Source organism: Xiphophorus maculatus, chromosome 7, assembly GCF_002775205.1.
Source record: "Xiphophorus maculatus strain JP 163 A chromosome 7, X_maculatus-5.0-male, whole genome shotgun sequence".
Taxonomy (NCBI): domain Eukaryota; kingdom Metazoa; phylum Chordata; class Actinopteri; order Cyprinodontiformes; family Poeciliidae; genus Xiphophorus; species Xiphophorus maculatus.
The window spans coordinates 13,682,412-13,932,644 of record NC_036449.1 but is presented as its reverse complement, the minus strand read 5'-3'; the positions used below and the strand labels follow the sequence as shown (position 1 = coordinate 13,932,644).

The following is a 250,233-nucleotide window of genomic DNA, read 5'->3' as shown; positions in this document are numbered from 1 at the left end:
ATGTTAGTACATTTATTAACGTCTGATCATATTTCACATGTTTTATGCAAGTTTTTTTAATATATATTTTTACATTTATGTCTTTGTGAGATGTGGGGATATTCAAGAACATCTCGGGCAAGCGCTGAGAGTTTCCAGGTCTTCCAGGATTAGGCAGAAGGAGCTAAATTCAGGAAAATACAGAAAGAAAATTGCCACTCATCAACACGTTCATCTATCTTTAAGATATGCTGAAGTTGTTTTTCATTTGGAATCGAGTATGCAGGATTTTCTTTTTTATTAATTTTTGGCACTTTAACAGTAGCGTACCAACCAGGAACTGTCATACTTTTAAGTCTTCCACAACTGCTTTTTTTTTTCCTGTTTTCGTTACTAACATTGCCAGAGACTCTGAAATGACTGTTACCTCTGACAACCTAAAAATTAATGTTCCTTCCCAGGCATATATCAGTTGTTCTGTTGCATTTGGTTCTACCAAAAACTAGATTAAAGCTCAGAGGAGAGCAGATTTTTTCAAAAGTAGCTGCCAAACTTTGGAACAAGTTGCCTTTAAAATACCACAGGTGTATCTCCATGTCCTGTTTTTTAAACTCCATTAAATTTGAGAGGCCTCTGGCACAGTGGAGTTGATACATTGATTTAAATGTTTCTGTTTTTAACATTGTATGTCTTGGTTCAATGTGTTTTACACAAACCCAAAGCTACAATGCAGTGGTTTTATTAGAAGCACATACAGTACAAACCAAAAGTTTGGACACACCTTTCTAATTCAATGGGTTTTCTTTATTTTCATGACTATTTATAAGGCAAGAAATCCCACTTATTAACCTGACAGGGCACAACTATGAAGTGAAAACCATTTCAGGTGACTACCTCTTGAAGCTCATCAAGAAAATGCAGTGTGTGCAAAGCAGTAATCACAGCAAAAGGTTGCTACTTTGAAGAAACTAGAATATAAGGGCTATTTTCAGTTGTTTTACACTTTTTTGTTTAGTGCATATTTCCACATGTGTTATTCATAGTGTTGATGCCTTCAGTGTGAATCTACAATGTCAATAGTGAAAATAAAGGAAACTCGTTGAATTAAAAGGTGTGTCCAAACCTTTGGTCTGTACTGTACATTCATATGTTATGATGGCCCAGTCAAAGTCTAGATCTACAGTTGAAACAAGACATTACAGCAAATAAGAAGACACATACCATGGACAGAAAAAAGTAAGGAGACCCAAAATGTTTGACCCAAGTCATAAAGTTCAAAGGCAGTGCTACCAAATACTAAACTTAACTTCTGAATTTTGAAAACACTAATAAATAAATCTCTGATAACTCCTTCCGTTATTGTGGAATTTAGCAAATAGAAAAAAAAATTGTGTTAATTGTAACTGACATAAAATAAGAGAAGTTTGGTTTTTTAACTAGAGACTGAGTAAAAAATAACAATGTGTCAATGGTTTCATCTGTAAATCCAATTAAGAAACAGTAGCAAGACTTGAAATCTGTTCAGATACCTTTTACATTAAATCTGAGTAATTGTGAGTTTTTGAAAACTCAGAATCAGCAGATAGAGACGTATTCTAAAAATGCTTGCTGTTGTAACTGCACCAAAATGAAATTCTTGTTGATTAACTGCAGCTGAGATAAATGGGCATCATACAGTATGTCTGAATTTTGTGTTAGTAAAAAATAAATAAAAGTAAAGAAAAATGGCTCTGTATTTTTTTTTTCCCTCTTCAAAAGTTTGGACAAAATTTTATTGGTCTATTCCAAAGAATACTAAAATTAAAGGAATTTTGTTATTGGAAATATTTTATCTATGATTATCAATTTCTCATTTTACGCATTCTTCTTTTGACGGGACAATAAAATTGGAGATTCTTGGTTGTAGAATATTAAGAGACAATGCCTTTAAATGAACATCCAATTATATTTTAGACTTACATAACATTTTTATGTTAATTCAGCAGTGTGCGTCTTAGTAAAAGAACTTGGCGTTTAATTAAAAATAAATAAATAAACACTCGATATGTTGTATGACTTCATATGTTCAATATTTTTTATTCAAAAATAATGTTTTACACGACTTAACAGCAAGTGAAACAAGCGCTTGGAAATTGGCATCGTGACTGAACAACCTACCTTGCTGGCTACAAACAGAGAGCTGAGATGATTGGCAGCTCTCTCAGCCAATCAGAATTCGCGTGGTGGAGTCTCTTTAAAGCTTCTACTAATGGTCTTTGTGTGAAGGCGGGGAGCAGTTGGCTTGGATAGTCTGCTGATTAGCAACAAACAGAAGGTTACGAGTTAGAAAAATTGGATTATTTGCCCACCAGAGCGCCTCCGTGGCTACAGAAGCGGGGTTAACTATGTCGGGGGCCTAACCGGAGCTTGTTAGTTGGCTTTTGAGGGCGAAAGGCGGATATTTGTGAAATTTCGGAGCCTTTCGCGGCGAGAGGGAGAGAGAGAGAGGGTCCACCTCGCTTTTAGGTCGTTTCAAGTGGCGATGCTTTAGCTGATAGCTGCGTCATCATGTTGCTTCCGAGTCGAGTTGGCGAGAAGAAATCACAAGTTATCGCCGGGAGGTGAGGCTGCCCGCCGTCATCCAGCCCCGGAGGCCACTCCCGACCCTTGAAGTACGTGGAAGACGGGCTGTCGGTGGGAGACTGGCGGCGAAGCCTGCTTAGTTTACGTCGTTGTGGGGACTTTGCATCGCTTGCCTCGGTGTAGTTGGCGCGATTCCCCAACTTAACTGTATTTATTTAACCCACTGTTAGGATATGAATTCGCACGTTTTAAATTAATGTTATTTACAGGAAAAGAGCCTAGAAAGAAAGAAAGTGGAAGTGTAACTACTGATGGGAAGGTATGCTGGCCACAACTGTTTGGATAGTGGGAAGTGATGCTCTCATTGACAGCTTGAACGCAAGCAGGACCATCCAGAGAGAAGTCCTCATTATCTGAGCTTAAACAGGCGTTTCTAAGAGACGATGGGAGACGGGTCTGTTGACTCCCACTGATTGAGTCTCGTTTTTATTAGATCAAGACTGATTGATCGGTTTGCTGTGTCAGGGGGTCTCTATCATCACACCCACGTGGACTTTGTCTCAGGTCATTTGGGAAAGTTTTGACCCCCTGTCCTCAGCCGTCCTCAATCTGGGTGGGATAACCACACTTTATATAGAGTTGTTTATTTAAAACTGAAGAAAACTTATTTGAAAAAAAAAAAAAAAAAAAATGGACGGCGATTGCACTGTTTATGCGTCCAAGCACGGGATCGAGTCTGCGGGGCGCGGATCCTCTAACTTTGAGGTGATGGACGGGCTGCTGTACCGCAGGAAGTTTGAAAGGGGCTTCATCAACTACCGGGAGGTTCTGGGTGAGGACCGGAGGCAAGAGGCCATCTCCACCTTCCACAGGCGGCGACCCGGCCAGCGCCACCTCTCCCTGGAGGAGACCTACAAATGCGTGGCTGAGAACTACTGGTGGGAGGGTATGTTAATAACACCTGAGCAGCATTACAGGAATGTCTCTGCTTCTCTGATGTCATTCTTTTACTCGCCATCGAGTCGGTTTCTTTGCAAAACCAACACATTTTATTAATTTGCTCTTAATGTTGCTAACTTTGGTCGCGTTTTATGCAAAAGATAAAAGCCTAGATCAGGTTTCTTACCCTTTTGTTGCAAGCTGAAACTTTGTATTTTATTATGATTTTTACTGACACAAAGTAGTGTGTCATGGAAGGAAAGGGATACATTGTTTTTTTTGAATTTTCAACTTTTTATTTATTCAGTGTTCATAAGTCCACACTAAAACTAGGGGGGGGGGCGGATTTACAAGGATGTGGGCGCCTGAGCTAGAGCCAGTTTGGTGTCCAAACATTCCCCTACTAATGGAAATTACAATATATTCATAGCTAGACCAATCAATAAATGAATATGAATTGATGTATGATAGATTTAACACATCCCCTGAGCAGCAGTTCAATGTTGTTCCCCCCAAAAATGTACTGTAAATTCATAAATTTCAAAATACTTGAGTATTTTTTTATGTTTATAGAAATCCCAAATTATGAATGCAATCCACTTGATATGGGCCTATGAGTTTCATATGAAGAACAACGAAAAATCTGCATTCATAAGTAAAATAATAATAATGAAAAAAGTATTTGGTCCCCTGGGCTGCTGGACCCCAAACACAGCCGCTCTTGTTTTAGTCCCATAACATGATGCTGCCATCACCATGTTTCAGTTCCAGGATCATGGCTGTTGTATTGTGATATTTTGGAGGGACTTCTGAAATCAGTAGGTTGAATTTGATTGTATTTGTTATCAAAGTAAAATGTACTGAATGTAATAGATAATGTTCTTATCATTTGCATAAGACCTGACAAATGATTGATTTTGCTTTCCACTGTATTAATGAACTATTCCATGTGTCTGTCATGTAAAATCTTTAGAAAACACAATCGAGTTTGCACTTGTGAGAAATTGTGAAAACACTTGCGGGTTGTAATTATTTTAATGAGGCACTGTGTTTCATTTAGATGGAAACTGCGCTTTATTGTTTTGAGTAAACGACATAATTTTCTTTTCCCTTTTTGGACTCAGACAGCCTCATCCTGAAAAAAAATGTTTTCCCCCCCCTTTGGTAGATGTAGCTTTTTTTAAAAATCTGAAAAAAGCAACAAAAAATGTTTTGACCAAGTGTCCTTGTACTTTGGAGACCTTTTTACAAACTTCCCTCTGTAACCTGGTTCAAAACATAGTCTCTTTAAGTATGTCACATTTTATTTTATAGAATGTAAAAAGTCAACTTTACATTCCTTTCTGGACTTTAGACACTTTATTAAACATTTTGAACTATTTTCTGTCCCTCTGTAACTCCCCTGCTTTGTCTGTTTTTCTTTATTCTAAGGTATTTCAATGTCTGCTCTTTTTTTCCCCCCCACAGGAATGTACTTCCAGATCAGAGACTTTGTCCTGCACTGTCCACAATGTAAGAATCTGCACAGTAAAACATCAGCGGTAAGTACAGGACATTTTAATATTTATCTACTTCACATGTACAGGTGTCTAATTTTCTGCATGTTAGATTTCATGACTTTCTTGTCAGTTTCTCTGGTGGTTTTTCTCTCACCCTTCTCTTTCTGCAGTGAAGCCGTTTTTGTCTCATCCTCTGTCTCTCGCTGTTTTTGCCTCTCAGGGGTTCGATGGTAGGAGGTGTGTATCTAAGACGGTACCGTCACACGGCGCCGACTTGCTGAGCAAGCTGAGGAGTCAGAGGGAGGCGGGGCAGTTCTGTGACATCACCCTTCGAACCAACGGGGGGTCCTTCTCAGCTCACCGAGCCGTCCTGGCTGCCGTCAGCGATCACTTTCATGAAGTTTTGGCTGAAATGGACTCGAGCAAGAAAGCAGACATAGATCTCTCTGGTAGGAATTTAAAATGTCGACATTCATGAGTTGGGGCATTGTGATGTTATGATTTTCTTTGGTAATGGTTAAGAAGCCCTCTATTTTAATTTAGAAGATTAGAAATATAAAATATCAATCAGTGTAGATGTTTCTTTTAATTACTGGAAAAGGTTATATGTAAACAGAGATGGGTTACATTTTATTAAAAAGTCCTGCTCCACCAGTTCTTTTTCACATTTAATATATTTATTAATAAAGTGGCCCAGATCAGATATGCTGCAAACAATTCTTGTTCTTTTTGTCAGAGACACAATGTTTTGAAGTATTTATATTTTAGGCAAGAACAGCCTTCAGGCTATTTATGGAAATTTTATTTGCTGGAAGACATATTAATTTTAATGTGAATTTCAACATTGTTGCAAATACAAACTTTTAAGTGATTTGCATTTGTTTTTGGTCCCATTCACTCTCATACAAAATAAAGCCAAGTGAAAACAACTTCTTAAAGAAGGTGTGTAAATAAATCTCAATATAAATCCAGCTGCTCTGTGACTAGACGAGGAAAGAAGTAAAACACATGGTACTTCTTTCTGATTATTAGCAAAAAAATGAAAATTCTAAATATATTTCCAGAATTATAACATCTTGAGTTGGTGTTTTAAAAAATAGTGAAGTTTGTTGTTGCATCAAGGTGATTTTAAAGAAACTCAAGCCAATTATGAGTATCTTTGGAAGGTACTGTGTGTCTTGAGTTGACACTTTGATGTTCTGGGATGTAATTTGGTAACATTTTTACTTTGAAGCAAATGTAAGCGCTACTTTTAGCTACTCTTCTTTGAAATATTTTCACCCTTAAATAGAATCAAAGGCAAGAAAACTAACTTCAATTTATCAGTGAATAATAAATGCTTAAATACATAAAAGCACAGTGTTAGTTTTGACTTGCTTTCATATAATCTGTCTTAGGCAGAGATGAGGTGTTTCTCAGTGTGTTGATGAGTCGGGCTGGTCAGTTTGAGATCTAATCAACAAACAGGCTTGGAGAATCCTTATCTTGGAGTGCAGCCATAGTTTCTAAACAGACGTTTGTTTAGCATCTGCAAGCTTATCTGGTGTTTCCATATCAAATAGACTAAGCTATTGTACTTTACTAATACAACGTCGTCTTATTTCAGGTTTCAGTGAAGACAGTCTCTTGTCTCTGCTGGACTTCTCCTATTCGTCCACCCTGTGTGTTCGTCAGGAGGATCTCCCAGAAGTCTGTGCGATGGCGCGTCACCTGGGCATGTGGCCGGCCGTGGAAGCCTGCTCTGCCCTCCTCAAAGAGCAGGAACATCACCTCCGTGCTCCCAGCAAGGCCTTCAGCTCAGCTCATGCCTGTCCGTTCAGCCAGCACCGTCACCACCAAAGGGAAGGACTCTTGAAACTAGAGAACATGAATGAAAGCTTTAGTCTAACACTAGAGACGTCCGATGAGTCTTTGCAAGAAAGTCCTAAGCGTAACTTGCGCCGAATGCCAAAATCCCAAGTTCAGAACGGCCTCCCTCTGAGTCCCTCCCACAGGATGAAGCTCATGGACTTCAAGTCTCCCTCTTCCAAAAAAGCCTGCACACCTCGCCACGTCATCGTCGCCAGTCGGTCACAGAACTACTCGCCCCTTTCAACGTCAAGCACCCGTCTTCTCCGTTCCTCTCCCGGAGCCGCCAAAGAGGTTCAGAGGTTCCTACCTAAGCCAGAGACGCCTAAGAAGAACAGAAAGTCCCACTCTGTCGCCCAACTGTCATGCACGTCCAGGTCGCGGCCGGGAGCGTCCTGCAGCCCGGTGAGGGTGAAGCAGGAAGTGGAGGAGGTCGGGGAGGACGAGGAGGATTACGCAAGAGCGCAGGAGAAGTACAAGCTCATGAATGTCCTGGGACTCCAGAGGACAGCTCTCCTTCCCAGACCAGAAGACCTAATTGGCTGGAAACAAAAGAAACGGCTTCGGAAGTTAAAAGCCAACAACTACTCTCTGACCAAACGACGGAAACCACGTTCTTTATCCCCCGGAACCTCATACGAAGATATGAAGCTGACACTTCCTCTCTGCGACCCCGTCAACACTCGAATCCTCAAAAAGTCGGTCAAGTCCAAGGGTTTGGGATCCGTCAGAGCCGATAAGATCCCAACGAAGAGGCAGAAGAGCATCAAGCAGCGCATTCCTCCCTCTGACAGGTGCATGAGAAGTAAAGTGGTTTTACCGGACCTGTTTCCATGTTCCTCCAGGCCGATGTTTGGTGGTAGGGAACTCAGGCGGTCTGTGAGGAATCGCGACAGTACCCAGCAGCCTCTGCGGTACAACAGCAAGAAAACCTTTGTAAGAAACGTGGTTAAAATCAAAGCAGAAACGACTGAATACTCCATTTCAAGTCTGAGGCTGTCCACACATGGACAGAGTGAACACGCATCTCCAAACTCCCTGCCTTCACAGAGAACACAGAGCAGAAAAAAGGTCGCCGGAGATGCGGTGAAAACTCTCCGGTACAACAGCAGCCGACCGGGAGCGAAAGCCAAGCTGAGACGGGCGTCCACAAAGGAGGAGGACAAGATGAGGGGCAAGTCCAGAGAGGCAGGAAGACCAGTGGTAAAGGATCCTGAACCCAATGGTCTTTCAGAGTATACGCCTCCACCCTCGATTTATGGTCACCCTCTTTACAAAACAATCAAAGAAGAACCAGCCGATCCAGTGCCAGTCGGACCTTTCCCTGATCCCCCCTCACCAGACCTGGGCAAACGTCAGAGCAAGCCACCCATCAAACTGCTGGACTCTGGCTTCCTGTTCAGCTTCTGTCGGCCGGCGGGGGGTTCCATGACCGGCCTGAAGAAGGAGGAGGAGAGCGTGGCCATCTGTCTGACGCGCTCCGTGTCTCAGGTTCCAGAAAAATTCGACACAGACGGGTCTCCCCAGCGGACGCTGAGAGCCAGGGGCCCGCCGGGCCTGAGCGTGGTGAAAAGGGAGGAGAGAAGAGTCACACAAAGACGGAGTCAGAGACATGGACGGAAGTCCAGAGAACCTCGAACGCATCTGGACAAATGTACTGGGTCCAGAGCTACAAGGACGATGCCAAAGGTAACCAATAAGTCAGTTTGAACGATGCTACACGGTTCTGGTCAGATGGTTACCTGCGCTCATTGCAAGCCTTAGAGTAATTTATTTCAGCCTGACTTTGAATTAGAATTAGAAGAACAATTTAAAATGTGTGTTATAATCAATCAACAATTGTACCCACTGTGCAGTAAAACAGACCCTCATCATAATGTTTACACCACCCTGCTTTACAGTTGACATAATCATCTTAAGACTTGCATTTTATTTTATTTTTTCATCTTTGCAGGGGATTTTGGATCAGAGGCTTGAAATCTGAACAGAATTGTGTGTGTTGGAATGAATTAACCAGACAAATTAGCTTCTCAACAAGCCCTGACCTGAAACCTATTAGAAATTTTAAAAGCTGGGTCTGTGACGAGAAGCCAACCACTTTAGAACCAACCACATCACTTCTTCCTGGAAGAATTTTGCTGAATGCTTCCTGCTTCAAAAAAGTGTTGTTAATGTGCGCTTGGCTAAGAAACATTTTGACAAAGTCTGGTTTTATGTTTTGTGGTCAAGTCTGCATAGTTTTGACCTCAGGCATCAGAAAATTCACATAAACTTAAAATGTGTGCAACCAAGTCTCGTGTTTGAAGGCCTCCAAGTTCTATGAAACTTGGAGGCCTTTAGATGCACAATTAACAGCAGAATCAGTTACATTCATGAGGAGGACAGCATCTATACAAAGTTTTAGTTACTATTCTCTAGGACCAGTCGACATTTGGATTGGAAATAAAGTAAATATTTTTGGAAATGTGATCTGGAAATCCTTAATACATTAAAAAGTACTGACCTGATTTCAAATAACCAATACACCGACTCTATAAATGGAAACAGGTTTTCTTTCTTTCTTTATTCTTTAATTTTTTCCGTATGTAGAGACAAAATAAGGTTCATACCCTGAGCAGCAGCCGGAGCTGCGCCATGCTGGACGCCGTACATCGAGCCCGCCTAAAGCAGCTCCGAGGGCCTCGGAGCCAAGCACCCAAAGTCCCAAAGGCGTCCCACGCCTGTCTGCAATGTCCAGCTGCCTACAATGACTGCGACGCCCTAATTATGCATCAGCTGAGGCACATTGATGGAAAGCACTGGCCTTGTCCGGTAAGAACCAGCCTCCTAGATGTTACCTAGAATCACTTGTATGTGGAAACCGCGGACCCTCTTTCAGCATCGGGGATAAAGTTTCAGGGACGATGCTGATCCCGGTGCCCAGTTACACACCTGCTCATGCTGGGAAAAAGAATGGCCACCTCAATATAAAAGAAAACTTTTACTTAGTTTCCTGGTGTACAAGTTGTTGAGGCAAAACGGCTTCTGAAAAAAATTATCTCTGCGAAAGTAGAAAGTTTTTATTTTTTAGATTTAGCACCATCATTTTAAAATAAAAAGGTGCAACACAACAAAGTGCAGCTGAAAACTGTTGGATCTTTTGCTTCCCAAAAAATATGGTTTTTATCAGGCGATGTTTTACAAATAAAGAGATGGAAATATGTTTAACTCACTCTAATTAGAAAAATGTTCCAGCCTGAAAAATTGTAGGTTTTAATTAATTCATTAATTAATTAATTAATTAATTAATTTTTTTGATTATATTTCACTCATTATGAGTTGGTTAGGGCTCAATTGAGCATTAAGTGCAACTACAAAAGAAGAGTAATCTGTTTCTCTTTGTTTATATTGCATTATTGGTTTGTTTAAATGGGGGCGCCTGCAGTACCCACTGTGCGTACCTTGCAATTTTTCTATAAGTAAAAAAAAAAGAAAAAATAGTTTTTGGATTTTTTTATTATCTAACCCTCTTTAGTAGTAACAAAATTGTTCAGGAAAAAACATATTTTGTGTCAAAATATCTTGTACACAAGTCTGTGGGGGTGGGAACATGCATGTCCTAAGCCTAAATGTTATTGGTCATTTTACTTTTATTTGGTGGCTTGGCGCTTTTTCTGTAAGCTAAAAATGAATGGGTGGAGTTTGATCCATCCCGTAGTCCTAAGAGCGGTCATTTGGATCCTGCCTGAGCTTTTTACTGGGTGCGCGGTTCGCAGATCGCTGGTTTATGAGCTTTTTTGTGTGTGTGTGGTTCGCGAATTGAGCGACCATGGTCGACAGTTGGACGACCATGACATCTGCCGCTCTCTTCCGGAGCGTCGCGCTAAGACTGATGGAGAGTTAAACAGTTTCATCTAGTCAAAATGTTTCCCAAAAAAGTAGAAATTAAGCAAACATTGTTGCTTCAATTTCTCCTCCTCTGGAAGTCTCTGACACACCACTTGAACCTGGGAATCTCCATCCTCCTCCTCCTCCCATGGACCACAGGCTTTGCTTTCATTTGTTTATTTATTATAATTTGTAAAAAAAACAAAAAAACAAGGACAGCAGTTTTTGTGGGCTATGCGCATTACTCACATGTGGTTTAGGTTTGTGCTGGTTTTGTATGACGCGTACATGATGCACGTTGGAGATGTGGTTGTGCTCTTGCGGGTCAGGTGAAGTGATAGTTTTGTGCGTACTCTCCCATCTTATCCTGCAGGTGGCCCTGCGTTTAGATGTTGACATTATCTACACAATTAAGCCTTTTCTGTGAAGCTCAGAACTGAACCGTTTCCACTGATCGTCCTTGACATCCTTGTTTCTATAGTTTAAAGTTTATCTGTGGTAAATTCAATTGATGATGGACTTGATTTGGAAAGACACACAGCTGCCAGTATAAGGTTACACAGTTGACGGTGCAGGTCAGAGGTCAAACACCAAACATGAATTCAAAGGAATTGTCTGTAGATCTCAGAGACAGGATTGTCTTGATGTATAAATCTGCAGAAGGATCCAGAAACATTTCTGCTGCTTTGAACAGCCCATTGAGCTCAGTGGGTTGAAACTTCTTCAATATCTAACCTCTGCGTTTGGGGGAGAAGATTGAATCCCCTTCCCTCTCGCCCTCCTCCTCTGCCCTTTCCCTTGTATGCACGGGCACGTCCTGCCAGGAGTACCCACGCCACACCTACCTCTCATTTAGACCCTTGGGGATCCGTAAGAGTCTTAGTCAAGGAGGTGACCAAGAACCCAATGGTCACTCTGTTAGAGCTCATTTGTTTTCCAAAGTCTTATGAATACAATTATTAATGAACAGTTTGATGTAGCATGACATTTAAAATTAAAAATCAGTATCCCTTTGTCGCAAAATGGGCAATGAATCGTCTCTGTTTTGAATTTCCAACCTGCTTAAAGATGCAAATCTCCAAATCATCACAAGGGACAAAATCAACCTCTTACATGACTCTTCTAGTCGGTTCCTGGATCTACAGCAGACTTAAACAGAACTAATTCAGTCAAATGTTGCAGCGTTGTCATATTGGCAAAAAGGGGTTACATAAATTATATTAACAATAAAAGGAACACAATACAATTCTAAATTAAGAATTAGAAAAATATTATGAGATTTTTTTCCCACTTGTAAAGAATTCTATGTTGCACCACAGCTATAAAACAACTTGCATCACTTGAAGCCTCTGTCTGTTTACTCATTTTCTTCCATCTTCTCTCTGCTCTGCAGCTCTGCAGCAAGACCTTCTTCAGACTGAGGAATGTTCGGAATCACATCCGCACCCACGACCCAAAGTTGTACAAATGCCGGAGCTGCATTGCAGCCGGTTTGTGAGGCAGCTGGAGACGCCCGCTTCTAGCACAGGCACATGGAGGTCGGTGAAACGAATGCTCTCAAAGACCGAGCTGCACGTCAGCTGTCCTGACCGGGGCTATTGTTGAGTGAAAAAGCGGATTTGTTTGACTTTTGTTTTGATTGTAGTGCAGCACAACTGCCTGCGCTCATTGATTTCCTTTACATCCTCCTCTCTGCTTCGTTAACACAGGTTGCTTGTCGTTTCAGGATGAAAGCCATCAGTGTCTCACCAGTAGCCATAGGCCTGAAGCCAGAGGCACATGATGGATCCCAAGCTTGTACATACTGAATCCAGTCACACTTGAGCACAACGGTCTGCAGAAAGGCGTCACTGCTGTTATCAACGATTACTAACATTATTTAAATAATCAAACCAAGGTTGCCGTTCCTGTTTGCTTCTTTACAGAAACTTGAACATTTACTCTCAGGGGGGTGGGGAATGTGATGCCACGTTGTACAGCGATTTCACGTCACAGTTGTATAAAAGGAAAAAAAAAAAGAAATGTAAAGTGATTGATATAACTATTACTGCTACTTATTGTTACCTTTATTTTTCTATGTATAGATGAATGTTGAGTGCACTTATGTCATAGCTTATGTTGTAAACCTAAGAAATGGTAATGAAACTGAAGGTTTGGAGTCTGAGGTGGGAATACTTGAAGTTGTGAAAGTGCTGGGGGGGGGGGGGGGGCATACTTGAAGTCGGAAAGGTGGGGGTCCAGTTGATCTTTTTCTTGCGGTGTGCTAATGTTTCAATGACTTGATGTCTTTTGGCATTGATCTGGTGGGGAGTGCAGGGAGGGGTACGAAGACACCACTGCATGTGTATCTTCAGGCCATTTGTAGTCCTCTGCCTTTTCTAAGGCTGCAGAGTTTAAAAAGGGAAAAGTGTCGGCTTTTATAAATGTGAATTTCTTAACTTTATTCAAGATGGCCACATCACGACAGATGTTTTATTAATCTCTTCTTTAATGCAAGACCAGATCATCTTGCTCTACTTAAGTTTCCCCCTCTACTGAGTAAATGCAATGTGCACATACAGAGATGTTTATGTATCACAAAATGATTTTAGAAATAAATGCGCTGTCTCCTGCTATCTGTTTAAAGATTAAATAAAGTTTTGCCTTTAATATATTGTTTTTGTTTTCTTGCATCTTTGTTGTACATTTCAAGATGAGGGTTTCCATGATGAAGTAAATGTTCTTGCACTCTCTTGTGTAAGACGGTAACACCACCTGGTCACAGTCACAGCTTCTCAAATACACACACACATATATATATATATATATATATATATATATATATATATATATACTGGTCTGTCATAGAAAATCTGGAATTAAAGATAACGAGTAAATGTAAAATGCAGTTTTTAAATTGGTGTCAGAGCAGGAGTTAAAGAGACAGATGCCCAATTTCAAGGCATTAAGTCAAATCTCTTTCCAGTCCCCCCCCGCCCCCTTCCCTCCATTCAGGACATTTCATCCCAGCGCTGCGTGTCCCGAGGCCGAAACATCGTCAGTGACCCCTCAGACCCCCACCATGGACTGTTCTCCCTGCTGCCCTCTGAAAAGAGGTTCCGCAGCATCCGGTGCAGGTCCACCAGGTTCCGAAACAGCTTTTTCCCACTTGCCATCAGACTGCTGAACTCTTAACTGGACTGCACTCAAAAACTGGTCTCCACTTCATACCTTGCACATATACATAGCTAAGTAACTTCCATTTTACTGTCAGTCCTGCACTTTATATTTTATATTCATATTTATATTCATATTTTATACTGTATTTTATTTTATTCTGGAGTAACCTCACAACATTGGAACCTCAAAACACTGTCCTGAGCCGTATGCAACGAAATTTCGTTCTGTATACACCCTGTGCATGCAAAATGACAATAAAGTCAGTCTAAGTCTAAGTCATATTTGATATATACAGCATTTTCATGATTTACTTGAATGTGCTATAAAATGGCTCTACATGCCTTAAAAATACTCTATGCTGCCCCTTTAAACCACTAGTTTTTGGATGTGTCTGTGTGCTTTGGATCATTCTGCTGCATAACCCAAATGCACTTGAGTTTACATGGAACCTCAAGACGTGCATAAGAAGCTAAACCATGAGGATGATCACTAAACAACAAAGGAAATACCTACAGCTGTGGTCAGGAGTTTCCCTTCATTGTTCTTAAGCACAAATGTCAATAAATTTGGGCTTTAATGATTAATTAGTTTTTATCCTTGCTGCCTACAACATTAAAAATATTTTTCCATCAGATTTTTTATTTATTGCTTTTTTCAACTTGAACAATCCACATTTTAATGTAACTAAAAAGATTTACTTTTGTATGTACATGAATGCATTTATCTGATACATCTTAAATCTACACAGTTCTACATTACATTTTTTATTTAAAAATGAAAACATTTTGGAAGAACGTGGAAAAAAAGCATTGGATTTTGCCTTCAGTAACACAGGTTTGTCCGTTTTTAATGATTTGTAACACTTAGATCAGTAAATTCTTGAAAACTTTAAAAAATAAATAAATGAACAGATACCAAAGTTAACCCCACACCATTTTCTGACCAATGCAAAACTGATGGTCTGCGCAATGTATACAGAGCAAACTCAACCTACTCAGCAGCTGAGTGCAGCTCTAACTAAAGCACACAGCACTCCAGCAAAACAAGGAAACTTTCTGCAGGGAAATCCTTCTGTAATGAATACATTCATTAAAGCAGGCAGGAAGTGAGGACGGCTTTAAATATTCTGTGCTATGATCAGCAACGAGAACCACGATTTAAATTCACAACTCTCTCTCTCAGCTGAGTGCTACTCTCTAAACTTAAAATATGAACAAAGCAAATAAGCCAGGCCTTTCTAAGAAGATGCAGACCAATTTAAATATTCCTAAAACTGAATATTTACCATTAATATCTTACTAACCATATTTATTTTGCCTAGAATTTAATTTTATAGTAAAAAAAAGAAAAGGCAACTTTCTTCATAGATAGAAGTCTGGTGTCATACTTATTGGTACTCTTAACAGCCTTTTTCAAATGTAACCAAATCAGTTGTCTTAACTCATATTTAGGTTTTGAAATGTCAACTGAGAAAGATGAATTTATGTTTGTCCTGCGTATCTCTATGTTGTCGTATGATGGAGTGGTGGCCTGTCCAGCCCGCCGCTTTCCCACTGACCTCTGGGGAGAGGCACCAGCTCCCCTGTGGCCCTACAAGGACAAGCAGGTAAATACAATGGACACATCTTTACCAGTTAGCTGAAAAGTAATGGATAAAAAAAAGATTCTTGATTGAACCGGCAGTACCCAAAGCTGACTCTAGATGACAGCCTCTCCCTTTCAGAGCACCACAGCTGCTCAATAACAATGCAAAATGGTTCCAGTGTCATTACCGCTCACATCTGGAAACCTCAAGACACCCTAAACAAGGAGGAGAACCGGAGAGTTCATTCTGATTTGATTATTTTGAAGACCACACTTTGTACTAAACCCAAAACGACTGTTCATAATTCACAAGACATTAGAGCGATTATTGTGAAATCAGATTGGGTGATCATGAATAAACTGTACCTGATTGCAGAACCCAGATTGTGGTTTTTAAATGTATAACTCAGCTTGAGCATAGCAGCTAATCAGACTCTTTTCTTGCATAATTTACCAAAAAGTAAGTTGATGTTGACCTCTTTGACTCCCTGGGACTGTGTAGCTTATTATAGAGCCAAATCTCTCTGTGCCTCTTGACTGCAGCATTATTCGGGGGCCTGGGTGTACTTTTTCACGCTCATAACCAGCGGGGCTTTACTTGGGTTACCCTTGCCCCACCAGCGGCTGCGTGTGCAAGCTTATGTGAGTTTAGGGAGCCATGGAGAGTACGCCCAGGAACAGCTGACAATTTATGCTAGTGGGGCCCCCACATTCTCAGAGAGAGAGGAGAGAGGGGGGCAGGGAGGAATGAGGGCCGAAGACAGGAGGGCGAAGAAGGGGAGACTGGGTGGGAGCAAACCAGAGTGGGGGCGAAGAAGGAAAAGACAAGGAAGAAGAAGAGGGGTGGGGGGGGGGGGAGGAGTAAAAGAGAAAGAGAGAGAGGGAGGGAGAGATGGAGAGAGGGAGAGAGAGGGGAAAGGAGGCAGTCTTGTTTGTAGCTTGTCAGCAATTGCTTGAGACAAGCTTCCCCTCCATGTGTGAAAGCTACTTGGCAGGAATGCTCGGGCTGTACCAAGTGGAGCTGGGCGAGAGGGGGGAGGTGGGATCCGCGCAAGAGGAACAGACCCGGATTGAGGAGCCAGTGTGTGGCTGAAGTAATCCTTCAGCAGCGTCGGCTCTTTGATGTTGTATCTTTGTGTTTGTGGAGGGAGGAGGGGGAGAGCGGTGTGTGGGTGTGAATGGGGCTGCAGAGAGGTTTCTGTATGAATATGTGCTCTCTGTCTCTCTCTCCCCAGCAGCAACAAAAGAGAGGCAATGAGCCCCCCCCCCCCACACACACACACATCCCCTCTGCCTCTCTGCCTGTGCCTGCCCCCCCACCCAGCCTTCACTGGCTCTCAAGAGAAAGAAAGCACCAAAAAAAAAAAAGAGGGAGAGAAGAAGATGATGAAACCTGAAGTGGTCTGCAGTGTGAAGTGTGCATCCACACAGATGTTTGTGAGTGCATCTGAAGGGGTGTGTGTGCAATGTGTGTGTGTGCAATGTATGCTCGGCAAACATTCATTGATCCTCAAATTTAATCTGTTTACCAACAATCTGTGAAAATCTCATTTGTGCTGTTCATGAATGTGTCTGCGGCTGCATTTCTGCACGCCAGTGAGTTTTCTACCCAGTAGAGGCTTTTATTGTCTTAAGATGTGTGTGAGCATGTGGGCGTGTGTGCGTGCGTGCATTGGGTCATTTTCTTCCTTAGCCTGTTGCTTTCTGCCGCTGTCTGCTCTCTCAGCTCCACATCATGAGGAATGCACACTGAGATGGATTCCTGCAGGATTTCTTCCTCTTCTCCGGCTTCATTATTCCTGCTTCTGCAACGCCTGCTGGATAAACACAGACATGCTTTTCTCGTACTTCCTAAACCCTTAACCAGCTCCCACATTTGGTGTTAAATAAGATCACTTGTACAGAACTGTGCAGAAGTCCTGATTTTGATTTACTTTGCTTCCAAGTGGCCAGATTGTCATGTAATTCTGTCAAACTCTTCATGCTTAAAAGATTAAAATAAAAAAAATCAGTGTCAGATGTAAAAAAAAAATATACATGTCTATCATCACATCTAAGATATCCAGCGCAGACAGAACCTGTTCAGGTCATCTACTGTAGTCCCAGTTTTCGAATAGTCAATGTTTGGCTGCTAGCAGGCCAGTACATTTGTCAAGTTTGATACTCTTGGTATTTTTTGTCTTAATTCAACCAAAGTAATTGCAGCAGTTGGGGAAAATCTGAAGAAAAACGATGCAAGAACTATCAAGATCACAAGACTGCAAAAACGTCTTGGTTTGTGGGAGAAAAGTGCTAATAAAAACTTAATTACAAGGAGGTACCTGAACCTCCAGCCTGGCTGGTTCCACCGGACTGAGGGACAGCTTCATAAACGAGACTGCTGGAAAGCTGAAGTATCCTGGTCTCCATATCCCTCAGCAATGCTTCAGCCTGAACAATATACGACACCTCTGGAACTCTGCTACCTGAAATGACTTTCCTGGCAAGAAAAGCAAGAGTCGGAAATAGCAACTGACCCATGGGAGCTGGAGGAGCTGCAGAGATCCACAGCTCAGGTAAGATAAACCTGTCGACTGGACAAAGTTGTCTTCTATGCCAATCTGGTCTTTATGAAAGAGTGTGAGGAAGAAAACCGCAACAGCTCGTGCTTGCAGTTTGGAACAAGATGAAACCAAGGCAACATTTTAACCTACATGCATTCTATGTGGGGAACTTCCACAGCACATGGTGGTGATGGCAGCATTATGCAGTGGAATATTTTTCTTTAGTAGGAACAAGGGAGTTTGTCAGAGTTAATCAGAAGATGGAGGCAACTCTCGCAGAAAACCTGTTAGAGGCTTAAACGACTTGAGATGGGAACAGATGTTCATCTTCCAGTAGGACAATATCCTAAAGATACAAGTAGAGCTTAATAAAAATCAAAGCAATTTTTATGGTGCTAGAATGGCCTAGTCAAAGTAAGGACCTAAATTCATATGAGATTTTCTAGCAGGAAACAAAAAAACGGGAAAAAGTTTCTATATTGGGGTCTGGTAGCACAAAGCTGGTTGGGACAAACCACTAGGAACTGGAGTAACAATATGGGGCTAAATACAAAATCACGCTACACTTTTCAGATTTTTATTTATATAAAGTGGTCAAAATCTTGTTTAGCTTTTTTTGTCTCAGCAAAATAAATTGCTACTTTGCATTTGTCTTCACATACTAAAACAATAAAATACATTAAAGCTTAAAGTTGTAGCAAGACAAAATGTCAAAAAGTTGAGAGTCTTACCAATTTTACAAACTGGCATGCAGCTGGTTCTTTTTCAGCTGTACCTTTTGAGTATGATAACCATAACATACTCAAAAGGTACAGCTTTTGAGTACCTTTTGTTACATTTTCAAATGCAACATTTGAAAATGTTACATTGTCTTAAAACCCAGATGAAGTTCTTTAGAAAAGATAGATAAATAGACGATTAAAAGAAGATCTGACATATTCCTTTTTTTTTTACTGCAACTTTCCTTCCTTCTAATTCTTCCCCATTTTGCTTCTTTGTGGCTCTTACTGTGACTTCTCAAAAATGCACACACTGCTGTTTGCACTAGGACGATTTCCTTTGCTTTAACATCCGCACCAACAGTCTGCTTATGGAAACAACAGTAAAAGTTCGAGATCGTCCAGTCAGCAGCAGCAGTAGCAGCAGGAGCAGGCGACTGTGAAGAGTTGCATCTTCTGTGCAACAACAGAAAGCTCCCTCTCTCTCCCATCCCATCACCCCTCTGCTTCCCACGGCCCCCGTGGTTGAGCAGGAAAATGGGAGAAGGAGAAGAAACGGGATGCAAGTTTAGGCGAATTAGGCCGTGAATAATTTTCAGGATGTCACAATGTGTTGGGGGTGAAAGCTTATAGCAAACAGTAATTGGAGCACCAGGTTCACTGTTCTGCAAGCTTAAGACAAGGAATTTCTTGATTAGGACCTGAACTGCGCCCTACACTGTCAACATGTAGTGAATTTAGATGATTTATTTAGGATACTGCTTTTATTTGAGCTCACAAAACAGACTGAAGGTGTAACAGACCCTTTTCTACAGAAGCAGAATAAAGATAATTTATGGTTTTCAATTATTTTTCCTGTTGGAATAAAAAAAGCTTCTCCACAGCATGATGCTGCCACCAGCATGCTTCACTTTGGGTATGGTGACATGTTAGGTTAGTTTTCCATCACACATCATATTTTGCACATAGCCCAGACATTCCAGCTCTGACTTCATCTGAGCACAGCACACCTTCTCCACAAACTGAATTCAAATGCATGCCTCAATTTTTACTTGCAGAAACCAAACGACGCGCCATTTCTCTTCCACTTTACAGCGATGCACTGCTTTGTGTTGGTCTATCTCAATACTCTCTCAAGGCATTCTTGAAGAAGTAAACAACTTCTAGGTGACAATTATTGGGAGGTGGAGGGGAGGGGGTGAGAAGAACAAAAAGTAGAGGAGAAAATTAGGCAAATGATGTGAAGTTAAACAAATGACGCCGTGGAAAAGGCCAAAAGGAGAGAGAAGGGGGGGGGTTAGGATGAGGAAATAAGGCACGGAAAGAGGAAGCAGAGGGGAGGAGAAAAAGATTGGGGAGTGAAAGGGTAGATGAAAGCGAGGGAAAGTTGAAAAGTAAAAAGGGGGCGGAGAAATAAATGAAGACTGTGGCTGAGGAAGGCAGGGAGGGAGGCCGGTGGAGGAGGAGGAGGAGAAGGAAGGAGGGAGTGAGGGGAAAGGGAGGAGGGTTGATCTCTGGGGTTTGAAGCACATTAGTATTCATGGGGAAGAGGAGGCCACAGACAGCAGAGAAACAGAGAGGGACCAGACTGAGAGCGCCACACAAACATAAATACACTCACACAAGCTTCAGCATACGTGCCCACACACACATCCATAGTGTTGGATGGGGTCTCAGATGCTATATGTGTGTGTGAGGGGGTCCCAACCACTCCTTGTTCTGACACACACGCAAACTGTTTATGCTAAAAGGCAGAGGAGACAATTGCACTCCATCTTGACTTGCACACACATTAATGTTGAGGTAAAAAAAAAAAAAAAAAAAAAAAAAAGAAATCCTCCCAGGAGATGATTTAGCGGTTGAAGCCTTTGGAAACCCACCCCTGCTGGTCTTGGATCGAATCCCGCCTCAGAAGTGTCTCTCCTGTGTTTTTCACCGCCTCTCATCCCTTTTCCTCCCTCCTTCTCTGTCAATAAAAACAGAAGACACCGGAGGGCTCGAGGATGATGTTCTCTGAACGCTTTCTTTTTTTTTCTTTTTACTTTTCAGAAACAGAGGAGGGGGGGAAAGAAAAAAAGAAACAAACGAAGGAGACCATGACAAGCCCACAAAATTCCTTATCGCGTTGGAGGCCACTTGCGAAACACCTCTGATGGTGGCAGGCGGAGAGCGAAGGAGAAGTGGCAATGCTCTCTGGGTGTTCTATTCTTAGTCTCTTCTCTCCTCAGACTTTGGATGAATCCGTGTGCGTGCGTGTGCATTTGTGTGTGTGTGTGTGTGAGAGAGTGCAGAAGCATGCGTGGGTGGGCAGGTGGTGTACAGCTGACAGTTGATTTGCTGTGACACCAGACACACTGGCTGCTTTGGACTCCCATGGCCTAGATATCACAGACTCCTGCAAGCCCAAATACCTAATCTGTGTCACCCCCTTTTTTATTTTCTCCTTCTCCCTTTCTCCTTTTGCCCCCTGCTCTCTATGTTAGACCTACATATGATGTTCTGGTTCTCGAGCAGGCAGGTGGTGGTCCCCACCGGCACGCAGATAAACCAGAGACAGAAAGAAAAAAAGAGTGAAATGAGAGGAGTGATTAAGTGTAAGAAGCCGATCGAAAGGAGGGAGCAAATGGGGGGTGTGGGGTTCGGGGAGTGAAAAAAAGGAGCGAGATCACATCATGTAAACAGAGTGAAGCGCTGCACGGAGATGGAGGAGGCTGTTGCCATGGCAGAGGCTGCATCCTTTTGTTAAAGATGTCACTCAGGGGGAATCAGGGCTAATGAGTAAGGACTTTGCGCTTGCGTGCGAGTAAATGTGAATCTGAGCTGCTGGTATTCTCCAGCGCTGGTGCTTTTAATGGTTTCGCTTCGTAAAGTGAAGGAGGAAGTAAGCTGGGAAAAACTGATCTTTATAGGGCGGAAGTGGAAGGAGATCCACGACGGAAGATTGTGACTGTGTTTGACTGATCTCCATTGAGAATTATCAAGAGGATGTCCGTGTGTGTGCCGGTGTTGGCGTGTGTGTGTGTGTGTGTGTGTGTGTGTGTGTGTGTGTGTGTGTGTGTGTGTGTGCGTGTGTGCGTGTGGTTTAGTGTGGCGCTGCGTAGGTGGTTTGTTCTCCATGCTCCTCATCTTGCTGCAAATTAGCAAAAATCAAAGAGAAACAGGTTTCATTTAATCCCACCCTCTCCGTCTCCCTCTCTCTTTCCCATCTTTTATATCCTCCCTGCTCAGCAAACAGCCTTGAGCCTCCCACAAAGTGAATGCAGACATCTGCCCGCACTTTTTCTTTCTCCACTCTCTCCCTCTTTTCTGTCACACAAACACACACACACACCCACGTGCGCACACACACAGGCGTTTGTTTCGCTGTCAGCGGCGTCATCAGAGAGACTGAGATGTTTTTACTCCATTTCGTTCCCTCCAAAAACAAAATCTCCCTTCTTCTTCTTTTTCCTCTTTTTCTTCTGCATTTATAGGCGAGGATAAATAATTTGATCAGTAGGGGGGGTTGAAATTCCACCACTCTGAGAGGCGTGACGTTAATCTTTTATTATCTGCTCTCTCATTCTTCCTCTCCCTTTCTTTCCCATTCCTTTTCCTCCTTATCGCCTCTCCAGACCCTCCCATCATCCCCCCCCCCAACAATCCCTCCAAGCCTGTCCTTGCAGTATTCTAATGATTCATATTTCACATCCACTGCCTTTTCATTTAGCCTGTCTACACCGCTTCAGGGACAGCTACTCACGATCTTAATTGACTGAGGAGGTGGAGGTGGCAGAGGAGGTAGAGCCGCCATACAGCCAACCCCCTCTATGCACAAACAAATGCATAGATACTGCTAAATAATAATAAGCGCTGATCCGGTCAAGGTTTATCTAATTAAATATTCACTCACTGGCCACTTTATGCACCAGCTCAGCTGCTTGTTAACAGAATTTGTGAATCAGCCAGATGGGAGCAACTCAATGGGTTTTAGTGTGAGATGCTTAAACTGAGCTGGAGAATCAATCAGAAAGAACGAGCATTTGAGTAACTTCGTACATGGACATGGTGGCACACTGGCTCTGGTCTGATCTACTGAGGCTTTCACACACACAGCTTTTCTGTGAATGGGTGGAAATAGCTTGTGGAAGACAGGGAAAAAAAATTGGTAGGGCTTTAAAAAAAACATAGAGAGAACAGATACTCAAATAGTCATACCAAATCTGGACATGCGGCATGTTGAACCTTAAAGCAGGTTGGCTACAAGAGCAGAACAACCACACCAGGTGCCATCCCTGTAAGCTAAGAATGGGAAACCAAAATTACATGATTACAGATTGGAAAAATGTTGCCTGGTCCGATGGGTCTCGATTACAGCTGCAACATTCAGATGTAGGACCAGAATTTGGTATGAACAAGAAAGCGGTGATTCCTCTGGCCAAGCTGCAGATTACTTGTTGACCATGTTCTTCCCTTTATGACCAAAGTGTATCTTCAAGCAGGATTAGAGTGTCATGTCATGAAGCTCAGATTATCTCCAACTGGTTTCTTTGACGTGACAGTCAGTTTACTGTACTCCAATTGTCTCCTCATTCCCATACTTTGGGATCTGGTGTAATGTAATATTCACACTGATGAACGTGCAGCCAGCAAATCAGCAGCAGCTATTTGAACAATACCAAAATCTCTGAGGAATGTTTCTAACATCTTGCTGAAATTATGCCATTAAGCCATCTCTGGGGGGACAAAATGATTCAGTCCAGGGGTGGAATCATGCTCCAGTAAGTGTATTTGTGATCATGTGAAATTAACACCAGATGATGATAGGATGATGATAGTAGCAAAGTCAAAACAAATGAGTTCATGTTTTGAGACAGGGAAAAAGATTTAAGCACACGAAGAAAAGATGCATGTGTGAAAAGAAAAGAAAATAGATTCAATCTTTCAGTATTTAGGAATAAATCCTCCCCTTTTTTCAGTGTCAGCTGGTAATTAATGGCCTATAAGAAGGTTTCTTATTACAAAGGAATTGCACTTGAAGCAAGTAAATCAATCCATCACTCTTCATTTGTAGAGTAGGTCATACACAATGAGGCCAACACAAACTACTTTATGTCACGATGGGTAAAAGTAAAGACCTATCTGAAGGTCTCTATGCTGCAAATCATACTGATGTCATTGGTTACAGATGGATTTATAAACCTCTGAATGTTGCTGTTTATCACATGTGAGAAGGAGATAATTTATCCATAAATCAGCCACTACCAGGTACATGTCGCATGATTTCAGTGAGAAAAGTCATAAGAATAATAATGGATAAAAAAAAAGTCCAAAAGCCACTTACAGTGAAACCTGGAATTAGCAAAAATAGTTGATAAGCACTGAATCGCAATATCCTCTATGCACACTCACTGCGCAAGACTCCACTTCAGAAGAAGAAGCATGTTTATGGTACTTTAAAGTTTGTGTACAACACTTTAAAGTTTGACAAGCAAATACTGTAAGAAAATCATTGCGTCAGATGGGAACAGCTTGGTTCATGGGATGTCATCATACACCATATTGGGGAAAGAATTGGCACTACTAGTCACCTCAAAGGAACCATAGCAAAAGTAAAATTTGGAGAGGCAAGAAACTCAGTGTAAGCGTTGTCTTTAAAATATGTTTGTGTTAGACTTCATCAAGGATTGGCATATATAAGGAAGAATTGGAATCTGAAGATGCAATGAAGATCATTTTTTAAACAAGACAATGATCTCAAACACTGTGAAAGAAACTCCATTGGTTCCAGAGAAGACCATAAAGCTGGGCTGCCCAGTAGAGTGAGTTTTACCTCAGTAGAACTATTAGACGTGTAGAGATCTGGTTACTGAAGAGGCCACTGGAGTACAGAGAAGTCATTGTCATATGCTAAACACCACTTTGAGAAGATTTTGTGTCATTGTGCAATACTCTGCAAGAGGTAGCTATCAGAAGATGAGTATACCAGGATCATAAAGAGATGGACGTGGTCTGCACTTCTGCTTCCGGGTCCTCTCTGCTTTAAGGTCTAAGGTGTTGCACTTCCAGAGATGTTATTTCAAAACCTTAGTTGTAATTAGTGGGCATTTAAAATACAGTTGATGTTCTATTATTTTGAACACTTTTGTCGATTCTCCTTTAATGTCTGACTTCAGTGAGGTATTTGGATCCTCACAACTCAAAGACTATTTCCTCTTTTTCCGAAATGTTCTCTGCAACCCGAGAGATGACTCTGTGTGTGTGTGTGTGTGTGAAACCCCCCAGTAGCTCAGCAGTTTCTCAAATATTTAGACTGGCCTGTCAGGAACCAACAACCATACCAAGTTCAAAGTCACTCCAATCCCTTTTGTTCCCCTTTCTGATGCTCGGTTTGAACTTCATCAAGTTGTCTTCACTACATCCAGCTGCATAAAGGAACTGAGTTGAAGACATGAGATTGGCCGAGAAAGAGTGCAATTACTGATATATTTCAATGCGTTCAACCATTACATATATTCGAAGAGGAGATAAACACAGAGACTGTTCAAAATGCACACATTTGAGGAGGGAAAAACCCACCCAGCGCACCGGCTGGGGGGACGGTTGCAAGCTCTGGTAATTAAGCTGTCGATTTTTTTTGCTTCCAAGGGTCAAGGGAGTGACGCAGGAAAGCAGAGCAGAAACGATGATGCAGCGGGGGAGAAAGGATGCAAAAAAGATGAGGAGAAATGAGAGGACCTGCTCTTGCTCCCTCCCCACCCTCCACCGCCACCACCACCATCACCCCAACCCATCTCTCTGTCTGTCTGCCTCTCTCTTTGATCTCCGCCTCTGTCCCACACTGCATATTAAGATGCCCAGGCCCCCCTGTTTGGTATTCTGAGGCGGGCATCGAGATGCCAGTCTCCATATCCTCTCCTTGCCTCTCTGTGAAAGAGAGCAAAAAAAATCCCTCTGTCTGTCTCAAGATGCTTATCCCGCTAAATGGGTCTGAAATAGCTGGAGAACAGGGGGGCGTAGAGGGTGGTGGTAGGAAGAGATGCATGGAGAAAGGGGTGGTGGGGGCAGTATTAGACACACCACAGACGGGTGGGTGGCGGTGGTGGAGAAGCAGAGTGATGGGGCTGATTTTAGCTGAGAGGATAATTAAACACTATTATCACAATGGGCCAGTAATACAGCCTTGCCTGTACACGGAGAGGAAGTCAGCCCTCCCATGTTTGCTTCGCTAAAAGGAGGGAGAAAGGAATGAGGGAGGAGAGGGGAGCACAGATTAATAGGCTGAGGAGGAGCAGGAGAAACAGAGAGAGGCAGCGAGGGGGTGAGCGGGGAGACAGACGGTGAAAACAGGCAAACAGAATTAGAAGGAGAGAAAGAGTGGGAGAGCGATCGCTCAGTGTTTGGGATTAGCATGACTCTCCCTCCCTCTTTTTTCTTTTTCCTCCTTCCTTCTATACATATCTCCCTCCTTTTTTATTTTTCTTTCTCTCCCTCTGCTTCCATAAGCCCTGGGGATGGCACAGCTTTAGTTAAACTGCTCTATTAAACGGCGCCTGCTGAGAAAATCAAATTATAACTTCCTTTAATCAGCGAGTATCAGTGGCCCACACAGGAGCAGTCGACTCTGACAGCCACCACACACTCACACATGTACACTCTCTCACTCACACACGCACCCACACACACACACACACAGCACACATAGTGAAGGAGGCAGCGACTGGAGACCTGAGGGAGGCCGATATGAACCTGTCTCCCGTCTCTTTCGGTTCCCATGGCAACAAGATGGAGTGAGCGGGAATATGGGATGGAGAATGTCTGCATCTATCGTTTCCTCTTGGTGAGCATTCACACAAGATAGCAGAGCTTTGGAGAGAATAAGTAGACACTCGGTGAGTCGGGTGTTTTTTCTCTTTGGGTTGTTTTTTTTAATAGTGTCACCTGATCAGGAGTAAATAATGACTTATTGGACCACTTTCCTTTTTATAGGACCGTCAGTGAAACAATCTCCTGCTAATCTGAGAATGTCATTAGCATTTAAGACCAAATCATCAGTGCCATTATTATCAGTATCCCTGACGATTTCTGCAAAATGAATGAAACTCACTAATCTAAATCTTACATTTGGAGTGTCAAGGAATTTCAAATACGCCATCAAACAGAGGAACATGTCTCTTAGCCACAACTCAAAATGGGAAAGACAATTTAGGCAATTATTTGACCATTGAGGGTTTTTTTTTTGTTTTGTTTTTTCTAAAAAAAAAAAAAAAAAAGGACTTGCCTTACTTTGCTTTTATCATTTCATTGAAAAATATAGAATATCTCCACATTTTGTGACATTACAACATCAAACCTGGAGTGTAGTTTGCTGGGATTTTATATGATAGAACAAAAGAAAGAAGGGATCAAATAGGAGAATGTAAGGAAATCCAGGGCTCAGGTGAGAACAATCTGTTCACAGATCTGCTATCAGTCGAACACTCCCTCATCTGGCCTTGAAGGCCATTGCTGAAAGATTGTCCAACATTAATAAAAGATATTTAAAAAGTCAATGGAAACTTTTAATTGCCATGGAAAAAAGTTTATTTTATTATTAATCAAACTAAAAACGTGGCTTGACTGATTTAATTAGGCAAAAAATAAAAACAAACACTCAAAGATAACATCACTGTTCTACCCTGAAAACCAAAAGGGCAAATACTTCATGAAAAGGAGATATCAAAGAAATTATTAAAATGATTTGAAATGTAACATTTATGAAGAGGTTATAGTTTTCTAAGAAGTCTGAAATGTTGGCTTTGTGGCCTAATCCAATGAATCTAATCTATACCTCAATATAAGAGGGAAAAAGTGAAGAAGGAGGCATCAAAAGTCTTAAAAACTACCTGGAACTGTCAGCTTCGAGCACCAGATTCAATATTTTGGATCTAAAAGAAAAACCTTATGTTCTGAACCTGAGCTGTAGTTTCAATGAAGGAATCAATCTGGATCACATCAGGTCTGATTCCTGCACTTCCGTCTCGGCTTGGGTAATGGGCACAGACAGCTGTTGTTTCTGCTGAAGGTTACCACAGCACTGGAAGGCCTAGCAGATATTTTGGAGGCGTTTGTTAGTTTCCCACCATGGATATGGAACAGGGTTGGAAACACAGAATAATGTTCTTAAAGAAGCACATCCGAAATGTTCTGAGAAAAAAAATAGGTCGGACATTATCTTAATGACTTTCCATGTGCATGTGGAGGCCATATTGTTTGTCCATTCAAAGTTACCAAACATGGTAACCCAATAAAATGCTCTGTATTCTCTCCTGACTTAAACTGTACTTTACCCTTTGAAAACATAACGCTCTTTAGAGATCTGCATTAAACAGCCACCTTCAACTAATTACCCCTAAAAATTTGGATTTTGCTTTTGAAAAAGGATTATGAACGTATTACAAAGCATTTTAGTGAGTGTTTTATGTCCTATTTGGATTGCAACCGCTTATGAAAAAAAGCTATGGTGTCCCCCCCCTGTCTCAATTCCAAACCATTAGGTTTATATTGCTAAATTGTCTCTCTAATTACATAATTACATTTGTGCTGACAAACCTAATTGCTGCCTGGATTACACTCACAGGCAACATTCTTTGGGTGAGTGAAGCACTTCATTTATTTTTCTGCTGTTACGTATGTGGCTAAGGTAGAACATCCAGTTTGGAGAAACAACATTTTTATAACAACCGCACTCTGGAGTCTCATGACTTCAATCAGGCCAGGAGATCTGTACCTAACCCAAAGACCAGGACAAACTCATTTAACCAGCTTCTGTGAGGACTCAACCAGTTTATTTTGCTCAGCTGACAAAAAAGTAGCCTTTTGGGTTGTGCTGCTGATTATTAATAAAGGAATATCCACACGTGTCTCTTGTGCCTTTCTCAACAAATATTCAAGCAGACAAGCTAAAATTTGGTGGACATATTGATGAGAACCATAATATGTCAGGGGCAAATTTGAAAACTTTCCGATGACTCGGGCCATTAACGGAATGTCAGCAAATGCTATTTTCCTTACCAGGGGGAAACAGTTGAGGAATGAGAGCACAGTTATAAAAAAATACATTAAATAAAAAGTCAGACTCCTTTTACTTCCCACTGCATTTCTTAGCATCAAGACAAGAACCTAATATAAGGTGAGTTTCAGTTTAATTATTTAGCTGCTGCTTCATTTAGCATGAGTGCAGGAGCTTCTTTGGGTCCAATTATGCATTTTGAGTATATCAGCAGCGACAAGTCAGGAATGTTCAGTGCATACCTGTAGCTTTACTTTTTACTTTAAAGCTGTCATATTTTTTTATGTGTTTCTATATGTGTTGTGCTATAATTTGAAACAGGCCATGGAAACATACTCTGTAGATCAAAGTCTGGGTTGTTTTTTTTTTGTTGTTGGTTAAAACTCTGGGAATGATTTGATTTCAGACCTAAGTTTAAAAACTTAGAAGCTACTTTTCAATTTGTGTTCTTTTTTAAGTTCATTAGCTATTTTGTTAACTTTAGGCACAGAATTGAGAAAGATTCAATGCAAAAAAAAAATGAATTAAGAGATATTAATATGATTTCTTGCGATGTATGATAATATAATAAGAAAGTTAAAATTGATGTACTTTATCCCTGTGATAGAAGACGACCTGAAGGGAATGACCTCACCTCTCGCCCAATGGCTGCTGGAAATAAGCTTGCGAGGATATGTGGGTATGGATAATAGACGGATGGCTAAATAAGGAGGAACTTTTCCATATATTGAGCTGTGTTTTACATCCTACCCACCTGGAGTTTTCGTTCCCCTAAGTGATTGTCTTTGATTCTTCTGAACAAAACACATGGATCTATACAGTTCAGGTCGAGTTTGACCAAATCCACTCATTTATGTTTTCGATGTTTTGATATAAAAGTAATTTTTCCTAGCATGAATCCCAGGTTCCCAGTTGATTGAGAAGCATTTTTGCATAAACACGGAACACCTTGTCTATTTTAAGCAGGTATTTTACTCTGATGTACCTTTCTTCCTCTGGCGGACCAGAGCCCAGACTCTGTTGTCACCGTAAAGGCCTCAGCGATATAAACACACTAACGTGCAATCATAAATCCTTCTCGTTAGGAGGCGATGTAATCACTCTCGCCTCTGATTAGTCATTAACAGTCCAGTTAGTGAAATAGCGAGACGCAGGTGGGTGGGCAACTGCTCGCATCTCCAGGGTCTGCCTCGACTCGTTAATGATCAGTTAATTAACATTGTTTCAGTCCTCCCTGTTTGTTTACTCTCACCTGCCATCGGGGGGAGAGTCGGAAAACACTGCTGCAGGGGACAGTAAACACAGCCAGGAGGGAACCAGAAAAAGCCTGGCAAGAGGAAGCAAAACGGAAAAGGAGTGATACTGAAACCTGTAAATCCAGACAGTGAAATGAAATCGTCAAGAAACCTCACCTTCAAGCAAACAATTAGAGAGGAAAAGGGACTGAGTGAACCCTGTTGATGCATCTTATTCCTCATTAAGGGTCGGTGTGGTAGTGCTCGTCTCTGTTACTCATAGCAACACTGCATACCATGATAATAGGCCGACTGATGATTGGCCAGGCTGCAGCTCTCCGGTAAGTGACCTCACTGCTGTGTGAGTGAGCTCACTGTCTCAGTATTTTGATAACCCAGCCAGTGGTTCGTTCTTCTCGGCATCGCCACCAAACCTGTTGATGAATGGGCCCTCTAACCCCAATCAGCTCCTCCAGCTGCAGCCCAACACAGAAACTCAGTTCTCCCACATCTTAGACTCCTTTTTTTTAAATTTATTTTAACTTTCTGTTTTTATATATCACATTACTATTTTACCCATAAAACGTTATGAGCATTCTTAATCATTTCTCTCTACGTCTTCAGCGGTTCTCTCCGGCATAAGATTGTTTATCAAAGCCTTAAATAATGCAGATGGTAATATGATAGGTGAATAGTAAATGGTGTCCTGCTTAAACACACACGCTCGGATAATAAACCATCCGCTTTTGGTCCTGTTGATTTAAAGTAGCACAGGGCAGAATCTGGATTTTGTTCTCCTGCCTCCAAAAGTATCCCCAGTCACGCCAGAGAGTTGCAGCGTTGGAGAGGGAGAACATCGACCTGAAGAGCTCTGCTAGTGTGCATGCCTAATGCAACCCAGTCTGGGAATACTGCCAGTCTACTGTTACTCCACCAGTGGGGTTTATCATGCACACATGCACACACCCACATGCCTATTCACACACACGCAGACACAAGAGAGAGAGAAAGGGAGAGAGAGGAAAAGAGAGGGCGTGTTTCTGTGTGCAGTGTATATGAGACAGAACCAGAGTGAGAGGCAGAGCTTTATGGTGTGTCACTGATCTCTACAAGCATGTGCAAACATGTACGACGTAGCCGTGGCCTGCTTGTCAAAAGTCACAAATATGCAGCTCTCATCCTGAGATTTTTAAACCGTACATGTACCGTACAGAGATCTGTTATGAAAGGCTCCAGTATGATTGCTTCACAGTCATACAATCAAGGAAGAACAAACAGAAAATTTTGAAAATAAGCTTTGACAAGTTGCAATGGAAACATTTAGACTGAGCACATTTTCTCAGCTGAGGAAAGAAATCCATCCATCCATCCATCCATCCATCCATTATCCAACACACCAGAGGTGCTGGTGCCTATCTCCAGGGGTCAATGGATGAGAGGTCAACAGGAAACCATGTCCCACATTAAGAAATAATTATTTTTCCACAAAGTCTGGTAATGAATTAACTGTCTCAAGTAGCAATTCCTATAAAACAAATACTTCTGAACCTTTTCTAAAATGTATGCTTTAAGTTGATCAGAATATCTGGGAAAATGTAAATGGTATATGACTTTCTATTTTCTTATGTACAAATTGTTTAGACACTCGTCAAAATGGCAAAACCAAGAAAACATGCCCTTCAGATATGGCAAACTTGTACTATAATTTTTTACAAGTTTTAACTTGCTCAAACCTATAGTTACAGCAATAAATCAAAAAGGAATCAGAACTGTAACCAACAAAGAAATGGAACTAAAGATGGTAAAGGACCAAAAAAATTCTAAATCTTTCTGCAGGAGAAGCACAAGAAATAGTGGCACCTTGGGGCCACGAAGCCTTAACCATAACACTTTACTTTAAAGATAATGATTAATAGAGACTGCTAGATTGGGGGAAATTGTTCAAATAATAGATATAATTTAAAATAATAGCTTAAAATTGCTAAACAATCATTCTGTGGAGGGTACAATCAGCAGTTATTTATCATGGTACAAAGCTGTCTGAACAACCTGTTTGAGAAACTTCTAACTGAAGAGTCGAGCTGAGCGCTAGTATGGGATCAGTTCACAATACTTTGAAAACATCTTAAAAGAACTCTACAAACACAGCTGCTGTGTTCAATAGACCTCTGGTTTTTGTCCTGCTCAAAATGTTTTCATTAGGAGCAGTTTGCTCAAATGGTAGGCTAATGTTAGCAGATTTCACTCTCTGTTTTGATATGACTCTTTGATCATTTGGCTTCTAAAATATTTCAGTGTGAAAACTAAGTTGTCCTCCTGTTAGCACTTTGCTCTGAATGTCAGTGACTTTTGCATTTTCTGTCTGTGGATTTCTGGGCACAGTGTAAAAATCTGGTCACAGAAAACAAACAGACGCGGCCTAAACAGTCTGTCAAGTCAAGTGTGGAAAACGCGAGGTAAGGACCAGATTTGTTAGATCATGAGAACAGTATTTACAGTATGTAATGCGGTTTTCAAGTTGTTCGTGGTTGAATAGATCGTGAGTTTTAAATATTTCACTGGCAGAAGTAGAGACGTCAGTAGTGCGCCAGAACCTTCTGTCTATTAAATTTGTTCAAATTCAAACTCATGTTGCTCAAGAGTTTGAAAGTCAGTCAAGTAAATTATTTTTTTTTTGTAACTGAGTGTTTAATAATTTTACACTGTTTTCCTTCTCCATCTAGTTTCTCTGGATGAGCACACCTGACAGGTTTCATTCAGCAACACGTTTTTCAGATGGAACATTATAGGTAGCAGACTGTGGTCCAAAGTTCATTTTTAAAGCACATAGTCACTCTAACCTGGATATTCTTGACATATTCTGTTTTTCACAGAGCATTCACATTAGCAGATTATTTTTATGAATCCTAAAACACCATGATCTATTAAAGCCTCAGAGGTTTGTTAGAGAACCTTAGAGAACAAACTGCATAATAAAGACCAGAGAACACAGCAGGCAGGTCAGGGATGAAGTTAGTGGAACATGTTTAGGCAATAACACAATACTCCAAGCTTTGATCATGTCATACAACATTGTTTAATCTAAAATCTAAAAATAATAGGAGTATGGCACATCTGAAAATCTACCAAGACATGATCATTAAACTAAACTGACAAGCGGAATAAGGTAAGAAGAGCTTTAATCAGAAAAGCAGAGAAGAGGCCAATAGTAACTCTGGAGGAGCTATAGAGGTCCACGACTCAGGATGGAGAATCTGTGGACATCTGCAACATAAATAAAAAAGAAAGCCATTACGGACAGAAAACTAAAAGTCAATTTCAACCACAGGTGACGACATACAACAGGTCTAAAAAAATTCTACTACATTGAACTGGTTTAGAATAGTCCATGTGTATGTGGCCCAGTCAAAGCCTCCAAACTCCAAATGAGATTATATAACATGGAAAACTGATGTATAAAGATTTTCATCACCTCTGAGTTTGAGACATTTTGCAGGTAGAGACACTTCCGCTATACCTCTCCAGTCAGAATTAGCTCCTCTTTTCACCAAACTAAGATGACTGCAAGCGAAATCTACTGCTCTTAACTACTGCAATCTACTGCTCTTCATAACTCACTCAGAATTGAACTAAACATCCTCCATATTTGCATCTCAGGAGCAACAACAAGCTAGGGCTTTCGTAGACAGAGAGAGAGAGAGAGAGAGAGAGAGAGAGAGAGAGAGAACACATTTTAAACTGTGTTCTTGAATTGTATTAACCAAGTAACTGAGAGAACATAACCTAATTACTGAAAATTAAACAAGAATAAAGCTAAATTACCTCCTAATTGTATCCTAACATTTATGCAGTGCATTTAAGCCTCCATGCACAGAACAGAGCCTTCTAAAAGGCCTCTTGAAGAAGAAAGCTTTCACTTTCACTACAAAAACATGTCTGGTTTGAGAGTCTTAATCAGTTCTCATAAGGAGAAAAGAGGCAGGGCGCACACACACGCCCACCCCCACACACGCACACACACATGCCCGCACGCACGCCGACACACAATCAGGCCAGTTAATAGTGTGCACACTTAAACACCAATTTATCCAATCCCCGGTTGTCTTGATTATACATTTGGGTTAGATTTGAAATGTATCTTGATTAAATATTGAGAAGGACCACTCTCGCATCGCATGTCCTCAATGTTTCACTCTTCCTCCGAGGCCTCTGAATGTCACTCTGTGAGGAGTATATGTGTGTGTGTTTGCCCTGTAGCTAAACATGATTTTATTTATCAAGTGTCATGTCATTAGCTACTTGGCTCATCATGAGCACTAATAAAACTCCAGTGCACTAAATAACCCCAGGTTATGGCAACGGATTAAGAGCAACACAGTCACACACAGTCTAATTTTAGCCTTTTTAAGCTTTCACTAAATTAGAGATGTCCTATTTTGTACACTTAATTTCACATTACAATATTAATTGGTGAATAAGACTTTGTGTTCTTCTTTTAATATGTTTTCACACTTTATGGTTGACACGAGATTTAGCAATCACTCATGACAAACGTTTTAAATTAACGCTGAAAGTAAAATTCAGTTAAAGTTTCTTTCTTCGAGAACTGTGACGGACATTTGTCCCATGTGAGAACAGGTATGGATGTCTTTTCCTCTAAAACATTTGCAACAGAGGTGAGAAATGCACATTTAATATCCTGAACCTTTCCTTTAAATCCAAATTAAATTAAAAGACATCATATCGCCCTCTTTGGTACAGCATTGCCCAGGAGCCTTCGGAAGCTCTGCTGATAGCGAATAGCTTCGTTAATGAAAGACTATCTGGATTTGAAGAAGAAGAAAAAAAGAAATATAGAAAGGCTTTGTATGCCACAAACTCAAATTTGTAAATCTTTGTGAATTTTGTTCATATAGGGTAAACATTAGTAAAAATTATTCTGAAAACATTCTAAAACCTGCCTTATTTTTATGGACTGCTTCCAAAGATAGCATTTTCCGTTGCAGTAATTGTTCTTCATATTTTAAAGGTATTTCTTTGGACTCTGTCTTCACTTTCTCCTTTTGTGCAGACATTTACCTGAGTATCACCTGGACATTGTAGAGTGGGTGATTAAAAGATGACGAAGGAAAATAACTGGAACAGTCAGGCCTAGAACAATCTAAAGCCCATAATGAGCATCTCATAGTGATCTGTTCATGAAATAGAATAAAAACGTTAGAAATTTCACACAGCACCTGGGAGACGCATCATCCTTCAATTGTTTTTCAAATCTTCAAACTAATGAATCTGAAAAATCACTTTATTTGTGTTAAAATTTGACAGTGTCTATGACAAACTGCTTTATTAATTTAAAGGAACAACAAGTTTGTCAGAAAATTCAGACTTTTCTACTTGAAGTTCAAACTTCAGACTTAACGTCTGTGTAAAAGTGAAATGCTTGCTCTGCATCTTTCATACAGGGTCAGTGAGCAAGGATGTTGTTTTATTTGTTTAAAATTGTTTTCATGACACAATATTGGAATATTTGTTATAAAAGAATTTCAGATCCATATGCATAAATTTCTGCATCAATACAGAATGGCACGGATGTGATAATTTTGTGATTCTGCTGATGTTGAAGAAGCCCAGTTGTTTTAACAGCGACCTCCAGTTTGCCCGTAATGTTGGGTCTAGTGTCTCTCATCTTCCTCTTGACAATAGTACATCATTTGTCTGAGAGGTCTAAGTGCTGACCAATCAAGTAGTGATACCATGACCTTTACAACAGGTATTGGTGCTTCTGGCAGTATGAGCAAGAGCAAAGTCCAGCTGAAGAAAAAGCAGTCTTTCCATGATCAGTATCTGATAGGTAATAGCCCACCAGAACTACAGGTTAAACATTGTATCTGATTACTGATACAGTAATCAGATACCAGCCATTGTCTGTTAAACCAAACAATGGCTGGACGTACTGATATGTCCAGCCATTGTATGGTCTATAAATCATCTGTGTGATTTCCTGTTGAGTATTTCATGTGCTTTCCTGTATAATTGTTATGCATTGAGCAAGTAATTGAGTAGAAGTGCTAATTATTGCACGTTTACATTAATTATTATGCTCAAATATTCATAAAATAAAGTAAAGAAATGTCCTGCAACGTCTCTATATGGTGGCTTTTAAAAATATGACTAGCTGTGTATATCTCCTCAGTTCTTGAAAAGGCTTTACTTCAAGACCAAATTATAATCAACCTTTTATATATAGAGAAATTTAAATAAACAAGAGCAACACAATGTGTTGTACAGAAGAAAAAAATTTGGCGGCATTAAAACGGCAGCAATGATAAAAATAAAACACTTAATGAGCTAAACAATGATTTTTTTTCCCCTCTCAAGACTAAATGTTTTCCTGTTTCTTGTGCACCTGTTTCAACACAGGTTTTCCTTCCACACAACGTTCTATTAATGTGCGCGCAAACAACAGCGTGGGAGGAGCCAGGTCTTTATTTGAAGGTTGAAGCTTCTTATTGCCCTTTTAGTAATATTCTTATTTTTTTGTTCAAATTAATTTTTTTAATTTTCACTATCTGTTTGCCACAATCATAATTCCCAAAATAAAAGTCTGAAATATATCACTCTATAATGTAATGAATGCGAGCTCCACTTTTTGGATTGAATCCCCGCAATGTATTATAGATACATTTTAAATTATATTACAATTTATTAAGACACACCTGTAAATATCGCTACAAAATATTCCACAGACTAGTACGACAAGACAGTTTGAAAACTTCCACAACAAGTTACATCCCTAACTTTCTCTACATTCCTTCATATGGACAGGTTTGAGGTAACTTATTGTAAATATGACACCAGATAAAAACACACGCATGTTGTAAGCGACTGTACGTATTTACAGTGTTGACTGTGTCACATGGAAGTGGACATTTGCTGCTGTCCGACAGTAACATTCTCACTGGCACACAGACCTGACCTAGAATTGCTACTTAGAATTTGGACTGAACCATCTCGCAGGAACGGAGGGGGAGGCGAGAGGAAATCTTGACTGGGATGTAATGGAGTAGGACCACTGGAAAGCGAAAAAGGGGGGGAAGACATATTTCTATTTTATAATGTTGCCGTGATAATGTTGTGATTTGATAATGTTTGCGGTGTAAAGTGGAGGAAAGCGGAGCCTGAGCTAACATCCCAGGTGAGTGCTTCCCTTGTTTTGTTCTCCGTGCAGCTGGAGAGTGTCGCCGCCGCGGCTCGCCTCCTGGCAACGGGCACACGCGGGTCCTCCTCCCGGGGACATCACACTCCGGTATCCGTTCTTCTCTGCCTCTGTCCCCGAAGGCTGGCTGGCTGGCTGGGGCTGCTGACTGGCTGGCTAGCTAAACCCACACGTCGCGTCTTGGCCTCGCTCACACGGCGAGCTAACCCGTCCCCCTCCTCCCTCCTTTACTCTTTCTCTTTTTTTTTCGGCTCGCAAATGACGGTTTTTGCGGCGCAACAGAAGCGGATTATTCACGATGTTTTCGGCGTGGTGTGAAACGCGCGGAGAAATATTGGTTTTTACCCCCATTATCACACCGGAGGACCGCCCGTGCTTCGCGAAAATGGAAAAAGGAACACAATGCAGCATGCATGTTCTGCATTCTTCAGGAGCTCCACGCCGTCGGTATTGTATTTCATGTGTCTGAAATGTGTTTCATATGATTTATAAACGCGTAACCAGATTACAGGCCTCGGCTTGTGATTGTGTCGGCCAGCCCCTATCATCTGCCGAGCGATTTAATTGTTACATTGTTAGCGGAGCTGAACACAACTTGGGGGGAGAAAAAAAAAATGAAGGTTTACCCAAGGCGGGCTTTGAGTTGTCCTTTTATTATCCGACAAAAAAGCCCCCCAGGATGAGTCTCATTTAGGACGTGTTTTTTTTTTTGGCGTGCTTGTTGTCGTTTGTTCTCGCTCTCATCAGCCGTCCACTGCCTCCCTCTTCGGGGGAAGACTTTGTTTGCGCTGGCCGAGGCTCCATGAATGTGAGCGCTGAAGTCCTCCCTTCCCCCCCCCACCACCACCGCCGCACCACCACCGCCACCTCCACCAGTTCTCTGGCGAAACAGGAACAACTTCTTTTAGGAAAAAGGAAAAAAAAAAAAAAGTTCCTGGAGTTTCAAGCGCCATGGAATTACTTTGTCCGCCAAGAGTTGTCCAGTGAGGCGCTGAGATTTCAGGAGAGGGGGGAAGAAGCCCGAGTCCCTGCAGTTGTTGCGTGAGGAGGAGGAGGTTTAGTTGCAGAGTTTGGGAGATGCATATTTTTTTTAAGGACTTCCTCGAGTAGGACCCGTTTGTGAGCAACTTGTGGCATTGTCCTGTGTTATCTTGACTGGCTTTGACAAAGAATGTCTTATTTAACTTGATCCATGAGTGGGAGGAGAATCTACAGGTCCTTTGTTGGTTTGTTAGTTCACTTTACTTGCTTTCCTTGATTTGCTCCCAAAATGGCTTTGATGAGATTTACTTAGTAGCTTCATAAAGCTATGAACCGATCAGAGGTTGGCATCGACCAATTTTTCTTAGATTTGTAGGCTAATTACTGATCCCACTCCTTACCCCAACTTATTAAATCCATCAAAACTAGCAACTCCCATTATTTCTGTTCCATAAATGCACAAACCAACATTTACTTTACCCACTTTCTCGAGCTAAATAAGAAAAAAAAAAACGGATAGAAGTTAGAGACAGATGCTATCATTTGCTGTTAAATCAAAAAATACTGTTACAAGCTGTCTTTTCCAGATTTATAGGTCTAAGCAATCAATTTTGTCAGAAAGAGCAGAAGGATAACTTTCACATCAGACCATAAACTTAAGGGGGGGGTAAAAGTGCTTTAAAAACTGACATTTTGGGGTGATTTATGCCCCTCCGTTTACAAAAACTTCCTGATACCACAAACGAGTGCTTAATTTCAAAAATATTTCAGATATTTCTACAAAACACCCAGCAGTCTTTGATTAATGTTCTGCCTTTTTATTTTTAGGACACATTTTATCTAAGTGATAGTGATAATTAATAGTCCTTTAATACAGCCAAATTCACATTTATTGTCCTTGATTATGATGAAGAAAGTATTCATATGTTGCAAACCCAGTTAGAATCTACAAGTTCACAAACTGGGTTTAGAAGGTCTAGATTCCCTCATCTATATATTGAGACAATTTTCTGCAAACAGGATTGAAAAGATGAGAAAATTTGTCTCTAGCACCATGAAACTTGAGATGCAATTGAGCAGGTAAAACTGTTTTTTTTTTTTTTTTTTTAACCATTCGTTAAATAAAGCTTAGTTCTCCCACTATTTTCAGTACTTTTAACCCACTGGCCAACATCAAGTATTTTCATTCCCTTTTGAATTTAAGAAAAAAAGAAAAGCATTGGTGACAAATAATTTAGCAGTTCCCATATTTATCTAATACTACCTTTACATATGAAAAAGTATGTGATCTGTCATTACATTGTTTATTTGACCCATGAATGAGAGAAGAACTTACAAGATCCTCCAGTGGTTTCAGTTCACTTACTTAGTCTCAAGCCCAGAGGACTCCAAAGCACCTTACATTACTTTCAGGCATTTACGCACTGACGGTCGTAAGCTACATTGTAGCCACAGCTGCCCTTGGGGAGCCTGTCATATAGTGCCACTCTGACCATCACTAGCAGGCAAGGCGGGTAGAATGTCTTGCCCAAGGACACAACGGCTGAGGCATTTTTGTTGTCTGAATAAATAATAGTTAAAGGTTTGTTTGGGATGAACTTGTAGTTAAAAGCATCATATTTTTACTCTGTTATGGGACGAAAAAATGGTCAAAATGTGAATTGGCTCCACAGATCTAAAAGAAAACGGGAAATCGGTGTCAACTCTAAAAAGCCTTGTTGGTGCATCTGTACATAAAACCATTTCTGAGAGTGGGCTTTTGACTTGCTGACCTGTTGCTCTCATTCAGAACCCAGAGTGTGAAGGGTTCAGAGTCTAGTCCAAAGCCAGTTTTGAAGCAGGTTCCGTGTTTGCTAAGTCTGAACTGCAACGCTTCCTGTTATAGGATCCTGCTCTCTTCAATTGCTGGGCAACGGTGCTGTCTGATGGCATTGGGTCAGTTTTTAAAGTCTTTTTATCTGATAAGGTCACAAAATGCTCAAATTTCACATAATGTAATTTGATTGTATAATATTTTTTTTAAAACACTTTGCCACATTTCATTAATTTTGATTCTGATCTCCATTTAAACAAGTTAACTTACAAATAATGACAAATTAGATCAATGCAAAACAACTCTGAGCAACCTCCTGCTGGTTAATATTATTAATTTAAGTCACATGCGTGCCCTTTGTTAAGCTATGAGTAGTGGGTTATGATAAATTTCTTTAAATCCTTAGTTGCGAAAGCAGGTAAAGAATTAGGTTTAGAGATGCACCATTCAGAGATTTGTTTGATTTCCAGTCTTTTGTCACTGTAAAGCGTTTGGCGTGCTTATTTTGAAGCAGAGACAATGTGACATCTAGTAGTTTCACTTTAATACCATGTTTTGCTAATTCAAAACAAAAGCAAAAATGATTTACAGTTGACATTTAAAACTATCTTGCCAACGTTTCTAAATCCAGCATCTTCAGTAACTGCGTCTGAAAGCTCACGAGGATAACACAACAATGTCTCTGTACTCCATTGAGTCTTCTCGAGATCTACTGAAATCAGCTTTGAGCTAATTCGCCCCCTCACCAATCTGACAAAACGTCCCTAAGGAAGGTGCGATGTGATGTCCTGTAGCAGATGGTTACTTTTGCAGTTTTTGTCTTCCCTTACCTCTTTTTTTCGGGTAAGAGAAGACAAAAACCACAAATATCTACAATGGTGACGGAGCTAAATGACCAACACCTACCAAAGCCAGCGGTCTCTTGTAGCAGCCTGAAGAAATGGACATGCTTTTGAAGAAGATGATATCGTTTTCCTCCAACTTTATGTTTAACACCTTTACTCATTAAAAACATTATGATTAAGGTACAAGTTACCATTAGTCCATCATAATAATGCTCCCCCTACTCTCCTTGAGTCTTACCTTCTTTTACTCCAAAATCTGTCTGAACATACAAGATGGTAAACGTCCACCCAACTGGTATTAATAATATTAGCATACAGAGTTTCAATCTAGCACTGAAAATATTATAAACTACCAAATATTGCATCCAAGCAGTTATTTGTTATATCAGTATTGCAAATATTGAAGCTGCAATTTTCTATATTCGGTTCTGGTGTCCAGCAGGTCACTGGTCATGGTCGATTAAGCTGAAATTCATCCAGTCCTGGTCACCAGCTAATTTGTGGAATATGGGTGTGTGTGATCTTTATATTACTTTCAAGAAAACTTAAAAATATCTAATTTATACTGCAAAAATGCCTATTGTGTATTTTTAGTGATTTTTGCCACAAACTCAACAAACTGATACTGATTTCTGTCTTTTCCGGGTTACTTTATATCTCTTCAAGCCTTATAGCAGTGCTTCAACAGTGCATGGTCTGCAGTACAACATTTCCAATTTCCCAGTTGCTAATGGTAGCACGCACGATGATTGTAATATAGATCAACGTACCTCGAGACACCTACCCATTGGTTGTTATAGCGATGCTTTCTGCCTCATTCAGCGTCTGAACAACTTGCAGTGCATACATATTGATTGTGTTTTGTCTGCCTCTTTGTCGCCATTAATAGTTCCAACTGGAAACTCAAAATACTGCCAAATGACTTAAGAGCAGTTGAAGCATCTTCTGCCACAACTTCATCAGACAAAGCCATGCTACACACATCTGACTAGCGCCATACACCTCAACGAAAAATGTTGCGATGTTTTAATATCACGACATCTTGTCACAACTTCAGTGTGCTGTATTTCCTTTTACAATGCATTCCTCGATGTCTTAGAAATCACAATTTATCTTTCCTCTTGGAGTAACACCAGCGTTTCTGCGATTTCTAATGTACACACTGGTCGATAAGTGAAGTATAAATGAGTGCCTGGGTTACTGTAGTCCCCAAAGAACCCAGCTGTGCTCTGGTTATGTGTTTACTACTAGCTGGTCTTGTCAACTTGAGCGACGGAGTGCTTTTCCTTGCCGTTTCCTTGTTTGCACTTCACCCAATGAGCAAAGTTCTCTCCTTTCTGTTCCAGGTGTGAATGACTTGTGGCTGTAGGTTATCCTGAGCGGGCCAGGTTCCTGCGCGACAGCCTCCGCGGCTGACTGGGAGGAGTCGAGTGGAGAGCAGACATCAGTGCCCAGGGGACCTGAAACCTGGTTCTCCATATGAGGCCCTGCTGAAAGGGCAGGGGGGCTTCTGAGGTAACCCAGCTTGACTTTGGGATTTTTTTTTTCCCCCCTCTCTTTTGTTTTCCACTTTATCATGCAGGTTTTTTTGTTTGCACATCTTCCTCATGTTCTCAGGAATGTGTGCATTCGAGGCAAAGCGTAAATGTTATCCTCATTGCTTTTGTTGCTACGCAGCAAGCACAAGATGAGACACAACCATGTTGTAGAGGAATAAAAGCTTAAGTGTCAAACAGCTGAGTTTGAAGGCAGTCAAGAGATTTGTTGGGTGTGTTTTTTTTTTATGAATATCAAAAAAGCTAAATAATCAAGAATAAAAGACATGATTTTCTATTTTAATGCGTTCACCACAACTGCCATGGAAACAAACCTTGCTTTCAAAGTCCAACTGGTGCCATAAACTGACAGCTTACGGCTGCTGTGCTGCAGCAGGAACAAGCCAGACACGCGCTCTTCCTAACGCTGGTCATTATCTCTTTGACATTTATCTAAGAAGGTGCCTGCATTCTGATTAGAAGATCTTTGAGCTGTGGAGTGGGTTTTGAAGGTGAATTTCCTCTGCGTTTTGGGCTGTCCGGGTCCGTCTTTGGTCTCTGTGTGTTATCGGAGCGTGTTGCTGGTGGACAAAACACGGTCAAGATGCTGTCCCTGAGAACGCCTCGCTCACTGTTTATTTATCTACTATCTAATCCAGAAGAGTGTTAACCAAAAACCACAGCGGGGTGAAGGACTCTGGGAAATGGATATCGATGTATGGCAGCAAAGATTTATTTTTGCCTTTGTGTATTGGCTTCTCAAGTTTCCATGCATTTGTTTGCTTCATGGGTTTTCTAATTAAAACTCGGCTGGTTTGTTTTGCATCTGACGTGGAGGGCCGTGTCAGGGAGTCAGTCCTCCTCTATTTTTGCTTGTGTAGTCAGTAGCGGGGGGGTTGTCGGTCCCCTCCCGAGCCGCACAGCAGATTAGACCCCATTGCGACTGGTTGTCTATTGCTTCAAATGTTTATTTCCACTCCGCTGCATTATTATTGTTTTGCTGTGGTAGTCTCTGAAACTTTAAAGTGTTTCCATTAAGAGAACATATCAGTTCTCCATGTACCTGAGTCTTTGACTAAGAGGTTCATTCACAATTCATTAGCGATTTTAATTCATCCACATTAGCCGTTATACTGGAGTAATTATGAAGGATTCCCCCAGGACAAATAAAAATACAGCTTGGCGTTAAAATGATGCTGAACAATAGCCAGATCTCATACTTGTGTTTCCCAGATAGATTTAATTAACAAATTGTTCTTCTTGTAATAAAATTGTCATATTGCAAAACTATAATCTCTTATGGAGTTTCAAAGCGCTGCTGGTTGGCACTGTAATTGTTTTAGCTGTAACATAAAGTGTAGACTTCTTACAAATATGTTCTCAGGTATCAGATTTTCATGACTTACTTTCATTTGGTTGACTTAGATTCTCCCTGATGACAAGTAAAAATATCCAATTATTGTTGGTTTTACATAAAAACTTAAAACATAAAACTTAAAACAAAAACAATGTAACATGATTTTGCTGCTTACAGAAAAACTATTGTTCCTGATACTGCTAAATAATAAGACAATACAATTTATAAATGCACAACATTATCATACTTATATTAAAGGTTGTGAAGACAATTGCAACCAACCCACATTTTCTCTGAGTTTGTATTACATGGTAAGTAAAAGTTCATCTTAGTGGCCAGATATCTTATCTGAAGGCAGAAATTCAATGCATAGGATCTTCAAAATATTGTATCCAAGCAGTCGTTTGCAATTCGACATTGTACACGTTGATGTAGTGATGAATTGTTCAGCTAAAACTGTATTCCTTATTCTAGTTACCATAGTTATTACTAATGTGCATGTATTTTCACTGTCAGAAATGTATAAATTAAAGTCTCCTCAGTTTCTTGGTAGATTTTAAGTGCTCATGCTTATTGTGTGAAATATTATATGTTTTTTGTAATAAAGTAACACAAGCCGGCTAATTAGTGAGACTGTCTGCTTGGGCAGAGCCTGCAGTAAGCTGCAGAACATGCACGCCTCTCGTAGCTTGCCAACTTTTAAAGCAGCATTTCATGAATGTGAGTCATAGATGCAGCCATGAGTTTTGTGACCGGTCATATTTCTAAATGTTCAACTCCGTCTTTGCTGTATGTTCCAGCCGTAGTTCTGTGGCTTTGTTTTATCCAGCTGACTGGCAGTGCACAGCAAGAGGTGAAAGAGGGGCTGCTCTGTAGTACTTTACTTAGCTTTCTTCTGTATTTGACTTGAATTAAAAATTTTGGGGATTTTAAAATTATGTGTAAACCACGTGAAACTTCATATTGTTAGAATGTTTGACACTCAGCATTTTACAGCACAGTCACTGTAATAAACTCCTTACAATGAGTGAAACAAACAAAAAAAGCCCTCTGGTAAACCACTGTTCATTTTATTATCCAGCGATTAGATTCCAAGGCGTACTAAATCCATCTCGAGCGTTTTTATGTCCGTATTTAGTGCTGCCCGCTTGTAATCAGATCACACCCTGAGACAAACGAGAGATGGGACACAAATACTGCCTATGTGAAGTTAAGTGGCATGAAGTTGAGCTGAAAGGGTTACAAAATAATGAACTTGTGTGTTATTTATCTTGTTTTCCAGCTCAAATTCACCATTTGTGTTCATTTATAGCACTGATTCTCACTTTATAAGATAAAGGGGTATTTTCATATCTAGAAATGTAAAATCAGATCAATGATAGCAACCCAATAATATATACACACTCAAATTAAATTGCATATATCCCAATTTAATCCTCGTTGTAATACACTGCAGTCAAATTCAGTATACAACGCCAGTTGGTAAAAGGTTTTCTATGTTTGACTGCCCAGCTGATTGCAACGAGTCATTGAGTTTGGAGGAGTCACTCCTCCTCAGCAAGCATGTGGCAACACTCTGGTTTGTTACAGGGGAGCAGTAGGAATTTCTCCCACCTATAGTTTTTGGCATTACCAGCTAACACTAGCACTGATATGTCTGGCTAAAAGACACACTATTTTGGGTGTGTATTTGCAATAATAAACCTAAAGCATTGCATATTTTCCTGATAACTATGCACTTAACATATGTACTGTAAACCTTAGGTAAGGTATTTAAAGATAAATCATAACTGTTTTGAAATTATAACATTTTAAATACCTTAGTATACCTTGATACCAATACTTTATCACTGATAAAATTGACTATTTTAAACGCGTTCAGTTGACAAGATACCTGAAATAACAAATTTATGAATTAAACGTGATAAACGTGTTCCTAAGTCAGCCTGTCACAATAAATTCTGATGGATGATAAATTGCAATAAATAATATTGTTGCTTTGAGACCATTTTCAAGTAATATAATGGTAATTATACCATTCTCAAAGATCAATATAACTTTAAATTCTATTGAACGTTTAACATTGGAACAGCAAGACATTTTAAATACCCAAAACAAATCAACAAAACAACAGAAACAACAAATAAAATGAATCATGAAGTCTCTGTAAACCAAACTGTCCCTCAAAGAAAGGACTGTTTGAGACCAGTGCACCAGAATGAAGACTTTTGTCATCCTGTTTTTGGTAGAAAGAGAGAAAAACGATAAATCATGCAAATGGAAATGATTGAGCTCATTTTAATTTATCATGCGATTAATTGATTTACTGCTCATTGCGACAGGCCTATCCCTAAGTGTGAGTTTCATTCATTTTTGATAAGTTTCAGCTTAAAGTCCTGGAGATTGACAACTTTTGAGTTTTGTAGTAATCGTAACAATAAAAACAAAGCAAGAATTGGTGACAAAAAAATCTTATAGGATGACATACGGCAGCTGCCGGTAAATAAAGTATAAATGTGTTTGTTTTCTTCTCTTACTGGCTGCATTTCATATCTTTTGGTGTACGAGGTCATGCTCTTATGTGTGGGTGTGTGTGTGTGTGTGTGTGTGGGGGGGGGGGGGGGGGGGGGGGGTAAAGGGGAGCAGACGGTGGGAGATGGTTGCCCATACACGATCCTCAGGGATGTGTCTGCTGAGTCAGAGTGAACCAGTCCATCCGTTTTCATGTTTCTCTGCTGTGATTGACATTCCTGACGCAGACAGAGAGCCCCCAGAGGATGGGTCTGTGGCTGTAGAGTTGCTGTCTGCTGGAGCTAACCGGCTGCTATGGCTGGGATTCTAATCAACTTTGAACGCATGATAGACAAAATAGGCAATTGGGTAAGCTTAGGCGCTGTTTAGCTAGCATTAAAATGTTGAAGATTTAATTGTCGTGGCTATAATAAAAGAAAAATAGGAATAACATTTTAGAAAAACATTTGTGAGGGATTTGTTCACTATGTGGTGCCAAATATATTTAAAATAAATTCTTTTTGAGAAAATCTCATCTTATTCCTGTTAAACCTCAGTTTCTGTTTTTATCATAAACTTTATATGCTTCACATCATTCAAAGGGCTTAGTATTGAGTTCTGTATTATTATTGTTAACAGTGTAAATTGAGGCCAGTCCACTGGAAATAAGTCCCTTTCGGTTCTTTGAGCTCCCGATGAGGGATTTGTTTGATTAAGTCAATGATTTGCTGAGAATTTTAAATTGATTGCTTGTTCCTCGTCGGTCATGTTTCCTCTGAACTCGCGTTTAATCTTGAGAGATTTTCTGGCAGGCATCTGAATGCTTGTGAGGGTGTAATATGTTTGTATATGGTGTGTGGTCTATGCTGTGTGGCTGTACACCACTCACCGAAGAACCAAACTTTTTATATTTATGGTTTTGTATTGCCATGTGGGAATCTTTCAGGTCTTGAAATTCAATCGACAATTGAAAAAATATCTTGCTCTCTTTTGTTGCATTTGACAAAATAGTTCAAAAATTTCTTTTTGCTATGCTGATTGACCTTTAAAAAGGTTATTTCTACATGTTTTGGTACTTCCTACAGAATAATTACTTCTGTTATTTTTAACTAAGTGGTAAATTAGGTAGATTTCGATTAAAAATATTCAAATTCTACCAAATAAATACTACTGGAAATGTGTTGGCTTTGTACTATTTTACTTTAGATTTATGTAGAGCTGCATAATACGTCAAATCTTAATTATGACAATCAATGGCATAATTAATTGTCATTGATTTTGTCATATGAACAACACATGAGACTGCTTGATTTCATTAAATATTACATATTCATTCTGTGCTTGCCAATATCTCATCAGTTTGACATACCTCATGTAAAATGGAAGAAAGATACTCGGATCTTAAAATTCAAAGATGGGATATAATGATGGAAAAGACGGAGGAGATCAGAGGGGGAATGTGGATTAAATCCAACCAACATTGTCCTTGTGATGTCAGAGTTATCCAACTCCAGTGCTTCATAGTCCCTGTCCTGCAACTTATTGCTACATCTCTGTTCCAACCCGCATTAAATGAATGACTCATAATCGTCTCTGCAGAACCTGATGACATGCTGAGCTCATTCATTCAAGGTTTGATGGAGCAGGGATGTTAGTAAATGTTTGCCGAACTGGATTGAAGAATTCTATTTTATATCATCCAGCCCTAGTTTTATGTTTATACCAAACGGTTACAATAGCAAATATTTTTCCTACGCTATTGTGAATGTGAATTTTGTTTCAGCACTTGACCTGCCGATAATGTGCCAGAGCCTATCTCTGGCCAATTTATTCTTTTCTTCTTCATTAGAAAGTTTGCGTATAGCTCTAGCGCTGCTTCTAATTCGGACAAGTTGGCATTTTTGCTTAGTTGCTGATTAATACGAACAAATTGAATGTGTTTGTCTTGTAGTGAACTAAAAATATGTACATTGTCATGGAAAAAATACTATTTTTAGTGTTTTAATATTTTAGAAAATATTAGCAGTTTTGCAGACTTTGTTCCTTTCAAATCATCATGAAAAGATTTAATGGAGAGACAGAATTAGTCAAACCGATGAGGAAGGGTGTAAAACGATGTTTGGATTCAGGGACATCAAAATAAATGAGCTGGTTGTTCCAGTGCCCATTCTACCTGGTACATTTAGCAGGTATCAGTGCATTTGCACCATATTAGCATTGTGGGCGAACAGGTTTTGTAGCTATGGAATCAAGTGGAGGAGCCTAAGAGAAGCTCGGACAGTAATGCAAATGAGCGAGCTGTGACTCATGGGAGTAGGACTTGCCATAAACCTCACTACATCTCGGACATTATTGGGACAGCGGAGTACTGCTGCGTGTGGGCATGCATGTGTGCGTCTAGCTGCATGTTGGTTCTATATTTAGTAGGACAGATCTTCAGTGTAAACTTAAGTTAGTCATGAAAACACTCTGACTTGGAGCTAATTTACTTCTAATTATGTGGTGTAATAATGGAATCTATTGTGTAATCGGCCAGGTTTGTTCAGTACTAGGGCTTTTACTTTATGTATTCATCTTCAGTCAGTTTAATAGATGAATTGTCACCTTGCCCCATACCTGTCAAGCTTTGGGTTTGAGAATACGGGAAATGTCGTCTGGAGTGGGGGGCTTTGGGTGGTGGGGGCGGGTGGCAGGCGAGCGAACGAACGTAAGATGGGGGTGGAGGGGAGGAAATAGGCCAGGGGACAGACGAACTTAAGTCTGGGGACCGGTAGACCAGGGGACGAAAGTAAGAAGGGGGGCGGGGAGCAATACAGGATATTTACGGCACCTTCGTTCGTCACACTCAGAAACTCATCTACCAGCAATGTACCGCCATGATGATTTCCGCCACCCGTTTGTTGAGACCGGGACGATATGAAATTTATTGTGCGGTTCGTCCGTAAAGCTACACTTGCACCATAAACATCAACTACTCAGCTGACTGCCGTGTTCAGACTATCTGCTCACCTGTATAAATACTCCTGCAGCACTCTTCCCGCCGTTTGCTCTGTACTATCAGATTCTGGAGGAGAAAGGCTGCCGTTTCCAGGCATCGTGCCATTCATTTTAAGCTGGTCCCCCAAAAACGATGAAAGCCCGGGCATTAATAATATCAATAAAATCCCCACAGGCCGAACTTGAAAATTGTATGTTATGCCGCTAACACTTCGCATTTGTCAACAACTCAGAGGCGGAAGTCAGAGCTCCGCACCATGCACATAATGTTCCGGCCGGAACACATTGCGCTAAATAATAAAACAAATTAACGAAGCTTCGAGGCAGGTAAATTTTCCTCGAGGAATTTTAATAATCGAGGTACTCGAATCATTCGAGGGATCGTTTCAGCCCTATTCACTACAATATATTTTGGTGATGGATGAACATGTTAGTGGAGAAACCTGAACTGTGAGACATGGTTTTACCAGTTGTGAAACCAGCTACTTCACCTTCCCTTTGGTTTTGATGCTCAAAAATATTTATTTTAGCTGTATGCTTCTCTATATGACCAGCAACCAACAGATGCCTTCTACATTCTACCTCAACAGTTCGCTTGGCCTCTGAAAGGCCTTGCCGTTGGGACTTCCCACAATGCTTGTAGTCAGAGGGAGACGTCCTCTCAGCATGAGCGGGGCAGGAATGTGGCCAGAGTGTGGGAGCGAATGTGCGGACAGAGGAGGGGAGGGGGTCACGAACCAGAGAGAACCATTAAGGGTAGGGAGGGTAGATGAGGGTCTCTACAGAGGGCAGCAGAGTTTCTCTTTAGGGGTCTACAGGTAGGGAAAGGTCTCTATAGGGAAAATTTGTGCATCAATCCGTTTTACATTGTACGTAGTATCTGCTGTTTGCAGGGAAAAATGTTCACTTTGCACAGCATGACATCCTGAATCAGCTTTTCAACAGGAGGTCTTATTGGTCCCAGCATTTCTAACTGTAGAAAACTTTTAATAATCATAGCAGACATTTAATTTTAAATTTTGAAAGATTTATCTGGTCTCAAATGGACCACTGGACCTTATTAGAGCCAAAAGAAAAGCAACCTAGAGCTAATTGGCAGCTGGACAGACTAGCAGATTCTAAACTCTTTGCATATTTTGTGCATTTACGGTTTCTTTAGCATGAGGAGCTCCCTAGACCAAATCATTATTAGCTGCCTGTGACGTGAGCTGATTACATCACAGGTTTTAAAAAGTCAGTTTCAAAACCACTAAAATCTTTCATCTTTCCTGCAGCTTAAAAGCTTTTTAATTAGATGGAATTTTCTCCATCTGGATGGATCATAAGTTGCTAAGCACTGCAGGTCAGCTCGCTGAAAAAAGAATAACCACGCTCTGTGATTAACATAGGTTTTGTCTGATTTTACTATTAACCACGTTATGGTATTATCTGTGTTTCCAGTGCAGTAGTACTCCTGCAGGAGGAGCACCTGTTCTGTGTCAGAGGACATAATCTATGTTAATGGCTCGTATTTCAGACACAAAATCACAAAAACAGCTTCAAGGATGAAAAAGTTCCGGGAAATAAAGCGAAGGAGAAAGCTTTCAGGAACCGTATTGTAGAAATGTACCATATGTTGCTGGTTGTTAAAATTCCTCAATAATTTGACCAGAAAATATGAACTTTCTGTAGGAACAAAACTGTAATGTTAAGCAGTAGAGTGCAGATTTGTTGTGCAATCATCAGAAGATATGTTGCTGCCTTAGCTGCACACACCTGTGGTTAGCTTCTAGAAGTTAGCATGAGCTCAGCTTTTGTTTTGTCATACAAACTTTCCTAGAAAGCCAACCTGTCCATCAGAGTTAGACTGAGGGACTATTTGGATTTCTTCACAGTATTGATGAAAAACAAAATTTGTTATATAGCCCCTCTAAAATGGCTTATAGCAAAATGTTTTAATTGGTCACACACCAAGTATTCCTGAATTTGCATTAATACACACACTGTAGAAGCTGTCTTAGCACATCTATGGTTTTCCTTATCTCTCCTCCTTGGGGTACAGTCAATCAGCACCAAGCAAATTAAATGGTTCTCCAGGATTGGTTGCTTTTCAGTTGGCAAACAATACTGTGTAAAGTTGCAGTGGTATTTTGGTATTGGTGTTTTAGCTCCACAGCTGCATTTTCTTTTGACCATTTTAGATATGCTCTATGTGAAAAAAATCTACAAATAGGTGGGTTTTCTGTCACTAACATGGAGTTGCATTTTACAGAAAAACCTGAAAGCAGAATCTGCAAATACTGAACCGCGATTGGGCTTGGGTCCACACTGCATAATGATTTATGCCTTCTAGCATTTTAATTTCAACCATGGGCTTGAGCAAAATTATAGAATAGACATCTGCTAAGCTTTGATGTAGTTTATTGATTTTGTAATATTATCCCTTTCAGCTGTGCTGTTTAGAGAGTATAGCAAACTAATATTAGCTGGATAGCTATTATATGCTTTGTCTGCTAACCTGCAGTCAGCTGCTAAGCAGATATGCATCTCATGCCTCACCAAATGAAGTTTTAAAAGTTACCTTGCATGACAGTAATGGTTCCCAGTTAGTCGTAGCCTCTGTTCAGCCAGATGACTGGCAACACATGGTAGCAGGCGGAAGAGATGCATTACTCTGTACTTTTCCTTGCCTTTGATTAAAAAAAACTTTACACCAGTGGTGCACCGATCAACCAGATATAAGAATTTTGCTGTTTTTTCTTTATTCTTCACATGATACTTTTACTTTTAAAGCTGCCAGTGAGTGCATTTAGCCTGCCTTTTATTTTAAGAGATCACAGTATGTAGTTTCAATACAGTCATAGTGCACAAAATGGTATGAAGATTTGCATGCAACACATTCGTTTTGTTTATGGCTGTAAGCAGCTCAACAAAAACAGTGTGAAATCAACTACAAAGAAAAATCACATCCAAAATTAGGTAGTCATATTTTATTCTGACATTTTAATAGAGATGCACCAATTGATTGGTTCTGGTCAATGATCAGCAGTTCAGTTACTGGAAACAAACAAGATTCCTTATTGCCTCAAAACTAAGAACTCCAACCATTTTCGGTCAGTAAATGCACCAACTAGCAGCATATTCCTTGCACTTTGTCATGTTAGATAAAAATCTTATAAAAATTAAGGACATAAGTTGTATTGCATGCAAAGGAATAATGTAACTAGAGAAATGTTTCTACCAAAAAAGTCAGATTGGTGCATCGCTACTTTAAATTGCAGGAGTTGTGTGATGGAAAGTGTCAACAGTTTTGAAACCATTGCAAATTAAACATCTGTATTTCCTGATGCCATTAACAAGCCCATCCTTGGTCCTAAAGCTAGTACATATTACATATTAATATAGGATAATAATATGTAATACAAGATAAAGGTATAAGCACCGTCATTGAAGCAGAAATTATGCAAGTTTCTTTGATTCATTTTCTTGTTTTTAATCAATATTGTTTAATAATGCTATTCAAATTATTGTAAAATGCTTATCCTTCATTCCAATTTGACATTTTTCTAGCGATTTTATGCCCCTTTTTGCAACCAGAGGTACACAGTTGCTGGTCTTTCAGTTTTATTGTTTCATTTCCTTTAGAAGATTGAGTAGTTGTGTGAGAAAGACCTCTTGTTGAGGAGACGGAGGGCAGATGGGCAGAGATGGAAGCGCGAGGTGAAGTGTGTGTGTGTGTTAGACGGAGCGAGCCAGGGAGCCGATTGCTAAGCCTGCTGCTCGAGCTGGCCGCCACACATGGCACCGTGCCCAGCTTACGCTAGCAGATGTGTCACTAGTGACTCAGCTGTGTGTGTGAGCGTCCACGTCTGGGACACAGACACCCACCCTCTCGCTCTGTCAAGAGAGGGAGTTGTTTAATGACCCCCCACCTCTTTCCCCTCACTTGGAGCAGTAGATCTGTGTGGCACCCCTCTACCGTCTTGTTTGCATTGCCACCTCCGTTCTTGTGACGGACACGGTGAGGCTTCTGTCAGCACGTTTGTATATGACAGAATCTGACAGTATACACATGTCGCCTCCCCGGGGATGGAGGGACATCGTCTGCTGACCAGAAGAGCAGAGGAGCCGAAAGTGGGGGTGATGAATGAGGAAACGCTGGGCAGATCAGCAGAAATAGCTGCGACTAGTCCTAACGATTCAATTCAGGGTCAAGGTAAAACCTGGGAGGAGAAGGAAGGAGCTGCATATTTATTGTTCTCAGGCTGAAGCTATTCAGCGTGGAGAATGCGGAAAAGTTTATGAGTTCAAGGTAAATATTTGAATGACCTGGTTTCGGTGGGGACAGGACACCGGTCGTAGATTCTGGAAGTTGAGTCTCTGTCGTCATTTCTGTCAGGGAAGATGCATCATATCAAATGCTGAAGCTCTGTCTTTAGCAACACACGGCATTCCTCGCATTCTGTGTGCACTGAGAGCTAATCATGAGTGCTAATGCAGGGTGTGGCGTGCTAAAATAGTGTTCTCAGGAAGTCACCTCAACAGGTGAGTGTTTCCTGAGTCAGAGGGGGAGGTATGTATGTCTAACCGATGTCATTGTTCTGAGCATTGAGCAAGTCCTTATTTGCATTTGTTGAATTGCCTCATGTTCTGCCTTTTGTTGCATCTCAAGCAGAGACATGAACAGCCAGTTGTACTGCAAGTTTTTTGTTTTGTTGTTATCAATAAAGACCCAAGTAAAACATGGATGTCCTCAATTTATTATTGACCCTAATAATTCAGTAAACACACTTCACTGCTAATGGTATTGCACTTGAAATGCAGTGTAATACAACATATAATATAATAATAATTAGATACTGGTTGGTAGTACTGTTGCCTTTCAGCTTGAAGGTTATTGGTTTAAATCCCACTCTGGGGTCTCTCCACATGGAGTTGCCCGGTTTTTCTATTCGAACATGTGGGTTCTTCCCTGGTATTCCAGCTTGATTGAAACACACGATTGAAAGGTTAGTTACTCAAAATCGCCCAATGAGTTTCTGTATCCCTTGTGTCTCTTTGTATCACTGTGGAGAACCTAACCAGATAGATCGCTGGAGAGGATTTGAGTATTTTAATGATTAAAGTCTCCAGGTGTGTGCTGCTTCAATAAAGTTTTTTTTGGCTCTGATCCCATCATCTGTACTTGAATATCTGTTGAAACAAGGCCTGCGTGACATCAGGAAAACATGTAATTGTGTTGTTATTTCTGAATATTGTGATGACAAGATTGAGTATAATTAACCTCTATTTTCCTAATTCTTTTCTTTTTTAATTATTACAATTGCATCACTATTTTTAGGCATCTTCAACATCCCATCCACTAAAAATTTACATTTGGCTTCCATCCAATGGCAGTTAGCGACAACCCAAGGGATTTTTTTCAAAAATAGTCCATATAAAGCTTATGGTTTCCCGTGTTTGAGGTTGTGGCTTAAATTTTGTCTAACTTGCTTAAATTTTCAAGTTACAGGTGTAAGTTGCAAATATAATATTTGAAGATGCAAGTTATTAGGTTAACTTACATAGTCCTAGACTTGTAGGGGTTCTGAGTAGAGAAAAAGTGAATGCCTGACACCTTAAACACATTCAACAATAAATATTGCATTGTTTGAAATATTAATATTACTGATCTCGGTAAAATATTGTAATATATTACAAATACAGTTCTGTTTCCTTGAAAGCCTCTGGATCCAGTGACATTACTTGGTAACAGTTCTCCTGCAGTGAAGTGTTAATTGTTAGCATGTGAATGTAAAAGACTGAAAACGTGGCACCAGAACCAGGCCAATAAAGAGGAGCTGTAAGATATTTGTGAAGCAAAGTCAGAAATGCGTAAAAGTGACGCTTTTAAGCAGTGTTAAAGACTTTTGTGGGCGATTAGCACAGTTAGCATTGCTAACTGTAAGCACAGCCGCTCTATGTACTTAACAGATGGAAAATATTTGACCCTGTTTCTTCCTACAAGCTCTTGACATTTCCAGTTCTTGCACATTTTATGACAGAGACTTATAATAATAAAGCAAATTTCTGAAAGCCACCTTGTTCATTAGCCAAAGCTAATTTCTTGTCTAATATAACTTTAAAAGGTCTTAATGTTTGCTCAAGACACACAGCAAAAAATAAATATAAAACTGTAAATCTATGAGATTACCATGTATAGTTTAATTTGATCTTTTTGGCTGCAAGCTTAACCCTATAGACTAAAATCGGCCAAAAGATGATCTGCAGCAACACAAAACCAGGGACTCTGGATCAGTGACTGTTACCGTGGCATCAGCACGATATCAGCTCTATGATTAACCATCTCTTTTGGATACAAATGTGATATCTGATTGGATCCATGCCATCTGGAGTGAATTGGATAAAATAGATGTCGCTAAAAAATAATAAAGTTGACTCTGATGGATTCATAGAAAAGTATAAATCACTAATAACTGCTTTGCCATCTGTAGCTTCTAATCAAAATTCGATTCAAGACGTCTAGATAGGTTCTTATTTCTTTAGTGTTCAGATGAATCATTCTGATAGAATTTTAGACATTAAAAACAAAAATTAAGTCAATGGAAAAATATTTTTCAACAGGTTGTGTTCCCAAGTTTTACATTGCTCTCCTGATTTAGCTTGTTCAATCACCAGGAGGGTGCAAATTGTGATGCTGTGTGAAGACACACGGTGGTTTTTCTACTATTGACAGTTAGCTGCTGCTTCTTCACAACGTCACTGATGGCCGCTCGTTTTGTGTATTCTTGCAGAAAACTGCGGGGAGAGGTGGAAATAATGTGTCTGATATCGCCCTAAACAAATAATGGGCTGAGGCGGCTCTTGAGATGGAGGCCGAGCAGACGGAGGGCGGGTAGGAGAGAAATAGAGCTAGAAAGAGAGACCAATACTCTATTTTGACTGAACCGCAAAATGGGATTTGCATAAATAAGGCTGAAACATCAGCAGGGCCCTTTTTGCAGCCAACAGCGAGGCTAAGATGAGGGAAAAGAGATGATTTGTGTGTTTGTACGTGTGGGAGAATTTTTTTTCCCCTCATTTTAAAATGAAAAACAAGCTGGCAGCAAGGTCAGAGTTTCCTTCTTCTTTTAATCCTTCACCTTACCTGTGGAGAAAACTGCCGGAAACGACGCTGATGAAAAGCTCTTATTTCCTCCCTCTTATAAGGAGATTTGCTGACGTAGCTGGGAGGGGTCTACCCTTAAACCAGAGTACGATGACTGTTACATAAGCATAAAATAAATAAACCCCAAATCCAATCAGACTATTTTCCGCCTTCCTTTTCATCTGGCGCTTCATATTTATAGGAAAAAAGCTCATATTTGGAGCCTCATTATCTCGTTTTCCCATTACCTATAATGAACTTGAGCACCGCGTCTTCCTCATGATAGACAGTTCAGTTTCTTTTACTGCAGAAAAAGTGAGATTGATCTCTCCGATTACTTGAATGAAGCTTTGTTGTCTTTGTGCTTGTAGAGTACACACCTGGTGCGTTTGTGGATCAGTGTATTCCTCGTGACAGTCATGTCAGCAAGCTCTCCAATTAGTGTCTCGTTAGTGGGGAATTAGAGGCAACAGATGATTGACACTTCATACTGTTTGTGTCTCTGTGCGGGCACATCCTCGCTTCAGACACATTTGTGTAAAATTCATGTTTAGGCTTTGATGGAACCGCTGGAGGGCATACATGCCAGTTAGGGCTGAATGAGCTGGAGGCTGGACCTTGATTTGCTATAAATTATGATTCAAAGAAACAAAATATGATTTTCTGTGGATTCGTTTTTGGAACCGGCACAACTGGCTTGAAGACCTTACTTGGATAACTTTACTGACTGGAGAAACAGAGCATGGATCTGAAAGTGGAAGAGGAAGTGGAAGGTTAAGGCAGGCATGAAGAGATTGCCTCTTTCCTCCGCAAAATTAGGTCTCAAAAAGATTGAGCTGATCCGTTTGGTTAGTTTTAAGAGGTAGCTTTTGCTGTTAGTGTTACCTAGATGGGTGAGTATTTTATAGTTTATTTAAAGCTGATGTAAAGAAACTACACGCCTCCAGTGGAAACCATTATAAATGTGAACGGGAATCTCAAAAATTAAGGGAACTTATCCTTTAATCTTCTTTGCAATTCACTGTTCATTACTATCTGGATTTTTGAAAAGCACTTTGCGTATGTAGTCAATATGCTTTATATATTTATATTTACCAAATGCAATAATTATTTCCGTCAGCTGTCTATGTCTGCTTTCTTTCAGTTTCTTGAAATCCTTCAGATTCCCATGTGTATCTTGGGAGATAATAGGGCTGCACTGTATTAGAAAAACATAAGGTTGCAATTTTATTATTGAATATTTCAGTGATAATTAACCAACATTTTCATCGCTTTTTTATTTTCCATCTTTTTTCAGCATTTTGATGAATATCTGTATCAGGTTTGGGCAGCAAGAGCCCATCCAGCTGTCTAAATGTCTAATCTGCATGCAGATTATAAAAACAGGGCAACTCCTACATCTCTGCATCATACGAGGACTGATGAATGCAATCTGGCATAGTGAAGCACTAAATGAAGCCCAGTTACACTGAAGATCAGTAATTTGGATTGTGGATTTTATTTGATGATCAAGTCTTTATGGTCTCTAAAATTTTACGTTTTCTGTTTTATTTTTGCTTTGGGCCGGCTTGTGTCTAATCACTTTTATCTCTGCCTTCTACCTTCATTAGCTTCGTCTGTTGAACTTCCATGATGCTGAGTTAGCTTTGGCTTGAAACGAAGCTAATCTTGCGCCATTTTGGTGACACATTTTTGTAACTAGCAAGGAATGAGTTCAACACCTGTCTGAAGAGGATCCTCTCTGGTGTCCCACAGTTTCATTTGGTTTCGGTGTAGCCGGCTTCTGTTTGTGTGTAGCAGCGATCTGTGGCGCTGACGGTTGTAAATCACTCCTCCTGTAGACCAGCTGAGAGGAGCGTGTTGCTGTCCAAGCAGGAGCCGCTGTGTTTGTCTGCCCCCCCCTCTCAAACACTCCACACAGTCTGCCTCTCTCCAGGGGAACTCTGGAGCCAGTTACAATGTTGAGTGTTTTTGGAAGAGCTCCTAAATATTTGCAGGATGACAATGTAATCCGACTGCCTGGGCTGCCTTCTTTTTTAGCAGGATTGTGCTCCTCATTGTTCAGACACTGGCTAGTTTGGAGTGGATTGCAAACCTGGGTATTTGATTCCTCGTGATACTTTAAATTCAATCTCTGTTGTCTCAAAGTGTACTACTATGATATCGTAATCATATTACAGATGGATCATCTTAGAGACGGTTCTGTTTTTCATGGGGAACAATGAATTTTCTTAAGTATTTAAACTTAAGTAGTTGTTCAGCAGCCAGAAAAAAAGACAATATTTAGTGTTTCTGTCCAACATAGTATATGCTGTATATAAAATGAAATGTAATGCCTGAAATAATAGCAAAAGATCCATCTTCACAAAGTAATGGTAAAAATATTGTGCATGGTGATTTCATCAATGAAAAAAATTCTTTGCTTACAGTTTTGAACTTGAATAAAAGAAAGATCTTTTTGGGATTAAGAGTTTATCACTTACCACTCAACACTTTTGACAATTCTGCAAAAGTTAAGCAATTACAAAATTGTGAATTTTGTTTGGAAAATTAAAGCTGCAATAAACCTCTATAATTTTCTTCACTCTACTCTGTCATCTGTCTTGAGCCCTTTGGAAACTGTCCTTTGTCTCAAATATGGGCATCTACGTCAGTGAGACTACATCCGTAGGGCTTAAAATGATTGACTTGGAAAATATGAGTTTATGAAGCTTAGAAGATAGTCATCTCTTCTTGCAAACATTCCAAATAGTCCTTTGCAATATCAACATTGTGCACACTGATATTGCAGTCATAATATACAGTCTTGTTCAATAAATAAGAATATGCGTTCCAATAAGGCTCGTATGTAAATAACCTTTAGGCTGGCATTAAACATGGTTTTCATTAAGCTAACATTTCCATGGCAATGTTTATTAATTGGTCTGATGTAATATTCTAATCTTAAATGTTATGTTTTCATTAACTGTAAGTGGAAAATCATCATAATTAATAGAAATGTATATTAAACATCAGTCTGTGTATAATTACACAATATAATATGTTTCACTTAGTGAATTGAATTACTGAAATAAATTAACATTTCAATAACATTCTACCATAATCCTGGCCACCCTCTTATTACAAAGAAATAATATTCATCCTTGTTTATACTACACTCACAATATACAGCTCGTACTATAAAAATCTGAACGCTTGTTTTTTTTTTTTTACTGTTCTGCCACAATTCTTTGTCTCAAACTTAGATCTTTTGTTGGGTTTATAACTTCAAAAAAACTCCACATTCAAAAGGGAAACGTCTTTCTTTCACAAGAACGTGCTGTTACGCACCAAAATTCTCTGGGGATAAAAACCTAATTTTTATTGAGCACTAGTGATTTCTCCATAGAGTGAATAAGAATTTAATTTGCTGAGCTGTTCTTCAGAGAGAAACCTTCCATACTCGTTTATGTAATGTGATAATGACCAGAGTTGAATTGGGGTTATCTTGCTTAAACAAAATATATACACCGAACCCTCTTAAGTTTGGCTGAGTCCAGTTTTCTCAGCTAGCCTCTTTTTTTTTTTTTTTTTTCACCAACAGGGACAGAAATGTTTTGCACTAGTCCATGACTTAAAGCCTTAGGCTCCATTCACACCAAGCCACTGTTTAGTCAAACCGTAACATTTTTGTGGATTCAAAGGACATTCTCCCAATCAGCCTCTGAAAATACTTTCAGTTTCCAGACAGCGGTCTCATGTAAACGTGGCGTTGGGGGCATTCAGACCAACAACTCCAGTGTTGCATTCTGGAATACAGTTCATCGGTATTGCACGTGCCATGCAACATGGCAGTTCATGCAGCTCGTACAAGCCTGTCTCCCGTTGTTGGAATTTTGTTGAACTACAACCACAGTTGAAGCATGGCATTTATCAAACTCCCAATGACAAACACATCCTCTCAGGGGGAGCTTTAAAAAAGGATCAAAGACATTTATCAGTAAACTAACATTCATTCAATTGTTAGTGGAATCAGTCAAATCGTGATTGTGTCACCGGTTTTGAACTTTGATCAACACTTTAGTTTAGTTGAGTTTCAGCAATTAGTTGTTTAAAATGCTCACATTGTAAAACAACATGGGTGGAAAATAAGGTTGACACTAAACTGATGTAGTCAATACCAGATCAAACCTAAGGAAATGACAACTAATTAACATATATATATATATATATATTTTTTTTCTTCCTGTTGATGACTGAATATGTTATTTTAAGGGGCCTCGTGAGTTTATTCTGGTATCCATGAACTTGAGTCGACTCAATTCATAAAATAAAACTTTTCCAAATTTCAATGTTGCAGTAATACTAAAGTGATTGTAAATGGAATACCTGTTTAGTTTTAAGACTGTAGCCCCTCATTAACTTGCTCTTTCTTTTCTACCCGCAGTGTGCCCAAGGGCCGTTGAAAGCCCCCTTGGGGGAGTTTCATAATACACAAAGAACAAGAAAAGCCTTCTCGACTATTGTTTTTGTTTTTACACACTTTCCATTTTACACACACACACACACCCCCACATACATCCACATACACACATCCACTCACAGACAAGGACGTAGGGAGAATGTTGGAGGTGCAGGAGGAAAGGCCAGCGGCGGCAGGTACAGCAGCGACACATTTCACCAAGAAGGAGCGAGCAAAGAAAGAAAGAGAGGAGGCCAAGGACGGCCGGGGGAACCTGTCCAACATCACCAATCCCGTCTCTGGCTCCAGGAACGTGCGTGCAAAAGCGGCACTCACACACACAGGCAGCCCTCACCAGCTCATCACTCCACCCTGTTCTGTAGTCCTGGGAGCCCCATCAATGCACTCCAATAGGCTGAAGAACTCCCCGTCCACCAACACGCAGAGGTAGGCGGACTTACACACCCGCCCACCCTGGCTTTTGCTTGCTTGCAAAAGTATTGACACCCATTGAAATATTTCACAAATTATGTTATTATAACACATTCAGTGTGTTTTATTGGGAATTTATGTGGTCAGAGAACATAAATCAGTAAAAAAAAAAATGAAGTGGAAAGAAAAATCTAAATACGCTCTTTAATGTTTTTCAGAATTAAAACTTTCATTTCTTTCATCAATATGGACACCTTCTCTTTTACTCTGCTCCACCTAAATAAAATTTAGATCAATTGTTTTTGGCTAGTAGATGGACTCCACCAATTTATTCTTGGTATAAACCCAGTTGCAAAGGCCTCACAGAACATTGTTTATCATGAAGACCAAGGAACACCACAGACAGGTCAGGGAGAAAGTTGAGGAGAGTTCTATTTTGTATAGGCCAGTGTTGTATAGTAACAAAGTACAAATACTTCACTACTTTACTTAAGTATAGTTTGGAGTACTTCATACTTTCCTCGAGTATGAAAATCTTTGATGACTTTCACTTTTACTTCACTACATTTCCGAACTTAATTGCGTACTTTTACTCCGATACATTTTCAATGTGTGGTTTAGTTACTCGTTACAAAAACGCGAGAGAGAGAAACAAAGTGTTTTGACCCCACCTACTGATTAGCAAGTAGCAAGCAGGCTACCGAACAAAGTCCGTAGCCTGCTTGCCTGGGCTTGTTCATCACCTCCAATAGGATACACCTGTTTCGCTTCTCCCATTGTTGGGGAAATCAGAAATCAGAACACCTTCCACCGGGTGGGAGGGAGGGACGAACAGAGAAGAGTGCTGCCCGCACTGACGCGGCTCAGGGATTACGTGACACGCAGCGCCGTGCCCTATAATGCACTGTAAGCTATGTAATGTGTTTTGAGGCAATTGACCAAAATCCCGGACAATTTTTAAATTCCCCCCGGACATCTTTTTAGGTCTGAAAAGTAGGACATGTCCGGGAAAAAGAGGACGTCTGGTCACCCTAGTTCAATGGGGGACAGAAGCCATAGCGATAGCAATTTAGACTAAATTCAACGAATATAGGAAAGGCATGCAAGTTCAAAACCACAAACCATTAACATGTGCTACTCTTTAAAACTGGAACAATTTATTAGCAGGTTTCATTTTGCCTGCACTTGGTTGGGTACATTATTTTAAGTTTATTTGACAAGTTTACCAAAATATAAGAAATGTCATTCAAACTTGCCTTGTTTTACTCTTTACTTGTACTTTTCATTACATTACTTGAGTACATCCATTTTTACAGTAATTTCCATACTTAAGTACAAGAAGTTTCAGATACTTTAAGACTTTTACTCAAGTAACATTTCAGTCAGTGACTTCGACTTTTACCAAAGTCGTATTTTGGAGAGGTACTTGTACTTTTACTTGACTCTGAGATTTCAGTACTTTATACAACACTGGTATAGGCTTCACCCTTTAAGGCTATCGCTTGTGGGTTTATCCCTCGTGTGCAGCGCAGCACTGAAAAAAGCTTAGTCCATGCCCACCTACTGGGTGGGCCCCTTCCTGGTCTGTATAAATAACAGTCAGACCGGACAAACGGCTCCCTCTTTTTCTTCAGCATAAGGTAGCACTGTCTTAAGATCGGAGATGTTTTCTAGTGGTACTGTCCGTTTGTGCCCGTCCGTCTTGTCAGACGGGGTACATCATGCCTTTTGACGGGCACCGGATCTGAGAGGGATGCCTGGGCTCCCAACACACCGACCTCGCCCTGACTCCTCAGCCCTCTTGCCGCTCCTGTGCTCTCCTCCCACTGGAGGAGAGGAGGCGGAGGCTAGACTTTTTCAAGGCTGGCGCTAGGTGGGGCGACAGGCCCACCGAGTCCGGTCGCTGCTCGTGGGGAGATGCTAGCTACGCTGAGCGGGATGCTGGCTAAGCTAAGCGGGAATCAGATGATTCCGCTGGCAAAGAGGACGACAGTGACAAGGATGACAGCAAGAGCAGCAGTGGTTTGGATGTTGCTTCCCAGATGGGAAGCGCCGCGGTGGAAGAGAGGCGACTAAGCGGATGCTCAGTCAACCCCGGGCTCCGTATGTCCGACTCAACCCCGCTCCCAGCTGTGGGTTCGCTCCTCCTCGAGCTACCTAGCTTGATCGAGGAGGCGGCTAGCGCTAAGGGGCTTCCTGTCCCCCAACCTCCCCTGCCACGTTCGAATGAACTGGCGGGACGGTTTTGGTTCCGCCCCAAGTCGTCGTCCGGACCCCATCTGACCTCAGTTTCCCGCTGTAATGGCTTACATAACTGAGGCAGCGAAGCTGAGGGCGCCTGTCTCCACTTGTGCGCCTTTCACCAGGGTGAAGGGGTTCACGGAGCGGAGTTTTCCCTCTGTTCCCCCTCTGGATCCGGGCCTCGCTGACGGGTTTGGGGCCAGGTTGTCAGCATTAGTCCAGTGGTCTGTGCCCCCTTCTAAGCACAATCAGCTGATTACCAGGGTCTCTGACCGGGCCCACCAGTGTTCCTATCAGATAACGGCTGCCACCAATAATGCCGCTTTGTTGTCATACAGCATCTCCAAGAGGGTGGATGAAGCTGCCTTACCAGAGGAACTGAAGGGCTCTCACAAAAATCTTTCTATTTTTCCCTCAAAGATCTGACTTTGTACTAGACTGGTTCAGAGAATCGGGTGTGAAATGGTGAACTCCATCAGTGGTGACTCTCAGCAGAAAATACAATAGTGCTGTCTTTGTGGAGCGCAGCAGATCTAGGAAATGATACTTGCACCACTCTGTGAAAAATTGCTGTTTTGTTTACAGCTTCTGGAGAAAAAGCTGATGTAACTTCCTGTTTTGTGTTGGCATCAGTGCCACTCATAATCAGGTAGATCTTCAGTATTGAGAAAGGGAGCAGCAAGGTAGAGGCGAGTGTACCGAATGTGTGCACTCGCTAGTAGTAAATGTTCCAGATGATAACCTGCTGTGTTGCACATGCTGCAACTTGTTCGTTTTTCCAGTCTTACTTCTTATTGCCACAGATTCAGTTTGTGTGGAAACACCTAAAACTTGACAATTTGTGGCTCAAATGTTCAGTTTTGTAGCTGTATAAAAAGTAGTTGTTCAGGCTGCGGTTTTGATGTTCCACATCCTGCATCCTGCTGATGCAAAATAGATATCTTTGCTTAACTTACCTCTTCATATGTGATGGCGAACTGTTCTGGGGTCAGGGAGTCTGCTGGGCTTGGAAGTTCTCCCCGCTGACTCATGGTTCTGGAGTCCCTGGAAACGGCTGTCTGGACTGCCAAGACTCTGGCTTTGCTTTTCTTTCTGCTAGTAGCGCGACCATGTGTACGTTCATACAGTCGCACCAGCCTGTGGCTTTAGTCTTTGGACTTGTTGGTTTCTGCTTCACACTGCCTGTACGGAGTCTACACTGTTTGTGTGGAAGAAGAGAAGAGACAGAAAGATTAGGGTGTGGTGGGGACGTTTTGTGCCAGTAGGATGTTACAACTCCACTGCTCTCCATAAGAGAAGCCATTGGTGGATGGTCTATGACTCTTCAGTGTGCCCGGATCAAAGAACCATGCAAAACTATTCACGCCCCTTTATGTAGTGAACATTTGGTCACGTTCTACTCACAACCACAATATATTTACAGAGTCTTTTACGTGATAAAGATTAGTGAATAATTGTTAGGTAGAAGAAGAATGATTTTCAAAGTACAAATCTGAAAAGTTTGGCATGCATTTGCAATTATCCCTCCTGAGTCATTGCTTTGTAGAGCCGCCCAATTCTCCATTTACAGCTGCAAGTCTTTAAGGTCTATGTCTCTACCGACTCTGCACATGTAGACCCTGGCAGTTTTTCCCATTTCTCTTTAAAAAATGCGTTATTGTATTTAAGTCAAAATAAAAATTGCATTAAGCAATTTATCAATTAATCGCACGATGAATTAAAGTGAGCTTGATCATTTTCATTCCGATGTTTAGTATTTTTTCAAGTGAAATTTTGTTTACAGAGACTTCATAGTCCATGGTATTTATGGTTTTGTTTGTGTGTGGTTTTATTAATTGTTTTAGTTTGCTGTGTTTTATTCTAGATATTTAAATTGTTTTCCAGTTCCAGTGTGGAGTATTTTTTTTACAAAATGAAAGTTTATTAGTCTTTGAGAGGAGGAACTTGCATTATTATGCCATCATCAATATATTACTTGAAAATGGTCTCAAAACAACAATATTCTTGTTTATCGCAATATTTTATGGGGCGAATTCTCATCCAGTAAAATTTGATATGGTGTGTTATTTTTTGCTCTCAGTTTTTGGGACTTTGACTGGTCTATTTTAATTATGTTATAGTAGGTCAAACTGCGTGTTTTGCGTTGTCCTGCTGGACGTTGACTTCCTATTCAGCCGCAAGTCATTTGCAGCGTTTCTTTCTCCTGGATCTCTCTGTATTAAACTCTGCTGAAGAAAAGCATCCCTACAACATAATGCTGCCACCACCAAATTTCACCAAGGGGGTAATGTGTCCAGGGTGGTGCACTCTGTTTCTTATCAGATCAACTCACCTTGACACAGTTTTTAATCTTCTCTTGCTTTCCTCATTAACTAGGTGACATCTGAGCTCTAATTGGTTGACTGTTAGGCCTGTCGCGATAAACGATAAATCGATTAATCGTACGATAAATTAAAACTATCGACGTCATTTCAATTATCGGCATTATCGTCTCTTCCGGCCTTTTTCTCTTTCTGTTGATGACACCGAATGAAAAAAGGCTCAACTCCGGTGCTCTCCACTGAGTCCTCCCTTCCTCATTTCCTTAGTGTAAAGCCCAGCGCACACTACACGATCTTAGAGCTGTCGGCCGATTGTCGGCCCATTTTTAAAACCTGACAGACCGCACATTAGCCGACAGAAATCCTAGGTATAACTGTTCAATCGGGTTCGTTCCTGCCGTGTGGTGTCCAACAATGGGCACAAAATAATGGCTGCAAGTCCAGTGAACTAATTTTAAAATCAGGCATTAATCAATGCTTTACTACAATCTACCTGCAATGCATGTGGCTAGTGTCAGCGTAAAGTCCTGACTGAATGAAAATCATTATAACCTATTTACGTCACGTTAACGAAGAACAGCTGAAAAGTTACCGGGTTTATCAACTGCGGTAGCAATTTCGCTCCAACTCCTCCTCTTGTCATTTCTATATTCTTTGCATGTTGAATAAACATTAATGTTGTTTCCAGTCGGCTGGACTTCGTGTTGTGTCGTGTCAGCTGTTTGGGATTCCCCGACGTAATTTCCCCTCAGAAAACACGGAGGAGAATCCAGGCTTTCTGATTGGCTGCCTGTCACATTCAACAGGCTGAGTTAAGATCCCAGTCGGGGAAAACCCCTGATTTGGATCGGATCGGCAACGACGATCTACCGTAACACACCACACAATCTTAGAAAGACCAACGTTTTAAGATTGTTGTAAGGGGAAAATAGGAGCAAAAAATCATGTAGTGTGAACTATTGCATCAGGTAGTCGATCTGCCCATTTTCTCTATTTAAATCTAATTATTACTGAAGGGCAACATAATATACAGACTTCATAATTTGCAGTCTTTTGGTTGAATGCAGTATTTATTTACAATTTGGCTTTATGTTGTTTAGTTTTTATCAAGTACATTTTTTGTTATGGAGACTGAGAATCCATTTTGTTTTTGGTTGTTTTGTTTATTTTGTTTATCAGCTCCAGTGTTAAATATTCTTTTGAAAATAAAGTGTATCCATCTTTGGCAGGAAATCACATGCATTATTACGTCATTTCCATTAAATCAGTATAAAAAGGTCTTCAGACAATATTATCGTTTATCGCAATAATTTTTTGAGACAATGAATCGCTCAGCAAAATTTGCTATCGTGACAGGCCTATTGACTGTATTTTATTTTGGGACATCTGGTTGAAGTTGGGTTATTTATCCTCAAACTCTTTTATTTTTGTTCCACTTCACAGTTAGATGTTTCTTTATTTTATTTCATTTAACTATTATTTAACCATTTGTACTAAGAACAAATTCTTATTTACGATAACCTGTGTTTTGATCTCTTATTTTTTGTAAGTAAAAGAAATTGAAGCTTGTGGTATAAATGTGGTAAATGAAAATTTTTGAATTGTGCTGTAACTTTGTGCAGCCTTTTTCCAATTCTAGTAAATGACTTATCATTTATAAACATTTAAATAATTAAAATTAATAAACAATTTTTTTTTCTCGCCTCCTGCAAATGGAGAGAAAAACATCCCATGTTTTGAACAAAAGGAGAAAATGCCTAAAGTAGGTATCAGTGTTTATTAAATCTGTCGTCTGTGTTTCAGCCCTAAACCTAAGACGGAGGCCATGGTACGATCCCCTCCTGTCATGTCCCCCTCCACTGCTGCCCAGATGGACTCTAAAATGCCCAATCAGAGTAAACCAGGGAGCGCTGGCAGCCAATCACAGCCCTCCTCCTGCGATCCGAAAACCATGGGTGCCAAAGCGGCTCAAAATGTGTCTGGGGGAATGGGACTAAAAAACGGCCAGGGCCTGACGACCGGTCCCAGCTCCAAGGTGAAGGCCAAGAGGGAAAGGAGTACCTCGGTGGAGTCGTTCGAGCAGCCAGAGAGTGGCACGCCCACCAATGAAGACAAAGGTAACAACTAAAATGTTTCAGCTAAGATAAAGGCGATATCAGCCTTTTGATGCGATTAGGTATTTTATTTTTGCAATTTCCCAGATGTTTCAGTGCAATCTCACTCCTTTACCTTATAGTCCCTGATAATTTTGGACACTTTTCAACCAAGCTGATGAATGGACTGTGGGTGTGTATGTGTATGTGTGTGTGTCTACAGATAACAGCAGGGCAAAGAGGATTTGTGTTGCTGAAAGGAGGCAGCCGTACAGTGGAACTGACTGGTGCTCTGGTGGAGAAAGTGATGAAGACGACAGAGGTTTTTTCAGTAAGTCCGGCGACATCCTGGAGCATGTGGCTTTCCTTCTGCTGATTACCTAAACAGAATTGGATTTCTTAATAAGTTTCTACTGCCTCATAAAGTCTCTCTCTGCTATAATTTTTAGATTGTAACTCGAGTGAAGTGAATCCCCAGGACACACATTCTACCTCCAACGCTGGACTCAGTCGCTCCTCCACGCCTTCCCACAATACATTGGGAGGCCAAGGCTCCACAACAGAACCTACCAGTGGTCAAAAATCAGGCTCAAAACTTGTCCGTGTCTTCTCCACAGAGATGGCAAACACGTAAGGGAGTAGCTAGCTTTTTTTTTTAAGTAGTTTTGATTAATTATAAAAAGAAAAATCAATAAAATCTACACTGTATTATAATTACATTGCTGATCTTTTAAAGCTATTGGCAAGATTGTTCTGTGAAATTAACCAAGCTCACTTTAAGTAGTGTAACACCTACAGAAAATGTTTTGGCCAATTTTCTCTGTTTGTTGAGCAATTTTTGGTTGTAAATTATTACTATGACTTGATAAAATACCAAAAAGTCATTCACACATGCAATCACATAGTTATTTTGAGTACTTCAAATTTTTTTTAGCTGTTTTTCTCCTTTTTTTATTTGCATGTTTTCGTCAAAATTGAAATTTTGCTTTGAAACACGAATAGAATAATAACATGATGATTTGAAAAGAGCTAAACCATAGTAACCATTTTAGGTTAACACATTTTTGTCATTTTCCGGAAAGTAGCAGTGAAAAGTAACTTTCAGTTCTGATTGAAATGAGTCAGTAGTTTCAGAACATGATGAAATAAAAGTTTGCTAAAATACATTACAAGAGTGAATAAATACACATTTCTTGTCAATAAGATATTTTGCCCGATTGAAGAGTTTTCCCTGAGGTAAATACCCACACATGACACAGATTACAGTGTCTCAGATACCACAGGCCACAGAGCGTAGGATCACACAAGAACGATTGGAGAGAGGAAAGTGTCTATTTATAACAACTGATGATATTAAAAATGTTCACAATTTTATTATTCTGGCATGGTCTTTTGTTATTGTGCTGCCCTGGTGTCCTTTGTGACTTTTGAGGTAATTGGAATCCAAACTCTGGCTTAAATGACATGAGTTTGAAAATCAGATTCAAATCAGAATATGTCAAGTCCCTTGTCCACTTTAGTATGCATTTAAAACGTGTATTTCATTACACCTGTTATATAGGTCCATGTTTCACTATCTAGCTGCTGCATTTTTATCAATGTACATATATTTGGTCCGCCAAGTTTATCTTTTATCCCATCCATGGTTAGAATTGGTCGTTGGTTTGTTTGCAGAAGACATTTCAAAGAACAGAACAAAACGTGTGCCTATTCTCCATTAAAACTTTCATTTATTTATATTTCTTTACTCGCCTGTGCCTTTTTCAGTGGACAAAGCTTAGATTCACACCTTAGAATTGTGGACAAATGACATGTCTAGCGACATCTGCAACACTGCTGTGCTATATCTGATGACTGATATCTGACTGTCTTTTGGTCCTCAGGGCAGCTGATGCAGTTCTAACTGGCCACACAGAAAACATCATTGACTTCCACATTAAAAACTTCAAGGATAAAGCTCACCTGCTCTTGGTAAGGAATACAAGCTTCAGAGAGTGTTGCACACTTAAGCTTGTGGTTTAATAACACCTTTATGTTCCTTCTCCTCTGTCAAAGAACAACACATCTGGTGTCCTGCGAAATGACTCGAACCCTCCTCAGCAACCTCCGTCCCACGCCCAAGATCAAAGTCACCAGCCAGGATCGAAGCCGTCCTTATCTGGAATGTCGGAGCAAGCGCCACCCCAGGCTTCCAGTCAAGGGAGTCAACCCTCTGTTCTCCCGCAGGAGGGATCGTCGTCCGCTGGCACAGAATCCAAAAACATCCCCGGCAGCAGCCCTGGGAACCCTTCAGCCTCTGTTGACCAGGCTCCCGTTGCCCAGCCAGAGGCTGGCCTCAACCCGCCAACGTCTGTTGAAGGAGGACCGGGTGGAGGCACAAGTGGATCAGGTTTGACGCCACAGCAGCAGCAGCAGCAACAGCAGCTGGCCCAGGAGCTACTCAACATGGAGGCCAACACGGAAGGCCTGTCCCAGGAACAGCTGGAGCACAGGCAGCGTTCCCTGCAGACCCTACGGGACATCCAGCGCATGCTTTTCCCCGACGACCGTGACGCCCCGCCTCCTGGGCCGCAACAAGCCCATGTTGGACCTCACGACGGAGGCCCGGATGGTCCACCTCGGCGACCAGAGCAGGGACCTCTACAGGCCATGATGGCACAGTCTCAGAGCCTTGGACCGCCGGGTGGACCTGGAGGACCTCGTCCACAGGGACCCCCCTTTGGGCCTCCACATGGCCCAAGGGAGATGCCTTTATTTCCCACTGATGACATGGTCCCTCCGGGTGGCCCTGGAGGGCCAGGTGGGTGTGGGGAAGGGGATCAGATGACACCAGAGCAGGTGGCGTGGCTTAAGTTACAGCAGGAATTTTATGAGGAGAAGAGGAAAAAGCAAGAATTGCAACACCGACCACTTCCTCCAGACATGATGCATCCTGGTCCACGGGGCATGATGCGAGGGCCCCCACCCCCTTACCAGATGGGTCCAGGAGAAATGTGGGGGGGGCCAGGCGGTCCACCAGAACATTACCCGGAGCGAATGGGTATGGGGCCCGGTCCTCGGGGTATGGGCCCTCATATGCAGAGGATGCCTGGCTTCTCCGGCATGATGAATCCTGAGATGGAGGGCCTGCCAAGGCCAGGAATGGGCTGGCCGGACGACATGCCTCCGAGGATGGCAGAAGCCCGAGGCTTCCCCGGGGGGCCTGCAGGAATGTTTCCTGGTCCGGGGGCCCGTGGTGAGCGTTTCCCCAACCCCCAGTCAGTCCAGGAGGCAATGTTCCACCAAGGAATGAGTGGGGAGAAAGGCCTCCCTCCTGGGATGATGATGGATGTTCAACGGATGATGGGACACCAAAGAGGTGGAATGGAACCCGGTAACGGCATGGGAATGTTTCCCAGAATGCCTGTCGATGGCCCTATGAGTCCGTCATCGAGGCTCCAAGCGATGGGGGGCAGAGAAATGGGGCCTGAGTTTGGCATTGGACCAGGTCCTGGCCCAGGACCTCATATGCATCCATCTAAACTACGAGATGGACCCATGAACATGAGTCCTGACGAAATAATGAGAATGAGAACAGGTGGAGGACCGCCAATGGAGAACATGGGGCCACAAGGCAGGCCGATGCAGGTCCCTCCCTTCCCTGAGCAAACACCAGCAGACTTTCCCATGGGACCAGGGCGGCCCTTCCCTGGGGGCCCTGGAACATTGAGGGGTCCCCACGCAGACCCAGCTTTTGGTCCAGAGCACAGATCAACGCCATCAGGAGGAAATGGTCGCATTAACCATCTTTCCTCAGCTGGTGGTCCGGCCCAGGGACAAAGGGGCCGGAAACCAGCCGATCTAAATGTCCAAGCAGGAGGAGGGAACTCCCCTAGTGTCAACCCCCTCAAGTCTCCTCCGCTGAGGCAAGTTCAGTCCCCCATGATGGGCTCCCCCTCCGGGAACCTCAAATCTCCTCAAACACCATCCCAGCTCGCTGGCATGCTCAGCGGTCCCGTGGGCCCCAGCGCACCTCCGGCTCCTCCGACATCTGCACCAATGAAATCCCCCCACTCCATGATGGGATCAGCAGGCGCCTCTCCTGTTCACATGAGGTCCCCATCTCTTCCAAACCCCTCTCCAGGGTGGGCCTCCTCACCAAAACCACCCATGCAGAGTCCTGGAGTGCCCCCCCAGGGTGGCAAGCCTCCACTAAGCATCACTTCACCAAACATGATGGGGGGAATGGAGCCGGGTATGTGTGTCTTATCTTTATCTGAGATCAGACACACACAACCTCAAAGTTCTTTTTTCTTCTCATTTTCAAGTAAATTTTTTCTTATTTACAGTGTTTTAAATCATTCTCTGATATTTTTGTCACAATTATCATGTATTGCTGGCTTAATACAAAAATATGTTTCAAAATTCAAAATAAAAGCTGTAAGTTGGTACATCGCTTATTCAGAACTAGACCAGGGTGGGGTTGGTTATGGTCCAGTGGCTCCCCCTGCTGGCCACCAACTTGAGGAGCTGTACATCATGTAGAGTCAATCAAAATTTTGAATTAGAAACAGATATGATAAAACTTTTATGTGTTGTATATTGCAAAAATAATAACATAAAGCAAGCTTCTGGTACATTGAGCCATTTCTTTATGTCATCTTTGTTCATTTTGTCTTCTTTTAGGGGGTAACGGGCCTCCCTCAGCTCCTCCCTCATCGGGGGCTCCATCTGGCTCCATGTCCCTCCCAGGCAATGTCCCGTCTGGCAGTCCGTACACTATACCACCGGAACCAACACTCTCCCAGAATCCGCTGTCCATCATGATGTCGCGCATGTCCAAGTTTGCGATGCCCAGTTCGACCCCGCTTTACCACGATGCCATAAAAACTGTAGCCAGCTCGGACGACGACTCGCCCCCAGCTCGCTCTCCCAACCTGCCTTCAGTGAACAATGGTGAGCCATCTTCTTCCTGTTTAATATGGGTTTTCAATTTGTTACATGGCAACCATGAACTTCAGTGCGTTTTGTTAGGCTTTTTTGTGATAAACCAGGGATCTGCAACCTGTGACTTGCAAGTTTGACCAAACATGCCGAGACATTTTATGCAGAGATCTAGAGCTCAGGAGGTAAAATCTCAAATAAGAAAAACATAAAATTATAGTACCCACATATCTGGTCTTTATGAAAGACTAGAAAGAAGAAAACCAGACAACTTGTAGAAATCAAAATTTTACTTTTTTGGTCTACATGCAAACAGAATGGCGCAGTTAAAGTCAAGACCATTGAAATTCCTATTTGACTGAGCTTGAACTGTTTTGGACAGAAAGCTGGCAGACACTGAAAGACCAGCTGTTGCAGCTAAAGATGGTTCTACACTGAGTTGACTCAGAGGGGATCAAGAGAAATGCATTCCACATTTTACTCACCCCCTAAATATTTTGAAGTTTGTGGTTGAAATGGGACACGTGAAAAGGTTTATGAGCTATGAAATCGCTGTTGATTAACTAGTTTCTTCTTGTGCTTTTACTGAAAACCAATTTTTCTTGGCCCACAGGTATGGCAATGAATCACCAAGGAAATCCTCGCATGATGGGACCTGGAAACGCTGTACCCATGCCTGCGCTCAGTCCTCTGGGCATGAATCCTTTGGGTTCCCAGCCTCTTTCTCATGGCATGCCCCCTCAGATGCCCTCTCCGAATGCCCCCAATATGGGCCCAGGCATGATGCCTCATGGCATGATGATGCAACCAAACCCACAAGACCCTGGTATGCCAAATCCTCAAATGATGCCTCAAGGACGCATGGGTTACCCTCATCGAAACCAGGGTTACCCCCTCACACAGTCCCCATCCCAACAAGGCCCCTTTTCCCCACACAACGGCCCAGGCCCCCAAGGCTTCCCTGGTCATTCAATGGGGTTCCAGGGCGAACCGGGACCTATGGGAGGACGGATGGGGAACATGCCTCATGGGGGAGGGGGTGACGGGGGCATGTGCAAGCCAAATACCCCTGGTGGGCCGGAGTTCAACAACATGCAAGGAGGATTTGGAGATGCAGACCTTCATGAAGTGATGCGGCCGGGAGCATCTGGCATTCCCGAGTTTGATCTGTCCAGGATAATCCCGTCGGAGAAACCCAGCCAGACTCTGTCGTACTTCCCCAGAGGCGGAGGGGAGAACCCCGGGGGTAAACCGCCTCACCCATCTGGGTTTCCAATGCAGGCCATGATGGCCGACGGTCCACCAAGGATGGGGATGCCCATGCAGGGGATGGGGGGTATGTCGGGTGGACCCGGTGGGGGAATGGGCCCCCAAGACATGCCAATGGGCAACCCAGGTCATAATTCAATGCGACCACCTGGATTCATGGGCCAAGGCATGATGGGCCCTCAGCACAGGATGATGTCTCCTGGGGTTCCGGGAGGGATGATGCAGGGGAGACAAATGGCCCACCCAGGCCCCGGTGGCTCACCTAACATGATGATGTCACTACAGGGCATGGGTGGTCCTCCACAACAGACAATGATGATGGGGGGCCAAATGAGGCCTCGTGACATGGATATGGGATTCAGTCCGGGCCATGGAATGTTCTAATCCAACAAAAACCTTGTAACTAGAATGTTCTTGGACAAAAACATGAGGAAGATGAAAAGGATTACGGAGTGTAGCAAGTATTCAGAAACAGACGAACTCAAGTCAATGAGACGAAACACAAAATGAACGTTATGGAGCGAACCTGTTGCCTAGTGATGTCTTGTGGGGGACAATTCCAGCTACGGAGACTAAGAAGGGGTCTGGTTTGGTGTACTTTTTCTCACGCAAACATTAATTTCGACTCAAGAACTCGCAGAATGTACGAGATTGTTGTGCATCAATTTCGCAGAACTGTTCGTGTTTTTTTTTTTTTTTTTGTTGTTTTTTTGGTTACCTGACTGTAAAGATGACTCTGACATCAAAGAGGAACAAACCTTAAAACTAAAATGTCAGTGTGGAGATGCTACAGTATATGTCAACTTTTTTTCAAATTAAAAAGCAAACAAAAAAAAACAAACAAAAATTTGTCACAAAAGTGATATGGAACCAGAGAAAGGAGGAGAAATACTTTGTGCTTTGTGAAGACTTTAGTGGAAATCCATCTTGTCTCTCGCTCCATTGTTTTTTGACTGTTTCTGTACAGTATATACGTGAGGGTGTGTTTGTGTGCTTGACAGATTGTATGTTTGTGTGGTATGTGTGTGTCTGTATGTATAGGCATTCTATCAGTGACCTCTTAACGCCTCTTACCCAGCTTTCATTGGGGTGGAGGAACGCCCCCTTAAAAATACTGTACGGTTTACCATTGGTGGGCTATTCAAATTTTAGTCTATTTTAATTTCCTTTGTAACTCCAGTGTATAACAAACCAAACTATGACCTCATTAAGATAATAGTATTATTAAAAAAAGCACAAACATGGACCATCTGCAGAAAGCGTCTTCTTTTCTGTTTCTAACATGCACTCAGTGTGAGGATCTTGGCAGCTTTGCCACACCATCAAACTATTTTTGCGCCTAAAACCTTCAGGACTTTGCCGGCGTGAATAATATTGCTACTACCCAGACGTGCTATGTGTCTTCTTCTTGTCCCTGTTGTGTTCCTGTTTTGTTTTTTGACTCTCGTTGACTCTGGGTAATAATCATTCCCACAGCAATAATCCATGAAGAGATGATGGTCCGCAGACTGGGACGGGAGCCGCTGAATGCAGGAAGCAGGATTGTCAGGTATTCTAGAGTTAGCGGTAGGTAGATCTGGTTAACGTTTTAGCGAGATGAGACGCAAGGAAATGTAAACACGTACTGCTTACCATCCAGTTGACTTCCTCTCTTTTATCTATTGTATAAGCTTGTCATGTGTTTCTCCATTGGCTTTGGTGCAGAAGAGCCTAACCAGGGCTGTTGGTGATGGACTACAAATAAAAGATATTGTTTTGGTATATACATGTTGTCTATGCAGTGTGTGTGCGCGCTTGTTTCTGTTCATGTGCTCTTGTTATGTGGACTCCAGTCAGTCTTTGTCCCTTCTTGCATGTTAAACGAGCTCCCCGGCATTCAGCGGGTATGAGCAGAGCAAGTCCAACCAAGAAGCTACAGCAGCATTGATGAGGGGATGCATCATGGGGGAAGAAAGATAGCAGAAGCCAAACCAGACCTGCAGAATATGTTTGTACACTGTTACACATTTGAACAGGTATTGCCAGTTTGGCCATTCACCGAGACACTTTGTACCTGCCAATGGGATGGTCCATACCTGCTTTGACAGCCAACAATTTACATTATTTTACAATATAGTCTGTTATGATGAAGTGTGATCATTTGATGCAGGGGAGCCCAGGTAGAGTTCTCACGAGCCACTATTCTGCAGCTTTTAGATGTCATTCAGCTCTGCAGAAGCCACTCATTTCCTCTTGTGGACTGGACTTGGGCACCCGTGGATTAATGTTTCCTCATGTCTTTCATTTAAAGATTTTATTGGCCTTCAGAGGGGTTAGATTCAAAATAAGTGGGAATGGAGTATAATATATCCACAGAAAATTTAAGTAAAATTCGTACAATTTAATAATTTTGTACGACTACTTCTGTCATTAAATCATGGAAAATAAAAGCTCAAATGACATGCAAAAAGTTTAATTACAAGGATAGAGATGGGTTTCTTTAAAGGGATGAAATGGCAAAGGGCAAATTGACTTGTAGGCAACTGAATGCATCCATGTTATTTTTTTAAACCAAAAGAGCTCTTCACATTAACCTTTATTATGTAAAAAAAAGAAAAGGAAATCAGGCTCAACATAGAATAAAATCTGTATTTTTATTTCGCTCATCCAAACCTGATATTTATAGCTGAAACGGCATGTCACAAGAAGTTTCACCTCATGAATAAAAAGTATTTCACAGCAACAGTCAAAAATATCAAAATGATCTGTTCATCTAAGTCAGTGTTCACTCAATATACTGTTACTGGTGCTGTAAAGCCATTTAGTAACATTTAACTTTTTGTTTTTCTACATTATATATTTCCCTGATGAATAAAAGCTGTAATCATGGGGGACACTAATGCTTTGATGACACACCAGGGCAATGTACAACAATGCTGTTGCCTTAAGATTTAGCTGTACACTAAAAAGTGCAGGAGGAAAACACCAGCATTTTCGCAAGTGTAAAACAAGACAGCTTGGCAGACATCCCAGTGCATTTCTCCCATGATTATGTAGAAATTACAAAGATTGCTCCATATTAGACTTTACAGACTGCAGACAGTATTTCAAGTGTAAAACTTCAGGACAATACAATCAGGAAAAAAAAAGTTTGTGTCTTACCAAGAAAAAGTATTTTCTTTATCAAAAATAAATTGCAGCTCTACTTGGGTTTGCAAAGCTGAATTTGAATGAACCACAAAATTATATCAGAGATCAAAGTGGATGTCAAAAATCTAACAGCGTTTAAGTAACCATACTTCAAACTAGTTGTCAAGCATGATGGAGGAGGGATGATGATGTGAGCTAGTTTTGCAGCTACAGTAACTAGTTATTGAATCGACCGTAAAATCTGCTGTGTATCAAAGTATTCTAGGGTCAGAGGAAAGGCAGGAAATACAGCAATGATTCCCTAAGCAGAAAAAAATATACATAAAAGGATTATTTGGTATAATAATGATGTGAAATTCAACCTCAAATACATTCAACTGGAACATCACCGAATTTGTGAAATACCCCTTTGGTTAAAGTCTATAAACATTATACTGATGATGAAGCAGGTACAAATGATTCAATGCAAAACATTTCTGCTAGCGAGAGCACCTGGTGTAAACACTACACTGTAAAACTTATTCAAATAATAAAAACTAGATTTATTGTTAAAGATCATCAAGTTTTTAACGTATGTGTGTTACTAAGGTTATTGGATGAAGGGGAGGCTGAGTTACACTTAAAGTTTAAAGTTGAGTGGTTTTGTGTTTCTTGAAAGATCAGGGTTCAGTGAGTCCTGTGCTGTTGCAACGAGAATTGTAGCGTTCAGAGCTTAGCGAGTATGCAGAGAGGACCTGTTTGAACTCCTGCAGGGGGCAGTAGACTCCACTGCAACCTGGTATGTGTTGATCCTGAAGAGAAGGAAGCAAACTTGACTTGGATGAAAAAAGACGTGAACATCGTTGGATTACTTAGAGGCACTTCTTGTGCTCCTTACCTGACCAATGTATGAGAGTTTCACAAAGGCATCGCCCGTCTGCCGGCTTTTGTGTAGCTCCAGTGTGATGGAGGCAGCGTACGGAGGCCACTTCATGTCAAAGATCTTCAAAGCCATGAGGCACGGGATAAGGGTGGTGTCATGAGCCGAGTACAGGAATAACTTCCTGTTGAGAGTAATATTTTAAAAAGACTGATATAATTTCTGTAAGATGTGAGCGTGGTCCATCATGAGGTGTCCAACCTGTTCGCCTCTGCCGAGTTGTCCTGTAGTTTCTTCTCAATGTTTTCTAACAGAACATGGAGGAGGGGTCCCACCGACAGCTGCAGCGCCTCTCTGTTTCAGACACAGCATTTAGGATTTAAAAATGGCTCAATGACCATAATGGGCACACTTAATGTAAATCACTGTTTTAACCTCTTGTTAGGTTTGTAGAGGCTGCACATCATGTCCACAGCTCGCTCTTCCACCTTATTCCTCCAGGAGCTCAGAACCAGCGGGCTGGGAAGGCCGTGTGCCTGACGATTTAAAAATTCAAGTCAGGAATTGTTGCATTAATATACAGTAAAACAGTGCTTCAAAGTTCACATTAAGACTATTGTAACTTTAATCTAAGACACTCAAACAAAAAAATATTGCCAACCTTTTGACTATTCTGGGTAAAGAAAGCATGCAGTCAATTTAAACAGATTTTAGCCAACTACATTTGTTAAATGTACATTCATGTGACTTTTTTTAGCTTCCTAAAACTACAATAAGCCATTTTAAGATCCTTTGAGGATTCTCAAAACACAGAGAATACAGAAATAGCCATTAAAAAAATACATTTAAGCTACAGCAAAATTACTTTTAAAGCCTACAGTGAAAAATCTGATGATTTTTATGAGTTTCAAAGGCCTATAATTTAGGTAATTAAATCAGACTTCTTTCTAAAATCTTTTATGGTAAAAACCTCAAATAAATTTCATTATGCATGCCCATGTGTAGATCCTTAAAACCTACATCCAAGAAATACATAAAATACGCCACCCATAACCACTAATGTTCACTAACTTCTCCAAGTTGTTAAAGAAAAAGGAAAAGTTGTAAAAGAAAACCTTACAATGGCTACAGAAACATTTACATGTGGCAACGGTAATGACTGATCAAAGTTTGCCCGTGAAAGCTGTGACTTTATTTGACCATCTCAAAAAAAAAAACATGTTCTGGTTTTAACTACTTAAATTCTTAAATTCAGATACACAACCACGGAAATAGATCCCATGCTGCCTGATGATTTTACTGATTTTGTTAGTTCTTGGTTGTCACAATAACTGGACTTTAAGCTCAACAACATTCCCAATTATGGCTGACAAATAAATGATCAATCTGCAAGTGTCCAAAAACCTGCTGGACTGCACCAACACATTCAGCAGCTAGTAAGTGTGCAAACTGAGGTAAGTCTCTGTAATAACTGCCTCTAGACTGAAAAGCCTGTGGTGAGACTCAGTAAAAAGTCACATGGATCACAGAGTCACAGTGTCACCTCTCTGGCAACCATGTCATCCCTAATGAGGATGAAGTCGACGTGCTGGTGAGCAGCAATCCCCAGTGCACTCAGGATGCTCTGCAGGTCTTCAGCGATGCCAGGCAGAGTGGACAACTTAGCCCAGCGGGGGCTGCAAAGAAGAAAAAAAACACACACACACACTCAACGTCAGCGGAGAAAAACAGACACACCATGACAACCTGTCAAGGCACCTCCACTCCAGTCTGTGTATAATTTTGTACTGCACATTATTCTAGATTCCAGTTTGGGTGCACAGAATGGCCTGAGAGTGACGCGGCTCTGTGGCAGGTTGGAAAATTGGACTTACTGGCTGAGGACTTTGAGCAGCTTGCAACCGTGATAGTTAGGGTAGAGAATTTCAGATTCAGCCTCTTCTGTTAGGATGGACACAATATCTACACATCAAGAAGGGGAAAAAAATGGTCAAGAGAAAATGAAAACACAAGGAAGTAAGGGAACAAGAAGGAAAGTTACAATTAAGTAAAAGCTTAAGGGCACAAGGTAGAACAGATTAAAGAATGTATGAAAGGTAAGAAGGGCAGGGATAGAATGAATGTATGACAATACAAGAAGACAAGGACAGAAAAAACTCAAGTATCCAAGGAACCAATTACAGAAGACATGAAGAACACATAGGATTTATAAGTGAAGGAAAAGACACAGAAAAGAAAGAAGGACGTAAGAACAACATTTAAGACAATCAGATAGAAAATAATTCTATATGAAAAACAAGTATTTTATTCATTCTTGTCCAGATCAGTAAATAACTTAAATCTAATCCCAGACTTCTCCATATTATTATCTTATAGCATGCATACGCAGATGTCTACCTTTCTGTTTTTGTTTAAAGAGTCCAGCTATAAGGCACTTGGCAGATTCAATAGTCCTTACAATGTTAGTGGAGCGCACACTATAAAATACAAATAGAAATGACAAATTAAGCAATAACAGCAGTTTAGAAATTGCTACACATTTAGTCATTAATCTAAAAATCTTCATGATTACTTACTAGACCTCCGTTGAGCTAAAGGTGGGACTGAGTAAAGGTGTCTCCTCTATATATTTCTTCCTCAGCGTTTCACCCAGCTCATACAGCTGCTGCATGCCTAATGTGGTCAGCTGACCAGCGAAGGAGCCACCCTTTAAAGTAGAAAAAAAAAAAGTCACATACACAGGTTAACCCAGATATTTGAATACTGCATTTAAAACAGTTCAGTGTTGTGACTAAAAGACTTATTACAGGACTACTTTGGCTCACACTGAACACTGCCAATTGTTTCTGGAATCTGAACTTCTTAATCGAGAGAAGCCATAGTGTCCCAGTTGAAAAAAAAACAACCCCAAAACATCAGGAGCTCTATCACTTTGACCACTGCTGTCACTCAGGGCTGTCTGCTCGGTCCTCTGCCATTTTTATTTTAATAAGACTGTGCATCCACCCACTACAAATCCTCAATAATAAATAGTTTTTTGTTGCTCCAGTTATGGGAACCCTTTATACAATTGATGAACCAAGTAAGGGAAGAAGTAAATCAGAGGTAGAGCTACATAATAATTGAACCGCAGCAGTTATTGTGAAATCAATGTGTGAACAATTTCAATAAAAAAAGTGACTAATACATTTTGAGAGCCACGGATTCATGCTCATGCCAATTTAGCATGGGGTTACCATGACGGCAATCATGAAGGCAGAGTAGTTAGCTCTGTTGGCAACAGATGGAAAAAGAAATAATAGTCCTTGGGAAATGTGGCATATCACATGATATCACCACTACTATGATGATTTTACAGCTGCATTTCTTTTATCATGCAGAAGGCTGCTGCAGAAATACGTTTTTATGCACTTGTAAATTTCGTATGAATTTCAAACAAAGTGTATGTGGACTTTTCAAACATAAAGTCCACATACACGGAATAAAAACACACGTTAGAGTCACACCTTTGGATGCATTTCAAGACAGCAACTTCCACACACTGCTTTCTTGTTTGACACAAGAGGAAAGAAAAAAAAAAACCAGTCAAGATGTCAGGAAAAGATTTGTGGAGCTGCACAAGTCTGGTCCATCTTTGGGAACAATATCCAGAGCTCAAAGGTGCTGAGTTCATCTGTTCAAACATGCAAGCATAGACATAATGGGAATGTTCAGACGTACACAGGGACACAGCCCTTCAATTTTAGAGACGCGTCTTGTGGTCTAATAAAACTAAAGTAGAACTGTTTTATGATGAAGCATGTTTCACCCTTTGGCTCAGAATGTGAACAAAAACAAGTTTATTGTAAACCAACCTATGTTTGTCCAAACTCATTAAAATGAAAGTTAAAAGTTCATTACTCTTAAATGTGAAGGAACACTCCAGAGTTCCTCCACTTCCTCCCCCACCCCCAATACACTTCCAACCCTATTTCTGACACTCCTTCCAACTTTCCTTGAAGTCCTCTTTCCAAGCCTAATTCTAACCCTAATCCAATGGGTTTGAAGGAGAGGTGGAATTAGGGTTGGAAGGAGATTTGGTAGTTAGAGTTGGAAAGAGGGTTGAAATTAGACTTGTATTTAAGGTTGTAGTTGGGGTTGGAAGGAGAGGTGAAATTAGTTGGAATTAGTGCTCCTTCAAAGCCTTAACTCCAACCCTAATTCCAACCTTACCTCCACACAGCTGAAAGAGTTGTGTTCTTTATGTGAGACTTGGCAGCTGACATCATCGAGGGGGATACCATGAGACCAACTTCAGCTATTGCCCACTCCATTCGCCAGAATAGGAAATAATATCTCTTGAGAGAAGCTCGTCTTGCCACAGTTATATCTTAGTTTTTGTGATTACGCCAAAAACTAAGGCTTTTCCCCTTATATCTATCCCTGTCAGACATGACATGATGAAGAGGAGAAGTCCTGACTAACTGTGGTACAAAATATTTTGATCTTTTTATCAAAACTGCTCCAGCAGGTTTTTGGGTTGCTGAATAGGTGGACTGGCTGCTCAACCAGTATGACTGTAACAGGCAGACGATAACTTTATTATTGAATCAGTGAGTAAAATTATTATCAAAGTGCTATTCTGGATTTAAAACCACTCAACATACTCCATCTAACCTGAGCAATTTAGACTGCAGATGCAGTCTTTTTTCACAAAGATTTATCCATATATCCTGATATTTTTGCAACCTAATCCTATTGTTTTTAAATCAAAACAGATTTTTTTCCCCCCAAAAACATAACCATATCCAGGAAGCACATGTACAAGATGGTACAAGTGTCTGAATTTGTTTCTATAGCTTGTTTCCTGCCTGCGTCATTCAGCAAAGTCATGTGTAATAATAATGGGGAAAAAAAGTTATGCAGAATTTGGCTATTTGCCATGTCCTGTAAATTACCCTGGAAAAAGTTTAGTTATGTTAATAAAAGCTTTCTGAGCACAAAATGACTAGGATGATGATTAGCAAACGAAATCCTTTTATGTTTTCAGATTTTTCAGCTTTTTGTTTTCAGATTTTTATAATCCTGGGAATGGGGCCCACTTGAAAGCTTTTACCTGACTACTGATTTTAGTTGGTTCAGATATTTCCCAGCTATGTTAAAAGAAGCTGGGAAAATGTAAAGATTAAAAAATTAAAAAGATTAAAAACATTTTTTCTAGCTATTGCACCCCAATTACTCATTATAATGTATGTCAGACAAGTGAAAAAGCAGTAGTACCAACTTGTTACTCATATTCAAAATTCTAATAATAATAATAATAATGGTAAGAAACTATTTAGCAATTTAAATTGGCAACCAGTATTACTAAAACTCAAAAAGGTCTCAACTTTTCTAAATTCAGCAGAATTAAATTCAGCCAAACTGTTCAAACTAAATTTGCTGTACTACTTTTGGCCTTCTGGTTAACTTGTGAAGGTTATTTATTGGTGCAGTTTGGCCTTTTCCCGCCTGAGTAAACCTCAGACATCTCATAGAAAATGCAGTTTTCTTTTTAAAATAGCTTCTAACGTCAGTGTGCTTCATCTAATCTAATTTTGACCGATACTGGAAATGGCTACCAGTCAGGAAAAAAAAAATCTGCAGAAGATTCCAGCTAACAAATGATTTCGTCAAACATCTAGGTAACTATTCTTAGTTACTTGGTAAACTGAGGAACCCATAGTGCAGACTGTTAGCATACCAGCACAAACAGTGAGCATGTAGCAATCGTTCTACTGTGGGAGGGCAGTTTCTTTATTACCAGCTGATGGTTTAATCCTCAGCCCAAACATGAATATGTGTCCTTAAGAGAAAACACTGAGTTTACATGTCGTGACTTGGATGAGAGTAAGTAATATGACTAGAGTGGATCAACCGCAGCTACTGTTTCTGTGTGAGTTAACACACCGAAACAAGCTTTGTAGCAAAATGTAAAGAATACCTACTCACACTCAGTATGTTTTTCCGATAGTTGTCCTCCAAAGGAGATCGAGGCTGCGGTCCTCCCTTAAGATCCGTCACCACGTAGTTGATGTGTGTGTATGGTGGGGCCTCTAGGAGCGATGGGGCCCACTGAGCCTTTAAATTCAGACATGAACACATAAATAACAAGATGTAACTGGATGACCAGAAGAATCCAGAGAAACCAGCAGAGTGTTACCTCCATCACATCCGGTATAGACTTGAGCGGCGTCCGAGCGCCATGACGGAACAAGACCTGGACCAGCTGGAGTTCATACAGAGAAGCAGGGCATGCATCATTTGGGTTTGGGGCTGCGCTTGAAGTGATCGGGTTCGATTCGGTTTTCTGTTGTGACCACCAAATCGTGCCAAAGGCCACTGATACCGAGCCAAACAAGCCTGCTTTGGTCAAAAGGTTCCTCATGGCTGAGCTGCAAACAAAGAACAAAAAACAGCAAATAGTCATGAACTCCAAAAATCTTTATGTAGCCTTGATGTAAAGTGGAAGCCACTGAAAGAAAGCCATGTCAAAGAAGCTGCTCTGATCAGACGAGACCAAAGCTGAACTTTGTGGCCTACATGAAAGCGAATATTCCACATCACCGTGGAAAGACGGATGGAGCTAAACTAGGGTCAAAACTAGAGGCAAAAAACAACAAATTAAAATAACCAATAATAACTACTTTACTTTGTTTTCCTATATTATCAGAAATTAAATACACAAGTCCCTAAAACATTGGCAGACTTTATGGAACAAAAGTATGTTTTCTGAATACTTATTTATACTATAAATAATTCAAAACCAGTTTAAATTTCTTCTTGTGAATTGTCTAACATTGAATTTTAAACCTACATTTGTTGTCCTTTGATTTTCATTAAAAAAATGTCATTGTTTAATTGCCTGGCACTAACTTGAACTTGGTAAAAAAATCTATCACTTTTCAGCAGGATGACAAACCTTAATGTACAGCCAGAGCAACAATGAAATCTATATATTCATGTGTTACAATGGCATAGTCAAAGTCCAGATGTAAATTCTGATCAGAATCTGTGAACTTGAAAATGTATATTTTAAAGTTATAAATTGAAAATAGTTATATATTTTCAATCATAAAAATATTTTTTGAGTTTTACCTTTCTTTCAATCAAGACAAAAGTCCAAGGTGTATGAATACTGAGACAACAGACATAATCGTAAAAATCAATGTTAAATCCTGAAGTGACATTTCCACTGGAGCTCTCTGGTGACTCATGTCTAAAAACAGATCTCTACATTGCAATAACTAATCATAAGATACTTCTAAATATATAAATTTATAATGCAAAACATATGCTGTTACCAGTTTTTCTTATTTACAAATAAACATTCATTTTTACACAATATACAAAACCAGTAATATATATACATATATATAATTTTCTTAAATTGATCAAGAGTAACCTACCTTGTTTTTAATTTCCTGTCAAATTCAATGAAGGCGATTCTGAAGCAATAATACTTCAGTGAATTTCCACAGCTGTGGACTTTTATGGTGTTGGAAAGTTTTATACATGAAAGTTCACGTGTAAATAAGTCAACGGTAGGGGGCGTAACTTTCTCTCATCAAATATTTATATTACCCTGGGTGAATAAAGTAAGATTATAACTATTTACACAGCAGTTAGCCAACGCACACTATTTCAACACAAAGTCACACCAAAATTAATCCTGTAGTTACGAAAACTGAGCTCAAACACACAATAAGTATTTCAAACCATTGCATCACATGATGACACAGGAGGTTTAGCACTAGTAGAGTAAATCATAGTGGCAGTATAAGGCATCTCACAGCTGGCTCTACTCAAATTACTTACTTTTTGCAAGCTGGGGTGAACTGATGGTTTTGCCTTCGATATAAAATCCGGCTTTACTTCACATTCGCTCAGGAACTCCGGACAGGAGACCGGCGGACACCGGTAGACATGTCGCCGGGAAGTGTAGGCAAGTATGCGGCAGTTTACAGGGACCGTGATCATAACTCAAAGGATCTATAAACTACATTTCCCGACGTGGACCAGCATGCGTCATCTTTCTCTTCAACGATGTCAAGAGCGCGTACAGATGCAAGAAGGTGCGCCGGCGCCCTCTACAGGATGTAACTATGTGTACATGTTAATGGAATTATTTTGGTGGGATTTTTGTATTACTTTGCTTTTTAATCGCTCTATAGGATTTTTTCAATGTGTTTTCGTTCACATAAAAGTAAAAATTGTAATTGTTCATTCTCAAACGTACTCAAGTAAGCTTATACCAAAAGGTATTTGGTATAAAGGTTAGTCAAGTACTGATAACTTATAACATACAATTTATTTTGTAGGAAAAAAGTAGTCAGACACACTAAAATATAAGTTTGAAATAAAAAATAAAAAATAAAATGAAAAATTAGTAAAACATAACTTTTGTTTAAAAACAACCCAAATCCATACAGAATAAACACATTTTCAACTTTATTTTCTTTTTACAAATTATTTTATACAAAGCTTTTGAATCTAACACTTACAATAGTTTGTGTACATATGTTAAAACAGTTTGAAGTATTACCCTGAACTGTGGGTGTGTCTGATGTTCTGTTTACAGCAAGAACAAAAATTTTAAATTGAAAAACGCTGGCAGGAGCATCTACTTATTATGCTTACAATCACTCTGACATAAATTTGAACACTTAGATTTCTTTCTTTGTTTCAAAACAACAACACAGAGAGTGAAAAAGAAACAGTTAATTTGCTGCACAAATTAAATAGTATAAATATTACAAGTATAAATATCCTTTTTCCATGTTCATCTTTTGAGCTTAAGGTAAGTTGTACACTCTTGCTCCTGGCAGATAGAGAGAAAGAGAGACACTCAGAGAGAGAGGGAGAGATGCTTTCTGTGTAAATATCACTGATGATCCTCCGTCTGGCACCTTCAAGCTCTGAGCTGTGACAGCAGAACGTCTACAGCTGGTGTTTGCATCTCCTGGTTCTTATTTCCAGCTGACTTCACTACGTTTATGAATTTACCACATATCTGCTGCGACTCAGGAATCTAAGAATGATTTTTTTTTTTTTCAAAGAACCAGACAACAAAAATTGAACTCACTGACTGGACGATGGTTTATTGGTTTGTTATGGACTACAGAATATGTGAAAGAACAAAATAAAATGTACTGAATTCTTTTGCATAATCTTCAAATGTCTGACTGTAAATATATCTATTTCCACAATTATTCTCTATATAGTATAAAACTAGACTGTGAAGCAAAACGTATTCAAGAACAAAAACATCAAACACATATTGCATTGGAATAACTATTTACAACAATAAATCCAGGACACCATCTAAAAAAAAATACAAGTGCATTGTCGCCACCTAGTGGCTAAACCTGCTCATTACGCTTCACATCAGCAGGACCATATCTTCCAAAATTAAATCTGAATAACTTTAAATAGACAAAACAAGAAGCTACATTCTCACATCACGTTCGCTAGTATAGAGGAAATATGTCACGGTTTTATTCACACATTAAAAGTTAGTATTGTTTGTCTTTTTTAAATCTAAAAATGTAGTGCAATTGATTTAGTAGAGGACACATAAAAAAATCTATTTGCAGTGAAGACATACAAATCCTCCTTAACTCTTCAAGGCACTTTTTATTTTGTTTTGCAAATATATATATATAAAAAATGTTCACAGTTAATGTCATAACTCTTTCTCAATTTATTCATTACATTACCCAATTCAAGAGTTGTTAAAATTATGTATTTAAGTAAAAGGTATAAATGTAATTCAGAAAATAACTGAGATGCATTTGATTATTTAATTAGAAAAAAACAAAAAACACACCCCACATCCTTCACAAACATACAATTTTGCCCTGTTTCCACTAGTTTTAAATAAAGGAAAGCATGTGCAATGGTCAGGTACCACACCTGTTACCCTGCTCGTGTTAATCTCTTTTTGCAGTTTATTTACCATTTTTATATTCAAGCACAGAAACATGCCTGCTTATCCGTTCAGACAGCATTCGTATTTAACGTTTATGGAGTCTTTTCACAGATTTCAGTGTGTCTTCAAATGAGAATTTCTTTAATCAGCTGTCCCCTTTGTCAAAGTTCCCACAGAACATTCTTCACTGTGTTCTGCCGAGGTATTATTACTCCTGGATGTTTTTCACATGTTGCTACATAACAAACACAGACTTCAACAGGTTTTATAGGGACTTCATGAGCTTAACCAACACAAAGAAGCACAGAGTCATGTCATCGAAGGAAAAGGATTCAAGGTTTTCATAATCTTTTACAATTAAAAATCTGAAGTGTTTGTTTTCTTTTTCACCAGCATTTTACTCCTGTACTCCTAAATAAAATCCAGGAAATTCACATAATTACTATACCAGAGGTCATATGTAAAATATGTCATCAGGTACATCAGAGAATGCCGCAGAGTCCCAGCTCATAGTCTGATAAGAGAACGACTATTAATAAAGTGCTGCACTGAACTGCCCTTTATGGAAAAGTCAGGATTATGCTGCCATTAAATATGCCGCTAAGAGTTGAGGAGTAGAAGAAGGTATCTACATGATGAAGGTACCTGAAACCTGTTAGAGGCTGAAAAACAAACTTGAAACTGAGTTAGAAGTTCATCTTCCAGCAGGGCAAAAAACCTTAAACATGCAGCCTTTTCAGGTGTTAGAATTGCATACATCTTAATATAATTAAGATATTTAGCAAAACATTTGAATTTGAAGATCACAGACCCCGTCGGTCTAATGTTTTGCAAAGATCAGTGAACAATATGCTGGTTTCTATGGAAAGCTGTTTGATGCCAGATGCATGCAGCTGGTGTGGGTGAAGATTTCATGAATCATTTTCCTTTCCCTCACAATCACACATCACTTTGTGTTGGTTCATCACAAAAAATTTTAAGAAAATATGTTACAAGGTTCTGGTTGTAATGTAGCAAAATGTGAAAAATGTCTAATTTGGGTTAATACTTTTGCAAGTTGTTAGAGTTGTGTTTGTAAGTGATACTTCTATCCTCACTCTTTGGCCCATATTGGACCTACACTGCCAGGTCGTCCTGCCGCGCCCGGCTGCTGGTGCCGCTGGTCCTGCTCAGGCGTCGTTTGTCCTTCAGGAAGCCTGAATGGAGCAGCGGCAGTGGCGAGCAGCCGTTGGGAAGCTCTGCAGGCAGCTGTTCGTATCTGATCCTCAAGAAGTCCTCCTCGTCCTCCAGGTTGTCACAGCTGTGGTGCCGCTCGGTCGCCAGGTTGGCCGAGTTCTGCTGCAGTGCCATCCTGGTGTTGAACGGGTGGGAGGCAATGGAGGTCATGGGATTCATGGATCTCGGCGCGGTCAGGCAGTGATCGAAATCCGGGGGTGGGGTGCAAGAGGCGGAAGGTTGTTGGTGCTTGTTGGATTCCAACCCTGTGGACACGGCCACTGTCACGGCCCTGTGGTTGTTCTTCTGCAGCGTCTTGTTGCGTACGCACTTCTTGACGCTCTTCCAGCCAAGGTGGTAGAGTTCCAACACGGACAGCAGAAGAGACACGCCGGACACCACCAGCATGAAGACGATAAAGATGTTCTTCTCTGTGGGTCGGGACATGTAGCAGTTCACGGCATTGGGACAAGGCCAGGTCGTGCAGAGGTACATCGCCTTGAGGAATACCCCATATATGAGATACTGCACCACTATGAAGGTGACCTCCATCACTGTTCGGATCAAGATGCTCAGGATGTAAGTGTGGAGCAGGGCTCCTTTTAGACGGACACGACCTGTCCCCTCAGCTGCATTCTGTTTCTGTTGGAGGAACTCCTTCTCCTTCTGCAGGTCTTCTCCATCGTCCCCTCTAGCCTCCCTCTCCTCCTGCTCCATCCTCTTCCTCTTCTCCTCCATACGCACCGTGTGCATGGCGTGGCCCATGTAGATGAGTGAGGGCGTGGAGACAAACACGATCTGCAACACCCAGTAGCGGATGTGGGCAATAGGGAAGGCGCTGTCGTAGCAGACATTGGTGCAACCGGGCTGCTGGGTGTCGCACATGAAGTCGCTCTGCTCGTCGCCCCAGGACGACTCCGCCGCCGTGCCCAGGACCAGGATGCGGAAAATGAACAAGATGGTGAGCCAAACCTTCCCGACCGAAGTGGAGTGCTCCTGGACCTCTTCAAGGAAATTCCCAAGAAGACTCCAGTCTCCCATCTCTGCTCAAAGTCCAAGGATACACCTGGAATGAAAAAGTAAAAAAAAAAAAGAAGAAAAATAAAGTTTGCATTCCTGTTGAATGAAATGCCCTGTGTGTCAGATCATATGTTCAAGAATAGCTTCTCGGGTTGTGAAAAGCTTGAGGACTGGATATGGTGGAATGAAAGCAACCAATTTCCCATGAGAGTGGAGTCAAGGAAGGCGAGGAGTCATTTAAAATAACATACAGTGGCTATAAAAAGCCCTTACTAAAACAATACGTTTTTATGATGTAAGAAATGAGAACATGGGGAAAAATTTTCCAGCTTTAATCAAGATCGAGATCACAAATGTCTTCAGAGGCTGGTCGTGGTAGAATGTGTTGGTAAAATGACCTATTAACAAACTGTTAAAATATGAATAAATTAGTAAAAGTTCTTGAAATTAATATTTAACTATGTAATTTGGCAACATACAGATAAAAACGCCTTTGATTTGATTTATAAAATAATATTTAAGCCCATCTATTATCTTGAAAGTTATTTTTATGTGTCCTCCTAGAGTCTAGAGGGCCACAGGATAACTTATGATGGGCCAGATTTGGCCCCAGAGCCTTGAGTTTGACACATTATGCATTAGACCATTAATTTGCTGAAAGACTCAAAAACAACCCACTTTGCAGGACACACTTGGCTGTATATGAATTAACCTGGTATGTTTAAGATATTCAAGATAATTCTTATAAACACTAGAGGCTGCCTATTGAACCTTTGGCAGTTTTTGTCAGGTTGTGGTTTACATGTGACAACAATCTCCTGCATTCTCCATCTGTCTAGGGTTGAAAGACCCAAGACTTTTCTTCCCGACTTGCCTAAATCTCCATCTAGGACAAAACGTTCTGGTCTGATGAAGCTAAACTTGCACTTGTATTATTTAAAAAGACAAGTTAGATGTAAAAATAACATTGTATTGTCAGCAGAAGACATGTCTACAGTGAAATACACTGCTGACAGCATCATGATTGGGTTTTGCTTCTTCTCAGATTGAATTGTGTTTTTTGTCAACATGGAGTTAATGCTTTGATGTGTTTACTTCCTGCTATGGAGACCAGGCTCTTATATGAGATAAGCACTTGAGCTAGCCGGTGACTTCATTTGCTTTAGCTAAAGTGTCTGAGAGCATCAAATGTGAAATTCAAAGAAATTAGATTTTTTTTTTTTGTGGATATTTGCATTATGGGAGCAGCTGTCTCTCTGTGCTAACAGAGAAACAAGAACCACCGCTGCTGGGGTGTGTAGACTTTTTATATCCACTTTAATACTTTTAGTTAAAGAGAAATAATTCAATTTCATTTGTGCACGAGAGACAGGCAGGCAGAGAGAGAGGCAAAGTCAAGGCTAGAGCAAAGACTCTGTCCTTTACAGTTGTGACCTGGCCTGAGCTGCAGGCAGGCAGATCACCATTAGTGCCAGCTTTAATGTCCTCTGTGCGTCGAGCCTCCCACAGATCCGCATCTCGATGCGTCAGTCAGTTTTCTACATCTAACCTCTTAAACGGTACGTGAGAACATGCCGTAGCTGAAGCACGAGACCCAAACATGGCAGTGACGAGCTCTCAGCTGAGAATGACCCTATAAGGCAGCTCAACAGACAGCTTTATTGGTGCCACTGGTAACCTCCAGCCCCCCACATCATTAAAAGGTTGAGAGGTGACCACGGACGCCTACATGCCGCATGTACGTGTGGCCGCTTGTGGCTTTCACGGTGATGGATGAGCTGCAAGAAAGTAAAAGCTGAGAGGAAGCGTGAAAACATGACCCCCACTTTAAATCACTACCTTACTTGGTGTGGTTATACAAAATGTGTACATTATTAAAAAGCTTTAATGGCGTCTAAAGTGGGAAAATGGTACACAATTTAATATATAGCAGAGAGTTAATGTTCTCTTTTATTAACTCTTGGAAGTGATCCATTAATGGTGATTTCTTTTGGAAGCAACACTTTGGTCCTGGGTTGTTCCGTGAATGAACACAACCAACTTTCCATCTCTCTTTCACCATCAGCAATTCCATCCTAATAAATTCAGCTTTTATTGCAGCTGTATTATCTCTTAAAGATTCTTAACAGGAATCCGACATTTTAAACGAGACTGATTTATTCGCTAGGAAAACAAAACCCATGGCTGCAGATTTTTGTTCCAAAATGAAAGCTGCCACATTTACTCTATTATTATTATTATTATTATTATTACTCCCATTTTGAAGAATGTGAAAGACAGTATAAGGTATATTTATCAGCTGCATAAGGACCTGTAACAGTTTGAGTCTCTTAGCTTTCCCTGCAGCCATGAACACACCACTCACTCCCTGACTGACTTCACCTGCTCTGCTGCTCAGAAAACCTACTTTCTCCTAGCCAAGCTGTTTTCTTGACAAAATGGTGCAATGTGATCTGTTTCCACGAGAATCTTCCTCTTCCTGTGGATCTGATCACTTTTTAAAAGTCTTAACCTCTCCTGTCTTTGCCGGATATGCACATTTAAATTTATTTGGATCTGCTCTCTCACTGGCTTGAGTCTTTTTGGATCAAGAATTCTGGATTTTGATTTGATTTTTGAAAATGCAAATGGATTTTTGGTTTTGTATTAGTGATTAGTGAGCTGGATCCAGTTTCTTTCAACTTCTCATCGGTCTGCCCCAAGTGTGGCCTGTGTGGGTGTAGTCTTTCAGCAAGTTATTTGTTTAAATGTTTGGCCAAATCAACACAGAAAAGGTTCATTTTGAGGACTTTCTTTTACATCAGCCAATAAAGGGTGCCAGTACATTTGGAGGTTGCTGTATATAAAGCAACCTGAGAAAACCAGGAGGAAATAGGTCACACTTATGAAAACATTTGCATAAACATCTGAACTTCAACCCCGGTCAGGTTTGGTGTACCGGTGCGTAACGTAGGACAGTTTGTTTGGTCTGCTGCTTTGTTTCCTGAACACACCCACTACCTGCGACAAGCTGTGGGGAACTGGCTCACAGCCTTGCTCGGATGAGGTTGATGATCTTTACTGGAAGTAAATCACAAACAGGCTCGGAGCTGAAGGAAGGGAATGAGATTCCAGCCAGCACAATGGCAGGAGGTTACACATTAAAACAGCCAACGCTGTTATCAGCTGATACTGACAACAGGCTTCCCTCACCTGGGTGAAGCATGCAAGCAAAACGTCGCCGTATGGAAAAGCACAAATTCAGTTTTGAGATAAACTTCTTGTCCTCTGGGTCAGAAAGGTCTTTGAGGAAAGTAACTTTGTTTTTTTTTTTTTAAATCTTGACCTAAGTTGTAACAAGGTGAGACAAAAGGACACAAGATACTGGTGGACAAATTAGATTATAAATGGTTGTTTCTTTCAAATAATTAAGTCATCTTCACATTTGAAAGGTCCCTAATTGTGGGTATTTACTTGAAAAAACCGAGTTACTACTGTATCTGTTGAGGATAAGACACAATAGTAATTTAAATAATTACACAAGAGGCACAGTTCTTTCTGGACGCATGGGGTAATAACATGCTTTGCTACTTTGGGGTAGTAACAGTGGACTACCATTCCCTCACCTGCTTCTGCTGGTGGTCAGATGGTTGTAAGATAGCTATATGTCTTTTCCTTTACCTGCAAAACAGAAACATTTGAGTGTTTTGAAAAAACACCCCAAATGCAGCTCATCTATTAAGCAAACTAACTGCTGGCTGGTTACCTGAGTAGATAGCCTGACTATTTAACCACCTTACAATAACCTGTGTGATGTTTGTGCAGATCTATAAAGCAAATTTAGCACCAGAACATGGAAACATTTAACAAGTCTATGCAAACAAATTCTTTAAACATCATCATTATATAAGTAACAGTCAATATGTCAGAGTATTCTGGCAGTAGTGACATTAATTACTGCTTTGCTGTTAAATCCAGTTGTCAACTTTTGTTTCACTTTTTTGGAACGCAGTGTACTATGGAAAAGTCTTTTTTTCTTACACAAGACCATCTAACTTTTTTTACACTGTCCTAATATTAAATTTAGTCAACATAGTTATCACACGACAATCAAATACTAGAGTGCACTAAATTGTACCTGGAATAAGCAGACAATTTACTAGGGAGACCTGTCAGTGTCTTCCTGCTTTGACTGAGCCGTTCTGACTCTCAAAGGAAGCAATCTCAAACAATATGATTTCCGCCAAACAAAAGCATTAGGGTGACTAGACTTGAGAAGGGGCAAAGGTTACAGTGAATCTCTTTCAGTAATTATTTTTGTAGTGTAAAAAGCACTTTCTAATTGTCCGTCATACCTGTGCAGCTGGTAATAACCAGGGATTTACTCTGATCCGTCGTGCCCTTTGCCGAGCAGCCTGGTTTGCCTGCATATAATCATCCTTGTCAGGTTTACTTAGAATCACAGTGAGGGTAATAGAGAAGCAATGAGCTATTTGGTGAGGGGGTAAATTTCTCATACAAAATGCACCTAGTTGTCTTACATTTTGCACTGTGCACCTATGACGTATTTCTAAATTAAACTGAAAATAAAGTCAAGGTTGACTGCGAGTTTAAAGAGCCAAATGAACAATAAAAATGAGAAAGCACATGGAATTTCACCTCTTAATTAGTTGGAGGTCAACTAAAACTCAACTGTGTGTGTCTGAAACTTGTCTGCGCTGACACTGAGCTGGTATGGACTCCAGATCAGAGAGGTGACAAGAGAAAAAACAGCCACTTCACTCAGTCACCAAACGTGATCGCTCCTGCTCATCTGACTCGATGCAATCATAACTGGAGAAATGCCACGTGCCTTTTCCTCCTCGCAAAACAACGATAAATCCTGCAGTCTGTTGGACTCTCCTCACTGTTGCCTTAGAGGGCAGTGGCTCGGATTCAGGAATCTGGGAAGCTAGGCCACTAACAAGGCTGGAGAAACCCTGCAGACAATTTTGTACCACCTTCAGGTTACAGTATGTTTAGATGACTACCCAGCGAAGCACTGAGTAACGGTTTAAAGTTCTTTCTGACAGGCTGTAGCTTAATTGGTTTCCAGCAAAAGAAAACAGAGGCATTAGCAATGCTGCGATTTCTAACACTTGTCAACTAAGAATAAACTCACCACATAACTTATAAGTTTGGGCACAAGTGCAAAACAGTGACGAGGCTGATTTGAATGTTTCTGCACCTTTCAGCGCTGACCCGCCATGTTTGACAAACTCAGGATCCTCTTAAAAGACTGGAATACATTACTTGCTTTATGCCATCCTTTTAAGCACACGGGCATTTAGATGGCATTGTTTATAATTCCTTGGGTTGTCTCAAATTGTCCAGGCTTGTTTAGACTGCAATCAGAGGAGGAAAAGATGTTTACAATGGATGGTAAATTTAGATTGTTTTGTTTCAAGCTTACCTCAGAAAATTGCTCTGATTGAGGCGAAATGTAAGATAACTCAAACTTGTAGACTTACAGTAACCAATAAATGCATTACATTCAAATCTGATGTAGTTTATATCAATTTTGACTTTATGTTCAGTAAGGTTCTTTTGAGTCCTTTTAATGGAGGTAATTTTCTGGCAAAATATTGCAAACAGATTAAACATGCTGCACACACAAAAAGCATATTTTACAAGCTCTTGTTGATTACAAAAGGATGTCTTCTCACATACAACACATTCTCCTAGCACATAAATATAAATTTATAAATTCATCCCGCTTTAACTCCACGCCACACCTCAAACCTCTGTTTATTTATTTTTGTATTATTGTTATTATTATATTTTGCTAAAAACAAGATAAAGCAAAGATCAGTTACCTTCTTCTGCACAAATATGAAGTATTGTCTGTTGGTCTAAGACAAACATTTTCAATAAAACACATTTGTGTAATTTTGTGGAAGCAACGTGGCATTATGCATTACGTAGCTTATGGGGAATGAACAAATTTGTAAGGCACCGTAGAGATAAAATCAACATTTTGTTTTCATAAGATGCTGCTGTTTATGTCTGAATATGATACTTTTACTTTGTAAATACAGTGGATCAACCACCATTTGCTGTACAGTGTTCACCTGTGCACTGATTCTTTTTATGGAGCATATTTAGAATATTTGAAACAAAATGCAGCTTGGGAAAGTGAAGCATGAGTGCCAATGCTTCTTGAGATGCTATTAGCTGATTTTGGCAAAGTGGATAATTCAGGAGCATCATTCCTTTTCCTTAACGCTGATTGGCTGTAGCTCAAAGAAATGAGAATAACCATAAGTATTAGGTTCTACTGTTGTGCTAAGACAGTTTCCACCCTGCTTACTAACGCACATGAAGGTATATTTGGTGTTTCAACTGTTAAAATAGGCCATTGTAAGACTTTGAAGAGGTAGTTTAAAGTATCTTAGTTATCTGTAAGCATATGTGCTCCCTAAGCTCTGCAAATACTGGGCATCCACTGTAGATCCTTATATATTTCGTCTCTTAGCAGTACAAAGCTTAATTTGGAGCTTCAGTGTTGCATGGGTTCCTGATTTTTTTAAAACATTTTTTATCTCAGCCACAGCTCCCTGAACTTAAAAGGTTTCATTAATCTCACTTGAAAAGACATCAACAGCTCTGTAGAGGATGTGAAATATCCAGACTTGTCATGACTTCAGCACTTCAGCTCTGCCTTGGCTGTGCTGATTGCTCATTGCCTTCACCTGCACTGAGCTGGTCCGTATTTAAACAGCTGCTCCGTCACCAGCTCAGTGCGAGATCATCTGTTGCCACTGTCACAGCTTTCAAGCCTTGTTGTCTCATGTTCCAAAGAGTTTTCTGGTTTCTGATCCTGCCTGTTTTTGACCACAGATTTTTGCCTAATCCTTCTGCTGTTGGAAGTCCTGTTGCTGAACCCTGCCTTCTGGTTACTGGATTTTCATTGCCTGAGACCCTCCCATGCATGACCCTGGACCGTTTCACGACTCAGCCTCTGGTTGGTGGATTTTGTCCTTGTCGTCTGTTTGCCCCCCCAGACCTCCCCTTGTCCATTTACCCTACCCTCCCCCGGCTGGACTCCTGACGCCTGTGGATCCCCCATCCCTGACTCAATCAGTGTACCACACCCTTCCACACCAATTACTTTTGGTGAAACATCCTCTTGTTGTGGCTGTGTTTTGGGTTCTGGCTGATTCTGCTTTTAACATTACAAGACTGTCATTTTCAGACTAAGACATTGTTTTTTTTTGAGGGACTGACATCATTCTTTTTTTAGTTTTGTTTACAAAATATGTTCAATTTGGTTTTTGTCAAAGTTGCATGTAGCACATGCGTCAAGTCCCGTAGTTCTATATTTAAAGCACAGTTTTAACACTTGCTCAGTTTTAAAAGTGCAGCAGCTGTCTGGATGCTGGGCTGCAGGGTGGCGTGTATATCCTTCTCTGGAGGATTACAGTCAACAATGAGCATGTTTAAGTTTAGCTTGTATTGACTTGGTGAAGCAGGGAGTTGGGGATTGAGTGACCTAGAAAGTTGATCTAACGCAGAATGAGGGGGAGACCGGATCCCTCTAATGTGAGTCACCTGTTGCTACCCTCCACACATCCAGCAAGCATCCAGGCTGCCATACATCAGTCAGGCCAGCAGAAGCTAGTGGGCCAACATGCTGCCTGCTACCTTACATGGCTCTACGGCTGTTCGTCTGCCCACCGCTTTACACAAAGCCACGGCCTCGTTATGATCTATTGTTTGGCTGTTTATGGCAATACACTGGAACATTTAGAGCAGACAGCTGAGAGGTGTTTAATGTGCGGGACATTTGGATGAACTCGCTCCCAAAAGAAATTTCTTTGTAGCTGCTATTTGTGGAGGGGGAACGAATTAAATGTTTGGCACAATTTCATCCATTTTTATCTGTTTCACTGTAGTCGGATATAAAACATTCATCCCTGGCAATGAACACAATTTGTATTAGTTCACCAGCCATAAGGTACATTTACACAAATCTTCCCTGTTTTTTTAATATTCTTTATATCTGTACTGCACTGACAGAGGGGGTTTTACGCTGGTGTTTTAGTCTTAGCGGTTCCAGTGTAAGCTTTAAAAAAGTAGAAACATTTGAGTCTCACCAAGATTAAAATTGACCACGGACCACATGATTACTTGATGTGTTTCAACCAGAGTGATGATACATAAACATCTTCTGTTACACATTCAGTTTAAATACGATGCACCAGGTCATTACATCAATAAAATTAAAATATCCAAGTCTAAGCCCATATGCTTTATACGTTGCGTTAGTATTTAGCCTGTATTCATCTGTAAGGTTCATTAAAGCAAAATTATTCATTGTAGTTTACCCTTTTTTTGTATGTTACAATTTGGTTTTCAAATGAAAATATTAAATACCTTTCCAGCTCAGTGACCCACATCTCTAAATGAGTGTAATGCTGCAACTCTTTATGATAAAATTGATAATTACCATGACTTTTATTCTGTTAAATATCTGCTTTTTAAGCTGATGTGTTTCATAGATACTCTTGGATTATTTCGCATCTTCACCGGGAAATGGTGCTGCAAACATTGCAACATATAAACAAGTTAAAGATATTCAATGTAAAACGGGACAAAAATATTGACATGTGAACCACAGCAAAAAAATATTTATGGTACATAAAGTTTTGATTCTTAAAAAACATTTTGTTCACAATAGCTGAAAATTTCAAATTAAGCAAGTTGTTAGTTGAAGATTTCCCTGAATGTATTTTGGAGTAAAACACTTTATTTTGTGATGTTAATACTTTTGCTAAACTGCAGAATCCCCTGCAATTCCTTCATTAAAGTTCTTCTCTCTGTTTAACTACAGAAATTTGTGGAGGAAATAAAATTGCAGATTTATAAAATATTGACTAAAGGTAATTTTAATAATTAATCCCTTTAATTTTATATTGAACATATTGAATCCTTTATGCTGATGTAATGAAGAATGTAAATTTTTTTTATTTTGAATATATATAATAAACTGTTTATCGTTTTCTATAAATCAACACTTACGCTGATTATCTTATGTTTGTTCATGTAACAAGAATAAAATCAGAGATTATTTTTGTTGAGAGATACGAAGATTTTCTTTTTAATAAATCAATCAATCTGTATTTATAGATGTAGGTTGATCAGGTCATCACATTTAATTGCGCTTTTTTTTTAAAAGTACAATTAAAATAAATGACAAACAGAAACAAGAAATCTTGAAAGCATAATGAAATAAACAAAAGGAAATCCCGGGGGAATAACGAAATGTGTAATTAATTGAGGTGAAATTGGGAAGTTAATGATAATATGGAGACATTAGAGGTAGATATAACAACCTTAAAAACAAGTAAATGTTCTATAATTGTGATAAAATTGTTAAAACTAATTTCATAAATAATAAAAAGAGGAATAAAACAAATAAATGTTCATTTATTTGTTTTATTCCAATAAAACAAGACAAATAGAAGCAGTAAATAAACTATTTCAAGTCGAGAAGGAAAATGGAATAAAACAGATTAAATGATTTCAGATAAAATTTAATTCAAACTAAAAAATCTCAATCAATAAAAGTTAAATAAAACTGAGCTAGAAACCCAACGTAGAAGTATTAAGTTAGAAATGTCAATTTACTCATGTACTAGTAGTAATAGTAGTAATCTTTTACCATTATTTGCCATGTCATGAATCAAAAGCAATGTGAAAGCACTAAATTTCATTTTCGGCTGTCAAATCATGAGACAATCCTGACAAAATGTTTCTCAAATCTATCATTTGCTAAGTAAACATCACTGGTGGCTCTCGGTTTAAATGTCCCATTGCTGCTTTTTGTTTGACTCTTTGAGTCTTTTGTCGAGAGTTATAAAGACAGAAGAGAGCAATCAGGTCGAAAACTGTACCTGCCAGGGAGGACAGCGACTCTAACAAACCCCAGGCCTCCATCAACAAATCATCCCCGACCTCACAAACTCCATCGCAATCTGGCAGCAATGTCTGAGAGTCCCCCGGTCTCTACAGCTTCGCAAAATGGAGATCCATCACATTTATAGACAAACTTACCTTCGGGTCTGCTTGTCTTGACTTCCTCTCAGGTAGAAGGTCCTTATCCGTCTACTGACGAGAGGAGATCAAGTCCTTCTTGACTTCTTGGTGAAGTTGAAGAGTGCAGAGCTGTAAGTGAGGCTACCTTCTTCTAAGAAACATCACGAGGAACTGGTTTTAGCAGTGGCATCTGAGCGTTGACTTATTTGTCCACACCAGAAGAATAGCTGGGACATCACAAGAGAGAGTGTGTGTCCCCCTCCTCCCTGCCCCCCCCACTCGGACCTCCCTTCTTCCTCTCTTCCTCCTCCTCCATCTCCTCCTCTTCCTCTCCCATCTACCGCTTTTCCATCTCACATCCCTGGTGCTCTATTTTTTGCTGGGAAGCATTCTCCAGCAGACGGGGAGGAAGTGGAATTGTTTTCGGAGATCAATGGCAATTCCGCCTCGGAGTAAATGTCCAGAGTGCTCCAAGTGACTGTGTGTTCCTTGAGTTTTACACTTCTGCTTTGTCTTCATCCACTTAGAAGTTGTTCTTCTACAAATGAGACATGTTTCAGCACAGCAAAACCATGTGATGCAACTGATATTTGTGTTACAAGCAAGTCAGTCATGAGATTTTAGTGGAAGGACTATACCTGCTTTGTTCATCTGCTTGTCCCTGGAAAATCCTGATCTGAAACCATCGCCTCAAGTTGGGGAATCTTAAGACTCTTTAAGTGAAAGCACTATTCCTCATTATCTGTCCTGCTTTTTATATAGTTATCTATTTGACATAACCACTGTGAATCTCAGCCTCTGATCAGTTTCCACAGTCTGGTGACACAGAGATGTCGCAATGAATATTCAATTGTTTTATTTTTTATTTTTAGCTTTAATTCCTCCTTGCTGAAGGCTGATGTTCATTCATATGAATGTAATTTTGTTGTGAGGGCATGCATGCAGTCTAGGTCAAAGTTCATGGTTTTGGCTCTGGATTTAGAGGGGGTTTGACAATTGTTACTTGGGTGAATTCATCCTTATCTTCTCCTCTTGTTTAGGTAATTTAGCAAACCCCACAGTTGTCTCTGATGTATTGGACTGCCCACATTCGCTGTGGCATTGTTTCAATAAGCTTCTGCAGTGTCACAAGATTTATTTCCATCCAGTGTTGCATTAATCTTTCACCAAGATCTTGTATTGATGATGGGAGAGTCTGACCACTGCGCAAAGCCTTCTCCAGCACATCCCAAAGATTCTCAATGGGGTTAAGGTCTGGACTCTGTGGTGGCCAATCCATGTGTGAAAAAGATGTCTCATGCTCCCTGAACCACTCTTTCACAATGTGAGCCCTATGAATCCTGGCATTGTCATCTTGGAATATGCCCGTTCCATTTGGGAAGACAAAATCCATTGATGGAATAACCTGGTCATTCAGTATATTCAGGTAGTCAGCTGACCTCATTCTTTGGGCACACAATGTTGCTGAACCTAGACTTGACCAACTGCAGCAACCCCAGATCATAGCACTGCCCCCACAGGCTTGTACAGTAGGCACTAGGCATGATGGGTGCATCACTTCACCTGCCTCTCTTCTTACCCTGATGCGCCCATCACTCTGGAACAGGGTAAATCTGGACTCATCAGACCACATGACCCTCTTCCATTCCTCCAGAGTCCAATCTTTATGCTCCCTAGCAAACTGAAGCCTTTTTTTCTGGTTAGCCTTACCGATTAGAGGTTTTCTTACGGCTACACAGCTGTTCAATCCCAACCCCTTGAGTTCCCTTCGCATTGTGCGTGTGGAAATGCTTTTGCGTTCACAATTAAACATACTCCTGAGTTCTGCTGTTGTTTTTCTTCTATTTGATTTGACCAAACGTTTAAGTAATCGCCGATCACGATCATTCAGGATTTTTTTCCGACCACATTTCTTTCTGGAAGACGATGGTTCCCCACCATCCTTCCAGTTTTTAATGATGCGTTGGACAGTTCTTAACCCAATTCTAGTAGTTGCTGCAATCTCCTTAGATGTTTTCTCTGCTTGATGCATGCCAATGATTTGACCTTTCTTAAACAGACTAATGTCTTTTCCACGACCACAGGATGTGTCTTTTGCCATGGTTGTTTAAGAAATGAGGAGTTACTCATTGCATCAGCTGGGGTTAAATAACTTGTTGCCAGCTGAAAGATAATCGCCTATGCAGTACTTATCCAATAGGAGGCTTGTCAATCAATCAATCAATCTTTATTTCAGACACAAAAGAGGTCCATAGTAAAACAAAAAGAAAAGAAAAAAAACAAAAAGAAACATGACAGTCACTGAGCCACAAATAAATGATGACGCCAATGTTTCCACAATCTTGAGAAAAATCTCGCTGTACTAAAAACAGGGTTTACTAAAATGCCTATTATATTATTGTATGATACGGGTAATCTACACATACATTTATACATGAGATTCCTGAGCGCAGCTGCACATGTGGGAACAGCGTTATGTGCAAACATGTGGCTGGCACTGCTCCATCTAGGCACTTTGAGTAGGAGCCTCAGGCCATCATTGTATGCCACATAAAGTTTGTGCAGGCTACTTTTTTTATATCTTCGCCATAGATGGGCTGTGTAAAATGAAGTACAAAAAACTTTAAAAAGAGCTACCTTCACAGAGGATGAACACATACCAAACTTTCTAATCAAAATATTAGCCTGTGCATACATCATGCAATACTGCCTACAAATGTCACGATCATCAGATAGGTCATCAGTTATGTAATGTCCCAGATATTTAATTTCATTGCATATATTGAGGACAATGCCAGATAAAGAGAAGTCAGGGGTTATCAGATGCTTATCTGCTCTACTTCTAACAATCATGACATTGCTTTTCTTAGCGTTATATTTGACATCAAAATCACATCCATATTGGGAGCAGACCCTTAGTAATTGTTGAAGGCCAGCACTATATGGGCATAAGATTACCAAATCATCCGCATACATTATGTGATTGATTGTGCGGTCACCAACTACACAGCCTGTTTTACAACAATTCAGGCGCTTTGATAGTTCATCCATATAAATGTTAAAAAGGTAAGGGGACAATACACTTCCCTGCCTTACTCCGTTACCAACATTAAACGAGTCAGACAATGAGTTACCCCATTTGACATACAGTAGTTGATGACCATACCAATAGACCATTATTCTAATTAGATATTTGGGTACACCTCTGCTTTCTAACTTGCAGAACAATTTTTGATGATTCACTCGATCAAATGCTTTAGAAGCATCAATAAAACACATAAATACTGTGGTGTTGCGCAAATTATACAAATCTAAAATCTCCTGTAGCACAAGAATACACATGTCTGTTCCATGTTTGGGTTTAAAACCGAATTGATTATCAGAGGTCAAGAGAAACTCTTCCAGCCTATTTAGAAGGACTCTTTCAAAAACTTTCGACAAACTACTAGCTAAAGCTATGGGTCGGTAATTCTCCAAGGAGCTAATCTTACCCGCTTTGTCTTTAATAATGGGTACCAGAATGACAGATAACATTGTTACATTCTGCTTGTACCCATTTGGTTAGTTAAATCCAGGTGGCGACTTTTTTTTTGGCCAGGCAGTGTATGTGTAATTTTATTCCTGTGCAAATTCTACAGTAAATTAAAATACATAAAATATTTTTTAAATGTATCATTAATAGCCAACAAGTAACTTGACATTAATCCTGGTGGAGAGCATCCATACTGCCCTGAACTGTGCAAAGTGCATCACCCTACACTAGACGCAAATCATTTAAAACACATTCTTGTAAAAATGTTATTTTGTTTTTATACAAACAAAATAAAATTTGTTTGTAAAAAATACAAATTTAATTATATTTTAATTTATAGTTTAATTTAACTATAAATTAAACCAATTTATAATTTGTTTCGTTTTGCAATCTTGATCAGATCAGGTCAAATAAAAGAAAAAAATAACAGGATCATTTATGAAACTCATTTAAAATGATCCTTGACTCAATACAGTATTAAAAGCACAGTTTTGATTTGTAAACCTTGGATGCATTTGTGGAAATTTAAGAGGATCCTGTTGGGGATTCCTCCTGACTGAAAAGCACAAACTGGACCTGATTTAAGGAGATACACAAGCCAAAAAAAGCAAATCACTCTTCCGTTTTGTAACATTCACAGACATAATAAAGGTTTCACAAATAAAACTGAGTTTTAAACAACTTCTATATATAGTGTGGATGATCTTGTCAAGGGCTTTGCACTTTCTTTACATGCCTGTGTTTTTTTTGGATTCTTTCACAATCCAAGACATTCATAAAAGGCTTAGTTTATTTATATCTACAGCAGGTACCAACTTAAAAATCACTATTAAAATCAGTTTGGGAACCTTTAGCTAAATTATTTTGTATTTTTCTATATGATCAGATTAGTGATGATGAAGTCATCAAAGACTTGGAGCATTTACTATCTTTCTGGGTGACTCATTTTGTTGCTCGCTGCCAGTGTCATGGCCTGATCAGGGGTCTGAAAGTCTAAATTCACCCACACAACAACTGTGCCTTTAAACATGAATCACAGAAATGCTTTGTGAGGTAAAAATAGCTGAGTAACAGAGTGGTAAGGATCTCATGACAAAACCCTCTTAGTCTTCTGATCAAGAGTTTGGACCCTTAACTTCTGCCAGTTATTAAACACGTGCTGCGTAATATTTATATGGATTTATAACGTATATAATTTGCATGTGAACTCACTTCTTTCTAGAATTTTTTCCCAAGGTTTCCTCTAAGATTAACTTCTTCTGGATCTAACATCCCTGTAGGCATAGATCAGGTTTTGTAAGGATGTAGCAGCTGTTGCTAGCTCCAGATAAATGTAATCTTTCTCAGTTTGATCTATTGTGCTGATCATCAGAATTGATTTTGGAAGTAGAATATCGTTCAATGATGTGACACAATCTGTCGTTCCTTTGCATCATCTCAGTGCATTGTTTTTTAGTTTTTCTGCAGCAGAAGAGTTAAGAGCGAAGAGTTAAAAACCTGAATGTGATTTCTTAATGGCGGTTCATATATCAGTAGCTTAGTGCCAGCTCTGACTAGAGAAGGCAAATTAATAAAAAGCACCAAAGTTGTCACCATTATATCATATTAGTTACACTTCAAACTTATTTTCAAGTATCTAACTAAATGTGCATAACCATCTAAATCTTGAGGGGAGTTTTAAATTACCTTTAACCTGTGTAAGGAAACTTGGTAAAGAACTAATAATCTGCAGTATTATTTGCTCAGTATGAGGAAAAAAACCTTTAATAACAAGCAAATGATTACAAAGAGTCAACAAAGAAGACATTGAGGCAGACAGTATTTCAGGCAAGTCATGATGTCCTCAGGGCAACAACAGCTTAGCAACAGAGCTCTGACCAGAGTCACTATGTAAAAAACACAGCAAGTATTCATGTTTAGTTACTGCAGAGTTCAACAAAAAGTGATGCATCTGCTGTGTCACAGTCAGAATCCCTTCAACAGTAAACCAAAGTGAGAGAAAAAGCACACATAACATTACACAGAAGAATGTACTGCTGAGTTATGTGACACTGAAGAAGGTAAAATATAAAAGGGAAAATATTACTACTTCTACTTCTATAGTATTAGTATGAAAATTGAAACTTTCATTCCAAATGATCAATACAAAAAGTATCAACTTTCTTTACATTAACTTTATGGTTTGTAAAGGATTACATCCCAACTTTTATTTCTATTTCCCTAATTAGTAAAGATTGATGGAGGAGGACTACACACCTCCTCAGTGTGCAGTTGTGGAGGTGAAGTAGCCTAACAAATGCAGGAAGACAGACAGAGCCCTCATCCAGGGCAGCCTCAAACATAAACATGAACAAAATAATTTATGTTTTTATTATTTTTCCAATAAAGTTTCTACTTTATTGCTTTTTTAACATGAAAAACAAAATGGGAAGGGGGTTGACTGGAAAATTTGTTCCTCTAGGAATAGGCCTGGAAATGGTGAGAAACACAGTCAAAGGAATATGGAATTATGAGTATTGTAAAAGATTTAACCACTTCATTTAGCTTTGATATTCTCTATATAAGTCCTTCCTTAACAAGTATCAATGTGAAAAGCTTCCCCAGTTCATTTTGAAAAAAAAGTGAATGGTCTTAATAGTAAAAGGAAAAAATATGGATTCACCTTGTAATGCACTATTTAAAAACAATTATTTTTACAAGAATAACTATTAATATAAGCCTGCAAAACAGTGCTTACTTTAGTGTTGAAATAGGTCAATTTTACAAGTGAAACAGTTGAATTTTGTGGTTTAACAAATTCAAAAATATTATGGAAATAAAGTGACAAGTGGCAAGCATCTACTGACAGAGAAACAAGAGAAAAGCTTAATGACCCAGGGTTTATCATGGAATTCCTCAGGGCTCCTTTCTTGCATAGATACTTTTGTTTAAGTAATATTACAAAGCATCATAAAATACATATTTATTATTATACAGATAATACTCAGCTATACATTTCTAATCCTGGAAAGCTATTTGATTCATTTTATGTTTAGAATTAACTTCAGGATGGGATCAAAACACAAAGCATCAAGTATTATATTCCAAATACAAAAAATGTAAATATATTCAAAATTTTACATTTACAAAATTACTTCTTAGTTGTGATTTTTACTAAACCCAGTAACTGCAAAGCACTGAGAATGAAATGACTGCAACATTTACTCTCATAAACTTATAAATAACATGAATCTTTAGATAAGATTAGTCTGAATGCATAGAGAAGGATTAAATAAACACACATGCACTGCAGCATCATACATGGAAACCATCTGAAACCTATGACATTCATGGCAACATCAGCAGCTGAATTTAGTTCGTGTTTTTGACACAATCTGTGACGGTGAAGATGGAAAATAGCTTTCCTTACAGGCGCCTTTTGGCTCCAGATACATGGTGTCAGAGAGTCTTAAATTTGTTTTACTCCAGACGTTTTCATTAGATTATTGAAAGCTGAATGAAAGCAAACAACATTCATGCTGTGGACCTTGTCAGTTCCTCCTCCACCCTGCCCAGAACAAGGTTATCAAGATATGGAGAGTGTTAAGGGTAAGCATGTATTCTTAATGCCACCAACCAATGCCATGGTGCCACAAGCTCCTCAGTGTGTAGGAGGTGAAGTAGCCTAACAAATGCAGGAAGACAGATATCTACCAGAGCCCTCATCCAGGGCAGCCTGGAACTGAGACGAGGACAGACGGGTGCTGTGTGAGTGTGTGCAGGCCAGTGTGAACAGATTGACTTTGTTCTGACTGTATGGTTTACATTTACATGTATGGATTCATGCTCATAATATAGTTTTAAAAACAAGCTGTGAATGAAAGAACTGTGCAGCAGAAGTGAAAAGGACAAAAGGCAGGTCAAACAATGTCTGTTAGTCCTGCTGGGCTAAATTTATTTTTAGTTCAGTAAGCGGAATAAGCTTTCTTCAACAAAATGTTTTCATATGTAATCACATAACCGTTCTACTGTGAATAAAGGATTCTTTTTTGCAGTAACACAATCTTACTTTCAATCTTTTAGTAAAAATTAAGATTTGAAGAGGGGAAAAAAAACAATTAAAATTTTATCACTGTGAAATGTGAATTTTTCAGCTTGTAGTGAAAATAACTAATGAAATTTCAACCATGTAAAAATAAAAACAATTACCTTGTTTTTATTTTTTACATTTTTACTGACTCATCACTGAGTTAATGTTCAATCTCTACCTCTTTTTCAATGTCTAGTTTTTACACTTTACTACAGTATATCAGTGTTTTATAACTTCCTAACTGCACTGGTTATTGTTTGAGGACTCAGTGTTAAGTAACTAAGTGGATATATGTGAGAAACTTACGGGTGTTTTTTAGAGGATGCTTGGCCGTGTGCACCGGCACTCCTATCCGTAGATTAGATTGTACTCAACAGCAGGTTGACTGAACGGACCTGAGGGTATGAAATCATCCTTTGTCTAGCCATGCTGCCCCTGATAAAGCCAGAGGGTGTTACCCTCCTTTGAAAATGGCCTCCAGGCCTTCAGGCAGTGCTTCCTGACCTCCGTGATATGCACACCCACAGTTTTCCTGATGCATTGCGCTTATCAGAAACCCATCAAATACTTTGATTCATTGTTTTTGTCCTCATTTGACTCCTTTTCTTAAAACTTAAATATGCAACTTTCTGCTGAATCTTAAACACAATATCGTAAATTCAGGGTACACAGGTAAAGATTTCCTCAGTTTGACAAACATTTTCCTCTACAGCAGTTTTACCTTATTTCAGGTGTAAGAATCTTAGATTGTCCATATTGTTGTTTTTTTTCTTTTACTCTAAGCTATTTTACCTGCCCAGAATCAAACAGAGGCAAATGTTATTAATATGTGATGTTAAACAAATAGAAACTAATGGAAACATAAGGATATGTGCCGCAGCATTAACTATTTTTGATTCTGATCAGTCCTTGTTGATAAGACTTTCAGTCTGTCTTTGGATCAATCTACACAATTTTATTGGATAAAGGATAAAATATTCTTGTACTTAAATAGGTATTAAAACAAAATTTTAAAAATGCAGTCAAAATGAGTTTTTAAAATCTTCATTGACACTTGTTGCTATTTGATCAGCCTGCTTTAAGTAAAGAGTTTAAATAAATCTAAGAACAGAGCAAGAAATAGGAGTTACTGACTGTTCTTGTATAGATGGAAAGTTTTATTTGCTCAAAACTCTTTGATTGTTAAATTAAGGGCAAAAACCTTTCTTGTTTTATCTGATGCACTAAACATCTGTTATTTTTGAAAGGCACTTTCAGGGCTAATCTTTTTCTTTTTACAGTTCTGCTGTTTGCCCAAAGTTTTTGCTGTTGCTGTTTTTCAGAAAAATGTTGTATATTTTTGTTATTATATGTTCTTCTCTAAGACGTCTGAAAATTTAGAAATGCTTAGTATGTTAAAATGTGGAAATCTAAACATTTTTAGAAGAAATCAAGATCTTGAGAACATATTGCATTTTAAGTTGGTGTAAGTTTTTGAAGACAGTGGTATTTATAATTTCCTCAACTGAGAGGTGAAATAGAACATTCAAAAATATAGAAATATTTATTCCAATGAAAGTTGTACCTATTAAAATGGTATAACAATATGTAAACCATTTTCATAGCTTGCAATCTGGCATATTTGTCATTAGACTGGGTCACTGTTTGCTTGTGAGGGTCATTCAGGGAATCTTTCATCGCTGAGAGGTTGTGGTCAGGCTGTGGGAAAGTTATGCTCCTAATAAGACCTGCAGAAAAATAAAATATAGCTTTTTAAGATTGTCCTGTGTCACGTGAACTCCTAAACATTCATCTTAAACTACAATATCTGTCTTTCAGGTCTTTAAATCCAGTCACACATGGCACTTATATCCTTCCTCTGTTAATGCCTCCTGTCTACCCTCCTCCCACCAGTCCTCCATTGTGTGAGCATCGACTCTCCTCTCCCTCCCAGCGTACTGAAAGGAAGCTGCCTTTCCACTTCCTCTTTAACTGGTGAGAACAATTCCTGCCTCGTCTCTCACACCGTCTCTCTTTTTCTCATAGGGACGGACTTGCCAAAGTGCACAGAGCTGCTGGCTTTGTGACGCATGACCCACTGATTTAAAAACTGGCTACTGGTTTGTCCAAAGCATAATCCTCTATAATGACTCGACGTGTAGGAAAATAATTCTGGGAAAGTGGAAACAGTTCAAGAGAAAACTCCTTGGTGACACTTTAGCACCTACAAGTTCACTAATATTTTATCAGTAATTACAATAAACTCTGGCATAAAAACTTTGGATATTAGAGCAACCTATGCAGCTCTGTAGGATATCAACTTGGGTATAAAATTAATATTATTTTTCTATTTTATGTTACCCTAGTATATTGTATGAGTTCTATCTTCTTTTTGGACTTTTTTTTTTAAAAGTTACTGTATATTGTGACTATAGATTAGATAACATTACTTTGATTTTGCTCAAGATGCTAACCAATAATTTTAAAGAATTAGATCTCCCAAACTTATATGTTAGTGTTTGTAAACAGAACTGTTCTCATCTTTATTGGTAAAAACTGTTTTACTGCAGGTATGCACAATAGAAATTCTTTTTTGACTATTATTCAAATTTGCGCTTGTCTATTAATGTCTTAATTGTAGATTTTTTTTTATGATGCTCAGCAGGTTGAAAACACAAATCCAACACAGAGAGAAAAATGTTAAATAGATAACAGCATAACTGTCAAAACTGAGAGGTGAACATTTGATGGGGTGAACTAATGAACGTTCACACATTCAAAACCAGAGAAAAAGGGAAATCATAACCAATTTAAATTATGTTGTTGTCTCTGTTCTTTGTCCATTTAGTTTTTGAGGGGGGATTTTTTTCTGTTGGACTTGAAACAAAAAGCATCTCAATACTGCAGACTATTTGACTATCAAGAATATTTGAACATCTGCGAGTTTTAAAAAGACATGAAAGTGGTTGTATGATTTTTGCGAAAGGCAAGAAAATGAATAAATGTATCAGCATAGTTAAATAAAAATCTTCAACAAAAATATATAACATGGGTGTGCCGTGGTGGCGTAGGGGTTAGCGCAACCCGTATTTGGAGGCCTTGAGTCCTCGACGCGGCTGTCGCGGGTTCGACTCCCGGACCCGGTGACATTTGCCGCATGTCTTCCCTCCTCTCCTTCCCCATTCCTGTCAGCCTACTTTCGTAAAAAGGGACACTAGAGCCCACAAAAAGACCCCCTGGAGGGGTAAAAAAATATATATATATATAACATAATTTAATTTCCAGTCTAATTTTGCTATAGTAACCCCCCCAGTATAACCACAATTATTACTTTCGAATATAGATGTGTCTTTAGAGGTATAAAGGATGGTTTAGTTTCCACATCATTGTTCATGTTTTTGTGATTAAAGAGTTTGATACAGATGGATAAAACTTATGTCACTTTCTGACTTCACATTAAATCAGTTTATTATATTGATAAAGTGTAGTTTAAATCTTTTGTTCTCTTTAAAAATGTGACTTTCAAAATGCTTGGTATACTTTGAAACAGATAATATACTCATATCTACTTTACACCACACTGTGCTTTGAAGGACAAGAAAAATCTAGAGGTAGTGTGAGTCTTAAAAAGATAAAAACTTTCTCAGAATCTCTAAGTAAAAAAAAAAAAAAAAAAAAATTCAGAGTATAAGACAGCAGTGTCAGCAAGTCCTCTTTCAGACACAGGGGGGAGGTATGAGCTGGTGTTATAACCGGACATGGGAGGGGAAACCTTAAGCATAAATTCAGGTAGTGAGTCAAAGCAACTCAACCTTCTCACCATTTAAATACACAACTCCCTCTTGTAATCTTGACAACAATCGATCTGTATTTTACTCTCCAGTAAACATTCAAACAATAACCGGCAAAAATATTTACCAAAGGAAAAACGTAGAATTTTTGAGCAGCACTTTTTCTTTCGAATGACGTATTTTATTGCTGCAGATACCCACATTTTTACAAGGAGTTGTGTTTCTGTTTGGCAGTTCCTGTAGTAAAATGTGTTTGAAAGGCCTGGTTACACACTTGCAGGGTCTTAATGACCCTTTCCCGAGAGGCCGTTGTCTTTGTGTGCAGTTGAGCACATGAAGGACAGCGGCCTGGTCCAAATTCAACAAATCTGACCTCACAAACACAATGGTGTCAGGAGCTCAGGCCACAGAAAAACAATGCTGTGGTTTGGGACCAGATGTTGAAGGGGAAATAAGAGAGTGTATGTGTTTATGCTCTAAAGCAGTCGACTTGAGAGATGCACACTGCACAAAAATGATTTGAAAAGTGTGATTGATTGATGTAAAGTTAATCTTTTAGACTGCTTGATCTTCTCACTCTTTTCCTAGACTAATGAAGTAAGAACCAAGACCACACAGTCAGGTAGCCCCGTTAAAAACATATTTTTTAATACAATCTTAAGGTTTGGTTTCCTCAAAGTGAACAACATACAGATGTATGTTGTACATTTACCAGTTCACATACATTATATACATCATATACATCCTGTATACATCCTGTATAAATACATATTTTAACAATTGTGGACAAAAAAAATATATGTAAAAACAAATTTACAGCTGGATTATTCCCAGTTGGATTTCTTTTTGTGTGTGTTTTTTAATGTCAGAAATTTTTATTGCTAAAATTAACATTTGAGTATTGTGGATTATCATAAATATTTTTTTGTGTGCGGTAAAAACCAAAATTAAAAATGTTAAAAAAATATGTTGACTCAGAATGTTCCTATGTTGATTTTTCTAGGAGAATTTCTTTGCTCATATATTTTTCTTATCACATTTTTTTACTGCATATTTTTTGCGACCAAAGGACACAGGTAGAGCATAAAATTAAGAGACCCCCCCCCCCAAAAGTTGATATTCTGTGCCAGAAAGTCAAAAGGTAGTTTGATTTTCTACATAAAAAAGCACTGGTCTACCCTCCATGAAGATAAAAAGGCACCATCCATTGAACTCCAGTTGTTTAGAGGGATTGGTTTCTTGAGGTCTAATGCCTCCATTGAAATGAAAAGACGGGAGTTCAGACAGTCGACTCATGAAAAAAAAAGATCACAAAGAGAAAAACTGAGTTGCTGAGTTAGAGGGTCACCACAGCACAAAGAGAAATGGTGAAACTCACACCCACTTACTCAAATATAAATGTATGTATATTTGCACACTGAACAAACAAGTGTTTGGAAACAAGAACCTGTCTCAAGCCCTAAGCCTTACGCCATTCAGGTCTTATTGTTCTGCCATGTCATGGGTGCAGCGCTGCCCCCCAGGTCATGTTGTATCTCTACGGGTCATCGCTGATACCATCTCTGTAAAACTGCAGTGACTGCTTCTTCTCTGTCTGCGAGTCCAGAAACCAGACGATTCGTGAGAGAAGTTCATATGACTAACAAAGAGAGGTAATACAAGATATAATGTGTTTTTCTTGGAAAGTATCTTTTGTTGCTTAAAAATTGGATTTACTTTTCAAACTGACCATTTATAATCTTCATACCTACTAAAGTGACCAACATATGCATTTAAAAAAAATTACATGAAGTGAAATTAATGTAGATGTGGAAGTACAATACAAATGATACACAAACCTTTCATTCTCAAAATACAACCTTGTTTACAAAACTGACATTTAAAAAAAATCTACAAATCATTTATTTCTTCTAAAACAAGATAACCGTCTATACAAATAGAGGAATATTTGAACTGACCTGGACCTATAACATAAGTAAGTACAAGAAAAAGTTCAAATTAAATGAGTTCCTCTACTTATCTTGCCTATATGAGGCGCCTTGTTTGTGGTTAATATGCTAATGCTCATAAACAGTAAGTCTGAGCATACAGATATGCAGATTTGTGTTTTCAAAAGCAACTATCAGCAACTCAAGAGTAGAGAAGTTTTCTTATGCAGAACCTTCTGTTGAGAGGAAATAAAATCTTTTAAACTTTGGGAATCTCTCTCATTTTAGTGAAATTACTGAACTTGTATTGCATTAGTGGAAATGCAGAGCCAGTCTGACTTTCCTTCAGTACATTAGTCAGACTAAGATTTCAGCTGTTTTTCTAAGGGCCTTGGAGTGATGACAGACCAGTCTAGCTGTGCCACTTATGATTCAGTTCTGAGGTCAACCAGAAACACAAAGGCCCAATGAAAAACTACATTGTTGTCCGAGGGTGATATAAGTAAATGGCATGAAAAGAATGACTTTTCCCAATCTTGTTAGAATTTAAGGAAAATATTTTTTGAGCCCAAGTAAGAATGGTTAAGAAATTGTTTTTCCTCAGGGAGTGGTGGGAGATGTTCATTGTGTGAGAGGTAACAAGAAGGCCAAATCAAACCGAGCTGCTGCCAACGTATGTTCAACCACATAATGCATATTGTTAGATCAGAAAAATGTCTTAAACTGCGTCATATTGATAAGCTCAGTACAGAAACAAGATTTAAGTTACTTCCAGACTCTCAAAGGCCCTTCAGGCAGCATCACGTGGCACCACTGCGCCATAGGCAGATCACCACACTATATGTTTGCTAGCGTGTTAGCATCCTGATTAAGGCCCAGTTGGTACTCTGCGAAGGTCTAATCTGGCCTCACGCCTCAATGCATGTGCTCAATAGAGCCCGCGCCCTGCATCATGACATCATGTCTTTGTGTGAAATCCCAGCGCCATTCACTGGGCCAGTGTGGGGCTTAGCATGCAAGCATCCACTATACCAACACACTGCTCTTTAAAGGGACTCCCCTGGTCCCCCAGCTATGTGGATACACCCTGAACATGCCTTTGAGCCCATGCGCCATGCCAGGCCTTCAGGGGAGTGAACATTTGAGCTTTTAGTAAAGGAAATCTTTATATAAGAAAATGTGATTTCTCCAGGATATGTAATGACTGCTTTCATGTATCCAGTAGGGGTAAAACAACGTTTATTGTAACAAGAAGGTTCTTATTTTTGCATTAGGAGATACATTTTGAAAAGCTAAGTTTAAAACATTAGTGTGCCACCAAGTAAGAGGTCTAAAAGTAGACATTGAGAGATGGACTTTGAATTTCAGCACACCAGTGATACCACCACAGATTGAGGTCAGCATGGCTTGAATTTCAGTGAAAGTTAAATGAACGATGAGCAAAGTGAAGAAAATATTTAATCATCCATTCCTTAAACAGCTGTGACATTTGACGTTATAGCATGTGGAGTGAGAACTGATGACACCAAATGCATTTTTAAACCATCTGATTTAAAAGCTGGGCATAGAAATACATAGAAAAAGATTAAACAGCAAACAGGCTATTTGCAAATAGCAACTCTATTACTGAATGTTTTATGTTTCAGCAACGATAAAGTTCTCGTGAAACCTCCATGTTTGGTTGAGCAAAGGGAAATTAACTGTTTAAATATAAATAAACTCTAAATGCCTCCCACTGCCAAACAATTGTTCTGTTGATTCCTTTAAATTGGTGCACCAGTGATTTGGCGTGAGTGCAGGTTTGCAACAGTTTACATTACTGAAAAACACTGGCTTTGTTTAAATGAACCTTGGGATTTAATAAAATGTGTGAACATTTTGCACAGATAAAAATGCTGCTGTTTTACTGACAGGATTTCATACTAATCAGGATTTTTGTTTTCCCACATTTTGTAATGTGAGGATATGATCTTGCTTATATTATAGTCATGTAAGCATAAATATTTGAAGGCATGGTTCTGGATTTCCATTGTGGGAAAAAAACGTAACTACAAAGAGAACACAAAGTTCAAAGAGTTGAAATGTAAATAATGTAAACCACTGTAATTCAATACAGTGCACAGTGGTTTGAACATATGTAATTGTATTTAACACACTTGTTTCGTGATGCTGAATGAAGCATGAGGTTAAAAACCGAGCTGAACTGAAGTAAACCAAACTACAATTTGAGAAAAATAAGTACATTTACAATTCAAACACAAAAAAACTCTTTATCTTAGAACTTAAAGGAGCAAGTAGGAAATACAAAAAGAGCATTGACAGAAGAAAACATATTGATGTTTCTCAAAAAAACCTTATCTTTACAATTGCATGTAGAAGAGTGATGATGTTATTCAGCAATTTCTCGCGACCATTAGAGAGTCAAATAGCAAAGGTTTTTTACTTTTTACTTTTTTGAGAAGCTGGTAACAGGCTTGAGTCTTGGTTTTCCTGTGTTTCAGTAACATAAAACTTGAGATTTGTTCAAACAAACATTTTGTGGTGTGGATTAAAATACATAAATAAATGAATAAAAATTATTTCTAAAAAAAATCTAATCACTAAACAGATGTGCATGTTTCATGGTTCATTTCATTTGATTCAATTTTGTAAAATATCCTTATTGTTTTATTAATTATTATTATTATTATTATGAATATAAACACAATTTTTTTATTGTGGGTGGAAACAAGAGCACTTTAAAAAAACTAATGAAGGATAAATTGGAAACTGTCAAGCACTTAATTAATACTTCACTTTATTCTACATTATATTTCTGGATATATATAAAAGGAGTAATCAATATTAAATAAAACAAACAATTATAAAAATAAAAATTTATAATATATTCTCATATATTCCATACTGCATATTAAAATGTCAGCCATTGGCAATGTGTAATGTATATAAAAAATGCTATCTTTGTTTACTATATATATAGATAGATAGATTTAACACTGCTAAATCTATATAAAATGCCAGAGACTCCTGTATCCTGACATTTTCACAACACTGCATTAATCCAGACTAATGTTTTATGTTATGGGGTGTCTAAAGGACTTGATGCACATTCACAAAGTTCTCCTTCATCCTTGCCTGAGCTGATGTTGGCTCTATTGCTGGAGGCACCATTTGAAATTGTGTCTACTGTGTCCATGTTTCCATACACAGAACATCGGACGGTTAAGAAAGTAGGAGTGTGACTGAGCTGCTGTGGACTCTGTGCCCCGACAGTGTCCATGTTGGTGCGGGAGCTTGAGGCCTGCTTCCATACATCCCTGCTCTGGCTTTGTTGATCCTATTGTTTTTTGCGTCACCCACACGTCGCCCGGAAAATAAAGGCCGTCTGGCTCCAAGCTTAAATATTGCGGCAAACTAAAAACCAACCATCAGAGCCGATTCATTTACATCTGCTCAGTGGGGCGACAAGGACAGGGCTTTAGGTGGGAAAGAGGGCAGAAAAAAGTTCACTCTCCCCTGCCGGGTGCCAAGAGAACGGGACAGGACTCAACTTTGCCGGAGCCGCAGCTGTGGCAAGTTGCCAATTTGATTGCCTTTTATTCTTTAGTAGGGGACTTTATGTTACCTACTGATCTCTAAATCTACCATTGCTTCTACTAGAATGTTGCCTTTGAGAGCTATTGACGGCAATGCATATTCATGTGTTCATTTTAGTAAAATTTAATGGCCTACAGAGAGATTTTGTAAGAACTTTAGATTTACTTCAAATCAGTTTACTTCATTGATATTGCTTGTCATTATTTATAATAGGAACTGAAAGTTCTCAGTTGGCCGTTAAGACTTTTGTGAAGCTTCAGTATGTTAAGTTTTTAAACTGAAATGCATGCCATTACTAGCAGCTAATGTTTGATGAACAAGAATTTCAAAGTTGGATTTGTCCTCTAATGCATTGCTTACCTTTGGCCCTCTCTTTCCCACTCCCACTATGGATCCTCCCTACCCCATCCTCCCCGTGCGAATGCACCCTCTGTGTCCATTCCTACCCCACCCTTCATTCCGCAGTGCTACGGACCGACCATGGGTGACTGGAGCTTTCTGGGTAACATTTTAGAGGAAGTCAACGAGCACTCCACGGTGATCGGCCGGGTGTGGCTCACAGTGCTGTTCATCTTCCGTATCCTCATACTGGGCACGGCGGCAGAGTTCGTGTGGGGCGACGAGCAGTCCGACTATGTTTGCAACACGCAACAGCCTGGATGCGAGAACGTGTGCTACGACGAGGCCTTTCCCATTTCCCACATACGCCTGTGGGTGCTCCAGATCATCTTTGTGTCCACGCCGTCTCTGGTGTACGTCGGCCACGCTGTGCACCATGTCCACATGGAGGAGAAACGTAAGGAGCGAGAGGAGGCAGAGCTTAGCCGGCAACAGGAACTGAGCGAGGAGCGTCTGCCTCTGGCACCTGACCAGGGAAGTGTCCGCACAACTAAGGAGACCAGCACCAAAGGCAGCAAGAAGTTTCGCCTGGAGGGCACCCTGCTGAGGACCTACATTTGCCACATTATCTTCAAGACACTATTTGAAGTGGGTTTTGTGGTAGGGCAGTACTTTCTTTATGGCTTCCGCATCCTGCCACTGTACAAATGCAGCAGATGGCCCTGCCCCAACACGGTGGACTGCTTTGTGTCTCGCCCAACGGAGAAGACTGTCTTCATCATCTTCATGTTGGCTGTGGCCTGTGTCTCGCTCTTCCTCAACTTTGTGGAGATCAGCCACTTGGGTCTGAAGAAAATCCGCTTTGTCTTCCGTAAGCCAGCTCCAGCTCCAGCCCAAGGCGAGGGCACAGCCCCGCCTCTGCCATCACAAGGAAAAGGTCTGTCCCCACTGGCTGTTCCCGTTTTGCAAAGAGCAAAAGGCTACAAGTTGCTAGAGGAGGAAAAGGTTCCACCTGTAACTCACCTCTACCCTCTGGCTGAGGTTGGCATGGAGGCTGGCAGAGGGACTCCACCCTTCCAGACACTGGAGGAGAAGGTGGAGGAGGTACTGCCCATGGAGGACATCTCTAAGGTGTACGATGAGACTCTGCCTTCCTACAGTCAAACAACGGGGACAGGGGAAGTGACGTTACATGAAGAAGAGGTTGAGGAGGTGCCACCACCAGAGGTGGAAGCAGAGAGAATAGAGGAAGGTCTAGATGAGGATGCAGAGGTAGAGGAAGGAGAAAACGAGGAGATGGAAACTCCTGCTGAGGCAGAGGTGGAGGCGACGGATACGATAGAAGACACCAGACCATTGAGTCGACTGAGCAAAGCAAGCAGCAGGGCCAGATCAGATGATCTCACCGTATGAACCTGTGAGACAAAGCACACGCATGCCTTCACACATTCAACATCAGGGAGAGCATACACCACTAACTCAAAGCAGTGCATACTTTTACACAGGCAGGCTCAAAAATGGATGAAAAAGAAAAATCGACAGGGATAGAGAAAAACCTTTAAGGGTGGAATTCTGCAGAAAGCACCCTCAATAAAATAAAATATAATAAAATAAACAAAAAAGTCAGAGTGTTTGAGGTAAAATGGAATATAAAACTAGGGTTTAAAGAGGAGACTTTTTTACTAAGTGTGTACTTATTTAAAAAGAAAAATGGGGAAATGTTTTTACTTGATGAAAATCATTTTCAGTTTTTAGACATCTTTTCTATTGAAAGAGTTATAGCTATTTATGATGGAGAAATAGGTACTTGTTTACAAGGCTTGAGTTCATAGGGAAAGACTACTAGATTGTCTGCAAGTCAATGCTTTTACTGTAGATGGACGATGACTTTTCTATTTAGACAGCGACAAAGTGTAAAGGCAGCCACACTGCTGTTGCTGAGAAACCTACTGCATAGAAACACACAGCATCTGCTAAGGTTAGCAGATGCACAGATACTTAAAGACAAAAAAAGTTTGATTTAGGTTCAGAGGGCCGTACTTCTTTTGCACATTCAGAGATTTCAACTCTGCAAGGCCTTTAACCCTCGTAACACCTCATCTATGGATCCATTTATACAAGATTCTTTCAAGAGAAGAGGGATTTGCATCAGTTTCAGAGCATTTCTCTCCTTTTTGTGCTTATATACTAGGTGGTAAAAGCTAGAGCAGAGATAGTCAGAAAAAAAAGAGAAAAATTACCACATGTTGGATGTCTTTTTCAATGTGATTTGCATCTTTTATTTTAGACCTGCTTATGTTCTGTAGCCGTTCAAAAAAGGAAAACCTGTGTACTGTGATATCAGCTGTCAATGCAAGACAGCAGGGCTCATTTTGCCCAATCAGAGGGAGGACTATAGTAGTGACCTCAAGCCAAATCCTCTCTGCGTGCTGTACAAATAGGCGTCCGGGCGATAAAGATCATGCAGCATCAGCACAAACTATTGTTGGGGGCACCACAATAAAAGAAACCACACTCATCAATGAAAACAGGCATCCTTGACCCAGGAAATCAAACCTTTGACTCAGTTTCATTTACACATTAGTATTTATCATTACACAACAAGGACAAACTACAAAATGCATGAAGTTTCAGAGGATTAGTGTGCTACTCTACTTAGCAAGACTTAGCAAGATAAATTAAATACAGCACTTTTAAAGCAGCTGATTTCAGGTAATAGAAAGGCTGGAAGAAATGAAGTTTTATAAGATAATACTCATTTATTGTCAGAAACCTAATAAAGCTAATACAAATTGAAATTTCGAGGAGCAAACTTTTCAACTTAATTATTTTTGCTAATAATAAATAAGGGCTTTTCCACAAATTTTTAAATTCTCCGGGGGGATTTTTCACGCTGTACCACTATGGGTGTCTTATCTGTAAATGTGCATTCCCAATTGTAAAATTGTAGAAAGTGGATGTATTTTTTTTGAGTCTTCTGTGAAGTTGATGTTTTTCTCTCCTATTTTTTTTTTTTTTAGACATTAACAGGTCTTTCACTCTGAGTCACCTGTTACCCATCAACACAAATAATGTATTCATTAAGCAGATTTTGGCCATATTTGCAGAACTCATAGTGTTGATACTGTCAAGACTGGGATAAGAACAAGTACTTCTCACATAGAAAGGCAACTGTTGTCCCCCATGTACACCCTACCCTCCTCCTGCTCACTATTATCTGCACATCTTTATGATTCAATGCCGAAACAAGTTAAAAGTGCTCAACACTGTTACACTCCAAGGATGACACTGGGTCTTTTTTACATTAATATGGCTGGTAACGTATGATTTTTTTTGTACTTTGAAACTGTTGCATTACCTATATGTTTGTAAGAAGACACAATGATTAATATTTGGGGGAAACATAATTTTTACTAACTTGTAGTCTTCTCTGATGATAGATTCTTTTGACATGTGAATAAATACAATAAAAAGTCCCACGTGGTCATGAGTTGTTCTGCACAAACACACTAAGTCACATGGTAACAATGTGCATTTTTCTGTAATAATGATGGACGGATATGACAGAAGGTCTGAAATTGTTCTGTTTTTTTCTCCGTGTCCCAGAATGAACATATTCTGTGCAAAATAAAGATATCGACTCCAGAAAACAAAGCAAAGTTTTTGTAAAGCTGCTAAAGTGGAAGCAGTCTGCTCACATTGGCTTAAACGCCTCTCAGGCACTCAGAGGAAGAAGTCATTACTCCAAAGGCAAGATGACAAAAGCCACATGACAGTTTCTAAATACACTCTAGCAAGAACTTTAAATTCTGGAGACATGTTCTGTCAGTGTGTGACAGGACACAAAGGATGGGAGGTCTGGACTGGTACACTGTTTACAAAGTGTATCATATGTAACAAAGTTCTGAACCCAATCCCACAAAAAATTACTTGGAGAACTTCAAAGGTGTTTGCAGACATGCTACACCAGTTCTGTTTGGAGAAAGCTCCAGTAAACTATTGTGAGAAGTGATGGTATCCCAAATGTTTGACCCAAACCAAACAATTTGAAGGCAAGTCTATCCACCAAATACAAAGGAAGCGTACGTACACTTCTAAATTTGTAGAAAGTAAAAAATATATAGATTCATCTAAAAAAATTCTTTCTTCTTTTGAAAATTTTAAGAACTTTGGCAATCCTAACAGGCCTAAATAAATTTTCACGTTTTGTCTTTTGAGGCAGGGGGGAAGGTGCTTATTTGTGAAATGCAGAAAAAAAAATTGGTCTTAACTGTACATATAGAAGAAACAGAAGCAAGAGGGAAATATTATTATATGAAGTAATGTATGTAAAGTGAATAAATTTATATTAAGACTTGTTTACTGCCATTATAATCAGGATTAAAAGCAACCAGACCAAAAAGCACAACCGTGATTAGAAAAACTGCAAGGAATATTATCACCACTAGGGGGCAGTGTTTTGCAGCTAAAGCACCGTCATCCAACAGGCCTCCAGAGACCTTGTTATCTGACATACACAGAAATATTCTTCCTTATGGTCACTTTGAGTGGATTTGAATTGCCATAATTTTTCCATTTCTATAGACAAAACATATCTCCATATTTGTTAAAGCTGGCACCATGTTGTGATAGTTTGTTATGAGACAGATAATTTGTGAAAAGATCTATCTCCTCCACCTGCTCCCTGAACTACTATTACTGGCTAAAGTAATGCAACATTCTGGCCAAAAACAACCAATCAGAACCAGGAGGAGGGTCTTAGTGCTGTCAATCAACTACATTCACTCACTGCTAAATGTTCTAATGGTGGAGAAACAACTTATCGTTATTGCTAGCTACAGCATAGCACAGAGCAAGGGGAGGGAGGGAGCAGCCACATGAGATTGTGATTGACAGCACTAAAACTCTTCTGCCTCTGATTAGTTGTTTCTAGATAGTACTGGGAGAAGGCAGATTTAAAAAAAATTCACAGGTTATTTCTATACCATACTGTCACAACATAATGACAATTTTAAGAAATATGTAAAAAAAATATTATTATAAAACTTACATACTGCAGCTTTAATTTCACTCAGGAGAGGACAGGTCAGGAGGGACGTGGGTTAGAGCTGCTGACTGACTCATCTGTTGTTAAATGGTAAAAGATACAGGTACAAGTTAAATATATGAATATGTTGGGTAATTTTTTCCCTTCGTTCATAGAATGCAAATGAAATGGAGGCAAACAGTAGTCTGAAGCTGAGCTAATTATGCTAAATGGTTGATAATCTCACACAGTCTGCCCACCTCTCTTGGAGAAAAGCTGGGTTATCAATTGACACTCTTGTCTTTTTCTCTCTCTATTTCTCTTATTTTTTTGGAAACCTGACTTTATCATTTTTCTTAGCAGCATAATAATCGTTTGTGTCTTCTACTGACTGCTGCTGAAGAGCCCCAAGCAGGAATGAACCATTTCATGCAGATCCAGGGGGGTTTAGTGCAAATATGGACGTCTGGTTTTTGGTCTGGGAGGGGCAACATTTGATTTTTACTGTAAAAACTATTTTAGAAAACACAATATGATTAATTTTGTAATTGACAGGGCCCCTTTTTTTTTATTTCTATGAAAAAAATAAAAATAAAAAATTGCGGAGGGCCCCCTGTCAGTCAGGGGCCCTTGAAATTGTCATAACTTTCCCCCCCTTTATGCGCCCCTGGCTGACTGCCACACTGACGCCAGTGTATTATCACTACTACTACTACTGTCACTGCTATTTTAGATCATTTTCCATTACAGCAGTGCTTCTCAATTCCAGTCCTCAGGCCCCCCTGCTCTGCATGTTTTAGATGTTTCCCTTCTGCTACACACCTGGATTGAATATATGGGTGATCAACAGGTTTCTGCAGCACTTGATGGTCATGCAATCATTTGAATCAGCTGCTCTGGAATAGAGGCACATCTAAAACATGCAGAGCAGGGGGGCCTGAGGACTGGAATTGGGAAACGCTGACCTAAAGCATGCAGGGCAGGGCAGGGCAGGGCAGGGCAGGGGGGGGCCTGAGGACCGGAATTGAGAAACGCTGCATTACAGTAACCACAGTTCATTAACATGTTTTCTGTTTCTTTGCCATAACTCAAATGGAAAGACAGTAAAGGAGAGGAAAAAAATCCATAGAGACTGTATGCTGAGGTCAACCGAATATATATTTCTGCAGTGATATTTTGAATAAGAAGAAGTAGCCACATGCAATCCAGTTCACAGCATGTGAGCCTTCCAATGGGAAGGGAGGAAAACCTGCTAATCAGACCATGTCATAATTCATTTCCTACAGAAATACAGCAAGACTCCATGTTTTAAAAACAGGACCTTGATAAGTCGCATAAATCTGAAATTTTATGTTAATTCTGGAGATATATGTGTTCACAGTATGTTTTTTAACAAATACAACACAGTTTGAAATGAATTTATTTATTCAAAGGCAAAAGAAGTTAGAGCTTGCAAAGAATCTAAGTTCAATCTAATAAGCAGGCTTGATAAATAAACACCAGGCTGAACTGCTTGAAGATAAGTTGCTCAGAATTTAGATTAAATATGTCTGTGTTTAGGTTGATTTCATTATTTTTCTTATTCTGTCACTTTGAAAGATACGCTTGAGATGTTACAGCTAACAAATCTGAGGGGAAATGAAGATCAAATTTTGAGTTGGAAGTTGAGTCAGAGGTACTCTGAAGGTTTTCTTTGGCTAAGCAGTTTGCTAAAGAAACTGCTTAGCCAAACTGGTTAAGCAGTTTGGCTAAGCAGTTGTACAGTTTCCCACTGGTTGCACCAGTAAGAAAAGTACAAAGAAATACAAAGAAAAGCATCACAAGCACAGCTGGGATCAATCTGTTGTGGTTGCTGTAAACACGCATTTCCCCTGTGTTGCACTCATAAAACAGTCAAGACTTCTGTTTTGGCACCCTACAGAGTTTCTGGTATATAACTGATCTCATACCAGTTTCTGGTATGAGATCCTGCTATTCTTCAAGCGCCACTCCCAATCCCCCCAATCCAAATAAGGTTACAAATGCAGCTGCTAGCCTGCTCCCTAAATTTATCCATGACCACGTCCTGCTGGTTTTCAAATTTGCAAATGTAATATGGTTAAATACTATTCCTAGATCTAACTTCCAATCTAAGAGATACAGTGACACAGCAAAGGTAAGGAATAACTACAACCACAAAGGACCACCACCTTACTTGTACCAAAGATTTGAGAACTGTGGCATTGACATTATTCCTGATTACTGCTAATAATAATACATTTGCTGTGTTTTTACAGTAAAAACACTGCAGATGTCAAAACTTAAATTCAAAATCTAAACTTTTGATGAACTGGGACTTAAATAACTGTCCTGTGCTTTTTCCATAACAATCCCATTACCTGGGCCATTAGTCACCAAGTAACCATCCTGATGTTTGCATACCTTGTGATAATTTACAGTCCTGTGAAAAATCAGGACACCATACGTCTTTCTTTGACTTGTTTGGACAAACACATTTTAACATAATTTGACAGTGATAAACTTTTTAAAGTTTTTAAAACTTTTTAAAATTTTCTGTGTGCAGTAAAGAAAAAAAGTAATTACTGCTGAGGAACAACACACATTAAATTCCACTTGACATGGCAAAAATCAGACATCTGGTGCACACACACCCCTGCACACTCCCACACACACATCATGCTGAGATCAAAGATCTCAACACGCTAATTGCTACTGTTATGAGTCTATTCCTGGATAATTAGAAAAAGGATGTCAACTTTCAAGGGAGATCTGTAAGAAGGAAACCTTTACTCTGTAGCAAAAACACAAAATTTACAATAGAAAATGCAGGAAAGGTGTACGACCTGATTTATAATGGGGCCATATGTCTAAAATGCATATTTTTTGGATACCAGAAGAGAGTGTCTCCTGGCCTGGCAACCTAACTTCACAATGCAATCTGAAGTTCTATTGTTAGTAAGCGAGCTTCATGTCAAAGATCGGCATATGCCGATCTCATGTTACTCAAGTTACTATTTGTTTACAGTAACTGCAATAGGCATATGCATCAACCATGATTCTTTATGGGTGGGAAAATGAAGCAAACACCTTTTATATTTGAGTGTAGACAGAAATAAAGCAGGTGGTGGGTATCCTGTTCTGAGATAGCCTTGGGGACACTGTCTCAAACAGCTGCTCTCAGCACAGCACCTGTTTCAACAGACAGTAACTGATAACAGACTGGGAAAAACTAGATAAGGCTGAGAGAAAGCTGAAAGAGGAAACCAAATACACAAAACAACATTGTCTTAACAATAGATTACATCATAAATTGTGAAAACCAAAACCAAAACAAGCAAACAAAAAACAGCGTAGTCTTAACATAGAGTCATGAAGTACACCTTTTGCAACATTCAGGTGACAGGAAGAAAGACCACCAAATTATACTTACAGCCAAGAAGACAACTGACATCCACCTGCCAATCATTCCTGGCGGTTTGTCATCAAATGACTCCTCAATGGTCAAAATTTGTCCTCAGTTACCTGCCCCTTATCTGGACCTCTGCAAACATTGCTAACGCACTGCGGTCATAAAAGATTTCATGGAAAATAATAGGAAGTCATGGTCCAATGTTGTTAGTGGGAAACATGCAATCCCGACAGCCGTTACCCAGAGCATGTAGGGGCCAAAAGACAACTTATTATAGTTCCAAAACCCAAGATGAGACTGGAATACCACAAGAGATGGATTAGGGCCTGCAGCCGACCTCATGTCAAGCAGTACGAAGGTAACTGGTAGTAAACATCCCATTTTTTATCATGACGACACTTATTGATAGTCAAATAAGTGAACACAGTTATCCCTGATTTTATGTGTGCATAAAAACGTTGCAGTAACTGCGGTATTTAAAGTTAAGCACATTTTTATACTGTTCATTTTTAAACATTTTTCTGAAGGCAGATTTTCACAAACTGGCATTGTTTAAGTCATTACTCGTCTATTTTGTATGTGCAAAATGCGTCCAACACAGCTTTCACACTCACATCCAATGAGACTGTGTGCCCCTCTTCCTCTGACTGCGAAAGACCTGGGTTGATTTCTCCATTGTTTCCCGCATATAACCTTACAGAACTGATGTAGAACTTGCTGGAGAATATTTCTGCCTGTTGTCTTTGCATCAGTGTTGGCTGATAAGATAAAAATCATTCAGATGTCTCAGGTAACACATTGAGTTTCACTACCTATGCAATTATAACACCTATTTGTCGGAGGTTTGCTCTATTCCCACATGGGGCAGAGCCGGCGTCTGCCGGAAATTCAGTCCACAGTTTACTTTGAAAATTCAATATCAGTGGATGTCATGATCTATGGTCTCTGATAGTTTTAGCAAGGCTTAGAGCTGCAGTGGGTAACATTTATAAAAGCAGTTTTTACATATTAAAACTCACACCCTTTCTCTCCCCTTGTACATGTTGTAAATAAACATATTACTTTCATCCTGCTGTCTTTGTATGATTCTGCACGTGGGTTAAATGACTCTCTCTGACTATTCTTGGATGTGGTGTTCAGACAAAGTTTTCTTCCCTGACATTTACCGAGTTCTTCTGAGCACCTAAAAAAGAAAAAAGCCTTATTTTTTCTTCAGGTAACCAGTGAATTAGTCATGTAATTACTGTGGACTCCTAGGCTGCCATGTGTTATTACTTTTTCTTTCTTTTTCTTTTTAAATCAACCTTCCTTGGCTTACACCATTCGGCTTCATTCAAACAGAAAAGCTGTTCAGCTGTCAGAAAAGCTGCTAAAACAATCCTCCAAAAGTTATATAGTCCTCCTTTTACACCATGGGTTTTCTCACCGTGAGCTTCAAAATCATTCGGGAAGCTTTATTTCTCTACAGAAACAAGCATGGCTGTGCTGTGACCTTTTGTCACATAGGTCACATGCTGCTCTACTGATAATCCTGAGCTAATGCTCTCAACCTCATACAGATTTTTCTTCCACTGTCATGAAGTGCGGTGGTGTGAGGTGGTGAGGCAGGTGCAGATGACCCAGGTAGATGAGAGATGGTATTTTAATAATAAATCATGCTCCAAACAGTCCACAAGGTTCTGGCGGCACAGCTGAGCAGAAGCCAGGGCTCATACCGGTAGCAACAGAAAATATCCGTGGCAAACAAACGGGCAGACAGAAATGACGCGAGAAGCGACGAGGACCCAACAGAGACGCAGAAACACAGGTGACATTAAATACACAGGAGGTAATAAGGGAACGAGACACACCTGGGAGCAATCAAAGGGAAGACAGGACAACATGGAAACTCAGAAGACACGGAAACTCAAAATAAAAACATAGAAAAACACAGATTCTGACATCCACTGTGTGGTATTTCTTGGTGTAATTGAAGTTTTACACCTCCACAATCAATTTCAGCCTTACAAATGAAGGAGAAAACGCTGTTGTATAAGAGACATTTGACAGTAATCAAACATGAAATGGGACAAGGAAGATGTGCAACAAAGGTCCTGCAGTCAGCAATTAAAACACCTGGATGGCAACATTAGCTTTATGGGTGTAGTGAATTAACCATGGAAACCACAGCATGAGCATTTTTCAATCAGGTAGAATGGCTTATTTCACAAAACAATAGACAGAGCTAGGGAAGTATGTTTTATTGTCAATGTAAGGGGTTCCAACCATTTTCAAGTGTACACCCATGCACACACACATATTATTGAGTCACCCAAGCACAAACACCAAAGTTTTTTCTTTTTCCATTGGAAATACTGTGGTTCTTTGTTCCGTAATCAGTGGGTTGCCAATTCCAAACTTGCTCCATCTGTCTCAGTTGTTGAGCCCTTGGCAATGACCCTTCACCCACCTTGCCTACTGGTGCAGGTTAGTAGGTCAAAAGCCCCGATGGCAGATGCAGCGCATGGCAGCTTCCACTCTGTCAGGCTCTCTCAGGGCTTGCCACCATGTGTGAGTGTGTGCATGAATGTCTGAATGTAGTGTGACGTACTTTAAGGTCATCTAGATTTGGAAAAGTGGTATGCAAGAATAGGCCATTTATAAAAGATCGACGAGGTGATTACAGCAAGGTTCTGAGGCTGTTTTGTAAAAGGTACAGACTGCAAAACTGCACACGTCAACGTCCTTCTGAAAAACCACAAACCACCCCGAGTTCCTCAGCAATCCCACAGTGAGTGCAGCACACTACTGCTCACAAAGCACACAGAACTTAAGTTTCTGTAATCATACACCTTGACCAGTGCTGACAGACGTGGCCTGGCATCACACACAGTAAACAGAAATGCTGCCACTACAGAAGCACAGGCGTGCACTTCCTTGTTGATGGACTGCAGAAACCCACTCATATCTTGGCCCATTTTTTTTTCTGTAATGAAGTCTTTAATCTTAGATGTGAAGGGGGGTCTTTGGTAGCATTTTGTAATGTTTAGAAACTCCTAAGAAACCTGTACAGTTTTTTAAGTTACTTTTCACAACAGTTTTTTATTTCCTAAAGTTTATTTTACAGTACTGTAGAAACATTAAGGTTGTGTAAAAGATCAATTAAAGCCAAGGTGGCTCAGCCTTCAACTAACAGGCACGCAAAAGCAGAAGAGTTGTACTGTTTTTGTCATTCCTGATAAGCTAAGAATACACAGATCATTTGAATCAGTTTTCCGTTGAAACACTAAGTTGAGCAATTGCTTCCTGCCAAGTATACGTCAGCTAAATCTTTACAAAAAAAACCTAACAAACGTCTGGCCATTTTGACAAACAGAAATAGTTTGACAGAACATAATAAAGCAATGTCTTATCGTGAAATGGAAACCAGTTGTATTTATTCATACTTCTTCCTGCTATCAAACTTCTGCGTTTGTCTGGTTTCTCACACCTTTTGAATGAAACTTTCCTGAACCTGAACGGGAAAATACTAACCTTGCACTGAAACATGCATCACTGAAAATCAGTTGACTTTCATCATCTGAAGGATGAGTTCACAAGACAAGCTTGCATTTTCATTGTTAGATCAAAATAACAATAAACATATGAATGTTCCCACAGATTAGCTTGTCTCATTTCCATTTTAAGGCATAACCGTGTCAGGAGGTCATTTTATGATGACTTATTTAGGAATGTATGTTTTCAGAATGCATGCAAAGAGGAAGAAGAAAATAAAAGTGAACTTTGTCCTTTACTCTTATGAAGGTTGCATAAAATGAACTGCGCTGTACAAAGCTTGGAAAAACAAGAAAACAAAACAAAAAGAAAACATAGACTGAGGTGGAAAGAGATGACCCCCAGAAGGCTAAAACCTTCACTCTTCCCCTGACAGACTAGCTTGAAAACTAAAAAAGCACATTACTCAGACCCTCCTACTACAACAGACACCACGGCTCTCACTTCCGGTGTGGAAAGCAATTTTTCTTTTTTTGAACGTGTGTGGGGTTCTAATCAAGTGTCAGCCGAAGAAGTGTCAGCTACACCAGATGCTGGTGGTGCAAGAAAAAACTGTTTATATATTAAAAACATAGAGCAAGAAACTTCTCTATTTGTTGCATTTCTAAGAAAGCAGAGCTAACAGATAAAGAGGAAATCAGAGAACTGTTGGACCCTACACAGGTAAGAAAACAAACAATACAGCTTGTTGTTTGATGGTTAGACAGGATGTTCCTCTGTAAAATAATTTTTAAGTTTACACATAATTGCTTACTTTAATTACATGCAACGATTTGAGGGTGTAAACTCTTCTATGCTTTAAATGTAAATAAAAAGTGTTTTTAGTGATCTAGAAAGGTCACTACTGCTTATCTAAACTCAGATTTTTCATAAAAAAGACTCATTAGAAATAAGCTCTAGTGTGAAAACCACGATGCTGTTAAATGCGCTTTGTTTTTAGGTGGGATGATGAATTTCTTAAGATATTGCTGCATCGACTGTTCGTTGATATGTTGCATCTTCTGGATTTTCTGGCCAGCAGGTACAACTTCCTTTTGAGTAGATCATGAAAGATGATTATATGCACAATTCAGTTTAAAACTTTTAAACCATTATTAGTTTCTCCATGTTGTGTTAACAAGAAGCCTGACTTTCTTGTAATTCTGTAAATTGGTCGTAGTCGATAGTTTTCAGAAGTCCATCAAGTTTTTCTTTAGACTGTAGTTTATTTTGAGAACCGATGAGATTCATCATCCCTCAGTTGATTGACTCTATGTCAACATAAGCTTAGCTCTTTAAGAGTGACATTGTTGGTGCCAATCTTTGTTGATCTTTTGGCTTTGGTTAAGAGATAAACAACACATGTTGGTATGAAGGTAGATTGGCTGGTAACAAAATGGCTGAGGATCCAATTCTAACTCTGTTTCCTGTTAAGTCATTGTTAATATTGATAGATATTGGCAAAGTGCTGAATCATCCCTTGACTTAAGGAGACGTATTATGCCTCGATCAGTTATACTTCAGAGTAAAACCATTTAAACAATAATCTAAAATTTCAAAAATGCACAAATAAAAAGTTTTCAAAACACCTTTTGAAAGCAAAAGCAGCTATTAATCAAGATGACTTTAAAAGATTAAGAGAGAGTCAGGCTCCTTGGAAACTAAATATTTAGATGGTAAAATGTTTGATAATCACAACATCTTTGGTTTTACGTATCTGATTGTTGTTTTGTTTGAACCGATTTGTTTTACTTTTGCTTCTTTTTCCTACTTCTGTGACTGACTTTCGTTTCCACATTTTTGTTCTGTTGCGGCTCTGGTTTCTCCTGCTTTTTTCGTACAGCATTCCCCCATTGTGGTTTATGTTCTGTCAGGAAATTTCTGTTTCATTTTTCATTTATCAAGTAGTAGGTGATAGGTAGACTGGCACCTCCAACACACTATTTTGTTGTCTGACATAGTGGGAAGGTGAAATAAAGTCAGCCAAGATGTCATGAAGAAAAATTAGGAGTTTGACAAGTCTGGTTAATCTTTGGGAAAACTTTAAAGATTCTTAAATGTGCCATGTTCATGTTTTCAGACATGATGGGAATGCAAAACCATCATACCGCTCATGAAGGAGGTTTTGTGTCCCAGAGATGAACATTTCATGACAGAGTCATTATCCAGAAATATGGAGACATTCATTATAAGAGATATGTCCTGCGGTCAGATGTTGTGGCACTGTGCTCATATTTGGAGGAAAAGTGAGGAGACTTGTGATTCTTGGAACACAATGATAGTTGTGAAGCATAGGCGTGAAAGCAGCATGTTGTGGGGCTGCAGGAGGAACTGCTCCATTTCATAAAGTGGATGGTAGCATGAAGAAAGAACAATATGTGGAAATACTATCTAAAGACACCAGCTAAGAAACGAAAGCTGAAGTGTAAGTGGCTCTTCCTAATGGACAATGACCCTGAGTAGAAGGCCAAAGTGGTTACAGAGTGATTTAAGGACAACAATGTTAATGTTTCGATGAAACTGTCACAAATCCCTGATCTCAAATATATCAAGAATGAACATGTAACTCATGAAATTCCTGGGAATTCATGTGATGAAAGATCAGTCGCAGTCTCTGCATGTCCAACCTGGTTAAAAGGAGAAAGCCAATGTCTTCACTAACAAACCAATGTTCAAGTTATCATTAATCAAAGGTAGCTCCAAACACTTTCATTTTTAGGCTTCATTTACAGGAAATCACTATTTCACCATTTTCTAGTTATAGTTAACTACTACGCTATAATATAGTATACTATAGATTATGCTATACTGCAGATACTTGATAACTTTTTAAGCTTTACTGACATTTATTACATGTCTTTTTGTGCAATGTAATTCCCCTTAGCATTGTGTATTGAAGCAGTGCTGACTGATAAACAGTAAATTTTTAATCTTGAGACACTTGTAGAGGGATAGCCAAAATATATGACCCAAGTCATGCAGCTGGCAGTGCTAATGAGAAAATGTATGTAAATTTAGAATATTTAAGACATTCATAAAGAAATATCTCACATATTCTTTCTCTTAAATATTTGTGTTAATTCCGACTGTCTTAAAACAATAGAGGTTTGGTCTGACTTAAGAATGAGACAAAAGGTGTCTGTATCTTGCACATAAACCTTTAGTTTCAACTCTATGCATTATTTAGAAAAGTTCAGTTAAAGTCCAGATTTATAGTAAGCCAAACTGAGAAGTTGTGGTTACTCTAAAAAATTATTTTATTAGATGTTCCTCCAATAATATAAGTTTGAACTGTGTTCTTGAGTTGAAAGAGGACAAAGCAACAACTTTTTACGAGAATACTTTGGAGAGGGTTAGCTAAACATTGAATATCTGACCCAGGTTTGATCAAGTGATCGTTATAGAAAACTGAAAAAAGAAACAGTAACAAATAGTAATATGCACAAGTACAACAAACTCTTCATCTTAACAGATGCAGGAGGCATCCTAAATGGCACACTGAGTACAGTTCAAGATGTAATGTTTCACAAAATGAGATTCATTTCTACGCTTTTTGATGCACCAGCAAGACGGAGAAAAAGTGACGGCTACTTTTTAATTTTTTTCACTCTGATGTTACTCTAATTGTTCTTATTGTTATTAACTATTGTATGGTCACCATGGTTATGGTCAACCCTACGTAGTCTGAGTTGTTATCAGATGAAGTTTTGGTGATAATCTGTTTCTATGTTTTCATTTCCTCTTTTGGTTTGTTCGTTCAACAAAGCTTCTAGTTTGTGTTTTTAGATTTGTTTTCTCTTTTTATTATTATTTCTTAGTCAGTGCAATCTAATGACATCCTTTTCTTTTGCACAGAAGCCAAAACGATCACACAGGTGGCAGGCAGCAGAGTGACCCTGAACTGTACCGACTCAGAAAAAAACATAACCATAGCCGCTTGGAAATTTAATGGAAAGAATCTTATCTCCTTCAAAAGTCCAAAACTTAAACTTAGGTTCAATGAAAGTGACCGCCTTAAAGTAGAGATGTCTGATTTAGAAAGTGAGCGATATGCACTCATCATAAAAGAAGCCAACAAGACACACGAAGGAAACTACACTTGCGAGATAACTGCAACTTCAGGAGTTTTTGATGAGGTCCAGGAGCTTATAATTACAGGTCGGTAAAATCTTCTTTAATCACCCATTACAATCAGGAACAAGAAAGAACAGACATTAAAGTGAATGACTAAAGTTATTAAACAGTTAAACTACGTTTAAGGGTGTTTTTTCATTCTGGCTTTTGGTTCTTTCCTCACTAAACCTTACAGGAGAATTTCTTTATCAAAATGCATGATAAGTATAGGACTCATCAAAGCATAAATAGAAATGTTTTTTTTAAGAAACCACAGGAAGAAGCCTGTCTATAAGTATTTAAGAGAAAAAAACCCGCATCCCACACACAAACACGCAACAAACTTTTCATCATGATATATAAACCAAAAGGAAACTAACATGAATTGCTGCCCCCTGTTTTTCATTCACAGAAAGAAACACCAACATACTGATTATTATCATCTCAGCTGCTGTCCCTTCTGTATGTTTCCTAATATTAATATCTGCTTTAGTCATTCTGAAACAAAGAAAAAAGTAAGTCCTTACTGTTGGAGTTTTGATCATGACAACGAGGTCTTCCTGGGTCGAAACTAAATTTCTGTCTCTTTCACAGGAACAGATCTCCTTCAGAAATACGGGTAAATCTAACTTTAGAATTTATTAGTAATGTTTTATTCACTTTTAGGAACCAAAGTGTCAAGTACATTGTTTGCTCAATACTTCATGTAATTTAGGAGAAACAGTGACTAAAGGACGATGGTGTCACTTCATACAATTCCTGTGCAACCTCAAACTCCCGAATAATTTTTTTGTATTTTTTGCAAGTTTGCAAAAGGAAAACAATATTTGTATTATAGAAGGATAATGCATGTTTTCCAGTCAATAAGCAAATCTTTACTTTGAGAAAAAGAGGAAAATATCAAGCTGAGTGCTTAGAATACATTACAATATAAGGTGGAACATGGATTTTATAGCAGATACTGAGAGATTTTAAGGGCAGATTTCTTCCATTCTTAATCATTTTAGGTCATCAAACCAGTCCTATCAGACAAGGTTAACTGGAGTAAATGCAAAATGTAGATTTCAAATGATGATTTTAACTATAAGTGCAAAGATGCGCTCCTCACCAAGCTGGCATTGTTAAAATACTAAGGCCCTTCTTGTTAAATTATGAAAATACTATTGAGCATATTTCACTTTCCACACCCATACCTGATTACTGACTGAGCTGTAGTATGAAAAAGTCCTTTAAATAAAACATGTCTGACAACAGACAGGAAGTAGGCGAAAAGCTTTTGCCCCCACCAAAAGAGATTTAAGGTTTAGACAAACCTAATGATTAGTTTGCATCAGGTTTGCATAAACATTGAACCTTTGAACCTTCTTTCAAAAAGAGAACAGCATGCTGACATTTAAGCATAGTGGTTGAAATGTGGTGATGTGTACCTTTTAGTTGCTTTATCATTCATAATTGATGAAAACGAGGATTCTGACTTCTAACCAAAAATCCATTAGCAGAATATCCAGCTCACTCGTTGACTGAACTGAAACAATTCATGTTCTTTCACTGCACATGAAAGAAGTTCATGTGCAGTGATGCTAAATGCAGTTGTGTCAATGCGTTATTAGGTGTGGATGCTTCCTATTATAGAAAACCAAGTTGTTGTGGATTGCTTTGTGTTTATTTTTGTATTTTTACCAAAATAAATGTAATCTGAAATAGATTACAGATTAAATTAAATTTGTAATTTTAGCTACTTGGGTTACCATTATCTGATTAAAGCATTTGTAAAGAAGAAAGTAAGTTTTTCTTGAACATAGAAAGTTGTTCTGAAAAGAACTTATGAATCATCTGACTTCTGTTTTGTTCCTCTTTTTACAGCAGCAAAAGCAAGTGGAAGATATTTATGAAAACCGTTTGGAAATTCAGCGCCGCCAAGCTTACCTTAACAAACCCTGATGTTGCTGCTGTTTACACTGCTTTCAATAGAACATTATTTACAAGGGACACAATGTTCTAAATTTACCTTCTTCTCTTAAATGTCACCTTTATGGTGGTAGTTATGAGTCTCTGACGAGGAAACATGACAGAGGCAATATTTGTTTTTCCAAGGTTAAACAGAACAGGTTTCAGTATTCCACACAGTTTGCTCTGTGGCTTATCTCAGTTATTGCTGGCTTTCTACAAATATTTAAATTCATTGCACTTTTGGACTTTACATTACACAGCTTCTCTTTTCTTCCTAGTCAAAAGAGTTTTGATATAAACCATGACCACTGACTATTTTTGGATTTAAGTGAAACTACAGTGGGATTCAAAGGCACATACTTTGAATTACTCAACATTTTTGTCATACCCCTATTTGGTCATCGGGCGAGAAGCAGTACATCTTGGTCAAGTTGTTAGTCTATCACAAAGGCAGCCAAAACTCCATGCAGAAAGAAGTCTGAAGTCTCCATAAAGCGTTAACAAAAACATAACATATTTTTGTTGCATTTTTATTTTATGTGATAGACCAACACATTGAAGAGAATTACTGGGATGGAAAGGAAAAAGATAGATGTTTTTCAGTTTAATTCCCATAAATCAGTCTGAGAGCATTGCAGAATAATGAACACCAAGATGGCATGCATATCAGGACAAACATGTGGAAGAAGATGCTCCGGTCAGATGGAACGAAATTGAAACTTTTTTACCCCAATTTGGGTAAAAAATTGGGTTCACACCATTCTTTAAGCTTGGTACATATTGTGGGATTTCAAAAATTGTACAGGACTGAAACGCAGCACACTGTGTAACCTCAGTGTAATAACAACTCTTGCCAGACTGGAAAATGGAAGATGTCAATGTCCTGCAGCAACATTACCTCCTAAAGGCCAGTCAAATATATCAGTTTATCATTGACAGGACAGATTTTATATCCAGTTAAACGAAGCACAGTTATCGTATTATTGGGGTTCATCTCTGATGTACTTATTGTTTGAGGGAGACATTGAAAAGAGAAATAGGAAAGGGTGGTGGAAGAAGACATGGCTAAGCAATTGAGAATCTGTGGAAATGCTTTAGGAGGCATGAAGAATTAAAGACAAAACCCCAAAAAAGTTAATGTGGGTTAGAGCAGGTGTAGACACAGGACCAGAGGTGGTTTTAAGATTTTCTTTGATAACCAAACAGTGCAGCATTTTCTTCCTGCTTCATATTTGTGCACTACTTTGTGTTGGTCTGTCACACAAATTCCCCCCAAAACACATTAGAGACTGTGACCTAAAATGTTCAAAGGTGGTGAATGCTGTCGCAAGTCAATGTGGCGTGTAACAGAAGGAACCATTTTAACAGCACAAAAACCCAGCTTATGAAAAGTAGTATAATGTGCCAAGATCCCATGTGTGCTGAAGAGGGCCTCCTTTAACACAATACAGATAGCATAACAAGGAAACCAGTGGGCATTTCTGTTGAAAGGCATAATGTGATACTGTAGCAGTTATTAAGAGAGTTCAATGGAAATTATTGAAATAAAAAGTAACTGCCCTTCAAACTGTACCAGTCAAATTATTTTTAGTCAGTTTTTTTTCTACAGGTATGAAATTGCACAAAGTAGCAGCATTAGAATATAAAGAGTTGATGAAAGTTCTGTTCAATCAACAAAGACAATGGGTTTGTTTTTTTTAGGTTGTTGGTTGAAACGACGTTCCAGACAAAGACACATGAAATTAAAAAGAAGCTGTAAAACATTACTTTTGGCAAGCAGCATAAATAAAGTTAACAGGTGCAATCACTGTCAGAACTGACAAATAAGCATTCTTTCCTAGCATAACCTTGTAGCACTCCCCAGTTTCCATTTTTCTGTCAACACACACCCCATACCAGCCATATCTGCACAACACTCAGGAAAATCTCATAACTTATTTCCTCTAACCATGTGATGTGAAGACATCACATCAACCTTGTGATGGCTTCCTCTGATGACTGAAGTCAACTGATAGTTGCATAACTGAGTGACTTTAATATTGAGACTGTTCACCTACGTCACACTTGGTCAGCTATAGCTCTACTTTTACATATGTCTATTTTCAAAGGTGTTGGGTGTGGGAAAAAAAACAAAACTGAGGCACGGATCTGTTTTTAGGTCTACTTTTAATAAAGAAGGAAGCTACAAGTAGCTGCAGAAGTAAGTCAAGCAAAAAATATGTAACCTTGTGAAACAGAATAAAAATCTATAAGATGAGGCTGAACAGAAACTACAAACCTAGAATGTAATTACGTACAGAAAAAGAACACCAAGTTTTAAACACTACAAGTGAAAATGTCTTTTCTACACACAGAACACACATTTATGAAATAAGAGATGAAAATCACACAACTTTGTCATTTTGTCAGCTGTAGGGCATTTAAATAAAAAAAAGTAACTTTGAGTGTGATGTTTGCACTCCAAGAAAAAGCTAATTATCGTTTATCAGAAATGTCATCATTGTGTGTCAAGCAGCAGCCACCTTGTTTCAGGAAATCTATATATAATGCTATTGTGATGCACAGGCTATGGCCTTTGGCTGCTTTTAGTGTTGTTGGATTGACCAACCATGAAAAATGTCTCCTGTTAAAGGGCAACAGTGTGTCCTCTCTCTCTGTGTCCTTTACTGACCTGCAAGTAACTAAGAATTTGGGAGTTTTACATGTGGTTTTGAGGTAACAGTTTTGCTGTACTACTTCCAGCGGTTGGTGTCAGACCATTGTATTTAAAACTCCTTTATGGTTTCGCGTAGACAGAAAATTGACCTCTTGTACTTAGCAGAAAACATACGAGTGCTTCATATAAGTTCAGCAGTTTATAATATCCAGTAAGTACCTAACAAGGAATGTGTACACCAAGCTGTTAAATCAACTATGTACAATTTGCTACAGAGACGGTACATTTTCCAGTTGTTTTAGCATAGAAATAACTCCAGTGTGTAACTACAGAGACCCCTAGTAGCTCAGCTGATGAGCTGAAATACAGAGCTGCTATGCAAAAAGTAATAATTTAAATAACTTTAAGCATAAACAAATATTTTAAACGTACATTTCTAAAGCTACATCAATAAACACCAGATTATACAAAAATACATAGCTTTAATACTAGGTATTGTTCACTTGTTAAAAAAAAACTTCTCTCATTGCTTCATTTGCAATGTTAAGGCACTGTTTCTTGCTTCCGGATGCAGATTTTTCAGATGTTTGCAAATTGGAAATTATGTTCGAATTAAAATCCCGAATTTTGTATCTCTTCCGGAAGAAAAGAATATATGCAAACTGCTGCTGGGCTCTCCAGAATCAAGAAAATTACTTTCAAGCTTTGTTGACATCTTCGCCGAGCTAATTAACTTTGCCACAAACTCCCACGCAGCACAGCAGGCTGGGTTTGCAGATTGGGAGCGATTGTCTAGGGAGGACGGTCTGGGGAGGATTCGGTCAAACACCAGTTATAGACTCGACTATTCTAAAATGAAATTGTACAGAATGTTCCCCTCAATATCTTCAAAATGTGATAAATGTAAGTCAGGATGGTCAAGTCCTGTCACGTCTGTACCGGTCATGCCCTGAACTCTTCCAGGATTGTGACATTTTCAGCTTGTGCTCTGAAGTGTATATGTGCATGTTGGTTCTAGTCCGTATTGCATTATTTGGATATTCTCCTTCACTTAGGAACTGCACTATTTCCGTGCAAACCACTGTGACGTACGGAATGGTAATAGCCAACAAAGTAATATTAAAATTGTGGAAAATTGACAAGGGTCCTCAGTTTAAAATGTGGTTATCTGATTTTACTGAGATACTTCATTTGGAGAAATTGCGGTATGATGTTGCGGGCTCCACTAATTAGTTCTGTAGAATCTGGCAGCTCTTTTTAGACCTTCTTTCTCAGTCAAACACTGACCCAAACACTCACTCAGCCTTTAGGATGACAGATAGTGTCATCCTAAAGTCTAAATGGTAATCAGTGCAGTATAACCAGTTATTTAGATAATTGCCCTGACTTGTTTTCATTTTATTTTATTTTTAGTAATGTCAATTTTTATTTACATTATTGTCGTATTGGTAAGAGTATATTTTTTCTTATACAGTAATTTGTTATATATATGTATGCTTTATACTCTTGTGTATGATTCATGTATGTTGTACTTTGAAAACTTAAACATATATACTGTTTAAGAGAAGAAAACTTCTGTTGATTACATTTAGTTTTTCTAAAGCAACTCTTCCAGTATTGTCTTAGTCTTATACAGCAGCAGCATTAATGTAATGTGAAAAGCACACTATGTTGGATCTGTTGCACAGCTATACTGGTGAACTTGAGACGATCTTGGTATTGCTTTGATTTTTCATTGCAGGTATAAAAGCACACACTCAGCGTATTCCTAAAGCTATGTGATTATATAGTATCTATTGCTTTATTTATTAGAAGACAAGTTCAAATACTTTACTCTTCACACTTCTGTGCAGAGTGTAAAAGGTGCCCTAGTTTACCAGCATGCTGGTTGACCTGGTTGCCATTGCTGACATCAGCAACATTTATGAAAACCAGAACAGCTTTGGTACATTTTCACACTGTAGTGTTATATCTTTCTGCTTGTGTGCTTAAAACAAACCAGACGTTTGAGTTGGTGTCACTAAATACTATTTTTAGTTTCAGTAGATTCAAACTTTATGAGAATAACAAGCGAGTTCGATGGTATTAAGAGTGACGCTGACTTCTTATCACAAATAATGTTTGCAAAAAAAAAAAAAAAGCAGCATCAGATAAAAAGGAGACAAGCATAGATAAAGTTTTTGTGTCAGGGTTTTGGATTTCTGAGTGAGATAAGGGTGAACACACAAAAAGGAGAAATCACTCTCATAAACTTCCTGTGGTGCAAATACGAGTTTTAAATCCCAGTTCACTTTAAAATCAAAATGGTGAACCGGCATAATGTTGTGTTGTTGCGTCTGCATGCAGGTAGACGGCCTCATCAGAAATATGACCTAATTTGTTAATTTTCTAAGTGCAATCTTTTTACTTTGGCTCTTGAACAACATATTTTTTTAAATTATTGAAAACAATTTTTGTTGTTTTTTTTGTTTCCTTTTTAGTAAAAAGCATTTGAGCAAAGCTAGGGCAGGTTGAGGCACAGGAAGCTTCAGGCCTAAAAAAACAACCAGAAATCTGAGTCCCTTCAGATCAAACTATGTTTCATCATTTAACACCATCTTTAAATAGGAACAAAAAAGGAAAAGAACAGAACAAAAAAAAGATTTATTCTGAAAATGGTCAGATGACTAAGTAAAAACAATTAAGGCAGCCAAATTCTGAAGAAACAAAACCCTCAGAAAATCTGAAGAACTGATAAAAACACTTTGAAAGACTTCAAGTCCAGGTTTTTGAAAACCTTATTTAAACAAATGAGCGACAACTCAACACTTTCCAATAATCCAACGGAATTAATAATAGTTAACTCAAATTCTACAAATGAATGCAATAACACTCATTTTGCCTTCAGAAAATAAATAATGCTGAACCATTGACATTCTGGGAAGAAAAAAAAAATTATACAACTTAAGGATTAAACATAAAAAAAAACACTTAAAATATGGAACTAACCTAAACAAAGCCTGTAAGAGGTGAGGTTGACTAAGTATGAAACTTGCTCATATGCAGTCTCAAAGTAAACTATTATAATATGGAGTGTATTATAATATACAGTATAACAAACATCCGTATCAGGGAGCATAGCTGTGTCATTGTTTGTATTTTTCAGTCACTGAAAGAGTGAGTACACCACAACATAATGTCTCATCAAAGCCTTAAAGATTTAGACGATGAAGTTCAGCATAACTGCTAAAAATAATATCCATAAATATGTTAGTGGAAAACCATTTGCGTAACGAAACTCTAGTTCACCGACTTCCTTCCTAAATAAACGACATCCTTCACAGTTAAGACCACATCCTTCAGTTATTAATGCTTGGAGGTTACGGTTGGTGGCACTTTAAAGCACAAGGTCAGGTTTCTCAGTTGACAGCCACAGTCACAGCGATAAAGAGGATGCTTGACCCAGAGAGGATGGGAATCCTTTTTCTGTTTAGCGTGGGATAGGGAGTGTAAGTTAGGAAGAAAAATACATAAATAAGGTTTAATTGATCAACAAAATTCTTGGCCATGATAGGATTAGAGTTCTGTTTTGGTAGCCAGGTTAATTCCCAACTAACTAAATGCCAAGTGCCAATAATAGAACGTCGTGCTATTGAAGGAGCAAGAACTGATGTGGCACAAAATATCCCATAAAGCCTCAGATGGAAACAAAGCCGTCATGCACCCTCTGATCAAAACCAACAAGCAAGGTGGGTGGAGTGTTTTGCTAATGGACACAATGACAGAGGCAGTAAGAGCGGGAATCGAGTCAGCAACCCAGCATTCTGTTGTTTCAGGCGCTGCCAAAGATCCTAAAACAGACAAAACAGGTTAGCCTAAAATTAAATCTCCAAAGATTTATTGGAAATGAGGGAGAAGGTGGGCTACTGTTAAAAACAAAGTTGTTGAATTACACCAAATAAAAGAACAACTCAATAAATTATACTTAGATAATCCTTACATTAAAAAGGATTTTAAAACGCACCCATTTATATGCAAATGTAACAAAAAAAAGGAAATGCATTGCGGTGCTATGGCTTACAAGTTTATATTGCAGTATCTGCTTGGACTTCTTGGGAACCAGCTCTTTCCCTATGGTTATAGTGAAGCGTTTTCATTTGCTGCATCGTCTGGTGAGGATGTTCGTACTGCTTCTCTGTCAAACCGTAGAAATCTGACAAGTAAAAACAAGACATAACATGAGCAGCATGAATTTAAAATGGCACCAGAGTTAATGCTTAAAGGCTGTTGTAGCTTTTACCTCGGAAGTTTAACAAATCCACGTTTGTGCAGAAATGCAGCCAAGCCAGCCGCCAAAACAATCAGAAAAAGAATAATAAAAAGAATCCAACTAGTAAGGCAGCTTGTTTCTGTTAAACAAAACACAAAGGTAAAACGTTAATTAAAAACTTCACTTTGTTTGACAAACTGGTAAAATGTAATATATGATTTACATAAATCTCACAGAGCTCAACATGTAGCTTCTCCTAGAACTTAAAAACAAGAACTGCACCAGAGCAGGATATGGTGCCCACAGAGCCAAAGACTACAGTGCAGGACCAAAAGCTGATGCCTACATTTTTGCCTGTCTAAAATATCCTGTGGTTTGAGAGTTATTTAAGGGAGAGTCTGGGTTGGCATGTTATTCTACTTGCACAAACATAGTGCTCCAGAAACTGATGTCTCTTTGTTTGAGCAAGTGTTTCAAGTATTCCCCTCTGAAGTCAAGAGGCCTTCAATTAACTGCAAAAAAACCACAATGGGATTTTGATGAAAACTTTGACAACTATTTCCTGAAGTACTGCAGACAACTAAGGCAACAGTGAGCCCTGTTTGTCTTGGTTGTTTAAAATGTGTCTCATTCTCCAATTTCTACTCCTTAAAAAAAACAACCTGTGCTATGTTTTTTTAAAAATATTTAATGAAAGTAAATCCGATTAAATCACTAGTTGCCACTGGACCGCTTAACATCAGGCAGCTGACAGAAATGTTTGATCTGATAAACTATTTCCTTGTGTTCAAATGAACATTTTGGTATGTAGTTTGTTTGTCAAAGCCTATTCATCTGTGTGTTGTTTTTTTTTTTCATCATTTTTTGATTCACTGGCTGATCCTCATAACATGCTATGAAAGGTCACACAGATGGAAACCCAGATCCAGGCTGATTACATAAAGGGGCTCCTGACAAAGTTTACTAGAGTGCACATTTTGTTTTTCTAAAACTTAAATTATATTGTGATTTTATATGGTAGACCAATACAAATTGGAGCACAATTGCAAAGGAAAGGGGGGGGAAAAAATAATGTTTTTAAATAAAAAGTTTATTTCAACAAACTAATTAGTTAATAATATTTAGCCCCCTTCATCTATTGCAGAAAAACTGAATCATTTGGATGTTTTTGTGAGCTTTTTCAAGTATTGCCACAGATAAGTCTGAACTGTCATTCTAGCACAAGAATGACCTAAACTGTTTCATTCAACATCTGGTTGTGTGCTTGGAGTCTCTGTCCTGTTGTAGGTTCTCTTCTAGTATAACGCTATATTTAATTTCAGGGTCATTTCACAGACTACACTACCGCACAAAGAGATCAAAACAAAACTTAAAACAGGAATGGCCGCAGTGACTCCCACCCTTCAGCCCTGAACAGTAGCCTTTTGATAAGCAGATACCTTTATCCTGCAACATGACCAAATCCTTTGACTTCAACTACAAAGATTTCACAGTTGGACTGGACACAGTCCCCGCACCATTAGGGAACAAAAACAAAACACACAAAAAAAGTGTTGGGCTTTTAAATAATATAATAAGATTTTATTATATACAAGTTGTATATAGTTGAAGCTCCAGTGCTATCTCCTCTACATAAACCTTTTGAAATGTTTTGAATTTATTTATTTTAACAAACAATAAAAATGAAACAGGGAAGCTCCCGGTCAAAGAGCCCGTAGGTCCAGAAACCTACTGAGAACAGCTTCAGGAACAGAAACACATTTTGTGTTAACAATAGAGCAAAAACCTCCAAATGCAAAAATCTCCAGCTGTGACGGAAGGACAGGGAGGGCAGAAACTCAGCAGATAGAAAAAAACAACTCGCTTTGATTTTTGTCCTGATGAAGGACTTTCAGCCTGCAGCTGCAGCAGAATTTTCTGTGCCCTGATAACACCCTTTTCTTTTAGAAAGCAAGTGCAGCAAGTTTGCTTTGACTCAAACTGTTTTATTTTTTTTCAGTTGGAACTGCAACCAGTAAAAACTGTGGAGCAAAAGTAAAAATAGGTTTGAAAATAAAATATCCTGTCTGGAATATGTGGGCCTGTGACTTGCATAAGTACTTCCAGACGTCTTTAGTTTGTCCTGTTACATCAAAACAACATAATGGTTTTCTTTCAATCTTATGCGAGAAGCGTTTCACAAGGTTATTCTGCAGTAAATAGGGACTGAGCGTGTCTCCTCCTCACTCTGAATTATTTTTGCTTTATTATTTGAGAACCATCTTCTCTATCTATATTGAAAAACATTGCAGTCAAGTCTGAACAGTTACATCCTCTGGGGTATGCACTAAATTTCAAATTAAAGACTGAGGATCCAAAAGGATTTAGTCATCTTAACATCAAAAGAAAGGATGTAAGATTTTAAAATGAAGGGGATTAGTTTCACAAAGGCCTGTTATTCCTCCAGAAGCTGGTTTATCACATGATTTTACAAAGGGGAAATATACTGGGTGTTGACATACAATGTATTATCCTGGAACACAGGATGGACTCCAGGTGATGGATTTATTATTTGCTTTATTTTTACTCCTCCCCTTCTTTTGTTGATTGTTTACAGGCAAGAGGAGGTATGTTGGTGTATATAGTGACCTTTGTTTCGAGAACCCTGTGCAGACACAGCTGCAATCTGTAAGCTGATAAGCTGTTAAGAGTGGAACCAATACAACAGTGCAATTCAAACAAACCATTGAACAAAATGCTACAAATGTAGAGAAGTTGAGGAGAACATTAATTATTAAAGGACAAAATATTTGTTGGAAGAATTTTATATTTTATTATCATTTATTTGCTTTACCTTTATTTTATATTATCATCCATTTTTTTACCTTTGTATTTACATTTTAATGATGTGCTTTGAGTGTTTTGAAGTGTTTGCAGAAACTAGGTGGCCTGCTGAGGAGTGAAAAGGAGAATAAATTCCAGCGTTGATTGCCCAGAGGAATTGCAAAGCCTTATCTTATGAAATATGCTTTTGAAGATTGTATAACTCTACAGCGGTGTGCAGCAGTTTTTTTGCTCCCCCTCCCTTCAGGGCTACACACTGACTAGGGTGTTCCCAATTCTAATAAAAGCAGGGTAAGACTCAGTTGAAGCTTCAGAGAATAGGCTGAAATCTGTAACTGGGTTTCAGCTGTGCTCTCCCTGCAGGTAAAAAACTAAGTTCTGACTCTTGTCTCTTCTTTGTGTCTGTGTTCAGGTAATTTAAACCTAACAATATTCACATCCCCAAATACTTGCTTGAAAATGTTCAGAAAATACTTTCCCAAAAAGAATAAATAGCTTATTTTAAATAAGTCAAAGGCAAATGATTACCTGAGGACAAATCCATATAGAAAAAACTTTGATTGCTTCCGTAGGTGTTATTTGCCTCACACTGGTAGAGGCCAGCCACGGTAGGGGATTTCTTCTCAAATCTTAGCGTTGCCCCCTGACCTGAGGTGGCTGAGACTGATGGAGGCAGAGTGTTGCCTGACCTGCGAGAAAACGTCAGGATAACATTTTAGCACACAGTGGCGTTACACACATGGTACCTTCTCATGGTAAATAATAGGTCACAAAGGAATGACGGTTCAGGATATTAAATGATTAGTCACATTAATCTAGAAAACCATCCACTGTGGGAGGTTACTCTATGAAACTGTAACTGCCTTGAGCATACAGAAAGCTTAACTACACCCATGTTTACCCCCGTGGATAGGGTTGTGCTTGTGTAGTCTGTGCTTGTGTATCCTGTGTAGTCTGTAATCATTGTTGTAGACATAATGACACATAGTGTCATTATTTGTGGTGCTTTTAGCTGCTGCTTTTAGGGTGTAGTCACTAAAAGTGCTGCTTTTAGTGACTACACAGTAAAACCAACTGTGTAGTCACGAGAAGTTTATAATTACCCATCCACATTTTAGCACTAATCCAATAGTCACAAGTCAAGGAGTGTTTTAAATGGTCCCAATTACAGGTTTTTCCCAGTGTATTATAAGGCTTTACCTTCCCCACCCCTGCCAGGCTTAGCATTGCTTGATTTTGTTTTTAGAAAAAAAATAATAATAAAAAAAAACACCTAATTTGTTTTTTTTTTTTTAAATAAGCCGGACTGCAAACGTCTCTGTTGTGCTGAGCGTTTCACTGGCAGAGTAGAATTATTCCTAAAAGATGAGTTGAACTTTTACAAAGTAAACTTGCCAGCTCCTTAAAATCGTAAATTTAAATGTTAAACAGTTTATAATCTTTTAATTTATGTATGCTGAAACAAATCAAACTTGGCAGCATTAATATTCTCCATAAACAAAATTTGGATTAAACAGAAGTGTAAATGATTGATATTCATTTTAATTTAATTTAGCTAAATTTGTTGTTTGAAAAATCACCTACTTTTAGAAAAAAGTAGGTGATTTTTCTAGCTAGGAAGAAACTTCTAAATATAAAAGTTACCTCTTTTACAAAAAACCACATTGTCACAACAACCACTTTAAAACCTAGCCTAGCTTTATGTTTCCAAAATATTTACTTTCTAAGCTATCGTGGAAAATAATGCATGCCATGGTCCGTTTCAAGCTAAGTCGCAGCTTATATGTAAGATATCAGCACAAACATCTTTATCCCCAATAAGTCTTGGTATATTGACCTGTTGAATGGTGTCTCACGCCGCAGAGAAATGTGACCATTATCCCAAGTGATTTCAAATGACCTCCATTCATGCATTGCTAAACTATTCAACAATAATAAAGTTGTAGAAAAGCACAGAGGAACATACAGTGCATCAGTAGGTGCAGAGCTGTTGTGTTCTCATTATGGTAATATGAGATTAGAACAGACACAACACCTTTAGTGTTTACTTTGGTGTGGCTCAGCATGTACAATCCAACGTATTTTGTCTCCTGATCTCCTGTGCAACAACAAATTTTGCACAACTATCATTGCACTGTCTTATAAAGAAAGATCGCTTATAGCCCTAGATCTCTGAGGATCTAACAGTTACCTTTGGTTTCATTACTCCACGTTTGCAGGTTTTTACAAAATGAACTTCAGCCATTGGATTAAAAATATGTTTTCTCCCAATTTCATAACTCTCTCTACATGTACTCTCTTGCATGCTCACTAAGGTGGAATGAGCCTTAATGAATAAGTGAGTTAGTTTAACTCACTTATTATAAGTGACTGAGACAGTTTAAGCAGGATTTCCCCCTGCTACCATAAGCAGGGGGAAACCTGCAGAGACAAGTTCAAATCTTGAATTCATTTCTCCACCTTTGAGGAACTCATGTTAGTCATAAGAGTCAAGTATGGACAGAGTGCAAAAACAGTTTTATGTAAGTAAAAAGAGAGAGAATTTGAATACCATTTTAGGTATTTAAAAAAATAAAACTAATGCCCTCAGAGAAAAAGTTTTCACATGAGTCACTCTGTTTTAACCCATCACAGTGTTGTAAAAGCTTTGTTTTCATAAATACCTTTTGGCCTAGAAAATGCAAATCATAAAAAGAAGCTTTATGCCCCAGGTAAACTAGTATGGCTTTATGTCTAATGTCACAATAATGGCGTTGTTAGAAAGTAAGGTCCCATAACATGCGGATTTATGACTGTTTGATGTATTAACAGATGGGGCGTTCTGAAAACAAGAATCATACAGGATTATAAAGATGGCTTTATGTATTCCATCTGGATTTGCGATTTAAAATTGATGAATGTTAAAGCTTCTAAGTTAATGCAAACATAGTTTTACAAATTTGAATTACCGTAATTTTGAGATGTTTTAATTGTTACACTTTACCAGGTTTACCTTAGCTGAAAAATCCTAGTGAGGATTATCCATACACACACATTTGTAAAACTTATAACGTAATTAATAAAGATAGATACAAGATTTGTAAATTAGTTAGATTCTCAGTTGAATAACTAACCACATATAAAAGCAGAAAAATAACATTGAAGTTGGTATATTTTTGGATCAACGCTGAAGGTGATCCATCACTGACACTTTCCTGAGTTGGAAACAGTCAAGAGTTGTTTTTTTGGGGGGGTTTTTCTCTGAAGAGTTTTTACGGCGCTAGTGGCTGGTATTTTTTCGACAGTAGGCAGACAGGAGGGAGGGTGAGGAGAAGACATGCGGCAAAGGTCGTCGAGACCGGGAGTCGAACCCGCAACGTCCGCGTCGAGGACTAAGGCCTTCAAACGTGGGTCGTGCTAACCCCCTGCGCCACCACAGCACGTCCAAGAGTTGTTTTTAATAGAATGTGTTATTGTTCCGGCCCAAGGCCTTTCCTCTGGCCTCTGGGTCTTTAACATCCCTTTTCTAGAGCTTCTCATTGGTGCTGATTGGAAGTGGAAGCAGCTGGCCAGTGTCTCCAGAATGACATCACATTCAGCTTAAGATAAACCGTGTTTTCTCACTCACTAGCCCATTCTTTTCCGTCTCTCTGCTACCCTCTCCCCTTTCTCTCTCTCCTCTCCAACCAGTTATGAATTTTTGTTAAATAAATCCCATTTTAAGTTATCCCATGCGTTCCTTCCCTTTGATTTGTTATGGTTCCAGAGCCAGACCATAACGAATTGGGGGCTCGTTCAAATTTATGTTATAGTTTTTGGCGACAGTTTTTTTTATGGGTTAGTAAGTATTGTTAATGTAACTGGGAAGCTAATTTGGGAATCTTAAGTTTAGTTTTGGGTAGTGATGGTGAGATGAAGCCTCATGAGGCATTGAACCACTTGAGCCAACTGGTTCGAGAAAGGGTTCATTTTTTGAAGCTTCATGTGCACACGAAACCACCTACTGGCCAGGTGTATAATCACAGCCAGCTGTATCTTAACACGTGTGATGCATTGAATTTTTGTCTATTAAGGCTCTTGGGAATGACTTCACAAAAGGTGTAGGACGAAATCATTTGTCTACATAAATTATGTATACACATATGTGTATAATAAAATATTGTTTGAATGTATTCTCTGTGTGTAATTATTCCCAAAATAGTAGTGTCATGTGATATGGCATGTTGTGTAATAATGTTTTTCTGTGACTCTAGAAAAATGGCCTGGGCTTAATCAGGCAGAGGACAGTGAAAGTGCTTGTGGAACTAGGGAGGGGGTAGTGAATAGGCTAATGCTTGTGTAACTTGGATGATTTCATGCATTTTTATTAAGAAACAACAATTTCTCCACAGTTTTTGGTTTCAAACGATTTCTCTTTTTTGACACTACATGGATGAGGTGTTATTATTGTACCCCAACTCCTTGGAGCACAATAAACACCTCACCTTTACAGAAAATAAGAAACAGTGAAAAATACAGTTCCTCATAAGCAAACCTAATGCATCTGCAAATGTTCAGTTCACCTTACCTTGTTAGGGCTTATCAAATCGAAATGTTCCCACATAGGGGAAATCCTCCTCTTTCTCGCAGGCTCCATCCTACTCCTATCCTGTCCTCACGCTCCTAAATCTCCTATCTATCTATCTCTCTCCTAAACTCTCCAAACACCAAACTAACTGTCTCAAACTAAATAACCACTATCCAAACTCTGCTATCCAAACTATCAAAACTCTATCCACTCTCTCAACTGACCGCAACTCGCCTACAACAACCCACATTTTGAATGGAGCCTGTGGAGTTTCTAAAGCTGTCAAAACCCGAGCCAACATCTGGGCCACTTCCCGAAGCAGTCACGTGGTACAGCAGGGCAGCGAGGCTTCGGACCTCATCGTTTTCGGCTCCTCCCCTAAATGAAGCAAGCTTCGATACGCGCTTTACAGAAACGCCCCCTCCATTACTCGACACACGCCTCGAAGCCTTGGCACATCACGTAACATCACTAGTTTTGGGTTTTTTTCTCTTCTCTTTTTCTCTGGTTTGGGGTAAGTTGTTTGCTTTCATTTCATCTGATGAGTCCTGTGGTAAGTGTTGATTGTTGACTGGTTTGTGCAATTAAGTATGGCTAATCTGAACTGATTCCCCTTTAGGCATCAGTGTGTCTGCCCTTTGGGATTCATGTGCTCAAAAACAGTAGTGCGAGATCATATGGTTAGAGCAGTTGTCTCTGGGGCACAGCCATAGTGTTGGGGGTGGGGGTTGCCAGTTTTCTGGTCGCTTTTTCCACTCTACTGGTATTTAGTGCATAAGTACCCACCGTCCCTGATCTCTGAAGACTAGGGTTGAGCTAGTTAGTTTCTGATAGGCAGTTAGAGGGGAGGTTCAAGTCGGTTGTTTTGTGTTGCACAGATTGTCAGTAATTTACTTTAAATTTTGAAACACTGTTTTGTGATTAAGAATTTAGTCATGTCTGTTGAAGACTTTCATAAATCTCCATCAGTAGAATTTCTGGAGCAGTGTTCTAGGGAACATTTAGTAAAAATTGCAGAGCACTATAAAATACGTGTTGGTGACAAACGGTTGAAAGAAAATGTTAAAGCAATTTTAAGGGAAAACTTAATTGAAATGGGTGTTTTGTCTTTGCCTTCAAGACCTGAAGATTTGGATTCTCAGGTTGTAGAGCCCAAACTTTTGGACTTTGAACAACAAAAAGAGATGTTAAGATTAAGAATGCAACTGGAGAAGGAAAAGGAGCTGGCCTTGGAGAATTTACGTCAGCAAGCAGATTTGGAAAAGGTTCTTGCGTTGGAAAAGATGAGACAGGAAACTGAATTAGCAAAAATAAAGCTAGAAAGTGAGAAATTAAATCTGATGAGAGAAGGAAAATTGTCTGTGGAATCTTGTGTTATGGAGTCAAAATGTAAAGCATCTGATATATTTTTATTTTATTTTTTAACCCCTCCAGGGGATCTTTTTTGTGGGCTCTAGAGTCCCTTTTCATGAAGTAGGCTGACAGGAATGGGGGAAGGGGAAGGGGGAAGACATGCGGTAAACGTCGCCGAGTCCGGGAGTCGAACCCGCGACAGCCGCGTCGAGGACTTGAGGTGGGTGATGCACGACCTATAAAACAACCTTTTTACAGGGTTAACCCAGAAAAACACAAACATCTGGATGCTGAGGTTGACTACATGTTAAAACATGGTATCGCTCAAGCATCATGTTCAAGCTGGTCTTCGCCTTGCTTGCTAGTTCCAAAATCAGACAAAACTTCTCAGTTTTGTTCCAACTTCAGAAAGGTCAATAGCGTAACCAAACCTGACTCATATCCTCTACCTCGTATGGATGACTGCATTGACCAGATTGGTAATGCTAAATTCCTTAGTAAGATAGACCTTCTAAAAGGTTATTGGGAGGTCCCTTTAACTAAAAGGGTGCAAGAAATCCTTGCACCCTTTCAGTGCAAGGATTTCTTGTGAATACAAACCTACTGGTTTGTATTCATATAATGTTATGCCTTTTGGCTTGAGGAATGTGCTGGCAACTTTTCAGCGCTTGATGAATAAAGTTGTTGGGTGTTTAGAAGGTTGTTCTGTGTATTTGGATGACATTGTTGTCTATTCTCATAGTTGGTCTTCTCACCTGGACCCACTCATAACTTTGTTTGACCTTTTGGTGGATGCACGTCTTACAGTAAATCTAGCCAAATGTGAGTTTGCTCGAGCGACCATTACTTATCTTGGTCATCAAGTGGGTCAAGGTAAAGTATGTCCAGTTAGTGCAAAGGTAGAAGCGATTGAAAAGTATCCGTCACCATCAACTAAAAAGGAACTCATGAAATTCTTGGGTTTAGTTGGATATTATAGATCCTTCTGCAGAAACCTTTCAACTGTGGTTGCACCTCTGACAGATCTTTTGAAAAGTAATGTGAAATACATTTGGTCCTCTGTCTGTCAACAGGCTTTTGAAAACGTGAAGAAGATGCTAAGCACTTCTCCTGTCTTGTTGGCTCCTGATATGAATAAGCCTTTTAAGCCCCGGGTTGATGCCATTCATGTTGGTGCAGGTTGAGTCCTTTTGCAATGGATGACTTTTCAATTGAAAGACCTGTGAGTTTTTTTTCTAAGAAATTTAATAGGCATCAGCTGAATTATTCAGTAATCGAAAAAGAGACCCTGGCTCTTATTTGGTCTTTACAACATTTTGAGGTCTATGTGGGTTCAAGGCCTTTAGCTGTTTTCACATATCATAATCCTCTGACCTTTTTGAATTCTTTTCGCTGCCCAAATCAAAGACTTGTGAGATGGTCATTGTTTCTGCAATCTTTTACCTTAGATATTCATCATATCAAGGGGAAGGATAATGTCATCGCAGATGCTTTGTCAAGAGCACAAAGTCAGTAATTTTTTTTTCTCTTTCTCCCCTTATCTGTCTGAGTCACTTCAAGGTACCAGTTGTTGGCTTCGGGATGGGACCTGAACGGATCTAAGTTTTGTTTTCTGCTCCATCTCAGCTGGTCTGAGATATTGCAAGCATATTTAATATTGTTTTTCTATTTTTTTTCAGGTGTTAATGCACAGGTTGTCCAGGGTTCCAGTGGTAGAAGAGGGGGGGTGTTACGGCCCAAGGCCTTTCCTCTGGGTCTTTAACATCCCTATTCTAGAGCTTCTCATTGGTGCTGATTGGAAGTGGAGGCAGCTGGCCAGTGTCTCCAGAATGACATCACATCCAGCTTAAGATAAACCGTGTTTTCTCACTTACTAGCCCATTCTTTTCTGTCTTTCTGCTACCCTCTCCCCTTTCTCCCTTTTCTCTCTCTCCTCTCCAACCAGTTATGATTTTTTGTTAAATAAATCCCATTTTAAGGTATCCCATGCGTTGCTTCCCTTTGATTTGTTATGGTTCCAGAGCCAGACAATAACAGTTATGTAATGACAATAACAGTTATGTAATGACCATGAGAATGCAGCTGATTATTCCCAAGACGTCTGTTAGGCACAGCTTTTGTTAACATAAACAGGCCTTTATTTTCCTGTTTTTCCTTGGGCTGCAGCAAGCATGGCTGAATGCTGTTGTGTCTTCAGCATTTAATCCTGTGCCATCCACAAGAAATTAAGTTGAAGCAATGCTGTAAGTGACATTTTCTGATAACATGCATGATGTTTAAGATGTATCTGTCATTATTTTGCTGGGATGCTAATGTTTGAACATTGTGGCTGATATTTTTATTTAACTATTTATGGTGGGTTTCATATAACTGCAGAGTTCATAATTATGTGAATTGTATGTACTGTAAGTTTTCCTCAGACACATAACTAAGTTTTGCATTGTTTTGTGTTCATTCTGCCTGCAGTTTTCACTCAGTTTATGAACGAGGAGTTCAACAGTAAATGTTCAATCTTACTACACGTCTCCCTCTCATCATTTGCTGTGGTTTAACTCGGTGTTTAATCAGAGTTGTTACACTCTTGATGAGAACACTATAATAGTTTTATTATATACAAGTTGTATAAAGTTGAAGCTCCAGTGCTATCTCCTCCTCATAAACCTTTTTTAATGTTTTGAATTTATTTATCTTAAACAATAAAAATGAAAGAGGGAAGAAAAACGATAAAACTAAAGGACATACCAATTTTGCACAAATTGTTTGAAAAGACGCAGGTAGAAGATAAAACATATTATTTCACATACCTCAACATACAATCATTCAAGTCTTCTGACAGCAGTTAAACATTTGCATCATTGTTAATCTGCAAATGTTGCAACCATTTGCAGATTGCAGATTTGCAACAACACTAATGCCTTTGGAGACACCCATCTTTTTTTGGTTTGGGCGAGTTTTTTCTTGCCCATTTGACTCATGACTGGATCTCTGGGTGTTGTAGTAGATGACACTACTACTTGCAACAGTAAAACATGACATTTTAAGCCATGTTTTCTAACTCCACCCTGGATTGGATGCTTAACAGTTTTAGTCAGCTGACAAGCATTCTTCTCAAGGTTCATGATAGCAAAAAAAGAAAGTGTGCAAAAATTAGAGTTCTAGGTCCAAACCTCTGCTGACTCAAAGCCCCATTTTATACTTGCCAAAAACATCTACATGACGCCCAAGACTTTTGGAAAAATATTATGTAGACTGGTAAGACAAAATGGAAACTTGTAAAACAATGGGCCTATAAATTAAAAGGGAGGAACCTAATGTGTCTGTATGAGAACATGAGAAGCAGCTGCGGGACTAATAAATGACTAATGGCAAACTTTATGAAATGACAAAAACAAAGACTCAGCCAGAAATAAACCTAAATAGTAACAGAAATATATACTAAATCTAACAAACAAATCCAATCCTCAACAATAGGAAATAACTGAACTAACAAAAGGAATTAACTAGAATGGAAAGATAAAATAAATACCAAAAGCAAAGAACAAATCCAAAACTCAAATAAGCAATAACTGAACAATAATGACAATAAGGCATCAAAACAAGGAAATAACAGAAGCAAAAGTTCATAATGACTATAGGAATTGCAACAACCAGCCTTTAACAGGCCCTCTATGCTCAGAAACTATCTGGTTATGTTGAATATTAAAATAAATTTCATGATCTAATACATTAAAGTTTGACAAAAAAACAAAACAAAACAAGCATATATAGCCATTATTCACTTGACTCCTCCTAAACCATTATCTGAACTCTCTAAGCTAAATTTCTCTGAATGATAACCAAACCATTACTCTGGTGTTGGTGATAAAAAATAATTTGTTATTCAAACCTGCTTTAGGGTTACTAACTAGATGAACAGTTATTTAAAACTACTGCACCTGCTCCAGATAATTGTTGGTTTTGGGTTGCCTTCAGCCTCACAGGTGAAAACCAGGCCGTCTGATTGCTTTTTGATGTTCACAGTCAGAGGTGGATCTGTAAGCACAAAGGAAGTGTGTTATTAACATTATCAAATAAAAACTAATTACATTACCGCAGTGCTCTGGTAAACAACAATTTTAGCAGTGACACTGACGCAGAGCTACATTTACAGTTTCTTGTCTGCTCAAGAAACTCTGCCCCAAGTCAGACAAGTTCTGACCAAGTCAGACGAGTTCTGACTATGTTTGATTTACAATGTGTCTGTATGCTATAAAGCACCCAGTTACATGAGCGGTCAGCTTTGTCAAAAGCCTTGTTTTATGCCAACTTCTAACATAAAAATACACAGAGATGGAGTATCCCTTATGAGTTATTATCAAATGTGTCATCAATTTTCAAGGATTTTTTTATAACAATGTGAAAACTGAAAGAGTAATTTGATGAAAGATTAATATCAGGGCGTCATTGAGCTTCAGCTTGAGGTGTCTTTTTCAGATGCGAGAATTTTCTCATGAGGTGGACAAAACTGTCACTCAAGAAACACAATATTTTCCTTCTAATTTGCTTTCCTCTGAGTCAGTTTAACAATTCATAAATTTTATTTTGTGTGTTCTCATGTGTTCTAATTTCAAACCTAATTATTTTCTATACTGGTAAACAAACCCGTTCAGACATGCTTTTAGCCATAGAGCATCGGCTCGTTTCTCTTAGGGGTTAAGTAAGTTGGATCAATTGTAAAGAAATATAAACATAAAAATGCTCAAGTCATTTGTAGAACTTAAATTAATTGCATATTACTTTTTTTGTAGAATCGACATAACATAATTTATATTATCTAAGGATGGTGGTTTTGATTGCAATTCAGGCCCAAATAAATTCCAACTTTTTCCTTTCACAAAAAAAAAATAAATGTTCAAAAGTTCAAACCGTAGGAGGAATAAAAGCAGCTATTTCTGCTTAGACATTCTCATCTTAATATCTTTGTTTTTCAGCATTTTCTGGGTAACTAAAGTAATTCCTGATTAAACTTCTGGTAATACACCACACCCAGTAAATATATATTCTGGTGTGGTAATACAACACCCACAGTTTTCCTCCTAAAGTTAATTCATGAGTATTTTCCACAAGGATGAAACCAAAACCTCAAAGAGCAAGTCATGCAATGTTTTTTAAGATCTACAGTAGCAACCTTTTTAGCACAAATGAAGTATCTTGCCCAAGACCACATTGACTAAAACAGACAGCGGGTGGGTTAAAACCAGCAATTAACTCTTAAACTGTCACCACCCAGTGATATATTCCAGACTTGTGGTGCATAGCAGCTGAATGCTGCTTCTCCATGTTTAGTTCTGGTTCTGGGGATGCAGAATCCAGAGTAATCCCGGAAATGTTCTTCAGGTGATAAAAGACCGACTTTGTCTTTATGTGGCTCTGAAGGTTCAGGTCAGAAACCATCACTGCTCCCAGATTTCAGGCCTGATTGCTGGTTTTTAGTTGCAATAACTGAAGCTGTGAATTGATTCTAGATCGTTCCTCTTTAGGTCCAAAAATAATAACTTCAGTTTTGTTTCTATTCAACTGAAGAAAGCTCTGGCACATCCACACATTTATCTGTTCTAAGCATCTGTTTAGTGCTTGGATGGGTTCACAGTCACCTGGCGACATCGTAATGTAGAGCTGTGTATCATCTTAGTAGTTATGGTAGCAAATCTTATTTCCTGTTATAAGCTGAGCTAGTGGGAGCATGTAGATATTAAATAAGAGGGGTTCTAGGATTGAGTCTTGGATGCCCTGTATGACTTCTGTCTGCTTTGATGAGAAGTTTCCAATTGAAACAGGAAAATCCCTGTTTTCATGTAAGATTCAAACCAGCTGAATCTTACTCATTTGAATCTTGCTACAAGTTGGGTAGGACAGGCGAGTCCCACCCAACTCTCCAGCCGTTTCAGTAATATGTTAAGATATGTAATAATATGTTATGTTATGATCAACAGGGTCAAAAGCTGCACAGTCTGTGTTTATATGATCTCACCAAAACCAGATTGGAAGGCATCAAAGAGGTTGATTATTGTCAGGAGCTATTTAACTGTTTAATTACAGCTTTCAGTGGAAGATTGGATAAGATATAAAATATGTATTTAAGTCTCCAAAATATGTATTTAAGTCTCCAAATTAGAAGACTCACAGCAGATGGGGAGAGCCATTATTATACTGTATAAGGGAACCCCATAACCTCCAGCTTCTACACCAGAAGTATGTGCTTACCGGTAATTATATTTTGGCAAGGAGCCCAACACAAAACAGAGGCTTCTTTCAAGACAAAAATGACCTTCAATCCGACTTTTGCCAGCTTTTTTTTTTTTTTGCCAAATATTATGTTAGAAAGAAACGATTTATTATATAACTTCTGGAACTCAGAAACAGTAATGTCAACATCCTTAATACTGCTGGTATTCATTCAGGGAATTGAGGAAACTATTTTTTGTTCATTACACTAGTGGGCTGTCAGGGCCAGCAGTGCCTTCTCTGATAGCCCTAGAAAATTGAAAAGAAAAAGTATAAAATGTCTTATTCATATTTAATTTTATCTGTAATTAATTTTTTATTCCTCAAACGAGTTGCTTATCGGTTTTATTGAGGTTTCACTTAATTTCCTGCTTAAAAAAGTGCCTTAAACGCAGCTGGTGAGCTGCACCTCCTCAGGACCTGCTGTACAAATCCAGCTACCCTTTTGTCAAAAATACCATGCAATAGGCCATAGTTGGCATGACTGACAGAATTATCAGCCAATCAAAATTAATATACAATGGCGGTGCATCCCTCTGGCCCTGCTGTAAGTGAAGAGCATCCCCTGCAATCCTCGTCACTAAAGTGAGCTTGATGTTTACAAAATGTAGGAACTTCCTAAGGTATTTTAAAGGCTGTATCTATGAGCGCTATGAGTGGCTTTTCTTTTAATTGTTCACATGTGCTATTTGAGCATTATGGATTGATGTTGAGCTCAACTGCGGAACACAGGAAAGTTTTGTTAAATTGGTGGCTGCTCAATTATGTACGCTGTTTTCTGTGTACTTTGCTGAAACTTGCATTGATATATTGCTTTATGTATGCATTGCTGGGCTGCATTGTTGCTTTACTTGGCTATTATTTGCATATTGTTGCTTGCCTGTGGGTCGGTGTGGTGCATAGTTACTGCATTGTCCTACACAACATGTGTATTGTTCAGGAATAGTTTACGTCTATTGAAGGCCCTGACTGAGATCCTAGGTTACGTACCAGTATCAAATGTCTACTGCAACCTCTCAAACCAAGGAATAAATTAAATACTGTGAAACGCTAAAAAAAAACAACTCTTAAGATATACATTACGCACACAGAAACAACATGAAAGTGTGAAATGAGCATAAATGTGTAGATTCTGGATGTGTGAATACTGCAAGAGATGAACGGTAACCACAGCTCTAATATATAACACCAGCTCTAACCAGGTTCCAGCACCAAACTGTGCTTAGTGATCACAATAAATATTAATAGCAATGCAAGGTACACAGAATATTAAACTAGATCAGGTAGTACCGTATTGTGAAAGATTTATCAAGATACAAATTGTTAAAAGTTGGAAATGTTAAGCATCTTTACCATTTCATATGTATTGGATTTTCTGCATTAACTGTAATTTTACTGCTGCCAGAAGATGATAACAATTCCAGAAAATCAAATATTTGCTTGTAAATATTCTATTCACCCAAAGGCTCGGCCCTCAGCAACAGCCACAGTACCTTTTGTGTCTCTTTGAGAAAAACAACTGCTATGAAAGCACTGGTATTGATGCAATATTAATCTAATTTCACCTATACAACAAATGAATATGCGTTTAATAATATTTGAGAACCACTGTTATAAATGCAACCTATTTATCAGTCTGTATTTTACGACTTCTTCACTAGTGATATTCGAGATAACCATGTTGGGTACCAGAACATATTAATTTACTGATACTTTCCTAAAGCTGAACATTGATATGCGACACATAAAAGGATTACATATTAAGTTGACTGTCATTGATCCCTTGGTGATTTGTCCTCCAGGCTGACTGTCAGGTCAAAAAAACACACCACCACATCTTTACTTGTACTGATAAAGGCTGCAGGGTAGGGCTCTGTCTCAAATTTCCCCTGTGAGGATGTCTCTCAAGAGATAATGCTACTGTGGTAACAAAAGGTTCCCTCCACAGGAAGACAAACTGAAAGCAGGGACAACGCTCCCAGCATATAAAATTGCACACCTGTAAATCACACTGTGATGCAAAAAGGGAAGGGGATTTCCAACGAGAACATAAAAATACTGCAGTGATATGTTTTTGATGTAGTGATGGAAACAAATAATAGACTTATGATTTCAATGGCTGAAAAATGGTTTATTAGGTTAAAATGAAACCCAATTGATTAACTAATAACATCCACTTAGACTTTCTTTTAGTGTTGGAGTTTGGCTGCTCAACCTTAAGCGAAGCAAACTGGTAGTTGTAAGAGGCGGAGGAAAGTGAAACCATTCAAACAGAGTCTGGTGTGGGATGCAAAATTCATTTTATGCGGTTATCTTTCGAAATATAAACACCAACCAGCCCCTTAATTTATCATTATAGCACTTATTTAGCCGTGCAGCATCAACTTCTCAATTAAAAATGACTGATGAGCAAGAAAGGTGATAATGTGATGATGGAAAAGTGGAGGGAAACATGATGCCAATAATCAAGGTTGATGGTGAGGAATGTTGAGGCAATGCTCTTCATGGAACCAAAATGTAACATTCTTCGAGGAGCAATCATACTCACCACCTGAGAGGATACCCTTCATGTTATGGAAAGACCCTCTTCACCTCTTCGTACAAGAGACTCTGTGTTTTGTTTTTGGGTTTGTTTGTTTTATTCAGAAAATGGCTGCTTCTCAATTAAGACCAGAGTTCTCCTTTCCCCTCTATGAGTAGACACAGAAGTCTGTGTTAAAGCAAAATTCATTTAAAGTTGGTTACAATTATTCCTTTCCATATGGTCAGGAGCATCTTCACAGAAGTATGAAAACATAATACATGTGAGATTTGTCAGTGAATTACCTATACACAAGCGGTGTTGGAGTTCAATGATATAGTTAATTTTTACAAATGTAAATTAGATGTATTAAAAGTTGATTCTGCACACAACATGCTACTTTTGTTCCTTTTTTAAAAAACTGTTTTTATTTTGAAGACTTATTGCCAGATTTGGGCAGCGTTAACTAAACCTGTCCTCCACCAGTGGGCCATTCTAAAGCAGACTCTAACATTGAAATAGGGAGAAATGTATGCTACCATCAGGCAGTGTTTTCAATAATACAGGACAGTTTCCCAGGGCTAACATTGAAATAGGGAGAAATGTATGCTACCATCAGGCAGTGTTTTCAATAATACAGGACAGTTTCCCAGGGCAACTGTCCTGTATTATTTTCCCTGGTATTGGAAACGAGTGTGTGTTGTTTAAAGACTTACACACAATGGTATGCTAAGGAAGTATTGTGTGTTCAAGTCTGGAGCAGAGATTAGTCTAAATACTTGGTGACCAGTGGGCAGCACTATTTAGAAACATCACCACAGGAATGTCAGGAAACGCCACACTGAAAATAATTTATGAGATAATTGCCAAGGAAACACCCAGATAAGGATTTTATCTCATTCAGTTAAAATCAACTAATGATGTAGACCTATTTTGTAGTTCTGAAACCTGCTACTGAATTCAGGGAGAATATAAACAAACTTTACACAATAGTAACATGGGTCTCTAAAGTTTGCGTCAGTGAACATGATTAACGAAATTAGTCTGATTTTCTGCTCACAACAGATAGACAGGGAAAATTAAAATCTTCCTGGAAATTGCATTCTGGAAGAAAAACATCCTGGGTCATTTAGTTGACACACGCTTTAAAATAGATCAAACTTAAACTGCACAATTCTACAGTGAAAATTAAGTTATTTGTAGAAGAACCTACCCATGCACTAAACAGATGCTTAGAGCAAGTAAATATGTTAATGTGCCTCAACTTTCTCCAGCGGAACAGAAACAAAGCTGAAGTTATCTTTGGAATTAAAGAGGAACAATTTAGTGTCACATTTTCAGCTATTACAGCAAGAAACTAGAAATCAGTTCCAAAATCTGGGTATAGTGACGGACTCAGATCTGAACTAAAGACAGTTTCAAAGTCGGCTTTCTATCACCTGTAGAATATTTCCAGGGTTAGAAGACAATGGACATGGAGGGTATGGAGGTAACACAATACTCCCTCACAAGGCTTTTATGTTCCCTCGCAATAATGTACTGATCAGTTCCTGCGGCATAATTGAAGACTAAAAGAATGTCTCACGGTGGCCACCATATTTTCTATTATAATATAGGGTTTTTGTAAGGTTTTTCCGTGTATGTTGACATCTCATTGTGAAATATCTGAAGTTTTATATATTTTTCTTCAGGATAGAATCGCACCACAAGCCTATGATATAAACAGAAACTTTCCCTAAGAAGGAAAGAGGAAAAATACATCCAAACTGTTCGGGCTATTTCTGAGTTGTTTTCACGGGGTGGCAGTTTTGATTGTGTCTCTTTTGTGTTGGTAGTCTGAATGGCTTAAAGGGCTGTTCCCATGTGCATCGCAATCTTACACAAACAGACATAAACATGCAGTGAATGAATCGAAGAGTTAAGAAAATTTAAAGAGCCACGTTTTCATTGAGGCTCTTTAAATGTGCATATATTTGAAATTGAACATTTGTGACTATACAAAATAAACCAGGGTGTATTTGCGTATTGCGAGGGAATGCGACATGCTGAGGTAGCGGAAAAGAAAAACCTTTTCCCATTTCCACTAGGGGGCTCCATACTTTTGAATCATAATAAAAGAAACATTGACCAACTATTTTGATGTGTAATGATGATTTTGGTGATGGCACACATCAAAATGTAATGCTTGTTACTGGTTTTCTCAATTGTTGGCTATAAGGTGTTTTTTATGACTTTGTACTTTTGTGTTTTTATGATGTAAAGCAATTTTAACTTTTTGCTGCAATATTTTATACAAATAAACTTGACTGATTGATAAAGCTTAATGAGACCTATTATTACCATGTGCAGAAAGCTTTCTTTCACACAGCTGTAGACAAGTGGCGAAAACCTGCACATTTTACACATGTGAAAATATGTGACAAAGAAGCAATGATGCATGGCTCATTATTAGACCAAAATATTTTGCCCACATTTTGTTGATCATGTAGTTGATTGAGTAGTAATACTAGCTGCTATGCTATCATTAATCAGTTCCCACACACATACACAAAAGAAGTAAAGCATTGAGATCCAGTTATTGTTGGTGTGCCAACTATGTAAAGTGAGCTCATTGTTAGGTTAAAAAGTGAAAACTATGACGGAAATTGTTATGCTAGCTGAGGTCAGGTGGAAAGCAGCTTTATCTAAACTGATCTGTAACAAATATCCTTTGTTGTCTCATTTTGACATAGAAAAGATAATACCACACCCTGCATACCTGGAGCAGAAGTACAGCAGGTTTGACTTTATATCACGTCAAGGTTTTACTTTTCCTGTGGGGAGATCAAGTACACTGCAGATTTAGAAAGTTTTCCCACTTACAAAGCATGTAGAAGTCTCTAACTTTCATCATAGGTCCTCTTAAACGGTGAGTGACAGAAACAAAGACAAAAATCCAGAAAATCACGTTGTATAATTTTTAAGTAATTGTCATTTTATTGCATGACATAAGTGTTTAATCAGCTACCAACCAATAAAAATTCTGGCTCTCAGAGGCCTACAGAACGAAAACTCCATGAGAATTTATTGGCAGGTTTGACCTCAAACAAGGAATCTGACTTGAGTTTCAATGTGTCAGCATACAGAAAGTATAAATCAATAAACTGTAGAGAACTGCAGATTTGCATACTACTCTGGCTACAAAGTGTCCATTGTTCATCAGTTAGCAGTTAGTCAACTGTTAGCATAACCGCTTGCTCTTTCGTCAACATTCCAGCTCACTGAAATGCGTGAGAGAACAAAGAGCCTTTCAGACTGTAAAATTACGTAATGAAATCCAGAGTGCAAGATCCAGGCGGCACAGGTAACAAAGGCAATAGCTTTGACACTAGTGACAAATGCACAAATGGAACAGGCAGAAACAGATGTACGAAGACACAGGTGGGATTAAATGCACCTGTGTCAGGATACAGGACACAGCTGGGATCAATCAAGGGTAGATAAGACGACACAGGAACTAAATTGACTAGGAAACAAACACAAAATTTCACAAAATCCTTTGTTGTCTCATTTTGATAGAGACAAAATAAATCTAACACTAAAGAATAACTGGACCAGTGGTCTTGAGGGCCAGCATCTTGCATGTTTTAGTTCTCTCCCTAGTAGTACCAACAACCTTCTCAGCATGTCAGTGTTCTTCTTAGGCCTTCTAATGAGCCATCATTTGATCCAGGTGCGTTAAACCAGGGAGAGAACTAAAACATGCAGGACGCCGGCCCTTGAGGACCGACTTTGGGCACCGCTGAACTAGACATTAATAGACAAAGAATGACTATAAGCAAAAACAAACATAACTAGAAACGCTAAGAAGAATGGACTTAAAGGAAAACAGGAACAAGACAGATCTAATCAAAACACAAAATAATAATGACACTAGAATCAAATCAAACTATCAAAACAACTCAACAACTCGGGATCATAACAGGAATAACATTATAACATCAGGTAAAGCTCAAAAAAGCTGATTGTACTTAATAAAATTTAAGTAAATAATTTGCATTTTATTACATGACATAAGTATCTGATCAGCTACAAACCAGCAAGAGTTTTGCAACACGTCTGTTAGTTCTTTAAGAAGTTATCCTGTTCGCCACTCATAACCTGTACTAACTCTACATGTTTGAACTCTAAATCAAACAAACTATAATGTTTCTATAGTGGCCAACCCAAGACTAGAGAGCTGTGTAAGGACATCAGGTTTGGTGTAATGCGGAAGCTAATGTCAGCTAATGGTGGCTCTCACTACTCACTCAGCACAGACAGGCTGCCTGAAGACTTTTATGGCAGACCGTTGTTGCCATAAAAGTCTCCAACAGCACAGACAAAGAGTCACTAGTTATCACTAGTTGCTGATTTGAAAAAAAAAAAAAAAGCTGCTTGAGGAAACTGAAAAATTGATAAATACAGCGCCAAAGTGGATAAGTGCAAATTCTTAACTGGCACAGTGTGGTAGACTGTGTGAAATCTGTTATACTCACATAGTCTACCACAGTTCTCATCTGGTTGAGAACAATGTCTGTTTATTTCTTCTCTTTTCTTTTCAAAACAAACAGCCTTTTCATTACCTTTTCATCTGAGTGAGACAGAATGCATTCTGTTTTAAAATATAAAAATATACCTAATTTCAGATAAGTTAATAGCTTTCAAAATAAAATATTATTTATTGTGCATTTCAAAAATCATATGTAGACATATTTTATTTTGTAGTAGAGGTGGCAAAAGGGGTTCTTTCAGTTTAATAGATTGCTGAGCCCTGGTTTAGCATAAGGTATACCACATCTGTTCTGCAAATGCAATCCAAGTTTCTGATAGCATGGAGATTAACATTCACAATGCAGACTAACTGTATTGTGAACTGCTTACCAACAAGCTGAAGAAGATGCAAAATGAATGCACAGAAGTGTTAAGTTGCACAAAATTCGAGACCAAACTTCAGCTTTAGGAGAAAACAACCACAGCTTTAATTAACATTTGCAAATGGGGAAAACATACAAAGCTCACATCTCAGTGAGAATCGGACGAGTTCTGACTTGGGGCTGAACGTCCCCTCATCTACATAGGATACATCACACATCACGTAGTCACACCCCCTGGCTCAAGTGTCAGGCAAAAATCTATGTTACTTATCTGTAAGTTTCAGTTGAGCAGGGTTGCATACACATTCACAGCTCAACTTTAGGCGTTTATCCAGAAAGGCCTCTCTGCTGATGGCTGAACAGATACTAGTAACTGAACTTCTACAAAATAGGCTTATCACCTTAGCCATGTCTCACATTTCTAACCGCTGAACACCCTGTTCTTAACTTATTTGCGGAGGGTCAGAAGAGCATATGTCCTGTTGAGCTGCAACTGAGTGCAAACCTTTAATAGAAACATCATAAAGTGTACATTCAAATTTATTTAAACATTGTTACTAAATGTTTCCTTCACAGAAGACTTTGCATCAGGATCAATAAAAGAATATAATCATATCTGACTGCTACAGAAATTTAAAGCCTTCTCTGTCATTTTCTAGCTGTTAATGTGCATAGGTGTTTGTAGCATATTTAAATATCAAGAAAAGCATGACAGTAAAGACTGGCACCTTTATTTCATTTAATGCTAAGGGGCACCAGGAATCTTGGGCCCTCTGACAAAAAATATATATATATTTTTTTTTTCTTTCATTTTATTTAAGCTGCAGTATACAACTTTAATAAAAAATATGTTTTCTCCATATTTGTTAAAGCTATCACCATGTCGTGCCAGCTTGTTATGAGACAGATAATCTGCGAAAACAATCAATCTCCTCCCTGAGCTACTATTGCTAGCTAAAGTATTGCAACATTCCAGCCAAAACAACCAATCAGAACCAGTCGGAGGGTCTGAGCGCTGTCGATCAACTACATTCATTCACTGCTAAATGTGCTAATGGTGGATAAACAACAGATCATAACAGGAAAATCGTTTATCTGCCGTCATTGGTAGCTATGCTAACTAGGCTAAGCATTTACAACAGGCTATGCTAGCTGCAGCATAGCACAGAGCAAGGGGAGGGAGGATCAGCAGCACTACATGAGATTGTGATTGACAGCACTAAAACTCTCCTGCCACTCACTGGTTTTTTCTAGATAGTACTGGGAGAAGGCAGAGGAAATGGATTTTTCACAGATTATCTCCCATGCCGTTCTGTCACAACATAATGACAGTTTTAACAAATATGTGAAAATATATATATATGTATTTTTATAAAACTTACATACTGCAGCTTTAATTTTACTTAGGAGAGGACAGGCCAGGAGGGACGTGGGTTAGAGCTGCTGCTCACTGACTCATCTGTTGTTAAGTGGTAAAAGGTACAAGGGACAAGTTAAAATCTTTTAATAATTAAACGCTAGTGAAATGGAGGGAAACAGAAGTCTGTAGCTAAGCTAAGTATGATGAATGGTTGATAATCTCACACAGTCTACCCACTTCTCAGAGAAAAACTGGGTTACAAATTGACATTCCTATCTGACACAATGTTTTTCTCTCTCCGTCTCTCTCTTTTTTTTTGAAGACTTGACTTTTTTTTTCTTACCAGCATAGTAACTGCCACAGTAGTTCTTGTTTTCTACTGACTGCTGCTGAACACCGTCACCGTCAAGCTCTCCAAGTAGTAACCAACCATTTCATGCAGATCCAGGGGGGGTTCAGGGCAAATATGGATGTGTGTTTTTTGGTCTGGGAGTGTGCACCTAAAATTTTTACTGCTAAAAACAATCTTCGAAAACACAATATGATTAATTTTGTAATTGACAGGGCTCCAATTTCTTTTATTTATTTCTATGAACATAACATAAATAAATAAATAAATAATTATTTATTTAATAATTTACCGACCCCCTGTCGGTCAGGGGCCTTTAGAATTGTCATCACTTTTCCACCCTATACGGTGCCCCTGCACATGGAAGACACACCCCAATGAAGATTAAACAGGAGCTCCAGTTTCAACAGGAGACTTTCTAACGTCCTCCTTGTAATAAGAAGAAACAGGGAGTTATTTCGTAAAATTGAGAACTGGATACCTAGTGAAAACTGTTGTCTATGGGCATAAACTCACCAGCGACTGTATGAGCATATCCAAATGAGACAAGATAAGTTTATTTCTCTGCCCAGACTTTTCCAGGAAATGTGATGCTTAGAACTACATGTAAACACAAAGGAAAAAGAAAATAAAGTTTTCCTTCTTCTGTAATCACACATATAAACTCAGGAAATCAACATGTGACCAGCCCTTTTTATGCCTACATTTAGTAAAACCTACTACCCAATCTTACACCTGAAACAGTGTAAAAATAAAAGCAGCATCAAAGAATTGCATAACTGAATCTGAATAAGAGGCAGTCAGGCATTGGTGAAGGAGGGGAGAAAGGCGATAAACGGCTCCAAATTTAAAATTAAGTTACCTTAGCAACAGCAGAGGCAGGTATCAAGAATCCCAGAGAGAACATGCTAGGGTAGTCAAGCATGAGGCTGTAGCAGACCTGTAAGTCTGAACTGTTTTGCTTAAACCCTGTTCTTGGCCTCTTACTTTGGAATGTCCTACTACCTACTGGAATTTCTTTTTCCTACAATATCCCCCTTTTATGAAAATCATATGCAGCCTGTTTATGTGATTAGGTGAGATCACTCCAGGCCACTGCAGAAAACAGATCAAGAAAGCCTGAGAGAAATAAGTAAATCTTGTATTTTGATTTATTGATGATTATAGAGCAAGGTAATTTGAATTTAAAGAACAACAAAGTCACGTGGTGTTCAGTATATCTTGAAAATTAATGCCTAGTGTGGCTTTGCGTTGGCTATTTTTTATATTTGCATTGTTTTCTGATTTCAGCTACATGCTATATAGATGTAAAGAAGTATGTGTTTACTCACAGTAGATCTGTATTTCGAAGGGTAGTGTTACGTTTCGTTTCTCAGAGATGATGACACATTGGACCTTATTTCCGTTGATCTCTTTGGTGGGCTTTCCAAACAATGTGCTGACTGTGGTGGTTGTATCACTGATTTGTAGAGTTGAGTTGTTTGTCCATGTCACTTTGTCTTTTAAACGATCATCAGTTTGCCACGAAACCTTGGCCGGTGGATTGAATCCGGCAGCGGTGCAGGTCACAAGAGGAACCTCTTTGTTTCCAAGAGTGGGTTGGGTACTATTTACACTTGTTTGTAGAGGTACTAGGATTACAAGAAAAAAAATACACTTCTCTTAACTTCTACACAAACTCAACATCCAGAACATGGTTTTAAAAGTTCAACTTACCACTGACAGTTATCTCTACAACTATTCGAGGTTGTCCTGAGGGGAAAATGGAAAAGATGCAAGTGTAGGTTCCAGCGTCGAACACATTTGCATTAGATAGCTGGAGAGTCCCATTGTGTTCAGCAAATGTCCCAATATATTTAAATCTCCTATCAGGCCCGTTAACAAGGCGAGCATCATCCTTTGTGATGGTAAAGAAATTGTCCGTCAGCGGTTTTCCTCTCGTCCTTCTCTGCCATGAAATCTGTTCCAGGTTCTCATTTGGTGTTAGCGTCGTTGTTAGCTTGCAGGGTAAGGTTGTGGTACCTCCTTCCAGCACATTGATGCTGCTACCTGCAACCTGTGCTGTAATAAAACATAAACGTTAGGAATCTAAAATCTGCAGCAAAATAAAAGGCAGCAATAAAGAGGATATGGATTTAAGGCCAAAATTATTTTTATGTATTAATAACTCAGGGTTTCCCCCAGAAAACTTGCTAAGCCCTGTGATCAGGGTGGTGAGGAAGTACACTGACTTTTTTTTTGTATTAAAAGATGTTAAGTTAAGACAGGAAATGTAAAAATGTCACGAGAAGACATCTCCATTGAAATGCTACTTAGACCCACAAGTATAGAGTCCTAAAAACAGAAAATTAAAAAATACACTTGAGTATCAACTATTTTCTGTATTAATCCAAATTAATTCAGCAGCTCCTTAAAGCCCCCCAATTGTTTGATATTTAAATTTAAGATTTTAAGGAGCTGGCAAGTTTACTTTGTAAAAGTTCAAAGAAAAATCTTCATAGATTGTATTGCTACCACAGCTACAGTATGATATTGTGAATTTAATCTTTGAGCTCTGTTTGTCCCAAATATATCTAAGTAAGCTACAATTATCACTTATTGCTTTTTAGGTTGGCAATAAACTACCCCACTCTTGCCCAGATTTCACTAAGTCCATGGTGAATCGCTGTTAGTGGTGTTGATGTTCTTAGCAGGAAGAGGCGCCCCTAAATTAAATTCTGCTGAAGGCCTCATACAGCATTGAACCGGCCCTGCATGACGAGCTAAATCCACTGCACATCTCTGCTGGATACAGAGGGAAAAATGGGAGATTTAATTTATGTGATTTACTAGCCCTTTGTGTCTGTGGAGTTTTTAATAAGCATCACAGAAACTGTTTTGGTTGCCTGAGCTTTATAGGACAAGTTCTTCAGATCTCCGCGTGGCCGCAAGCATTCACTCTGGCTGATTAAGTGGACAAAGCATTTGATATGGTTTGATGCTGTGTGTAACTGGAAAAATAATCAGAAAATATGAACAAAATAAAACCAGTGTGATGAATGACTACAAGACAAGCCTGAAAGCTCGTCCACAGGCTGAACCGCTTAAACAATAACGCTCCAGGCAAACTGGGACCACATACATAACCATTTACCACCACAGAATTTGTGGTGGTTTGTTGTTTACACCACAGTGTAAACAACAAACATAATTCTTTGTTCACAAAGACAGATCATTTTCACCGCTCGCTCAATGTGCACCTCTGAAAGTACGACAACAAGTTATATCATAGAGCTGCACAAGCAGAGAAGGGAGATTTAGATTTTAAATTATTTTCATTTAACCAAGGATTTTGCGACTTGTAGAAAACGAAACAGATCGCTCTCAAAACAATATAGTAAATTGTCAATCTTGAACTGGTAAATGGCTTATACTGCTGTAGCAATTTTATCTTGTCCAGAGGAATCCAAAGTTCTTAACACTACATTTAGTCATTTACCCATTCACGCACAAATTCACATTTTGAATGATGAGGAGCTACATTGTACGCATAGCTGCCTTGGAACAGATTGTCGGAAGCAATAATGTGTCTCTTTACATTTAAGTAAAAAAAATGCCATGTTTAAAACTTTTTGTAGTCATCTCAATAATTAAGGGGGAAAGTCTTTAACAACATTTCAGCAATTAAAGTATTATTACAGCTGAGCAGGTTTTTGGATATTTCCACTGGTGTTTGGACAATTTATTTTGGTGGTGAGTTCCAATTCTTTGAGATTGGAAGGCCACTTTCCCACCAATATAGTCTTTAGCTTCTTCCAAAGACTTACAAAAATATAATCAGGAGGGGTGTCATAATGGTGGAATTTTAGTATTTTAGTACTGTTTGCAGCAATTTTTTTTTATTTAATTTTTTGATGTTATAACTACAAAACATGTATTTTAATCATCCTATATGTCACCCAATTAATAGTGGAGAATAAAAAGGCCTTTATAGACAAATTAAAATTGGAAAGTTATAAGATCCTATAGTGAAAAGCCAAAATAATCTATTTTGTACATTGTATGGGGTCAAATTCTTGAGAAACATCGTTATACATTAATACATTACAGTAAGGCGCTCTGTTGAATAGTGTGGCTACACCTTTTCTCAAAAGCGCAGCTTGTTGAAAGACGAATAGATAGATGGAGCTGATTAGGGCATTCCAGGATGAAGATACAATGGGGCGTTAGAAAAAACATGCACTTTCTAGCAGTCCAACAATCCTAACCATGTAGTTAAAGCTAAAAGGGAATGGATAAGCTCAAAGAATATACATGCGTTAGAAAGGCCCATTAAAAGCTCACACCTAAATGTAACTCACCATCTCTAAAGATTCTTGAAAGGTGACGTTCACTAATTGTCTCTATTCAGTCTAACCGAGCTCGGCCTAATTTGCAAAGATTTTGAGATGAATTTTAGAAAGCCAAATAGGCCCAAATGTCATTCTCTAGATCAGTGGTTCTCAAACTTTTTTCAGTGATGTACCCCCTTAAAAATATAATTTTAGTCAAGTACCCCATGACACGGGCAAAGCATTTTTGGAATAAAAAAAAGAGGTACAGTGCTGTAAATACCCTGTAAATACTGAATATAAAATTCAGTGTATGAACACACATTTATATTTTATCGAACTTTTTACAAAATAATTTTTCCCAAGACTTATTATGAGGAGCCTACTGATTTTTTAAAGGTATTTTGAAAAGCTTCACGTACCCCCTGCAGTACCTCCACGTACCCCCAGGGGTACGCGTACCCCCATTTGAGAACCACTGCTCTAGATGTGCAAAGCTGGTACAAATATACACCAATAGATTCGCAGCTGTCGCTGCAGTGAAATTGGATTCAAAGTGTTGACTCAGGAGTGCCTGAAGAGAAATGCACAGCACAGAATTCACCTTTATATTAGTTTAAAAAAAAAACAATGTATCAGTTCCTCCCACTTCACAAAATTGCAACACTTTCTGTACAGTAGGTCACAAAAGGCAAGGGTAGAACGGAATATTTTGCAACGTGTCAAGGATGATGAATATTTTTTTTCCAAGACATTGTGACTTGTGAACACAGAATTGCATAGCATGTTCATTTCTCAGTCATGACTGCACGTTTATTTGTGACTAAATGTGCATACCTCTACTGTATAAGGCTGCAAGCTGTATTTTTATTCGCTTACATAATTTATAACTCGGTGGTAGCTAAATGAAACCATTAAATATCAAAGTAGGCCTGCTGTTTTTACACAGTTTCATTAAATTGAGTCTACGTCCTTATCTTATCATAAAGCTGTAGACAGAGCTTCAGCCGTCCATGCGCACTTTCCATGTGCTCGACGGTAAAACAAAGAGGGAGAGGGGAGGGGGAGATAAAGATAAAAAGAAAGAAGAAATTTTAAATATTTTGCTGTGCGTCAAAATGTAGTAAGACGCAATGTTCAATCTAGCATCGCATGCTCCGTGCAGAATGTTTCTCTCGAAACAGAGACGTGGTAAATTGCATTATGATAAATAAAGCGAACGTGTTAAATTGCTTCTCTCCGTGAGAACAGAGGGCAAACATCGAGACATACTGCATCCACAAATGAGAGCGACATCAACATCACGTACGTGATAAAAACGCGTAGCGTCGTCTTTAATTAATTCCACTACAGTGCACCTACTGCTATGGCAGCATCGACAAAACCAAAACACAATTCTCACCGTTCTTTCCAGAAAACATAAAGACGTGGTTTTAAAAGCGTACATACCCAGCGCATCTCTGCTACAGACGAGCGCAAACGTCAACAAAAGAAGCGTGTAGGACATTAAGACACCATATGGCAACGAAGAAGAGGTGAAAATCGTCCAGGCATTAGCTGTTTGAGTGTGCACCACTGATGGGAAGACGGAGGGGGCGTGGCTATTCCACCGACTTTATTTACTATTTTATGGGTTAAAGTGTCCCTTATATGAAGGTGGGCTGTCTTACTCCCGATCTTGGTCCAAGGATGGTAAAAATCTTGTAGCTCATGTATTAGAAATAGATGAGTACATGTTCTAAATAACTGTTAGATCTTCACTGAGCACTATAAGATTAACATCAGGCTATCTGGAAAAAGATGAAGCTGTAAACTGAATGAATCTATTTTGCTGTTTTGATCAAGTGCTGAAAAACTCAGGACTTAAAACTTACAATGAGAGATATTTTCATTTTCATAAAAAACAAATTAGAAAAACACTGAACCAAACAATGACGGAATAGCTTTTAATTGGTCTTATTTACAGTGTCTCGAAATTTATTTACATCTACTAGTTACAAACGTATGTACAACATTTATACTTTATGAGTAGGGACGAATATAAAAAAACAGCTAACAGCTAAATCAGAACCTAAATTACACTCAAAATCAAACTTGACACATCTGCTTATCAGGAAATATAATTTTTATTGTTACATTATCAAGAATATCCTTTAAATAAATAAGATAGACCAGAGTCTTCAGTCCTCAGTCTGGACACAAGAAGTCTATTTGTCCTCTCTGAAAACGATTCATCCTGAAATACTAATAACACCATTTTTATGAATATACAGTACTCATTTTCTTGCTGAAGTTCAAAAATAACAGATGTAAAGCAGAAATTTGATGGATCAGATCTGGTGAAGGTCCACCAGAGTAACCCACACTGCCTAAGAGAAGCTCTGTCACATTTTCCACAAATGCTTCTGCTAAAGGGAGGAACAAAAGGAGCAGGGATGAGTGCATTTCACACTTGAATCAATTATGTAACAATATCTATTACCTGGAAATCAGCATTGGTACTCAACGGTACCAATTTTTGGTACTTTTGTGTGTATTGTTTTTTAATAATGAGATTTTTTTTTTATTTATTTCTCAAATTTAACAAATATAGACAACATCCAACTCTTTGTATTGTAACATCACAGCTGTTTAACAAATGTCTTTAAAGTAAAAACTCTTCAGAACAACTAACACAGTGTTTTGTCTTACTAAACATATTATAATCCAGCTCCATGTATTCCTATTTGTCGTTTCCCCTGTAAAAATAATTTTAAAAAAGCAGATTTCAGGCATGTTGAAGTGCTTTACATCATAAAAATTTAGCAAATTTTTTATGAACCTATTCACATCTTTAATAAAAGTTATGATGAAATGTATTAAGAAAATGAAAAAATAAAACAAACAAAAAAAACAACAACGTGAATTCATATCTGTAGTGGCCTATGCTAAAGCTGACCATCCTTTGTTTAGAAAATTATATGACTGTAGATAGTAATTTAGCATTTATGGCAAACCAACTACGCATGCGGTATCCTTTGACTTCAATGTAGTAAATAGTTTGCGTCTACACTACACCACACACATTTGCGCAAGCCAGTGCAGCATTTTGTCAACGTTGTACAAACCCCTAACTCTGTCTACACAACATGGTATCTAAACGACTTATGCCCACGAATTATCTTTATCTCAACAAACGTGTTATGCCTGTGACTTCAACCCCATATTGATATGACACTGGCTCCACCCTCATGCGGAAATAGCAAAAGTTTCAGAGGTACTGAAATTCATTGCAACACAGACGTATTCATTAGTAGTCATTTTTCCTTATCATCCAACACTTAGGCAAAGATGACAGGCAAGAACATTCTCAAGAGTCCTACATTAGGTCTGTAAGGGTATTTGCGGGAAACAAATGTAGAAATCTGTGTTAAAGGCCACATCTTTCGTAGTCAGAGGAAGAATGAGGGGCACAAAGTCTCATGTGACTGTGAAAGCTGTGTCAGACACATTGTGCACTTACAAAATAGTTGAGTAATAACTTAAACAATACTGGCTTTTGCACATTTGCCTTCAGGAAAATGCTTAAAAATAAACAGTATAAAAACTTGTTTAACTGAAAATACCACAGTTAGTGCAGCACATATTCATGCTGCTATGGCACAACCATTGGAATTTACATACATAAAATCAAGCATAAATATCTTCACTAATTGATCTATGATTTTACTATCAATAAGTGTCGTCTTGACAAAAAAAAGAGATGTTCACTACCAGTTTCTAACCCTGAAGTGTGTGTAACATCCATTCAATTTTCAGATGTGCTGCAACTGAGACTCTTTTCAAGAAAGGCAAAGACAGGTTTTGTTTTTGTACCCTCAATGATTGTTTGAAATAAGCATAATAAGGGGGATATAATGTTTGATTATTTTATAAGTAGAACAACTGCCCAGAAGAAGGCGAGAAAAATAGCAATTGTTTTTGAAATAAATACAAAATCAGAAAGTCAAAATGTCTTATGAAGTAATCTGGAGGAGACACCTTTTTCTAATATTTTTAGAGGATAAGCCATATTTGAAAAGGAACTCGAAAGAGATGGGATTTTCCAAATAGGCATCAGTTCAAGATCTGCTCTTTGACTCATTTGCTGCAATGACATCTGCTGATAATGATTGATCAGAAGAGTTCATACACTTGGTTGCAAGTTGTTATTTGGAGGTATACGCTTTTGTTTCACATTTTAATTGTTTTTTGGTGCTGCTTGTGAATCGGCCTTTGTGTGGACGGTTTTGAAAAAAGCTGCATGAAAGCAATCAAGAAAATTTTAATAGTGATCTGAGAAAGTGTAATGTTAATAAAGTCCCACATTATTCTATTTTCCGGTTGTTTTTTTGAAGAAATGAGAAACTGCTGCAATTATGTGCACGAAATACTAAATGTCTGACACACCAAATTACATAATGTCAAAGTATCATATCATCATTATTTTCCCATAAAAAAATGTAGTAAAATATTTTCAAAATTGTGAGGGTTGTACTCACTGTTGTTATATGCGCCGTATACAAGCTCCCTCTGCTGGCCGAAAAGGTAATTTCCTTCTGGCTCCTTCTGAAGTGGCAGTGTCGGAAACTGTCAGAAACACGTGATGAGAGTGCACTTCCACTTTCACGTGATTTTTAATACGGGTCTGATATTCTGCTGCATCAATCTCATTGTAATCAGTCATCCTAATTTCCTCAGATTACATGTCTGTGTAAGGCAAAACAGTTTTATTTATAGTGCTTATGTTTTCATTTTAGCCCTAATTTTATCTTTGATCATTGTCCTTTTTTTATTACTGTATAATAACATAAACAAAATTGATTTTGCTTATATGAGAAAGTCAGACAAACATGAATCTTCATTTGAAAAACCAATTTCTCCGCCTAGAGAAACTTTTTACCTTAAAATAAAAAATCTTTGGCATTGTGATAGAAATATATTTTGGTAAAGTTAAAACAGTTATAATCTCAGTTGAGGATATTGACCTATCCCACCACCTATTTCTGTGTGCCTTTTCACACAATATCTTCATTGGTTTAAAATCAAATTGAGCCTAAGATGACGCTGCAGCGAGGTAAGTACGTCTTGAAATTTGTTGAAGAATGTGGCTGCACTTGGTTACTTGTTATCTGACATATGAGATGATTGGTACTTAGTCAGTTTGCAAGTGAGGTAGATTATGTCAAATAAGATCTGCCTTTGGTCCATTGCATCATCAATGTTCGATATGTAACAAGGGCACATGACTGACTCTACATTTGACATCAAAACATAGCAGTGTTCAGTGGTTTGAACAAAAAAAGAAAGAAACGTGTGAAAACATTACAGCTTGATTCAGATAAAAACATGCATCACAAACCCACAATTCTTTCTTGTAGCTGCAAAGACAATATATGTTGAACAGCTGGATAAATATCAGAGGTGTTTGTGTCGTGCTGACCAGGAGGAGGTCAGAGAAAGCCTGGAACTTTTTTGCCCACTTAAAATGTTGTGACCAATGTGTTAAAAAATTAGGTGTTTAGATGTAGTAAAAAAAATAGCTTTCAAGTATCACCCGTGTTAAATATTTCCTGGTAACAGACTTCAGGTAACAGTTGATTAAATATCTCATCTTAGATGAAAAGACTAGCTTGATGAACTGAAGTAAAATAAATGCTTCTTGCAATTAACTGCAGTAAGTCTTCTTGTCTTGATACATCGAGCATACTTTAATAACATCCTAGATGTTGAAGATCACCAATCACACACAATAACTGAAGCAACCAGCAAACATTTCAAGTCATTTCCTACCTTTTAAGCAGTTGAAGTGTCACTACAGTACCACCGTAGCTACACACCTCTGTCTTTATTTGTCTTTGCTACTGTTGGTTTTGTTCCACTGGCATCTGCAGATCAGATCTGTGCAGAGCCTTCCTGTACCAGTTTACAAAATGCTGGCTGCTTGAAGGCTGGGCAAAGACTTAAGACTTGAATCGTGTTGCAAAGGAAGAACCTGTACAGTTAAATATTTTTAAATTATGTTTTAGAAAGTGGAAATATCAGCATGACGAGAAAATATGTCTTTGTTTTTGATAGGTATTTCTCAAACCTTCATAAAAAGACAACCACAGACAACATTTTAGTTTTCAATTAAGTCTTTTGCAAAAGGAGAAAACATAGCAAACCACTTCTCCAAGGAGTCTACCATGCCTTCTGACTCTGCATCAGAACAAGTCATTTGTTGCAAAAATGGAATGTGGAGGTAATAAGTCAAGGGGAGGAGGCTATTCTAAACAAAGCAGAAAGAGAACACTGAAACTAACACGCAGGCTCTTAAAGGAGGATCCCTAGATTAGAAAGCAGCTGCAGCTTCAGAAAAAGCAAGTTTTATCTTTCACACGGTTTAACAGAATCTTCCTCTCTGGGGTGTGAATACTAAACCTATGAATGAAAAACAAACTAGTAAAACTACTAATGTAAGAATGATAACAATACACAATTATTCTAACAGTTGTATTCTATTGCACTCCCATCTCAAACTTAAGCCCCTTTGCTGCCTTTTTTCACAAAAAAACATATTTTCATCCTCTTTTCTCTTGTCTTCCTCTCTCAACCACATTTAAAGGTTTCAGCCAACATTAGATTTACAGTTGATGAATGTCTCTATTGCAACAAAGTGTTTCTCACTGCTGTCCAGTTTGCTGTTGGGTTAGGATGCAATCTCACTCTAGTACTATTACATACTAGGAGAACTGTGGATGTGGCAAAAAAGTTCTACATAGACATAAAAAATCAATCTTATGCCATGCACTGCTTGTATCAAGACATCTTAATAAATCCCCTCAATATTTTTATTTATTTATTTATTTTTTGCTTTATCGATGGACCACATCCAAAAATCTCATAATACAAAAGTTATTTACCTACTAAACAACAAACAGCTAGTTTGGTCCTCTTTCATTAGACTATCCACTTTTTATTGCCCTGACAGGGATATTTTGCTCAGTGAGTTTATATGTGACACTGGCCCCTTACATACATTTATATATAATCAAAGAAAACAACAAAATTCTATCAAATAAGTCATAATTTCAATGAAAGTACACTCAATTGTAGGCAATATAAAAACACAATACACAACAACAACAACATTCTCTGCAGTTTATGGATTCCCTGCATATTACTTTATTATGCCTCAGGATAGCCTATTAAAAAAAAACAAAACAAAAAATAAAATTCCTTATAAAAGGAATTTTAAATCCTTTTATAAGGATCTAAAATGTCCTTATAAAAACACACACAAGTTGTACCTGTTCAGACTTGCCGACCAGGATCTAAAATGTCCTTATCAAAACACACACAAGTTGTACCTGTTCAGACTTGCCGACCATGAAGTATAAATTTAATGAAGCAGTACCTCTGATAATGCAACAGACCCTCATTAAAATGCTAACAACAACATGCTTGGTTGCTGTTTTTGTGCCTTCTGATTTGAACCATTTAATATGAAGACAACCATGTTGCTGGGAGAGGTCTGCTTCTTGTCCTCTTGTATTTCTTCTGATTATAAAGACAACAGGTAATGTCCATCGAACATTTCTTTCTTTCTTCCTTCTTTCTTCAAAGATCTGGAATATATCTCAGCTCAGAGAGGGTCATAAATTGAATTCAGTTTCTCAATGTACATCCTCCTCTGCTGGGCGTTCCTCCAACAGTCTGAATTAGCTGGTAGATTGACTTGCTCGTAGATCTGCAGCATAAAGACATAGTCACAGTCATTGGGTTGTAGAGAAAAGGGTAGAAAGATTCAGAAAGCAGAAAATCTGGTCATTGACACAAATAGAAAAGGTTTACTAACTCAAACTTCAACCATGAGGAATAGTGAAGAAAGTACAGAGTAAAACTGTGATCTTTAACAGTAAATACTGTAATGGTTTGATGATAGCAGATGTTTACATGAAAGACAATTATTTGTGGTAGTTTTAACAGTGGTGTGTGAAAATAAATTGTTTATTATTATTATTATTTTTTGACCGGTTCTGGTTGAGACTGGGAGTGCTGGTGCTGGTTGTAGACTGGGCCTTGGTCTTGCCTTCCTCTCCCACTCTTTCTGCAGGGATAAACCAGATAACAATAATATTCCTTCACATTTCTTTACACTTCCATAGCTTTACTTTTAGCCATATTTTAGGAAGTATTCAAAGCACTTTGTATTTTTCTTTTTTGTTACGTTACAGTCTTGTTTCAAGATGCTTCAAATATCTTTTTTTCCCCTCAGAACTTGACACATGAGACCCAAAAATTAAGCTGTTCTTTTATTTTGCAAATACATGAAAAATTTAACTAAGAAAACACATTTTCATAAGTATTAATTGCCTTTTTCTCACCATCTTGTTCTGCAGCTGTTTAGACATTCCTAGACCTGCTGAATTGGCAGGCATAGCTCAAAGGTTGAATACCGATTCAAGTCTTTACAAGCTGAGTCACCCAAGGACATTCAGAGTTGCCCTGGTGCCTTGAATATCTTGGCTGGATACGTAATATCCTTGTCGTAAGGTGAACTGTTGTCTTTGCATTAATCTTTTTCTCTATCCTGATTAGTTTCCCAGATCCTGCCATGGAAAAACATGATGGTGCCACCACCATGCCTCACTGTAGCAATGGCTTTGGCCTTGTGTTCAACAGTGCCTGGATTCCTCCAGACATGATGCATAACATTAATGCTACAGGGTCCAATGTTTGTCCCATAAGATCCCAGCATTAGTCTGAGAGCCCTTCTCAGCTGGTAAAATGATGTAGAGAGGATTTTCAAATGGAAGTTTCTTCAATATCCAGAGTGCAAAACTAGAGCTCTGACATACTGACCAAAGGGTTCTTGATCTCTCTGACCAAGGCCTTTCTCCCTCAGTTACTCAGTTTAGAGGGGCAGTCAGCTCTAGGAGGATTCCTGCTGGTTCTAAACTTTTTCCATTAATGGATGATGAAAGTCACTGTGTTCATTTTTCTGTAGGGGTTTTTTTTGCTTGTATGTTTTCTTTGACTGTATGCTTGGTTTGTTCTCCTACATGAACTATCAACTGTAGTACAGTGTGTGTTTTCCATATCTTGTCCAATTGATTGAATTCATCACAGGTGACCTCAAATTAAGCTGTAGAGACATCTCAGCTGTGATCATTCGAAGCTTCGTAGCACAGGGTGAGAAAACTTAAGTACGTGTCATGTCAGTTTTTTATGATGTGTGATTCTGACTTCTCAAGTGATTCAGAATGCAGCAGCTTGGCTTCTTACAGGCACCCGGAAGCGTGACCATATAAGACCCTTATTGGCCTCCTTTCACTGGCTGCCGGTTTCATACTGAATAGATTTTAAGATTCTTTTAACAACTTATAAAGTTTTAAATGGGTTAGCTCCTCCTTATCTACAGGATCTTTTGAAATTTCATTCTGGGTCAAGAACTTTAAGATCAAATAATCAGCTGCTACTGAAAGTCCCTCGGACTTGACTCAAGAGAAAAGGAGATCGGGCGTTCTCTGTTGTTGCTGTTATTCTCTGGAATAATCTACCTTTCCAAATTAGATCTGCCCACAGCCTGGATCATTTTAAATCGCTTCTTAAAACTAATTTTTATTATTTGGCATTCAATTGAGGCCTGATACCTTAGCTCTTCTGTTATTTTAACAATATATATATATTTATTTTATTATTTCTCTTTTTCTTTTCATCAACTTATTTTATTGTCGTTTTTGTACAGCACTTTGTGCAGTTTTACACCTGTTTTTAAAGTGCTATATAAATAAATTTGACATTTGAGAACTACATTGACTTACATATTTGTGCTCAAGACACGCAAGCATGAGTAAACTCTTCATAATCAGCACTTAAATCAGCAATTAAACCTGAAAGTTATTTGATCAAGATAAGCAGCACTGAAATTTAGAGAAATGCATTCTGAAACTATTTTTTCTGTTTCCACACCTCTCAGAGATAAAAGGGCCTCACTCAACTGTGGCAGCATATTCTGTTTAGTAGGAAGCCACTACAAGCCTCGGTTTCCTTAAAAAGTTCACACTAGTCTAGGTTTGTATGAAAAATGCAGCCCTCTCTTTTGTTTTCAGAAACAGCACCATTCTGAGTTATGTTCTTTAGAACTTTAGCCATGACTGGACATGAGAAGCAAGAGTACAGAATTAGCCCGTCAAAACAAAAATTAAGAGAAAAATGTTCCCTTAAAGCAGGGGTGTCAAACTCCAGTCCTCAAGGGCCACTATCCTGCAGTTTTTAGATGTGCCACAGGTACAAAACACTGGAATGAAATGGCTTAATTACCTTCTTCTGGTGTAAAGGTCTGCTAATGACCTAATTATTCTATTCAGGTGTGGTGCAGCAGAGACACATCTAAAAGTTGCAGGGCAGTGGCCGTCCAGGCCTGGAGTTTGACACCTGTGCCTTAAAGCAGTGTTTCCCAATTCCGGTCCTCAGGCCTCCCTGCCCTGCATGTTTTAGGTGTTTCCCTTCTGCTACACACCTGGATTGAATATATGGGTGATCAACAGGTTTCTGCAGCACTTGATGGTCATGCAATCATTTGAATCAGCTGCTCTGGAATAGAGGCACATCTAAAACATGCAGAGCAGGAAGGCCTGAGGACCGGAATTGGGAAACGCCGCCTTAAAGGAAATAAACTGACTACACCCACACTGGGCAAGAAAAGCATTAGGCTGGCATTAATCAAGAAAGCAAGTTTGCACAAGAAGTCACAACAATTAACATTACTTTTGTATGATTCAGAACTAGATTCCAGAGAACGACTCAAATATCCCACTCTTTCAAACATTCATGTTTTTTCTGTACCACATTTTGTCAAGACTCCGGGTTTTGGGTTGGGATTTTGTTTTTTGTTAACTGATTCTGCTTTATCAGTTATTTTTTAGTTCACTTTAGTTTTTCCTTTCAGGGTCATTCTAGTTTCATTATTTGATGTAACATTTTGGTTAGATTTGTCTTGTTCTTGTTTTCCTTATTTCGTTCCCTCATAGTTTTTCTAGTTATGTTTATTTCTTAGTTATTTCATTACCCCAGGTTCAGTTGATCTTATATGTCTTAGGTTATTTCTTTGCTTAGTCCTTCTAGTTACTCTAGCTCTGTATTTCTTAGTCCTTATTAATTTTAGATCAGCCTTGTTTCTGTTCTTTCAGTTTCCCCCTCATGTCTTCGTCTCTTTCTAGTTTATCATGTTGTCTTTAGTGTTAGCGTCTCTTTAGTGTTAGAGTTATTTCCAGCTTTCTTGTGTTTCCTCCCTCACTCTTTTGTGTTCCCCTGTATAGCTTCCCTGTGCCATCTTGTCCCTGCCACTCAGCCGCATTCCTACTCCAACTACTAACACCTGCAATCGGTTACCTCTTCCAGCCAGATCCATTGTTTCCACTTTCTCTTTTCTAGTATTTAAGCTTCTCTATTTCAGTCACAACTCTCTCTTGTCACGTCCCTGATATTCTAGTCACTGCTTTATTCTGCCTTCTTCTCCCTGGTTCCCTATGTTCTCCTTGAGTCTTCTGTTTGGATTTGTTTTTTGGATTATTTTGTGCTCCCCTGGACTTTTCACAATTTGTGAGTTTGTTTCCTTGGCGTGTCATTAAACCTCCACACCCTACTATGTCTCCTGCCTGCTGCATTTGGGTCCACAGTGCAACACATGGCACATTTGTTAAATACCAACAGATACAGAGCACATGACAAAAGAAGCAACCTATTCTATTTATAAAATCTACCATTTAAGAAAGACCACCAAGCAGCTTTTGTCTCTGCACAAGCATGAGAGTAAACCAGGAACACAGAGATCTTGATGTCTGTCATCACCATGTGTTCAGTCTCAACCGTAATAAGATGGCTTCTGTGGTTACAATAAAGCAATGAGTCACAGCAGGGCAAATGGGTGAATGTCGCTTTTAGTGACCACTTTGAGTGGTTACAAAAAACATTTACCAGGTATTGCACAGAGGATAAAACTTTGAGAGAAGATCTGACGCAGAACTTTAGAGATGTGTCATCATAAACTGTGAAACCAACTATTCAACATTTAGCGCTTTGGGAATCATCTTGTTGGTGGTATTATGCTATATGACATCTAATACAATGTGATATCTTTGGTATTTTTCAGTAAAATGTATTTCCATCATGGGCTGTAAGTATCAGAAGGCTCAATGATCAAATTTAAAAATAAATCTTTGCTGAAACATTTGTGTTTTGAGACAACATTGGTTCATCCACTGAGTTCAGGAGACTTGTGGATGATTCATGTTTTTTTCATTTAGTGTTAAGAGGTTAAAGAGAAATATTGCACTGGAAATTATACGCTGCTGTACTTTGGGTAAAATGTATTAGTTTATATCAGGGGTCTCAAACTCCAGTCCTCGAGGGCCGCAGTCCTGCAACTTTTAGATGTGCTTCTGCTGCACCACACCTGAATAGAATAATTAAGTCATTAGCAAGGCTTTGGAGAACTGATCTACACAAGGAGGAGGTCATTAAGCCATTTCATTCCAATATTTTGTACCTGTGGCACATCTAAAAACTGCAGGACTGCAGCCCTCGAGGCCTGGAGTTTGAGACCCCTGGTTTATATGTTTGGGCTCTTTTTATCTGGCATCCCATTCAACCCAACATGGCTCACATCACACTAATCCCTACTAATCTTTAACACAACCAAACTATGAGATGGGGTGAAAACACAGTTGCATATTTAATGTATCTAAAGATTGTTTTTAGAAAAAAAGAAACAAAAACTCCTGACACTCACGTCATCTGGCGCAAACTTCAGAAAAGTCACACTTACTCAATAGATCAGGGACCAAGCAAAAAAAAAAAGACAAAACTTTTTTAAACACATTTCAAGCAAGTTGATGTTTTTAGTGTAACACAATATTAAGATGAACATGAGTAGTCACATTAATATTACAAGCAATTCTTAAATCTAACAGCAAAAAACATCATAATTGTAACTCTAAAATTAAAAGGTTTTACTCACTTGCAGAGGCAAACGACTAATGTGATGCAACATATAAACAATCCAATGGCAGGTGATAGAATGAAAAATATGTATCTTGAGAAATTAACACCTGAAACAAAGAAGAGGATCAGTCGTTTTGTACTGTACAAGAAATGCTACAGAATGAATCAATCTTTTATTTTTATCTCTACATACCTTGTTTGTTAGGTACATTTAAATTGCATGTCATGTTTTGAATGTCTCCTCCATCAGATACAGTGCATGTACACAGTCCAGAATCATTATGTCGAGCTTTAAAGATGCTGAGCGTGGAAGATATATTACAGTCTATTTCGACTCTTTCAGAGGAAAAGTTTGAGGACGTCTGATTCAATGAGGTGGAATATGCAAAACGTAATTGGTCATTGTTCCACTCGATTAGAGTTGTGGCATTGTCAGATATGTTGCAAATAAACATGACCGGGTCGCCGCAGGACACCGACATGTTCTTATGTACTTCCAACTGAGTCGCTGATACTGAAATATACAGACCAATGTTACAATAAAGCTCAGTTCAAATCTGGATGAAAATATGCAAAACAAGAAGAAATCTGTACAATACCTTCAAAGACATTCTGCATTTTTAACAGCTGAATGAAGAGAAGAGATGCTTGCCTCAGGTTGAACATGGTGACCATTTGACAGAAAGGACTGTCACTTTATCATCTGCTACAAATGTAGACTTAAAGGAAGCGATAAGAAAGGGAAGTGGTTGAATGTGTCTTTAAATAAGCTGAGGAAGAGTGTCAAATAGTTAATGGAAAACACCATCAGACAAAAGGTGTTGCAATGTTAAATAATCAAAGTCAATAATCCTGTGTTTGAAAATTTAAAAAGTGCTTGTTAGATGCTGACTGAGCTCTTGCCTTTAATATTTGTGCTATAAGAACCCAGAAAGTTTCTTTATCCCTCCATCTTTTGCAAACTGGATTTGTTGATCCATTCAGTTTCACCTTCCCTTCTGCCTCACAGTCTCTTTATTGTTGTTTTTTTTAATTTCTATTAAAGGACCTTTAGGTAGAGAATGCAGTAATTTGTCAGCCTCTCGTGATCCAGAGACACGATATAGAAATTGAGGTCATATCGCTTCAGCATCTCACGCTATATAGCAGGTACACACTCAGATTGTTCCTTTAGCAAAATCAGCAAACTATAATCTAGTTTCAGATACTGTAAACTTCAACAGTGTTTCAAGAGGATTAATAAACCTCATGACATAATCACATATACATTAGAGTTTCTCACCTTATTGTAAACCTAACAAGCCATCTTTCTGGTTTGAAGTAAGGGTTGGTTCGCTCCTCTTCAGGATGAAATGCAGATCTCTTGCGTACAGGACTGACCCAGTTTGCTGTGGTAACTGTTCGGCTAACACTGCAACTTCATCTTCAGCTCCCTGAGCAGGTAGCGAAAAATGATTGTAGCTCTCACACTGACTGCAATGGCAGATAAATGTGGCATTAAACTTGATGTTTTCTTCGTACGGGAAAAAGGAAGCACAGAGCGACCAAAACCACAAAGTCAGATGATTATTTTACTGATATTTCTGACGCCAGTGTTAGTTTTCTGAGATGTACTTGATAACAATTTGTCACACTGTGATGGAAGAAGTGACAGCAGATCCAAGAAAAGCTGCTAAACAAGTGTTTGCTCAATTCAGACATTTGTGATTTGTCGTGCTCTCCCACATTAGCTTGATGTGCCTCCATGTTTATGTAAGCAGTGGGGCCCAGAACTCATCGCAGAAATGTTGAATTATAATTATCCATGACCCTACCATCACAGTTGGAACTAGAACAAGCTGCTGTATGACAAACAACAAAACTTAATAACTATTAAAAATGATTTCAACACTTGTAAACCAGCCAGTGTTACTGTTCAACAAAATCAAATCAACTTATGCAACTTATGTGAAGAAACATTTTTGACCTGACCTCGGATTAAAAATCTTCTCAGCAGAATAGGTAGTTTATCATTGAGAGTAATACTTATTAGAATGATAAACCATAAAAATTTGCACGTTGACAAAGGTTTCTTTGGAAAAACAGCTATTTTTAAATACAATCAGCAGCCACGTAGATTGTTTATTGTGAAGCCGTGATTCAAGTGAGTGTCAATAAAGGGAGTGTTTACTGTTGGTCAGTTCATTCTTGCTGTTTTGGTTTCTGAAAATCCCAGCCTTTCATGCTTTGTGATTCTGAACCTCTGACAAGTCATGTGGATTTGGGGTTTTCCTCGGTCTCCTCCCTTTGGATTCGTAGCAGGGTTACGTTCTTGAAGAAAACCACTAACTGAGGAAAAACACATTCCAGTCCTGCAACTTTTAGAGTCAAATCCACTTCAGTAACACTGAACTAAATAACTATATGTATGTTATTGAATTTTGAAAAGGCAATTAATATTTGATTAAAGTACATTGGATCATGGATAGAGCTAAAATTTGAAGGATGCTAGATTGAACATGTTGGTGACAGTTAGAGAAAACAAAACAACTTTTGTAAATAATTTCATATAGTAATAACATTGGCTTAGCATCAATGCAAAACAACATCTATCACTTGGTCCAAAGGTTCGGACTTATGATGTTGGGTCTTTGAGACGTGCATCCATCATACCTGTTCAATTATTTAATTCAGAATTTTAGATTTGAGATCAAATTATCTATTAACTCCCTAAAAACACTTTTGCACTTAACCTTATGAGTTGTAATGGTGGTAGATTTGGATTAAGACACAGAAATGAAAATGACTGCTGTCTGCTGTTAGAATAATTATGTTTTGTTATCATTCTTACATAAGTAGTTACCAGTTTGTTTTTCATTTAAAGGTTTAGCATTCACACCCCAGAGAGGAGGAATTTGTTAAACCGTGTGAAAGACAAAACTTTGCTTTTTCCCTAAACCTTGAAGGTGCAGCTGCTTCGTATCTTGGGTAACACCTTAAACTGCTTGTGTGTAGAATGTAGTTCTTCCTTGTTTCAGAATAGCCACCCCTTGATTTATAACTCTCCCACATTCCATTCTGACTCCCTTTCTTTCTCCTGCTTAATAAAAAGACAGGCTCTGCTACAGGAAATCAGAACACATGGTAAACACCTTGGAGAAGTGGTTTGCTATGTTTTCTCCTTCTGCAGAAGCTTGGTTGAAAACTCATAAACGTTGTCTGTGGTCCTTCTTGGTATTTAGGTAAACAAAAGTACCTATCAACTGCCAAAGGCTAATGAAGAAAATATGAAAATACTGAGGAACTGGATCGAGGAGAACAGTAACTTTTCTGGAACAGCAAAGGAACTGGAGCACAGGAAGACCAACATGGAGGAAACAGACCAAGAAGAGCAAAAGCATCAGATGAGAAGGGAAGAAACTGGAAGGAAGGTGGATGATCTGACTAAAAGATGTGACTAATCAGGAAAATTCAATGCAGCATAGGGAGAACCTGAGCAGGGAAACTGAGAGCAAGTGAAAAATTAACAACAGCTAATTAAAAGACTAAAGGTCAGTACCAATGCCACAAGAACAGAGGAATATATTCACTCTTCCAGAGCGGCAAGAACAGCATGATATCATGATCATGTTCTTGCTGCAGTCTGAATATGAAAGGAATATGTTGCAGTGTGAGAGATTCATAAAGATGTCCTGGGACTTTTGCATTTTAGCAAGGACTTAAATTAAAAGAATTAATTTCTCTGTTGTAGTGGAGCATTTACAAGCCTCAACTTTAACACAAGAGTCTAGATAAACAAAGAACAAAACACAAGAACTAAGAAACTCAACAAAAGAAAAAAAATATGTATGAAATAGCCTGAGTGGCAATAATTGACAACTGCAAATAATTCACATACAGAAACAAGTGAGAACCAAAGACACACAAATCACAGCGAGCACAAAATTTTTATTCAGCTCTCATTGTTATATAGAACCTCATGACGAGGGCTCATGCAAGAAACAAAGTTGATTTATTTAATACCTTAAGCTTGACTGAGTTGCTGTATAGTAAACAAAATAAAAAAATATTTTATTTTAGCAGATATGAGGTGAGAGGACACATTTAATAACACAAAAATAAAAAGGAAAGCAGACACCACTCACTTTGTCAAAGTGACCACAGAGAAAACGTGTATTAATAGTTATCAATGGAGTCGTCTGCAAGACGTAGAGGCGAACCGGTCTACAGTGTCATACTCACTGATGCAAAGGCTCTTTCTCCACCAGCAAACCTTCTGTTCTGTTTAAAGGAATTTCATCTGCTGACCTGAGTGTGGACATATGGGTGAAGCTCTTCAGGAAGACAAGATGGAGTCAAGTTACAAAGGGACTTAAAAGCAAATAAGAGGATCTTAAATTTAACCCAGAAGCCAACTGGAAGCCAATGAAGTCAGACTTAAATCAGAAACATGTGCTCTTGCTGTCTTGTAACAGTGAGGCCGCAGTGTTTTGAAGCAGCTGTAAGTGAGTATTGGCAGCGAAGGAAAGAGCAAAAAGAAGACAATAATTAGACTGAGATGTGATAGCAGACAGGATTACTGTCTCCAGACTGCTGCAAGATAAAAATAGATTTAATGTTTGCTAAACACCTCAACTTGTAAAATGAAAACAAAAATTCACAACTGAGTTCACAGCTGATCATTTGCAGGACAGAGTCCAATTTTATCAAGATATTAACATTTAGCCAGCAGAGTTTATTCATTAAGACAAAAAGGGAGTACTTGGGGTCCCATTGATGCTATTTGGCCCAAGTAGAGTTACCTCAGTCTGATTCTCTTTGAAAAGAAAAAAACATATTGTCAACAAGTCAGTCAGTGAAGGCATGTCTCAACAATGTTTTACACTTTTCTAAGGGAAATAGACATGACATTAATATGCATAGAGATGATAAGAGATGTTTGTTAGTTAGTTTTCTCAAAAGCTCATAATGGTTGCAGATAAATAGGTGCGAAAAATGGAGCCCTGTGGTACACCCATGAGCAGCACAGCAGAGACTTGTGTTAAAACCACAGAAACTGACACAGTTTGTCAGAAACTGATGAGATGCACACCGACTGCTTCAGGCTCGAGTTGAGGAAGTCATGATCGACAGAACACAAGGCTGCTGGAAAATCCAATAAAACTGAGTGTAGTGTCACCAGGGTCAGAAACTAAAAGAATTTCATTTAAAAAAAAATCTCTCAGTACAGTACATTCTGTGCTATAGAGGGATTTAACTCCACACAGAAATTTATCTTGAATTTCCTGCTCCTCCATGCTCCTGACTTACCTTAGAAAGACAAAGGAAACTTGGACACAGGCATAAAAATTCTACAATACCTTTCAGTTTCATCCAGGTGTTTCTCAGCAAAGGTTTCAGAGTAACATGTTTAGAGTGTTGTGGCACCATGCTAGAAGTTATGCAGCTGCTGATGATACTGAGAACCAGGGGACCAATAATAAGTTCAATAAAGGTAAATATGACAGAGACCACCACTCAGACATAATATTCCTTCTGTCCCTTTAAACAGTTCAAATCATATGCTGTGTAGTCTCAGGACCTCCCAACGTCTTCTGCAGAGTCTTCCTCTTTGACATCGGCTCTGTTTGGGTTTTGAAGGCTCTGTGTTTTTATTTCAAGGGTTCTGGTATCTTGTGGGTTTCAAAACCATGTCAAGCTTGCCATGATGTCTCAGACAGAAGGCCTTTTCAGTCACCTTAAAGAAGAAAAACATCTGTTGAATTGAACTGGTGTGTGTTTAAGATAAGTATGACATGAATAATAGTAAAAAGGAAGTGATTTCTGAAACTGCTTTAAATACATCTGTCTTAACACTTCACTGAGACACGTATTGTTTTCCTTTAAAAAGGCTGTGTACATATTCAGTCCAAAATCATCTGATAATTCATTTCCATACAGTTCAGTGTGCTCACTATTTGATCAGTAATTTCTTTCTTTCTTTTTGTTTGTTCAATTGTTTTTTACGGTTTAGTGAAGTAGCTTCTTTAATATTAGTAGGTAAACTGGTCTAAAAGTTTGGGGAATAAACAAAACAAAACAAATTCCTACAGTTGTGAAACTAACAGGACCTCGGTGCAGCCTGGGTCTTGACTGATTTCATACACTTATTTATCCACTTTAATTTATCTTTCACTGCTAAAATACAACATACTCACTTCCTATAAATACCCTATTAAAAGCGTGTTCATAATAACTGAACTGTTTCTTTAATTCATTAAGTCATATTTTGCTGGAAACTCACACACACGCCCTCTACTGGACAAATAAATACAAAGTTGATCCAGAACTAATTAACTCAAGCTCAGTGTTTCTTAATCCTGGTTGTCAGGGAAACCGGGCCCTGCATATTTAGATGTTTCTCTGCTCCAGTTCACCTGATTCAAATGTTGGCATTATCTCCTGCGTGTCATCAAGTACTGTAAAAATATGTCAATTGGCCATTTATTCATTTAGATCAGGTGTGTGGCAGAAGGGAAACACTTAAGAAATTCAGGGTGGTGGCTAATGAAGACAAGCATTGAGGGCCATGACAGTACATGTATATAATCTACAGTCTTTAAAATAATCTCACCTTTAGTCTAATAAATAATCAAGGTCAATAACCTGTTGTTCTAAAACAAAATGTTTGCTTCTAGGTGCTGACAGCGCTTCCACTGAATCTTTTTTATGAACTAAGAATCCCAAAGTTTTATTTATCCAAACAGCTTTTGCAAACCAAGACAAGCAGAACCTCCTTGTCTATGTGACAGTGTCTCTGATCTGTTTGTTTATCCTTCTGATGGACATTCAGCTGGAGGACAGTGCAGAGATGCACAAACTTCTCATGTTACAGTCTGTGAAAATGAGGTTTCATCATTTCATGCCATCTCAAATCACATTTTGTCTCAAGCAGAAGATCCTGATAAACCACAGAAACTGTGACCATCTGCATAGAGTTATGTTATGTTCTGCTACATTAAATGTTTTGACAGAGTAAGAAATAATTTACTCTACAAATGATCCATTCTCATTAATCCATGTCTTTCATGCATATTGTGTTCCGTTTTGAGCAGTTTAACCCTTTATTTATTTATTGGTTCTGTGTCAATTCCGTGTTTAAGCATAAAATGATGGAAACTCACACACGCCCTCTGCTGGAAAGAAATAAGATAAAATTCCACTTGACTTGACAGGTTTGAAACTAAAATGAAATGAGTCAGTTTGAACTGAATTTATCTATATTAAAATAAGCATTTTATGAAGATGCATTGAAACCTTTTTCAGGACATAAAGGGACATGAAGCATTCCATTATTGAATACACGACAAATTATAACATAAAAATACTTTTAGAGGAAACATCATAAATCACTTCAGTTGCAAACAGAGGTTATATGTTACAGTTACATCAGACTGCATGTTTGAATTTCCAGTTTTAAGAATAAAAAATGTAACATCTTTTAAACTGGATCTTCTTTTTGATGAACTCTCCAAACCAAGAAGTCAGCTATATTATAACTATATATTTAGGTCAGTCAATTCCTCAGTGGTGTGATGTACCCATTGTTCCTCTGGTCATCAGTCCTGCCTCCACGTCCTGCTTGTCAGTTCTCCTCCATATTGCTGTAGTTTGGAATGGTGAAGGAACTGCCTACAAGGATTGAAGGCAGGAAAAGCACCAAGATTGGGAAAGAAACGAAAGCAGTTTCAAAAAATAAAGCACTTTGCTGGATTAAAAAACAAACTGCATGATAAAGTTTCTCTGACCTTTACTCCATCCACAATGTTGTATTGAACCCAAGTAAGTGTTCTGCTGTCCTGGGTTTGGTTTCCAGATACGTTCCTCCTGCTAACATTAAACAATAATCAAAGAGTTGCACCACAAAACATCAACTTGATGTTTTTTTCTCAGTGTTGTTCACAACATCTGTAAAACACTTTGCTTTTCTGATGAGGAAATATTCACAGTAAGTGATCACGCTTCCCACAGAACCAAAAAATTAATTTCTCTGGCTTCAATTATTAAAAGTTTTAAGGTAACAGTTATTTTAAAAAAATTAATAAGCACAAGTCAGTAAAAGTCCACAAGTTGTCATGTAATGGTGGTGTTGAGGTGGTGAGGCAGACGCAGATGACCCAGGTGAGATGATAGATAGTGGTTTTAATAATAAATACACATCAAAACAGTCCAAAAACACAGGCAGCACGACTGAGCGGAAGCCAGGGCTCAACGCCGGTAGCAACTGGTTTTACCAATGGACACACGAAGGACTCAGAGCACATTAGACAAGGACCTGACCAAGACACAGACACACAGGTGACACTAAATACACAGGAGGTAATCAGGGAATGAGAAACACCTGGGAGTAATCAAAGGGAGACAGGACAACACGGAGACACAGATACACAGGAAACTCAAAATAAACACACAGAAAAACATGGAACATGACACAAGTAGCTTAGAGATTTCACTGACCTGCAGAGGCAGAGAGCTGTAGTCATGAAACATAAAAATAATCCAATGGCAAATGGAAATATAAATGTAATATACTGTGATGGACCTTTTGGTGAAAAAAAAAAAGGATTATTAACCAAAGATTAAAGTTTAAACTTCACAGTATATGTTTTGCAGACGTATTCATTACATACCGTTTTGATTTTCAAGAACTGTTACAGACCATGTCATGGAGTAAAAGCCATTTATCTCAGTTATATGACAAGAATAAAGTCCTGCATCATCATGCTGAGCATTATCAATACTGAGCGTAGAAGGTATGTTTATGTCTATTCTCAGTCTGTGAGAGGAGAAATTTGAAAAAGTTCGATTACTGTAGGAGTATGCAAAATACCATCTGTCTTTAGTCCATTTGATCATTGTTGTATTTTCGTTAGATATATTGCAAGTGAGCATGACTGAGCTTCCTCTGGACACCAACACGTCATAGTGGTGTGCTGTAGGAGACAATGAAATTGAAAAAAAAACCTAATAAATACAGTATAACTAAAATCTTTTAAAAAATAAAAATAAAAAAAACATAAAATAAATAAATGAATAAATCTTTATAAACAGAAATTCGCTCTTTACCTGTTGAGACACTCCAGATATTTACCAGCTGGATAAAGAGCAAAGCTTCTTGCTTCAAGAGGAGCATGATGTCCATCTACTTATGAGGAGTCAGATATTCTGTTATCTGATGCTGCTGTGAAGGAGTGCAGAAAAGGAAATGGCTGTTTCCGTTTCTTTGAAAAAAAAAAGTAAGGTAAGGTACAGCTCAAATGTTTATCAGAAACTAACTTCAGAGTAGAAAAGCTAAACAAACTTTGATCCATTTTGTTAATGAAGAGCTTTAACTCAAAACAGAAAAATAAACTATTTCTGTTTTTTGTAATTCTGCCAACGTATAAATATTAGACACAAGTCAAATATTGTGTCTAATAATATTGTGTCTAATAAGTTTTAAAGGTCACTCTATGCCTTTAAAACAAACTTGTTGGTATGTTATTGCAAAACCTCCCTGGTTTTGCTATAGATTTTGTAATAATGCACATGTTTTTAGACAATGGGCTGAAGCCAAAGAATGCAGAGTAGCCAAACATTCAAAGGAAGAAACTCGTGCAACCCCTCTCTGTTCTAAGGCTATACATTTATTTATCTAATTTAATATTTTACTCTTAAAAATGCTGAGTACACATAGCCAATAAGCTCATGTCCTTTGTTTCTTTTATTGATTTTTCACAGCACAATCATACTTGAAATCCACTGTGCTAAATCTAAACAAACCTTTTACTGCAGTTTGACACTCAGGTGAAGTCACATAAATCAGGATATTTTATTTCAGTTAATAGGCCCATTTTAAGTAACGCCAGACAGTTTATCAAAGAAAAATGTCCCATTGATTAGACATGTATTAATGCATGTGTAGTAGTATAGGTTAAGATTGGAATAATATTAAAGAAGTAAATAGAAAGCACATCCACACATATCTAGTTTAATAAACTTCAAATTAGCCTCTGACATCTTGTCAGAATTTTAAAGTGTAACATATATGTGTTTATTCTCAGCTGAAAGCTAAAAGACATTACTAGCAGACAGCTGTTTTGAGGCCACATAAAAGTAGTTGAAGGATAAAAAAAATCTAAATAAATGGCATCTTTATAAACTGATTGCTATGGTTTATTTTTTTTACCTATATGCTGAGAAAACTGGAATAAAGCAAGGGAGGTTCAAAATAGATATATTTCCAGGATTAACAGTGAATGTGCAGCAGCTTGATGGTTCTTATTCCACATGGGGAAGATAGACTGGACAGGACAGGAATCCTGTTATTGAGGGTAAGTATTGCAATGAGGAAACATCACAGGTCAATGTGGTACCAGTAGATCCTACTGGAACAAGTTATGGGCCTAGATAACGCACCGCAGGGTGCTGGAGAGCAGAAAGATGTCTGTGATGAATGTGACCTGAGTAATGGAGTTATGTAGCAAGAGAGTCACTCTTTACTCTTTATTACTTTGGCAGAGTTCAGAAATTACCAATCTAATCAGAGATATAGAAATAAATTCTGTCTCTGTTTTATAGAAATTGAATTTCTCATGATCAAGTGCCTGGTTTTCCATCATTACATTTTCTCTTCTCGGTCGGATTTGGGGCGATTGGTGAACACTTCGTGATGGAATCAGTTTCAGAGCCTGAGATAAACTGGAGGCCCAGCGGTTAGTTTTAATGCTATGTAAAAAAAAAATACACATTTTCCAAACTTACAAATGAAACTTTAGTTGCCCAAGAAGCTTATCAAGTTTAATTTTATGGGGTGTTTTGATTGCATGGCAACAACCAGAAATGTCTCTTCAGTTGTACTTAACTGTGAAGTCCTTAAGAAGGAACTAGATGCATCTGATAACAAAGACCAACTAAAACCTGTTTTTCGTGACCTCAGTACCTCCACATCTGACTGTTCACTTTGTCACTAATGTCAATGGGAAATATTCATGTTTCATTTTTTCCTCTCCGACACATTTTTCTCACTTTACATCTGCCTCCCTCCACACATATTTTGTTATCTTAAAAAACATGAACGTCTTTGCATTTTTTATAACACAGCAGTGTCTTTGTGATTACATATTGATAATAACACTGATCAGTTTACTGTCTGTCACTACCTTATCAGAGGAGTAGATGCATCTTCATCTTACCACGGACCAGAAAATCATGTTTGGCAACCTGGCATCCGGTTTAGAAAATAGACTCAGCGTAACAATAATGTTTGCAAATGAGAGAATGTGGAAAAAACTCGACACAATTTTTATTCCCCTACGGGAAGCTAAGAAGGACGACACCTGCCCTCTACTGGGCATAAGTTGCACTATAATGCATTTAAGCAGTAAAATCAATAAAAATGAACAAGAATTAATAACAGATTGCTTCTCTTATACAGTTGAACTTCCCTATAAAGTACATCGTGGTTACAAATATTTTGCATATTACAGACAATGTGTAAAGACATATATGTTGTTGATTTGTGACTTCCTTTTATTGACATGTCAAACATCTCCTTAGTTAAATAATCACAATAATAATGTCCTTCAAACTGGGTCTATTTCTTCAAGTAAATAAAAGAGGTCTGAGCTCAGGCTTGACCATAAACAGAATTCAGTTTTTCCAGGTAGTCTTTTCTGTGCTTTTTGCTCCTCCACTGACCTGTGCCTTGCAGCTGATTCTGGACTCCCTGCAGCAAAAAGACAGAGTGGCAGTTAGAGGTCAGAGGAGCCAAACAGCAGAAACACGCAGAAAGCAGAAGAACAAGTAATCACGCTGTTTATTAGGCAAGAATAAAAGCACTGATGAAATATGACTAGGCCAGGGGTCAGAGATGACTATAGAAAAACATGATGATTTTCTGATGAGCTGTTTGCTTGTTTGGAGAAGTAGCCACACTCATCTCTGTAGCTCTGTCAGTTATAAGTACAAGCAGACAAAAATAAAGAAGGAAGTGAGGCTAGTAGCTTCAAATACACTTTAGTGTCTAAGTCAGGAAGGCAGAAATAAAAGTATGCAAATCACATAAAATGTTTTGACCTGTCCTCCCGATTGAAGCTGAGACTGGTGTTGGACTGATTTCTGTCTTTCTTTTCTGGTGTCACATTTTCTACAGAGATAAGACAATAACCATTAATCTTCGTGGTACTACTTTGTAAAAGAAACTAACTAGGTCAGGTAACATGTTGCACAAAAAGGCTATTTTGAAATTGCTGACATTCCCATAGTAAGACGTTATTGAAAATACATGTAAAAAGTCACAAATGGCACCAAAAAAATCCCCAAAAACATTGTTGTTCTGAGTATTCTGTTTAATCTGTTTTAAAATTGATGTAATTGACACAATATAAAATTGAGTGGAGGTTTTGACATGTAAAAAAAAGATGCCTAAAATTAAGTACAAAATAATAAATATGAGCAAAAACATTTTCCAAATCTGAGTTTTCCACAACATACAACTTTTGAAACCTACATGTATCAGTGCAAAGTGTTACAGTGACCATATTTGCTATTCCCTCTAATGTCAGGATTGTTTTGAGTTGTTTTGGAGATTTGTTGTTAGATTCTCTTATCTCCCTATTTTATCCTGCTGACTTTTTGGTCTGGATTCCTGTTTTTGTTTGGCTCTGGTTCCCTGTGGGTTTTTTGTAATTTTCTTTTCATAATTCTTTTACTAAACATTCTTCACCTAAAAGCAGCCTCTGTCTCTCCTCTGCATTTGGGTCCACCATCAAACCTAAATCATGACATGTACCTTTATTTGATCTTCAAAAGGAACATCAGGCTCAGAAGATAGAAAATAACAGAACAATAACATTTGTTAACAAGCCAGAAGTCTCATCAGACATTTGTGTCTGAAGCATTTTTAATTAGCTTTCTGATTCTTGTTTGTCATGTTCAAAGCACATAAAATAACCTTTACTGAAGTATTCAAGATATTTTTCACTGAACCCAGACTTCTGTATTAGTTTTTTATTGGTCTGGTGTAATTCTCTAATCTTAAATACATTAATTCTGGTGTTAGATATTACCATGGAGCAACTGTATAATTTCTAGTGCTGGACAAGAAATTATTTTTAGTAAGCTCAGTAAAAATAATTAAATTTGATTCTGATTTTGAAAAGTACCGTACAAGATGCAGATTCTTGTAAGGTACAAAAACTTGTACAAAAATCAAAGCTGTTTTTTGTGGTGAATATAGTTAAAATATATTCTGTGTTTTAAAAAGCTTTCAAGAAATATGAGGCAACGTTTTTACAGTTAGCCACAAACAAATCTTAAACATAAAATAATTTCAGTTTCTTGTGCAACATACACTCTACACGTTTATATGAATTAATCAAAAGCTTTGGAAAATGAAAGAAAATGTATTGTTAATAGATAATTGAACAAAGTATTTTTTTAAAAAAGATATTTATATTTGGTATATTTTCAATATATTTCCCATGCAATGAGAATAATATGAAAAATAATAAGAATCCAAGATGTTCTGAATGAGATGTCACAAAATATACAAAACAGAAAAGGAGAGAAATCTATGTTAAAATATTTTCTCAGTGTTTTTTCTGGCAGTCCTTGTTCCATTATTATCATGTTGAACATTGTAGTGCCTTCATGATCACATTATTGCGCCTTATGTCAATGCATTTTTTAGGCGTCATTTGCTTCAAAAGAAGAAACCCACCAACAACATAATTTTCAAAAATGGGAGATTTGATTTTGCTGGTGGCCGGTTTCTGATGTGTCTTTGTAAAAAGAAAAATAAATAAAAATAAAAAGTCCAATAATTTTAACAGCGCCCCAAGCCAAACTATCGGGTAAACAACCAGGAGGGATCAAAAGAGATTAGATTATTTACAACATAATATACTGATCATGATCATTATAGTGACATCAGCTGGGCCAGTAATGTTTGTAGCTCTTTAGGAGAACAAAAGAAAGTGAAATTTGTATGCTTGTTGCAAATCTAGAATTAAATATCACTCACCTGCAGAGGCAGACAGTTAATGCTGAACAAAATAAAATCAATCCAAAGGCAGATGGTAAAATGAATATAATATACTGTGATGAACTGGTTCCTAAAAAAAGAATATCAACATGGCACACAGATTATTTTTTAAATGTTACAGTGTGTGTTACAGAAAGGGTCAGTAAATGCTTACATACCGTTTTGATTTCCAAGAACTGTTACGGTCCATGTCATGTAGTTAAAGCCTTTATTCCCATTTATATTACAAGAATAAAGTCCTGCATCATCATTATGCTGAGCATTATCAATACTGAGCGTAGAAGGTATGTTTGTGTCTATTCTCAGTCTGTCAGAGGAGAAATTTGAAAAAGTTTGATTACTGTAGGAGGAGTATACAAAATACCAGCTGTCTTTGGTCCATTTGATCATTGTTGCATTTTCTTCAGATATATTGCAAGTGAGCATGACTGAGCTTCCTCTGGACACCGACACGTCATAGTGGTCTGCTATAGCAGTGACTGACATTGAAGGAAAAAAAAAAATTAACAGGACATCCTAATTTAAGAATCTTGCATAACAAATATAAATTGTCTCTATACCTGCAAATACATCGGTTGTCTGTAACAGCTGAATGAAGAGCAGAGCAGCTTGCTTCACGCTGAACATGATGACCATCAGACATTGAGAGACTAGCTGGAACATTACTGTCTGCCTTAAATGTTGTTGCGGAGGAGGTGCTAAAGAAAGGAAGTGGTTAGTTGCTGTTTGGCTGAGCTTAACTCAAAGCTGCATGTATAACCTTGTTAGGGTTGAGGTAAAGTCAGGCTTGAGTCATGTGCACAGTTCTTGAATTTAGAATCCTTTAGATTTTGTTTTGTTTTGTTTTTTTTTTGCTAAACAAAACTGGAGTTAATTGTTCAGAAAGATTATTTTTAGGCATAAAAATAAAATTCACATGCAGAGTAACCACATAGTTAGAGTCTAGGCTCAAAAACCTGTGGGAGACATCAGAGCTGCTTGGTTTAATTTGAATTGTATTACATCACGTTACAACCACTATAAGCAGGTGATGGTAGAGATTTTAAGAGCCTGATTCAAATGATTAGCAGTGCTTGTTTTCTGGTCCAACTTAGCTTTTTCTTTTAGATAACTTTGAAAACCTGCACTTCTGTTGCATTTTGTGTCCTAGAGGTGAGACTTTAAAAGTTATGACTGTTTCAGTTCCTAATACCTAAATTAGAAAACTTCTTTAGAAGATCTGAGTTTCTTCTCTAACGCCTTTCTGTCACATAAGTTATGGTTAGACTTCCCGTGAGAAATGGTAAACTGTGGTACCTGGTGAAACAACATGAAGTAACGAGTGTAAACCATGACATGTGGGGTATGTATTTCTGCATAGGTTTGCAGGTGTAAGTTGCGTGAAAGATGGTTTATGTTGCAGTCATTGAAATGGTTTGGCCAAGTGTTGTGGTGTAAGACTTTGTATCTTCATTTTGTTCCTCAAATGGTTACTAGTGAGAATGTAAAGCACTCCGTGTCCATATACTGTAGAGTACTGGGGGAGTTGTTTGAGCATCAATCATCAAGTGTGACTTCTCACATGGCAAAACCCCCACAAAATCACCTTATGTATCAAGCAACTAAATAAGAGTGAAGGAAGGGGAAATAATCCTTTGATTCACTCAAAGATCAGCATGCTTGATGACAAAGTCGCATTTTATGATGGAGCATTCTCTGTTTTGGTAAACTTGACGTCCAGGCTTGCAGGGATTTATTAAAAGACAAATAATTGATGGTAAATTTGTGCAAATTTAGATATTATACAGTTATCTGCCCAGTTTCATTAGATCCCCTTTAGACGTTGCTGGCATAAAAAAAGGCAGCCTTGTTAAGTAACGGACCACACAAGTTGTGCTCATGATGAGTGTTTGGTCACATTTTGTTCTCTTTCATTGACTTCTGGTTTTGGTTACCAGTTTTATAGAATCCATTACACAAGGAGAACTGTTCATTTCATTCCTTGATGATTTGATAAAATTGCTGACATACAAAGACATAAACAAACAGTGTTGTCGCCGAGTTAAATAAGCATTTGTTCCCTTACCAAAGTAGACATTAGGTGGATAACTCTTTATTGGAAAGCACAAGTAGTAAGAAACTATCTCTAGTTGCTAACTAGGACAGATTTAGCCCCCCTCCTTTAACTTTAAATCCTTTATGTTTCTTGACAGTCACTGAATAAGTCAAAGTTTTTACAGCATCCATAAATTTTCTGTGGGATTGATGTCTACAAAAATGCCAGGACCTTTGTATAAGTCTTCTTCAGCCAGTCTATTGCCTTAACAGCATGTTTTGAATTATTCTCCAAGATGTTTCAATAAGGACCAAGTATGTCCTATTTTCTTACAGCTGAAACTGTTCCACATCATAATGTCTAATCTCAGCTTGTATGCAACATTTCAACTTTCTCTAAACATGACAGGCTGAAGTCAAGCCAAAGAGGACAATCATCTGACCACAATAGTTTAATCTCTGAATCATTTGATGTTCACTGGCACACTTTATAATAGGCAGGAGGGACAAACAAACACGCAGATGGAAACATTTTCAAATTGTTTTTCTCTTTCGATCTGTTGACTGAAGAGATGAAGTGATTGCACCAACAACTGATCTTCTTTATGATATTTTCACATATTTTGCTACTTTTAAATTGGTTTGACAAGACTTCATGCTAAAAATTTAATAGCACTGATGGCCAAAATACGTACATCTTTGTGTAAATCCAGCAGAAGATGACAGAATGGGTTCCCACATGTTTTCATCCTGCATGGACTCATTATGACCAGCCTGGGGATGCCCATCTGGGTAAATTTGCACCTGGTGTTTTGGGGGTGAATCAGGGATTTGGTTAATCATTGTTGTATGAGTAAGTTGTTTTCCTTTTTGACAGATGACTGGTATGCGCCTGAGTAATGTGTATTTCAGGCATTCCACATGGAGAAACTGGTTGCCTATGTGTCAAGAGAGAGTTTTTCTGTACAAAGAGTATTTACATCAAACACAGATAGCCCAATCAAATACAAAATGCAGGGAAAAACATTATCCAAACCAACATGTTCATTTGTGATGACAAATATTAAATCCTTAAAGGTGCAGGGGGTAACTTACATTTAAAAAAAGTATGTTTTTTATTTATTTTTTTTTACATTTGTCATGACAGTGTCAAATGAGACACGTAATCTGTGAAAAAAATGCCTTCTCCCTGTGGTCCTGCTGCCATTTCCACAAAGGAGAAGTGGCTTGGCACTGTCAGTCATGCTCATATACACGCTGCTCACACCCTGCCCCTTGTTCTCTGTTTACCTTCGTCTCCTTCCTCAAAGTGGAACTTTCTATGAAGGTGCAGGCTGGTAAACATGGCCATCAAAGACAGTTTTCCTGTAATGGTAAGTTGTTTCTGCACCATTAACAAAGCTTGTAAATCTTAAGCAGCGCTTACACTAGCATGTTTGACAGTGCTAAGATCCTGATACTGGCTCTGATTGGTTCTTTCTGACCTAACAGTGTATTGCACATGGCAGTAAGATCACAGGGAGAAGGCCAAGGAGCTCAATTTTTTAACAGATCTCTCTCATGTTATATGTTGTGAAAGTTTCAACAAGTATGTAAATATTTATATAATTTATCTACTGCAAGTTTAACAAGTGTTGCAACTAATTTTTTTTAAAGCTGAGTTCAGTTTCGGTTGCCACACTCAGGCCTAATTACTGTCAGATATTAGATAAAAACATGACTGAAGTAGTACATGTTTGACTACATAAAGTAGTAGGTTAAAAGAAATAAAAAACAACAGTTTCCCCAAGTTTAGGAGATTCAAGAACAGATAAGAAATATAAAATAGTTTCAATAATGTATCAATGTGTGTGAGGTTTAATTACACTGCACCTGGCAATTAACTAAACCCTAATATATATTCTCTGTGTAAGATTCTTAAAAGAAATGTTGGAATATTCTCCTCTTGAAAAAAAATGCTTGTGGCTGAAGTGTAAATGTTATCTGCATTTTGAAATTGCACTACAACAGAACAAAGAAGCTGCTTATATTGGATAAGTGGATATTTTAACACTTTTCTCCTTCACAGAGTATCCTTCAAGCAGTTTAAGCACTATTCCTAGACTTCCAAGTAAAGCCAATGGATTCTCTACTTGATTTAATGTGGCAAGAATGAGAAACATCATCTCCTATTGAGACTGGGAGAACATCAAGCCAGAATATTTAAAACTGTATTTGTGTTGAGAAATGAACTTGGTGCCAAACCTTTCTTCAAAGACTCGATTTTCTTAAACCATAAGCATGGTGACGCAAACTGTTGGGATTTTTACTTCCTGGATGTAGTTATTTGTCCAGATAAATCACTTTGAGATCATCCTGAACTTTTAACTTCATTGACCTTTTATCACAGTTCATATTAAAAGTTTCCCCTGGTTTCAGTCTGCCGTTGCCGTTGCCACCTTTGACTGAAAATAGGCACCAGATTCCCTACAACCATGCAATGGTTTGTCCATCCAGACAACAACGGATTGTCTGGATGGACGGTATTCTTCCTAAATGCTTACTTTGCCGACTGGTCTTGTTCCCCTCACAACAAAATATGCCGTTACCCATACGAAGCAGTTATAAACATCTTGACTGAGATTAGAGCACACATGCAGAACATTATAAGGAATATCTTGTTAGCTGCTCTGAAAGGATCTACAAATCTGAAGATAACCACCTAAACAAACCACCGGCACCTCACAGCCAGATGAAAGCTGGATGCTGAGATGTTGCCATTGCATGATCAATACAATGGTCCAGAATAAAAACTGGTTTATTCTGAAGATGTGAGGTTTTCATGACTTGACTTCAATTTGCACTTTTTCATAGTCTAAATGCGAACCAAACCTGTTAAAATTGAAGGAATGATTTAAGAAATTACTAACCTACAGGTGATGTAATTCTGGCAGTGACTGCTGAATTTGATATGTGCTGATTCCCCCAGCTGTATTTTCAATGTTTTAAAAAATGTGTAACCATGAAGGAGATGGTATTTAAGAAGCCTGACGATAAAATGTAAAGGTCAGTTTCAATCACCGGTATGTCTTTTGTAATCTTGTAATAACTTTATTGTGCACAATAATCTAGTAAAGATCTAGTGCTATAATATGGGTTAAACGACAGATACTAGAAACAGTGTCTGTGGCTTCTATTCAGGATATTACTCATTGCCCACACAAACTGTCACGCAAAAAACCCACAGAAAATGTCAAAGAACACTAAAAGGAAACTCGCGTGTGTTGCACGGGTTTGTGTCAAAAGTCATCCACTAAACATTTGCAATACACATCAGGTTTCCATTAGAACTCTTTGTAGCATTGTGCAATTCTCAACATAGAAAGTTGTGGTAAGTTACAGTCCTCAGCAATGAGATTTCCATTTGAAAAATGAAATGTAAAGAGGAACAGGTTGAGGTAATGTGACCAAACGTGGTTTAATAAAACGGTAACAACAATTTTACCATGTGTCTTACTTTTTCATCAAAGGCTTACACAGGTAGGTTTATTTCAAATATAATATACACAGAGATGAAAAAAGGAGAGAAAGAGGGAGAAGAAAGGTGGATAAAATGCTTAAAGGGAAAGGAGCAGATCAGAGAAGCATAGAGAGAACATAAGTCTGTGATAGAAGTCTGCCTCTAGACCTGCAGAGAGAGAGAGAGAGAGAAAAAAACTATGGAAGAAACCACAATAACAAACAACATATACACCCGTACTTGTAGGTCAGAACTTTACAATTTAGTGCCTTCTGATCTAATCACCTACTTCCACATATTTGCAGTGCCTCCTACATTACTTATAGCAAACTGCAAATATGGCTTTCTTTCAAAAATAGTTTTCTTCTTGCTTCTCTTCATGAATGACTAACAGACTATTAGTCATGGTCTCAGTAAATCTTTTACAAACGTGTAGAACTTGAATTATTAGGAGGTTTCCTGTTGTGACACTCTGTTCTTCATGAGTGCAGTTAATTCAATAGAAAATTTAATGCTTAAATTATTTTACTAAGTTATGAGTATGATTTTGATAACCAATGTCACTCTATTTAAAGGGTGATGGTAAGCATTAGCGGGTTGCTTGTCTTTGACAAACAGAAAACGTGTTTCAAAGTCTGCTCTTGAGTGTGTGTGTTGACTAAGAAGACCTATCTCTCTGCAGATGTCTGATGTGACACATGTGTGAGTTTGCACCAAGTTCTCCTCCCACACTTATTTATGCCTATTCTGTTTATTGGAACTGTTTACAGACTGAGATCCTGGTTGAGAGCATTCGGGAGGTGCAGAAGCCCAGATAAGATCACTGAATAGAGAGCGTTGGTTCCTATTCAAAAACATATGAATAATCCTGTTTGTTGCCATTATGGCAGAAAAAAAGTCAACTCATAAGTAGCAGTGTTTAGCTGATTTGATTGCATCTATTATCTCTCCTCCTCTGTCTTTGAAGTTTTTTGAATTTATCATATCCAGCAGGCAGAGAAATATTATGCATGTTACACTTTGAACGAGGAGCCTTAATCCTATTATCTTCTACTGCAGGGCTCTCCTGCACACATGATCCTACCAGAGGAAGCCTCAAGCCTCAACGTTCAACCACAAAAATTCTCATACTTTGATGTAAACACAACTATGTTTTCATCACCTGAATGCACAATCAACTACCTTATATTATGCATATGTATTACTTCAAACTCCTCGTTATTGGCTTAACATTATGGGGGCCTCATTGCAACCACAATCCAGGCACACACACAACTTCTCTCTGAATTACTCGGTAGATCTCAGATTATATATATAGATACATATAAATTGATTGCAAAACTGTGTGTGTATGGGAAAGTCTTAGTGGCTGCATCTCGTCTCTGACCCTCACAGGCATTGATGGACGTTTGTGAATATTTGAGATGTATGTTAGAAAGCCCCTGGCAGAACACACAGAGACATCAGAGCAGCTACTCTACCTCTGTTGTGTGTGGTGAACACTGCACGGTCTGCTCCCACTGTCAGGATCTGTGTTTTTCTATGTTTATTTTGAGTTTCTGTGTCCGTAAGTCTCTTCGTTGTCCTGTCCTCCCCTTGATTGTTCCCAGGTGTGTCTCGTTCTGTGATTACCCCCTGTGTATTTAACTCCACCTGTGTTCTTTGTTCCTCGTCGGGTCCTCGTCTATGTCAACGTCAACGTTTAGTCTCTTCGTGTTCAGTGTGTGTTACTCCTGCTCGTTGTTTGGACTAAGTTATTTTCATTAAAATCATCATTTTCATCTTACCTGGGTCCGCTGCGTCTGCCTCACCACCACCTCGACAACCGCACTTCATGACACCCACATACATATGTCCTCTGTGCATGAATTTAAATCAGTAAAAGGAGCCTAAACAGTAATGGGCTGAATATGTCTTGATTGCCTTGTTTTGTTTCAGTGCCAGTTTTGCATTTTTGTGAGACTGTGTATGTTTGCTGGCAAAAACTACAAGGAAACTTTAATCATTTTTTGTCTTGCAAACAAGAAAACCTTGTTTGCAGGTTTAATCCTTATTCGTCATAAAAGGTTGCGGTAACTGGGACAAAAAAAAATTCAGTTTCTGTAGGCTGGGAACACAGATGCTGTTGCATTAATTATCGTGTTGCTATTTTCACGACCATGTCATCCAGAGAATTATCCGTCATGCAGCTAATTTGGTCTGAAAAAACACGTTAACAATGTAAAGCCCACAAAGAGAGGCCGATTTGAGTGTCCAACCCGATTAGAACACAGGGTGGATTGTTTTTTGCTGAGGCCTTGTACTAGTTATGTGCTACCAAGGTTGAAGTTTATGAGAGAAAGGTTACAGGTCCGGAAGAAACCAACGCATGCGGGTGCAAAGTGCAAAGACACAGTGGCAGAATGAAATATAAAGAAGCACAAATTAACCACAACATATTTTTAGCCCAATGTGCTACTTTTCTTTCCTCAGTAGGCTGATTATGTTGGTCACAGTTATTAATTTCCAAATTTGCATGTATATTTTAGTCTTCAGAATCACCTTATAGTTAGCTTTCATAGTAAAGCTGCAGTATTTAAATGTTCTAAAAATGTATTTTTTACTTATTTGCTAAAACCATCACTATGGCCTGTCAGAAGAATATGAAACACATCATCTTTGATCAAAATCAAGCTCCTCTGGCTAAGTCCATGGTTTTCTCAGAACTCCCTATTTCAGCTTTAACTGCATTGTTATAAAAGCTGCTTTGGATAAAGTATCTAAGAAATGCATAAACATAAACCTTAAGCACAGTTGCAATATTTCTGAGTTTTAAACCATCTGATGTACTTGGATCAAATCTAAACTTTCAGTTTTAACCCAAAACATTCAGGTGTCTGCTAGAAAGCTGAGGATGCAGAGGAATTTTATTTTTCAGAAATAAATCTGACAGAAAATGTGTGAGGTGTCCAGAAGGTGGCTGTGGACAACTTAACAATCATGTTCAAGAAACTTTTGCAGAGCACAGAGGACAAACATCACCAAACCAGGTTATGGGATGCTGACAGAAAGAGAGTAAATGCGGAAAATTCAAAATGTGTTTCAAAGTAATTGTCAAAGTAATTTTTTTTTTTTGATATGCTAAAACATGGAAAAGTACAAGAGGTTTAAAAACATTTGTAAGGTGTTAAAGATACCAAGAGGAGCCGTTGTGTTTAACACATTTCTGTAAACCACAACTACAAGTTGTCTTCTTGCTTAGATGAGAGTTTATAGTAGGTGAGTGATTTTGAGATCTTAAAAAAGGCTATAGAAAAAGAAACCACAGTTCATCAGAAATCATGGAAATCATAATCAACTCCGTAGGAACAATAAATACAATATTTAATTTCAGTCTAGCAAAACCTGGAAATACAGAGTTTTCTGTACAGCACAGGGTTCAGGAAAGCCACTCTATTGTCAGGTGAAACAGATCAGCAATCGTTATGCACCAGGTTTACAAACGTCTAGTGGTGAAAGTGTTGTTTGACGTGGAAGAAATGTTTGATGACTGAAGGTCTCAAGCAAACCTTCTTCACACATCACAAAGGCAGGAAGTTCAGACAGAAATGAGAGTGTGGTGTGACATCACATGAGGTTTTGCACATGTGAGAAGACATGCTTCTGCGTGACTTCTCACATGTGAGCACGGTTAAATGGAACATAACCATTATGGTTAACTGTGATAAGGAATGGTTAAAAGAAACACAGCAGGCTGAAGGGACTGTCAGGAGAAAGATTAAACACAAAGGTAAATAAAAAAATCATGCAGCAAACTGAAAAAAGTCACAAATCTATGATAACTCATAATCTGTGCAGAAAATTGGTTTTTAGTCTAATAAACAGACATTAAAGAACAGTTATGCTATATAAGGTGCCTAATTAATGTTTTCCTATTTTGTCACATAATAACAATTTTCTGTACCTCATCATGATTTAATGTTTTAGACTCAAATGAATGGAAGAAAAAATAATACATTGACAACATGGTGTTCAAAATACCCAACAAACTGAAAACATTGCCATACATTTGAATCCAGCCCCTCTATTCTGGTGTGCTTAAATAAAATCAGCCTGTATAATAGTCTAATTGACAGAGTCCTGTTTGTGGTTTTTATCTTAGCAAAGTTTCACAGCAGACAAGTGGAAAAGTTTAAATCATGATGAGGCTAGAAAACAATTTTCCAAACTTTGAGCATCTAACACAGCATGTGATAAGGTCTCACGTACAGAAATATTTCTTATTTCATCAAATCAGGTCAAATGTGTACTTTATTTACAAAAAGCAAAACTGAGATAAAAATAAATTATTAAAGTCTTTTATTCATATTAGTGTATGAATTAGTATGAATTGTATGAATCTGAGGTAGAGTGCAGAGGTAAACAGTGTGTGAGAGAGCTCATCTTAGTGCAACACATTTCTGTGCATGCAGAAGGTGTGGAAACAGATGTTGATGACAGGAAAGTTAGGGCAAGACAGGCCAAGTGTAAAGTTCAAGGAGAGGACTGTGGAGCAACTATGAGCTGAGACTCTCTCTTCTCTGTTGCGTAGATTCCTTGAACTGGTCGCTGCAAAATCATCCAACTGCACAAACTGTGGCTTTAATGGAGTAATTATTATGTCCTGGTGCAAACAAAATAAATTTAAACAAAAGTGGCCTTCTGTTTTATTGTAGTTGTGTTTGCTATCATATTTTTGTATGAATTCTGCCATTCTGCCTTGCCGTGTTCATTTTAAATTAATCTATTCACATTTTATAGATTTGGGAGAACAAAGGCAGGGGGTCTTCCAAAGAAAAACAGCAGGAACAACTGGATCTAATATAAGGTCTTTATAAATGCTCTACAACTAATACTGGATAAATGAATAAGGAATGTTTGAAAATGAATATGAAAATGTTTTGATGAGAAATGGAATCTCTCTGTTGGTAAATTCAATTGTACCAACAGTTCAGTGACAGGCAAATGAAAGCAAAGAGACATAAAAACACACCATAGAATAAATAAATAGCGATTGTCTAGTAAAATCAAATATACCACGGAAAAACTTAGTCTAAAAATAAATAGTAGAGGCATATTCTAATAAATGTGCAAGTGTAATATTCATGCACAAACATGCCTTCCTTGAGTTGGACTATCATATAAAATCCCAATAAAGAACATTAACGTTTGAGTTTGTAACATAAGAAAATGTAGGAAACTCAAGTTGTATCAATTCCTTTGCATGACACTGTATCTGATGTGAGTTTTGTGAGTTCCATGAGTTTTGAGTTAGCCACAAAGATGAGAAAACTTTAACTTCAAAATTACTGACCGCCTGAGGTAACTCAGTAAGGTGGTGAAGTCAAGACGCACTGAGAAAACAGGAACTGTACAAACCAAAGAAGATAAACACATCACAGTACAAACATTATATTAAGCTGATTAGAAACTGGAAAGCAGTCAGGTGACAATGAAACAGGAAGTAAACATCAACAAAGAAACAATGGTTAACTTAAAAATTAAGACATTACGGAAGGTAAACCAAGAAAACAGAACTAAGCACAAACTCAGAATCCTAAAATACATTCCATAAGGTCACATACAAAGTCTACAGTATAATGACTTTGACTCATTATAGTTCACTATAATGAGTATCCTATAAGTGGACAGTAGTCAGCATGATCTCAATTCAGAAAATGAGGGCAGATTTTAGATTGGGAAACCAAGCTATTATCTATCCTGAACAAGGAAAGAAGAAGAAATTTATAGTTGTAGGTACAAACTGATAATGTAAAAAAAACGTTCAGTTCTGGGATTTTATCATCTAAATGATTTAGACTTTAGCAAACTCTAAAATTATCTAAATGTAACAATGACAAGTGATGCAGTTTACTGAAAGGCAAAAATGCTTGATCGCTACAGGTTCTAAGTAAACATTTGCCTCACAAAGGCAGGAAGCTCAAAAAGAAAAAGTCAGAAATCAGAGACAGAACGTGGTGACATTTCTATTGCTGTGAAAGCACAATTAAAAAAGGCATAAAATATGTTGTTTTGTTTCCTGTAAAACAGGAAACAGAACATGGCTTTAATTTGACTAAGTAATAGAATGTATGAAAATTTAACTTTTATCAGAATTTCAAGAAAGAAACTGGACAGCTGTCATTACTTTAGTTTTTAAATTACAAATGTGAAAATTACAGCTGACTTTATAACATAAAACATGAAAAAGACCAACCCTAAATAAAACCCAAACACTCACGGATCATGACGTTTATCTGTTATATTAGATTTGGATTTGCAGTGGTACTCCATTTCAGAATTACAGTAGATTCAGGTTCTGTGCCTAGATACACAGTAAAAAAACCTTTTCTTAAAGACAAGAAAAACTCCATAATTGAATTTCTTACCATGATGATACATTTAGCTTATCTGTCTTGCCTTGGTGCTTTAGTTCAGTCTTGAACGTTAATGTGGCAACTCCCGAAGGCAAGCATAAAAGTTTGAAATGAAACCTTTTCTCACAGCTGCCTGTATGGCAACAAAGCAGAGAAGCAAACAAAAGGTCAATGATTGAGAGAGACAGTATGGAGAAAAATTTGAATAACCATCAACAATAATATGAGCGTGAGAGCACGAAACTAACTTCAGATAACAAAAGAGAATTGGTTTATCATTATTCACCCTGAACACACATTGTGCATACAAATGGAAAAGGCCTTGGGGTGTAAAATAACTGAGAGGGGATGAGGTCATACTGTAATTGATGGCTTGCGGTTTAAAAAATAATTCATTTTCTTTTTTATATTCAAACTTTAGTGTGCCGCTGCGTTCTCTGCCTTGTACGTTCTTCCTAATTACTCTAATTACTCATTTTGGAGCATGATCACCAGTGGTGGTGTGTAACCCTGAAATGATGAAATCAGGCTTTGAAGCTCTGAGAATGAATCTTCTAGTTTATGAGATTTAAAAAAAAAGTAATTTTATTCATTTTTTTATGGCTATAAAGAAATCTAACTGAAATATGATGGCAGAAGAGCACACGTGCTGCCTCAAAGATTAACGATGTGGCAGCCTGTTTAAAGCTGAAAGAAGAAGAAGAATGCTATCTGTAGCATTAGATGCTATACAGATATCTGTATCTGTTTAGCATCTGTAAGTGCTATACAGATATATTTAGAAGAAAGAAGGATCTACAAACACTAAAACCAGAAATCTGAGTCACCTGACACTGCGGATTTTAATTCAAGGGGATAAATGTGAGCTTCATCTAAATTAAAGGCATTTCTATTCAAGAAAGTTTAAAAGAAATGTATAAAAAAATCTTTCAAAAAGTCAAGCTGACCATGTGAAGGACAAACTTTTGGATATTGCGGTAGACAATGTGTTAAATTTTATTAAAAATGATTATTGTTGGTTTTTCCCATCTTAATGTGAGCGTTGGTTCTGGTTTTGTTATGTTGACATAGTGTATGAGGTATTCATTCAGGATTTGCATTATAACATTTTTTCTTAATCTGCATAATGTATCATTTGAAGTTTTTTTATTGAACATTCCCAACAGTATCAAAAAGCTCTGACAAAGATAAGAAAACCTGAATAGTAATATAGACTTTCATTGCTTTAATATAAGTTGGTGTGTGCTTGATGTAGAAAAGGTCAGACTTGGCCTCATCTGACCAAAGCATGTGGTTTCACTTAGAGTCATGGGAGTTATTTTTAGCAGCTCCATACTTATTAAGACTAAAACAGGCTTTTTTCTGGTAGCTGTATTTATGCAGAGATTAAATCGCACACACAGGTGAGCTCTTTGTCTATTGGAGGACGTTAGTTGCAGTGGATTTGAAAGATATCAGAGCACAAGAATCTAAATATACTGTATATGCATACTTTCCTATTTTCATTTGTGACAAGAAGTTGAAAACAATCCTTTTCCTTTCACTTCTCTGTCCATCATGTAAAATCACATTGAAATGTACAAAGGATTATAAAAAGCTTACAGCAGTCATTCTTGCAAAAAATGTTTCTCTAAGCGCTTGCTTGTGTTTCTCTGCTTCCTCTTCCAACCCCCACACAACCAAACTCAAACCTACATCCACTCCACTCACAAATAAAATCAGCAACTTTTTCATTAAAAATTACCAAGTAAAATAAGGATATTTAATAATTAAATTAACTACATACATTGTCATACTCATTCATACATTTTCATAGCTATTTATATTTTTAACAAGCTCTGATTCACTTAAAATAACAGATTCTGTATGTCAGACTTTGAACTTTAAGGCATTAAATTGAAGTTTGAGTGCCTTAATAGAGATAATAATGAAAACTTGCAAAATGATGCAGGGGGAGTAGGTAGTTGAGGTAGTAAAAGGAGAAACTAAGTGTGGAAAATGGTGATATACCAGATGTGGAACAGCTGTGAGACGAAGACAAAAAGGAAACCGAGGTCAATCATTTGAATTTCCGCAACCCACTTCCTCCATTATTATTATTATTATTATTATTATTATTATTATTATTATTATTATTATTATTATAGTCACAGTTCTGATTACAGACGCTCTCAGTGAGTGCCAGTTGGGACTAATTTTCACAATAAAAGCTAAAAAGTATTAGGATCCTGGCATCTTAGACTGTTTTGTAGTTTCAGACACCTTAGTTTCATTATTGTTTTGTGTGTTTGTTTCTTATTTGGGTTAGAGAAGTCTTGTTCTTTAGTTCAGTCCTTCCTTAGTGATTCTAGTTTGCTTATTTCTTTTGTCCCATTATTTTTACTCTAGTTTAATTATGTTTGTTTTACTGTTTAATTTCTTAGTCCCTAGTCCCCTTGTGCCACTTTCTCTCTCCCTGGGAGCAGACTGGGAGAGAGCAGGCTGCTTTCTGCTCGCTCCCCTCACACCTGCAATCATTTACCTAATTAGATGGGGTCCATTGTTTCAGCAATCAACCTCCCAGTACTTAAGTATCTCTTTCTCAGTCACTCCTCGCTGGTTCCTTCCATTACTTCCCTGGTTCACTGCATTCTCCTTGTGTCTCCTGGCTAGCTTTTTGTTATGGTTTATTTTTGTTCAACTCTGGCTTCCCGTATTTTTGTAAGTTTGCTTTTCTCTTCATTTTTCAATAAGCATTCAAAATCGCTCTGCATTTGGGTCCACTTAAGAACACTCACCATGACAAAAGGCTCTCAACTGGTCTTCAAATTAAAAGAGAAGGCCTGGCAACGAACTAAGAAAATCAAATGTAAAAGGAGCAGAGAACAAAAATGAACAAAGGAAACCTACGGCATATGGAAACACCATTGAATACAGAGAACTTCACAGAATAAGGCAAGACCTGTAGAACATAAACAAGGAAATGATTGAAAACACAAAGTACATCACAACACCCCATTTGTGACAGAAATCAGCATTTAAGCTAAATCTGAATCTATTTTTAAATTCTGCAGCTTCATTAGCCAGCTGCAATGAACTGCATAGCTGTCATACAATATTTCCCCCACTGATCTGACATATAAGCCACAGAAAATTTGTTGAGTGTAGCTGACTGATATATTTCCCCCTTAGGCTCCTTGTTGCCCACAGGACCCTTTGGGCAATGCGCCATTTTGCCCTTACCAAACTCCGAGCCTGTCAGTGTTACGCTATTATGAGTCTGCCTTGCTTTTTATGTCTATTGGGTTGGCTTAATTGGAACCATGTTTGCATTAAAATTAAATAGGTTGGAAATCTATTGGGCTGGTTTAATTGGAACTATATTTGCGTAAAAGTAAAATGGGTTGTAAATCAGAAACATCTCCCTACCAGAGAAGTATTTCTGTGAGATTCAGCAAACTTTTGATCCGTCGAAATAGTTTAATTTTATTTTTTCACTCAGCTGCTTTTTGGTACCCATTTAATATTGATTCCTCCTCTCCTCTCTTTTCCTTAACAATCTGCATCGAAGTATTGAAATAGAAACAAGGCGCATCTTAATTCAGGCCAAATTAGTCAGAGAACAATACCCACGCATTCGCCAGTGAGCCCACAGTTTCTCTGATGCCTCCCCCTCCTCAGTTTTCTCTGCTAGCCTCCTCGGAGGGCTCCGGGTGTTCCCATTGGCCGCAGCGGAGAGAGAGGAGGAGGAGACGGACGGACGGCCAGGAATTCCTCGGCTCTCCTCAAATTTCTTCGAACCGCGGATCTCCAGCTCGACTCTATCCGGATAAAATACTCCGACCAGCACCGCTTTTTCTTCCTGCGCGTGTTGTTTGACCGAAACGGTAGGGGAACAAAGATTTTCCTCAAGTTTTTTCGCTCTGGAAAACGGGGTGGAGGGGGGAATACGCGTTCGTTGTACCGTTTCTCTCATCCACCAAACCAAACCTCACTTTCTTCTTTTGCTTCCAGATGTGGAGAAGCGTCGCTGTACTCCTTCTGCTGGCCGTGGCTCTCTGTAAAGCAGAGGTGAGTTTTAGAATGTTAACTTTTTAATATTTAAAATGAGACTTATAAGTTTGGTCTGGCCACTTTGTGACGGTCCATGAAGTAAGACATCCGGGCTTTGTTCACACATCTGGAAAAGGTTGGAACGTGTCCAACTATTACAGCATATTAGTTGAGATTTAATTCAACTAATTCAACTATCAGGGGCAATAAAACCACAACTTTGATCAATCTCTAATGGTTTAGCTAAATTATTACTGGGGGTATTACAGGCATACTGATAATTGTGCTGGGGGGGAGGTGGGGGGGTCCTTCTTGTTTTGGCTGTGAGACACACTCCTCCTATGGTCAGCTGTCGAACAACCATCTCTGAAAAAGCCTCTATGAGACCAGGAAAGTGACAGCATTCAGCTCTATAAAAGGATTGAAGGATGGACTGCTGGCTTAATGGCATCTTGGGCTTCTTTATCAATATTGTAGGATGTTTTGCTGTGAAACCAGCCGCCAGCTGTTCTGAGGGCAAACTAGCACTGTGTTGTCCTAGCATGCCAAACAGCATGTATTTCATGTTAATGAGCTGTGAGAAAACTCACCTGCTGGGTATCACACAGAGGCGCCAAGTCGTAGAACCTTTGCGTAAACACACAGAGGTAATGTACTGTTAGGAGGCCTGATGGGACCACATGAAAAACAGGATGGGTATAGTTCCAATGAGAAGAGGATCAGGATGAGTATTGGTAAGATAATAAGTAAAGTATTACTGTATTTACACACAGAAAAATACATACATATATTATTTGTAATTGCTTTTAATTGAAACAGACATGGGTAATGTACTTGCTGGATCATTAGGGCTAGAATTATATTATCTGTAAGATTTAATCGTAGCTTTCAAGTAAACCTGCTTTTTTCTGCAGAGCAATATTCACTTTCGTTGAACTTCACAAGTTCACTGGTTAGGCTATCTGCTCATGGAGACTACATTAGGGAACAGTGATAATTGCTTACTTTTTTATCACAAGGATTGTGGGATTTATAGTGATTATAATAAACACAATTAAAAATGGTTACAATTTAATTATTATTTGTAGCTATCAGTTAATCAGTGTATAAAGTCAGAACCTTTGAAACGTACCCAATATTAAAATAGATACTTCACCACTAGAGTAACGTAAGCAATAGGTAATCATAGTGTTCAATCATATTTTGAAACATAATCACACCGTTGATGATCTCAAGGATCCAACAGCAGAAGGATAGTTTAAACAGCAAATCTATACAATTAATAAAATAGTGTTTTGGGTTTGCAAACATAACCAATTAGACTTAATTGTTGTCAGCATTCCTTTAATAATAAATATCTTTTTCACAATGGCAATAAACATTAAGATATTAGCAGTTGTGCTGTTAGTAGTTTGGCAACTGGGGTTTTAAAATGATAGCTTAATAACAGCTTATTGTTTTCACACTTTTACTGTTTGTGCATTTAGCTACCACGAATGTGTTCATGCAGCCAAATCTGTCCTTGTGATCTGAAAAAGTGCTGTAGCCTCCTGAAAAACAGTCACTTGGTTGTCAGAAGTGCTATTTTTGAAAATTTATTTTAAAATGTGCTTATTTGGAGTAATCCTATACTTTTTGTTTATTTCTTTAAACGTACGTTCTTTTCTGATGAAATAAAAGCATTCACTTTTCGGTACAGTCTAGAGAGCAAATAAGAATTGCAGCATCAGTGCTAGGAAGTGGGATTGCAATGGGCAAAAAATAAATCTTTTTTAAAGTGTTGCAGTGCAAAAATGAGCAACTAACATTTCCTGGAAGTTGGGTGTATGTGTCCCAAGTGATCGTTTCAAGAATATTTACAGGTGTTCCATCCATAACATCCATCCATCCATCCATCCATCCATCCATCCATCCATCCATCCATCCATCCATCCATCCATCCATCCAATTATAGTTTCCAAGTATTTTATTGATGCTGTAAAAATGATCTCATAATGTATTGAAACCTCTGGGGAAACAATTAAAAGTCTTGAAGCTTGATTTGAAAACCATGTAGAAATCCTGCTTGCTAAGTTTGTTTACATACTAGATATTGACGAAATAAGACAAAGTGAGTTGCAGAGAAAATGCGACAAATATTCAGAAGATAAATTGCCTTCCAGCGTAGTGGTTCTCTCCAGACATCCAGGGCACAGCAGAGGGAGGTTCAACCTTTTTACAACTGCTGTCGAATGAGACGTCTCCACTGAAATGATAGCATCCCTGTGTGGGATTTTCAAAATGGGCTACAGCTCCTAAATGAACCCTCTGGTGGATTTCAGGCAGAGTCTGTACAGTATGTGGTGATCCAAATGTCCTATTGTCCTCAGAACTTTCACTTACATTATTGAATAACACTTGATGTCCTCATATTGTGAAGCCATTGTTGATTTTTTTTCAATGCCTTTGCTATCGACTTTTGCCGCCTTGGTTTGTTGACACAGTGTCATAACAGGAAGTCAAGATAAAAAACCCACCTTAATTTCCTGGGCCCATAATAACAGCTTACATTTCCTTCGCCAAAGTCATAAGTATCAACAGATGTTGCCGGCATCACATCTCTCTAAACTTCCCGAAAGCCAGAACCTACATCTTGGTTGGTAATTCCTTTGCAGCTTAGTTCTAGCTTCCCATGAAAAAAGTAAACAATCTATTAGATAATGGAGTTTTCGGATTCTGGTTCTTCTCACTTATCATATTTGGATGCAAACAGTGTGGATCTTGTTACCAAACTCTTAAAACAAAAATGAGCTGTGTTTTTCCAACACATTCCTTAAAGAAGTACAAATACACACCGTCCAGTCGGCACTTGATGGTGATACCATCGAAGCACACAGCTGTTTTAACACCTGGCTAAAATGCACAGTTACAGGAAGAAGGAATAATTTCCCAACATTTACTTAATTAGAGCCTAGACATTTCAGCTTCTTGCAGTAGTTGCTATAGTCTACTTTTATAGATTCATGCAAATGGCAATTAGTGACTCCATGCTGCAACCATGCCAGGCGTCTTGCTCAACGCCTGGCATGGTTGCCCTCCCTCCTGACCTTCTACTGCTTCTTCTGTCTCTTGCCGGCTGGGCTGCTGAATGCGGCTCTGTTTGTCTTTATTGGATCCATGCTTGAGTCCTGTGAGGTATGGCACGGAGGAGACGGAGCATGAAGCCGGCTGTACTGAATGTAGCAAATGGGGGAGGTATTAGAAAGGCATCCATTCTGCAGAGGTAATTACCTTGATAATATATGGCCTGTTGACTGCCGTGGGAATAGCTTGAACTGACATACCAGAGTGTTGTCCGAAAGAGATCAGCAAGTTGGAGCAAAGTCCCCTCTGAATAAAGCATGCGAGGGGCGGGGGTGTGTTTTCAGGATGTTATAGGTTATAGGTGTTACATTTCCAGAATGTGAAGTAGAAAAAAAAACAGAGTCTTGAATAATGGATGGAAACACAATTTTCTTTGCATTGACTGATGTTTTTATTTGCTGCCATGAGCATAGGCTATTCAACTGAGGACACAACCTCTTCATTTGTTATCAAGGAGAATGGCTGTTTGCTTCTGGAGGTGAGAAATTGCTGCTTTTGAAGATAAGCTGCTCAGAAATGCATCGTGGATGGGTGGCCAGGGTCGGGCCTCATGCAAAGCTCTCTGTAGGCGTGTGTGTGTGTGTTTTTGTCTGCAGGCTGGAAGAGAGATATGCATCTCATGGATAAAATGTTGATGTTTTACTAAAGCACACCGGGAGTCTGATATGTAAAGGAGGTGAGATGCAGGGAAAGGGAAAGTCATAAGAGTTTGCAGCCTCGGGGGACGTGTGAGCGCACATACTCGCGCATAAATAGAGGGAGAGAAATGTTTGGATTACTGTTTTTATGGCATGCAGTGTGATTGTGTTGGGTGGAAGGAAACTGGGGTGGAATGACGCAGTGGTTAATTTTGTTATCGGCGCTCTGGAGTGAAAAAATAAAAATAAAAAAATTATTTCAGCAGGAAGTACGCCCAATAAGGAAAGCGCACATTCTCCACTCTCCACTACTATCAACAAGGACAAAGAATAGAAACTGACTGTTATAGTGGAGAGCAATTAGGCCTGCTTTTCAGCAGGCCTAATTGAGTTGTGGCTCCTGGTATGGGGACCCAACATTGCTTACATGTTGACGCTTGTTCTTGCTCATTCAAGGTGGGCTAAAAATATCTGCCCAGGTGGACAGAACATGAGCATTAGAGGGACGCTGTGTCCTCTCCCTGCAACAGCCTGCTCTAATTACTGGAGCTCAACAGTCGGTCATGGATCCCGAGCAGGGATTGTGCAGGGCAGCCGGTGAGATAGCCTGATGTAAAACAGAGAGGAGACGGAGCCATTGTCAGGCAATTATCACGGGGGGAGAAAGGGAGTGAGGTAAGGGTCGGCTGTGTGAAGAGGAAAAAAGGTGGGTTGGTGCTTTGTGTCGGCCCCTGCAATATCTGTTCTCCTCTTCTTGGCTTGACTTGAAACGAGTCCTTATTTAGCTTACCAGCTGTACTGGTGTCTTATCATTATGTGCACTCTGTACTCACTGGAGCTTTGCTCAGAAATTAACACAATCACATATATATTCATATGCAGTCAAATGACAGACTACATCAATGCCTGAATGAGTAAGAAAAGCACAATAAATATGCTGGAGAGATAAAAACAGGGCCAGCTAAGACGCATTCAATATATATTTATATAGGATGGTGAGCTGAAGAAACTCAGCTAACATGAGCAATATCACAAAAAATCTGAGTTAGAGAAAAAAACACATTAAATGTCTTTAAAATTTAAATTTCTTTTTCCACTTTGTGATAGTGTTCTGAACCTCTTAGTAGCTATTTACAGTTACTGGGTCATTATATATTCAGTGTCTTGAAAAGGAACCAAAACTCTTGAATTGATCATTTTTTTGACACTACAACCATACACTTTACTGTTTTAGTGGGATTTTTACATGACAGGCCAGGCCAAAGTAGCGCAGAATTGTGAAATGGAATAAAAGGATACGTGGTTTTCTCACACTTCACAAATAAAAAATATGCAGTCACCTTTACTTTGACACCTTTAAATATAATCCAGAAGGGACATAATTAGTCATGTGTGATTTTTAAGCTCAGTTTACATTGGCCTGTTCTGGTTTTACAAGAAAAAATCAGAAATGTTTGACAAGCATCCATATTAAACCCTCTAAGTCAATATTTTGTAGAACAGCTCCATTGTAATTAGAGCTGCCAGTTTCTACCAGCTTTGCACTTCTTGACACTAAACATTTACCCTTTTCTTCTTTGCAAAATAGCTCAAGATCAGTCATATCAGAGGTAACATCAATGTTCTCAATTGTATTTTAGTTTGTACTTTGCCTAGGCCATATAGTGCCACATCAATATACTTTAATATAAACCATTTAATTGTAGTTCTGGGTGCATGTTTAGAGTTGTTGTCCTGCCTCAAGTCTTTAGTAGACTCAAGCAAGCTTTCTTCTTTGACTGCGCTGTACGTAGCTGCATCCATCTTCCCTAAACGTCTGACCAGTTATTCTGTTCCTGCTGCAGAAAAGCAACCCCAAAGCATGATGCTGCCACCACCATAAACACAGTTGGATGGTGTATTCAAGATCATGTTCAGTTTTTAATTGCTGTCACACAGTGGTTTTGTATGTTGGACAAAATCTTCGGTTTAGAGCATCTGCACCCAGAGATTTAATAATTACTAAATAGAGTGTTATCTATTTATTTAACTCTATTTAATAATTAGAGTCTTCTCAAGGCAGTTTATTGAACTGGACTTTATTTCAGGATATCCCAATAAAAAGGATATCCCAGAATATTGAAACAAAAAGGAGGCATAGTTGTTGTTTTTTTAAACTTCACATCCTTTTTCTTTTTTTTTTTACAAATATGTGCTACATTGTGTTAGTCAACCACATGAAACCACATCGTCTTCCTCTTTAAATTTCATTCACACACAAAGTCTTGTATCAAACATAATACTGTTATTTTTATTAATATGAATTCTAAAATAACTATCATTTTATTTAAAATTTTAATCTTCAAAGCACATTTGTGAAAACGTTTTCATTAAAGTCCAAGTAGCCTGCGGCAAACAACAATAACACAGAGGCTTACCTTCCATGTGCAGTCGAATGTGTTCTGCTTTACAATCCACTAAAGAGCAAGGGTCTCCTCTACCTTCCTGCTTCTTCCTGCTGATGCTGCCAATATTAAACTTTAAACTTGCTGAAAAACATAACAGCCAAAGGAAGTGGCCACAAAAAGCATGAGCTACTTTTGTGTTGGGATTATCTGTGGCCGTGCTCAAGATGTTCTTCTTTTGTATTTTGATGCATTATTAATGTTAAAGTTACTCCCACCAAAGCACTAAGATATGATTGTAGTAGTGATGTTTGGAAAAATCTGTATTTTTTTTCCCAATAGTGTGAAAAATTTGAGCTGTTTTAGACCTTTTATGTAAGCTGTGTAATCCTAATGACATCGCACAATGTTAGTAATAGTCACAGTTTTTTAACCGCTCTTCTGTAGAACAATGCTGAGGAGCTGCAGGGAGATGTTAATTTTTCATTTGCTCAGGCTTGTGCATTGTGTGTTATCTGCCAACAATGCTGACTGCAAGTATTTTTCTTTTCACACTAAAATGTCAAGCATTTTAATTACTTTAGTTTCTGTGTACACAGGACAAAGTAGAATCCCTTCCCCCTGTCCTTGTTTAACAAAGCAGCACTGATAGGTTGTGTGGCTACTGTGACATTCTGAGCAGATGCTTTGGGGCGTGCTGTTTGTGGGATTAGGCTGAACTCTCAGGGATGCTTGAGATCCCATCAAACTGGGTTCTGGAGAGGTTAGAGGACCAGCTGATTGTGTATTTTGAGTCATTCCTGAAGAAAGTTTGACTGGAGTCCTGCTTCACAGGGGGGGAATGGTGTATCTACAAACTAAAAAAATGACACAATCACTGTGACATCAGGATATAATTTGACAAACATACAACAACAATAATTTCAAAATAAGAGCATGTTTCCAAAGCAGAGACATTTTATTGAAAAATAAATTTCTGATTACTCTTAGATAATTTGGAGACAAATTTGAAATTGAATAATATATCTGCACTACCTACTTGTGAGACATTGAGACATTTCATTCACTTAGTGTGAGAGAGCGAAACAACAGATAACAGGAAGGCTTTCTTTAAACTTAAGAACCTTTAACTCTTGTCTGCCGTGAAATGTGCTGAATTTGTAAATATTCAGTATTCTGTAAATCTCAGAGTTAAGGTAAGGTGCTTCCTCAGGGTTCTGCAACTTTAGTCCTAGAGTTAGTCCTCGAGTGTCACTGCCCTGAAACTTTTGGGGCAGTACCACTCTCCACAAAAGTAGTGAGTGGTAACACACCTAAATCAAATGAATAGTTAATGATCAAGACTTTGCAAAAATTTGCTGACTACTAAGGAGATATCTCAGCCTTTTGATTCAGGTGTGTGGGATCCATCCAAAAGTTGCACTCAAGAAGTTGCTGACCTCAGATCTACATCGTAGATCTCGGATATGCATATATATTTTAGTAATGCTAGCTGTACTACTAAAGCTAGGACTAGTTTAAGATAAATGTTTCTTATAATAATTTGCTTTAAAAACCCTGAACCCTGTTTTACTTTGGAAGTCTGTATTTCCTGGTTATAAAAACTGGATTTTGAAAACTGGCAATAAATTGCTGTGGATATTAGAGCCAGTGAATGTGTGGTATGATTCATCCTCGCAGGCCAACACAACCTTTAAATCCACCCTTCAGCCTGTAAGCCAGGTCTTTTCCCATTACAGACATGTTCTAGCCATTAGCCCCTGTATTGGCCTCAGAGAGGAGGGTAGACAGTCTGTTCATTCCTTTGGTTGCAGTCTGAGCCTAAGCCCTCCCTTCCCATAACCCTCACTTCACCTTCCTCGTAGCGTAAAAAAGGCTCCGACCAGAGCAGAAGTCCATTGAGGTTGGAGGGGGACAAAGCAGAGACAGAAACAGTTGGTCGGCTGGTGAAAGAGAGAGAGATGTAGGTTTTTTGGGTGAAATACAGCATATATGGAAAGAAGGGACAGCTGACGAACAGGAGGGTGAACAGGGCTGGGGGTAGGGCTCTTTCTTATGTCCTGGTGACGTTTTAACTGCTTGCAGATGTAGCTCAGCCCAGACTATGACTTATTTCCTGCTTTGTTTAGCCTGTCTTTGTTTCCAGTTTTGCCACGTTATGGTTCTTTTTCTCAATTCTTGTTTCAGTTTCTTTCGAGGTTCAGTCACCAGGTTTAGGCTCTGACAAAAAAAGGCCAGGACTTGGGTGGGTGTAAAATAACAGACTGCAGACTGAGGTGACATCATCCTGTCCGTTGGTGCATTCCTTTCACACCGAAGAAAGAACCAAGAAGACTGAAGGAGTGTAAATCGGTCATCCTTTTGTTTCTGCTGGCTCAATCTCAAACCTTGCGCACCCAAGAGAGAAAGGCAGAGATCCCCCGCTGAGATCATGCAATGCCCTCAAGTTTTTGACCTCATTAATTCAAGGACATACCCTGTCTTTTCTGCTATAAACTGCCAATCAGTTGTCGTTTAAGCCAACAAACGCTCACCAGGAGTTTGATCCCATGGGAAGCGTGCCAGTGGATTCTGTCATTTTGGGGTTTGATTAAAGATTTTCACTGTACGTCGGTTCTCAAGTGGCTCCGTGGTACAGAAAAAGTGAGTCAAGTGCAGATAAAGTTGATTAGATTCAGGTCCTGAGCGTTTGGGAGGGTGGGGGTGTAAATTATTGAGCCACATCTTTCTGTAATAACTACTAACTAGAGCGGATGATAAGCTTGTCATGTTTCTCCCATGTGTGATGGATTAGGCCACAACTCGCATAAATTCCTTAAAGGAGAAAACTGGAATGTAGTTCAGAGGGTGTGAAGTAAGATATTTTTTTTTCTGGCTGTGCTCTATTTCACTTCTGGTAAATTCTGCTTAAGGAGAAGTGAGAAGGAGGTCTTAATGCTCAAGCTTAACCCTAAAATGTTCTTTTCTCTGTTACCGTGAGCAAACGTCTCATAAAGCTGTCGAGCGGTTGGATTGCTCAGAGCTGAAGGGGAATAACGGGAAATGTTGGAGAGGGGGAGAGCGGGGGCATTTCCTCAGCATCTGACCCAGATTCGGAGAAGTTTTTGGATCAAGACGAACGGTGTTGGACATCAGTTGAGGCAAAACATTGCTCAGGAATGCAACCCCCACCCAATGTTCTCATTCTTCCAACTCTTGCCTGAGTTAATCTCTTTTTTTCATTTTATTTGTGTCGTTTTTCACTTCAGATTTTTTTTTTAAACATGGTTAAAAAAAACACTATTAAAAACGTGGTTTAAAAAATACAAGTATAGGCTTATGGTTTTTAGGTTTTTAGGTTTCTAGTATGTGTGTGGTTTTTTGCAGACATAACACTTTGGTTTCATTTTTATTTGTTGAATTATGACTCAGTGGAATATGAAGTGTGTGGTGTTTCACACTCGAGCCTAGATTTAGATACCGTAAGAATTTGGTTAAAACCAGATCATTTTTACATTAAAACCCAGCAAAGAGGTCACTTTCTTTTTAAATTGACTGTATAGTTGGGAAACTCCAGGTTGCATGTTTATTCCTGTCCAAATCAGAAATTAATTTCCTTTGTGCTAAAATTATTCATTTTAGCTGTGATAGACATAATCTTTTATTTTTAAAAAAAATACATGCAGTAAAAGTATTGATTCCCTTCACAAGTTAATGCTTCATTTTGTACCAATGTACTTAACCATTGCATATTTGTTTTTCTTGGAAGTTTATTATTTTAAGGTTTAGTGTAATTATTAGTTATTAAATAATTAATCTTCATTAATCAGGGATTAATAATCCTTAAAGTTATTCAAGCCTCTTGTAGAAGTAAATATAATTTTATGTTGACCTATCATTTTGTATCACATCATATTTTCACTTGTTTAGTTCTGATCTCCTTTAGGGCAATTTAAAAACAACAATGACTAAGCCCAACAAGCTCACAGTTCCTGGTAGATAATTTTTATGAGTCATTTCACCATGTTTCAGTAAAGCAGAATATATAAAATTACTTTATGTCAAGAATGTGCAAAGTCTTTTTCTGGCAGGTATGATTTGATGCACGATCAGTACAGAACATCACAAAAAGTTCTCTTTTTTTTTTTTTTTTTTTTTTTTTTACAAAAAGGGTCGGGTATGAAAAAATCCCAAACCACAAAATTTTAAAAAGTGATAGCTTGAAATAACAGGCACAATGTGAAATAGCCCCAAAACACTAAAGTTCTGGGCAGGTTAGTGGGTTGTATGCTGCTCATTTTGCCATTTTCTCCTTTTCATTATTGTTGGTCTTTTCATGCCTGATCTCCTGGGGTATGAGAGAGAGTCAACACTGCTGGATGTTTCCATAATACACTGCATAACTTTGTGTCACCTTGAGATATTTCAAACCCAGTCTGACGACTGATTTAATTTGAAGTAATTTTCTCTAATCTTCTTATAGTCCACTGCATTACAATGGACTGTTTAGCACCAGTACATATGCCCTTTTAGCAGGAGGATAATTAGAGCTATTTGGTTTGCATGGTCAGAGTCCGTCATGTTTTATAGTCAGCTGACCCAACAAGGGTTAGAACTGCACTTGAGGAATTCTCAACAGATTTAGATCTGGGTTTTGACAGGACCACTCAAATCCATAAAAATGCTTTGGTCCTAATAATTTGATTGCATTAATTGCTGTATGTTTAATGTTGCCTGTTGATTATATTTAGCTCCATCCAAACTGCCATTAACTCTGTCCCTTCTGAAGAATATCTTCACAGCATGATGATGCCACCACCATGTTTTGCCACACAAATGCAGTTTTCAGGGTGATGATTTTCTGCCACACAGAGCAATTTCAATGCATTTTGTTTGAGCTATCTTTTATTTAGGAGTACCTGTTTAATGGAACTGAATACAAATGTTTACCACTTTTTTAGATTTAAAAAACCATATATCATTTTGGTTTATTTTCCCGAAGGACACACCACTCTCAGTTTTTCTATAAAATGAAAGGAAAGTTAGTGTTTTAATAGTTAAACTGATGTGGGTGCTTTACTAAACTGTGTGCAAAAGGAACAAGCTGAATTTCTGTTGCAGTGATTTTTTGTTAAATTACAGTAAGCTGGCAAAGCCAAAAGAAAACTGTTTAAGTTGATTAAATGAGTCTCTCCATTATCAACGTAAAAGCTACTCTCAGCATTTAATAAGCTTATTTTATCATTATCATGTTTGCTGGAGCTGCCGGATGCTTACAGTCACAAGGTCAATGTTTTCTGTGCTAATGATAGGCAGGGTGCATTGTGGGACTGAATTTGTGGCATTTGTAGAGTGACTTCCTCAGGACAGAAACATTGATCGGCTGCCTTCAGACACATGCATGCATGCACAAAACATGCACCCACGACCAATCTGCACCGTAACTCTGTCTTGTGTACTTATGTCTAAAAATATTAGAACACATGAAAGGCTTTCTCACAAATGTGGCAGTGCCCACATTTTTTTATTCTTTTATGTTTCACTGCCTCCATCTTCATCAGCAGAGCAGGATATTTTACTCAAGTCTTCCTAGGATTCATATATGGGCAGAACTCAAATTGATATTCCCATCACAGCTTCCATTTCTTTTTTTCCAGCTCACTTATTCTCCTCCCTTGTCTCATTTTGAAACTCTCTTGGGGAGGTTCACTGGGTATAAAAAAAAAACTTTTTTATATTTTAATCTACTTAGAGCCTTTAAATAGTTTCCTGCTGCTTACACTGAAAAGTGGCAGAATTGAGAAAAATGAGCAATGCACTTTATGTGTACAGTCAGTAATTAGCACAAGGGGGTTTGCTTTATGAAGAACTCATTTTATTGTTTTTATGATCCACTGAGCAACAATCTTTATGATCAACATTAAATGGGAGGAGAACATGATTTACTGAGTGAAGTAGGAGAGTCCCTGTGGTTAGAACTGTCTTGGTGACAACTCTATGCTTTCTTTGCACTGCCTGCTCTGCTGATGATTGAGTTAATGCTTTCAGCATTATCTTACAAAATAATGTTTATGGAAAATCTTTGTCACATTTGCACTAATAGATTTTCCCCTACATTCGTCATTTTTTAGTACTTTTTATAAGTATTTGCCTCTGTGCAAGGGGGTAGGAGAAGAGTGTAGGCTCCACTGTCTGTAGGTGAAGTAGGTAGTTATTTATTATTTATTCCCCACTGTGTGAAACCACATACTTCTCTGCAAGCACTCTGATTAATTTAATACCAATATTGCAAAAACTAAGAAAGTCCCTACTTGTGCTAAAACTCTATGCTAATTTAAACAGTTAGAATAAGTGTATCTGCATCATTTGTTATTGTTAGTTTGGAACATAGCCTTGATGAAAAATATAAATACCCATAAATTCTACTTCTTTTCAAGAGCTTATATTTACCTGTTTGTCTTTCTGCTCCTTAAAAAGTAACACTAGTGCAGCAAACGGTTATTAGCTGGGAGTTTAGTTGGTGCCAACAGTCATGCAGCTCGTAGCTTTGCCAACTGGAGTTTGCTCAAAGGTAGTCCAAAGTGCATCTTTTAACAACCACTTATTTACTTTTCATTTTTTTTGTTCTTATTTTAAAGTATAGCATAGTTTGAAAATTGGACATGCCTGATATAAACCGAAGCACGACTGTGCATCGTGTCATACATTTGAATGTGATGATTCTCCACACCATGAGCTGACTGTGTTGTTATTTTAAGAGGAAAGCGTCTTTTTAAATGGCACTTGTGATTCTGGTGCAAAAATCAGCAGTCATTGTGTTGCAGCCAGTTTCATCATGCAGTATTGCTGTCAGTCGGGGATGATTTATAGCAGAAGAAGGCTTGTAATGGATGTTTTTTTTTTTACTTAATCCATCTTCCAGCATCACAGCTATAATTTCTGGGTTAAAATAAATTCTAACTAGTTTAATATCTTGAGATAATTATATAATTACACAGCTACCAAGACAAACTTGGAGTTTCATTTGCTCAGGAAATTCTGAGACATTGGTAAAATGAAACTTTTAACAGTGAAGTGTGATAGCTATAAAATGAGCTTGACATATGTGACAGTGATAAATAAGGCTAGGAACGATGTGTCTGCGTTATGGTCCTGGTTTTTGGGTTGAAATAAATATATGATCTAAAAACAATTATTCCGAATGTCTCAGGAATTACTCTGGGTCTAAAATAAGTTTTTCTAGTCTAAAATTAAAAGATGAAGTTGTGTTATACCTCAAAAAACAAGCTTTGTTTTTTGAGGTATAATCAGAATAAAATAACCTTTAGATATTTTATCTTGATTTAAGAAAATAAGAAAACTAGCAAATTCAGCACATAGCATACAGTAGTAAGATTAACACCTTGTTGCTAGATAATTTTATTAAAAGTATTTTTTGTGACTAGAGCTTTTGTGTGTAGAGCTACAGTATATGTCCCTCATTGTTGCTGTACTCTGTGATGATACAACGTTTGGACATAAATTTGTAGTATTTTTTTTACTACAATCACTAAACTTGCTGATAAAAAATAATATTTACACATAAATAATGTTTTTATTCCTGCTAGGGAACTGTTCAGATGAAAGGCAAAGTACTCCCTGGGTCACTAGGGCATGACAGGAAGGAATAAACAAGACTAACAGGCATTCACACAGTTGACCTAACATGATTTTTGAACTGTGGGAGGAAGTTGGAGTACCACGGGGGAAACCCATGCCAGTACAGGGAGAACATGCACACTGCAGAAAGGCCAGTCAGGATTTAAACCCAGGGCCTTATTGATAAACACCATGTTTATTGTATAACAGATGTTTAAGAGTATGTAAATGTTCATAGGGTTTAATATTACCATTCAAATACACCCTCAAAACTAAGACTATCACGAATCCAATAGTGGATATAAAGAACTCCATGTCCTTGTTCTTGTATGCACAGTGAAATCTAAATGGTCAGGCAAGATTTGTGGCCACCTTTCCTTGTTCAGAGAAGGTGGGATTGCAGTCATTTTTGTTCTTTGCCATCTACAGACTTGTGTCAGTCATAAACTCAACTATTTTTGCTGTAATCACACTTTGCCATCATATCAACAGGGCTGCCTGATGGTCTGCTCTGTAAAATCTCCCCAACAAGAGCCTGCACATGTCTTCACTATGGCAACAACCCACTTGAATAATCAAAAGCCTCCATGTTCATTAGCTAAATGTCAGGGATCTTCTGCTCAGAGAGGAACGGGCTGGCAGACACACATCTACGTTTGTAGCAGCTTCATCCGAGGAGTTCCTCCATTATTCATGACCTGTGAGTGTTTCCACAGGTTTCAACAGGCCTCCAGCCCATCTGTGTCGAACAAACTCAATAGTTCAATATGCTTAGGGCCTCGTAAATCGCTTTGAAGATTTTCCATGACCTCATCTTATGAGTGCACATTTGTGTGTGTGAACTGCACAAGGAAATGAGCAAATCCTCTCATAAGTTTTAAGGTAAAGGGTGATGCTTCAACCCCCCTCCAGCCTCTGAATCCATCCGTCTACATTTATCATTAGAGCGTTTGCTGCTCTGAGACAACAATCTACCCTTTTTTTCAGTCCTACATACCAAACTAGGCTGTCATAAACTCTCAGTCATGGAAACTTGGGATCCAGCTCACGTGTCATCAGAGCATCAAGTTTTCTGCTTTGTTCGTTCAGGAAACAGCCGCTTAGGGAGGAGAAGTGGGGAAGGAGGGAATGGGAGTGGAGTCTGGAGACAAACAGAGCAGAAAGGATTTCACACAGTATGGGAAAACACAGCTCAGACTCCAGATGTGGAAACACCCTACATAAACACACCCTCACACACGCACACACACAAAAACAAGTAAGCTTAAATACTCCCACAAATATACAAAGACGCACTGAGAAGGAGGTAGCGGGGGTCAACAAACAGTTCTGGAGGCTCCGCATGGCATCTTGTGATTGGCTGGTCTGCAGCAGAGGTGACCTCATTTCTTTAGCCTGCTGGCAATGTTCAGAAACAAAGACTTTAAACAACAAATGAAAGGAATAAACATGAGAAAATGAGAACAACTTCATGCAAGTGAAAACCCTAGAGCACACGAGTGAATGTGTTCCATACAAATGATCTCTGTTCTAATCCTTTTGTGTTTTAGTATTATTTTCACAAAAACAGAACAATTTTACAGAGCCTGGCAGAAATAATCACACCCCTAGAACTTTATACATTTTGTCTTGTTACAAGCACAAACGTCACTGCATTTTATCAGGAATTTAATGCAACAGACCATCGCAAAGTAGAGAACATCTGTATAATGAAAGGATTTTTAAAATACTGAACACTGTACTACTTTAGCAAGGCATCCTATGTATAGGATTGCTCTATTATGGACTTCTTAAAGGTTGTTTACTCTCAGATAGCCTGTAAAGCAAAGTGAAAGCACTCTCTCACTCCAAACAAGACATTGTGTTTTATTCCCCAAATGCAAAATATGCTCGTTAATCTTGTTTGAATGCCGTCGGCACGGTTACATCTTCCTACAAACGCAACAGCACCACCCAGTGCGTGAAAGCAGAATGCATTTCTAAAGTGTCCGCTCCTGTGCTTCTCATGCAGGAGCTGCAGAGCAAGGGCAAAGTTTGTGCCAATGTGTTCTGCGGGGCCGGCAGAGAGTGCGCAGTCAACGAAAAGGGGGAACCCAGCTGCCTCTGCATTGAGGTAAACGCCGCCTCTCGGCTTGAGTTAATCGTCCATGTGCAAGCACAGCCAAAATACTAACTTAATCTTTTTTTTAAAATTTTGCTTAGCTTTTATTTATATCTTCATGTCTCACTTTGCAGAGCTGCAAGCCCCATAAGAGGTCAGTGTGTGGCAGCAATGGTAAGACCTACAGGAATCACTGCGAGCTCCACAGAGATGCTTGTCTGAGCGGCCTGAAGATCCAAGTGGCTCATGATGGACATTGTCGGGGTAAAGAACAGCGCAAAGCAGAAGCTCAATTAGTTGTTTTCTCATAAAATTTCTAGAAATGATTCCCTGCAGCTATGAATAACACATTCAAAGCTGTTTCTATTGAAAGGAATCAGTAGTTATTAGTGTCTGTCCCTAATATTTATCAGACTTTTAAAATAGATTTTCAGGTTTTGATCTCCTGGTCACTAATCAATTTCTGGTATTTTAATTGTTTCATTTGTAGTTCAGACGTTTGGCTATGCTCACCTCATTTCTGCGTCAAAAGAAACAAATCTCTAAAAATGATTTTTAAAAAGTTACTTTTAGGGTAGGCGACATATTGTCTTGCAATAAGAAATGAAACACAGTCTTTAGGCTCTTTAATGTCAATGCTTTCTGATACATCCATGACTTCAAATAAGTCAGTGACAGCAGGAAAAAAAAGTCCACGTTTTTACAACTGTGCGCCTAATATATGATGCTACATATATTTGTTAGATAATAGTCAGGGTGGCAAGAGACTCTTCAGCAGACTTTGAATATGCTGCAGGTGCAGATAATTGTTCACATGGTAAATGAGGTGAGAAGCATGTGTGACCTCTGAGCTGGCTCATATCCTTCGCCCTGATAATGTGGGGTGAATGAGTTCGTGGTGAAACATAAAACGCTACCACACAGTGCTGCACTGGATCACGCCTCAACTCTACTATTAACGCATTAAACCACAGCATCTTATCTTGAGTGAACTTTTCGCTTCTCACACGACGGCGTCATTATTTTATTGCAGACTTGAACTTTGACCAGAGCCAGACGATTCAAAGTAGGTTCTCAAGATCATTGTGTCACTCAGGAGGCCTTTTTCCCCCCCTAAGCCTTAATGGTTCATTGCTCATTGTTCAGCTGCAACAAAGTTCTTCTCCATCAATGTTGCTTTACATTTTGTGGTTTATTTCTGTTTTTTTTTCCAATATTTAGAAAAGAAAACAGACCAAGCAGCTGCCAGCCCAGGTGAGTTGGTATTTGTATGCACCCAGAACACTGCATACTTATTGGCTTCCCTGGTAAAAACATAAAAAAAAACCTTTATACAATGCCCATAAAAAGTATTTTCCCCCATTGTTTTACCATTCTTATTGTTTTTTCAAAACAATCATGATGAACAAAATGTTCCTTTTGTGATAAAAGAAATAGCAAAAAAAAACTTTTATTGTCCAAGTAAAAACTGATTTCTACAAAACAAAATAATGACAATCAAATAAAAGCACTTAACATAAAATAAGACACTGCATATTCATCCTCAAAACAGTTGTGTGCGATTATGTTACTGTAATATAACATTTGTTAATTTGAAAGCTTTTTACACATCCTTATCTGAAAGTTTTCTGCAGATTTTCTGCAAAAATCAGGAATATTTTTTGTAGCCGTGTGATTTAAATTTTTTTTTTTTTAAGTCTACACAGTATTTCACAGAAGGTCTTCATTTTAGTTTTACCCCTTATGTAAAATGCAATTCCTTTAGTTTAAAGTTTAATGGAGTGGGACAGAAGTCAACTGGGAAAATGCTTTCAAGATAGCATTTATTATTCAGATGGATATTAAACCTTATGACCTTTGGAAATGCTTCCTCTGCTGCAGTGGTGTGCTACGCTGCTGACCGCAATGAGCTGAGGGGTCGTGTTATCCAGTGGCTGCAGACTGAAGTCGTCCCTGACGGCTGGTTTGCCAAGGGATCCAACTTCTCTGAAATCCTCCTCAAATACTTCAAGGTGGGATTTTTTGTGCACATCACTGATCTTACTCTGTTCAAGCGTCTCTCATACCCAGCCGTAATATTTGCCTTGCTCCAACCTCCCAGATTGCGATTGCCGAGTCAGACTGGATCCAATTATTTTTTGTTACAGACCTTTCAAACATGAGCACTGGTTATAATTCAGTTTAATGAGGACGTCTGCTCTGCAGAGGAGGTCTTCCCCCCCACTACTCCTCCCGCCTCTTAATTGACTGACTTAAATTACATTAAAGCTTAAGAGTAGTTTTCTCTTGGAACAGTTTGTTAAAAACAAAAAGGATTTATACTCTTATCTGGATTGGGTAAGTCTTTTAAAATTTGGTTGCTTTAATTGTTTTAACGGTCAGTGACTGGTGAAAAATGAGTTTCAGTGCCATTTTTGTAAAATTTTGAACTGAATTAAAAACTGATATTTACATCAATAGTATAATTAGATATACATCTATTGTGATCTGACATTAAACTTTCAAAAATTACACTTTTTTTGGTTTTATCTGTTAGGCTTACAAAAAAATGAATGAAAGACTTTAACTGACTGCAATTCATAATTTTCCATACATCTTCCTTGTATTTGGTGGATTTTAATTTAAATTAATTATCATGTACATGATTTTGATATCCTTCTGTCACTGTAGTTTCCTCATGATGCTATCTATTTTGTGAAGTTCTCCAGTCCCTCCTGCAGCAAATACTCCTAAAACAAAATGCTTCCATCCCTGTGCTCCACTGTTTGGTTGAGATTCAAAGACTAACAAACTTCCCACTTTTTCCTTCAAATGTAAAAATGGTCACTGTTTCATCTTCACCAGACAGACTCCAGAACTGAAGAATTTGACCCTGAGTGCATTTGCAAAATGTAATCTGACTTTGTATGATGCTTTTGGAGTAAAGCCTTATTTATTACAGAGGAGCTTTTCAGCCCATGTCAATGCAGGACTTGTTTCACTGTGACTTTTCCTTTTATCCGAGTATTGATATTGACATTTCTTAATGAAATAAATTCATTTCTGCCTCACAGAACTGTTGATGGAACTGGACATTCTTATGCTAATCTGTCAGTGGCTTCAAAAGCCATGATCATCATCTGGACTTTTCCGAATTGTTTAAAGGCATAGTAATCTTTGTGTATGCAAACTACTTACTTGCAAAATTTAATTAATAGAAATGATTTTGATTATACTGACTAACCCAAAGCAGGAAAGATTCAGTTGTATTTCATTTGGGACAGTAAGAAACGGAAGATCACACGTTTTCATGACAGTGTATGAAAATATCAGATTTTAGATGTTTATTTTGTGGCTATGTTGCCCTGCAGAAACAGTAAAGCAAAAGCTTCTCTGTTGGCAGACAATATTTTGGTGCAAAGATCCCATTTTATTCAAGTAATTGGTATTATTCAGAAAAAGCCTCAACCCACTCATCTTTAAGAAAATGAAAAGAGACATGCTTTACATAAGGCACCTGCTTTCAGGGGCTACATGTTCACTTCAAATCAGAATTACAGCATGAGTGCCTAAAAATGTTCAGAAATGGATGCATAATGGTTTATCCCAGGTTGCTCCAGGACACATATAGCTCTTAATTGTTCATCTGTTATATTCATTATATTCATCCCTGTTTCTGCAGTCATACGACAATGGCGATTCTCAGCTCGACTCCTCTGAGCTGCTCAAATTCATCCAGCACAACGAGTCGGTTGGAGAGCTGCAGTCCTACGCGGACCAGGAGAGCAACAAGCTGCTCAGGTCAGTGGGCGTTTGTTGATTCACATGCTTGCATAAGTCTGTACAGTGAGGTCGGGTTGGCAGAAACAACACTTCTTTTTTCCAGGTGTTGCCAAATATCCGCTCTCATAGTGGTACTCTGAGCTGGATTATGTTTGCTGTGGTACTATTTTGAGAAAGCTTGATGAAACCTGTCAGAACCAGAGCGAACAGCACTGAAGGCCACATGTAGTCACTTACTAAGGTGTCAGCATCTGTACCCTGCTCAATAAAAGCCTTCTCATCTAAAGTGCCTTGCAGCATGATGTATTCCTCTTAAACTGTTTCACATTTTGTCCTATTACTACAAACTTCACTGGGTTTGATTGATTAGGTTGCATAACAATAACATTGGCTGCAATGCTCACAAAACATAGACAGTACAAGGCTGGGAAACACAGCTGCAGAAAGCTTCTTTAAGCCCGCCATGAACTGCTGGAACAACTGTGTTAGTCAGAAACAAAGGGAAGATAAATAAAGCAAACAAGCCTAATCTTTCAGCAGGAGTATAACTCCAAAACATGCACATAACAACATGCACATGTTGTTATGTGCCTGTGAAAGCTAATCTTATGTTAATATCTGCATGTTTGTTTGTTTCTCATATAGGAGCCTTTGCATCGACGCCCTCATTGAGCTCTCGGATGAGAACGCTGACTGGAAGCTGAACTTTGATGAGTTCCTCAACTGTCTGAAGCCTGGTTTCAGCCCACCAGAGAAGAGTGAGCTGAAAGAGATTCTTTTAAAAAAACAAAGAAACAATAAAGCTACACTGAATCCTCGAAGATTCCAAAAATAACTCTGAAAATGAGCTCTCCAGTCCGTGTTTTCTTTTCCTTAAGAATCTGGAATGCCGTCTGCTCAGTCAGTCATCTGGTGCGGATGTATCTGGGATAAAGTTCACAGGAAGCGGAGGCATTACTCTGTCAGCCAGTCAGCATGGAGCACTGATCCCTATGGCTACCTCAGATTCAAGGGCAAACGCACACAAACATATTTTGGCTCGCTGACAAGCATTTTAAAACTCCAGCTTCCGCACACGCTCACACTGGTGAAAGGAGTTCTGTAGGTTTTTGAATCTGCTTTTGTTTTATTTCCTATCATAATCATTTCACAAAACTTTATGACCTGCGTAATTAGCCGCCAAATCTGCTGACCATTCATGACTAAGCTAAAACTCGAGTTTGCAGTGAAGTTGCGAGATGACATGGCATCCTAACATGCTGACAAGCCATGTTTGTCGAAGCTGATATCTGCAATGCCTTTTTACTGTCCCTCTGCAGCCGTTCACAATCTGTTCTCTTGGCTCATCACTCCATGCATTTTTGCAGAATGCGCCCTGGAGGACGAGACATACGAGGACGGGGCAGAGACCCAGGTTGAATGCAACCGCTGCGTCTGCGCGTGCGGCAACTGGGTCTGCACTGCGATGACCTGTGGTGGTAATGATCTGATCTACTGCTAAGAATCGTTGGAGCAATTCGAGGTATCCGCTTTACCTAACACATGCCTCTTGACCTTTTCTCTTTTATCTGTCCAGACAAACAGGCGGCAGTGGGTGAGTCAGCAGATGCTGAAGCAGAAATGACAGAGGAGGAGTGGAACCTCCGCGTGGCTGAGCTCAACAAACACCAGGTTTGTATCTCTAGTGTGGAAATCGCTCTTTGATAACCTAGATGAGTCAGATGAGTGACAAGTTTATCAAAATTATAAGTCGTTTCTGGGACAAAATTATCCCCACACAAAAATTAGTTCACACAATGTTGTTTTGACTGTCCTTCAAATAACAGCTGCTCACAGAATCAAACTAAAAGTGTGAAACAGGTAAACCTTTTATGGATGCAAGCTCGACTAAAAACCCACCTGTTTAGGATTGTATTTGAAACGTAATCAATTACAAATTTATTGATGGAGCCTGACTTAATGTCATGTTTTGATTGTTGATTCTATGTTGCATTGTGTTTGATATGATGTAAAGCACTTTGAAATGCCTTGCTGCTGAAATGTGCTATACAAATAAACTTTGATTGATTGATTGATTGATTGCAAATATTCCTTCTGTGAACTCTGAACTTGGTGTGTTTCTGGACAAAGAACATTGGAGTCCAAACCCTTCACTGGCACGAAACAATAGATTAAGGATTTAGTTCATGTAAGCTTTAATGTGACCCTGACACAGTGAATCTCACTATCGGTAGCTTTATCACCACAGGCATATCAAGATAAATCAAACACTTGGGAAAAAGTGATGTTACCTCAATTAGAGCAATAAAACTGGGTCATATGTATGAAACAGATAACAGACAGCAGATAAAAATCATCGCTAGCCTTTCTTATTCTCCTGTGGCCTTCTGATGTAACAATCTATACTAAACTACACTAAACTAATTCCTTTATAGCAAAACACTATGTAATGTTATTCAGCTGGGTTGGTAGTGTGTATGCTTACTTGCATGTGTAAATGAGCTTATGATTCTCAAAAGGTGCCTCCAGGGGTCTGGCTGGAAGCTTTTGCTGAGTCAGCTGGGTTGTGTGCTCTGTACCCCACAGAGGAACAATTTGCAAGGCCACAGCACACAGATGTCATTGTGAGGGAATCATTTTTGACAGAGGGACTCTAAGCTCACCTTTCAAACATAATCATGTTTCCAAAAAGTTGTAGAGCCGTGGTAAATGCCCTAGAGACCTGACAGAGGCAGGTTTGTCTTTGTGTGACCTCTTTTTTTTTTTTTTTTTTTACTGATACCAATGAAACCTTGTTCTGTTTCATAATTTCAAGTTTTAACAGTTGGACTAAATTTACTAAATAGCAAACGCTACCTTTTGTTTATTTAGATGTCAAAGAAAGTTTGATATTGCAAATAGATCGTGTCTTCTCCAAACCAGAGTTGTGTGATTGACCAGATTAGCTGCTCCAAAAACCTACAGAACCCCTTTTAATCAAAAGGGACTGTAAAATATTTTCAAATTGGACAGAATTAAGTGTCCTAACCGTGTCCTAATGACCCCACCATCCTACCTAAAAATGTAACAATTAAGGCCCAAATTTATTATGACATCCATGCCCATGATGAATGGATAAAAACTGCATTATGAAAGAATAAATTGAAGCTTTCTTGGGTGTCTTCACAGATCTACTCACCTCATTTTTTGTTTCATTGTCTGTTTTTGTCTCTCTCGTTATTTTTGTCTTTAAATGCAGGAAACGGTTGAGAAGATGAAGGCCAGCACAAAAGAGGTCTGAGTGAGGACACTTAAAAAAAGAAGAGGATGCGTGCCATCACCCTTCTTTAATACTTGACTTCCCTGGCAAACAAGTTTTATCCTAGTTTTATGTTTCCCTTATATGTTAATTATTCATTATTTTTGCAGTGTTTAAATGTTTGCTGTATCTGTTTGTTTCAAGGGCATTCTGAATGGAAGCAGATCGCCTTTTGCTCAGTGCTGTTACGTTCGATTGTATTACTGCGCCCCTAAACTAGGGCTTTTTTTTTTATTACTATCTTTATATACTTTTTACATTTACTACAAAAGAAAGAAGTTGCAGCTGTTTTGGGATTTATATGTTTGTGCTATTGAAGGTGGTAAAGGTAGAAACTTAAACTTGTTGAAATGAGAGTATCTGGTTTGAGAGTTTTTAAGAAGGTAAAGCTACTTGCTATTTTATTGCCGTAGAACTGCCACTGTGGCCACCGCTACAACCACTGTACTTCTTTCTTTCCTCCAATCTTCCCTTAGTTTACTAAAAAGCAGAAATACTGTATGTGTAACTTTATGCTTTCATTATAGTTTTTCAGCAAAAAAAAAAAATTGTTTCTGTGTACAATGTGTTATTGGCTTGTGTGGGTTGAAATCCACCCTTTATTACCATGTGATGCTTGGACAAGTTTGTTTTTTTTGTTGTTGTTGCTTGAACTTTTCCCTAACTGTCTGTCTTTTTTTGCGACGAGCTGCACCTCAAGGAGACCTGATCTGAGTGTTACATGGTGAGAACTGAAACCAAAGCCGTGAAGAAGTGTTTTGATGAACGATGTACAAAGTTATCCAGGTAAAACGTTACTCTGGACCCAGCAACAACACTATACCTGTGCTTTCAAAATCACTAACAGAAGGACTAGCCTCAGCTGAAGTAGCATAGACGTACTAGTTATCTGGGTGCAAATAAAATGTATGCGTGTGTGAGTGTGTGTGTGTTGTGACCTTGGAGTAGTTGGTCTTATTTTATGTGTTCATTTGTATCTAAATTGAGGTGTCGACCAATACACGAGTGCCTTAGACCTGCAAACAGTATCAGCCTCTAAAAAGAATGAGAGTGGGCGATGCTTAAGTTCAGCAGTAAACCACTGCTTTGTAACTCTGTCTGATAAATGATTGTGTGAATGTTGCATTATTAGGTGTGAGCTACATCTTTCTATTCCACAAAAAGTGCAGACTGTAAGGAATGTATGCCAATAAAGCCCTTACACCACAACGCTATTTTCTCTGTTTGTTTTGAGCTCTTCTACCTGCCAAGAGTTTATTGTTATAGACTCTGTGAAATGAAGGAAAAATAAATAAATATTACTTGAATTAAATGAATAGCTGATGGTGTACGTTACACAAGTATCTATACCCTTTAAACTTTTTCATGTTAGAACCACAAATTTCACTCTTTTACAGGATTCTTTGGTGCAGACATACATGACTTGGAGCACAACACAAAATCTGAGGCATACATTTCTATTCAACCCCAAAAAGTAGACCTTGTGACCACAACCAATTGCCTTCAGAAGTCTAATTTGTCACATAAAGCACCGTTAAGGCATTATCTAAAAATAAGAGTATGCAAATACACCAAAACATGATAATCACCTAAACCAGGGGTCATCAACCTATTGCTCCATGACTTCCTCTTTTTACTCAGTCCAGAGTGGCAGTTAAGAAACTTGACCGATAGTCCAATAAAATAAGCAATGACTTCTGTAAAAAGTCAAAAGGTCTTCTATCTGAACTTCATGAAATGAGTGATGCTGATTATTCTTTCATTTTAAGTCAGGCTGGAAATGATGTATTCTATTTCTAAAACTTAACAACCACTATATGTGATGCAATATCAGCACCCTGTACAACAGAAAAGGTGCATTCAATTATTGTAATATGAGGTTTGGGTTTTTATGTTATGTGTTCAGAAAGTTTAAAAGTAGTAGTCAAACTTTGAGCAAAGCAAAACTGAGAAATTATCCCCCCTCCCTTTTTATTACTACTATTTTACTCTATCTGTATGCACATAAAGAGTATGTGTATATGTGATGCTGATAAACTTTCTTTTCTTCTTTTCTGTGATAATACTACGACTTAATTTGGACTAAATTATCTTATACTCGTTTCTCGTCTGCAGAAACGAGTATAAGACGTTTGCATAATGATCCTACAGTCATTATGCAAGAAGAGTTGCATAATGACAGTAGGGTTTGCCCCCCAGGCATGACGGGTCATCAAATAGCATGGTTCCACTGTTACAACCCCTAAAAACCTCTTCACCGTTGTAACACACCCTGGCGTGATTTTGCGTGGCTGTGATTGATCAAAATTGAGCAGTAAATCTGGTAAATTTATAAAACTTCTCTATGACTTTTACAATGTGACAGCCAAGAATAGTAACCAACCAGCGCTTTAGTGGGCGGGGTTTATGTCAGTAATCAACCAATCGCAAAACGTGGAAGTAAAACCTCGGTGAATGAAAGGCAGTATTGTAGCAGGGTTACTTTGAGAGTAGCTAAATGTTGGCTACAGAAGCTAGTTGTGTCAAACGAGTAGCGCATGTTTAGTCAGGGATGTTTTTTTAAAAGTACAAAACTTTAGGAGCCAACTCCAGTTTTGAGGGAAGAGTTTAGGAAGAAAGCGCGCCACGGTGAAAATAAGTAAATAACCAAAATGGAGAGTCAAGAAGGAGCAGCAGCAGCAGCAACGAGAGACTGTGTGCTTGACTTTTCACGTCTGAGTTTAAATACTTTCAACGTTAACAATGTCAGCGAGGATAGACGGAGGGACACCAGGCAGCTCTTCCTAAACTACAACCGACTATACGCGCTGCCCTCGTCGGTCAGCCTATTCTACAACCTGGAGCTTTTGGACATTAGCAACAACGGGCTGACGACCATCTGTGAGGGCATCACCAGACTCGCCAAGCTTAAGACCCTCTTAGCCAAGAACAACCGCTTGGACGAGTTCTCTCTGCCAAAGGAGTTCGGCTCTCTGCAGCTGGAAGTGTTGAACTTTAGTGGGAACCGTTTCCAGGAGATCCCGCTCCAGTGCACCAAACTGTTGCGCCTGCAGTCGCTTTCTATCGGCGGAAACAGGCTGAAAAGTATTCCTGCAGAGATAGAATATTTAACCAGGTAGGTAACGACGCGGGTTGGTCAACCAAAGGAGACAGCCAGCTGTAACATTTCTGTTTGCTTTACAAGGTACTAGTTTATGTAAGCTTTTTTTTTTTGTAAATTCAGTCGATCAGATGGCAGTGTCGCCGTACTGCAGCCTGTATTTGAGCTGTTCATACTCTGGTTTCTTCCCAAAATGCAGAGATTGTGATTAGTTTAAGTCAGATTAACCTGATTGACCTGCTAGAAATCCTTTTGTTTTATATGCAAACAATTCAAATGAACTTCATGTGGTTTTTGGTCAGTCGTGCTTTAAAAGTTGTTAAAGTCATACACTTGGAATATTTAAATTAATCAGCAAAATTAAAGCATTTGAATTCTTTATACACACATACCCATATAATGGGGCAAATGTTTGGAAGTAAGATCAGCGTTGTACAAAAAATTATTACGCAGAACACCTTTTTACAATTAATGTCAGGTTTTTATATTTCTTAGACAACAGTATGGCATATGATGTTTTTTTTACTGAAGTTATGGACTTCTGCAACTCTTCTCACCCCTAATACTATGCCCTTATTTTATTTTCTCAGCAGTTCAGGGGTAACATCAATGCAAATGGTGCCTATCAATAAAACCTGATCATCCATTCAATCAGAGGTCTCCAACTCTTGTCCTCGAGGTTCTACTTCCCTGCAGGTTTTAGATGGAACCCTGGATCATATGAATTTTGTAATTACCAGGCCTTTGTCAAACTTCACGGTAGATCCTTAGGGCTGAGGTTGGAGTCTCCTGCATTAAATGCATCCCAAAACTCTGCCTGTTCTGCTTCTGAGGAAATCATTGTGAACAAAAAGTTAAAGTTCCTTTCAGCTGTTTGGCTGGTATATCAATTTTAACTCATAGTTGCTTTACACAAATTGTAAGGAGAATATCAAAGGAGATTCTATTTATTAGCACATACTGTATATCTAAATAATGAGTGAAGTAAAGTTCACTTGTTCAGCAAAACATAAGCTTCTGTGTTTAAACGGAGCATGTAAAGCCTCTCTCAGCCCTGTAAAATTGTTTATATACCATACCCAACACTACAAGGCAACATTTAACACATCTATATAAAAATGCAGCTAATAAGGAGACCCTTATTATAATGGTTTTTAATAATTTAGCTCTGAAACCCAATGCTGCTTTGAAACTAGCAAAACGGCAACATATTTGAATGCTTTTCTGAAAAGAAAGGGATTGTATAAGCTTTTTTCTCTAACAATAACATCTGGTGTTTAGCTAAATAAATATAAAGGACTATAACACAAAAGAAGCAGTTTTCGTACTGCACATCATTGTGTTAATACAGCAGCATTGTGCTATCAAAAGATAGTCTTTTTAAAAGAAACAAAAAAAAACAGTGAAGGTTGTCCTGTCAAGACCAATCACCAACACTTAAAAAGACGGTAGGCTGATAAATTTGGTTATAAGATAATAGTGGCTTCCTTTTTTTTAACTCCTGCAAATGACTCTGCTGGTGGGATGGGTTCTCGCGAAGGGAGAAGAGGTTCCATTCATGCATGGTACAATTGCCTGTGCTGGGGTCGCAGAGTTTAGCCAGCTCCCCAACTCTGTTGATTTACATCAGCCATCAGAAAGAACTCGCTGCGTCACGTTCAAAATATCTTCATCAGAACTTTCCTTAAGTCACATTTTAAAGACGGGCAGACATTTCAGATCTAAACCACTGTGAAAGTCAACAAATTAAAACCAGGATTGGTAATTTAACATAAGTAATTTAAGTGGATACACTTTACCATTTGAGAATTTTTTTCTTCAATTTAACTTAAATATGTTGACTGCACAGAGAAACATTTTTGAACTATTCACTTATCTATCATATGCTGTGTTTTGGTACACAAAAGTAGTTGAATGTGTCTTGCTGAGGTTTCTTTTTTTTTTTACAGTCAGCATAATGTCAAAGTTGCTATTTGCTGCACATGCTTTGAGTCACCAATTACAAGCTGTCATTTAAAGTGTTGTAAACCCACTTTCCTCACACTGGGCCTGGTGCTTCACGAGTCGGTTTGACCTATTTAATCTGGTGCCATCAACTGATAGCAGCCACACGGTTATCAGTGAATGCAATATTGCATGTTGCAGAGACAGTTTTTGATATGACCTGCACTGGCAGATGCCCAAGGCGGCACTAGAAGATGGAGTGAATGAGCCCCATATTTGAAATAAGTAAATCAATTATATAAAGAAAAACCAAGAAATGGAGACAAAAATACAATTATGGAATTACAATTTTAAAGACCTGGAGTAGGTTTTGAACCTCTGCAAATTATACAGAGGTATAATTTGTCTTAATGTGTTAAGACAGTTGCAGTTGAAAATTGTAATTATCTTTGCCTTCCCTTAGGTGAAGCTTTGACATAGGGTAGTTCGATGATGTTCCAGCTCACAATGACTGGTAACATCTGCTATTTTACTTGCGTCTTCGCAAGTAATATAGCTCATCATGTTTGTTGTGTTTTTAAATAAGTCCTTTTTAGTTTTACGAGAAGTTAAAATGGTGTGGCTCTTGTTCTAGTCATCTTCCTTTTGACTTAGAAAGGTCAGAATGTGTGCAACCTATGGTCCAAAGAGCCACAGGCTGCATAACCCTATTATAAACTGTCCTGGTGCTGAACCTATGCTGGCCTGAGTTCATGTTTTGTGTTCCTCAGTATTGATTCATAAATCAATTTGGTTTCGGCGTTGGTTAGTCTAAATTAACCATGTCTGCGTCCTGATGCAGTAATTATAGGTTTTATATTTCACTTGTAAGCCTGATGATTGACTGATACATTCAGTATTAGTGTACTGTGCCAGTAACCTACCTGACAACTCAGATGTAAAACTCATTTATAGTACCAGGTGGGAAGGGGGGGAGAACACTAATTAGTAGCAGAAAATGTAAGAAAACAGAAAACCTGCTTAAAGTACTACAGAAGCTTATTTGTAGATCACAGTTTCACATAGAAGAAAAACTGGTGGTCAGAACAACAAGGAATCCCCAAAACATTTGAAGCTTTGCCCTGTGATGGACTGGCGAGCCGTCTAGGGTGTACCCAGCCTCTCGCCCAATGACCTCTGGAGATGGGCGCCAGTGACCCTGTGAAGATTAGTGGGTATAGATGATTGATGGATTTTATGCTTGATTTTTGATATCAGTCGGTCATGAGATGGTTTCTATCTTATCCTGTTGATTTGACAAAATGTCAGAGTGACCCAACACCAGAACAAAGATTAAACCTCCAAACTATTTTATCAGACACGTGGAGGATAAAGAGTCAACCTCTTATCTTAGCCATGCCATTGTCTTCAAGATACAATAGGTGTGTTGGTCTGTATAAACATCTTATACAGACCAACATTGTGGTTTTTCAGAGTTAACACAAAGTGCTATTAGCATTAACTGTAAACATTAATCTGTTTCAGGAGGACGTGGACCTTTAACTCTAAAATTTTGAGCTTGTTTTATTAGAGGGTGAAAGCTAAATAACTATCAACTGTCAGATTTCTCTGACTTAACTTATGCTTAAACACCTCAGCGGAACAAAAATCAGCTACATTTGAGCACTTTTCTTGCTGTAGCAGCTCTGTCAAAACATCCGATTTTTGAAAATCCTTTTTGTTTCCAGCTGGCCAGTCTCTAGTTGAGACCAATCTTCTCCAAATCAAAAAAATATGGCCGAGTTTTCCGTTGTATGTTGTATCAGAAGCAAACTTACAAAGAAAACTACAGCAGGCTTCCTTCAGCCTTTGCTATTACTGTAGGTCACGTTTTTGGAAGCAGTTTCAAAATGCTGCAGAGGAGACATTTATGTATGAACTATAACTTTCTTCGTAATTATGTGTGGAAAACAAATGTTAGATATTTTGAAGTATATGTAGAGCTCTGTATGGATTATTGATGAAACTCCCATCTCTGTGGTAAAAAATTATGCTGTAAAGGTGGTTTTAGCTTCTGAAGATTTTCAAGCAGTCTGTTGTTATGTCCCAAGTTAAACTGCATCAAATCCAACTGGTGTCGAACTTAATGGGATAATTCATTTATGTGCATTGATTTGGGCAGCAAGCGGACCCTGAATATTTCCTTTCCCGTCACAGGAGTGGGGTTTTTCGCTGCTCTGCCACCAGGACAGCATAATGGCCTCCTCACTAGCACATGCTGTGTCATCAGTTTCAGCAGGCAGATGGTCTGGCCATTTACTTTTGCTGACTAGTCATCCATAGTTCTCACCATGTTTCTCCTAATTACACCACCTTGTATCCTATGCCGCCAATAACTTATCAGATCATGTCATATTTAACACAAACGGGCAATTATTACAGCTGTATGCAGACATAGTAGAGCCAGATTTAATTTGTGGTCAGTCAAGATTACTAATGATAACAAAACAACATCCAGAAAGTTAGTTCTTACTAATGCTATAAATGTGTGTACTCCTGGCTGATTTGAGAGCAGTTTGGGAAAGATGGTGGAAAGGTAAAAAAAAAAAAAAAAAAGGATAATTAACCTTATTGCCAATGAAGTCAAAACAGATCTGCTATATTTCTGCTGATATTACCCCACGTGTCTTCCTCATAATAATGAATGAGTTGTGATGTTGAAAAATGTTTCTCTTTCTGCGACTTCCTATCATTTATCTTTCTAACTTTATTTAGAAAGCCAGCCTGCAAACAGGCTAGCTTTCAGGCAAACAGGTAAAAAGGAGACCTCATCCATGAATATCCTTGAAATATAGATTCATGCATCTTTGGCTCCCCCTTGTGGATTGTTAATGCCGGCTAAATTTAACGCCAACTTGACTTTTAATAGTGAAAATTTTTTATTCTAAGCTTCTTACCAAAAAAAAAAAAACTCATGATGGGTATCTTAAAAATAAGCTGACTGATAAACCCATCTTCCACACTTCTCTTTTTTTAAACGATGAAGATAGTTTTGTCTGAGTTTGATTATTTCGTACTTTTAAAAACTGAAGATGATGATCTAAAGAACTGTTGCTCTGAGTTGGACACCATAAACGTGTGCTTTAAGACAAAAAAAATGCTTTCTCCCTTCAGTACTAAGTGCTCTGTTATTCATGTATCGTTTTTAGTTTGGAGATGTTGTATTTGGGAGGAAACCTCATCTCAGACATTCCTCCTGAACTGGCACACCTGCCCTACCTCACCTACCTGGTGCTATGTGACAACCGCATCCAAAGTGTCCCTCCGCAGCTCGCCAGGTATTACCATCTTAACAGCTTCCACCTAATCTATGCTTAAGAAATGCTTTATCTGATATATACAGCTGTTCCAGTGGTTAAACTTTGCAAATGAGATTCCATGCCGCCTTTGTTTTTCCAGGCTCCACTCTCTACGATCTTTAAGTCTCCACAACAACCTGCTCACCTACCTGCCTAGAGAGATCCTCAGCCTGGTGCACCTGCAGGAGCTCAGTCTTAGAGGCAATCCCCTTGTGGTGCGCTTTGTCAAAGAGATGATTTATGACCCTCCTTCGCTTCTAGAGCTAGCAGGACGTACCATTAAAAGCAGAAATATTCCCTACTTTCCATATGACATGCCTTCCAACCTGGTGCTCTACTTGGACCTTGCCAGCAAGTGCCCCAATCCCAAATGTGCTGGTATGATGATGTTTTTAATATTTTGTATCAGAATCAGAAAAGTATTTGGTTTTCCAAACATTTCCCTCTCCCATTTTCTAAAGAGCAACAACCTAATAATAGTTAATGAATTTAGTAAGTGCTACAAATCTCTATTTTTTTAATTACCATCTTTAATTTGCCTCATCAGAAATTAATATTCTACTCATCAGTAGTCCTGACTTGGACTCACTGAATGCTCACTAATTTCAAAAATGTCAAAGACAGTTTTCACAGATTTAGACTCGTATCTTTAAATTGAGGTCGAACTGAACCTGGGATTCTTGACCTGGATCTAAAATGCCAAAGGAAGCATTTAAACTGCTATTTGAAGGACTTTAGCTACAAATGTACACATTTTTATGAACAAATCCCGAGAAGTTATTGAAGCCAATTTCAGCATCAGTTTGTTTTACGATTTCTTTTGCTTACAGATGACACGCAACGACAATTCCAACAAATGAAGGTTAATATTTTGTACTCAAATGTCTAGAATATTCTAAAAACTGCAGAAAAAAAACATCAACTCTAAAAATTAAAGAGAGAACGGGAACCCTGAACTGCAGAGCGATGATGCACTATGTACTCTAGAGCGTCGTATATTTGACTTTGCTGTTGTCTCTCCCCAGGTGTTTACTTTGATTCATGCGTGCGACAGATCAAATTCGTTGACTTCTGTGGAAAGTACCGGCTGCCCCTCATGCACTACCTGTGCTCCCCGGAGTGCACGTCTCCCTGCAGCTCCAACCCTCAGAGCGACGCAGAGTCTGAGGAGGAGAACAGCGTCCCTGCAGACCGCCTCCAAAGGGTCCTGCTGGGTTAATTCCCAGCAGGAGAATACTAAAGGAAACGCAGAGCTTGCCTCAAACTTTGCCGCACATACATCCATCAACCCTCTCCACACACACACACACACACAGAGTAAAGGTTTTACATTCAGCTGCTTATACGCACAGGATATTAGAGAGTCATTTCTGAGACTGGGAAGGTACAAGCTTCAATTTTTGGATTTGGTCTGTTTCATCTCACCAGATTAATATTTGACTAAAAGAAGGTTTTTGGGCTCCGGGTCCCAACCTCATGAACCTATTTTCCTGTGTTTGAACACAGGGGGGCGCTAACATTTCTCATTGGACTATACAGACTGAAGGACTGAATTTGTTGCAACACTTCAACTGTTTTAGTAAATATGTCACAATTTTTATTTGAAGAATGGATCTGAATCTTTTCTTGTAGTAGCTGCAGTTGATCTCCATTTCTCTGACCAGATGATCAACATGTGCGGTCAGGAAGTATTTACCAAGTTCTGGCACTAAAGTATGGAAGATGACCTTTATAAACCTAATGGTGTCCTACGTGTTATTAAGCTCTGTAGCAATTTTTTTTTTAGCAATGCGATCTTTTCATACACCATGTTTTGGAAGCACAGAGGCTTAGTTTTATTATATTAACACAGTTGTACAGTAGTGTGCTTGTACAGGCTTACTTACAGGAAGTGGATGTGGGGTGGACCAGGGAAAACTATGTGAGCACGGAAACAATAGCTATTGAAGGGTTTCAGCCTTCATGTGCGTTCAGGGCGGTTGGCTTTCTCTTGTTCGACACATTCAGACACATCTCATTGTTTTCGTTTTATGTCAGATGATGGTCTTCTGTTTACAATTTTTTTCTAAAAGCTTTGTGTTGAGAAATATTTTTATCTCACAGGCTTTCTTTTTTTTATTCTTTTAATAAAAAACAAAACAGAAGAACTATGTTACAGCCGCACCAACATTTTAATAATGTGCCTTATTAATGCTGATTTCTAACAAGTAATCCAAGATATAAAAGCTGTGACTACATATTCACCCTAAAATGTGAGGAACCTAATATTAAGAGGTATTATGAACATGAACCAGTGAAAACAAAATTTCATAACAAAATGAGCTTTTATAAAAGCATTTTGTAATGTCAAACTATCACAATTTAAATGTCCTTCAGAATCTATTGACCTATGGAGTGTATGTGGGTTTACTCCTAACATGATGTAAGTGAACAGAAAGGAATAAAACAATTTATTGCCTTATGTTGCTAATGGATTTTGATTCAGTCTGACTGTGACTATGTTGATCTGCATCCTGTGAAATGTTGAAAATATGTTAAATTTGCAGTTTCAAGATTATAATTAATCAGACTTATGTTCTTGTCACTTTCTGTAGATGATTAAGCCAAATTGTTTCTTTTCAAATATCTTATCACATGCTTTCTCAACATTTACCCGCTTTTTATTTTGGACTTCTTTCATTATCTCACATTCATGTACAGCACATTGTGTGTTTTCTTAAAAGAAATTAGGAAAATGTACTTGTAGGATTATGATATGAAAGGTTTCAGGGCTTCAAAACTACCAACCGATTAATGGAACCCAATCTTGGTGTAATGCTTTACAATTGTGATAAAATGTAGTACAAAATTAATTCTTAATATTCAGAATCTCGGCAACAGACTGGCGACCTGTCCGGGGTGTATCCCGCTTCTCGCCTGGAACGTTAGCTGGAGATAGCTGGGACTAAGGGACAAGGGTGTATAGAAAATGGATGGATGGATATTCAGAATCTTAAAGATCACATTCTAATGTTTAAACTGTTTGGATTTGCAAAAAAAAAAAAAAACCTGATTTAATTGCATTAAACATTAAAAATTAACTTTGTTTTGATCAATTTATAAGATATAAACAAAGTTTTCAACTTGAAGAAAAGGTTAGGGTCATCCTGCCTCCACTCCATTCGACTGGAATAATTAGTCTCAAGTTGGCTTCATTTCTCACTTTCAGCCTTGAGGAATTTTTTGTATGAAGTCTCTCCTGAATTGAGTTTAGGATCTAGGTTTTGACTAGGCCAGGAACTTTGCATTTCTTAGTTTCCATTATGCCATGTTTTCATTTTGTCATGTTGTGGGGTCCAGTTCTGCATCAGCTTAATTTTATTTACTGATGCTTTCACATTTTTCTTAGAAAACCTCTAATACGCAATAGACGTGAGTCCAGCTGCAGCAAATCCCCAAACCACCACACTTCCACCCTTGTGCTTCACAGATAGTCTTAGGTTTCCTTATCTTTAATGCAGTATTTGGTTTAAACCAAACGTGTTCTGCTTAATATCCAAAATTTAAATTTTAGACTAATCTGTCCTTTCTCCTGCTATAGAAACACATTCCCACAGCATGATACTGCTACCAACACGTTTCACATTGGGGATGGCTTGTGAGAAACAATGAAAAGGCGTTCTTATTGTCTTCTTCTACCAGTTGCTTTCTACTTGCCATTTTTTTAAATAAAGGAACTATCAAAATCTTTAGAATTAGAGATGAAATGTCTTAAGATAACAAGATGAGCCTAGTTTCCTTCATTTAAAACAAATGAGGATATACACCAACTTATCTTCAATAAAGGCCACACAATTCCTGGCTGCTAATACCTGCCAAACAGTTTAGGTGACTGACTATTTCTTGGCAGTGTTATAGTTGTTCTTTCCATTTCAAATGACAGATTGAGAAATACTCTGTAAGATGTACAAAGCTTGGGATATTGTTGAAAACCCTCACCCTGCTTTGAACATCTTCCCTACTTGATTGCTGACCTGCTGTCATTGGTGCTGATGTTTGTCCGCTAATGTTCTTTAGCATTAATATTCCTCGTGTTACTTCTGAAGGACATTGATTGACAGAATGTGAACCAATTTAAGGAGTGTTAATCATCTTAAATGGTGTGTAAAATAATCTTTTGACTGTCTTTGACAAGACAGAAAAAACAAACTCCAACAAAGACCCAATAAGACCTTTGACATGATTCACACTTCAGTTGTCTGCCAGGTTTCCACATGTCAGAACTAAGTGGTTTCTGACGGGAAAAATCTCACAGTGTCTGAAGACTTGCTCAAGGTATTCACTTAACCTGAGTAACAACTAGTTTTGCAAGCTTTTTTCACACTAATCTCCAGCCTGCAATGCAACATCACCCACCAACAGTAAAAGTCCTGCTGTCAACACAGTTGGATGTTTTAATGAAGCCTCCAAACTCCCCAGATTCTAATTAGATGTACAGAAGCGAGCTCATTCTTCTCTGCAGACACACAAACTCTGGGATGTTTGCTTGATTGTGTATTTTGCATGAGTTCCACCACATCTTGGCTGAAGTGATTTCATTTGTAAGTGAAGTTCAGTCTGCAGTCTGACCTTTTCATTAACCCAGAACTAATAGACTCAAGAACACGCTTGTTCTACCTCACACAGTCCATTAATCCCTTCAGATTTCCTGCCAAGAACCAGAAACTCATTTGTTTCCTTTTCTTTGAGTGCTTTTTCCCTTATCTGTCCCTATACTCTGCTTTCATTTAATTTTCTTTTTATTTCACAGTTTCTTTTTAGTGTTAGTGGTAAAAATGCATAATGGTTGGAGCGTTCTACTTGTTTTCAATGGTCTTTAGTCAAATCACAGCTGGGTTCTTGTGTTCTACTGTGTTTCTTCTTATCCTCAGAAAAATCAGGCACCAAAGTAACTTTCCCCACCATGGACATCACTGTGAATCCTTCTCTGTCCACTTGGCTTGGTTTGTATGTTAAACAAGAAGACTCTGCTACAAGTGCAACCTGACATGTGAGTCAAGATGAAATGCTAC

The 250,233-nt window shown here is 38.7% G+C and overlaps 11 protein-coding genes and 1 long non-coding RNA gene across 21 annotated transcripts; 6 read left to right on the top strand and 6 right to left on the bottom strand.

Moving 5' to 3' along the window:
* Positions 1–2,250: 2,250 nt before the first annotated feature.
* LOC102216910 lies at positions 2,251–12,892 on the top strand. Its single transcript, XM_023337228.1, has 7 exons — positions 2,251–3,487; positions 4,948–5,021; positions 5,200–5,428; positions 6,586–8,516; positions 9,417–9,638; positions 12,088–12,232; positions 12,421–12,892. The coding sequence occupies exons 1-6, from the start codon at positions 3,232–3,234 to the stop codon at positions 12,190–12,192; spliced, it is 2,817 nt and encodes a 938-aa protein (XP_023192996.1). The 5' UTR covers positions 2,251–3,231; the 3' UTR covers positions 12,193–12,232; positions 12,421–12,892.
* Positions 12,893–36,985: 24,093 nt separating this feature from the next.
* On the top strand, positions 36,986–75,830 carry bcl9 (B cell CLL/lymphoma 9). 3 transcript variants are annotated; one of them, XM_023336847.1, is made up of 10 exons: positions 36,986–37,159; positions 42,166–42,334; positions 60,772–61,233; positions 67,584–67,897; positions 68,097–68,204; positions 68,323–68,503; positions 69,757–69,844; positions 69,929–72,107; positions 72,539–72,808; positions 73,410–75,830. In XM_023336847.1, the coding sequence occupies exons 3-10, from the start codon at positions 60,947–60,949 to the stop codon at positions 74,447–74,449; spliced, it is 4,467 nt and encodes a 1,488-aa protein (XP_023192615.1). In that variant the 5' UTR covers positions 36,986–37,159; positions 42,166–42,334; positions 60,772–60,946; the 3' UTR covers positions 74,450–75,830. The 3 variants fall into 3 exon arrangements, with proteins under 3 accessions (XP_023192615.1, XP_023192616.1, XP_014324379.1); XM_023336848.1 differs by lacking the exon at positions 36,986–37,159 and adding an exon at positions 37,182–37,270; XM_014468893.2 differs by lacking the exon at positions 36,986–37,159 and adding an exon at positions 37,277–37,627.
* An 849-nt stretch (positions 75,831–76,679) lies between these two features.
* acp6 (acid phosphatase 6, lysophosphatidic) lies at positions 76,680–86,017 on the bottom strand. Its single transcript, XM_005799312.3, has 11 exons — positions 85,890–86,017; positions 84,235–84,466; positions 84,024–84,152; positions 80,630–80,760; positions 80,451–80,530; positions 79,928–80,015; positions 79,597–79,729; positions 78,489–78,589; positions 78,315–78,407; positions 78,072–78,237; positions 76,680–77,985 (listed from the first exon to the last, which is right to left on the bottom strand). Exons 2-11 carry the CDS (start codon positions 84,457–84,459, stop codon positions 77,854–77,856), a joined length of 1,278 nt encoding a protein of 425 aa, XP_005799369.1. The 5' UTR covers positions 84,460–84,466; positions 85,890–86,017; the 3' UTR covers positions 76,680–77,853.
* Positions 86,018–87,151: 1,134 nt separating this feature from the next.
* LOC102216648 (gap junction alpha-5 protein) lies at positions 87,152–118,633 on the bottom strand. Of its 3 annotated transcripts, none has more exons than XM_023336633.1 (2): positions 118,552–118,633; positions 87,152–90,283 (listed from the first exon to the last, which is right to left on the bottom strand). In XM_023336633.1, the coding sequence occupies exon 2, from the start codon at positions 90,256–90,258 to the stop codon at positions 89,119–89,121; it is 1,140 nt and encodes a 379-aa protein (XP_023192401.1). In that variant the 5' UTR covers positions 90,259–90,283; positions 118,552–118,633; the 3' UTR covers positions 87,152–89,118. The 3 variants fall into 3 exon arrangements, with proteins under 3 accessions (XP_023192401.1, XP_023192400.1, XP_023192402.1); XM_023336632.1 differs by lacking the exon at positions 118,552–118,633 and adding an exon at positions 100,312–100,495; XM_023336634.1 differs by lacking the exon at positions 118,552–118,633 and adding an exon at positions 93,843–94,658.
* gja8 (gap junction protein alpha 8) lies at positions 112,576–121,115 on the top strand. The gene has a single exon (XM_023336630.1). It carries the CDS (start codon positions 117,670–117,672, stop codon positions 118,939–118,941), a length of 1,272 nt encoding a protein of 423 aa, XP_023192398.1. The 5' UTR covers positions 112,576–117,669; the 3' UTR covers positions 118,942–121,115.
* LOC102216392 (poliovirus receptor homolog) lies at positions 118,604–172,460 on the bottom strand. 2 transcript variants are annotated; one of them, XR_002753039.1, is made up of 8 exons: positions 172,315–172,460; positions 168,272–168,616; positions 167,887–168,186; positions 155,102–155,198; positions 145,796–145,956; positions 142,475–142,583; positions 142,256–142,387; positions 118,604–118,682 (listed from the first exon to the last, which is right to left on the bottom strand). XR_002753039.1 is itself a non-coding variant. In XM_023336631.1 (7 exons), the coding sequence occupies exons 1-7, from the start codon at positions 172,370–172,372 to the stop codon at positions 142,312–142,314; spliced, it is 1,146 nt and encodes a 381-aa protein (XP_023192399.1). In that variant the 5' UTR covers positions 172,373–172,460; the 3' UTR covers positions 137,689–142,311. The 2 variants fall into 2 exon arrangements, 1 of the variants encoding a protein (XP_023192399.1); XM_023336631.1 differs by lacking the exon at positions 118,604–118,682 and having other exon boundaries at positions 137,689–142,387.
* LOC111609282 lies at positions 127,943–140,335 on the top strand. The gene is made up of 6 exons (XR_002753040.1): positions 127,943–130,160; positions 130,438–130,518; positions 133,332–133,634; positions 134,002–134,104; positions 134,184–134,208; positions 135,453–140,335. It is a non-coding gene; the product is annotated as an uncharacterized LOC111609282 (long non-coding RNA).
* A 4,718-nt stretch (positions 172,461–177,178) lies between the features above and the next one.
* Positions 177,179–185,413, bottom strand: LOC111609240. Of its 2 annotated transcripts, XM_023336513.1 has the most exons (6): positions 185,156–185,413; positions 184,473–184,592; positions 184,067–184,387; positions 183,890–183,980; positions 178,900–178,975; positions 177,179–178,615 (listed from the first exon to the last, which is right to left on the bottom strand). In XM_023336513.1, exons 2-6 carry the CDS (start codon positions 184,546–184,548, stop codon positions 178,511–178,513), a joined length of 669 nt encoding a protein of 222 aa, XP_023192281.1. In that variant the 5' UTR covers positions 184,549–184,592; positions 185,156–185,413; the 3' UTR covers positions 177,179–178,510. The 2 variants fall into 2 exon arrangements, with proteins under 2 accessions (XP_023192281.1, XP_023192282.1); XM_023336514.1 differs by having other exon boundaries at positions 184,473–185,413.
* A 3,485-nt stretch (positions 185,414–188,898) lies between these two features.
* Positions 188,899–193,179, bottom strand: LOC111609368 (zwei Ig domain protein zig-1-like). 3 transcript variants are annotated; one of them, XM_023337509.1, is made up of 6 exons: positions 192,958–193,179; positions 192,522–192,824; positions 192,349–192,433; positions 191,640–191,721; positions 191,433–191,523; positions 188,899–189,589 (listed from the first exon to the last, which is right to left on the bottom strand). In XM_023337509.1, the coding sequence occupies exons 1-6, from the start codon at positions 193,031–193,033 to the stop codon at positions 189,582–189,584; spliced, it is 645 nt and encodes a 214-aa protein (XP_023193277.1). In that variant the 5' UTR covers positions 193,034–193,179; the 3' UTR covers positions 188,899–189,581. The 3 variants fall into 3 exon arrangements, with proteins under 3 accessions (XP_023193277.1, XP_023193275.1, XP_023193276.1); XM_023337507.1 differs by lacking the exon at positions 188,899–189,589 and having other exon boundaries at positions 191,172–191,523; XM_023337508.1 differs by lacking the exon at positions 188,899–189,589 and having other exon boundaries at positions 191,172–191,523; positions 191,640–191,718.
* Positions 193,180–195,379: 2,200 nt separating this feature from the next.
* Positions 195,380–198,579, bottom strand: LOC111609234. Of its 2 annotated transcripts, XM_023336474.1 has the most exons (5): positions 198,478–198,579; positions 198,076–198,396; positions 197,897–197,987; positions 195,949–196,018; positions 195,380–195,598 (listed from the first exon to the last, which is right to left on the bottom strand). In XM_023336474.1, exons 1-5 carry the CDS (start codon positions 198,551–198,553, stop codon positions 195,500–195,502), a joined length of 657 nt encoding a protein of 218 aa, XP_023192242.1. In that variant the 5' UTR covers positions 198,554–198,579; the 3' UTR covers positions 195,380–195,499. The 2 variants fall into 2 exon arrangements, with proteins under 2 accessions (XP_023192242.1, XP_023192244.1); XM_023336476.1 differs by lacking the exon at positions 195,949–196,018.
* Positions 198,580–213,538: 14,959 nt separating this feature from the next.
* Positions 213,539–238,009, top strand: fstl1 (follistatin like 1). Its single transcript, XM_005799310.3, has 11 exons — positions 213,539–213,711; positions 213,839–213,895; positions 229,651–229,752; positions 229,875–230,004; positions 230,962–230,994; positions 231,622–231,752; positions 233,402–233,520; positions 234,148–234,260; positions 234,870–234,980; positions 235,079–235,173; positions 236,741–238,009. Exons 2-11 carry the CDS (start codon positions 213,839–213,841, stop codon positions 236,780–236,782), a joined length of 933 nt encoding a protein of 310 aa, XP_005799367.1. The 5' UTR covers positions 213,539–213,711; the 3' UTR covers positions 236,783–238,009.
* Positions 238,010–239,233: 1,224 nt separating this feature from the next.
* On the top strand, positions 239,234–247,656 carry lrrc58 (leucine rich repeat containing 58). Its single transcript, XM_005799359.2, has 4 exons — positions 239,234–239,915; positions 245,033–245,161; positions 245,283–245,560; positions 246,208–247,656. The coding sequence occupies exons 1-4, from the start codon at positions 239,452–239,454 to the stop codon at positions 246,399–246,401; spliced, it is 1,065 nt and encodes a 354-aa protein (XP_005799416.1). The 5' UTR covers positions 239,234–239,451; the 3' UTR covers positions 246,402–247,656.
* Positions 247,657–250,233: the final 2,577 nt, after the last annotated feature.

What these genes read in the sequence shown, in the direction of transcription:
- LOC102216910 (XM_023337228.1), top strand. Translation starts at nt 3,232, where the DNA reads ATGGACGGCGATTGCACTGTTTATGCGTCCAAGCACGGGATCGAGTCT. An exon ending in TGCACAGTAAAACATCAGCG is followed by an intron (nt 5,022 to 5,199) that starts GTAAGTACAGGA and finishes TTTGCCTCTCAG; the next exon opens with GGGTTCGATGGTAGGAGGTG. An exon ending in AGCAGACATAGATCTCTCTG is followed by an intron (nt 5,429 to 6,585) that starts GTAGGAATTTAA and finishes GTCTTATTTCAG; the next exon opens with GTTTCAGTGAAGACAGTCTC.
- bcl9 (XM_023336847.1), top strand. Translation starts at nt 60,947, where the DNA reads ATGTTGGAGGTGCAGGAGGAAAGGCCAGCGGCGGCAGGTACAGCAGCG. An exon ending in CCGTCCACCAACACGCAGAG is followed by an intron (nt 61,234 to 67,583) that starts GTAGGCGGACTT and finishes TCTGTGTTTCAG; the next exon opens with CCCTAAACCTAAGACGGAGG. An exon ending in TCCACAGAGATGGCAAACAC is followed by an intron (nt 68,504 to 69,756) that starts GTAAGGGAGTAG and finishes TTTGGTCCTCAG; the next exon opens with GGCAGCTGATGCAGTTCTAA.
- gja8 (XM_023336630.1), top strand. Translation starts at nt 117,670, where the DNA reads ATGGGTGACTGGAGCTTTCTGGGTAACATTTTAGAGGAAGTCAACGAG.
- LOC111609234 (XM_023336474.1), bottom strand. Translation starts at nt 198,553, where the DNA reads ATGGTCATCATGTTCAGCGTGAAGCAAGCTGCTCTGCTCTTCATTCAG. An exon ending in GACAACCGATGTATTTGCAG is followed by an intron (nt 198,397 to 198,477) that starts GTATAGAGACAA and finishes CTTCAATGTCAG; the next exon opens with TCACTGCTATAGCAGACCAC. An exon ending in AGTTCTTGGAAATCAAAACG is followed by an intron (nt 197,988 to 198,075) that starts GTATGTAAGCAT and finishes TTCTTTTTTTAG; the next exon opens with GAACCAGTTCATCACAGTAT.
- LOC111609368 (XM_023337507.1), bottom strand. Translation starts at nt 193,033, where the DNA reads ATGGACATCATGCTCCTCTTGAAGCAAGAAGCTTTGCTCTTTATCCAG. An exon ending in AGTTCTTGAAAATCAAAACG is followed by an intron (nt 192,434 to 192,521) that starts GTATGTAATGAA and finishes TTTCACCAAAAG; the next exon opens with GTCCATCACAGTATATTACA. An exon ending in ACATTGTGGATGGAGTAAAG is followed by an intron (nt 191,524 to 191,639) that starts GTCAGAGAAACT and finishes CAATCCTTGTAG; the next exon opens with GCAGTTCCTTCACCATTCCA.
- LOC102216648 (XM_023336633.1), bottom strand. Translation starts at nt 90,258, where the DNA reads ATGGGAGACTGGAGTCTTCTTGGGAATTTCCTTGAAGAGGTCCAGGAG.
- acp6 (XM_005799312.3), bottom strand. Translation starts at nt 84,459, where the DNA reads ATGAGGAACCTTTTGACCAAAGCAGGCTTGTTTGGCTCGGTATCAGTG. An exon ending in AACTCGGCAGAGGCGAACAG is followed by an intron (nt 78,238 to 78,314) that starts GTTGGACACCTC and finishes TACTCTCAACAG; the next exon opens with GAAGTTATTCCTGTACTCGG. An exon ending in AACTCTCATACATTGGTCAG is followed by an intron (nt 77,986 to 78,071) that starts GTAAGGAGCACA and finishes CCTTCTCTTCAG; the next exon opens with GATCAACACATACCAGGTTG.
- fstl1 (XM_005799310.3), top strand. Translation starts at nt 213,839, where the DNA reads ATGTGGAGAAGCGTCGCTGTACTCCTTCTGCTGGCCGTGGCTCTCTGT. An exon ending in CCAAGCAGCTGCCAGCCCAG is followed by an intron (nt 230,995 to 231,621) that starts GTGAGTTGGTAT and finishes CCTCTGCTGCAG; the next exon opens with TGGTGTGCTACGCTGCTGAC. An exon ending in CACTGCGATGACCTGTGGTG is followed by an intron (nt 234,981 to 235,078) that starts GTAATGATCTGA and finishes TTATCTGTCCAG; the next exon opens with ACAAACAGGCGGCAGTGGGT.
- LOC111609240 (XM_023336514.1), bottom strand. Translation starts at nt 184,548, where the DNA reads ATGGTCACCATGTTCAACCTGAGGCAAGCATCTCTTCTCTTCATTCAG. An exon ending in AAATGTACCTAACAAACAAG is followed by an intron (nt 183,981 to 184,066) that starts GTATGTAGAGAT and finishes TCTTTGTTTCAG; the next exon opens with GTGTTAATTTCTCAAGATAC. An exon ending in CCCAGTCTCAACCAGAACCG is followed by an intron (nt 178,616 to 178,899) that starts GTCAAAAAATAA and finishes TTTATGCTGCAG; the next exon opens with ATCTACGAGCAAGTCAATCT.
- LOC102216392 (XM_023336631.1), bottom strand. Translation starts at nt 172,372, where the DNA reads ATGTCCTACACGCTTCTTTTGTTGACGTTTGCGCTCGTCTGTAGCAGA. An exon ending in CTTCGAAATACAGATCTACT is followed by an intron (nt 155,199 to 167,886) that starts GTGAGTAAACAC and finishes TTGTGCTTACAG; the next exon opens with ATCCACCTCTGACTGTGAAC. An exon ending in CTATATGGATTTGTCCTCAG is followed by an intron (nt 142,584 to 145,795) that starts GTAATCATTTGC and finishes TTTGTTTAACAG; the next exon opens with AAACAAGCTGCCTTACTAGT.
- lrrc58 (XM_005799359.2), top strand. Translation starts at nt 239,452, where the DNA reads ATGGAGAGTCAAGAAGGAGCAGCAGCAGCAGCAACGAGAGACTGTGTG. An exon ending in GAGATAGAATATTTAACCAG is followed by an intron (nt 239,916 to 245,032) that starts GTAGGTAACGAC and finishes TATCGTTTTTAG; the next exon opens with TTTGGAGATGTTGTATTTGG. An exon ending in GTCCCTCCGCAGCTCGCCAG is followed by an intron (nt 245,162 to 245,282) that starts GTATTACCATCT and finishes TTGTTTTTCCAG; the next exon opens with GCTCCACTCTCTACGATCTT.